This window comes from Lampris incognitus, chromosome 15 (assembly GCF_029633865.1).
Source record: "Lampris incognitus isolate fLamInc1 chromosome 15, fLamInc1.hap2, whole genome shotgun sequence".
NCBI lineage: Eukaryota > Metazoa > Chordata > Actinopteri > Lampriformes > Lampridae > Lampris > Lampris incognitus.
Window position 1 is genome coordinate 28912641 of NC_079225.1, and position 288358 is coordinate 29200998.

At 43.4% G+C, this 288358-nt stretch overlaps 1 protein-coding gene and 1 pseudogene across 1 annotated transcript; both read left to right on the forward strand.

The window, feature by feature from the left end:
• The first annotated feature begins 20038 nt into the window (after positions 1-20038).
• On the forward strand, positions 20039-219205 carry LOC130124836 (MAM domain-containing glycosylphosphatidylinositol anchor protein 2-like). Its single transcript, XM_056294184.1, has 18 exons — positions 20039-20327; positions 25098-25237; positions 33558-33732; positions 60218-60414; positions 65358-65496; positions 65754-66023; positions 81556-81647; positions 82067-82304; positions 95492-95812; positions 114680-114952; positions 145523-145671; positions 160262-160439; positions 172582-172602; positions 191485-191640; positions 207712-207873; positions 216276-216406; positions 217447-217543; positions 219117-219205. The coding sequence occupies exons 1-18, from the start codon at positions 20039-20041 to the stop codon at positions 219203-219205; spliced, it is 3117 nt and encodes a 1038-aa protein (XP_056150159.1).
• LOC130125466 (RNA cytidine acetyltransferase-like) lies at positions 179840-181899 on the forward strand (annotated as a pseudogene).
• Positions 219206-288358: the final 69153 nt, after the last annotated feature.

Below are 288358 nucleotides of genomic sequence, written 5' to 3' on the forward strand. Positions count from 1 at the left end.
TACAAGAGAAATAATGTACTTGAGTCCAGAGTCGTCCATTATGAACGCACATCTCTTTTTGTGTGTAAATGATGTACCTTATTCATAACTTGGTCTGATTTGCTGTAAACCTGAAAGCTTCATTCATGATATTTCATATCAATGTCAGGGGAAGAAACATATTTCTGATAGTCTTCATGCATGCTCCATAATCCAGATAAGGAAATCACAAAGTTGAATCAGTTCATGTGGACACAACATTAATTGGGAGAAATGTTTCATCCCTCATCTAAGTGACCTCTTCAGTCTGAACTGACTGCAGGTATCCCCACCCTTATAAACAATACAGTGACAATAACGACCAAAAAACAATTATCGGTTGAATATTAAATTGCCCTGATCATTAAGTAGAGTTACAGTGGTCATGTGTACTATTCACAGAGGATTGGGGAATGGTTACAATCACAGCGTTGTAAGATGGTGACACAGATGTACTCTCAGGCCCCCCAGATTCAAGGATGGTTGTTCTCTCTTCCCTCTGTTCTTTGTGTGGCACGGTGGCCCAGCAGTTAGCGCCGTCGCCTCACAGCAAGAAGGTCCTGGGTTCGAACCCTGGGGTTGTCCAACCTTGGGAGTCATCCCAGGTCGTCCTCTGTGTGGAGTTTGCATGTTCCCCCCATGTCTGCGGTGGGTTTTCTCCGGGTGCTCCGGTTTCCCCCACCATCAAAAAGACATGCATGTTAGGGTTTATACTCCTGTCTTGTACCCTTGACCAAGGCATGGCAAGACGAACTGGAGTTGGTCCCCGGGTGCTGCACGGCAGCTGCCCACTGCTCCTAGCAGCTAGGATGGGATGGGTTAAATGCAGAGTGTAATTTCCCCACAGGGATAAATAAAGTATCTCAAGACCCCCCCTCCCCCCAAAAAAATCTTCATACTTTAGCTGTGAATTTTTATGTAATTCCCATGACTTTTTTTTTTAATTTTCAGGAAGAACTACTCACCATCACTATGAACGTGCCAAACGATTGCACTTGTTCTTACCTGGACCCGCTTTCTACAGTTTAAGCTCATTATCAAGAGTAATTGTTGAATAACTTTTTGGTGAACCGTATTGTTAGCTTTTGAGTTGAATTCTTAGAAGCACAGTACAGTATATAGCTTATATAGCTCATCCTCCTCCTCCTCCTCCTCCTTCTTCCATTAAAATGAGCTGTTTATTGTTAAAGGGGTATGCGATACCTCACTGATGTGAAAATTCATTGCCCCAAATGTATACCACAGCGGTGTTTTATGTTTGCATATTGTCATCATTACCATTTTATTGAGCTGTATTCAAAATCACATGGAATCCACATCCCTCAGATGGCAACACTCGAGAGACAAATTCAAAATCATATTCAAAACGATCAACTCTCATTAACTTTAAAAAAACAACAACAAAAGCTATTTGCAAGACTGTTTACATAACGTGCATAATAGATTAATTTTGGTTTTCAGCGAAGTGGCGCTTTAGCAAACCTGGACAGAAAAAGACATTTCCCAAGTCTATGCCATTGATATTAGAGGACCTGTAACCCCTTTATCCAGGAGCATAGCCTGGTGAGAGACCTCTAAAACCCATTTCCTGCCCGGCTTAGAATAATGAGATGTTCGAGCCTGCTGGCATGGCTTAGCTGCTCAGCTTCCCAACTAAAAAGTTATGGATGCTACACACACACACACAGATGGACATATGCCCCCTGGAAGTGTTACAGCTCGCCACATATAGTTAAGCCAGCCAACAGGCAGCAGCACTGTCAGCCAACCTGCACCATGGGCATTGATAGGACAATCAGTCCACTATAGGGTTGCTCCAGCCAATCATCAGACAGCTTCTTGGCGACTGGCACCCAATCTTCTGAGGGTTGCCAGATACTCTATCCTCAGTGAGCTGTTCCTGGCTCAATACTGGCCAACCATAAAGAAAGGTGCTGGCTTGCTCCAACCAATCGTATGAGTGTTGGCCACAGTTAGGCCTATCGACGGAGACCTGCTGTCTGGTTACAGCCAATCTGGGCTTTATCCTTCCCTACAGATGTCCGATTAGTGTTGTTTAGGGAAATCAAGCTGCCACAACAGACCCACTATGCCAATGTGCCACCATAAATGGAGAGACCAGTAGAACGGGAGAGGAAAAACCCACAGAGACTTACTCAACTGTATCAAGGTGATGCGATGGTTGCTGCACCGGGTTTGTTTATCTGTGTGTGTGTGTGTGTGTGTGTGTGTGTGTGCACGCACGTGCGCATGCGCACATGTTTATGTGATTGCAGTTTGTACTTTACAGTGTTGTTGGGGCACAGTACAGCTCCATTCCTCAGCTCAGTGAGCTGTTCTGTAATTGGCACCTTGAGATAGTAGGTCCTGCTAAGGTCTTTGTTTAGCGACATTATAGATTTACTACTACAGACTCATAAAGGCCTACAAGTTTATTTCTAGTATTACAAGCCCATAAACCTGTGCAGACTTTCATCACCGCTGTGGTCCCAAGGACGTGTTCAGCGAACTTGGTGTACAGATTCAACGGCCTGTAAAACAAAGACTTTGCATGAATAGATTTGGAAGGTCAGAAAGTTTTTATTGTCCCCTGGTTTTTCTATTTCCAATGAACAATGTATTTTTTTTTTTCATTTCATTTCTCTTTGTTGCCTATTTGTTGTGTGTGTGTGTGTGTGTGTGTGTGTGCACGCGCCTGTGATGCATTTGATTCCACCTACCTGTCTCTTTACCCCTTTTACCCAGCCAAGTCAATACCTTTTTACCAGCACAAGGGCTGTCAAAATTGGCCAAAAACGACGTTCGATTATTCCTTCTAAAAAAAACCAAAAAAACCCCACACAGGTTCGAAGCCATTCGAAAATATTTTTTCGCATTATGTCCAGAAGAGGGCAAACCAATACAACGAGAGACATAACTACATATGTAGGTATATTTATTTCAATGCAAACATGTCTTTTAAAAGATATACAGATCTACAAATTACAAAATAAGCGATAATAATAATAATAATATCCTATACCGTAAAACTCAATTTAAAGACTACAGACCTCTCTCTTGCCCTATCTCTGCTTCGTGCCAGAGTGAGAAATGAGACGCGCCATCTCTCAGAGCGAGATGAATGAATGAATTGTAATTAATGTGTCATTTTCGAGATGTGCTCTCAGGTCACTAGTGGTGGAATGCTGCGCTAACTGTAGCTTACATAGCTTGCATACACATTTATCTCAAGGCTCGACGATTTTTCCGTTTTCTGACCCAAATCCGAGGTATTTCCAAACGGGGCTTTTTAGATTGTTCCGAGTGAAAATCACTCTCTCTGCAGCCGAGTTGGGTCGTGAAGTCACTGTCGTCTTTACCACACGGTTGTTGTTGAGTTATTCGCATGTTTCAGCTTGACCTAATTTTCATTTTCAACCAGTGACAGTGACGCTGTGTGACTCCCGTCTGTCATGCAACGTATTCAGTGCAGCGGCCAAGGCTCTCGCGAGAATTCACAAGGCAGACAGCCACGGTAGTGCTGCTTTTGTTTTTCTTCTCACAAACGAATATTAATTTTCACACCCGATTGTCTGTTTTTTTTGTTTGTTTTTTTTTACATTTCGGTTATATATTTGAACTTAGAATATTCGTTGACAGCCCTAACCAGCACACACTTAATCATTAGTCATAGTGCAAAATACCGATAACAGCCAAAATTCCTACCCATGCTGTTGAGATACATTTACCGTTACTTTCCACCTCTATTTCGGTTTTAACATTGTGTTAGAAATCAAACCATATCTGTATTACTTGTGTAAACTACTAATAAGACACGTTAGTCCCTAGCTGATGGGTCTGACCCTTTAGCCGAGCGGTTAGTGACGTCGCCTTGTGGTGCAGTACACATCGTATCGAATCACGCACCGGGCAAGAAGGTAACCGGTTACACTTGCACAAAAACCCTCTGCAGTTTGACGATTTTAGACTGTAGCTAACTAAAGTAGAAGAACCCTAAAATGGAAGGAATCTCTTTCTGTATGTCTGTCTGTCCTTCGATTTTCTTGACAACTGTTAACCCAATTGACTTCGCACTTGGCGGGCGTATTGCCGAGGACCCAATGAAGTGCAGTGTTGAATATGAAGTTGTTTGCATCAGCGGTTCTCGAGAAAAGCAGTAAAGTTTTCAGCGAAGTTAGTCTTATAAACTTTGTATCACTGCTTCTGTTTCTTCACCTCCCGTGGAGTCAAGGAGCGGAAACACGAACAGCGCCACACTGCCATTGCAACCCACATTGTGGTCACTAGGGGCAATTACACCCGCAGTCCTTCGAGTGTCGAGTGTGACGTTGTTTGGATGAGCGGTTCTCGAGAAAGCTGCAAGCAACGATATCGGAGGGCAAGTAATCGGCTTTTACTGAACAGATACGTTTTGAACAGGCACTGCACTAGTGCTAAGAAAAAAAAGGGGAAAAATATCCTAATGCTTTTCAAATGAGACCAAATACTTTGCAGCTTCAGAGAAGACTGGAGTGGGGCATAAATTATTTCAGAAGAAAACTCAGATCCTGAATATTTTACATTTTGTTTAACTTACTGACATCTGCTGTGGTTATACCAGTATTTCAGTTCAAAATGAGGCAGTTGTCAGTACTGTTGCATGGGCATCTGCTCCGCTGCTAAATAAGAAACAAAACACACACACGCGTGCACACACGCGTGCACACACGCGTGCACACACGCGTGCACACACACACACACACACACACACACACACACAATGGTTGAACCTGAATTTTAGCTATCGATGTATCTGTTAAAAGTCTTTTGCGAGCTTGGACTGCCACATCTGATTGTTTGCTGAAGCAACCTTGCATCTTCTTCAGATGCCTTACCTTATATTCCTTCCTTACGGTTTTATTTTTTTTGTGGATAAGCTATTGCATTAAGCACTACAGCAATAGAAAATATCAAAAAGGCTGTTTGTTTGCATGTAAATCTTCAGGATTGCAGCTTTAATGATTTCATCTTCAAAATGAGCCCATGAAAAATCAAAATGTATCTGAAATGTTCATAAGAATCACACAATTTCGAATCAAAATTTTGTTCCATCATGGGGGCCTCCAGGTGGCGTGGTGGTCTATTCCATCACCTGCCAGCACAGGGATCATCTGTTCGAATCCCTGTGTTGCCTCCAGCTTGGTCGTGCGTCCCTTCAGACACAATTAGCCATGTCTGCGGGTGGGAAGCCGGATGTGGGTATGTGTCCTTGTCGCTGCACTAGCGCCTCCTCTGGTTGGTCAGGGCACCTGTTCAGGGGGGAGGGGGAACTGGGGGGAATAGCGTGATCCTCCCACACATTACATCCCCCTGGTGAAACTCCTCACTGTCAGGTGAAAAGAATCGGCTAGCGACTCCACATGTATCGGAGGAGGCATGTGGTAGTCTGCAGCCCTTCCCGGATGGGCAGAGGGGGTGGAGCAGTGACTGGGACGGCTCAGAAGAGTGGGGCAATTGGCCAAGTACAGTCGGGGAGAAAAAAAGGGGGGGTTGTTCCATCACTTCGCGTATGCGAGCATAATCACTGAGGATCCCGTTGGCGTATGTCACTACATTTCACACCAGATTTTACACAAAAATTGTATTATTATGTTTTGCTGAGGTGTTCTTTATTCATTTAAAAAGCATAATTTGACTGTGTGACGTAAAGACAACAACTTAATGATATTAAGACTGTGACTTGTGTTGCTTGACAGGTGGCCTCATCAAAAAGCACAACTTTAAAAAGAACGAAGGTTCTGAGAGACAAGTTGACCATAGTATGAACAAAACAAATGTATAACCAGTCAAGCTCCACTAAGATTAAAACATCTATTTTTTTATGAAGACCTTTCTGAGAAAGCAGTACCAAGCAGCATTACGTTGACATTAATGTTACAGACCAACAACATATAACAGTACAATTAAAACGCTGTTGCAAAGCTGTTTCCCAGTGCAAGGCAACAAACCAACAATCAAAACGCATAGAAGAAAGAAAGTATAATTTTTTTTCACATAAATGCTTCAAAAAGGAAAAGTCCAGTGAAAAAACCAATAGCAACACTGAGCAGTCTCGTTTTAAGATGGACTACAGAAAGCATAGGCTGTTCCTTATTCATGATTTAAGCTAGTCAAGCCGCATATGGGTCATATTTATTTAAGACCATTAATTAACCATTTAAATCCATCAAACTGTTTCCTCCCGGAATCGTTTTGAAGTGAAAGCCATAAAAAAGGCAGCAGAGAACTTGTCAGCGCTCTTGCCAAATCCATTTCAATCATACATTTTAGCGGCGGCGTTTGGATGCATGTGTTATTTCATTACTGGGTATTAAAGAGACTCGTACAGCACTGCTGCTATAACACACTGCGAGCCAAACACTATCGGAAACACTTGGAACAATCGGGCACCAGCAGGCACTGAGTCACGCTGATCCATGTGCCACCCTGTAGAAAAACAGGGATCAAGAGTAAAAACCATTTCTGTTTGGTTTGGTTGTACATAAAGATGGTTATCATTAGAATTGTATCGATACTGCTACCCGTATCGATATTGCTGATCAGCTTGGTGCTTATTCGGTGCTCCTATTGGTTCTCTTGTTGGTTAAAGGACGGGGTCGAAATTGCTTTATTACTCGCTAGCTGCTAGTGCGTAGGAACTTTGGGCTTGGCTGTGACTGGCGGTAGATGGAGGATGCATGGGCTGGGTCATGATGGCTGCAGCCCAAGCCTGACTATGAAAAGTCAGCAGATTGTTGAAATATATCAATAGCTAAGCAATCAGATAAGCCATTAGCTTTCGTTGAGTAGCTTGTAAAGTTTGTCGCTCGCCAAAGAAAGTTGAATCAGTTCATCTGGACACAAGGTTTATTGACAGAAACGTTTCATCACTCACCTAAGTGACGCTGACCAAGAGGATGCCGCAACCCGGGAGCGCTAACATGTCAGGCCTGGACTCGGCGGTCTGCACCCATCTACAGGTCAGTGGCCGCTAGATGGGTGAGGATGTGCACATCCTTGATAGGGAGGAGCGCTGGTTTTAACGGGGCCATCTATGTGAAGAGGGGCGGACCATCCCTGAATCGAGTCGGGGGGCTAAGAGTACATCTGTCGCCATCTTACAGTGCTGTGATTGCAACCATTCCCAAATCCTCTGTGAATAGTATATGGGACCATTGAAACTCTAGTTAATGGTCACGCATATTTGCACATGAAATCGATCATTGTTTTCGGTCGTTATGCCACTGTATTATTTATAAGGGTGGGGACACCTGCAGTCAGTTGAGGCTGTAGAGCTCACTTAGATGACTGAGGAAACGTTTCTGTCAATAAACGTTGTGTCCAGATGAACTGATTCTACCTTCTTTGATTTATTTTACCTGGATTATTGATCATGCATAAAGACTGTTTGTCGTGCGTCTTAAAACTCTCCCTATCGATGGCTCTGGTACAGCATGCCTATGGTGAATGAAGATGATGGGACTGTGACAAATGGATTATAAACATAGTAGTCTAAAAACTGCTTATTTTTGTAGATTTCTGTTGCACTTGGTAAACAGATGTTTGGATAAGTTGCTGTTATTTCCTCCATTACTTGCAAAGGTTTTTTTGTACTTGTGGCAACACTTATTGTCACTCAGGCAAGGCATGATGACACTTTTGAGTGTTTGGTTATATCCGCCATGATGATGCAAACACCTCTCAAGTTGTGTGTAAGAGCGCAGCCCCGCCTGTCGTTGGGGCCGACGGGCCGAGAGAGAGAGAGAGACGGTGAGAGAAGGAGAGAGCAGCAACCTCATGATTGCGACATTTCCATAAATTACTTGAAAACCTTGTTTGCTGCGAGGGAAATCTCACTCCCTAATTTCTCCAGTGCCGATAGCACAACCAATAACGTCGGGCCAAATCGTTACTCCAGGTTTTACTAATTTACTACCAGTTCCCATTTTAGAAACGGGTTGTCTGGGGGCATCCCTAGCTGTACATGTCCAGTCTACATTTACATCATCATCCTGTATCCTGCAGTACGCATGGTCTCAATACTCAGCTCCCTTTGTTACAGTGGACTCTCCCTGGCTTTAACGCTGCAGCATGAAGGTTTCAGCACCAAGGGCAGTGACAGAGGTACAACGTCACTATCTTCCAATCCAGTTCACTCAAACCAACCGCTTCAACTTTACAGTGATTACACCATTTGTAGTGGGCTTGAATTTGGTGCCCCAAACAGAGGGGCCGGGTTGCATCATGTGTGGCCAGATAAGCCAAAGTATTGCAGAGCATTGCTGTACGAAACCACTACCTGCCCCAGGGGTGCAGTACTAGCTGGGGAACACTTTTTAGCTCAGTCAGAAGAGAGGACCCCCCCCCACACACACACCACACACACCTCTGCTCCTTTGAATAAAAAAAAAATCTCGATAAGATAAAGAAGAAATCATATGTAATCTAGGACATTAGAAATGATGAAAAGACATTTCCATCAGTGTGGTATGGTATTGGTATAGAGTCCACTGGTATCACTTCCTCAGTGTATTTTGTATGAATATACAAAGCTCGAGCAAATATTTCATTAGAAAAAATAAAAAACACAAAAAAAAGATATATAAGATGATTCGAATCAGCTTTGCTTCATTACTTCCGGAGAAGATTCATATTTCAAATGCAATTACATGCACTCTAATACAAACATCCCCTGCTGTGTTCTGCCATAATGCGGGAACAAGGAGAAATGCTCTCACCAACACACCCCCACCACCATTCTTTATAGTCATCTCCCTTTTCTCTACATTTCAGCTGGGCTCTGGCAGGTTCACGCTGGCCTAATTTCACAGGGAGATGAGTATGTGTGTGTGTGCACATGATCATCTGCATATTCGTCCATGTTGCTGTTTGTGATGTGTGTACATGCCTGTATCACCAACTATAAATAGCACCTTCAAGAGGCCCAGCTGAGCGCGGCTGTTTTGCGGTCTTGTGGTGATCTGTGTTCAATTGAATGGGCACAAACACAAGCCCCTCCACCGTGTTAATGAGATAATGGCAGCAGAAATGCTCCATTAAAAGTTGAACATTTTGTGTCAGCCCTTCCCCACTGTGAGACTGAAAGACCACCTGACACATCACTTCACTTAAATAACGACCGTCTATATATATATATATATTTTTGCAGGCCCAGACAGATCTTTTTTTTCCCTCTCTGTGCATCACTGCGGTGCCTGCACTGCATGAGCATCTGTTTTTTTTTGTTTGTTTTTTTCTTCAGCCCATAGCACACACTGTGTGATAGATGATCTGTGCTGATAGTGCGAAGCTGGATCCATACAGGGGTCTCATTTACAATAACAGCGTAGGCCAAGGAGTGCATGTGAGTGCATTACTGTGCGTAATCGATAGGCTCTGACAACCCGTGATGTAATAATATGCATGTGCTGCTGAACTGGCAAACCTATTCAGGGCCTTACACACATGGATGCCCACATGAATAAGCTGCTTCTCAATTATTAGGAGGGTTAGGGATAGTGTGAGCTTACATCCCCTAAGCTGCAAGATATGTGGTAAAGCATGGGAAATAAGGGCATTTGAATGTAAAGCATAACAATGTTTCATAAAGTTTGAATTTTTACCAATTACATTCTGCATATTGGCTTAAAAAAGTGTCACATTAAAAAATGTTAAATGGGTTTTTGCACTTTTTTTGTCTGAACAATAGTTTGTGGAATGAGTCGGAGACATCTTCAGAGCCCGACACCTATTGGATCACGTTAGCTTGTTGAGTCAGGGATTATGCTGACCTTACTGCTGACTTATCACGACTATCTTGTTTGATGTTTGATGGTATTGTGTAATATTATTGTACAGCTTAGGTAAATAGACCCTCCTTCTCCCCTATATTCCCCTCAAGAAGATTATTTCACAGCAACTGTGGTCTTGGCATGCAAACGATAATGACTTCCATGGATAAAACAAACAATTTATTTGATTTATTATTACTGCGTGCATTACACATATGGTTCCTCTCCAGTGTGTAAACTATACCATGGCTTTCAGGGAGCTCACTTTTTACCGGAGGGGTTGTGCGTGCCTCAAAGAGGGGACTGACTGTGACTCTTATTGCAAAGAAACATTCATAGCTGCAAGCACGTAGGCTGACTTGCCAGCATGTCTGATATATAATAATCAGCTAATGACCGCCACAATCATCCCAGTATGATACAATACAGCCAACTAAAGCAGGGCTCAGTATACTCTGCAGGGTGATGTACTGTTTTCTATAGTTTGTTGGCACAAATAAGACACGGATAGGTCAAATAGCAAAACAGCTCACAAACACACAAAATTATGAGCATTAAATCAAAAGCAGAGTGTGCCAGGCTGCCTACAAGGGATCGAGTCCTCATCAACGAACAGTTAAAGTTACCCATCACATACAGATGAGCACAGTAATTTCTTATTACAGTTAAGACATCAAATGCGAGGGTCACATATCAACAAACCAGCCTATAACAACACACACATGCATGAGTATTGTAAATACCAACAGATAGGCCAGGCTTCCTAAAAGGGATCCAGTCCTCATCAGCACCCATCACATACAATACCATGCTAATCGTGGATAATGCACGTCTCGATGCATGCTCAATAATCCAGGTGAACAAATCAAAGAAGGTAGAATCAGTTCATCTGGACACAGCGTTTACTGACAGATACGTTTCATCATTCATCTAAGTGACATCTTCAGTCTAAACTGACTGCAGGTATCCCCACCCCTTATAAACAATACAGTACAATATAGTTACATAACGACCAAAACCAATTACCAGTTTCATATGCAACTATGGGTCAGACCATTAGCTAGCATTTCAGTGGCCATGTGTACTATTCACAGAGGACGAGGGAATGTTGCAATCATCTGATTGCAACATTTCATAATGACATGAAACTGGTCGTTGGTTTCAGTCAGTATGCATCTGTCGCCATCTTACAATGCTGTGATTGCAACATTCCCCAATCCTATGTGAATAGTACACATGGCCTTTGAAACTCTAGTTAATGGTCAAACCCATAGTTGCATATGAAACTGCTCATTGGTTTCGGTTGTTATGCCATTGTATTGCACTGTATTGTTTATAAGGGGTGGGGATACCTGCAGTCAGTTTAGACTGAAGATGCCACTTAGATGAGCGATGAAACGTTCCTGTCAATAAACGTTGCATCCAGATGAACTGATTGTACCTTCTTTGAATGAATAATACAGTTAAGTGGGAATAGCCCTTACCTTAAAACAGAGGTGACTGCAGTGGCCTGGGATCACAGAAATGACTCATTACTCTGTTTTCTTTGTTTTGTTGCCATGATTCATTTGTCCAAATATGATATTCAGCATGCAGACTGAGTGGGACTTAGAAAGTTAGTTTTTTTCCTGAACTTTGAGTTAAAGTGAGTTATTGTGCCGCCACGCTTCAATGGAGATGGCAAGAATAGCATGCATGCTGGTGTCTTTATTAAAGTGAATTAGTGATGAATTACCCTCACGCATGAATCATACATCACTAATAGCCTAATTTTACGCAGGATGCATGATGATGAAGATACAGAAAAAATAGAAATGCATGGCAAAAATAGCATGTTGTCAATATTTTAGAGACCCCCTAAAATTTCTCAAATCATGTTTCCAGGGGACCTCGTGTCTTATTAAGAGGAGCCAAGCTCCCCCTGGCTCCCCTATAGTTCACACCTTGGTTCTCTTAGTTTTTCTCTCTTGTTTTTTTTTTCTCTTTTTTTTTTCTGACCGGTTCTTGCGGGAGTAGACGGGGGAGCTGGAAAAGTAGCAGGACATGCTTAGTGATCCTCAGGGGTCGGTCTGACGACATTAAGCCCACAGCGTCAACGAGCCCCAGCTGTTTGGGTTTACATTCATTTGTTTGTCAAATTTAGAGCCAGTCTCAATGCCAAGAACCCCCTCTGCCACTCAGACGCTCCAGAACCCTGGTGACAAGGCTGCATTTAGCCAAATCCAATTTAATCTCCATTGGCGGTAGTGGATAAGGCTGTCTCCATTCCCCCTCACTAGGGCCAGGGAGAGTTAGGCACTCTGGTGGGAGCTGTTTTTTTTTCCCTCCAAAACACATCAACATAATACGCCCTCAAACACAAGTCAAGACACACACACAAACACACACACACACACACACGTGTACTCGCAAGGCAATTAAACTGTGCTGACAATCTTTAACATGCATAACATGTGTGTGGAGGGGCATTTTTTTGTTTTTTCCCCTCTCCATCTCTATTCCCTATCATGCTTTTTCTGCATCAGGGGAAATGATGTCACTGTTTTGAAGGAAATAAGGGAGACACGTCTGAGATCCCCACTGCAAGCCTCCAACCCCCCCACCTCCTTTTTTATCTTGTTGCTGCCATGAGGCTGTGTGTGTGTGTGTGTGTGTGTGAGAGAGAGAGAGAGAGAGAGAGAGAGAGAGAGAGAGAGAGAGAGAGAGAGAGAGAGAGAGAGAGAGAGAGAGAGAGAGAGAGAGAGAGAGAGAGAGAGAGAGAGAGATGCCATATCTTAGCCATCATGCATAACGGGTTCATGATATGGTTCATCACCTATTTGTGCATGAACAATGAACATTATCTGGATGAAACGTTTTTTACAAGCTAGTGTGACACGATTAAACAAGTAATTTCAGAATGCCAATTCCCCAAACCAGTTCAAATTTCAATGCCAGGAAACACATCGGTGAGGGTTCACTCCACATGTTGACAATGACTGTTCCCTCCACAGTTTCACACTTGTGACATTATGGCATGAATGGCTGATGCAACTGTAATTCCAATTCCCCAAGCAAGGGGGGAAAAAAATCCAAAACAAATCATTGCAATGAACTAATTAACATCCAAATATGCTCCTACCAGCAGAATTGTTTTTCCTCCAGCTCATTGCACCCATATGAACTCTGCTCCGCTGCTCAACATACATGGCCACTCACTCATTAAACATCTTGTAATTTGGCTCAGGAGGGGTGTAACCTTACAATTAGAAGGGGTGATGTTCAAGAAAACTGTTTTAGCATTGCTGAATATAGATTAGTAGGCCTTAAGCATATTTTTAACGAAGTAAAAAATAGTTTAATTTAAAAAACAAAAAAAATCTTCCCATCTGAATTCACGGTTAAATTCTCATCCTCGTAGTTTTTACATTTAATATTGGTTGTATTGGTGTGAATGACTTCACAAACCATTTCACTGTATGTAGTAGGCAGCCACATGCACATTGCTCATGTCTAAAGATCAATTAATAAATGTGCTATATGGCACCATCGACCAGCAGTGGTTTCTGAGTTAGGCCCTTTATATAAATGACATGAGTGTACTTTAAATATAAACCTCAGGGGCTCTTGCACTGGACAAATCACTAGGACTTCATGATAACAAAGCCCCACACGTCCATGTAGACAATCTGCTGAATGTTGACAGGAAAGGTACACTAGTCAGTTGATTTTGAGTGATCAGATTATAAAGTGGCACACACACTGGACACTGAAGCACAAATGTAGTTGAGTGGATAGCTTTACCTTTGTTCATATAGTTTGATAATAATTCTAAGTTCCTCAATGTCATTGATGCTGGTAGCCACATGCTGGTAGTGGGTTAGTAAGCCGACAAGACCCAGCATACATGTCATCTACTCCCCCATCTCTTAATGAGGATGAGCATAATAGGCTACACTACAGGATGGTTGTCAAGATGCTGTAGACAATTAAAACAACTCATGTAACAGAGTGGAAAAGTGGGAAGAGTTGTATCGGGGGAAGCTTGGTTCCTGGAAATATACCATTAATTTTCCCCAAAGTAATTGCCCAACATTTCATTGGCTTTAAGACTTTCCTAGCTGAATCATCTGTGTATCAATTATAGCAACTCCTTTGTAAAAATGCTGGTTCCTTGAAAAAAAAAGTTAAAGGTACCAGACTGTCCCTCCGTGAAGTGCCCCCCCACCATGTAATCTGAACATGAATAAAAATATTATCATTCATTTGTGCAACGTTTGTGCTCATTTGTGCCGCAAAAAAACATTGTTTGTGTTGTAATTTTCTTTTGAGATATTAGGCATTGTATTTCATAGGCTGTGACGTCACCCTGCACCCCATTGTCGCTCAAATCGTTCAAAACTGGTCTCGTTTGTTTGTGTTTCGGGTTGTGCCGTTAAAAGAAACATTCGGGCTCTTTTAGTATTTCAGAAATTAAACATTACTGTGGCGCGCCGGCGTGGAAGAATGAGTCGAGAGGCAGAAATGTCTTTAATCGCAACTCCCGTGGCCCCTCACACGACCCCGTGGCGCTCTTTTTATTAGGACAGGGGTCGGGAACCTTTTTGACTGGGAGAGCCATAAAAGCCAAATATTTCTAAATATATTTCATTGAGAGCCATATAGTATTTTTAACGTATAATAAATTAAATATGTCTTACTTTTAATGCGACTTCTGGTGCTGCATGGTTTTGCTGATGGCCTTGTAGTCTGGTTCATACGTGGTGAGGTTGAGCTTCATGCAGGCGTTGAGGCTTCCATCAGTTAAACGTGAGCGTAGGTTGGTCTTAATGTTCCTCATATGCGAGAAAGACTGTTCACATGCATATGTAGAGCCAAACATGGTCAATACGGCAATACTCACACGCTGCATTGTGTGGTATGTCACAGGAAGCTCGTTCCAAGTTTTAAGAATCAGCTGGTCTTCAGGTTGAAGATTTTTAATTTCTGTCCACTTGTGTTCCCTCGCCAGCTCTGCTCGCTGTCGCGCAAGACTTTCCAACTCTCCATTAAGTGACTTGAACTTACTCATCCACATGTCTGATGCCTTCAGGTCAGCAACTTCCAGCTCAAAGTCTCCGATAGAGACCCCGGGGATGCATGTCAGGTCGATTTTGTCCACTGCACACTCATGTGGATGAGTGATGAACTTGAAAAGACCAGTGCGCGCACGAAATTCTCCAAAACGTGCTTTCAATGACTGCAGGAGATTGGACGTAAAGCCAGCTAGCTGCTGGAGATCCAGATGTTGAGTGGAGTCACTTGCTAAGCATGCATCTCTAAATTGTTGCAGTCTTTCAAAGTGCAGAAGACGACCTGTTTCAATGTCCCTGAGAAAGACTTCCAGCTTGCTTTCAAATGCAAACACTGCTTGTTGAAGGGATGAGATTGTATTTCCAATACCTTGCATTTTCACATTGAGCTGGTTCAGATGGCCAGTTATGTCCACGAGATAGTGAAACTGCAGGAGCCAGTCAGTGTTGTCTACCTCAGGATGCTTGACGCCTTTCATTTCAAGAAAAGTCCGGATTTCACTCAGGCAAGCTGCAAAACGGCTGAGCACCTTCCCCCTTGACAACCAACGCACGTTGCTGTGTAAAAGCAGACCGGGATAATGATTCCCAACTTCTTCTAACAGAGCTTTAAACTGGCGATCATTTAAAGCTCGGGCAACAATAAAGTTGACCACTCGAATGACCAGAGACATCACCTCGCCAAGCTCCTGGCCACACGTCTGAGCGCAAAGCGCCTCCTGGTGCAGGATGCAATGAAAACTTAGGATGGCTCTCTTTTCATGTTCACGGAGAAGCGCTACAAATCCTTTGTTCTTCCCCAACATACAGGGTGCATCATCAGTACAGACAGAAATAAGTTTATCCATCGGTAGTTTTTTTTCTTTAGCAAACTCCATGAAAGACATGAATAAATCCTCTCCTCTTGTTGTCCCTTTCATTGGCAAAACAGCCAAGCTTTCCTCACGCAGTGTGTCACCTGCAGCATACCTGGCAATGATACTGCACTGAGATAGATGGCTAACGTCTGCTGACTCATCTAACGCGAGAGAAAAGTATGTCCCGGCGTTTATGTCCTTAATTTGTGTTTCCTCGACTTGATTTGCCATCATGATGCTACGATCGTGCACAGTTCTTGCTGACAGGGGCATGTCTTTTATTCGTTTGATTATCTTGTCTTTATTTGGGAAGTCATCAAACAGTTAATTGGCCACATCAAGCATGAATGTTTTGGCATACTCGCCATCTGTGAATGACTTTCCATTCCTTACTATTGCCAAAGCCCCCGCAAAGCTAGCGGAATTCCCGTCATCTTGCTTGGTCCACACACGTAGTTGCTGCTGACGCGTCTGCACTCTCCGCTGTAGCTCCTCGCATGCCCTTTTCCTGCTGTCCCCCGCTGGATATTTCGATGCAAATGAAGCATGGTGCGTATCGAAGCGCCGCTTTATATTTGACCGTTTCATCGATGCAATTTTATCATTGCATATTAGACATACCGCAGATCCTGCTCTCTCCACAAATGCAAATTCCTCTGTCCACGCAGCCTGGAATGCACGGTAATCATCGTCTTTTTTTCTTTTCGCCATCTTTTCCGTTACAAGGGTTGAAGCGGATAAACTAGTTGGCTATCTGATAAAATTGATTTCTTCACCTTTACAATGACCCGGACATGCTCGCGAGCCATTGGTTCCCGACCCGACCCACGGGTGACCCGTGACCCGTGAAATTTATCTTCAAAACTAATTTCTGTTTACTTTAAAATGACACAGTATTATTAAGAAATATCACAAGTATTTTAAAATCAGTTTCAAACTGATTTTTTTGAAAAAAAAAACAATTTTCAACTCAAAATTGTCTGGGAGCCATATGCCGTCACCGGAAGAGCCATATATGGCTCGCGAGCCATAGGTTCCCGACCGCTGTATTAGGAGATAAGTCAACTACGAGTCCCATTGTGCATTGCGTTTAACAAACATCCAATCATGGGGCTTGAAATTCTGTCGCCCGCGCTTGAGAAGCTTTGTAGCTTGCCAAGCTCGTCGGACAAGATAATTTCGCAGTAACATTGATCAATTTAATAACAAGGACTATAGCGTATTGTTTTGTTCTTGACTGTCACCTTCTGTTTGGAAATGCGTCGATGTGCGTACTGCCATTTCGATTTATTTGGCGGAAGGAGCGGCGGATCTGACTGATCAGGTAACGTTACGTGTTGTTTTGTTCTCCGTAGCAACGGCCACCGAGGCTCACGGGAACTGTCTGTGGACGTTCTCATGGGAACCGTTTTAGTTTCTGACATACGTCTACTGCTACTAATGGCTGCTCCAGTTAGGGGTCGCCACAGCAGATCGTCCGTTTCCATTTCTTCCCGTCTTCTGCAGTTTCTGACATACGTAACAGACTAAAAATGTTCGATTTCTCAGAAATGAAGGTGAAACCTTTTTAACCGAAGGTCATGAAATAACCCTATACGATCAATTTATCGTCAGGGATAATCCTTCGTGGTGAGTATTATTGCGGTTATCGTTAAAAGTAAAGTTTCCAAAGGGTGAATTGAATGGGAAAAACTTACGGGAACCGGCGGCTCTGCCCACCTCTCCACTAACGACAGCTTTAGGCGGGACGTTTGCTGTTAATGATTAATATCTTGATATTGCAGCGAATTCGGGGGGCAGTTCGGGAACCGCCGCAGCCGGGACGTGAACCCGGATCTCCCGCACCACGGGCGACTACGTTAACCAGTCGACTAAAGGGTCCGATCCGTTAGCCAAGCGCTAACGTGTCTACTTATTAGTGTACGTTACACTGCCCCCCTTCAGGATAGGGAGTCCCCGGCCGGACCGTCACAGCCGTGACGCGAACTCGTGTCTCCCGCACCGCGGGTGACTACGTTAATCCGACCCTTTAGTCGGACCCTTTAGTCGACTGGTTAACGTAGTCGCCCGTGGTGTGGGAGACCCGGGTTCGCGTCCCGGCTGCGGCGGTTCCCGAGCTGCCCCCCCAAATTCGCAACAATATCTTAGTTTTGTGTGGCTGTGCTTGCTGGTTAACATGCAAGAAGAGACTGGCACCATTCAGCAGCCAAATATCATGACGCACTTGCGACAGTGCCTTGCACAGAAGTAATAATGGATGTTTTGGCTCTCGGTGGTGTTATTCCTAATCTGGTCAACCTCTTTCAGGTAGACCAACCACATCGTCAGTTTGAGTGGGTAAACGCAACAAGATCATGGTATTTTCTTTCGCCCGGATTGTATTTTTCTACCATTCTGTCTTGCTGAACCAACAGTTTACATTTGTTGCTCTCCACGCACAAGGCGGCCATCTACATAAAAGGATGCTGTGGCCTTTGCTTACCATCATTCTTGTTTGTCCTCTGCAACTCTGCAGTTGCAGCACTTAAGACAGGCAGTTTGTATGGAAACGAATTGGACATGGCCTTCACCTCCTTCACAGCACCTTTTTTCAATTTTTGCCATCCTCAGTTCATGTAAAACATGTTCATCATGTACTTTCAAGATTGTGGTAGTATGATGATGGTTATTTTAGTCATCTGGAGTGCTGTCTTTTGTTTCTTTGTATACTGCATGTATCCTTGTTTCTTTAACAGTCTCTTTTTTGTCGCCCCCTCTCCCATAAATGCTCAGTTGAATAAAGTTCTTGTAAGTAGGTCACATAGTTTATTAACATGGCGTTTAACTCTTCAAATATATAGGCTGGTTTTTTTGCTATAATTTTAGTATCTCTTTTTCTCTGACACTGTAGCTCAACTGAGCTGTGCATTTCAGTAAAAGTTGAAATTGTTTCAGTTTTCGAAACAAGTGCAACATTCAAGGTGCTAAGCTTTAAAAGGTCAAGTCCCAGCATTAAGTTGACAGTGCTCAAAGCGCAACCTGTCCTTAGAAAACAATACTAAAATACAGTAGGTGCTTTTTTACAGGCCTCTGGTGGACACATGACGTATGTCTACTGAATGCAAGTCCTCCATGCAAGTCACCAAGTCCTTACTTGCTTATGTCTCTGACCCTATGTGTTTTTGTTTATTAATGCTTTTTTGAAGGCATCTGATATACAAACCAATGTTCTAGCTCATTTAATGGACTTGTGTTAGATATGGTTAAGATGATAATGAATTTGATCTGCTGTGTCTAACCTGCTGTTTTAGTGATGCATTCAGAGCTGCTTGCTGCCTGTTACCACTATCCTCCCTACCAGGATACCTTTTATTGCAGGCTTTTCATTGCCATGACAACTCACTTCATGCAAGCCCAACCCAATTTTCCCCCAGCGTAGATGTGTCATTACCTCTAGTTAGGTACCTCTTCTTCATCCAGTGTGAATAGTTACTGAGAATAGATGCATGAGTGGCTTTTATGAAAGCTGAGCAAACAGGAAATTGTGGACCACTGTGATTTTGGTCTTGACAGTAGGCAGATTGATTTTAGAGAACAATATTTATATGGCTGGAAGAAAGAAATCTTTGCTGTGATCCTTTTTGTGTGCAACAAAGCTTGTGGCCTTATTTCTGTTGATGTGAGAAAGTTTATTTACTTTTTTGGGTGTTAGTCCAATGGTGTCTGTTTTACATGTATGTATTTGTGTGTGGGTGGACTGGTGCCTGTGGGTGTTTGTGGGTATCTTTGTAGTCATTATAGTAACGGCAATAGTGGTAGAAGATTATTAATTACTAGTGCTTCCGTACTTTCCTCCAGGACTGATAGTGTGCTACAGAGATACTGGCTTATTGGAATGAATTGCATTAGCACTATGTTTGCTTGGTGGCCTGGGGTCTGGTTTCTGAGCCTCCTTTGTTTTAAGTGGCAGCCTTGCGTGAAGAGCCTTTATACTGGGTCTATTTCTCCAGCCTTTATCCCCCCCCTATGGAATTCTCCACTAGTGGATTCAGCCCCTAATGGAGAGAGAGAGAGAGAGAGAGAGAGAGAGAGAGAGAGAGAGAGAGAGAGAGAGAGAGAGAGAGAGAGAGACTACTTGACAATGCTGTAAACCAGTTAGCATTTGCCAGTTAGTGTCAATCTCAGCCCTCATTAATCGGGGCAGAATTTAGGCAGGCTGCATACTGTAGTCACTAAGGCGAATTAAGCTAACAAGCTGAGGGAAAGCATGATTCAGACAAACATCATTGGCTGCAGGGAGGGGACAAGTGGTTAATGTGCAGCGATGGAAACCGTGCAATGCCAGTGTGGAGTGTGGCTATGCTCATTAGCCTTTGCAGACTGGAAGGAGGTAGGACTCGAGTATGGCTGTGGGAAACTCTGTTGCCTCTGCTCTGCAGCTAGGGTGAGGTCGACCAGGAGAGGCCCACACCAGAAGCTAATCAGCCAGAGGCCAAGGTACATTACAGTCCATACATCCTCCTTTGTGATACCTGACCTCTCAATGAGATCCAGCATTCTCTCCAGAAATCTGCTCATCTCAAACCTCTCAGCCTATCATAAAACTTGGGAAGGTGAGCACTCAACAAAGGCTATCACTGTCAAAAATCGGCTACAGGCAACCAGCCCTGTGGTGAAACAGTCAAGAGAATTATGCCCTGTGCCCTTTCCTAACCACTTTTCCTTGACCACGATGGAAAACGTCCCGAGGTCAAGGAAGGATGTGAAGGAGAATTCATATGGACTTAGGAAAAGACACCCACGGTGCTAAGAGAATCTGACTGCACTTGGTCCACGTAATCATACGATGATGTTGTTGACGTGGGTCTGTCGTAGTGAAACTACAATCTTCCGAAGATAAACTGCTACAAGCGTATCTTTCAATACTTCGCCCCGTGCATTCTTAATGTGTTGTTTAATGTAGACTATATAAACGTGGACCACCCTGTGAAAAATATTACTTCATTACCAAGGTCGGAATTGAAATACAAACAAAAAAGAAAAGAAAAAAAGGCTACCAGTCACAGAAGTGAAACGAAACAGTCGTCACATTGAGAATGGTTGCTCACGTTCACCCTCGTGTCCACTCATATTTATCGACATGGATCCCAGTGAGTATGATTGCGTGAAAATAATCTATCAGATAATCAAGGGCCCAACACTACTGCACTCAGTGAGTGGCCAATAACCCATCTACCCAGCTGAGTAGTATGTATCCCAATGAGCCTAACTTCAATTAGTGGCTTATTAAAGGGCAGATGGAAAGTATTAGATGTATAGAGCAAAATGGGGGATATGGAGCTGCAACTGTTGCCTCACCACTGTCTGTGCCTGTGGTGGTGGTGGAAGGGGGGGGTTCTTTAATTCCTAATAACAGAATGTAACTGGAAGGGTGGTTGAGGGGAATACACAGTGACCAATAATGGAATTGTCTATCTGTTACTAGCCATTCAACTTTGTGGCTACTCATAATTGCCTCCACCTCAAATGTTGAAAAGCTGATTATGTAAATGTAGAGATAAGTAATTAATAGGCACATAACATTTCAATATAGAAGGCTGGGTTAGCCAATGTAAGCCTGTTTTAACTGTACAACACAATATCCACAAACAGCACAGGTGCCGATTTATGATTTTGCCCCTGGGTACCCAAATTAAGTGAATACCACCAAGGTGATGACTGTCACAAAATCATGTTTATTGTGCTTGCTTTAGTCTGCTGTCATCTGTTGGACATAGATACAAACCGCAATGGAAGGTGACACTGCTCTACTACACATTATAACAGCCTACACCAGCACACAGTCTGGAGGGGGTCATATTTACATACACATTGGCCACAACATAACACTACGTTGCTTGCATGTATAATAGTACAACTGATAGCAATACCTAAGCAAAATAAAACCCTACACATATGAATACCATAACCTGGTTTACATCACGTAGTATTTATTTATTTTTTGATCGGCTTTCCCTATGCACCAGAGTGCCCAGCCATATGATTTGCTTTACCTTGTATTTGGTTTTAAATTGTCCCACTTGTTGGAGGCCTGCATGGCAGCCACCTGCCTCTCCAGCCCGATTTCCTTCACCGCCTACCTGGAGGTCTGAATCAGCTTAATTTGCCCTACCCATTTATAATAACAATATTTAAACCCACAAATGTCCTTATATTATATTCTCCAGCCTGATTTGGCTGCGTTTCTCTACCCGCTGATGAGATGATCACGTTTAACCCTTGCTTTTATTAAGGCGAGGGTTTCAGCATCTGTGACTGAAAATTAATTAATGATATTCCTAAAGGATGACAATACAACAATGCTCAAAATGAAGGAATAACTGATGCAAACTGAGCATAGGTTACGTTAACTTCACTTTCATTATTTTACAACAGCAGCGTAATATTCATAGTTCGCTTACAGGTTTTACACATTGTTGAAAATTGAAAAAATTTTGGCAAGTTATGGCGTAATGTGGAAAATGCTTAATAAGCAACGATACATGATGATCTCTGTCCCTTCTTATCCATGTTTATTGTTTGTTTTCGTGAACGGCCAAATAGTGTCACTTTAAATGCTGCTGCCGCAAGGAATTGTGGGACAGCACTATCCCTTTTCCTTTTGTAAAGGATGGCCCAGTGTACCCTATGTTAAAGGAGATAAGAAAGGATGCACTCAAGCACCTTTCCACTTAGCATTTAGAGAATTAGACCAGCTCTTATCATGGCTGCCACTTAGAGACTTCCAGGTCATTTCACTCAGTTAGGAACCTTCCTAAGCAAACAAAACTATTTGACTGAATCCAAGTGCCCGGACTTCATCGCACTTGTGGACTTTGCGGGCGGCCCAGGTGCGTTCCCTGGAAGTCTGTGAGTGCTGAGGGCTGTCTAAATCCACAATTCATCCAGTCCACAAGGGGCCTCAAGCAGACTTTGTGCATACTTCTAGAGAGTCTGCTTGGGGTGCAGACTTCACCAGATTTCACTGATTTAATTACCCACGATTCATTGCAATATGGATGCGATGTTGTGATGATTGCTGACTAAAAAAAACCCCCCCAAAAAACCCAGAACAAACGTATGAATGTTTAAAACAATTACTGTATTAAAACGTTGCTTGAATCACATAGGCCAGAAATAACATCCAACCACACCATGATACAGAAATATGTAGAAATATAGATTACTATATATGTAATATGAGTTTAAATACTTGGGGTCAACTGTCCAAAATAACGGGGAGTGCAGTAGAGAGGTGAAGAAGAGAGTGCAGGCAGGATGGAGTGGGTGGAGAAGAGTGTCAGGAGTGATTTGCAACAGAAGGGTACCAGCAAGAGTGAAAGGGCAGGTTTACAAGATCGTTGTGAGACCAGCTATGTTATATGGTTTGGAGACAGTAGCACTGACGAAAAGACAGGAGGCGGAGCTGGAGGTGGCAGAGTTGAAGATGCTAAGATTTTCACTGGGAGTGACGAAGAAGGACATGATTAGGGATGATTATATTAGAGAGAGAGCTCAGGTTGTACGGTTTGGAGACAAAGCGAGAGAGGCAAGATTGAGATGGCTTGGACATGTGTGGAGGAGAGATGCTGGGTATATTGGGAGAAGGATGCTGAATATGGAGCTGCCAGGAAAGAGGAAAGGAGGAAGACCAAAGAGGAGGTTTATGGACGTGGTGAGGGAAGACATGAAGGTGGCTGGTGTGACAGAGGAAGACGCAGAAGACAGGAAGAAATGGAAACGGATGGTCCACTGTGGCGACCGTTAACGGGAGCAGCCAAACGTAGTAGTAGACAGACTATATATGTAATGATTTTATCGTTTATCATTGCAGCCTACCCTATAAAAGCTGTGAACGACTTAGTGGCACATGTTTCATTATGCATATCACAAGAAAATTAAAGAACCATTTCTGTACAATTACATCTTGTTTTATTGTGGATTCTTCCCAGAAAAATTCTCAGTGAAATGATGCTAAATGGTCTTGTGTTGAGTGAGCAAGCCAAAAAGAAATGGGAGAACCTTAAAAGGAGATACAGGGTACAACTTCCCTCGGCCTCTGGTATTGTGTAAGGAGTATAACGATAACATAGGCAAGTGATGCAGTGATCATCGTGTACATGATTGTAGTTGTTGCTCGAACGTGTCCACAGCAATGAGTGAAACAGACTTGAGGCTTGTCAGCAGCTTATAGCTGTGCAGTCTTGCCGTGACGGTGAACATGTCACAGTACATACGACTGAGGTCCACGAGGGCTCAGTCCGCAAGTCCGGAGGGTGCACATTTGGATTCAGTGTTCGAACTCAGCCCAGGTTTTTTGCAGATCACCAGAACTGACACCACCTACAAGCACTGCTGCAAGCTCTGGGTTATTTACCTGCTGTGATGTCTCCTACACCCACCTTTTCCCCCTAGCGTTGTGTATATCTAGGAGTGGGTGGAGTAAACTGGGTTGGATAGAGGGTGAACCCTGAGCTCCATCAGTCCTCAAAGCCATAAGCAGGTTCGATCGAGCGGAAGAGTAAAAACACCACACACCTGTGCTGTAATTACGACAGCAGACAGACAGCTGCATCCTGTTTTGAATGAAGAGTACAAGGAGGCCAGCACAGAATGTTTAGAGACAGAATGGCAATGTGTGTGTGTGTGTGTGTGTGGGGGGGGGGGGCAGTTGCTTATTTTTTAGCCCAGCATCCATTGTTTACGATGGGTCGTGGTTGACACTGCAATTGAATTGCTTGTTGTGCACACTCTGTCTAATTGAGTTAAGACTCATTTTGGGTGTCATTGCAATTCCCTAGGCAGAGAAGGACAATATTGATTGTTTACTGCCTCCAACATAATGTCAGTTATTCACAAGCCACAGTAATTCTCAGAAAAACAAATCTAGTTTCTGGAAAAATCTGTTTGAGCCAAGTTGTGGTGCAAAATATATAATAGTAGGTGGGTAACTAGGTCAAATATTGGACTGAATTGCCAGAAATTGATTAAGAAATTAACATATGACCCCTCGGTACGGCCCCTCGACCATTGTTGCTCCTGCTATGCTGCAAATCAGTGTGGATTTACCTGGGTCTAGGTAAATCAAAGCTAAACGCTATTAGAAAACAAATAATGTTCAAAAGGCTTAGCTACGATAAATATATTCCCTCTCTACTAATACCTCTGATTATTTCTGTGCTTTGCACAAGCTCTTATAAAAACTTTGCTACAAAGCTTTCATAGAGACCCCATCTTTTAGTCAGTAACCCTCAGTCAGTAGTCATCTGTTGTGGGGATGTAATTACACCTTCAGAAAGTATTGGAGGTGTATGGTAACGTGTTATATGCTTTTTCTTCTGCAGCACCCCCAGCCGTGCGCATTGTACACTCAGGGCATGCCTGTAATGTGGAGGAGGAGAGGCACACGGAGAGGGTCTACACCATCCGAGAGGGAGAGACCCTAGAGCTTACCTGCCTTGTCACAGGGCACCCGCGACCACAGGTAAGCTCACGGACTGCTGCAGAATGAAATGATTTTAGATTGAAATCTCCTTTTTTTTGTTCTGTAGCTCTCTTTAGATTTTGTGTTACTGAGTAGCACGCCATGTACCTTTGACTAAATTATCTTTCTGTATCTCTTTGACAGTTCTTGTTTTTCGCTTGCTCTCTCTCTCTCTCTCTTTGCCTCTATCTCTCTGTCATTCTCGCTCTCTGTTCTAATAGTTCTATTGAATATGTATTGGTGTCTAGTGTCATTTAGTGGAATGCTAAGTACTTTTGCGAAAATCTGCCTTTCGGTCCAACCGTTTCTCTCTGTCTTCCTCCCCCTCTCTCTCTCCCTCTGTCTAGATTTTGTATCACCATTATTGAGGTGTATGCCACGTACCTCTGCACTAAATCAGCTTAAAAGTTTAATCCTTCAATTATTGACGGTTTAGGGTGCATTTTGTACCCGCATTTCATAATGAAAGCTGCCATGTCTAATGAGAACGCGAAAACAAAACAGCCAAAATTTCTGCCAAGTTAACATGTTGTGAATTGGAACGAAAAAGGCCCTTGTAGAAAGGATCCCTGGTGATGTGAAAGCACCAGAGAGCCGAGCTTCTCCTCAGCATTTCAACAAGGAGGATTTTTCATACTCACTTCTTATATAGTGTGTTCTCAACAAATTAAAGGCTTCGAACTCTCTGGAGGTAAGAAGCCCTTGATTAGCTCTTTATAACACTTACATTTTAGGCCTCTCTCACCCACTGCAAGAGAAGAGAACAAGCCAGCATCTACACACCTTTTTTTATACTACCAGCAAAAGACAGAAATCAAGGGGGAATACAGACAGTTGTAAGGATGCTCCGCCATTCGCCGCAGTGTTAAAATTCAGTTTTCCTCTTCTTCCATTAAAAATGTACCAACTTTCCTGTTAGTCTTACAATAAATGCTACATTTGACTTCAGTTTCACATACGGTGGGGATTTTTCAAGACACAGTCAATAGCCATGAATAGCCAATTGCCTTAAACTACAAAAAAAATGCTAAATAAGTAATCAAAGAAGTATTGTATTGGCCTGGCCTGTGTCGGAGTGGATCTCACTATTCTGAATGATAATACAGATTTACTCATGCAACATCACATCATCAGTAAAGAGAATATAACCTGTCTCACAACGGTTTAAACTACTGCTGGGTGATACGGAAAATATTATGATTACGATAATCATAGGGTAGGTTCGTCACAACTGTTTGGTAAGTATAACATCAAACCAAAACTAATTTTCAAATAATTCTCCCTTCATTTCAGGCCTCGTTTTGTGCAAAATTGTAGGCAGTAGAGTCTCGTTATTATTTCAATTTCATCTTGATGCAATACCACTGACAGAGGATAAGCGACCCTAAATCCAGTCACAACATTTTTTGGCTGTAAAGTTGTCTGACAATGGAAATAGAAAGATGGGTCGAGGAGAATACCAGTAATGTGAAATACACTTTAATGAAACTTTAAATAAATGGTTTGTGGATGGAGTCAGAGGTTAGAGAGTGTGGGGCTCCAACATCACCGGCAGTAAAGGAAAACCTAGGTACCTAGGAAGCAACTCTAAATAACTTGATACATGCTGATATGAATACCATCTCCAACACAAATGAGCTGACTGACAATCACAATTTATTCTCATAATATCTAGCAGGAACCCTGTACTCCAATCTTTTGAACATGCCGTTTCCAGTTTGGTGGATAACACAAATAAATTTGGAAGTATCCGATCAGCAGCATCTCAGGACAGAACTGAGTTAATTCATACAGATGAATATTATTCTCCTTTTGATCAATAAACAGACCCATTAGTTTGCACGCTTCCCATTTAGAAGCTAAAGCGAGGAGCCACATCGATTTATATATTTCAAATGAAAAGGTGAGGCCTTTTAAATTAGTAAGAGGTTTAGACACCATTCATCTTCTTATCGTCAGGGGCGACAACTCCACACTCATCGTCTCTGTCTTTCCTCCTAATTAGAATATTGGGGGGGGGGATCAAAGACATGCATGACTGTGGCGGGAGAAGCAGGATTTCCTTTGAAACCGAGTCATTATCAGAGCCAGTCAGATCCCCCGGCAGAGACGGTCTCAGCTGTGTCTCTCTGGACTTTGGGTGTGTCAGCTTGCTCCCCTCTGGTAGTGGCATGGGACTGGGGGCAGTGCATACTCATTCTGAGTGTTTAGGGAGCCGAGGAGTTTATCTCGGGTGACGGCAGACCTAAGGCTGCTTTTGTGATGTGAAGACACAAGGGTGTGTGACCTCATCAGGGAAAAACTTGCAAGTTAATAATTACTGTTCTTTTCTTTCCTATTACAATAAAATATTAATCTTCAGTGTCGCCAGCCCACAATATTGGTCTTGTTCCTGAAAGTTTTGCATTCTAGTTTAACTTAAAGTTAGAACAAGTAGGGTTTTCCTAAAAAATCAATGGATAGACTCATACAAAAATAATCCCTCTCATTCATCACTTATGACCCACTCGGCATGTGTGACGCTGTCTCTCTCCTCTGCCTGTATTTTCTTATTTTGCTGTGCATGGGATGTTTCTGGGTGTTAACCTTTTGGCCGAGGGACTCGACAAAAATGTAGCGACCAGGTGCTAGACCGAGATCGTAAGCACACATCCAAGAGGAAGCTACGTCAATGGCACACACAGCGATGAAACTACGCAAATATAGTGAGATGAAATGCCAAGCGGACAAAGCTCGTTCCAAAACGAGAGTGAATCTGGGGTTGGCTTTCACCCGCTGGTAAGCACTGAAGGAGAGGATGGGAACGAAGAGCAACGTGAAGTTGGCCTGTACACTGGCTGGGATGTGTTCTAGAAACTGTAGTCGGGGGGGGGGGGGGGCGTGTCCTTCTGGTGTCGCTGAGCCGGGGAGGAGGGGCCAACTTGGAATGTTGTTTACAAACCGTAACCGACAAATCCTACTCATTCTACCTTTAACTTCTTCATTTTGGAATAGCATATCTGTTCCAAAGTTCATTTTGTTCATTTTGCTTTAGTTCAACATTCCTGTTTTTGATTAAGGAAGAAGTTAAACCTCTTGGTTAGGTCAATTTTTTAAACAGTGTTGTAGTTCCTTTCTTTATCTGTTTTTTTTTCTTTTTTTTCTTCCTTACAAGTTGACCTTCCTTAACTCTGCAGTTTTGGACTGAAACCACTTTCACCATCTAGGCCACGTTATCACAGGGGGAAAATCATTCTTCTCAGTCCTTGTAAATGGTTTCATTTCATTTTAGCAAAATCACAAAAGGGTTATTTTTCACCAGTATGGGGTTCGGACCTCCAGTCTCATTCCCTCAGTCACCGCAGCCCCCATGATAATACAACGACTAAGACGTGTTATGCCAAGTATAACATCAGCACCACAAAGGGCTATCCACAGTCTAAATGGGGCCGTGGTTGGCAGTTTCACCAGCATTTAATTCTTTGCATGTCTATCAATACGCACACTCTTTAAATTACCCAGACTCCCCTCAGGCCTTCCCACTGATGGAGTCTCTGGATTCTCTCCAACCAGGCAGCATTTCCTTCACAGTGGGTCTCTCTGTCAGCCCTGTGCACATCCGACCGCCCGCCTGGGAGAAAAAAGCAGAGGCTTTCTAATAATAAAATCCTAAACCGCACACACATGCACATAAACTCACGTCAACACCAGCGGTGCTCCAATTTCTTTGTCAAATAAATATATGTACCTGTCAGTCAAGTGTACAACATATATTGTGTGCTTTTTCCGCTCCCAGGCTGTGGGGCTGGCATGTGTTACTATGGACTGTCAAGGGAGATTGGATGTGTTTGTACCTAGCAGGTCATGGGGTTTTGTGTAGCCACATTCCCATCCACGTAAATTTCCAAGGGCACAGGAAGGATTTGAGAGATCTGACTATTCAAAACATGATGATGGACATATAGTGTGTTGAGTCTCAGTGGTGTCAGACTCTCTCTCTCTCTCTCTCTCTCTCTCTCTCTCTCTCTCTCTCTCTCTCTCTCTCTCTCTCTCTCTCTCTCTCTCTCTCTCTCTCGCTCTGTCACACTCACATTCTCTGTCTCTCTTCCCTGCATTAATCATCGACTCACACTCTCTTTATTTTGTTCTATCGATGTGTCTCTCTTCTTTTTTAACCTTCCACATTTGGAGTACTTGTTGTAGAGTTCGACTATACAGAAATGTATCTCTTCATGTAGTTTGGCTCACTATTCTGTAGCCTTTGATAGAGTGGATATAGAGTCCCTGATGATGAAGCTTTCTGCCCCTGTGTCTCCTCAGTGATAAATCCCTTGGCCTCCAACCATCCTGTCCACACTGACTTGTTTAAGTACCAATGTCCAACAGCCAGTAACACCACATAGCGAACATCCTTTTTTTTGTTTCAATTGTCACCTGGGCCACATTCCATCCACAGAGTTATAGGTCAGTTAGTACAAATAAGATCACTCAAGGCCTAGGTATATTTTCATTTACACAGACAGATTGACGTACAGTATGCAGTCCATCTTGGGTGTGCGGACTTAGTGCTAGTACATTTGGGAGAGTCATGTGATGGCTTGCCTTCATGATATGATATAATAACCACATTCTTAGGTAGTCATTAAAAACATTATTGCACTCAGTATTCATGATTAAATATTTTTTTCAATGTTGAACAACCACAACAGATTTATACCATGCTGTCACTGGCACTGATACTGGTAGTCTGAACAGGAGCAGATGTTGCCTGAGATGCTGAGATTTATGTGATGTGCAGAGAAAAAGAAATGCAAATAACAAATATAATTTAGTCAATAACACTGACTATGTCACTGACTTTGCTATGTTGGCTAGCTAGCATAGCACCAGTTTACCTGAAGATGATCTGGCTGCAGGTTGGGAAGCACTTAACCTTGTGTTGGAGATCCAGCACTTTTGAGTCTTATGTGACACTGCACCAACAAATGTTTGAGCAGGGGACTAGTGGTTCATACTTTGCTTGTGAGGACCTTGGACCAATTCTTCCATTTCCCTGTCATTTTGGTTATCTTTGTGAAATGGACCTACACCTTGTAGTGGGTGCATTTGAGTAGTATAAAAAGTAGCCCAAACTAGGCCTGTGGTGTGGGTGTACCTAGATGACAACATCGCTTGTTGAACTGCATCCACAAAACCAGAGATGAAACAGCCTTCCACATTTTGCCACAGCAACTGAGGGCAGATACAGAGCAGGGCTCCAGATAGTATGTGGGGGAAAGGATTGGCTCAGAGATTCGTTTTTACTCAGTGCTTATTGAATCTGGACATTTCACCGACTGAAGCAGTTCCAAAACAGAACTGGCTAACCCTAACAGTGACATCAGCTGCATATGCTAGTATGTAGTTCTCTTTGATTCATGCCTAGTTATGATTGGAAAAATTGCCTTTTGTATTTCATCTATGTCACCTTTTTTTCTGAGATAGGATAGTATTTTCTAATATACTAGACCTATGGAGGGTGTGCACTCACAGTGTGTAATTTGGACCCCTTTTGCTTCCTTTGATCGCTTGATTGTCATGCTTGGCCACACTTGGCTGCGCCACTGAGCAGCACAGACCCCCACCAGTGCCTAAAAGAAAAGACGGCGAGCAATTATAAACCAGTCTGTAGTTAGGAGATGGGAACGTCACAGCAGGCATTATGGGAGATTCACAGAAGATGCGTGCTCTGGCATATGATCCCTGCATAACAACAGACACTGCACATTTTAATTAAGCTCTTGCTGTGGCATCGCCGCACGTGTGTTGTCAAACGCTGCTGGGATTTTCAGTTGGATACAAATCTTGGCAAGGTTCTACCATCCATGTAAGCAAATATTTATCTTTGTATCGGGATGCCCCTCACTTTTTCCAGGGAAAGGCATTATCATTATAATGACTTTGCCTTTTTCCAGGGAACTGAATGGTTTCAGTATTTTTAATGCTTTCCTTGATGCAAGGTATGATAAATGTGAACTTCTGACCTGTCTATTAGACACTGCATAGAGAGGTAAGAAATAATTTGAGATGAAATAAAACAAGGCTGCATTTGTAACATTTGAACTTGCATACTAAAACTGTGAAAACAGCTGGTAATTTTAAGACAATGATATGTGCAAGCAGTCACCAAGTTATGGAGAGGAAATTATAATGATAAGGACAAAATGGCTGTAATCTCTAAAAAATTGATAACTTCCTAACCTATCCTTTCATGTCTCATTTGGATGTGTTCAACAGAATGAGATGATAAGACTAAAAATAGCCAAAATACTTACCTAGACTGTCAGTTGACTAGGAGGAGCAATTATCTTGCTGTTCAAATCCACCAGCTCCTCTCAGATCAAGAGTGTTTGCATTGCACTAAGGAGACTGAAGAGGGTCAAACTGTTCTCACCAGGCACACTTCAAGACTCCCCCTGTGGACGGAGGTGTTCAGAAGTAAAAAGTCGAAGCAAGGGAGAAATGAAAATAGCTTCAGGGTACAGTGAGAGTTGAAAGCTCACTGATAATGTGGTCTACCACCATGTGAATCGAATAGGAGCACTTTCTCTTTGAAAATGTGAAGGGTATTTGAATACCCACTTCTTAGTGTCACTCTAACAATGCACTTATTGATACAGCGCTTTCCTAAAACTCAAAGCTCTTTACACAAAAGGCAGAGGAAATGAATGGGGGTATAAGCTGAATATTGAATTCTGCTGAGGTCGCCATAAGCCAGCTCACTTTGTATTTGCATGAGGGATCTGAAACACTGTTGGAGAGTAACAGAGATTTCTAAAACTTTGCTCAATCTAATTTAGCTCATAACTTATTCAACTTCGGGACTTGTTTTGCTGAACTCATGCTGTCCCTAGCTGTTATAATAAGGCCTTAGATAGGGCTTTGCCAACTATTCCTTGTTGAGTTTGCCCCCCCCCATAAATGTTTTCAGATATCACTTGATGAATTTGAAAAACGTCACCTAAAGACAATTCTTTGCACTCTTATTAATTTGGATATATTTATTTTAAGTGTTAATATATACAATTAAATGCCGTTATAATAAACTTATAATTATATAGTTATAAAGGATGGCACGGGAGAACCATGTAGTCACAGACACGGACATTTTTTTTTATTTCGATTTGGAGGTGGATGAAAAGGAGAAGTACAAAACACAGTCTCCAAGTTTCAGGTAATTTACGTAGATTCTTTCTACCATTCTGTACAGCAACCCCCCAAGGCTAGACAGAGACAGAAAGGCTATGATAAACTCCAACTTCATTGTGACTTCTCTGCTGCCTCTAGCCTAAAGCTCCAAGAATCCTCTATAATATGATACAGTCATCAGCTTTTAACCAATCGTCCCTTCGACTTTCGCTCTCCTGTCTCATCTCACTTTCGAAAATGACCAAACTCCAAACAAATGTAACCTAAGGTAAAAGCTGAACATGGGTAAAACCCCACAGCCAATGTGACAACAATCTACTGAGATAGCACCCAGACCCTATCCCCCCGCGCAATGATAGTCCTGCTCAATTTGATGGTATCTCTACAAAATAGGATGCTATCAGTATCCAAGACGATGCTATCATCATCCAATGTGGCGATATTGAATTCCAATTCATAGCCTCCCTCGCTGAGACAGAGATATGCAAGGCTCTGCAGACAAAGCCAGTCAGTCCATCTGCAGCTTACTTAGGATGAAGGATTGAATAGAGCTCCATGCTCCGTGGTTTCGTTGCTGTGGCCCCCAGGCCAGAGTTGTCACAGTACCTGTTCATGTCGTATGCTTTAATGAGAGCAGGAGAGAGACATGATGGAGAGTCAATTACAACCTCATGTTGGAGAGTAACACTATTTCACCTTTCATTACACCCTGATGCCATAGGCTAACCAGGTCTCATCATTTCGTGAAAGGTACTCAAGCTGAGAGAGCAACAAGGAGTTCAATCTTATGTTGAACAGAAGAGAGGAGGAATTTAAATGAGGATTGCCTTAGCAATCCTTTACCTATGACGTTGTGATGTTTTCAAACATGACAACAGTTTTGGCACAGTTTTAGTTCGAAATTGAACTGAAGTTGTTGGGTGCAGCAGTGACAAAACACTGTAAAGAGCACAGCGCAAAGGAATGCTATAACTCTATTTTTTATTCTGTGTTCTCTAAAGCTTGATGCTAAAAAAGCTGTATTTGATCCTGCTAATTAGTACCATGCATACTCACTGAGACATGGATGTGAACAATCAGAAGTATCATTGGATCCACATGGTATTTGTTGGTTTATTTACCAACTGTCTTTTCTTTTTTTTTACCCTAACAGATCCGATGGACCAAGACAGCCGGCAGCGTGTCGGATCGGTTCCAGGATTCCAGTGTGTTCAATGAGACTTTGCACATTGCCAAGATCCAGAGAACCCAAGGAGGTCGCTACTATTGCAAGGCTGAGAATGGTCTGGGCTCTCCTGCTATTAAGTCTATCAGAGTGGATGTCTACTGTAAGTATCACACTTATCTATCTATCTATCTATCTATCTATCTATCTATCTATCTATCTATCTATCTATCTATCTATCTATCTATCTATCTATCTATCTATCTATCTATCTGTCTGTCTGTCTGTCTGTCTGTCTGTCTGTCTGTCTGTCTGTCTGTCTGTCTGTCTGTCTGTCTGTCTGTCTGTCTGTCTGTCTGTCTGTCTGTCTGTCTGTCTGTCTGTCTGTCTGTCTGTCTGTCTGTCTGTCTGTCTGTCTGTCTGTCTGTCTGTCTGTCTGTCTGTCTGTCTGACGGACGGACGGACGGACGGTCTATCTATCTGTCTATCTCTGCATAACTTTATACCAACATACATGCCAACCTATTTATGTATATAATTTAGGCTTTTTACAGATATAAATTGCTATTGCTATTTTGATGTTCTTTAACAAATCAATCCAAAGGCCTATACAGCGATAGATTTGTCCCAGATCACATGAGTAGTGAAATGTTCCTTTAATGTTTTTCTTGAAAGAGACTGATGTTTTCAGAGTATAACTAGCAATTAGGGCTCTTGCTGTAACAACATGAAAAGGCAACCTTATAACCTTATACAACACTATTCTATACTCAAGCTGTAAATGGAAATGTGGGGGCAGCACATCCAAAGACACCCCAGAACTCTCATGAGAATGTTAATTATGCTGAAAACCTTTTTTTTTCCTGACAATGCCCATGACAGTAAGAGCACCCTCGCTCTTTTTAAAAGTACCTGCGTTCCATAAAATGGAAGCATTCGTTAGCATTCATCAAAGATAATGGCTCTTTAGTGTTATTGTTTTTATTGATTCTGCGCCGACTGTCCCATTTTACCTCAAGAACTGACAAGCATTTGAGATGCACACAATAGTCCCCATTAAACACAGCTACTCCACCCCACCTCAGTATAGGCTGTTTTACTCTGCAGACACAACATCAGTTAAATAAGGTAAGAAAACACAAAGGCCTAGGTTACACTTGTCAGCTATTAGGAGTTTAAAGTTCAGTTAAGTTGAACTTGGTGTGCTAAACGGAATTTCAAGGCACTGTGCCTCACTTAGCATCATAGCAATGTGACGCTAAGTGAGAGCACAATTATGATGTACATCGTCCACTGAAAATTTTGATCTTGTGCTGCATAATTATGCATTTACAATTATGGTGTCAAAACACCGATAGACATCCAATAATGTCAGGGATGTAATCGGATCAACCAAGCCACTCCATGAGGTGGTCGAGCTCTCATTGCATTCAAAACTCTGAATAGTCTAGACTCAATCAGGCGCCTGTTGTTATTCGTCTGTCGCAGTGATGAGGACCATCTAGTCATCCTGTGATGGATGACTGATGGCTTGCGCAATGATTAAAGTGAGGAAGAGTTGCACATCATCAACCCCACTCTGTCATCTGAGACCACCTACTACCATTGGCAAGACTAGCGAGACGACTGGCAATGGAGACGGATGCTGATTTTTCCTCAGGGTTTCTTCTCGAAGCCTTTCCCGTAGACGAGTATACCTGCAAGGCAGCGGAGGTTTTAAATCAGAGTTTGCCTTCTCCTAGATGAACTGCCTGACAGGCTAACGAGCTTCACCTACCCCAGTTTGAAATCAGAGTTGTCCTCCTAGATTGGCTGCTAACCAAGGCTAACGAATCCAATCGACCCACCCGGTTATACCGCTGGGAACCCGGTCGCCCCGGCAGCAGACTTTGTGAAAACAGGAGGTACCATGAGAAGGGGCTGCTGCGGACACATTTGCATAGGAGCGGCTATATGCTAAGGTCCTGTTGGACCCGTGGCGATCACTACACCAGGAAGCGAGAGGCCACCGCACCGCTTCGCATTCCTTTTGGCAAGTAGGACATCTGGCCCAATACTCGCCACTTCCCAAATGAATTATGTGTTTCCGCTGTGCACGTACAGGCACCTGGCCTGTACATGCACAGCAGAAACACATAACTGAACTATACCTGAAGTATACCCATATTCATTCCTAGGCCCCAGTGCAGTTGGTTTTCAAATCGTAAGAGTGCAACTGCCACTCTAAGACACAACCATAGCAGCACAGAGGCGGGTATGGTGGCGATGCAGAAGGGGCTGAAGCTGTATCAGAAATGTGATCAGAGCAGAGTGCCTCTGTAGCCGAATGGTTACAGCACATGCCACATGGTCGCAACTGTTGCCGGTTTGATTCCAGCTGGCGATTTTCATACCCATCTCTCCCACATTTCCACTACACTTTCACTATCTGATAAAGATATAAAATCCCCCCCCCCCAAAATGAAATGTAATCAGAGGTCTGCTTTTACAAACAGAATGAAATTCCCAGTGTGCATCGCTGAATGTTTGCAGGAATACATACACACACCAGGGCTGACTATGTTGTCAGGCCCACAGATATAAAAACATAGATGCCCTGCCCGCGATTTCAGATGCATCTATGCAGCCGACATATTGGAAAGGTCAACTTTGTGGTTGGGCTTGTAGAAAAATGCCATAAGCTTGTGCAGCATTCTCCTCTAATACAAGACACAATGAAAGCAAAGACCATGGGTTGTAGTTGTAGATAAAAAGCTCTGTAAAACCATTTTATTTCAGGGGTATTCATCTTAACGGATCACTTCAGCCCCTTAATTGTTTTCTGTGTCCTGTCGCTACCATTACCACCAATACTACTTTTAGTCATATTACCATAGCTACTCTCAATCTTTAAAATAGTCAATAGTTTAAGCTGAAATTGATGATCGTAATTTAGAAATGTAAATTTATGTAAACAAAGAATGTAAAATAAGTCATATTTTGAAAAACAAACAACCAATTATTTAACTCCAAATAAAAAATGTTAATACAATTATTTATTTATTTTTATTTTTAGCACTGTCTTGCAGTAGCCAGCACTCCCTGTACCAGAAAAGAACTTCTGTTCATTAGAACAGAAGATGTCATGGAAAAAGTGTGATATGGAGAAGAATTTAGTTTTTCCAAAGCTACTTTGACTCTAAATGGAGCTGCTTTACAGCCCAAATATTCTTCTGTGTTCTCCTACATGTGACCATATCCTCGCTATTGACTCCTGGATCTCAAACAAATATTGACACTCTTGTAAAAACATTTATAACAGATTGAGTGAATGTACCAATAAAGCTTTTTTTTGTAGAATTCATATGACGTCGCTTTACATAGTCATAGACTAAAGCCTCCATAATGTCCCTAATGAATTGTTTGCCTATTCAGGTCTTGAAAGAGACTTGACAAAGTGATCCAAACTCTTTTATTTGTAAGAATAAATGAGATTTAGTCTTACAGATATGTGAGTGACATATTTTTAATGCATGTATTTATATCCTCCTACAGTTGTGATAATAAGACCTCCTTACAAAACAGTAACTACTACTACTTTCAGCTGCTCCCGTTAATAACTGGAAATGGAGTTATTGCTGCATTTGAAATGAATATATTGCATAATCTAGGTGAGCAAATTTTTTTTCTGAAATGAATTTATAGCTTTTCGGAAGGAAACTATCAATTTTGATTTAACGCTGTATCCTATATTATGCAAACAAAATATCTTACATGTATAACAATCCAAACTGCATGAAAACTGGTTGAACATTCAGTGAGTTAACAGCAGATTTCTTTGGGACGTCTACTTCTCTCAACATGCATCCATTTGTTTGAACGCGCACTTTGACCTCCCCAATATGGTGGCCAAATCGACATACCGCTGCCATAATACCACAGTGGCCAATGTGACATATGTTTTTATATCTGTGGTTGGACCCACATCCTTCCACCCACAGTCACTGCAGTTGTATCGTGGCGCACAATATGCAGGGACATATGTGCCGTCTCAGCTGACCTAACATGTTATAAACCTTTGGCAGGGCCTAATGTCACTACAAATTATTTTAAATGCAAAGAAAGTGAGCATAATCTCATGCATACCAAGGATAGAAAGGGTTGCTTATTGTAGAATTCTGTGGCAATAGGAAATCCCAATATCGAGTGTTGGAGCACCAAATTGTGTTACGGTCAGTGCATTCCAATGACAGAGGCTATATTGAAGAACAAGTGTGACCAAGGCCTGACTGGCACAATGTAATCCATTGTCTGCCATGACAAATCTAAAATGAAAAATGCCGTTTTGGTTAGCTCTCACTTTTTTTAAACTTCAGGAAGTTCCATTGACCAAATGAATCAAATCATGGCTTTAATGCCCTCCAGTGAAACACCAGCTTGCCTCCTTTACATTTTCACAATTGGTTCATCCATTTATTTCATCACTAAGAAAGAGAAGATATGATTCTTCTGGCTCGACCAGAGAGTAGCAGCCCTCGCCTCTTAGAAGTAACAGAAAGGAGAGAGAAAAAAATGGGGAAGCGTATTAACTTAAGCGTATAGATGAAAAATTAAATGATAATGCCATCATGCCAGTGAACATTTGCGAAATTGAGCTTTCAGTATAAAATGGAGTAGAGTCTAATTTATTATAGACTTAGAATAAATTGCATTGCAATTCAATGCTGAAGTGTTTTCTCGCCCTTGTTTAACATGATTGAAACTGCATGATCCATTAATAATGACAAATAATTGGACTCCACATGGCATAGATCAAGCTGCCATGGACTGAGTTTGTAGATAATGCATGCCTGTATAACACTTCCTCATAACAACTTCACTTTTTTTGTTTTAAGCTGCCTCATGTCTTTTAGATTGTTGGAATTCCTAGGGAGCAAGGTAAATTCTGTGGCATAACGTAAAATTTGATGTCAAAAACTATTTTATGGTCGTAGAGGAGTAAAGTTCATAGGGATGAATAGATTTAATATGCTACACGACAGCCAACGCAAATCCTCCAAGCGCTTGCAGTAAAACAAACACTGTCCTATTTGTTATGTCATTAAGAGGTGGTAAAACGTTGGCCCGTGTCCTCTATAGAGTCAGACAATTCGGTGTCTTTGGTGAAATAAAAAACATTTATGATTTGTTTTTGTTTTTTGTATTTGTATGGCTCTGTTCTCCTTGCTCCCTCTCCACTCCTGTCTTCCTCCCCTTGTTGTCCTGTGTAGCAGACGAGTGTAGCAGGGGTTACCAAAGTAAGAGAGGGTGGGCATTTTCATCAGACGTCCAATGTGCCAATCACCCCCACATGCTGTTGTTGTACCTGTTTATCTGGGCTGACGTGTGCAGGGGTTGTGGATTGAAGCTTGTTTAGAAAGCCGGGGGGGGGGGCTCGGTAGAGCAGTGGTTGGGTGGGGGAACACAGGGTGGAAAACATCTCAGCAGTTGACAGTCAGGGCCCTCATTCCCTTGGTGCACTATTTCTCATTGGCTGCACTAAGAGCTGGAAGATCAGAAGGGGGGGGGGCAGATTTCACTTCGGCGACAGACCTGAGACTAAAATTCATCAATGTCCTGGGTTCACATACTATTACTATTATAAACTAGCATAGGCACGTCAAGTCTGCCTGGATAAAGAATAAATGTGTTCCAGTTAATAAGATACTTTCTCTTAAATTGCAGTAGTAGTAACTAGTTACTTAATTAAATTAAGTAATTACAATTGTGTCAGCGGTTGCTTTGTTAATTTTTCTAGTGCTTATGCAGCAAATAAGTCCAGATTCTGTTCAAGATGATGATATATTTGTGGCAATAGCTTAAAGACTTTATTAACTAGCACTTTGTTTTAATGTGCTTTTACTTATCTGGCTCCCTAGTCAATCAGCTACATTGTCTTTTCCATGAGGAATACGGTAAAATTGCATTACTTAACCTGCTAATACAGGTTAGCAATTGAACCTTCCAACATACAGCTGCAAACACAAAATAAATGCTACTGCAGAAAAGTGCCTTATCATAAAAAGCTAATGTTTTAGTTACAAATATATATCCCCATATATGTAGCATATACCAACTCTGATGCACAGACTAAAGCCAACAGGTTGACATGTTTGTCGGGTGACCAGAGCCCAACAAACCAAATGTGGGACAAAGAGTATGTTTGTGTTGGACAATGTGGGACACATTACTAATGCTGAGAGGTAGTCTAAAATGTTGATATAACGTCTATCTAAATTAAAAACTAAACATTTCTGTTGTGCCCCTTAACTTGTAAAGTATGCTTTGCCCTCTGGTTGATTCAGTAGCACACGCTAGACTATGCAGGTTACAGGTTAGGCTTTCAGTATGTGAACAACTTAAGTATATTTTTCATATCCAGTCGCAGGTAATTTTCTCTTAACTTGTTCATAATCTGGCGGTGTATGTTAGCAAATGACTCATCGCTATACTCATAATAGTCAAGGATCTTGCTTTTCAAGCCCAATTCTGGTGTCCAATATCTAACAGACAGTGGGAAAAGTCTTGTCGTGCCATGATTAGAAGCACCTGAAGCCACTGAATAATTGTCACTTTAGAGTTGAACCATTGGTATTTTTAATTCTCTCAAACAAGTCTCCACAGAGGCAGGTGCAAACACATCTGTAACTATGGACGCTGCTTTTGTACGACCATATGACATTTTTTTTTTTTTTTGCAATGTCCCAGTGGGAAAATGATCGGTGCGCTAGCTTACTACCACAGTCTGTTGACCTGTATGAGTGGGAGTGCTGTACAATGTGGTAAACGCCAGTTATTTCTGCTGCTGTTACTTTATCTGTCTGGCAATCATCTTTGGGTTTCAGTAGGAATGAGTCCATAGATCAGCACATCACCTTTTGAGCCACATGTTTCTTGTGAGACTCGCATGTCTCGTGTCGCTTCACATCGTATTCCTCTCCATCCATGTTAAACTGAAAAATAACTCTGGTAAATTTCACAAAAAACTCTCTGGGACTCACCTTGCACTGGCTTTAACCAGTCATAAGTTGTTTCCAAGTCTTTGTTGTAGCTGCATTTCCTTTCCTTGGCATTACTGTCCATCATATTCCACCTAAATCTGCAGTGATTTTGTGGTGACTCGCAATTTTCCCTGCTGGGTGTAGCCTGTGGCAGCAAAGACGGTGACAGGTTAACCTGCATTTGACCCATGTGTGCCTAGTTTGATTGACATCAAACACAGCCCTGTGATTACAGCTTTCCCTGCTTTCTTCACAGCCATTGGATAAAAGCCAGATTTTAGAAACCTGTCTGTCCTGCGGTGGTTTGACTTTTGAAAACTAGAGCCAATCAAAATGCTGGACATTGTGTCAATATGCGGGACACGAGACAAGGGATAAAAATGCTGTGCAGTCCCGCATAAAGCAGGGCACCTGGTCACCCTACATGTTTGCATGTTTCTTTGGTGACCTGGCCAAAATACAAAAGGACAAATTGAAAATTGTGAATACTGCCATATGTATTAAGCATTGGATTTTGAATATATCAAAATATAACGCTGTATTAACAACAGCCTTTGCAGTGTATTTCAATGTATTGTGACAACCCAGAAGTTAGATTTTTTGTCGTGTGATGGGAGTTTAGTTTGAATACAAGAGGATTTTAGGAGTCTAGTGATTTCTTGCTGCCGAGGGGCAAAGATTTACAGTTCACATTCATTTTTGTGACGCTGTAACATCCCTTTTATTATTTAGGGGCTGCTCAATGAAGACCTGAAATATATGGTTTATAGATAAATAGCAATCTTCTGAAGCACTGCAGACTACAGAAAAGAAATTTCACATTGCAGTGATAGACTTCCTGACAATGGGGGACATACTATATGCTACTCATCCCCTAAAGTCTGTATTTGTAATCTCTAGTAGAGTCCTTTGTTCACATGTCATCACCCTATACAGTATATATCACTGACACAGTATAAAACCGATGTGTGCTGAGGTTGCAGTATGGCTTTAAACAGTGGCAGCTGCACTATGCAGTTGCTTCAAATACTGTTTTTATTTTAGTGTCTGACAAGGAGACATATAAAATGTATCGCTGAGCCACATAAGTGAGATTTATTATGCAGTCCTAATTTATGGAGAATAGCATTTTAAAGTGCTACTCTGATGACGCTGTTACATCTGGCCTTGTATTATGTGTACCTCATTAGTTTTGTGTTATGTTGCATATCCGACAAAGCCCCCACCATTTCTCCAGAGAAATGTTATAGCCGTCCCCCGGGGGTGAATTTAATTGATGGGTCTCCTCCGGTACATGCTATTTTTAGTGCTTTTCAACCTTGACTTTTAATTGCCGTTAAAAGTTGTGTTTTGAAGCCAGGCCCCACAACATCAACACCTTGAATTATGTTTGCTGCCTCTTACCCATGTTGATTGTGTGTATCTGTTCCCATCTTAAAAATGAAACCAATGGTTGGAGCGGACAGCTCCATTACACCAGAAATAAGGTGCTGTGCAAAGTCAGCCACCAGGCCTCAGCATGTTGATTACAGTATATATTTTAAAACTCAAATTATCTTTTTTTCTTTTTTTTTTGTTTGCCCTTTTTGGTTTGCTTCCCAGTCCAACAAATTCTTCCCTAAGGTGCTTGTTTTCAGGTTTGAACATAAACGCCAGAGGTCTTATTTCATGGCTGCATCCTTATTAGATCAAAATGTGCTTACTAAGGCCACTTTTATAATGGCTGCAGGAGGCTCTTTGACTCCTTAACTCACTTTCAGTAAAATGAAATAAGAGAACGAAAGAAGGCCAAATGCAGATCAAGGACGGCACGGTGGCCCAGTGGTCAGTGCTGTCACCTCACAGCAACAAGGTCCTGTGTTTGAACCCCAGGGTTGTCCAACCTTGGGGGATCGTCCCAGGTCGTCCTCTGTGTGGAGTTTGCATGTTCTCCCCGTGTCTGCGGTGGGTTTTCTCCGGGTGCTCCAGTTTCCCCAACCATCAAAACACATGTATTATTAGGGTTAATACTCCTGTCTTGTGCCCCTGACTGAGGCAATGGAAAAAGAACTGGAGTTGGTCCCCAGGTGCTGCACTAGCGGCTGCCGACTGCTCCTAGCTACACAGCTAGGATAGGTTAAATGCAGAAAAAATAATTGCCCAATGGGGATTAATAATAGTAGTTAAAAAAAAAGGTGGGGGGGAGGAAATTGAAAAAAAAAAGACAAAATGAGAGAGGGTGAGAAAGAAAAAGGGGTAAAAAAGTTGTTCTAAACTCATTGCCCAAGTAAAATCTTTCTCAGAGCTGGCTACTGTGAGAGACAATTAATGGTAATAACTGGCCTCTCTAGTCCAGATGAGATCCTATTAGCTATAGCTGGCTCAACGCTAACTTAGTTACAAAGCTCAGAAGTCCATATAAGCACATTTTATACCTGCTGACACCTCAGTTCAGTTGTGTTTGTCTGCAGGTAGGTCCGTGGGGAAGGTCCTCTCCAAAGTTAATAACAAACCATGCCTGTCTCCTACACTTATCGATTTCAAGCTTAAGGATGCCCAGTCCTTTTTCCTAGAGGGGAGTCTTCAATGTTTTCATTTAATTTCAGCTGCATTAATTTTGCTCCAGCATCTAATGTTTCTTTATGTGACTGAATGAAAAGGGTTTAGACTTCTGCGGAGGCAGCTTATTCTAGGCTCAGGCGGTTCGTTGACCATCCTCAGCACGATATGTTTAAAAGCTAATACCGGCAGAAGACAGTGTTCACTGAAGTACAAAAACCTTGAACAAAGGTTTTCTTTGAGGACATGCTATTCTCAGTCAGTACGTAGACTGATGAATATACTGTCATGGCTAAAACAACCATAGGAGATGTGTTCAATGGCAGTTTTGTAAATCTTAAAATTTTAAAAACTCAATCTGTTGTTCATTGTAATCTTTTCAAGAAATGTCAAAGCTTGGTGTAAAGACAGACTCTGAAGTAAGAGTAAGGTGGAGACTGCTTTTAAGTTCCCAATCTACAGTGTTTCAAATAGATTCAGTGAACGATAGTTGTCCAGGGAAAACCAAGAACAGAACAAGGTACCACTTCAGGCTGCTCTGCCCAGCTCATCAGTTACTGGAGTTGAAAAATAATGTTCTTAAAAATAAAACACTATTGGTAGATCACTGAGATGTTTGCAGCAAAAAGCTAAAAACAAAAAAACATGCACATCTTCCACACAGTTTTCAAGGACAACCCCCCCCCTTTTCTCCAACAATTACCCCACTCTTCTGAGCCATCCTGATCTCTGCTCCACCCCCTGTGTCGATCCGGGGAGGGCTGCAGACTACCACATGCCTCCTCCGATACATGTGGAGTCACCAGCTGCTTCTTTTCCCCTGACAGTGAGGCGTTTCGCCAGGGGGGCATAGCACGTGGGAGGATCACGCTATTCCCCCCAGTTCCGCCTCCCCCCCGAACAGGCTTCCCGACTGACCAGAGGAGGCGCTAGAGCAGCGACCAGGACACATACCCACATCCGGCTTCCCACCCGCAGACCTGGTCAATTGTGTTTGTAGGGATGCCTGACAAAGCCAGAGGTAACATGGGGATTCAAACCGCCGATCCCTGTGTTGGTAGGCAATGGAATAGACCACCACGCCACCCGGATGGTAACCATTTTAACAATGGAGAAAAAACACTACATTTTTTGTCAGTATGCTAATTAACACAGCTGATGGTAACGTCAGCCAAGCAGAATACACTGTAAGGCCAAAAGGATGTGGACATTTCTTCGAATGAGTCAATTTAGCTATTTCAGCTACATCTATTGCTGGTAGATGCATAAAATCAAGCACACAGCCATGCAATCTCTATAGACAAACACTGGCAGTAGAATGGGTCGTACTGAAGAGCTCAGTGACATTCACAATGCACTGTCATAGGATGCCACCTTTCCAACAGGTCAGTTGATCAAATTCCTGGCCGGCTAGATCTGACCCGGTCAACTGTAAGTCTGTTATTGTGAAGTGGAAACGTCTTGGGGCAACCACAGCTCAGCCATGAATCTGTAGAACACACAAGCTCACAGAACGGGACTGCTGAGTGCTGAAGCGTAGCATGTAAATCATCTGTCCTTGGTTGCAACACTCACTACCGAGTTCCACACTGCCTCTGGAAGCAACGTCAGCACAAGAACTGTTCGTCAGGAGCTTCATGAAATGGGTTTCTATGGCCGAGCAGCCACGCACAAGCCTAAGATCACCATGCACAATAACAAGTGTCAGCTGGAGTGGTGTAAAGCACACCGCCGTTGGATGGCGGTGGGCTGAAAGGGAGCGAGTACCCGCAGGCATGTTCCAAAATGTAGTGGAAAGGCTTCCCAGAAGAGTGGAAGCTGTTATAGCAGCAAAGGGGGACCAGCGCTATATTAATGCCCATAGGTTTGGAATGAAATGATCAACAAGCACTTATGGATGTGCTGTTTAGGTATGCACATACTTCTGTCCATGTAGTGTAGTGTTAGCCATCACTGAAAAGTATTAACTACTGCGAAACCAGTAGAGAATAAAAGGAATTGCATCCAGCGCTTTACCTCTGTCCCCGTCCATAGGGTTAGTGGTTGTGTCAGGGAGGGTATCCGATGTAAAATTTTGCCAAGTCAGTATGCGGATTGACAAGACCATACCAAATCGGTCAAGGCTCCATACCAGATCGATCAAGGTCTGGGTTAACAATGGCCGCCAGTGATGCTGTGCCCTCACAGGGTACCGATGGAAACTGTAAAATCCGCTGTGGCGACCCCTGAGAAACAGGGGATAAACTGAAAGAATAAGAATGAGGGACTGTTGAAATAGTGAGAAATAATTCATCTGACTGTAGATCCTGCCCTGAAACTTTCACACACATTCCTCCTGATGGTTCTCTCTGGTGTCCTTCAAAAGGGTGGATTAGGACAATGAACTGATTTTTCCCTGTTATCTGTGGAAGTCCTTGCACACCCTCTATTCCATATTGTTAATGCTGTCACCAGAGAATTTCAGCGAGCAGGTTATGTGTGTCTGGGTCTTCATCTGTTTGTAGACACACATATGAGAGGTTGGGCAAGGATTTCTTTTTTTCTTTGGGCAACTGGATTGTCTTGCTAGATTCATTGGATTTAAAACCCCATGGATGTGTGTGTGTGTGTGTGTGTGTGTGTGTGTGTGTGTGTGTGTGTGTGTGTGTGTGTGTGTGTGTGTGTGTGTGTGTGTGTGTGTGTGTGTGTGTGTGTGTTCTTTTTCAGCTGTATTTGTGAGGGTCAATTTGCACACATTTTTGCAAATTAAGGACATTTTGGTTGATCCTCACTTCTTTAAGGTGCTGTTTTAGGGTTAGGACTTGGGTTTAGGGTTAGGATAAGGGTTAAGGTTATGCATGTAAATGGTAAATGGACTGCATTTAAGTAGCGCTTTTCTAGTCTAACGACCATATGCCTCACATTCACCCATTCACATAGTGATGGGCGAGGCTGTCATGCAAGGCGCCAACCTGCTCATCAGGAGTTAGGGGTTTAGTGTCTTGCTCAAGGACACTTCGACACATTCTCTGGAGGAGCCGGGGATCGAACCAGCGACTTTCCGATTACTTGACGACCTGCTCCACCTGCTGAGCCATGCCGCCCCAAAATGTAGTGCTGATGTTTATGGTTAGGGGCTAGGGAATGAATGTAGTTAATGAGGGTCCTCACAAATATAGGAAAGCAAAGATGTGTGTGTGTGTGTGTGTGTGTGTGTGTGTGTGTGTGTGTGTGTGTGTGTGTGTGTGTGTGTGTGTGTGTGTGTGTGTGTGTGTGTGTGTAAGCTAAGCTGGAAATAGAGGCGGCCCACTGGGCCCATGCTTATGCATGAACACTCTCACTGCCAGTGAGGTCCTAACTCAGACACACATGTCAGAGGCTTAACATGTCATGACACACGCCTCCTCAGCCACGCAATGCCGCGCAGCCCATGGATTTGTGAGCCGGGGGCCCGCGGAAGTGTGTCTGTTTTATGTTTGCCGACTGTCGAGGGAGTTCATGAAGAAGCTCACAGGCCAAACATCGGCTGATGGTGTTTGTTTAGGTGTCCGTGCCGGCTTTGCTTTATCCAGGCAGTTGCTATGAGTGCCGCTTCCTATCTCATCAGGTGTCCAATTCCCGCTGCCCTGCTGCAAGGTACCTGGGTAAATGTGTGTGCCGAGCCAGAGAGGGCAGTGGGTTTAGGAGAGAACACTGGCTTACATAGATATAAGGTAATAAAAATGGGCCTCGTCGCAGACATTATGCAGTCACCATTAACTGCTCAAGCCTTCATTATTGGTATTTACATTCCGTGCTTGTATTTATATACCCCCTGAGAGTCTGCCGTAAAATGAGTAGATAATACATTTGTGCATATGCAGAAGGAAGAGTGTGGGAGGGCGATCTCAGGGGAGCGCATCGATTAGCAGGTTAGGTTGGAGACAGCAGCTGCTGGTGCCAAGTTCAGAAAGGTGAGTTATGAGTCAGACTGAAGGAAGATATTGTGGTTGAATGGCATGCCTTCTCCTATATCTGGATTTATCATACTGCTCTCCTACAAATTATTAAGAGAAAAATTAGCATTTAGAAGTGCAACATATTATTTCCCTCTCTCCCTTAATGTAAATGCAACATGATCTGATCGCTTATATTACATTATATTATATTATATTACATTACATTATATTACATTATATTATATTACATTATATTGTATTATATTATAATATGTTGTTATATAACCTTTGCAATATGCCATAAAACCATCAGGAAAGATCAGCTAATGCACGTAGACAATGATACAGAAGTACTTAAGTGCTTTTGGATGTAAATGACCTGGCGTGATGAATGGTGCAATGCAGCCATGGTGAGTTATCCGAGCCTTGTTTGAATCAAGGCAGAGTGAATCAGCACATTATGTGTACATTATGTAAATATTTGCTGGCGTGCTTAATGGAGGTAAAGCTGGTTCACGACTGGCCATTACTCTTTCAAGGACTTCTTGCGGGAAAGGCCCCTTAATCAGAGTGCTGGAGTCAACCTCATCTCCTGTCTCTGGCCTCTTCGCCATGAGGCCTGAATCGTATTCATGTCATGTGCGCCACAGTGGCTGTCCTTCGCTGAATTTCCTTAGTACTCCAGGTTTTGGTCTCTTAACATCGTCCGTGAGCCAGCAAAGACTACAGATGCTTTAAAAGCTGGTTAATTCTTCACTTTTAATCACCACCAGTGTATGTCGGACATGAAAGAACAATACCCCAATGGCCAGCTCTGGATAATGATTGATCTTGACTTCTACCAACTTATAAAACACCAATTACTTGAGTAAAAATCATTATTCACTGGGAATGATTTATTGTTGTTTGAAGAAGTCTTTTGGGGATTGCAAAGCCCTAAATGGTCTCAGGGGACTGCTTAAATTAAAAGGGGCATTGCAGCCCCAAAGCCAGGTGAGTAAGAGGTAATTGACCCTCGGGCGGGCGTATTTGTTTGATGGTGGGAAGAGTAGATAGGTCTTTTATTACCTCAGGAGAAACAGGAAATAGTGAGAGAGAACATAGTCTTCTTCTTAAGACTGTGAAAACAGTTTAGTGATTATCGATTTATTTTTTTGTCCCCCAAATCGTTGAGATTTTAAGGCGTCCAATTGTGTTAGATGGTACACTCGGCAGTACGCTAGGAAATATGGAAGGGGGTGAATTTGCAAAATGTTGTTGGCTGGATTCAGAGTTGTGATGCCACAAGAAGCCACGACGTGCATTCGCCTGGATGCCCACTAAGCCTACGTGATGCCCCGTTTTTTTTAACAAAAATTTTAAAAGCTTGTTAAGGGGCAGCAGGGTGGCAGGAAGACCGCAAGCCATCGACAGTCCCTCGATTCAAGGTTCTGTATCAGCAAACACCCCTGCTGAAGTTATTTTGAGCAATACATTGAGTCCCCACTAGCTGCAGGGGTGCTCCTCTGTGGCCTGTCCTTTCCCATGACCCCCTTGTGAAAGAGGTGATTGAGAGGAGACTTGGCATATAGGGAAAATTTCCATCCTACTCATCAATATGTAATAGCACTGTATAAGCACTTCTTTTTTTGGCAAGGGCTTTTTTCAAGAGTCCAACAACTCGCACTCTGTAACAACTGTTAAAAAAAGAAAGAAACAGTTCATATGTTGTGATCATGTCTAAAAATCATTATTCAGCACAGATGTCCACCGCCACGCGGGCCCGCCTTAACCAAACGGGAGAGATGGTCGTTACCTGAGGCCGGGGAGGAGCGCTGCTGTGTCACTTCACTCCAAACTCTTGACTAATGGAGGGTCTCTAGGTGTTGTTGTTTAAAGTGGTGGTTTTCGGGCCAGTTTATTTTCCAAGGAGATGAATGGGAGAGGAGATGGGCTCAGGCAGATGCCACTGTCTCTGAGAAACGACGAAGAAGAGATTCATTACCCCACCCCTCACAGCACTATTTGGCCTCATTATTCCCTCCTCTCGATCACTCGGAGGAAGTGAAGGGCTGGAGGCGCTGCTGGGGGCTGCTGATCCCTCCTGCTCCCCTCCACTTATCACTAACACTGCACATGAGCACACCATGCCTCCACACGCACACACACACACACACACACACACACACACACACACACACACACACACACACACACACACACACACACAAACACAAACACACACAGAAAAGAGTGTACAGTGGAAAATGTGCATACAGTACATGCATACATGCATAAACAGGTACCAGTAAACTCACAAACACATATACCCATGTACAGCGCAAACACACTCACTCAAACCCATATCCACACAGAAGCCCATCCTAAGCCCCCCATGACAAGTGTAATTGAAAAAGCACAACTCCGGGCAGTGAGGAAGACGGCGATGCAGCAGTCTGAAGGGAAATGCAGAACGCTGACCACAGTGTTAACTCCTAAAGCAGCAGCTTGAGCAGAGGCCACGTTGGTGACATGTTTAACTTCAGGATGGCTTCACTTAGCTAGGAGAAAAGCCTTTTCTGCCCTTAGAGGTCTAACGTCTTCTGCCAGGATAGTATTCCACTTCCGGAAGAAGGATCAAGGAGAGGAATGTATTCTAGCCTAATGGGATGTGTGGTCACAGCACAAAGTAAAGATTGATTTTAGAGTCATGCCACACATAATCTGAGTAGTTTCTGGGCTGACAAGACAGTAGTGGATAAACCTCTTTTTACTTTATCGTATATTATAGTAGCTTATAGCAATACTAACAAGAGCTGTGGTCTCCAAATCCAGTTAAGCTACTCTGGAACAAATGCCAAAGTGTAGCTTTAGCTCTTGCTTCACTGACTCTATGCTGTATTACTACTTTAATTGATAGTAATTATACTTAACCAGGCCTGATGACTGTGGCCTCAGAGAGTGAGTTAGTCACCATTAACATAACGGTCAGCTCATATTCTGTGGTCGCTGCAGAGAGATGGAGAGAAAGAGAGTGGCCATGTGGAAGTCAATTAAAGGATTTAGAAACAGAGAACACTATAAAAATACCCATCTTGAAATCGTATGTTATATAAACTATTATAAGCAAACCTGTAATGAGCAGTTTCTCCAGCTCTAAGCTGAGCTGATTAAAAAAAAACTCATATCAAGTGTTGTGTTTTTCTATGGGTAGAGTATATCCTGCCTTGTGCATTGTGCCAAGGTATTGTCGTTTGTTTCTTGGAAATTTCTGGAACAGGGGCGACTGCATTGTAAAGAATTTAAATTAACTCAGCCCACTACTAGAAATTATCTTTATATATATATATACACTCACCAGCCACTTTATTAGGCACACCTGTCCAACTGCTCGTTAACGCAAATTTCTAATCAGCCAATCACATGGCAGCAACTCAATGCATTTAGGCATGTAGACATGGTCAAGACGATCTGCTGCAGTTCAAACCGAGCATCAGAATGGGGAAGAAAGGTGATTTAAGTGACTTTGAACGTGGCATGGTTGTTGGTGCCAGACAGGCTGGTCTGAGTATTTCAGAAACTGCTGATCTACTGGGATTTTCACGCACAACCATCTCTAGGGTTTACAGAGAATGGTCCGAAAAAGAGAAAATATCCAGTGAGCGGCAGTTCTTCGGGCGAAAATGCCTTGTTGATGCCAGAGGTCAGAGGAGAATGGCCAGACTGGTTCGAGCTGATAGAAAGGCAACAGTAACTCAAATCACCACTCATTACAACCGAGGTATGCAGAAGAGCATCTCTGAACGCACAACACGTCGAACCTTGAGGCAGATGGGCTACAGCAGCAGCAGACCACACTGGGTGCCACTCCTGTCAGCTAAGAACAGGAAACTGAGGCTACAATTCGCACAGGCTCACCAAAATTGGACAATAGAAGATTGGAAAAACGTTGCCTGGTCTGATGAGTCTCGATTTCTGCAGATGGTAGGGTCAGAATTTGGCGTCAACAACATGAAAGCATGGATCCATCCTGCCTTGTATCAACGGTTCAGGCTGGTGGTGGTGGTGTAATGGTGTGGGGGATATTTTCTTGGCACACTTTGGGCCCCTTAGTACCAATTGAGCATCGTGTCAACGCCACAGCCTACCTGAGTATTGTTGCTGACCATGTCCATCCCTTTATGACCACAGTGTTCCCATCTTCTGATGGCTACTTCCAGCAGGATAACGCGCCATGTCATAAAGCTCAAATCATCTCAGACTGGTTTCTTGAACATGACAATGAGTTCACTGTACTCAAATGGTCTCCACAGTCACCAGATCTCAATCCAATAGACTACCTTTGGGATGTGGTGGACTGGGAGATTCGCATCATGGATGTACAGCCGACAAATCTGCAGCAACTGCGTGATGCTATCATGTCAATATGGACCAAACTCTCTGAGGAATGTTTCCAGTACCTTGTTGAATCTATGCCACGAAGGATTAAGGCAGTTCTGAAGGCAAAAGGGGGTCCAACCCAGTACTAGCAAGGTGTACCTAATAAAGTGGCCAGTGAGTGTATATATATATATATATATATATATATATATATATATATATATATATAGTGGCGCAGTGGTTAGCATGGTCACCTCACAGCAAGAAGGTCCTAGGTTCGAGCCCTGGGTTAGTCCAACCTTGGGGGTCGTCCTCTGTGTGGATTTTGCATGTTCTCCCCGTGTCTGCATGGGTTTCCTCTGGGTGCTCCGGTTTCCTCCCACAGTCCAAAGACATGTCAGTCAAGTGAATCGGTGTGTGTGTGTATGTGTGTGCGTGTTTGTGTGTGTGTGGGCCCTGTGATGGACTGGCAGCCTGTCCAGGGTGTCTCCCCACCTGCCACCCAATGACTGCTGGGATAGGCTCCAGCATCCTGTGACCCTGGTTGGGATAAGCGGCTCTGTTAATGGATGGATGGATGGATATATATATATATACTACATATATATGAAAGCTAAAAAAAAATGAGACTAAACTTCTTGCTAAAATGGAAATTTCTGCAGTGAGAGAGGAAGTCAGTTTTCTCCTCTTTTCCCTGGCAGTTTAAGCTCAAGTTAAAGTGGGGATGTGAAAATGCTTAATGAATAATTCAGGACTGGTTACACAGTACTAGAAAAGCATGCCAAACAGCAGGGGTAGCAGAGGTGGCATGTTGCCCTTTACAGACCTAAGCCTAACTTGCCTGAAACCTCCCCACTGTGCAATTGGCAGAGATTGCACAGTGCCCTTTCTAAAGCTCCACCTTTTATGTCCACCCCTTTAGACTTAGACTGCTTTTATTTGTCATTGCTTTATATGCATGTGTCATACATACAAGGGAACGACATTACGTTTCACAAGGACCTCAGTGCCACATAAAAACAAATAACACACAATAAATATTAAAAACAAAAAGTGCATTAAAAACAAGAATTACTTCACAGACTTAAACATCACAAGCACACCTGACACGGGCAGTGAGTAAGACGGTCAAAAAGTCATTTTATGGAGGTCTAAGTGTGCAGGCTGTTGAGGAACCTCACAGCCTGAGCAGTGAAACTGTTGCATAGTCTGGTGGAGGCAGCACTGATGCTCCGGTACCCCTGTACCCCTTGCCAGAGGGTAGGAGGGTGAGGTGGATGTGGGAAGGATGGGTGGGGTCCTTCATGATGCTAAGAGCCTTCCGGGTGCACCGTGTGTCAAAGATGGCCTTGGATGGATGGGAGATCAGTTCCTATGATCTTTCTAGCTGTCTTCACTTCCCGCCGTGGGGATTTACACCAGAATGGTTGTTTCTGCCCCCGGAGGCTGACGTAACGAACGAACGAACGAACGAATTTCAATTCCAAAATCGAAAACAACTAAGCAGGAGTGGAGAGGAATGAATTTCACCTCAACATACAAATGTTGACAAAGCTGCACGTGCAGACATACGCTCTCACATGTACCCACCCACACAAACATGCACCCAAGGCCCCCCCCGCTGAAATCACACAAAAAACATCCTTGCTCATTTGCCTTTTTTTGAAAAGGCATTGAAAATGCCAGTGATATTGGAAACAGCTAGCTAATTATATGTGTTGCTTTAAATATGGAAGAGACCCCCCTCCCAAATGAGACATATCTGCCATCTGAAAAAGCGACACCTTCTCTTCCAAAAGTGAATTTGAATACTACTGAAGATAAAGCATATTAATCTTAACACCCTGCTTTCACCTAAAGCCTGGACTGAATGGAGTATGGAAAAGGAAGAATTAAGTATTTACTTGGGATTCATTCAACTTTCAAAATGCATTGAAAGCATTTTGTAATCATGTCCAAAATGCTGTTTGAGATCTTCTGTGAAATATATTTTCTATAGCCCTCCATTGATTTATGAACAAGATTGCACAGGTTATAAAAGATAGGATTTAGACAGTAACTTTCACTTTTTTTGTGGGGGGCGGGGGGACAATAATTCTTATTACACCCGGAAGTGAGAAATTTTTTTTCCAGTGGGGTATCTAGCACTTAAATAATCTGCGAGGGACACATTGTGTTCTGGGGCTTGCATGATAATCGTAAAATATACAGTATCAGTAATGGAAGGGCTTGCCTTGTGCACATTACCATAATTATTATGCCGTGAGATGTGCTCGTATCTCTTACTGTCGGCTGTGTCTAGTGACTGCCTCTGTGCGGGTAGCTGCACTGTGTGGTGGAGACAGGTTGTCACACTGCCACACTTGGATATCACACTCTCTGTGAATGACTTCACCCCTGCATTCTCTGCTCTCACTCCTTTTCTCCCTGCTGACTCCGCTGAGAGGTGCAAGACATGACGTTGCTCAGACCCCGTATCTCCTGTCCTGTAGAATGATATTCAGTTTACCGAGATATCTGTTTTACACAGGCGCCATCATGGCGGCACGGCTTTGTGCAGAACTGATGTATGGTGAGTGCCCCCACCCGCCAAAACCCCACCGGTACTCCCCCCCCTCCCCTCCATCCCATCCCCCAAAATACACACACCTCCCCTTCACAACACACACACACACACACACACACACACACACACACACACACACACACACACACACACACACACACACACACACACACACACACAGAGTCAGATTCTAGTGTGGCGCAATACCTGCCACCAAATAGATATAGCCTGGAGCAGATAGTTATTATAGCGTCTAACTATGAGATAGAGGTCACCGTCACCAAGGGGTTGAGAGATGGAGGGAAAGGGAATGTCCTGATGGTAAATTACATGCCGGATCCACATATTCCATCAGAGCCTTCAATATAAGAGGGGATGCTATATATCACCAATATGGCTTATTAACCTTGCGACCTACATAAATGAAACACGAGGAAAAACCACTCCATTCAGCAAACCGAAATGACACCCCGTCTATATCAGGATTTATTGTGATTTCCTTTTTGCTGTGGTGTGTTTACAGATGGTGTATCGATGTTGCATACTGTATCATTATTATATATGACTCCTTGAGCTACAGTAGCTCTGAACAATGGATATCCACTTAGGAATAATTTAGTCCAGGTTGTTGAATTTGATATGCCGTCTTCACCTCCCCTCGTTTTACAATTTTCTTTCTATTTTTTTTCCCCGTTTCATCCGAGGCTGTTGCTTCCATTCGCAAACAGCTATCAGCGAGCCTTCAAATATTAAACACACTCCCCTTTATTCGCTCAAACGTACCCTGAACAGAGTGGTTGTGGCATGGGACACGGCTCCACCAGCCAGTCTTGATGTCTGGAATCATCAATCTGAGCTCCGGCAAAGAGAGGCTTGTTGTTCAGTGGTGCAGAGTCAGAGCAGGAGTTCACATCTCTTTTTGCTTCCAATTTATTCTGAGGTGCTTCTACCTATTTTGGATTTGCCTTTACATTCTAGATACTAAAAGAAGAGGTTGCAGGGTGAGGTCCTTCACAAGGCACACGCTGCTAGAAAACAGGGTCTCTAATTCCCTATGCCTCCCGCTCGAGTTTCTACCGAAATAGCCCATCACGAAGAGAGGAAGCCACCCCTTATTGCCCTTATTGTGAATGATTCCTCATGTCAGCCTCTACGTATATCATCACCTTATTAACCCTACATCTGGATGGCAGCTCACACCCCAGCCTCCATTCTCCTTTAGTTTCTGTCTCTGGAAGCCCCCTGATCGCTCGCTCGCTCGCTCTCTCTCTCTCTCTCTCTCTCTCTCTCTCTCTCTCTCTCTCTCTCTCTCTCTCTCTCTCTCTCTCTCTCTCTCTCTCTCTCTCGCTCTCCTCTCGCTTTCTCGCCCCCCCGACTTGTTCCCCCTTTCACTTCACTTTCATTGTTCCTTATGCATGGAATGAGGGCAGGTTGCTTATCGCTGACATAATGGGAATGTTTTTGGCCGTGAACCATACAACACTAATGTCAGTCGGGTCGGTGGCACGTCCCAGTAATCACGCTAGGACAATGATTAGCGCCCGCAGAGCCGAGGTGAAATTAATCGCAGGCCCCCCCCGACACTGAAGGCTGACAGACTGAAAGCCTGATGTGTTTTGTCCCAAATGACTCCTGCAGGTTAGACAAAGAGTGAACGACATCAAAGAAGAGGCAGAATAGAAGAATAGAGAGCCACGGGTTAGTACCCAAGAGGAGGCCCAATAAAGGTGTTTGTCTTCGTGTGAGGGTCTGTGTGTGTATGTGCGTGCGTGCGTGCATGTGTGCGTGTGTGTTTGTGTTATGCATGCGTGCGTGTGTGTGTGTGTTTATTTGCATGTCCAGGTGATGGTGGGTGGGCTGAGGTAAATGAGTGTGAGTTTTTGTGCAGACGTCTACTTTTGGGGGGGGTGGTGAACATGAAAGGCAGAAGCTGGAAGGTTTGATGTGGTAATGAAGCACCGTCTTTACTCTTCATCTCTCCTCTCTTTCATCACAACTACCCACTTGTGCCTGTTTGTCCAGCACATGTTAGGGTAGGCCTGTGCAGTTAAAATCAGCTTTTTGCAATACAAACGGGAGCACCTCAACTTGACAATCTAGCAATCCCATTTTTTTTTCCTCAAAGGTGCGTTGCAAAAATTTAACGTCTTGTAGCCGAGTAGCGTCTAAAATATCGTACCTTTTGGGCGTCCGGGGTAGCGTAGTGGTCTTTTCCGTTGCTTACCAACATGGGGATTGCCAGCTCAAATCACCGTGTTACCTCCGGCTTAGTCGGGCATCCCCACAGACACAATTGGCCATGTCTGCGGGTGGTGCCATAAGTGGGTATAATGTTATGAAGATTCTAAGGGCGCCAGAGTAGAGGGGGGCGCCACAACGGTGCTCCAAAAATATTGAAAAGAAAAATCAATAAATCAGTTTTAAAAAAGCAGTCATTCTTCAGAACTGTTATTAAAATAAAGTAATGATTTAAAACGTACATTGAAAGGGTTTGTTTGTAAAAAAAAAATTCTTTTTACATTTTTTTTAATACATTTATTTCTAGTTTTCCCCCTTATCCCACCCAACTACCCAATGGCATATGGCCAGATCTTGTCGAAGACCTCCCCACAGGAAAGATTCCACAGGTTCAGTGTGGGCTATGGTGGTATCACATTCCTCTTTGTTAAGAGGATTTTATATGTAAATTTGTCAAACTAAGAAGATGGGTCCCTTATTGGAGAAGCTGTTGATGAGGGGATTGTTGGACAAGCTGGTAGCATATGGGATGAAGGTAGAGGAAGGGGTTTAATGTTTAGAGAAGTCAGGAAAATAATAAAATAATTATTTGATTATTAATTAAATAAATAAAGAGTGCTTAGTCATATTCTTTATAGGGGCGCAAAATCCCTGGCGGCACCCATGTCTGTGGGTGGGAAGCTGGATGTGGGTATGTGTCCTAGTCGCTGCACTAGCGCCTCCTCTGTTCAGTCGGGGCACCTGTTCGGGAGGAAGGGGGAACTGGGGAGAATAGCTTGATCCTCCCATGCGTTACGTCTCCCCTGGCGAAACTCCTCACTGTCAGGTGAAAAGAAGCAGCTGGCGACTCCACATGTATCGGAGGAGGCATGTGGTAGTCTGCAGCCCTCCCCGGATCGGCAAAGAGGGGTGGAGCAGTGACTGGGACAGCTCGGAAGAGTGGGGTAATTGGCCAGATACAATTGGAGAGAAGAAAAAAAAAGGGGGAGGGGAATCCAAAATAATAATAAAAAAATTCTACCTTTTTTTTCAACAAGTGAGAAAAAATGCCATCATGGTGAGATGTTTCCACCAGAAATAACTTTTATTTCCATATATCAAATTTTGTTTTACACATTTTGCTAAAATAAATACAGTGGGCTGACTCATTTCAAGATTTGTCAGCTGTTTCACAAAAACTCTCAAAAGGGAATGCACTAGAGACAAGTGAAATTAGTTCATCCCACCAATGGATCTGATTTCTTTTCTCTTGACTAAAGGAAAACGGGATTTTAAGACCCATTACTTGACAAAGTAAATTTTTAATATTAAAACCATTTTGCGTTGCAACTGCAGGCTGACTGGAGAGAAAAACTGTTTTCCTCCCCTTGTCTCTGTAAGACATCCTCTGACTCATGTGATGCGCTTGGTGCACATTAATGTGTCATGCTTACCTCCACCCCCGCGATGTCTTAATATCAGAGGAACCCAGAGACATGAGGCTTGTTTTGGGTGGTAGGAGTGAGCGGGAGCCATGCCCAGGTTAGCCCACCGAAGCGTTTAGCTGTACACGGACAGATTTAGTGGCCTGTGAACCCATAAACCTGCAATTACAAATCCTAACAACTCTGGCGCAGGAGGCCTGTACAACCGCATTTTTCCTCTGGGCGCAGGGAGTTAAGCTCCACAATCAGCCGAGCGTGACTTCAGAAGGTAATTGCACAAGAACGACATGCGCGACATCCTTATGGGGCTAAGACTGATGGCGGAGGTGGAATTTTGTTTGAAATTCATCAAATTTTAATCCAGTGCGTACATTTCCATATTTCCATATTTATCTCTTTGCGCTCCTAGCATCCACTTCCCCTCTGCATATCATTTTGGACCTATTAATAGCTCCAACCCCTCCTTACCCTGTACATATGTTTACACATACACACACACACACACACACACACACACACACACACATACACACACACACAGTCACCACTCTCAAAAGAGAGCCACGTTGACAAACTCCAATCTGGTCTGGTGTTCAAAGACGCGTGCACAATGTAGATAGGGCTGTCAGTGAATCACTGTTTCCACCACAGTTGGAGAAATAGACTGTTGGAGGCGGGAAACAGATGAGCGCAAGGACCTGGGTAGAGTCAGAGATAATATGCAGGATTCATATACTCCTCCTCCTCTCTAATGAATCAGTGTATTTACTTTGAGCAATCTGCTCCTCCAAAATAGCCCCACTCAATCGCGCTGTCCCCTCCGTAGTGTTGTCTTACCGCACCCCCATCTTCACCCATCCCCCAAAGGTAATTGCTCTTACCTGAGCCCCTGTAATAGATCCTGGATGAAGTATTGACCGCCGCTAGATTTTGATTAAGGGGCTGTAGGGCAGAACATGTCTTTAATGAAACTGAGGAATCAGCATTCTCTGGCTGATGTGTAGAGGCCCTCTGCACTGCAGTGTGGCCCACATGCACCTTGATTATGCCCTGATCCCCAGCAAATCCAGGGGTGGGCTTGAGCTACTAAATTAAGAGGATGACATTGTCCATCAATTATATCTAAAGCATATGTATTTTTTTCCTTTAAAATCTAATAGTTGAAAAAAAAATGGCCTCAGCATTTCCTGGCTGGTGTGCTGAGGCAGAGAGCAGTGTAATGTGACTTGCATGCACCTATGCAAGGACCTGATCCCCAGCAAATCCAGGGTGGGCTTTAGCTACTCACTTAGAGGGACGACTTTGCCTGTTAATAATACCTAGACCATATGCAGTATTTTTTTCTTAAAAGGCTAACCAGTTAAAGAACTGGACATGTTTATGTAAAAGCTTGCTTGTTTGCATGGCCACTGTCCCTCATGAATTCACTTTCTCACCGTCTCGGTCACTTTCTTACCCTCTTCGGTGACTGGATCTGCTCACTAACTCAGTCCGTCGCACACTTGCTCATTTACTTTTTCTTTCACTTATTTAATCCCGCAATCAATCTTTCATTTACTGCCAGCTCACAAGTACACTTAGTCACCCACTAATACACCAAATTACTTTTTACTTTGTATGCAAAAGGTCGAGCTTTATCAGTTTGAATTTTAGAACTAGGGATAACTTGTATTAGCTCTTCTCATCCACTCCCTTAAATTGCCTTTTTTGCTTGTGTTAAAAGCTGATTGCATCTCGGACGGAGATGAAAGGGAAATGGCTAGCTCCACTAGTTCTTTGAGCGTGCAAATGGACATAATCTAAAAGGCGAGTATTAGCATGCTAAAAGACACCACAATCATGATGAACACCATTTGCCAAGGCTTAATGCGATAGCCGGGTAAGATGATTAACTTTGAATCCATTTAATCAACCGCAAGCGCTTTCTCAAATAACCAACTGTCAGTTGCCGGGTAAAACTTCCCTCAGATCTGTTGGGAATGGATAGAGTAACAGATGTATCAAGTCCGCTAAGTGCCTAATCGGGGCAAGAGAACAGGCAAATATCATTTGTTTGAGTGATGGACATCAGATAAGTGTTTGCGGTGGATATTTGTGATCCTTTGCCAACCTTATGTTTGAGTTTAACTTTGTTGAGTCTGACTTTGAAGGCTTCACAATGTGGGCTAGCTTATTGACTGGAAAAGTCAATGTGCCCTTGGGCTGTGTGCTAACGATTTGTGTGGCTCAGAAGAAGTGGGACTCATACCTCCTCTCAGCCATCAGCCTCATTGTCTGAATACCAATACCATTCTCTGTGGATATTGTGCAACCTTTGACCTTTACAACACACCCTCTAACCACAATCAAACAGCTGGGCACACAAGATATTGTATTTGTGTTGAACATGGCGATCATCGATAATTTTCTTGCTGATTTGTTATCAGTCCCACAGCAAGGCCCACAATGTGTTTGTATTTTTCAGCGGGACCTTGCCCATATGATTGATTGATCCAAGCGTTCTCTGGCTCATTCATCTCTGTAACAACTGATGGAAAAGCTTTTATGGATGGACCCCTCCTCCCCTCTGTGTGTGTTTCTCATTCAGACCTGGATGACCCAGTGGTGACGGTGCACCAGAGCATAGGAGAAGCCAAGGAGCAGTTCTACTATGAGCGGACTGTGTTCCTACGCTGCGTGGCCAACTCCAACCCGCCTGTCCGATACAGCTGGCATCGTGGGAGAGAAGTCCTGTCACAAGGCTCTGACAAAGGTGTGGAGATCTATGAGCCATTTTTTACACAGGTAAGGCAGAAGCACAATTTTCCGTAAGAACAAAATGTGAAAGCCACAAATGGTGTATGCAAAGGGACATGTGTTATTTTACACGGCAAATACAATTACAGTGTGGAGTTCTGCTGATGTGAAAAGTAGTATGATGACCACAACTAGCATCAGTTACACAGTTTTGCACAGTTATAGGCTGAGGTGTTGCACACCTATACAGAATAGATTGTGTGTATTCACATTCAGTTCACACAATTCAGTGAGTACATTTCTTCAAATTGAAATGATTTGAGAACAAAGCTGATATTCTAGGTGGTTTGCAGATAAGTTCTCTGTCAATATTTAGTCATTTTTTTGTTCCATCTTTAAAGGAATTGAATTTTATAGATGGCAAGGTGAGTTGCAAGGGCACTTGAAAAGGGATGGGGCAGAAAAATGGGAGGGAGAAAAAGACATGAGAGAGCAGAAAAGAGGCCTGGAAACAAAGAGAGGAGTGAGAGAGGGGAAGAGAGAAAGAGGGATGATAAATTAATGTTTGGTCAGATGGAGAAAGATAGCCGAGAACTACTGGAGTGTGTGAAGGAGGATCACAAAGCAACCCACCCGAGCCCCGGGTGGAACCTTTTCTCTCCCAATTCGACTCTCCATCCCTCCCGCCGCCCCTCATCCTCCCCTCAGTTAGATTTTACTTAGCCTTCAAAATCTTAGCATAAGCCAATCCTATAAACTGTTTGTGAACCACACAAATAAAGAGTGAAATTCACCTCCTGGTCTACCTCTGAGGTATCAAGTCTGGTTGGATCCATTCAGGTTCGTTCAGGTCTAGTTAAGTGCACTTCAGTGCAGTTGGGCCCCTGTTGAGTTTGGGGATGCATGTGGAGCTCCTCTCTCCCTCCCTCCGTACTTCTCATTGCGTACTTTTAACCCACCTACAGACAGAAATGCAAGGGTGGCATTTCAAACTTTGCACAGGGAAACAGGTTCATAATTAACTAAGGCCCAGAGTTATCCTTCCATTGCGGGCATTGTCTTTGCTGTCTTACTTTTTTCCCTCCCCCTCGCTCTCAAAGCTTCTCATGCACAGTGCAGGGGAAATGCAGAGTAATCATCAGTATTATGAAGCCGCTTGGTAGTTTGCTTCTGAACAGTAGTTAATATGCCTCTCTTTTTATGTAGTGGACAGGATGTGAATGTTTCAGTGCAGTGTGAGCTCCTTTCGGAAAGTATTGTCTCCATCTTGAAAAAGTTGCCTAAAGGTGAAATCAGTGATTTTTCTCCATTAATAAATAATTGTTTTATCGTAATCAGGTAAGGTAATACTAACTGGCAAAGAAAGTTGAATCAGTTCATTTGGGTACAATGTTTATTGACCATCGAAGAAAGTTGAATCAGTTCATCTGGATGCAACGTTTGACAAATACGTTTCATCCATCTAAGTGACCTCTTCAGTCTAAACTGACTGCAGGTATCCCCACCCTCATAAACAATACAGTGGCATAACGACTGAAATCAACAATCAGTTTCATATGCAAATTTGGGCGTGACCAATAACTGGAGTTTCAATGGCCGCCCATGTGTACTATTCACAGAGGATTTGGGAATGTTTGCAATCACAGCATTGTAAGATGGTGACAGATGTACTCTTAGGTCCCCCTTCAGTTCAGGGATGCTCGTTCCTTCTTCAGATAAATGGCCTCTTTGACTCTCCACATGTACTATTCACAGAGGATTGGGGGATTGTTGCAACCACAGAATTGTAAGATGGCGAAAGATGTACTCTTAGCCCTCCTCCTCGGTTCAGGGATGGTCATTCCCTCTTCACATAGATGGCCTCTTTGACTCCCTGTTCAAACCAGCGTTCCTCTCTATCAAGAATGTGCACATCCTCATCCTTGAAAGAGTGGCCACTGGCCTGTAGATGGGTGTAGACTGCAGAGTCCTGGCCTGACACGTTAGCTCTTCTGTGTTGTGCCATCCTCTTGGCCAGCGTCTGTTTAGTTTACCCAATGTACAAGTCATGGCAATCCTCCTGGCACTTCACAGCATAGACTATATTGCTCTGTTTGTGCCAGGGGACCCGATCCTTGGGGTGGACAGACCAATTTCTGGCGCAGCATGTTTTGGGGTGTGAAAGCAACTAAGACATGGTGTTTGGAAAATACGCATCTCAACTGTTCCGACACTCCCGCCACATACGGAATCACCACTGGTTTACACTTAGGCAGCTGTTGTCCTTTTCCTCTCTTTGATCGGCTGGTGCACTGTTTGGGCGTCTTCCTGGCTTTGACAAACGCCCAGTTAGGATAACTACACTTAATCAGGGCCTGTTTAATGTGGGATTTCTGCCCTTCTCCGACCGCTGTGTGGGTGGGGACGTTGTCAGCTCAGTGGTACAGCACCCTGATGACTCCTAGTTTGTGCTCCAGTGGATGATGAGAGTCAAACCTTAAGTACTGATCAGTATGTGTTGGTTTATGGTAAACATCAACAATCAAATGTCCCCATCACCAATTGCAATTTCACAGTCTAAGAAGGCTAACCTATCATTTTTCAAATCCTCCCTGCTGAACTTGACGTGGTTGTCCACAGAGTTAATGTGGTTAGTAAAATTTAGTACGTCCTGAGATTTAATTTTAACCCAGGTGTCATCCACAAAGCTAAACCCATGGGTAGGTGGTGTCCCTGGATAGGACATAAGAGCCCTCTTTTCCACTTCCTCCTTATACAAGTTGGCCACTTCAGGTGAGACTGGGGAACCCATAGCACACCCCTGCCTCTGCCTATAGTACTGCCCCCTGTATGTGAAGCACATGTGAAGACACAGCTTCAGGAGCAGACACACTTAGTCATTGTTAAGGGTGGTCCTATTACTAAGGGTGGGGTCGTTTTGCAATTTCATACAGACTAACTCCACTGCTTGATCAACAGGAACGCACGTGAAGATAGACTCAACATCACAAGAGATATTGTAACGGTGAGGATACCTACAGTCAGTTTAGACTGAAGAGGTCACTAAGATGAGTGATGAAACATATCTGTCAATACATGTTGTATCCAGATGAACTGATTCAACTTTCCTTGATTTTCTTACCTGGATTATTGAGCATGCATAAAGACAACACTAACTGGCATTTATATCATGGTAGGAGACACTCTCCCCATATCACTGCTGAAATTTTTGACCGAGTAGAATGAATACTGGTGCAGCATTTAACAAGTTTCTACTCAAACAGGAAATGCAATTGAAATGTGATGATGTTGTGGCAATGCTTCTGTTGGTCAGGTAGGGTAGAACAATGTTCCCATATAATTTGATGTAGTTTGTTATACATCAGTTTGCCTGTTTTAGCTCAAGTAGGACGATGCCATTTTTACAAGGGTGGGAACTATTTAATATTGAGCACACAAATGACAATGGCTGCTACACAGTGTTTGTAGTTATTGCCAGAGGCAAGGACAGATGGGGGGAAATCACCATTTTCAGCTTTAACGTAGCACCCTTCAGGGGCAACATCTCTCAGGCTCCCTACTTTTTCTTTTAGCCCTCTCTCAGTCCTGAAGAAATCTCTCACCGTCGACTCTCTGCCCTTTACCTGCAATCACAGTCCCATTCCCCCAACTCCTGTGCGGCTCTGCTCAATCCCCCCATCAACCCGCCCATCAATCCCAGCAGTACATTTTCCACATAATGTGCTCGTCCCTTTTATTCCTTTCTGTGCCCCCCTACATCTCTTAAATAGATTTCCATTCCAGTCACCCCCTCCCCTGCTGTGAGGACAGCCTGCACTCTGAATACCATGTAACTCATCTTCTGAAACCCGCCAGAGGCAGATGAGGCAAAAGAGGAAGTGGTGTGTGTGTGGGGGGGGGGGGTAGTAATATGTGTGTGTGTGGGGGGATAAATTAATATCATTAGGTTATCCATGAGCTTCATTGGAAACGAAAGACATGAGTGATTGCTATGTTTTGAAGACTGCCACAGTGCGTGGCTGACTCATGTCTTAATCTGCTGCCCCCTCCGCCCATGGTGGAGTCAGCCAGATCAAAGGCTTGCATCCCACATCACAGAGCCGGGGTCGGGACTCCTGTCTGTCAGGCCAAGATGGAGTCAAATACTTTGTTACTCCCCCGCCACACACACACACACACACACACACAGGGTTATCTACCATTTGGTATATCACTGTGCTACCTCCGGCTTGGTCGGGCGTCCCTACAGACACAATTGGCCGTGTCTGCGGGTGGGAAGCCGGATGTGGGTAAGTGTCCTGGTCGCTGCACTAGCACCTCCTCTGATTAGTTGTGGTGTTTGTTCAGGGGGGAGGGGAAAATGGGGGGAATAGCATGATCTTCCCACGCGCTACGTCCCCCTTGCGAAACTCCTCACTGTCAGGTGAAAAGAAGCGGCTGGCGAAGCAGCTGGCGACTCCACATGTATCGGAGGAGGCATGTGGTAGTCTGTAGCCCTCCCCAGATCGGCAGAGGGGGTGGAGCAGAGATCGAGACGGCTTGGAAGAGTGGGGTAATTGGCTGGATACAATTGGTGAGAAAAAGGGGGGAAAATAGAAAAATAATAATTTTATGCTATATTGTATTATTATTATTACTATTCCAACAACTGTGAACTTGTTTATCTTTCTGAAGAGAATCATATTTCATGTTCCACTTGGTTAATACTGAGTAAATATGACTGTGTTAATCTGTATGACCGTTATTTAAGAGTGTGTGTGTGTGTGTGTGTGTGTGTGTGTGTGTGTGTGTGTGTGTGTGTGTGTGTGAGTGTGTGAGAGAGAGAGAGAGAGGGGGGGGGGGATGTGCTTGGATGGGATTTGGTTCTTTCCCAGTATGTAAGGGAAAGTTATCCCAGTAAACAAATACATTAGTGTCTTCCTAAATGGTGTTTTCCACATGTTTATGTTTGTATTGCACACATTTGCATACCAGTGTTGGTTTGATCTGAGCTGCAGGGGGAGACGAAGATTTTGAAGTTAAAGAACCTGCGTCCTCAGGACTACGCCAACTACAGCTGCATTGCCTCTGTCAGAAACGTCTGTGGTATCCCTGACCGCAGTGTCATCTTCAGACTCACCAATAAGACAGGTAATGTAGGGCAGTGGTGATTGATATGTAATTAAATGGTGTATTTATCTACTAAGTGACTCTATTTACATTTCTAAGAGCAACTCATAGACCCTGAAGTTGAGTTCGTAAACAGACATATTGGCTAGGCATGTAGAACAATTACAGATAAAACTACTGAAAACAGCTCTTCCATTGACTGTTCATGGTAATGACCAGCATGATCCAGGCTGCTATCATCAGAGTCTTAATGCACTCCCCAACCTCTGCCTCCACAGCCTCCCCGTCCATCAAGCTGCTAGTAGAGGACCCCATTGTGGTGAACCCTGGCCAGACCGTGTCTTTGGTGTGCATCACTACAGGCGGGGAGCCCAACCCCACTCTCAACTGGGTCAGCAGCAATGACAGCCTGCCACAGAGGAGTGTGGTGAAGGGGGGCACTCTCACACTCCCGGCTATCACCTCTGATGAGGCGGGGATCTACAGCTGCGTGGCCAGCAACAACGTAGGCAACCCAGCCAAGAAGTCCACCACCATTGTGGTACGAGGTGAGACGACTTCACGGGTTCATGGAGAGTAGGTGGTGGGAATAGATAGCAGCTGAAAGCTCATGATAGTTAATAGTGAGATAAAAAAAGAGGAAACAACCATGAACACTGTGGAGACTGGCAAGTATTCCCAAGATACTAGAGGATGAGAGGAAGGAGGCCACTTATCATGCAAATAAAATATGATATACTCAAGGTAAAATATGTTCTTAGGCTGCAGAACAGTGAAGATGGTCACACAATGCATTCACACTTAAGGCAGTGCATTTCAAGTTGATTCGCTCTTCTAAGATGAGTGTATCTATTCATAATGGATCGCCCACAGCGTTCAACTATTGCATGGCCATATTTACTGTTCCACTTACAACTAGAAGTATATTTAATGTACTCACAATATCTGTGGGTGCCTTCCAGTTATGAAATTGATTGTTCACACGCACTGTTTGATCTCACACACACACACACAGCCTATCAAATCCCACACAGTCATGACTATCTTGGCTACTTACAGTCAAGGGCAATACTTGAGGCACAGGACTGTGAAACCACTCATTAAAAGACTCTGATTAAAACAGCAGTTAAAGCAATTAAGCAAGAGCAGCTGGGCTAGGGCCATTCGAAGCAGTTTAGACATCAGTAGGCCAAGAATTTTTGTCCAAGGCTCATTCCTTTGGACAAAGTGTTGCTGGAGCCAGAGGGGCAGCTGATCTTGCTCATTACAAACATAGCCTCTATGAAGTTCATATTATTTACATGCATGTTGCTCTATCACTCCTCCACCAAAAGAAATTGTTTGGAGATATATGCAGTACTAATGCAGAATATAAGAAAGTTTGCAGAGGCCAAAGCTGTATGAGCCAGGGGGCAGTTGCAAGTTCAAACTAAGTTGATTTTTAAATCACACTACATAGAAATAAGTTGCACCAAGCTTAAATTTTACTTTGAGCTTAGCTGTGACTAAATACTTTACATCTACCAATTAGCAGGTGTAACCATAGCTTTAATGGTCACAAGCTAGCTCACAGCAAGACAAAATATTCGCTAGCAACAACACAATAACATCGACACAAAGACATGACCGCTATACATGCCATGATGTCCCATGACGATGTGAACATTTATAGCCAGTGTGCTGGTGAGGCGGCTGTGCATATAGTACATTAGTGGACAGTTTTGATAAGGTGGTTGTTTTGGTTTCCCAGTAACTTCTCAACATATTCTGAAGGCTTAGCTACAACATTTCTTGCATTTTAGCAGTGCACCCCAAACTAGTAAAGCACTACATCTTACCAGCTAATGCTAAAAACTTAGTAAGGACTTTACACACAATCTTAACATCAGATTTACAAATGACTGGTGAAACTGCCTCCAGGGCTGGATGGTTGTAGTCGTAAATGCTAGTGCTAGGGGGATTTAAATATGAATTTGAACCAAATGTATTTGTGCAAGGTCAAATTGTGTGAGATGAACATACACACACACACACACACACACACACACACACACACACACACACACACACACACACACACACACACACACACACACACACACGCACACTCATGCCTAACACCACACTCACCCCCTTCCTTCATCACACTTTCAATATAGCCTAAATAACTTTTGCTTTCTGGACACTAAGCTACCGTGGTTGTTCAAAATGGCTGAAAAAGGAAGGTTGTCACTGAAGGCTAACAGTTTTAGAAGAGACAGAAAACCGAGGGCCATTTTATCATGTGCAGAGAGGAACTTTGTGTCTCATTTAACATGCAACCTTTGTGACTTTTAAAAGATATCATTCTTCACAGGGAACATTTCACTAGAAAACAAGAGCAGAGCTGCACAGCCGTCAAGGGAAAACCCATTACCAAGTTTGAGGGTGAAAGGTGGTTATGGTGTTTGGCTTTTTATATGCCACATAAAAAAAGCATTGCAGCACTGAGTTGGAAACTGCAGGGATCTCAGATATTTGATGACAAAGATGGCCTATGACATGAAATCCTTCTAAACAAACCCTATTTATACCAGCACTAAATACATCAGGAAAACTTAACTCATTGTTCATCTTTCCCTTACTGCAATGCATGAGCTATTGGAAAAAACTTGAATAAGAATTCAGTGACATTTAGATTTTCATCCAGGCCCTTTGTGTGTATATGTTTGCCAAAACATGTTCGTTTCAACAGATTTTCTCATTGATATACATAAAATCATCAATTAAGCATCCCATAGGTCTGACCTTGTGAAATTGTCCACAATTAAGGACTTAGCTTATAGACTGAAAAACTTGCATCAAATAAAATGCACTAGAGGAGAGTGAAAAGGTCATATAAAACATGTTTAAGGGATAGCAAGCATAGCATGCAGCCAATAACGTGTCATATTAGGCCAGTGGGGCAGGTTATGTGTCAGTTATATGGGTCCTGGAGAAGCACAGTCAAGAATCGATTATTTTTCATCAAGATGCACTCGTTTACTTGACTGTATACCAACATTTAGGTGTATGAAATAGAAAGACAGACAAGAGTTTATTATTTTCCTTTACTGATGCCATGTGAGTTTCATAGCCATGATTGATATCATATCGGGTTTTATGTTGCTCAGCCATTACATCAGGAGGCTGGGACATTAAAAAGATATTGCCTTTTTTCCTGTTCAGTCCAATGATATTTTATAAATGTCTAGCCCTCAACTTGTTTTTTTTTTTTACGTAGTCCTCATTGGTACTGATACATATACCACCATAAAAATATGTGTTTTAGGCATCCAGGTAGTGTAGCAGTCTATTCTGTTGCCTGCCAACACGGGGATTCCGGTTCGAATCCCCGCGTTACCTCCGGCTTGGTCGGGCATCCCTACAGACACAGTTGGCCATGTCTGCAGGTGGGAAGCTGGATGTGGGTATGTGTTCTGGTCACTGCACTAGCGCCTCCTCTGGTAGGTCAGGGCGCCTGTTCAGGGGGGAGGGGGAACTGGGGGGAATAGCGTGATCCTCCCATGCGCTACGTCCCCCTTGCGAAACTCCTCACTGTCAGGTGAAAAGAAGCGGCTGGCGACTCCACATGTATCGGAGGAGGCATGTGGTAGTCTGCAGCCCTCCCCGGATCGGCAGAGGGGGTGGAGCAGCGACCAGGACGGCTCGGAAAAAACAAGTGTTTTACCTGTATGTATGGCCTTCAGCTACATCACCTTTATTTGTGATGGGCCTTGTATGTTTTAAAGACGCGCACATCGCTGATCATTCACAGAGCGGTGAAAAGCCTTTTAGACAGCCCCAGCTGATGGAGTTCAATTAATTAATGTGTCCCAATAGGACAAAGCCACACTCTGCTCTTCACTGATATTACATTATTGCTTATGATAGGGAAGTTTCTTTACAGTGTTATTCATCCACATAATCGTAGTCTGGCTCATGCATACTTTTGGGGTATTTCTACTGTAGTGTTTCTTTTCACTGTGTTTTATTTGTTTAGTTATTTGTTTTGATGTGGAGATGTTTTTTGACTGTGCCATTTGCCTATGTCGTGTTACTTGCTTTATCAAGCTTTGACATTGTGATGACAGATGGGTCCAAATGAAGGCAGTACGATAAAAAACACATTTTGGGGGAATCTCTTGTCAAGGCGGGTAATAATTCTTCCTAATGCAACCTGCCTTACTTATAAAGCTGTACGGACAAAACTTTCTTACCACACGTATATATATATATATATATATATATATATATATATATATATATATACACTACCGTTCAAAAGTTTGGGATCACCCAAACAATTTTGTGTTTTCCATGAAAAGTCACACTTATTCACCACCATATGTTGTGAAATGAATAGAAAATAGAGTCAAGACATTGACAAGGTTAGAAATAATGATTTGTATTTGAAATAAGATTTTTTTTACATCAAACTTTGCTTTCGTCAAAGAATCCTCCATTTGCAGCAATTACAGCATTGCAGACCTTTGGCATTCTAGCTGTTAATTTGTTGAGGTAATCTGGAGAAATTGCACCCCACACTTCCACAAGCAGCTCCCACAAGTTGGATTGGTTGGATGGGCACTTCTTGCGTACCATACGGTCAAGCTGCTCCCACAACAGCTCAATGGGGTTCAGATCTGGTGACTGCGCTGGCCACTCCATTACCGATAGAATACCAGCTGCCTGCTTCTGCTCTAAATAGTTCTTGCACAATTTGGAGGTGTGTTTAGGGTCATTGTCCTGTTGTAGGATGAAATTGGCTCCAATCAAGCGCTGTCCACTGGGTATGGCATGGCGTTGCAAAATGGAGTGATAGCCTTCCTTATTCAGAATCCCTTTTACCCTGTACAAATCTCCCACCTTACCAGCACCAAAGCAACCCCAGACCATCACATTACCTCCACCATGCTTAACAGATGGCGTCAGGCATTCTTCCAGCATCTTTTCATTTGTTCTGCGTCTCACAAACGTTCTTCTTTGTGCTCCAAACACCTCAAACTTGGATTCATCCGTCCACAACACTTTTTTCCAGTCTTCCTCTGTCCAATGTCTGTGTTCTTTTGCCCATCTTAATCTTTTTCTTTTATTGGTCAGTCTCAGATATGGCTTTTTCTTTGCCACTCTGCCCTGAAGCCCAGAATCCCGCAGCCGCCTCTTCACTGTAGATGTTGACACTGGTGTTTTGCGGGTACTATTTAATGAAGATGCCAGTTGGGGACCTGTGAGGCGTCTGTTTCTCAAACTAGAGACTCTAATGTACTTATCTTCTTGCTCAGTTGTGCAACGCGGCCTCCCACTTCTTTTTCTACTCTGGTTAGAGCCTGTTTGTGCTGTCCTCTGAAGGGAGTGGTGCACACCGGTGTAGGAAATCTTCAATTTCTTAGCAATTTCTCGCATGGAATAGCCTTCATTTCTAAGAACAAGAATAGACTGTCGAGTTTCAGATGAAAGTTCTCTTTTTCTGGCCATTTTGAGAGTTTAATTGACCCCACAAATGTGATGCTCCAGAAACTCAATCTGCTCAAAGGAAGGTCAGTTTTGTAGCTTCTGTAACGAGCTAAACTGTTTTCAGATGTGTGAACATGATTGCACAAGGGTTTTCTAATCATCAATTAGCCTTCTGAGCCAATGAGCAAACACATTGTACCATTAGAACACTGGAGTGATAGTTGCTTGAAATGGGCCTCTATACACCTATGTAGATATTGCACCAAAAACCAGACATTTGCAGCTAGAATAGTCATTTACCACATTAGCAATGTATAGAGTGTATTTCTTTGAAGTTAAGACTAGTTTAAAGTTATCTTCATTGAAAAGTACAGTGCTTTTCCTTCAAAAATATGGACATTTCAATGTGATCCCAAACTTTTGAACGGTAGTGTATATATATGTGTGTGTGTGTGTGTGTGTGTGTGTGTGTGTGTGTGTGTGTGTGTGTGTGTGTGTGTGTTTCTTTGTATTTTTGTGTACCTGTACATCTTTGCCTTGATTTCCTCTTTTGATCAGGTTTACCTTTTGACACAAATATCCCCCTGTAATAAACATTCCTGTATGTGTGTGCATGTGTATATGTGAGTTCTTCTACGTGTTTGCGTGTCCATGGCTGTCCTGTCTGCATGCAACTATTGCATCATTGAAAATAAAGGGTGAAATAACTGTATGTTAAGAACTCATAGTTTGTGTGCATCTACATATTTCTTCATGTTTGTTTCTATGCATGTGCATTACATGTATGTGATGCATATAAGTAATAGATTATTATTATTATTTTTCCCCCTTATCTCCCCAGTTGCACTTGGCCAACTACCCCACCCCTCCGAGCCTTCTCGGTCGCTGCTCCACCCCCTCTGCCAGTCCGGGGAGGGCTGCAGACTACCACATGCCATGCCTCCTCCGATGCATGTGGAGTCGCCAGCCGCTTCTTTTCACCTGACAGTGAGGAGTTTTGCCAGGGAGACTAGCATGTGGGAGGATCACGCTGGTCCCCCCCCCCCCCGAACAGGCACCCCGACCGACCAGGGGAGGCGCTAGACCACTAGACCACTACGCTACCCGGACACCCAATAGATTATTAATTTGTGCAGCATAGAGTTCATTTTGCTCCAATTTCAGATTAGGGCTGATTCAGTCAGTATGTCTGCAGTTTTCGTCTGTTTTGTTGCACTTATCCGTTCCCCATAGTGAAGTCCTTGAGAGGCCTCAGACCGCTGTTGCCAAAGGGGGCTGTATGTGTGGATCCACACATCTTGCCCCAGCAGATGGTGGCTTTTCTAGCCATACTGTCCCACCAGCCAGACTGCCTTCCAGGTCTTGGCCATCTCCGCAGCAGGCCACTGGCATCCCACCACCCTGCCGACAGGATCCTTTTTATGGATTAGGGGTCCCCGACATGTCTCCAAACGCAGGTCAATATCCCACGCGTCCAGGCCGCTCAAGTCCAGTCTCAGAGGTGTATTTTCTGTGCGACAAGGAAACATTACTTTGTGTTTTCAAACCAGATATCTCACAAAGATATGGAGCCGTGCTGCTCTGAATGCTGGGCCCTGAGAGCGTTTCATCTTTGTATTGTTCCCTTTTCTTCACCGGGCACTCCAAGTGTTGAAAAAGAGCAGCCGGTCCTCAACTGGCGAGTTGGGGAAATAAGACAGAACAGTCTACAGGTAGCGTTGGTGAAGCGAGCTGCTGACCCTGGGATTTATTTTCATATCTCCCTGAATGCAGAACTGACACCATGCGTATGCACCCCCCCCATGTTTCCGCAAAGCAGTGTGTTTTCTCCATGTGTGATGCGGAGAAATGAGCGCCGCGGTAGCTATCAAAGACTCGGAATCAAACGGCAGCGTGGTGTCTTTTGGATTCTCTCGACAATTCCTCCAGGAGTTCTTCACGATTGCTGGCAGGGGGTTTTTACAAATTAGACACCCGCCACTCCAGTCTGCTGACATGAACATCACCGCATCCAAGCAGCCACGCGCACCCCCCCCCACACACACACACACAATGACAGACTTGTATACGTGCGTAGTCAGACACACTCTAGGCACTATGTACACTTTGGGAGTGATTGAAAGCTCACTGCTATTTATAGAGGAGCATTGGACTGGCGTGTGAGCGCCCCACTGTTTATATTTAGAATGTTTGGCTGTGAAAAACCAAACTCTTCGTAAAAACCTGGATGTCAACATGTGGATCAACATGTGAATGACCCTTATCAAATTTGCTCTGGAATAAATTGTGGTCTAAAGCGGAATACATTTCCATTCATGAATGCCAATTCTAATGGATGGATCGCCAGAGCTGGCACAGTCAGGCCAGAGACTTGGGCAACCGCCCACACAAATGTGTGTACGTGTGTGTGTGTGTACGTGTGTGTGTGTGTGTGTGTGTGTGTGTGTTTTATCTCTGTCTATGTGAGAATGAGAGAAACAGAACGCATAGCTGTAGACATAAACAAAGTTATCTGCTGTGTGCATACCTGCATGTAAGTGCAAGTGCAAGTGCATGAGCACCTGTGTGTGTGTGTGTGTGTGTGTGTGTGTGTGTGTGTGTGTGTGTGTGTGTGTGTGTGTGTGTGTGTGTGTGTGTGTGTGTGGCAACAGCGGCTAAACATCATATTCAAGCCCGAGGTCAGGCTCAAGGTGGATAACAGCGTTTAGGACCTGTCCTCTCGTCCCTCTTCAACATGGATAGCTGTGAGTGGATGTGTGGTTGCAGAAGTGTCGATGCGTCCGGGGGGGGAGGGGTTTGTGCGTGTGTGTGCGAGTGTTAATATGCTGAAGCATGGCGTGATAACACAAACTGGATGGGTGTTTGGTTTGTTGTGTGTGTCTGTGTTTCTACAAACATGGTTGCAGTTGTGTGAGCATGTGTGTGTCTGTGGTTTGCATATGCTTGTCTACATGTGCATGGAAGTTTGTAAGCTATTAGTTTGTGTGTGTGTGTGTGTGTGTGTGTGTGTGCATGTGTGTGTGTGCACGTGTGTGTGTGTGTGTGTGTGTTCTTGTTGAGCAATATTTGTGAGGACAAATTTGAATTTTTAACCATAAGACTGAGGTCATTTTTGCAGAGGACATTTTGGCCAGTGCTCATGTCTTTAAGGGGCTATCTTAGGGTTTGATCTCTGGTTTAGGGTTCAGGTTAGGATCAGAACTAGGATTAGATGGGGGTTGAGGTGAGACATGTAGTTCTGATGGATAAGGGTAAGGTAAAGGCTTGGTAATGAATGTAGTCTTTCAAGGTCCTTGCAAGTATAGAAAAACAAACGGTGTGTGTGTGTGTGTGTGTGTGTGTGTGTGTGTGTGTGTGTGTGTGTGTGTGTGTGTGTGTGTGTGTGTGTGTGTGTGTGTGTGTGTGTGTGCACGCAAGCGCACACGCTTTGTGTTTTGGACCGTGCTAATAATGCCTGTTGTCCTCTTCTGTGTTTAACCTTGAGTGGAGCAGCTAAGGCCAAGGAGGGAGGCAGTTAGAGAGACATCCATCTGGCTCAGAGAGATGAGCTCAGCTTCACATACTGATATTGTCCCTTACAATGAATGGAGAGAACACTATGGTGCCTACTGAGAGATGGACAGGAAAGACAGGGTGAAAAATGAGGGCTGATGGACAGTCAGGGGGACAAAGACAAATGGGGTGGGGGGATCTACTTTTTTCCTGCCACAGAAGGTAAAAGAGAGAATGAGAGACATAAATAGAAAATGTGTGTGTGTGTGTGTGTGTGTGTGTTTGCCTTTATTTGCAAGCATGTGTGCGTTATTGTGTCGGGAGTATCCATACGTGTGTTGTGTGGGCCAGCGTGTAGCTGTGTATGTCACAGCCGGCACGTTGAGGCCTTGTGTACATTCTCCCCATTAAGAAGCGCCCCCCGAGGTGGTTTTGTAATCCTGCCGTGTGACACGAGCTCTCCGTAGAAGAGAGCCCCAACTGGGGCTCCTCTCTTTGTGTGATTATCTGCGCTTTTCATGTACAGGCCACCCATTACTGTAGCAGGGTATTAAAGCTGTGAAAAATCATAGCCGCTCACTGCAGGCAGAGGTTTACTGGAAAAAAATAAGAAAAAAAAAAGACACAGGGAAACTGTTATTCCCACTGTAATGATGGGCAATGGACTGAACATCTACTACAGTGCCGTTGAGTCTCACATGACCCCCAAAAATATAATAAAATAAAGCAGCCATATACAGTGTTGTCTGTAAGTGCTTTGAAGGAAATGTAATGCATTTGTGTGCGTGGGTGACTGGCGGGCAATGGCAAGGAGCTTAAAAGTGTCAACATTTGGTGAAGAGGGCTGGTAGAGCGCGTACCACATAAGGCTGAGTCCTTACCGCATCGGCCTGGGTTCGAATCCGGCCGGCCCCTTTGCTGCATGCCATCCCCTCTCTCTCTCTCTCTCCCCTGCCTGTCCTGTCTCTCTCTACTGTCCCTGTTAAATAAAAGCAGACAATGCCGCACACAAATGCACACAGATTAGAAAAGATATGGATGCCATATAACAGTCTATACATTAATATGGTGTACGGCACGTGTCGGCACGGTGGCGCAGTGGTTAGTGTGGTTGCTTTACAGTAAGAAGGTCCAGGGTTTGAGCCCCGGGGTAGTCCAACCTTGGAGGTCATTCCGGGTTGTCCTCTGTATGGAGTTTGCATGTTCTCCCTGTGTCTGCGTGGGTTTCCTCCGGGGGCTCCGGTTTCCTCCCACAGTCGAAAGACATGTAGGTCAGGTCAGCCGTACTAAATTTGTCCCTAGGTGTGAACGTGTGTATATGTCGGCCCTGTGATGGCCTGGCGGCCTGTCCAGGGTGTCTTCCCACCTGCCGCCCAATGACTGCTGGGATAGGCTCCAGCATACCCGCGACCCTGATTGGGATAAGCGGCTTGGATAATGGATGGATGGAAATATAATGCATATAACTGTCTTTAGGTGTTGACTGATATCTGGATGATGTTTGAGGGCGCAGACAATAATAATTGGCATCAACTCCACAAATAAGTGCATCTGTTGAATTTTTTGCATCAGTTCCTTCAAGTGCTAAATCATTTCTCTCTTCTTCTTTTTTTTGCAATTCAAAATCAAAAGTAGGTGAACATCACAACGTACTTAAGTGTGACAATATGCCACAGATCCCTGTCTGTCGGAGTGAGAAAGCGTCCACGCCCACAGGAAGACAGACCAGGAAGAGAGTAGAACCATGGAGGTGTGAAGCGCTCGCTCATATTAAGGCTTTGCAGATGTCTTAAGGCCTTCTTTCTCTTTGCCGGGGAACACCGAGTAGTGGCAAGCTTTGTCACGTTTTCGTTTCCCAAGTTTTCATTGGCGGCCCCCCTCCTCCTCCTCCACTGCTACTCTCGACGGCCATTTTTTATCTTTTACAATAGTAAGGTGGGTGGAGAGAGACTGGGTGTTTCATCACCCTTTAAGAAGAGCATGAAAAATAAACAGTATTCCTGTTGGCTTTGGGGTGTTGCTTATTCCGGCCTGGCATGCAGCCACAGACAAGGTTCAGTGACAGGGAGCACTGACGGTGATAAAAGGAAACCGGCTTCCAAAAGCCATCAATAATTCATGCAGAATGTGTTTTTGTGTATGTTAACTCCTGTTTTGTGCCCCAGTGCATCTGATACTGGCAGTGCTTTTAGAAATAGTGCTGGATTTCCTGCGATGGTGCTTGAGATGTGTTGAAATTTCCCAGTTGTCCTTCCTTTCTGATCTTCCCCTGCCTCACTTGGTGCCGGAAAACAACTCTGCACACAAACCAAGCCTTTGCTAAAGCAGCTGTTGTCCGCCTGTGATGCCTACATCTAGGCGTCGGCACCATATCTTACCTACAAACACATACTACGCACAAACACACACACATGTACATACTTACATATACATTTATACAAATATACATTTGGATGCATATTGCACTCAAATAACTGCATAAAAATGTACACAGACTCAATCCTACACACAAACGTTCCCTGTACCCAGGGCTCTTGCGAGATCAAACTAATGCTGCGCTTGTTATGCAATAGTCATTACATGTGGCCCAGCTTATGCTTTGAGCAAATGGGAAAGTTCTGTTTCCGGACAGAAACCTCATTAAAGATTCATCTGACTTTTGCCATGACTGTGTGCTGGGGCTGTAGGAAACGGGGACAGGGGATCACATTGTCACTCTGCAAACAGTCTCGTATCTTTGCAGAAACACTTGTTCTCAGCTGACTCACAAACCAGAGTGGCTTTTGAAATACCTGCTGTTGTTCGACTCTCTGCCAGTCCTAACAGGAAAAAAAAAAAAGCCATCGCTTTAGCCACAGCTGCTGTCCAGAAAAATATCCTACAACCAAAGGATGCCATGCTCAAATGTAGTCAGTTTACTGGAAATGCCTGCTCACCATTCAGTATTTATGGTGAGGGAGGAACAGCGGGCATGTAGGGTTCAACATGGTGGGGGCAACGAGAGAGCCAGTTTTAAAAGCTGTGCACATATGCAGCAAAGGCTATTCTGACGTATGGTGCAGAAATGAAGGCAAGTCTGCGTGAGTGTGAGGCTGCTGTCCGGGGAGCAGGACACCGGGAGACAGTGAGAGGAACCAGCTCGGATGCAGCCAGATAGTTCTGCTTACAGCACAAATAATACTAAAGGCTTTTGGTACTTTATTCTGAATCAAGATTTATGGGCGAGGTGGACTCCTGCTCCTCAGATCTGTTGCATACACCCGCTTATTGGAGGGAGACACTGAGGCTGGGGCTGGTCTTGCTGTGGCAGACCCGTTAACTGCCCCAGTGTGACTCATTAAAAGCTTTGTTTCTGCACTTGTTTTTCTGTTGACTTGTGTTTGTTTCTTTTCTTTTACAAAACTAAGTCACGGCATTCACACTCCACTCGGAGCCATCTTCCTTTATTGTCTGTGTCTCATGCAGAAAGGCAAAGATGGACACCACTGCACATATTCAGACGTTAAAGTGAAACAATCTTGATTTTTTTGACATTATGTCTTATTGTATGTTGCAGGGATTATACTCCGTTAGCCGTAATAATATTGAGCCGTCTTTTGTGTCTTGAAACGATGCCGCAGTTGTGCAGTGAAGTGTCCATGATCCATGAATCACTGTCTTTAGCTCACATATGGAGGAAGGCAACACAATATTAGAAATAAGTATTAAAAAAAAAAGCACAAAGGAAGGCATTTGGGTAGCATGGCGGTCTATTCCGTTGCCTACCAACACGGGAATCACCAGTTCGAATCCCCGTGTTGCCTCCGGCTTGGTCAGGCGTTCCTACAGACACAATTGGCCGTGTCTGCAGGTGGGAAGCCGGATGTGGGTATGTGTCCTGGTCACTGCACTAGTGCCTCCTCTGGACGGTTGGGGCACCTGTTCATGGGGGCAGGGGAACTGTGGGGGATACCATGCTCTTCCCACTCGCTAAGTCTCCCTGTCGAAACTCCTCACTGTCAGGTTAAAGGAGCGGCTGGCCACTCCACGTGTATCGGAGGAGGCATGTGGTAGTCTACAGCCCTCCCCGGATGGGCAGAGGGGGTGGAGCAGCGACCGGGGTGGCTCGGAAGAGTGGAGTAATTGGCCGGATACAATTGGGGAGAAAAAGGGAGGGGGGAAGAGGAGAATAATATAAAATCTTCTACAAAGTAGTCCATTAAGAAATTAATTCAATTACAAATCAAATTTTCTCGCTGGTTAATCTTTTTTTTATTGTTTATTTTGAGTTTGCACGGCATATTGCGCAAAACCTGTTCAACATGTTTTTCAATTTGTTCAACTCACTTCAACAAACAAACCAGCTGCTTTTTTTTAATATATATATATATATGCCGCCTATCACTTGCTAATCATGTCCGTATGGCTGAGTGGCCATGAGTACTGTTTTGAACTCTACTGTTTTGAATGTCTGTGGCTATGCACAAAATTCCTCCTGCAACCAAAAACAACTATGAACAGCTGTTGAAGACAACCTTTCTTCTGACAGCTTTTCAAGTAAATATAGATGCAGGCTCTGAGAAAAGAACAGCTGGTTTTTATACAGTTCTACAATGCAGCATTTGTTTAAATAGAGCCAGTATCAGAGTAAAACCAAGTGGGTGTAGAGAAAAAGCAAGTTGTTAGTGTTTATACCCCGACACCTATGACAGCATGATGTTGTTGACTCTGATATGCAGAAAAAGATGCATGCGGGGCGTCCGGGTGGCGTGGCGGTCTATTCTGTTGCCTATCAACAAGGGGCTCGGCGGTTCGAATCCCCGTGTTACCTCCGGCTTGGTCGGGTGTCCCTACAGACACAAATTGGCTGTGTCTGCGGATGGGAAGCTGGATGCGGATGTGTGTCCTGGTCGCTGCGCTAGCGCCTCCTCTGGTCGGCTGGGGCACTTGTTCAGGGGGGAGGGGGAACAGGGGGGAATAGCGTGATCCTCCCATGCGCTACGTCCCCCTGGCGAAACTCCTCACTGTCAGGTGAAAAGAAGTGGCTGGTGACTCCACATGTATTGGAGGAGGCATGTGGTAGTCTGCAGCCCTCCCCGGATCAGCAGAGGGGGTGGAGCAGCGACCAGGACGGCTCGGAAGAGTGGGGTAACTGGCCGGATACAATTGGGGATAAAAAGGGGATAAAAAGAAGATGCATGCGTGTGCAACACGCTAGAGAGAAGTGAGGATCAACCAAAATGTCCTCAATTTGCAAAAATGTGTGCAAATTGGCGAATTGACCCTTACAAATACAGCTGAAAAAAACACACACACACACACACACACACACAATACAGAATGAGATAATGTCTCTTGAGAGGCAGCTACCAGCTCTACTGAGGAAGTCACTGAGACACTAAGACTGCCAAGCTATGTGTACAACTCTGTCTCATACACTCAGTATCATTTCTCTCTGCAGAGCGTTTATGACTGGCACGAATCCGTGTTGTCTTGCAGATGGGCTTATTTAATGGTTATCGCAGTGGACTACACTCTGTATCATTAACATCATATCCTCATGCCGCCTCTCAAGTTTCGACGCGTATGTTCCCATTGTGTTGTAGAACCGAACTCTAAAGGAAAGCAAAATCCCGAGTTGTTATTAACACAAAGGGTTATGTCCATGAAGGTCACAGAGATGTGCCCGCATACCATATTACAGTTTTATCACTGCAGTTTCTATGCCAACGGTGCCGAGTTGTATACATAACATGATGGTCAGGACAGGAAGAACATACATAAAATGAACACGGGTTCACACGGGAGAATTCAAACAGAATGTGTGTTGACACGATTCTAATAGTTATCTGACACGTGTCAGAAATAGGATTCAGTGCCTGCCGATTTTAAACACCAGGTAGAGGCTCATTCTGAGGAGGCATGCGTTGCTCCCCTCTCCCTTCCGCACGCAGCTCGCCAAGGCATCGCAGTGTTTTGCACATTCAATTTCCTGTGTTTAAATCTGACATGCAGGTTTTGTTTTTCGTTTTCCCTTTACCAAACTGAATATGATGTCGCTCGGGAATTGCTAGATGAAAAGATTTCAGTGATGCCGTCAGGTTTTTTTTTTGTTCCCCCCCTTTATATATATATATATATATATATATATATATATATATATATATATGGGTTTTTTTTAACTGAGAAGATGAATCGAACAGTAGGCGCAGGGTTTGGAACCAATACAGCATGCATTATAATGAAATCATCCTCATTTTTTCATTCGGGGGAAGCTTTACCTTGAAAATGGAGTTTGCAAAACAAATTGGATTAGCAATGGCGGGTATTTTGTTAGGTATTTCTCCAGTTTTGCTGTGTGTGTGTGTGTGTGTGTGTGTGTGTGTGTGTGTGTGTGTGCACAAAGAGCACAAGCTACTGTTTCCAGGGTGTTTATACTCGGCTAATGTTTTAGCATGACGGACAGCGGCCCATGTTGACTCGGTGATGCACATCACTGGTGAAGGCTCACCACATTTCCATCCAAGTGTTTTCATGCAAATTTGGTCATTCTGAATCAACAAAAGTCTGCTGGGAACAACAATCAAATGAAAGCTTCAAAATTTGCATTGTGTGTTACTGTAGTTTTTTTTTCGAAACCTGCAACCCACAGCCATGACCCTGTTCTTACGATGCTTGCTGCCCTGTTCTGCGGCTCTGCCTGCCGCTTCAGTGCCAACCCAATCCAGGGCATATGAGGTGATAGGTCCGAATGCAGCACAATTGGATTTCTCTGTCAGTAATGCCGTCAGATGCTCAACACTGCATGTGTTGAAGACAGTGTGCAAGTGTCTGGGATTCTGCGTAGTCCGGATGCAGTCCAGCCACCAAACGCATATGATTACTGTTAAGACATGAAGGGGATGTGCTGAAGAAAAGTAATGCAGACAAATAGATACAGCCGCAAGACACACACAACAGCCTTTTTCCGGGCCCAGAATTGAAATACAGCAGTGTGATCTCATAAAATTCAATCTTTGGAACAAGACCTCAGAAAACAGGAAATCAAAAAGTTGTCAAAAATGTGTTTTGAAATTCTAGACATCACCGCTCAGTGTGTTCGCAGTGTCTGATAAATTGAACGTCTCTTTGCAGCATTGAAGAAAGGCCGTTTCTGGATCACTCCTGACCCCTACCACAACGATGACAACATCCAGATCGGCCGTGAAGTCAAAATATCTTGTCAGGTACAGTGGAAGCAACAATCAGCGGGACATCGTATACGTTAAAATACAATGCAATGTGTCTGACATAACAGTTAGAAAATGCATTGACTACATTGAAGCACACAGAGTAAGAAAGATGCAGAGAACATACACAAGAAAAATAATAAAAGGGTGACTACAGATCATGATAAGGGCATGGGCGCTCTGGATTGGAGTTTATCCCTGTTGGCTATGAACTCTGTTTCAGATAAGGGAGGAGGGATTGTCTTGGTGTGTGTATTTGTGTTTATTGATTCATAGTAGGATTGGTGTAAGGGGCCACAACATGTGCAAGATCAAAAATAAAAAATAAAATGAAGTAAAACAAAAAAAAAATCATATGAATTGAAATTACCATTACATAGATAAAAACATGAATAATGGCATTGTACCTATTGAAGGTGGAGGCAACACCACCAGAGGAGCTAACTTTTAGTTGGCTGAAGAATGGGCGTGCCCTGCGGAGCTCAGAGCGCATGGTGATCACCCAGACGGACCCGGACATCTCCCCCGGCACCACCAACCTGGATATCATAGATCTCAAGTTCACTGACTTCGGCACCTACACCTGTGTGGCTGCGCTGAAGGGTGGGGGCATCCCTGAGATCAGCATCGACGTCAACATCTCCTCCACAACTGGTGAGCCTCACACCCCTTTGTGTCAGTCACACGTCTTTACACCTTTCCCGCTACACACAGTACACACAGAGAGCAAACCTACACATACACATGCACCAACCCACACTCGCATACAACTTATAGGCATACATGTATGTGCATGCATTATGTTAGCAGTCCAGAAGTGCCTCAAACAGTGTTTCTTAAACTACAGATTGGGAGCCTGTTTCCAGTTGTCCTCGCAAGACCAATGGATCGTTGTCTAAAAGTGAGCCATGGCTTGACTTAATGTCAAACATTTAGGTCGCAGGCTGAAAAGGTTTAAGAACCCCTGCATTGTGGTTAATAGCTATAATACATACTTTAGTATTACACTCCAATGCACAGTAGCAGTGGCACTGTTTTGCAATAATTGTTCAATTGGATCGCCGTGAATCAAACCTAACTCCATCAGTCACACTAATTAGATACTTAACATCCATTTTTTCCCTCCATCTAATTGGTTGCTACCACCAGTGTTCCAACTAACATTTGCATAGCTGACATCCAGCATGCTGACAACACAGCATACCAGTCCACCTCGTCTCCTGAGTTTCATCGCTGTAGTATGAACCATGGCTTGCTGGGAAGGAGATAATCATGAAGAAAGTCACGAGTGGAAGGCGCTGCTTGTGAGTTTTAGACATGTTTATTACTGTGTTGTGTATAAACTATTCGGGGGAAAAACAAGAAAAAGGATGGATGGTAAAATCGATTTAGGTTTAGTTTGATTGTTAGAGAGGTCTAAATTATCGTCTTTAAAGGGGACAAGCAGTCCTCGAATATATTTTACACATGCTACCCTTATGATACTAGGCGGCTTTTTCTCAAAATTAAACAAGAGATATTGGTGTTTGTCTAGATTTTGAAATTTGAAAACAAAATAATTCTGGTCTCTGAATGGAGGCGTGGGTTGAGCAGCGTGGTGGTGCAGTGGTTAGCGCGGTCGCCTCACATCAAGAAGGTCCTGGGTTCGAGCCCCGAGGTAGTCCAACCTTGGGGGTCGTCCTCTGTGTGGAGTTTGCATGTTTTCTCTGTGTCTGTGTGGGTTTCCTCCAAGTGCTCCGGTTTCCTCACACAGTCCAAAGACATGTAGGTCAGGTGAATTGGCTGTACTAAATTGTCCCTCAGTGGCCTGTCCAGGGTGTCTCCCCACCTTCCCCCCAGTGACTGCTGGGATAGGCTCCAGCATCCTGCGACCCCGGTTGGGGTAAGCGGCTTGGATAATGAATGAATGAATGAAAAAACATAATCCATTTCCTTTATTGGTACAAACTGTAAAGACTGTTAACCACAAACCTGCCCAAATGTTAAGAGCCAAAATCCGGAAAGTACTCTGTGGAACATGAACGCATGTCTTGCGGAAAATTGTAACAGTGCCTTAAGGGAATTTCGGTTGGGTCATGGACAACATTTTCAGGTTCATGGCTAATAAAAATAAACCTCAAAGCGGCGTGAAAGCACACACTTTCAGTGTGTTCCAGATTCAGCCACAACATAGCGTACTTGCCACAGGCCGGCTCTACTGTAATGGTGATGATTATTGAGTCGAATGGTTGAGTCGAGTCCAAGTGGCGACTCGTGTAATGGGCTAGTATGCTGGGCTTTATCTGTAATCACCAGCATGAGTGTTCATCGATGAGCAGCTAGTGGGTGATGGCGCTCACTTCAGTGCATACTTTCCCACCTGCTGGATTTGGCCTGATCGATTCCATGCCTCCCAGTCAGACCCCAGAGTTCCTGCTCAGAGTTCTACCACTACTAACTCGTTGCCTGTTTTCCATGTGGGGAATTCCCCTGAGAAGGTGCCGCCACTGGCGTTGGAAATATGTCTCCGCTTTGGATACTGCAGTGTGTTTTATACTGATAAGACTAGCTTGGCTTCCATATGTTTGTGGCTGGTGTGTTGTAGCGTGGAACAGAGTGCGGGCGCAAGCCCCCCCCCCTTTACAGTCTCACTTACAGCAAATGGAGCCGACGATGCGCGAATACACACACAAACACACATATACATACACACACATGCACATAAATTAATATGTACCCATAGTGTTTTTCCTTCACTCTCTGTATCTGTATCGGTTTCCATCATACGCACACCTTGCTGCCATTCACAGCAGCAACATGAAAGCTCCTTGTCGACCTTGCGTGCATAATTATTGTTTGATAATCCTTTGATAATCCTGAGCTATAAAACAGTGGGATTAATCCTACCTGCCGTGATTGCTTCCTCATTATCTTTTAAGTAGTGCAGGCTTTTCCTTTGGAGTGCTATGGTAATTCCAGCGCATAAACGCAGACCCCCTTTAATGTGTAAAAATATTGACGTCTGACTGAGGAAACAACCCAGAGGAAATAAGTGGCGCCATTGTGATCTTATGACATGAAAGTATTCTTTAATGCTGAGATATGATAGCTTCTAAAGCTTTTATTGTTACTGCCAGATGTTAGGATGTGAAATATTATTGAAGTACTGCACTGGGCTAAAGCTGTTTCAGTCATAGAAACTGGTGCACTTAAGGGTGTTGGTTGGTGACAGGTGGTTCTGACCGGCCATTTTCTACCAAAATGCATTTTTTATGCATGTGTTTCTCTCATGCCGTGATTCAGTCAAGTGTCGGCGCTGAGTAGTTTCTACTGTGCACTAATGCGCCTTGTGCCTATGCCTTGCCGCATGCCTGCGGCCTCTTTTGGGGTGAATAAGCCATACTTTTGTTTCGCTGCCTGTACTCCTGAAGGGAGAAAGCCTGAGCAGCAATTAGAAGTCTTAATAAAAGCATTTAGAGGAGATTACGCTCCAGGTCTGCCAGGGTTTCATGCTGGGGAAGTAGTTGGAAAGAGATTGAGCCTAATGTGTCTCCAGTCTGAACACTTCGGAGCTTTTTAGCTGTCCCAGCATTGGCTCCAGTTCCAGAAATCCAAACCTAGACTTAGCCCGAGCTCACAGCTCAGTTTCATAAAAGGAAGTATTCATTATCCTCTATTCTTCCAACTTTTGAAGGAAGCTTTCATGAGTTTGCCCTTCTGCAAAACAGGATTGATATTTACTGTTGCGACACATTTACTTAATAAGCAAATTCTTTACTGGTTTGGACTCCCAGAGATTGCAGGGCTAACGCTTATTCATGAGCACAGGCTGTAAATGAAGACACAGATCTACTCTTCAGAATGTGTCAACATTAGGGACCACAAGGCTCAGCAACGTCGAGCAAAGGAATGACCTGAAAAGGCCTTTTTTTGAAGAAGAAGAAGAAGAAGTGGTGGTGCAAAACATAACCTGTAAAGCTCTCGAAGGCACTGTGATAATTTGCTCTTTAGCTTGTATTTAGGTGAGTGTATGTCCATGAATTGTGGTTAGATGCTGCAATCATTGCTATCTTGTGGCTCTGCTGCAATAATACTTTTGACCTCTGCTTCAAAGTGCCACCGGGGGTCATCTTGGCGATAAAGTTTTATATCGTGCAGAGTTATCACAGATGAATTTGCGGCATAGCCGGCATCACAAATACCACTGGCATAGCTGCTGCAAGCTTATGGCGCACATAACTATAAACAGCTGTCATCATTTATTTTAATATCCTGTCATGCCGAGGTACAAGTGCACTGCAGCACATTTGATTTGTTTTGGTTTTTTGACTCCTGAGTCCATTGCACATCAGTTTTAAGTGTTGTGACTGGTGTAGTGATGAGTATGATCTCAGTGTCTCAACAGATAGCACTAAGTAGTCCTCAGGTTTAATGGATTCCCAGTCATAAGTGTTCAGATTGAAAGTCATCTCTCCTTTCCAGGAAGGAGGATGAATCTTTTCCCAGTGGCTCCATCCATTAGCAACCCACTCACACCTGAAACTCAGGCACCAAGCAGCGCCTCTCATCTAAAGAATCGGTTAATGAATAAGTCAGAGTCAATTAAGTGCTAGTTTATTATAAAAAAAGAAGAAAAGAAACAGCACCAAGTTAGTTTGATAAACCTTTCTTATACTAGAGTCTGTTTCTATTCTCATCTTAAATGGAATTATCTAAAGCTCTGGAGAGGCCACCTACATCGCTGCCTATCCTCGTTTTAACTTGTCCCGCTGTCTGCTTGGCTGTGATTTGTCATGAGCGCCTTCATCTGAGTGGCCATGTGACTAAGTGACTCTGTAATAGGCATGGCGTGACCACTGGCGGTTGACTTTGCTGATGTGCTTTGCTCGGTAAACTCACTTACCCGAATAATGAGAAACCTGGCTGCCATCTTTGCTCACCTGAGGGGGTCCACTGTGTTTAAACTGTTGGTCACCAATGCTGGAGAACAGCACTCACTCTGATTTTTCAGGTGTTTTAAGTCTGAGTTTACATAAAACATATTCACATGTTGATGTTTGCACCAAATAGGGGCATGGGTAGGGGGTGTCCGATAGGGGAGCGGTATGGTGGTGCAGCGGTTATCGTGGTCGCCTCACAGCAAGAAGGTCCTGGGTTCAAACCCCGGGGTTGTCCAACCTGGGGGGTCATCCCGGGTCGTCCTCTCTATGGAGTTTGCATGTTCTCCCCGTGTCTGCGTAGGTTTCCTCCGGGGGCTCCGGTTTCCTCCCACAGTCCAAAGACATATAGGTCAGGTGAATCGGCCATACTAAATTGTCCCTAGGTGTGAATGTGTCGGCCCTGTGATGGACTGGCGGCCTGTCCAGGGTGTCTCCCCGCTTGCCACCCAATGACCGCTGGGATAGACTCCAGCATCCCGTGACCCTAATTAGGATAAGTGATGCAAATACTGGAGAGATGGATGTTGATGTTCGTGATAAGTCCACCATTGTTATTTTGGTGTGTTTTTCTTCATTTTTTTTCTTTGACCCCCCCCACCCCCGTTTTCTCCCCAATTGTATTTGGCCAATTACCCCACTCTTCCGAGCTGTCCTGGTCGCTGCTCCACCCCCTCTGCCGATCCGGGGAGGGCTGCAGACTACCACATGCCTCCTCCGATACATGTGGAGTCGCCAGCCGCTTCTTTTCACCTGACAGTGAGGAATTTTGCCAGGGGGACGTAGCGCATGGGAGGATCACGCTATTCACCCAGTCCCCCTTTCCTCCCCGAAGAGGTGCCCTGACCGACCAGAGGAGGCGCTAGTGCAGCAACCAGGACACATGCCAACATCCGGCTTCCCACCCACAGACACAGCCAATTGTGTCTGTAGGGACGCCCGACCAAGCCGGAGGTAACACAGGATTTGAACCAGCAATCCCCGTCTTGGTAGGCAACGGAACAGACCACCATGCTACCCAGACGCCCCTTCTTCATCTTTGTTAAGCAGTGGGAAAACAAGCCCTAACAAGTGGTAGAATCCATTTCAAGTACTTAAAAAAACATGAGAAATTTTTTGGAAACGGAAATGAAATTTTAATGCGCCACAATTTCCATGGAGAAGGGGTACTTCAGGGCCTCAACATAATTCATTGTAATAAGGCTTAAAATTATGTTGTGTGTTATGACTAATGTACTATATCGAAATTGAGCATTGACTGCAATTGAATTGGTTCAAATCCTGGACTGCATTATCTGTGAAAAGCAAAGGAGGAATGCTTTGCCCCATTTCCAGTAAAAACTGTTAAATGTTTAACTGTTAAGTAAGGCGCACAGCTTAACCAGCGTACCGTGCCACAGTAGCTCCATTTGAACTGCTCAACAGCCGAGTGGAGGAATGTGTTTGTGTCTATGCAGGGGAAGGCACTGCTGAGTTGAGGTCTTCCTAGTTAAATAAAGGATAAAAGTGGAAAAAAGAGGTGACATTAAGCAAAGTGCTGTGACCCAGGATCACATTGCTGCCAACATGAGGAATTGATTCATGGAATTGAAAGCTTGCTGCTCCACATCCTCAGACATGTGATTTCACCAGGGGCTTGCGTGATTGATCGCAAGATAAGTTCTGTCTTCTCAGGGGATAGGCACTCTATACACACACACACACACACACACACACACACACACAGACCGTATGACAAAGACACACACCTAACAGGCATCCCAACTCCCCCTGTGTCCCCTGTGGTACAATGTGCCACTGTGTCCCATGTCCCTGTGGTCAGTAGTGTGCCACTAATGCCCATCAAGGCAGTAAGCCTATTTCAGCACATCTCTAGGTATTTGTCATTTCAGTACCTTGAGGTACAAACGCAGCTCACACACACACACACACACACGCGCGCACGAGCACACAGAGCCATTGTGGGCCCTCAGGGACACCATGGTCCATCCCCAGAGGTGTGGGATTCAGAGGAGCAGAGAAACCCTGTCACACTGTGACCAACTCATTGGCCTCAAGCTGTTGAAGAGCACAAATTTGCACACACGCACGCACGCACGCGCGCGCACGCACACACACACACACACACACACACACACACACACACACACACATACATATAGTGCAGTGAGCCCTCGGTTGCTATGGTGACAGCAAGTGATGTCACAACACTCACCCGGTAAAGAGGGGAGCAGGAATGTTGTTGATGCTCTCAAAGACTGCAGTGCTTACCGTTCTGGCTGCCACCTTGGTGCAAAAAAATATTAAGTGGCAGATATTTCTACATTTTGCACTTGACCCACATTTCCATCTGTCTGTCCCAGCATCAGCGGCTCCTGCTGAAAGGCTTCAGCCTTCAGACTAGGAGAATTATCCCAGCTGAGACCCCAGGGGCGGGCAGCCTAGCTAAGGCCAAACAAGGAGGTCCAGTCCTGTATAAACAGGCGTTCAGGGGTTGAAGTAGCGAGGGGGGTCTTCGGGGAAATCAAGCACAACGAAGAAGGCAAACACTCAAACCTATATATCCAAACACACACACCAAACACATTGCTTTTGCTTTTGGGGTACACATGAACAAACCAGGGGCATCATGATGAAGCGCTAAGGCAAGATCACAGCATGTTGTCACTCTCAGGCAAGACCTAACACACTCAAAGGCACCCACAACTACACATATAGGCACACACACAAACACACACCCATACACACAAATAAAGATGGGTGAGCACACTCACACAAACACAGAGGGAATGTCCTGCAGGCATCACTGGCATTTAGATGGCTCTGGCACAATGAGAGCACAGTCAAGACCAGAACCAGGCTCTCCGCCACACAGAAGCATCTCTCAGTGGTCCGAATCACACACTGGGAGGGAGTGCTTGTTTACAAAGATAGAATAAAGGGAGAGAGCAAAAGAGAGACGTGGAAGGGGAATGAAGGAGTGAGAATGAGATGTGTATGCATTTGTGTGTATGCCAGGGCGTGCACTTGTCTTTATGTTTGTATGCCAGACGCTTGCTTGTTTGTGTGCTTCCATGATGGTGCAGGGGAAGACAATGGCAGCTGATAGCCAGCGCCTCTGCTGCCAAACCCTATAGGCAGACGGTTGTAATTGCTTGCCCGATCTGAACTGTGGCGAGGCTGGTCGTAATCATGGCCTCACCCCTGCTTACTAATGGTTATTCCCCACCAACGACCCCCCCCCGACTCCCCCAAGCATCTTGGTGCTGTCTGATGACTAATTCAACCAGTATGAGTCCAAATAGGATTATGAGTGTCAATTCCCATTGTCTTTGCATAGAGGATTTTTGATGCTTTGTCATCACCTTAACTTAAAAGCATTTCCAGGCATAACCAGTACATCCAATAAATGGTTTGGTTTGATTTGATATATTATTTTGAACATGTAAAAAAAACAACAGCAAAAAACATTAAAAACAATACAAGAATAATAATGAATTGAGATGAAAAATAACCCTATACAACAAACTCAATAAATACATTCTCATACACAACACAAATTAAATATTACATGTTGGAAAAGGAGTAGGAGGAAGTATACTTGTGTATTTATTCCTACCACTTCTCCACTACTCATCTTTATCTTATATACAATTTATAAACAAGTTTCCCAGTTCCATTTGCAACCCAAATATCACCCTGTGTCAATAATATAAAACTTATTACAGCCCTTTCTCATTCCTATACCTCTTAATTTTTTTTTTTGTGTCTGGATGGCGTGGTGGTCTATTCCATTGCCTACCAACATGGCCATTGCTGGTTCGAATCCCCGTGTTACCTCTGGCTTGGTCAGGTGTCTCTACAGACATAATTTGGGTGTTTGGCTGTGCAGATGGGAAGCCGGATGTGGGTGTGTGTCCTGGTCACTGCACTAGCGCCTCCTCTGATCAGTCGGGGCACATGTTCAGTGGGAGGGGGAACTGTGGGGAATAGTGTGATCCTCCCACGTGCTACGTCTCCCGGGCAAAACTCCTCACTGTCAGGTGAAAAGAAACAGCTGGTGACTCCACATGTATCGGAGGGGGCATGTGGTAGTCTGCAGCCCTCCCCAGATTGGCAGAGAGGGTGGAGCAGTGACCAGGACAGCTCGGAAGTGTGGGGTAATTGGCCAAGTACAATTGGGGAGAAAAGGGGGCGGGACAAAGATGAAGAAAAACACACCAGGGTGAAGAGTGGGGTAATTGGCCAAGTACAATTGGGAGAAAAAAGGGAGGGAGGTTTGCACATCTTCTTGAACTTGAATAATGTTTGTTCTGTGCTTGAGTTCCGCATCCAAACCATTCCACAACTTCACCCTACAGATCGAAATACACGTACTCTTCATAACTACACCCAATACACAATAACATTGAAATAGGAAATAAGGTCCTACAGTCAAACATTTTAAATTAGCTTATTTTTGATGATTACAGCAGGAAACGATGGGACTTGGTGTTGAACACTGAAATCCCTTCATTATAGTCCAACGAGTCAGTCAGTTCTCTTTCAAAGGAGAGCACGGACAAAGAGTTCAGTCTGTATGTCATCACTGATGCCCTGAAACCAGGTTTTATCCGACTGACAGTTGAAAAGTCTTTCAGCGGTACAGCTGCTGACGGGGAAAGGCTGACTTAACAGCCACGTATGTGTTGTTAATACTGGAGCAGGAGAAACTGGAGCAGGTGTCTGGGTTGAGAACGATGGTTGACATGAACTTGAGGTAAATTCTCTTCTTCCTGCTCCTCACGACATCTCTTTGTGACAAATTTAAGCAAACTACTTTGTTTTGCTATGATTTAACCTACATTAAAAGCAGCTAGCTAGCGGAAATTAGGCTTCTGTTCCTCTATGCAATGTGCACACTGTACACTGAGTGTACTGCCACTCAAAAAATCTGACCTAGGTGTCCGGGTAGTGTGGTGGTCTATTCTGTTGCCTACCAACATGGGGATCACCGGTTCAAATCCCTGTGTTTCCTCTGACTTGGTCAGGTGTCACCGCAGACACAATTGGCTGTGTCTGCGGAGGGGGGCTGGATGTGGGTATGTGTCCTGGTGGCTGAGCTAGTGCCTCCTCTGGTCAGTCAGGGTGCCTGTTCGGGAGGAGGGGGAACTGGGGGGAATAGTATGCTCCTCCCACGCGCTATGTCCCCCTGGCGAAACCCCTCATTGTCAGGTGAAGGGAAGTGGCTGATGACTCCACATGTATCGGAAAAGGCATGTGGTAGTCTGCAGCCCTCCCCAGTTCAGCAGAGGGGGTGGAGCAGTGACCAGGACGGCTTGGAGAGCGAGGTGATTGGCCAGGTACAGTTGGGGAGAAAGGGGGGGGGGACAAAAATCTGACCCGACATTATCAAACGGTGAACAAAAAACAAAAATTGTTTTGTTTTTCTTTTTTTATGTCACTGTTTTTTTTCAGTTAAGTTCAGTGGTGTAAGAAATAATAAATAATGTAAAGATGTGTTCTTAATTTGCATCTCATACATGTTTTATGATTATGCTGGGTTTGCTAGCTCGGGCTTTAGATGGCACGGGCACATCCGGGCACACCCGAGGCGATACAGTTGGGTTGTGGCTTTGTATCTTGAGCACATGCAAATCCTATTTAATTAGACATATGCAAACGGTGGATTAGTTGATGAGCAACCGCCTTCACATGTGGTCTTTAAAAGTCATCTAAGTCATCTTTAATTACTCAGTGGACATTTACAAGACTAGCACCTTTTTCTACTGCTTGTGGTACAACGAGTCACCAGTGTCTGAACATGCTGTGGTTCATCTGCTTTATTTTTTATTTTTTTTAACACCGCAGATTATGTCGCTGAATTTTGTTTTCTGGTTTCTTTGTTGTCATTTGTCATCATTTGGGATTTTCTTTTGTTAGATGAAATCTGAACACTATGTGCTCCATACGAGGAGGTACTGTCCGGGCTGTTCTGTGCTGTAATGTGGTCCATTCTCATGGTTTGTTGTGTTACGAGGCTTGCCGTTTGCCCCTGATGAATTACAAATCTCAGTGACAGTGATCTGTTGTTCGGAAACAAATGTCATCGTTGTCATTTGAGACGTGTCTATTTGCTGTCATTTTAGAGCATGTGAGTCAGGATGGTGGCACATTGAGGAGTGATGCATGTCACACTTCTGTTTGACATGCATCAAAAACTGTTTGATGTTTTTGTATCATTTTGGATACAAAAACTGTCATTTTGTATCCACAATGACAGTTGGGCTCATTTATGATTCCCGTATAGTTTTCACGTGTTTAAATCTTTTCGAGTGGGCTCGGTCGCTCTTGAATCACTTTGAGGATGAAGAAAATGACCAGCAATCATAGCGGTAGAATGGCGATGGGGTAGTTACCCCTAAACCAAACATCAAATGGACATAAATGATGTCAGAAGAAATATGACTGGTCTCGGTCTTTCTTTTTCTTTCTCACAATTGCTGGCGATTTCATCATTGTGAAAACTTCGATGTGCTCCAAGTCCATTCTAGTTTCAGCATCATTTGGACTGAATGACAGGGATTCAAATACTGCGAGCAAAGCAGGGCAAGGTTTCATCATTGTTGGAGATGGTTTGTCCTTTTCAACCAGCTGGTTGTTAAATGTTTTGAAGTGACTGAAAAAAAAATGCCTTGGGATGTGTTTTTAGTTTGGACAAAAATACATTTGCATACATACATACATGTATGTACATACACATGCACCTATGTATATAAACACACACACACATGCACACACACATACACACACAGAGCACTATAGGAGCCTGTGTCTTATTGCCAGGTTTTCTAATTAAACAAATTTACTTGGCTAGTACCCTGGACGAAAAACAAGTCCGACTGCTCCAACCCATTAGTTTTCTTTCCAACCTTAGGACACACACACACACACACACACACACACACACACACACACACACACACACACACACACACTCTCTCTCACTCTCACTCTCTCTCTCTCTCTCTCTCTCTCTCTCTCTCTCTCTCTCTCTCTCTCTATCACATGCACACGCACACGCATGCCAGGAAACCTGCATATTGAGACATATCCAATAATTCAGCACTTTGCACTTCTTTTATTATTCATTGTTTACCTTAAGCTAGCCTCTAAAACTTCCATCAAACCATGACAAAATATTTATGGAGGGATATTTTCTTCTGTGACCTGCAGTAATGGTATAGTGCCTTTGGGAGGTCTCTGTTGAACAGTGTGCATTACATGAAGCTATAGATTGGACTGAGTTGCAGCATGAGGGAAGACTGGACTGGACTGGAGGTAAAAGCTTTAGAGGATACACTGAGTATGATGGATCTGATACTAGATATTAGCGGTGTCAGATACTGGTGGTGTCATTGGTGATGACTGTGATTACAATGACATTAATTGTGCTGCGGAGAACCCTGACAATAAGAATGTGATGAGAATGAGATGACTGCCATGCTGATAAAAATGTTCATTAGGATGGTAAGAATTATATGTACTGACTGTGGTGGTGATAACCATGTATAGTGATTTTTTTTTTGTATAATGTTACATGATATTTGGGATTCTAAAAATCAAGGTCCACATAATGAGATCATGATGATGATGTCATAGAAATGCTGATGATGTTTGTTACATCAGGATGTGGTCATATTGCTGACAAATAATGAAGCCATAATGAGGACTAATGATTTTATGCGATGATGTCATGATGGATGAATGATGGTGATTTCACAACGATGCTGAGGATGCTGACGATGCTGACGATGCTGATGATGACGATTAAGCCAAATTGATGACACTATAAGATGATGAATATTTATGAATAGTGGTGATGATGAAGATATAATAAACATAATGAATGATGATGATGATTGCATCATAATGAGGGGCGTCTGGGTAGCGTAGCAGTCTATTCCATTGCCTACCAGCATGGGGATCTCTGGTTCGAATCCCCGTGTTACCTCCGGCTTGGTCGGGCGTCCCTACAGACACAATTAGCCGTGTCTGCGGGAGGGAAACCGGATGTGGGTATGTGTCCTGGTCGCTGCACTAGCGCCTCCTCTGGTCGGTCGGGGTGCCTGTTCAGTGGGGAGGGGGAACTGGGGTGAATAGCGTGATCCTCCCACGTGCTACGTCCCCCTGGCAAAACTTCTCACTGTCAGGTGAAAAGAAGCGGCTGGCAACTCCACATGTATCAGAGGAGGCATGTGGTCATCTGCAGCCCTTCCAGATCGGCAGAGGAGGTGGAGCAGCGACCAGGGACTCGGAAGAGTGGGGTGAGTCGCTGGATACAATTGGGGAGAAAAAGGGGAAAAGAAAAAAAAAAGATTGCATCATAATGATGAGTGAATGCTGGCAATGATGTGATAATGATATTGAATGCAGATCATAATGGTGTGATGATAGTGGATAATGATAGAAATAGAGGGAATGGTCTCCTCATTTGAGTCTTCTGCAATTGAGTTTTTCTTAGCTGTTTAGGCTGATGCAAGACTTGCAAGAAAGAAACTAGTTTTTGCTTGAAGGAAAATTAGCAGGTGGCTTTCCTCCCTTTCTAGATGTTGTTATGAGCATCAAGGTCCTTTGCTTGTCCGCCTGTCATCACATTCTTCATTGTTTGCCTCTGTTTACATTTCTCTCTGCTACTGCTGACCACCATGATTGTGTTCCTGTGCGTACATGCTCAGAGGGTCCAGGTCCTCGCTGTTCGCTGCAAGTATCTGCATGCTCTTCTCATACAAGCTGTGTTTGTTTGGCTGAGGCTCAACACCATTACCATCACAAATTGGACGCTCATTCGCTCCCACCCCATGCCTTCCATGATACCTACTCTCCTCTCCCCCGTTGACCATTTCCTCTTACCCCGCCTGCTGACTTTCTAGAGCCCCATATCAGTCCCTCCTCTGTTTTTCTCTTTCTTAGTTCCCCCCAACCTGACAGTCCCCCGGGGCAAGTCCCCCCTTGTGGCACGGGAGGGTGAGACGGTGGAGCTGGAGTGCCTTGTTTCAGGAAAGCCTAAGCCCATCATCCTGTGGTCACGGGCGGACAAGGAGGCACCCATGCCGGACGGCAGCATGCAGATGGAGAGTTACGATGGTGCTCTACGCATCGTCAACGTATCCCGGGAAATGACAGGCTCCTACCGTTGTCAGACCAGTCAGTATAATGGCTTCAATGTCAAGCCCCGCGAGGCTGTGGTGGAGCTGATCGTGCAGTGTGAGTAGACCCGGTGTGGGCATGTCCGTGTATGCATGAGTATGTATGCTTTTTTGTTTGTGTGTGTGTGTGTGTGTGTGTGTGTGTGTGTGTGTGTGCGTGTGTGTGCGTGTGCGCTTGCGTTGTATGTACATGCATGTTGTATTGTGTAAAAACCTCTAATCTACATATACTTAAAGCCGCATAATGTGTCGATCTCGATTTGGTCTTTCCCTCCATGTGATTAATATTTACTTAAAGTTTGAAGTATATACTTCATGATAGATCTGCAGCTTGTACCGATGTGCTATCAAGAGGAGGAGGCGTAAGTTGGTAAATTAATACAAATGATTGTTCAGATGTAACAGAATACTAATCTTGTTTGAAGTCACAGGGAATTGAAAATATTGTGCTTGAGCCATCTTTCCAGTCTCCGTCATTATTACTGTGTGGTATTTACAGTATGTGCAGAAAGCTCAATGGTGGAGTAATGAAATATCTGGAAACCAGCTCAGGGCCTGTAATTGTACGTTCTTTTGTAAGAATTGCAGGAATGCTGATCTGAGACTAATCAGGTTATTATCAAGTGCTTATTGTCGTGACATGAGCACTGACACAAAAATCATTTTTTATTGCTTTAGACGGAGAGGTAGCAATCCAACCTTTGTCCTAGTTGTCTGTGTGTGTGTGTGTGTGTGTTTGTGTGTGTGTGTGTGTGTGTGTGTGTGTGTGTGTGTGTGTGTGTGTGTGTGTGTGTGTGCTAAAACTCCATTTACGAATATCTTGGATTTGATACACGCGTTCAAATATCTTCAAACATTTTCAAAATAATTGCCAACTTTTTCACATTTTAATGGCATCAAAATCAAAATTTAAAAGCTTCATTAAAATAGGTCCATAGTTTCATCACCACAGCCCTAGCGAATTTGGCAAATTAGATTAAACGTTCAAACACCAGACAATGAAATATCAGTAATTTCCATGGAAATGTAGCATAAATTGGCCCGACTGAACTAATTAGTTGATCACTGACATTTTCTAAGTGTTATTTGGTAAGAAAATAAGCTATTCAACATGATCCGTTTCTAGGGCTGAACGTTTCTTGTTAATGTTATATATGATGTTTCCCACTGTGGGGAACTCATCACCGAAATGGGGAGACAGATAATTCTTGATCATCTGGGTGAGGTGAGGGTACTTATGCTACTGTGAATTTTCCACTACAATAAAGGACTGTGATTGGTGGGATTTCATTTCAAGTGTCAACCTCTTGCTGTAGCTCATTCTCCCATTTTCTATCTTCGTTGTTCTCTCTGTCTGCCTCACCAAATAGTTTCCCCACTGCCCTCAGCTCCACAGAAGAATGACAATATTTTTATTTTTTACTTTTTACGTTTTGAATGTTCTGTTCACATTCAAATATTATACTAAATGTTCGTGTTTGAACTAAGTTTGAAATTCAATATAAATGTGACAGCCCAGAAAGTAGAATCGGTTCAACTGGACTCAAAGTTTATTGGGAGAAACGTTTCATCATTCATCTAATTGACTTCGTCAGTCTCAGCTGACTGCAGGTATTCCTTACCTTACAAATAGCAGTTGTATAACAACTGAAACTGACGATCAGTTTTATTATGTAAATGCCTTGACCCTTAAATAGAGGTACTATGGCCACATATACTATTCACAGAGGACTGGGGGAATGTTGCAACCACAGAATTGTAAGGTGGCGAAAGATGTACTCTTAGCCCCCCTTGGTTCAGGAATGGTCGTTCCCTCTTCGCATAGATGGCCTCTTTGACTCCCTGTTCAAACCAGCGTCCCTCCCTATCAAGGATGTGCACATCCTCATCCTTGAAAGAGTGGCCACTGGCCTTTAGATGGGTGTAGACTGCGGAGTCCTGGCCTGACGTGTTGGCTCTTCTGTGTTGTGCCATCCTCTTCGCCATCTGTTTAGTTTCCCCGATGTAAAAGTCATGGCAATCCTCCCAGCATTTAACAGCATACACTATATTGTTCTGTTTGTGCTGGGGGACCCGATCGTTTTGGGGTTTGAAGGCAATTGAGACATGGTATTTAGAAAATACGCATCTCAACTGTTCTGACACTCCTGCCACATACAGAATCACCACTGGTTTTTGCTCAGTCAGCAGTTGTCCTTCTCCACTCCTTGATCAGCTGGTGCGCTTTTTAAGTGTCTTCCCGGCTTTGACAAATGTCCAGTTAGGATAACCAGACTTAACCAGGGCCTGTTTAATGTGGGATTTCTCCCCTTCCCCGGCCACTGTGTTGGTGGGGACGTTGTCAGCTCGGTGGTACAGCGTCCTGATGACTCCTAGTTTGTGCTACAATTGATGATGAGAGTCAAACCCTAAGTACTGATCAGTATGTAACCTGCCATTTTTCACATCGTCCCTGGTGAGCTTGATGTGGTTGTGTGGTTGTCCACAGGGAAATGTGGTACATCCTGATGTCTAATTTTAACCCCCCCAGGTGCCGGCAACTTACCTGAACCAACAGCTAGGTGTTGTCCCTGGAAAGGACATCAGAGCCCTCTTTGCCACTTCTTCCATATACAAGTTGGCAGCTATAGGTGAAACTGGGGAACCCATAGCGCACCTACACTACCGTTCAAAAGTTTGGGATCACCCAAACAATTTCGTGCTTTCCATGAAAAGTCACACTTATTCACCACCATATGTTGTGAAATGAATAGAAAATAGAGTCAAGACATTGACAAGGTTAGAAATAATGATTTGTATTTGAAATAAGATTTTTTTTACATCAAACTTTGCTTTCGTCAAAGAATCCTCCATTTGCAGCAATTACAGCATTGCAGACCTTTGGCATTCTAGCTGTTAATTTGTTGAGGTAATCTGGAGAAATTGCACCCCACGCTTCCAGAAGCAGCTCCCACAAGTTGGATTGGTTGGATGGGCACTTCTTTGAGCAGATTGAGTTTCTGGAGCATCACATTTGTGGGGTCAATTAAACGCTCAAAATGGCCAGAAAAAGAGAACTTTCATCTGAAACTCGACAGTCTATTCTTGTTCTTAGAAATGAAGGCTATTCCATGCGAGAAATTGCTAAGAAATTGAAGATTTCCTACACCGGTGTGTACTACTCCCTTCAGAGGACAGCACAAACAGGCTCTAACAGGTACTATTTAATGAAGATGCCAGTTGGGGACCTGTGAGGCGTCTGTTTCTCAAACTAGAGACTCTAATGTACTTATCTTCTTGCTCAGTTGTGCAACGCGGCCTCCCACTTCTTTTTCTACTCTGGTTAGAGCCTGTTTGTGCTGTCCTCTGAAGGGAGTAGTACACACCGGTGTAGGAAATCTTCAATTTCTTAGCAATTTCTCGCATGGAATAGCCTTCATTTCTAAGAACAAGAATAGACTGTCGAGTTTCAGATGAAAGTTCTCTTTTTCTGGCCATTTTGAGCGTTTAATTGACCCCACAAATGTGATGCTCCAGAAACTCAATCTGCTCAAAGAAGTGCCCATCCAACCAATCCAACTTGTGGGAGCTGCTTCTGGAAGCGTGGGGTGCAATTTCTCCAGATTACCTCAACAAATTAACAGCTAGAATGCCAAAGGTCTGCAATGCTGTAATTGCTGCAAATGGAGGATTCTTTGACGAAAGCAAAGTTTGATGTAAAAAAAATCTTATTTCAAATACAAATCATTATTTCTAACCTTGTCAATGTCTTGACTCTATTTTCTATTCATTTCACAACATATGGTGGTGAATAAGTGTGACTTTTCATGGAAAACACAAAATTGTTTGGGTGATCCCAAACTTTTGAACGGTAGTGTATGTGTTCATAACTACATAAAAGGGGCAGCCTATATTACTGCCCCTTTTATGCGAAGTACATGGACTGAAGACACAGCTTAAGGAGCAGACACACTTGGTCAGTGTTAAGGGTGGGTCCTATTGCTAAGGGTGGGGTCCTCCTTTAATTTCATATGGACTACCTCCACTGCTTCATCAACAGGACCGCACGTGAAGTGGCAAGTAACGTCATAAGAGACTATCGTTTCTTCCGCCTCTATGATGACATCCCTCACCTTATCCAGAAATTCCATAGTGTTCTGAATGCATTCAGTACCGCCTACGGCAGTACCGCCTATGGATTAAGAATGGATACCAGAAATTTAAAGATGTTATACGTAGGTCACTGAGTTAATCATACTAACAATAGGCCGTAATGGCACATCCTGTTTATGTATCTTAGGTAAACCATACAGACTAGGTGTATCTTCCCCTGGGTATAATCTCTTGGTACAAAAGTCTATCAGTAGCATTGTCCTGTTCTAACAGATTCGGGCAATCTATCACAAATCTATCACTAAAATCTATTTCTTTTAACCACTACCTGGATCTCATTTCAGGGGCTCATATGTATTTTTGTCACTAAGTAACATCATAACCTTCTCATGACAGTCTGTCTGGTTTAATAAAACAGTGCATCTACCTTTATCCAGCGGAAAGATGATGATATTGTCTTTACTGAGAGTTTTGAGTGCATTCCTCTCATTTCTGGTGATGTTGGACAGTGGCGGCTTCACATTGCTGAGGTAGGCTGAAACTTTGGTCCGCAGTTGAACTGCTTCCAGGTCTGTGATGTTGTTCTTACGGATTGCTGATTCCGTGGCTGTAATCAGTTCCACTGGCAGGACTTGCCTTGGCGTGACAGCAAAATTCAGCCCCTTTGCAAGGATGTCTTTCTCCACCTGGGTAAGATGTCTGTGAGACAGATTCTTCACCCACTTGTCCATATCACCGGCGTGTGCCTGGTGTCCGTCTCTCTGCCTGCCATTGAGAGCACCAGGCATTGTCTGCCAATTCTTCAGCGTGCAGCAAATAGGTTGAAATTTTTTTCTGCCTGGTTTTCGACTTTCTATGTTGTGCTAGACGAGCCTTCTCCATGCACTCAATCACCTGTTGGAAAGTGGTCTCATCTAGACATGACATAAGTCTCTGTCCGATCTGCTCCTCTTTGTCTTTCAAAATGTCCATAGCAAAATTTGTTTTGTCTCACCCGTTCATTCAACAGCTGACTCTGTGCCTTATGGAGGATAATAATAATAATAATAATGAACTTTTTAGCTGTTTAGCACTTGGGCGGCATGGTGGCACAGTGGTTAGCGTGGTCACCTCACAGCAAAAGGTCCAGGGTTCGAGCCTCAGGGTAGTCCATCCTTGGGGGTCATCATGGGCCGTCCTCTGTGTGGAGTTTGCATGTTCTCCCCGTGTCTGTGTGGGTTTCCTCCGGGTGCTCCAGTTTCCTCCCACAGTCCAAAAACATGTAGGTCAGGTGAATCGCCCGCACTAAAATTGTCCCAAGGAGTGAATGTGTGTGTGTGTGTGTGTGTGTGTGTGTGTGTGTGTGTGTGTGTGGGCCCTGTGATGATCTGGCGGCCTGTCCAGGGTCTCCCCCCGCCTGCAACCCAATGACTGCTGGGATAGGCTCCAGCATCCCCGTGACCCTGAGAGCAGGATAAGTGGTTTGGATAATGGATGGATGGATGTTTGGCACTTTTTGAAACAGGGTTACAAAGTGCCTCACAGGACAGTGTAAACGTTTAAAAATGACATCCGAAAAATAATTGTAAGAGCATAAAATAAAAGCACTAATAAATAACACCATAAAATAAGAGTGAAAGGAAGAGAGCAATTTGTTAATTGAAACAATTATAAAAATATGTACGAGTAAAAATAAAAACAGTATAAATAAATAAAAACAAATATCAAACATTTGTAAAAGCTTTCATAAAAAGAAACGTTTTGAGACAAGATTTAAAAGCAGCTAGAGACTTGGTTTGTCTTAGTTCAATAGGAAGAGCGTTCCAGTGTGGGGGCTCTAACAGCAAAAGCCCGATCACTCTTTGTAACAAACCAAGACCTGGGAATAACCAGCAGGACTCCAACTGCAGATCTTAATGGTCGAGAGGGCGTATGCCACGTCAATAAATTAGAAATGTATGTAGGAGCAAGACTGTTTAAGGCCTGAAAAGTGAGCAATAAAATTTTAAAATCAATGGAAATATAAAAGGGAGCGGGTGTAGGGAGGCAAGGACAGGAGTGATATGGTCATGCCTCTTTGCCCCGGTAATGAGCCGAGCAGCGGTGTTTTGTACCAACTGGAGACGATGGACGGAGTCCTTACCGATACTCGAGTAAAGTGCGTTGCAATAATCAAGCCGAGAATAGGACTTTCTGTAGATCAGCAATTGATAAAAAATTACCTAATTTTTTGGGCTGGACCCAAATGTTGAGCTCTTCACATAGTTGTTCATTGGGTAGGTATTGTGTTTTCAATTTTGGGATTCAGATATTCTTTTTTTTCACGCTAAATGTAAGCTATCATTAAAGGTGAACTGCAAAAATATATTTTGTGTGCACATTCTTATACAATATTTATACTTTTTAATTGCGCTATTAAAATGTAGAAATATATACAGTCTCAGCTTGGGCGCGTGACATCCTTCTCACTCACAGCAGTGACATCACGCTACAGTTCACGTTGGTCATTAAAGGGAAGCCAAAATGCCAGAAGAGCTCAGCTGTGCTGCTGTTATTATAAATGCGCTACCTTGTTCTATGTATTACAGTTCATTAATTTATTTTTCGTTCCTTAATGTGTCAGTATTTGGTATAAATAATAATTGTATTTCTGAGCATTATTATAACAGAAATATGGGTGTTTTGTATCTCTGATTGACTCTTGTTATGTGCAGGTTGTAAAACGTTATAGACTTAGGCTATAGCTCACTGAAATCTGGATCTGGAGTTGGTCCCCTCGTGCTGCACTGCGGCTGCCCACTGTTCCTAGTGTATAGGAAGGGTTAAATGCAGAGGACAAAACTTGCAAGTACTGAGAAATGACAATAAAGGAGTTACAAATAAATATAAATCTTCTAAATGTAAATCTCAAATCTTAAATTTCTTGGAGCTAGTATGCGGCTTCTGCACTTCCATTTCACAGTGCTTTGTCGGGCATTGTCTGGGATTCTGAGCCTATTATTATGAGCATTTATGTAGGTCTGTAATTTCTCCATGTTAAGAAAAAATCTCACAAGCTTTCCTTATATCACAGGAACTGCATAGATAGGACCTCGTTCAACCAAATCTCTCGGGATTACAAACATGCATCAAATACAGAAAACCTTTTGGAAAAGGTTTTTTATTAACAAATGATAGCACAAACAACAACAGAATCCTTAACAATTAATCCTTTTGGTTAAATCCAAAGACACGTGTTGCACTGCTATGCCGTCCATCTCAGCCGAGAATATCTGGTTGAGTCCCTCCTGAGTCATGCCACCCCACCCCCACCCCCCACCCAGCTGAAGTGCTGAATATTTGCTGAAAAAAAAACAATTTGGGGATTGGTCTGTAGTTACTTAAGGACAGGGGATCCAAATTAGATTTCTTTAGCAATGGGTGGACAACGGCATGCTTAAAACTATCTGGAAAAGAACCAGAGGCCAGAGAATTATTAAGAATTTGCAGAATAACAGATAACAGTGGAAAATACCTCCTTTAGCAGCTTAGTGGGTATGATTGATTGATTGATTGATTGATTGATTGATTGATTGATTGATTGATGTTTAAGATGCAGGAGCAGGAGTTCATATTGAAGTCTGTCTAACACTGAAGTTGTAATCGGTTGAAACTGGGTAAAAGAAATAGCGTTAACATGGAGAATGGAAATAATGTAAGGGTCAGGCTGGATTTGGGACCTGATATTCTCCACCTTCTTTACAAAAATGAGTGAGAAATTTTTCGGCCAGCTCAGCATCAGGTTCGAAAAGAAGCGGAGGGACCACTGATAACAGAATCAATTATCCTAAACAGAACTTCAGGGTTGTGGTTATTTCTAGATATCAATTCAATCAATCAAGTTGCTTTTTTTTAGTGCTTTTCTAGCTGCAGCAGCCACTCAAAGCACTATATTTTAATTCAGAGAAGTAAACTGATCTCACATCCTTAACTGCCTTCTGGTAAATTAACATTTGGCTTTTAAGGCTGTTATGTGCTAATTCAGACTTCTTGACATTCCATTGTCGTTCAGATTTTCTACAGTCTTCTGAGGGATTGAGTGTGATTGTTCAGCGGGGGAAGGTTATTTGATTTTTGTTTCCTAGTTTTAAATGGTGCAATTTGGTCAAGGATGGATAGGCACTGATCACTGAATGAATTTAACAGTGCACCTGGATCTTGCTAACTCAGTGCCCCTTGACAAATGATTTCATTTGCAGGCTGTTGGGTTTAATCCCGCTCTGTCTGCACCTGAGGCTGAATCTCAGGTGGTTCCTGTAGTCCGCCATCTTACGTGCTGTTTGCTCTTACTCACATAACAAGTTTAAGGCAATCCTTGCCAAAATAAGTCAAAATGAGAGATACCTCATTTGGAGTTACCTACAGTCAGATGAGACTGATGAAGTCACTTAGATGAGTGATGAAACATTTTTCCCACTAAACTGTGTGTCCGGATGAACTGATTCAACTTCCTGGGATTTCCTTACCTGGATTATTGAGCATGCATCAAGATAAATGTGACAGCACTAGCGTACATGTGTATGTATGTGTATGTACATAAGTGTCTCTCTGTCTGTCTTTTTGTTTATCTTATAGGGGCTGAGGACTGTGTCATATCCCCAGGCCCTAGGACCCCCCCCCCCACCAGTGTCACATTTAAAAACCCTACTTCCTCCTTAAGATATGACATTCAAAGATAGCTTAACGGCTAATTAGCAGGCAGCTAATTTATTCCCGCTAGTATTCATTTTTTATTCATTTATGTAGATTTGAATGGAATATTTAAAATGAACGACAAAAACTCAAAGCATTGTCACTCATTCAAGAGCTGGGGATGTTACTCAGTGGGGAAAAAAGAAATGCAAGATGGAAAGGAGGGAAATTAAAGCAATCCATGTATGGTGCTGGATGAATGCCTACTATTCTCTGGCAAGCGATTATAGGAAATGGGAAACTTACTCTTTTTGCCATAAATTTAGATTGAGCAATTGTTAGCGGTGCTTCAAAGTTTTCCCGGCTAAAATCCCATTGTTTTTTTTTTGTTTTTTTTTTCCACATGGCCTACTTAGTAAGTTAAGCCATATATTCTTCGATCTAAAATGGTATTCATTGCCTCATTCAGGGTAACCCCTGCAGTAAGTCACCACTTTCTAGAGTAATAATATACTGTGTAATGTGCTGCGATTAACTGTCCAACATTCTTTACAATGCCTGCCATTTTTAAGTGTCTCCCTCATTGTGAATTCATTTCAAGAGGGCTTATCTTATGCCAAACATGCATACCGGTAAGACTACTGAAAAATATCCAACAGATTTTAATGGAACAGTAGCGTACACAATAAAAAATAACTTATTTCAGCAACCCAACTACAATCTTGAAAATGAATTTGACAGTCTTCTTTCCAAAGTTTTGATTTACGAGAAACTAGATTGACCCTTGGTCCTGCCAAAAAACAAAAACAAAAAAAAGACAATTTCCCTCTCAGGAGTGTACTCCCTGTTTTTGCCAAAACACAGTAAGACAATTTTCCTCTTAGTTCCTCAGTGGCATGTTGTACTCTTTGCTATTGACATCACGTCGTAGCAGAGCAGTTAATGACTGCACTGTGTTAGCAGAATTAATGAATTTTGATATGCTTTGAAGATGTTGTTGAATTTTGGCTGAGCTGATTGTGATAATGCAGTGGTGACAGCCGGTTTCAAAGGTTAGCGACTTTGCCACGCACTGATGCTGACACCCAAGAATAAACAAAAGATTTCGCCTCAAAGATGCCCTACATTAATAAGTGATAATCTGTGTTCCCTGGACCTAATACGAGGAGGGTGCGGTGGGATAGAAACAGATGGTTGGATGCAGATTTAAAAGTGCAATGTGGTGTTAATGGCCACTTTTCCATGATAGAGGCAAAGACAATGATCATCTCAAACACAAAAACAAACTGGCCAATTGCCTTTTTAAAAAAAAAGATCAACTAACAAATTACTTTGGCTGAAAAGAAAGCCAAAAAAACCCACTTTGGTTGTAAAGGTGATTCAAGTAGCATGCATTAAATGGAAGTCCTGTTTGGTATAGAAACCAGGCTAATGGGGTCTCCTCAGCACAGATATTACTAAGCACAATGCAGAAATTATTGTGTTTATCGCTCATGCTTTATTCACATGCTGACAACCCCTGATTTCAGCATTATATGAACAGCAGTGATTATGTGGAAATGTCTATCATGCACACTACAGTTTAGCCAATAAGAGCTTGGCTTTTAACAGCCACATACTCCTTCAGCACCCCTCTCGCTGGTTTAGATGAGGAGGAGAATAGATGGTGTTCCTTTTCCCTCTGTTCCTGCCCAACAGAGGGCAATTTACTCCCACAAGCAGCAATAGGTCACCCTGATCCAGCACAGATCCAGCCTGCGGAAAGCAGCAGGGCCACTCTCACTCTGTGTGTCATTTGTCTCGGGGCAGCACAATTAGAGCTAGAAAAAAAAAGGCAAACAAGATAACAAGCGAGTACTAACTCAAAGCCTGTCCAGAGGCATTTTAGTGAAACTCCACAATCAATGGAGTTAATAAAAACATCATTTTGCCTTGCCTGCATTTGCATACGACATACAGTACCGCTGAATTCATCAGAGGTCAAATAGAGATAAAAGAAAGAAAAGCTGTAACAGGGGTTCCTTAAAGAACTGAGGATTCTGTGTTTTGCTCTTCTGTGAAGATGAATAAAAATGTCCCCCAGCACTATTGTTAAATAGCAATCATCCATACACAATGAAATTTAATAATTCCACAGTACTGTATATAGGCCATAAAAAGGTTTGGTAAATTCAAGGAAAATGCTTTGAACTACTTCCAAAGCAATTTGTAAGGATAATAATGTTAGTTGTAAAACACAAGTATTCACCGACTGATAAATTGTTTTTATTCAGCATTGAATTAATGTTTGTCTTTTGTATGAAATGACAAAAAGCAAAAATGGCTGTATCAAGTCTCTGAGTCCGTGCTGAATGCAAAAAAAAAAAAATCGAAACTGGTTTTTAACATGGAAAAATACATTTTTATTGCTTACAGTTAAATGCAAGACTAAATAGCAAACCACAGAAACTATTCTTTAGTCCAGTGGTGCCCAACCCTGCTCCTGGAGAGCTACCATCCCGCCGTTTTTCACTCCAACCCCAATTTAACACACCTGATTCTACTACTTACCTACTGACCAAGACCTTGATTAACTGAATCAGATGTGTTAAATCAGGGTTGGAGTGAAAACCGGCAGGAGGGTAGCTCTCTAGGAGCAGGGTTTGGCACCACTGCTTAGTCTAACATCCTCATGGACAGCCAAAGAATTGAAACCAGAGAGAAATTCAAGTTTTTATTCTTAACTTTGTGCTTCTTCTTGAGGTCACACAGAGCCAAGACCAGAATTCTCTCCCCTGACCTGCAGACGAGAAAGTTTATTTCCCATCATGTTCGCTGCTATTGCAGCACTCGCTTGTAGCCATGACAACAGATATGGGTCACTTGCAAGGACTGTCTGTTGTTAGTGACAGTCAGCTGGACATGACGTGCCTGAAAAGTCAAGGAGAGGGAGAACTTGAATACAGGCCATCAACCAAGGGACACATACCACCATACCTATTCTTTACATCAATATAGTTTTTCCTTGACATGTTGCATCATAGGGCAACAGAACGTATATCAAATACACACACACACATACACAGAGATCACGAAGTGAAGCACATTGATTCAAGCCTGATCTTTGTCTTTCCCTTTCATCATGATTATCTCCATCAGGCGGTGGTAGCCTGGAGGGGATTATGTTTTTGGTCACGTGTGCGTGCGTGTGTTTGTGTATGGGTTTGAGTGTGTATGTGGGTGTGTCTGTCTGCGGTTAATCTCACAAACTACTGGACGTATCAGCCTAAAATTGCTTGTGGACAATTATTAATGTATGATGAAGAACTTCTCATTGTTGCTGTGATTAAAAACCTTTGAAAAATGTATGTTTTTGCTATCGCCGCTCCCTCTCGTTATTCACTCTAGCTGGCTCGACCGACGCTGCTTTCCATCGCTGCCCGCTCTGAGTCAACCATGCACATGTGCGACTCACATCTAGAGTTGAGTCAGATCAAGCAGCAACAGTGTCAAAATTAAAACATTATGGGCATCCGGGTAGCGTAGCGGTCAATTCCGTTGCCTACCAACATGGGGATCGCCGGTTCGAATCCCCGTGTTACCTCCGGTTTGGTCGGGCGTCTCTGCAAACACAATTGACCGCGTCTGCTGGTGGGAAGCTGGATGTGGGTATGTGTCCTGGTCGCCTCACTAGTGCCTCCTCCGGTTGGTTGGGTTGCCTGTAGAAGTGGGGGGAATACGTGATCCTCCTACGCACTACACCCCCCTGGCGAAACTCCTCACCGTCAGGTGAAAAGAAGTGGCTGGCGACTCCGCATGTATCGGAGTCTGCAGCCCTCTCCGGATCGGCAGAGGGGGTGGAGCAGCGACCGGGATGGCTCGGAAGAGTGGGGTAATTGGCCACGTACAATTGGAGAGAAAAGGGGAAAAAATAAAACAAAATCAAAACATTATGTATTCGGTTATGAGTCTTGAAAGTAAACGAGAAGTCAATCGTATTTTGCAAGCAAATCATTCACTGCTGATCTCGGCACAAAAGATCTGCAGGAACACCAGAGGAACCAAAAATAACCTGACTTATACGCCTCGCCACCATGCGGAAGTGCCATAGTCTCCAATGTGAAAACTCCGCTATAAAAATACCAATTTCAAGAGTAGGGTTAATCACAGTCACAGCTGGAAATCATCTCAGTAGTGACAATAAGACATTTCCTGTGGCTGAGCTACGTTTTCTTACCATTGTTTAATTGATGAAAGTCAGTCAACAGAGCAGCCATTCGCCGTGATTCGTTTTTTATCATGAAAACCGCGATGCTTAAACACATTTGAAGCCTTTTGATAAGGGCTTTGAAATTATGATAGCCTGATCTCTGTCATTTCATATCAGACATGGTCACATTCATGCGAGGCTGCGCATCCACAGACTGACAGGCAAAACGTTTTTATTAGGTAGATTTTTTTAGCTTGAGTGCTGCATAATAAAAACTTTTTTCCCCATATTTCCTGTTCCTGTGCAAAAGTCCTTTATAATAGCAGGAAAAATATTGTTTTTTTCTGTCCGTGTGTGCATGTATTTCCCTCTTCCCGGTAGACGAAAAACAGGTTTGTCACCAAGTCTGAGCAACAGAGAACGGAAGATTCGTACGCCTGGCTGAGATCTGCCCTCTATTGAGTGCACTCCTCTAGTGTATTTTGGGATCGCAATTAATTTTTATAACAGGTTGTTTTAACAAAGAACTTCTCTTGCAGTGCCACTCTTGATCCATGCAGCACTTTCATCTGTTCCCCGTCTTCAACGCAGAATACGTAATGAAGAGTTATTAAAGCTTTGTTATTGATAAATCAATCACTCTGTCACTTTCTCTTTTCGTGGCCATTTCTGCTAGTCAGATTCTATTAACATATTAGTAGCTGGCATTAAAGTCCATGTTCATATACAATGAAAGCAAAAAAAAAGATAATATAAAATACAAGTTCTTCAGTTGTTAAACTACCTTGACCATTTTGAATGGAACCATTGAAAAATGGCCCTGAAGTTTGGTGTAGTGATCTCAGTCATCTGTACACGTGCATGTGTAAAACTGATTCTGCAGCTGCCCTTGTCAAAGCTGCTGTATTTCAGGTTGACACTAACATCGCTTTGATTCGCTAAAGGAACCCTTTATGGTGAAGGAATTGTTAAAGGAATGTACTGACTGGATTCTTGTTTCCTCCATTCTCTCCTATCTGCATCTCTCTCTCTCTCTCTCTCTCTCTCTCTCTCTCTCTCTCTCTCTCTCTCTCTCTCTCTCTGGGCTTGTCTCTCAGTGTGTAAACACAAGCCAATCCCTCTGAGATGCTTTTCTCGCCTGCATTTCCAGGTCCCAGCGTGAGCTGCCCGCCTTTGGTGGTGCGCCATGTGCAAAGCCACGTTTAGTAACTTGATCAAGGGGCTGAGGTACAGTCCTCTGAAGCAAAGAGCATTAGAGGCGTGAAAAAATGACTTTGGCGAGTCAACAGCTTTGATATGTAAAAACCTGCATCTGTTGGCTGGCAGAGGCAACACCAGAAGGAGAGGTAGAGTGAGCGGAAGGCGTCTGCCTTTAGAATAGTCACTAATAGAATTGCAAAGGCCAAATCCCCAGCTGTGAAACTCTAATGTTCTTAGTCAAACTAAACTGCCTTGGCATCATCCAGGGGCTTGAGGAGAAATGAGGGGGCGTGAAGGAGTAGAAAGGGATGCAAGGAAGAAAAGATAGAAGATCCCATAGATGTCACTCTCCGTCAAAATAGAAGCCATCACGCTCTACCTCAGACCAGGTGCACAGTATGCTTTCATCCAGGACCTCCGTCTGTTCCCCCTCACATTGTCCATGACACCTGCCTGATGCAACCAGGAGATTGTCCCCCTGTGGAAGAGCCTAGCTAACTGACGCACATCAAAGAGACATACTGGGGCAAAGAGCTGTTATCTGAGCTAAATTGATGAGGAGAATTACATGATTATAGTTTTTAATTAATTTTCCTCTCTGCATCAAGAAAGCCTGCAACGCCAGCCCCCAGGGCCCACTCTAATGTGAGTCATATTAGAGCGATTCACTTTAGCCTAACGCCAGGCTAAAACCAGCAAATTAATCTTCTATGTTACAGCAGGGTTTACGCAACACATTTGGGTCTGAATTTCTAATAACCTGTTTTCAGAAAACAATATTGAATTGATCAACCACATCAAATCTGCAGCAACAAAGGTCAACGGATGTGTAGCGTGTAAACATTAGCCATCACAAGGCATGGGCAGAATAATTTAAAGTCTGGTCAATACCCTGGGCTAAATTTATTAGTGGATCACAGGTCTTCAATTGAAGAGCACACATTGATTACACATTAATTATATATTTTAATTCATAAATTATCCCCAAAAGTTTAATAACAGTATGGTGATATGAGTGTGGCTAAAGTTTATTGCTTGACAGCAGCAGTGTTGGCACTGGGGAAGGAGGGCATGTTGACAAGGAACAGCATTATTCTACATTATTCAACACAGAGACTGATTATACATCAGATGAATCAGGGTTATAATTTCAAATTTTATAGATATATGTTTGTGTGACTATCTAATGAATGTCATTCTCCTTATCAAGACTCAACATTGAGGTGTTTTGCTATAAAGGTTATCTCCCCAATCCCAGGAGTGCCTTCGCCTCCATCCAAAGACAAGGCATACTGCATTCTCACTTGACATATGGCTGCTGAGAGTTGTTATGGAGTCAGTTTGGCGAAAATCATATGACATGCTGTCAGTGAATGGAGCATTGGGTTGGAACGGTGGAGAACAGACAATATTAAATCTAGGTCTCACCAAGGAGGTGTCTTGCAAAGTGCCCATTGAGCCATGATGGAAAAATGCCACCTGGCTGGCTGATAGAAGGCTTGAGAGGGAAGAAGAATTGGAAAGAGAAAGAAAGATGAAAGATGAGACCAAGCAAGCCAAGAACTGACCCAGAAGAGCAGTCCTCACCTTGACATCAGCTACACAAAAGGCATCGAGAGGCAGAGGCATTTGAGCATGCATACAGTCGGTGTGAAAAGGACCACCCTGTTTGTCGCTCTCTCTGTGGATGTCTGCATCTAAGTGCATGCAAGAAAAATGAAACCCATTTTGTTTGACCCTGAGGTTTATTGTAAACCAGTTTAACAGCATGCCAGACATACAAGGGAATGCATGCAATGTATACACACACACCACACGCACACACACACACACACACACACACACACACACACACACACACACACACACACACACACACACACACACACACACACACACACACACACACTTACCTACACATTCACATCTGTGCACACTTGCACAGACACACACAACCACATCAGCATAATGATATACATGCGCGCAACTCTCCATTGATTAAGTTGCATCTTTACTCTGTCCTCCTCCCTCTAGATGGCAGTATGTTTTGACCATGAGGGAAAAGGCCTCTATACCCTCCAAAGTTGTTTTCCTCGACATTACTGTCAAGGTACTCACCAGTGACTGGTGATGGATTACGTCTCAGTTAGCACCCAGGGTTTTGCCTCAACCTGTGACTTACAGCAACCCAACGCCCTCATTGCTACTCACGGCTACACTAACCACACACAGCAGGGTCTGGGGAATATCATACAGGACCTTTTTTTTTTTTCATCCCTGTCATATACGCCCAGCAGCTGTTCTACAGGAGTTGCACACGGGGCAGGAGGGAATGAGGCATGTATCCTTGATGAAAGGATGTTTCAGTTACATAAGAGACTTTTCCATTTGCAGCAGACCCCGCCTCTGTCTTCATTTGACTTTCTGTGTGCAGGGAATTGCACTTACTGCAATTTGGTCTAGTGCCACTCAAGGAGGCCACGGAGCAGGGTTGTGATTCATGGCCATAGACAAACCTACAATTTTAATGTGATAAGTAGAGATTCAGACCCTTCTTTTTCAGTCAAAGACAAGCCATTGGGCATTGCTAAAAGCCCAAGCTGGGCTCATTTGACGGAGGAACCAATTGGTGTTTCATTTAACAGAGTTGAAAGGCACTTTTCCTCCCCACCCTGTGAACAACGTCAGACTGCAGATGCTCCCTAAGGTTAAGACAGCCAGGTTTGGGTGCTAAGTTCTTCTGGCAATTTGTGCTCCCTGTTTCCTCCAGCATCCCGTGTTAGGTTATTTCTTCCCTGCTTTCTTGCTTCTTACTACTATTCAAGATGAGCATCATCTGATATAATGGTTTTATATTAATTGTAGAGGTTCAAGTTCTTTTTTTTTTCAACTGGATCATCGCAGTAGTCTCTGCACTTTGCAACAGAACATGGAACTATTTAGTACACACACAATTAACTGCAAAAACGTCAAACCCCAAGCTTTGCTTTTTGCAGTGGGAGAATTGGCCAGAAGGGAAAGCAACTAAGATGCCAATTTGCATCACTCTCCATATCCCTCGTGTGAGGAGTGCAGCCGATGTTTTTCTGCTCACCTCTCTGACCTAGAGCACCTGCTTTACTCAACACCCACCACTAGTGCTAACTCAAGGCATGAGGAGTAATAGATTAGATATAATGTAACCTGGTATGCACTGCAACATAAAACAGCATTCAAATTAACAAATCCTTTTCACCAAAGTGATTCCTTGTTGCATCACTCTAAAACAAGTCTAGATACAAAATGGCTTTAAGACTATGATATTACAGGCACATCAGTCTACATGTAATGAAAAATAGGTAATCATAGATGTATGTGGATCTAACACCAGTGTGATTGAATTACATGCCTGATATTGTGTTGAATTATTCATTTAGTTCAATGTTCTATCAGTTGAGGCAGAGCAATTAAATTATGTTCCCGAATGTAAGTAGTCATGTTACAGATTGTAATTTAATCTTTTGCAGATTACATTTTGAAAGTTACTTTAGTACACCCCGGCTACATACATATGCTAGTTTCAGGCAATTAAGAAGGTTTTGTGTCAGTAATTTTCTGCTGTTTTTCAAAATGTTTCATGACTGACTGGTGTCAAGCATCAGCACAAATATGTCAAGAGCAAACGTGATAAAGATGGCAAATTATTCATAACTGTGTGATTTCTTACACGGCATCTCACGCAAAACGCATACAAACATACTTTGCTGTACAGAAACCAAATATGCAAATAATAATAGTGCATTGAGCTCACAGACACTATATCGAATACACTAAAACTGATTGACACACAGCAGGTGCTGCACGGTTGATGGAGTGGTGGTGGGCTTGGCCTGCACTGAGGTTGGAATCAACCCTGACTACTCTAAGAGGACTGACTGAATAATTCACTAAGAGCTGGTCTGTAAGGGAAGAGACAACCCCTGTCAGATGTTTCAAATACAGTATTAATTTTCCTTTTATGAAACCTTGAGGTGCAGCTCATCATTCCTTTAACAGTTTTTCCGTGATACATGACCAGTTCTTTTCCAGAACATTTTTTCTAACTTTCAGTAAAATTGTTCTTCTTGGGCCTGTCATAATTCTCCACAGTTGTCTTTAATTTGTTTTTCTCCATTCATTGCTGATGTTCATTGGCTTCCCGGGGCTGATTATTCACATTTTACTTCAGTCTCATCCGTCCCATTCACCACCGCTCCCCCGTCTCATCCTTGTTCCTAGCATGTTTTCTGACCTCATTATTGCCCCTCCATACCTTAATAATTTGTAGGTTGTCTGTGTATGAGCCTCTGTTATCCACCCAGCTGTGTGTTCCCTTGGTTTCCAGCATGCTTTGAATCATCCTATGTGGCCCAGAGCCTTTTTCTTCGTTTTCATTGTTTCATGAACTTTGATTAAATTAATGATTTATTCCCCTCGTACCTATAACTCTCAATCCGCCATCTCTCAGATGACTCTCCCAGACTTAATTTTCCAAGGCACGGTTCTTTTACCCAGATACCCTTGTCTAAGTATCCCTCTAGGTCACAGACAACCTAGTCTGATCAAGAGGGTCTTTGTACTTGAACAGCTAAGAAACTCTTCAGTGCACAAGTATGCACTGCCTTGCTCTCGCTCCTTCTCATCCCTCTTTCTTATACTTTCTTACTACTTTCTTATTTTCTCTAATTTCCCCTCTCCCGACACCCTTGACAAAGTCCCCCCTCTCCCTTCTGGGTATCCATCGAGCTTGTTTAAGTCTCTCTGTCTCCATCTTAGACCCTCCGACGGTTGAGCCGGTGTACATGGAGATGCGTCAGGGCCTCGGGAGGCCTGTGGTTATGACCTGCAGGGTCCTACGAGCCCACCCGTCCCGCGTGCTACGCTTCGAGTGGCTCCTGTCGAACCGGCTGCTCCACGCGGGAGCCTTCGACGATCAGAGGGACGAAACGGAGTACACCATTCGCAGCCTGAACCGAGATGGCTGGGGGGAGTACACCTGCAACGTCATCAATGAGGCCGGGGCAGGCAAATGCACCTTCCATGTAACAGGTACAGAAAAAGCATACTACTCTACAAAAATGCCATGCTGCACATTAAAGTAAAAGTAAAATCCCTAAAACAAGCAAAATAATCTGCCATTGCAGGAAGATATTTCAACTTGGTAAGATTTCTTGGAACAAGATGAAATCACTTGTTTACCTAGAAGACCCGCAATCTTGAAATAAGTTAATTGCATTGATTTGAGGATGTTCTAGTATCTAGTCTAAAGCATAACTTATGTTTAATCATGCACTCACTAAACAAAACCACTGAAAGCAGTTCTCTTAAAAAAGTGTTCTCATTTCAATTAAAAATGCTCTTTTCAAGATAAAACAGCTAAGTTATATTCTTATATTCTTAAATGAGGACAAATAATTTCTCATATTTCTTTATGAGTAAATGATCCTTAAGTTATTTCTGATTTTAAGACTGTCAGATGTCAAAACCGTCTCATTTGTTACTTGATGTCGCAAACTAGCCATATATCATTTTTTTGTCTGCTGTAGATGCGTATGTTATCGGGATTAGATGTTTCTCAATGTTGTGTTTCATCCCCATGAAGTAGCCCTTTGATCACAGCAGAGTACAAATTATACAAAGAAAATCAGAGGGGGGGCAATTATTTTTCTCCAGGGCATAAAGGGAACCCATGCTTCAGTGAACTGAAGTCTTACTATCCTTAAAGTATCTCGCTTGTTTAACGTAATGTCTGCAGTCTGTAGATGATGATAAATCAAATCCATTACACCACCTCATGGGGCACGTACCACACAACAACTTTTGTAGTCGGGTCACCAACAAAGTATTCTAGAAAAACACACACACACACACACACACACACACACACACACACACACACACACACACACACACACACACACACACACACACACACACACACACACACACACACACACACACACACAATAGCAGCAGGCCATCATTTCTGCTCAAACACAGACCCACACAATGATGTACCAGAACCTTCTTTACTATCAGTAGCCAACACTTCATTAAAAGCACTAACATAGAAGTTGAGAAGGGTATGATTATTGTGCATCCCATCAGTTTCTGAAAGTACAATTTGCCTAAATATATGGTATGATGGCATATATCTGTAAGTACAGTCTTGCTACTAAGTCCTGCCTGTTCACTGTCCTCTTGAGCTCCTCCTGCCTGCTGACTGTCATTCTGACCTCCCTCTGCTTCCTTAGTACAACAAAACATAAATGTAAAACTCACCATCACCCATACTATCCTGCTCAGTATTAAGCCTGCATGACAACCACAGAAATGCAGGTTGCATTATCATCTCTAAGTCCTAATTCTTACAAATTTTAACTTGCTCTTTTTTTAGCACAGAAAAAGTGCCAGCTATCTCCTCTCTTTTTGCTCATGTTAATTCTGTGAATGAAATCTAATCTGAGGTCAATAAAGTAGTCATACATTTGCACTAATACAATTAATCAGCCTTCAGCATACATGGATTTTAATATTGTTCAGTTACCCAACCAGGTAAAACTCCTGCATTCCTGAATGAAAACAAATGGTTGCCTATTGTAAAGCTAATATCAAAAAGGTAAAGGACTAACTAAATCACCACAGGCACACAAACTACTATTAAAATGACATAATAAACTCTATATTAATGTCAAAACGTATCTCTACAACAACTAATCCTCCATTGTCTCACTGCTCATGATTGAACCTATTGTTAGCTAACATTAGATAATATATGACATTTTATATTGGTAATGAAATGTCAAGCCATAGGCACAGCTAGCTAGCTATTTAGCCAACATGGATATGAAAGGGTGTGCCATCAGCTAGCTAACTTTAGTTAGCTGTTAGCTTTGGCTAGCCTTAAATCACAGTTAACTAAACTGATTTAAGGCAAAAGATAGAAACTAGCTAATGTTAGCGTTCATCCGTAGACACTTGACACAATCTAATAAACTCTGAAGGGAAGAAAATGTAATAATCTACAGCATCTCCATTAGCTCACGTGACGCACACGAGCATAGACTAATGAGGAATGAGGATGCGAGCTACTGCAATAATGGGAGTTAGACAGGCAGACAAGACATTCAACTAACGTCAAGATTAAGAAATGGTATGGTCAATTTTAGGAGTGTCTGAAATCATATTACGAGATTCTTCCAGGCATGAATATTGGGAAAAATATTTTAATATTTACGATTAGGATGTATAAATTTTTTATCCTCCGCCCGACCTGTTGTTTTTACCTCTTTTTGGGAGGTCGAAGTCTTAAGTATTGGGTCAGACCCATCCCCTAGTAATTCAAACCATGGATCACAGTAAACTTGTGCTTTTTTTTCTCAGCACATATCTTCTCGTCTTTTAGTTCCTCTACTCCCAACCTTTCATTACATTAATTTGACTAGCAAGTGTTTTTTCTTTTTTTGCTTTTCCTGAATTTTTTCTTTTGAAAGTGTAATTGTGACTGTCACATAGCCTGTTTGGATGCATCCATGTCTGTGTGGAGGGACATTGATTGAAAAGAATCAACAAAGACAAAATCCCCAAATTTTCAATTTTAACGGGAGACATCTCTGAGATCTTTATCTATCTTCATATAAGATAATGCGGGCAAAATTTAAACCGACAGCCAATGAAGGAAACCAGTTCTCCTGGATACACATTCAGTCTCCACTTGATATTTATTTTCAGGTTGCCAGTGTTACTCACTAAATACTTTCTGAGAGTGAAGGGAAAGCAGCAAGTGGCCATCTCTCAGGTGTGGTTTTTTTTTTTTGATGGCCAGATTAGTTTTGTCACGCTGAGTGACCACAGGAAACCTGGCCAAGGTTTCAATCTCCCAGACCTCCCATTAGAGATGGGAGTTGCAGGGTCTGGGAAGGAGTATTTGTCACTTTGATCCTCTGCCACTTAAGTCACTCTCTTCCGTGATACAGTCTATTTCTCTCTGTCTCTCGCTGTAGTCTAAATCTTCACTTTTCTCCTGTCTCTCTGTCTCTGCTGATTTTTTTCTCCTTTTCAACGTTTCTTTTGTCCTTTTTTTCTCTCTCTCTTTTCTTCCGTCTCCATTGTGCCTGAAGTGACAGACTCCCTCTCGTACTTGTGTCAAATATCAGTCCTCCTTGGTGAAACGGGTTGAGCAGAGAATAAAAGAGACGGTCGCCTCTAGCCATTTGTTTTCCTCAACTGGGCCGAGCTTTGCCCTCTTATCGCTCACATTCCTTCCTACCACTCCTCCCTCCATCTCTCCCCACCTCCATCCCTCTCATCCCCCAGCCCTCCCTTCATTGCTCCTTTCCTCCCGCCCAGCGCTCCAGATTCCCGCCATCTGGACTCAGTGGCTGCCAAAGGTATGGAGGCTCCTTTAGTCACCCCCTGAGCACAGGAGCATGGTGCAGACAATCCACTTTGGTTCCTCCCATCATCCATGCAAAATCTGGAGCGGCTGTTCCACCCTTGACTCAAACTTTTATGCCAAAAGATTTTCAACTTGTGTCCATGGAAGCTCCATAGCCACAATGCAAGATCCACATAATACTGTGCAGGATATGATGATGGGCTGGGGAGTTGAACAATTTAAACTCCACCACATAATCTACTGGGCAGACAGTAAACAAATATGTCTCATCCTAGCTGCTCTGGATCACATATGAGCCCACTTTATGGTGATGTTCATAAAATTATAGTGTTGGCTTATTTAGTTAGGAGTAAACTAGCTAACAATAGGGGGTGGGGTGGCACCCACCTCTTTCTTCTTCTAAAAAGTTGATATGGCATTCAATAAGGGCAAGATTTTTAACCTAAAGCTACAGTGGGTGGATTGAATCTATGGACCCCAGGCATCTTACCGTGGGGCATAAAACAAAAGCATACACATGCTAACAAACACACACAAATACCTTAAAGTCAGACAACAGACCATGCTTATGGCTAAATAATCACTGTCACCTCAAAGAGTATATAATGCCAAGGGGGACTCTTAAGTGTGTGTGTGTTTATGAATGTTCATGTGCCAGGCCATGGGAACATCTGTGAAAAGAGCAAGTTGGCTGTGATGGCCATTGAATCATGCCAGTGATAGGGTTCTCACAGGGATGTAATCTGTACTGCTGAGATTTGGCACTGTCACCTCATTCAGGCCCCCTTTAGCCTCAGCCCAGCCCTGAGGCTGGATTTACACCTGATCCCAAAGTTGCTCATTGGAATCAAAAGAACCTGGTTCGCTCTTTTCAAGTCCTAACACTTCTCTTCAGGAGTGCCCGGAGACTTATGCATGGGTTGCACAGGTTTCAGGAGTGCTATGTTTCTGTCCCCCATTTGGCAGCTTATGAGTAGTGATAAACTACAGGAGTGCTGATGGCATGATGCAGACATCACAGTCTACAGGCAAACAACCTTAAAGGCAGTTTTTTTTTTAAATCCAAGTAGTTTCACAAGATGTGTTAATTAGGCAATCACAGGTTTTTCCCACCATAATAGTTTCCTTGTGTTCAGGGAAGAAGATTAGGCCCTCCTCCACAGCAGCTGAAGAGATGTGAATGTGTAGGGACGGAAACTGCAAAGAGCTTGGCACCACCTCACTCATCCCTTTTCTTTGTGTAGTGCAAACACCAGAAATAATGCACATGGTTAGGGCTGAAACATTTCCTCAAGTTATTTGAATACCTTGATTAAAAATTCTCTGAATAGAACTTTTATCCTGGAGTGCTGTACAATATTGCAATTTGGCTGAGCAGGTGGAAAATGTCTCAAAATGCCTACCATTTGTCAACAACTGAAAATACGAATTAAAGAGAAAATTAAAATTGAACGACCTTATTTTAAGAGTACATCTTCCATGCTCCAAAATTTTAAATGGATGCATGCGGGATTTATTAAAAATGAACCAGACCCAAAGTTATGACTACAGTTAACTAGGTTGCTTTATTTAACAAGTTAAAGCAATAGCCTACATATGCATCTGTTCACAGTTTGGATCCCTGTGATGCATCATTTAAATGCAGTTTAGTCTTGCATCTTTTATTGGATATAGCAATTCTGAAGGTAGGCTTCAGGATATTTACATTTTACACCTCCAGTTTAATTCATTATTAGCTTCATTATCAAGTCTGGGCGTGAGTTAAGTTATTTATTACCAAGACATCATGAACTCCATTGACAGGTGCCTTAAAAGTCCATTGGTGGGATTGCGATATTGTTTAAAGCTCAGTCAGCCCAGCCTCTTTGACACATTGTCCGTTTCAATTCTCTAAGGGGATGTAATGAGTGGAGAGAGGGACGTTTATTGGGGGGAAGAAAGTCTGCATTTTGTATCAAATAAGATGTGATTTATTAGCAACACATAGAAGATGACAAGGTTTAAAACATGATGTAATTTAAGAATATGATGTAAATTAGTTTAGTAACAAAAACTGTTGTCCTCCAGACTAGCTATGTCTTATCTTGCTCATACACAAAGTAATTTTCCAGCTCTGCAGTTAGAGAACTGTGCAGTTGCATTTGGAAGATGAAATATTCTTGTAAGGTTGCAGTAATTACAGATTCTGTATAGCCAGTTTTAAAAAATCCACAATTCTATACCTGTTTTTTCTCCAGTAAAGCAATTTTCAATCCAAGACCAAAACAGAATATAATACTCTATTAACAAAGTAATCAATAATAATAATAAACTTTATATAGCACTTTTCTTAAGGACATGAAGAAAGAGGAGGTAAAGAAGATAAGAAATAAGAAAATAGTAAGAAATAAGAAAGTAAATGAATAAGAACAGATAAATAGAAATTAAAAACAGTAGAAATAAATAAAAGCAAATATATAACATTTCCAAAACCTTTCACAAAGAGAAAAGTTTTAAGAAGATATTTAAAAGAAGCTAGAGACTTAATATGTCTGAGTTCAGTAAACAGAGAGTGATCACCCTTTGTGACAAACCGTGACCTGGGAATAGCCAGCAGGCCTCCATCTGTGGAACTTAATGGTTGAGAGGGTGCATACGAGGTCAATAACTCAGAGATGTATTTAAGAGCAAGACCATTTAAGGCCTTAAAAGTGATCAATACAATTTTTAACTCAATTTGAAATATAACGGAGCCAGTGTAGGGAGGCAAGCACAGGGTTATGCCTCTTTGTCCTAGTAATGAGTTGAGCAGGGGCATTTTATACCAGCTGGAGACGGTGGAGGGAGCCCTGGCTGATACCCGAGTAAAAAGCATATACAACTTGATTATCAAACAGAGGTTAGCATAATTTTTTACCCCCATATTCCTAGCAGCCAGCTTGACACTATTTGATGGACCACCAAGAGTAGCACCAAAAGGGCTGATGGAATTTGGAGGACTGAACAGAATTACCTCAGACTCATCAACATTAAATTTAAGAAATGTTTTGGGACAGCCAGGATTTAATATCAGAGAGGCAAGTTGTGAGATTTGCTAGGCTGTGAAGAACTGTGGGGTTTAGTGACATGTATAACAAGGAGTCATCAGCATAAAAATGGTAAAACACATCGTGATTTTTTTTTATTTTCCCCCTTTTTCTCCCAATTGTACCTGGCCAATTACCCCACTCTTCCAAGCTGTCCCAGTTGTTGCTCCGCCCCCTCTGCCAATCTGAGGAGGGCTGCAGACTACCACATGCCTCCTCTGATACATGTGGAGTCACCAGACGTTTCTTTTCACCTGACAGTGAGAAGTTTTGCCAGGGGGACATAGCACATGGGAGGATCACGGTATGCTCCCCAGTCTCCCCCCCCCCCAAACAGGCACCCCGACTGACCAGAGGAGGCGCTAGTGCAGCGACTAGGACACACACCCACATCCAGCTTTCCACCCGCAGACACGGCCAGTTGTGTCTGTAGGGATGCCTGACCAAGCCGGAGGTAACACGGGGATTCCAACTGGCAATCCCCATGTTGGTAGGCAATGGAATAGACTGCTACACTACCTGGATGCCACCATGATTTTGAATAACCTGACCAAGAGGCAGCATGTATATAGAAAACAGAAGGGGGCAAAGAACTGAGCCTTGGGGGAAACCACAACTCAACTGAGCCATTGCAGAAGTAGAGTTACCCAGAACAACAGAAAAGGTTCTGTTGGAGAGGTATGAGTGTAATAAACTAAGAGCCGAGCTCTTGATACCTACCCAAGTCTCTAAGCGATGTAAGAGGATGGTGGGATCGACTCAGTCAAAGGCAGCACTTAAGTCCAAAAGAACTAAAATCGAGCAGTTAAGCCTGCAGTCAGCGGTAGGTCATTAGTAACCTTAACAAGAGTTGTCTCAGTAGTGCTCTAAAACCAGACTAGAAACTGTTAAAAACACTATTCGCATTAATAAAAGATATCTGTTGAGATGAAATTACTCTCTCAAGAACCTTCGATAAAAAATAAAAATGTTAGAGATTGGTCTGTGGTTACTTAAGGACAGGGCATCCAAATTAGGTTTCTTTGGCAATGGGTGAACAATGGCATGCTTAAAACTGTCTAGAAAAGAACAAAGGGCCAGAGTATTATTAAACAATTTACAGAATAACATGGCTAATAGTGGAAAATATCTCCTTTAGCAGTTTAGTGAGGATGATGTCTAAGATGCAGGAGGAGTAGTTCATATGGGAGACTGTAATCTCAAACACTGAAATTGTAATGGGTTGAAACTGGGTAAAAGAGGGAGAATTAATATGGGGAATGGAAAGAATGCAAGGGTCAGGCTGCATTTGGGACCTGATATTCTCCACCTTCTTTACAAAATGAGCGAGAAAAAAAAGAAGCGGTGGGCCCAGCAGCCATACCAACATGTACCCTGGTTCTGTTGAATGACAGAAGCTAAGCAGGTGTGGGCTTGGCGTGGATGGAAGATCTCCCGGGAAATCTTAGTTGCTGCTGCAAGTGGTGTTGGTGGGCCAGTAGGGGTCAGCCTTCCCTCTGGTCCTAATTTAAAAAAAAAAAAATTTAAATCCCAGTGCAGTGACAGAGATGCTGTGCTCTAGGAGATGCTGTCCTTTGAATATGATGTTAAAAGCGAGGTCCTGACTCAATGTGTTAATTAAATATTCCATGGCACTTATCACAAAGAGTAGGGGGTCCCAACCTGGCTCTCTCCATTTGCCCATCTAATCATCTCCCCATATAATTTGATCAGTGATTCCTCGCTCTCCACCTCAAGCTGATGTGTCGTGAGTGTTCTGGTGTGAAATGGCTGCCGTGCATCACCCAGGTGGTTGCTACACATTGATGGTGGTTGAGATGAGTTTTTTCCACCTTCACTGTGAAGTGCTTTGGGTGTCTGGATAAAGTGCTATATAAATGTTATCTATTATTAATATTAATAACAGAATCAACCCTGTGGACTCACCACCCATGAGGATGAGCATTGGGGTAGAGTGCAATGCAGGCTGAGCAGCAGGCAAAGGCAGGGACCAGGGCGTGCCGACTTCTGGTATCACAGACTAGCCCTCGGGACGTGGAATTTCAACTCTCTGGCAGGGAATGAGCCTGAGCTGGTGCGGGAGGTGGCGCGGTATCAACTAGATATAATTGGGCTCACCTCCACACATAGCATGGGTTCTGGTACCAAATTCTTGGAGAGGGGCTAGACTCATTACTTTTCCAGAGTTGGCCAAGGTGACAGGTGCCGGGGTGGGTATGGAATACTCACAATTCCCCAGTTGAGCACCATCGTGTTGGAGTTCTCCCCAGGGAATGAGAGGGTCACCTCTATACAACTGCGAGTCACTGGAGGGAAGGCTCTGACTGTTGTGTGTGTTTATGCCCCGAAGAGCAGTGTGGAATATCCAGCCTTCTTTTGGAGTGTCTGGGTGTTGTCCTGGATAGGGTTCCGCCTGGGGACTCTATAGTTCTGCTGGGGGACTTCAACACTTACGTGGGCAATGATGGAGAAACCTGGAAGGGCGTGATTGGGAGGAACAGCCTCCGTGATCGGAACCCGAGCGGTGCCTTGTTATTGGACTTCTGTGTGAGTCATGGATTGGCAGTAACAAACACCATGTTCGAACATAAGGTAGTTCATAAGTGTACTTGGTACCAGAACACCTTAGGCTGAAGAGCGATGATAGACTTTGTGGTCGTATCATCAGATTTGTGGCTGTATGTTTTGGAAACTCAGGTGAAGAGAGGAGCAGAGCTGTCAACTGATCACCACCTGGTGGTGAGTTGGATCAGATGGTGGGGAAACCTGCTGGACAGACCTGGCAAACCCAAACATGTAGTGAGGGTGAACTGGGAACGTCTGGCGGAGGCCCCTGTCCATGAGGTTTTCAACTTCCACCTCCGGAAGAAGTTCTCATGTATCCTGAGGGAGGCTGGGGACATGGAGTCTTGAGTGGGCCATGTTAAAAGCCTCTATTGCAGATGTGGCAGGTAGGAGTTGTGGTCATAAGGTCATTGGTGTCTTTCAAGGTGGCAACCTAAGAACCTGCTGGTGGACAACGGCAGTGAGGGAATCCGTCAGGCAGAAGAAGGAGGCCTTTCGGGCTTGGTTGGCCCAGGGGTCTCCTGAAGCAACAGACAAGTTACTGGGAGGCCAGAAGGGCTGCGGCCGGCTTTGGCGGTAGCAGAAGCAAAAACTCGAGTGTGGGAGGAGTTCAGCGAGGCTATGGAGGAGGACTTTTGGTTGGCCTCAAGGAAGTTCTGGCAAACCATCCAGCGACTCAAGAAGGGGAAACAGGGCTTTGATCCAGGCTGTGTTCAGCCAGGGAGGGGAACTGCTGACCCGGACTGGGGATGTTGTTGGGCAGTGGAAAGAACACTTTGAGGAACTCCTGAACCCAGCTAACATGTACTCAGTGGAGGAGGCAGAGACTGAAGAGTCGGGGGAAGTCCCACCCATATCCCTGGCAGAGGTCTCTTAGGAAGTTAAGAAGCTCCTTGGTGGCATGGCGCCGGGTGTGGATGATGTTTGCCCTGAGATGCTGAAGGCTCTGGACATTGTTGGGCTGTCTTCGCTGACATGCCTCTTCAGTGTCACATGGAGGTTGGGGGCAGTACCTGTGGAGTTGCAGCCTGGGGTGGTGGTTTCCATATTTAAAAAAGGGGACCGGAGGGTGTGCTCCATTTATCAGAGCATCACACTGCTTAGCCTCTCTGGGAAAGCCTACTCTAGGGTGCTAGAAAGGATGCTCCTGTAGTGGTTATAGGGATACATAATTCAAAGTGCTCCGGCACGTCAAAGCGCCCCTGATACCTTTCACGGTACCCGAGAGGAGGTTCGACCACGTGAATGTGGACCTGGTAGGCCCCCTACCCCCCTCCCGTGGTTTCAAATACCTGCTCACCATGGTCGACAGGACCACGCGATGGCCAGGGGCCGTCCCGCTTTCGTCCACTACAACACCTGAGGTTGCCCGAGCGTTCATCGGAACCTGGGTCGCCCGCTTTGGCACCCTATCTGACCTCTCCTCGGACAGAGGGCCGCAATTCACGTCAGCGCTCTGGGAGGAGATCGCCGTGGGTTTAGGGGTGAGGCTCCATCGCACCACAGTGTATCACCTTCAAGCTGATGGATTGGTCGAGAGGTTCCATCGCCTGATGATGGCCGCATTGCGGGCTACCCTCAACAACGACCACTGGGTCGACAAACTGCCTTGGGTCATGCTTGGGCTCAGGACGGCCCCCAAGGAGGACCTCCAGTCCTCATCCGCCGAACTGGTCTATGGACAGCCACTTCGGGTCCCGGGGGATTTCCTTCCCACCGCCACAGCTCACTGTTCCGCCAGCTGCCAAAAGCCCTGGCAAAAGCCAGGGCTTTTGCACCGGTCCCCACTTCTCAGCATGGCGGCTCTCAGTCCTATGTCCCCACGGAGCCGCGGTTGGCAGAGTATGTTTTCATCCGGCACGACGCGCACCGCGGTCCCCTGCAGCCACCCTACGACGGCCCATTTCGGGTACGGGACACTGGAGATAATTACTTTGTGGTGGAGGTTGGCAGCAGGCTGGAGCGGGTTTCTGTGGACTGCCTCAAGCCTGCTCACCTGGACTTAGACCGCCCTGTTGGTCTGGCCCTGCCCCCACGGTCGGGCGCCCCCCAGCCCTGCCCCCCTCCCCCTGCGAGCCGCCCCCTGCTTCCCCAGCCCCTCCCTTTCCCCGGTCCAGCTGTGAGGACTCTGCTGCTTTGCCTGCGGTTAACCAGCCCCCAGCTCCTGTTCAGCAGAGCCGTTGGGGCAGAGAGATCCGCCCCCCTCGCCACACTGACTTTTCGTATTAAGGCGAATTCTGGGGGGACGTGTGTAGTGGTTATAGGGATACATAATTCCCCTTATTGAGCTAGTAGGAACGTTTGTTTACAGCTGCTGTTTTCTCGGTTCGTGTTTACAGTGATACACTTCCGCTTCGCGGGTTTTTGGTTGTTGTTGTTATGGTGAAGGAATAAATGGTGCACGTTGTGTAGCCGAAAGAGAATGTTGTCACGACTCCTGATTGAGCTCCTCTACACTCCGACCGATTGTCAAACCTTGGATCCAGGAGGAACAATGCGGATTCCATCCTGGCCATGGAACAACGGACTAACTCTTTACCCTTGCGGAAGTGCTGATGGAGGCATGGGAGTTTGAGATTGACAGGTGGATTGGTGCAGCATCAGCAGTAATGTGGATGTTTTACTGTACCATTGTGGAGAAGAGGGAGCTTAGCCAGTATGCAAAGCTCTCAATTTATCAGTCAATCTTCGCTCCAACCCTCACCTATGGTCATGAGCTTTGGGTAGTGACCGAAAGGGTGAGATTGTGGGTACAATTGGCTGAAATGAGTTTCCTATGTATGCTGTCTGGGCTCAGCCTTAGATATAGGGCGAGGAGCTCAGACATCTGAAGGGAGCTCAGAGTAGAGCCACTGCTCCTTTGTGTCGAAAGGAGCCAGTTGAGGTGGTTTGGGCACCTGATTAGGATGCCTCCTGGGCTTCTTCCTTTGGAGGTTTTCCAGGCACGTCCAACTGGGAGGAGACCCCAGGATAGATCCAGAACTCGCTGGAGGGACTACATCTCCAATCTGACCTGGGAATGCCTTGAGGTCCTCCAGGAGGAACTGGGGGCGTTGCTAGGGAGAGGGATGTCTGGAGTACCTTAATTAGCCACCATGACCCAACCCCAGAGAAGCGGCTGATGATGAGATGAGAGATGAAATGAGATAACAGAATCAGTTACCTTAAAGAGAATGTTAAAATTGTGGTTATTTCTAGATATCACTTGATATAAGTTAGCCAATCTTGCATCCTTAGCTGCTTTCTGGTAAATTAACATTTGGTTTTTAAGGACATTATGTGCTATTTCGAACTTATTGACCTTCTGTTGTCATTCAGATTTACTACAGAATCTTCTACGGGCTCGAGTGTGATTCTTTAGCCAGGGGAGGCTATTTGATTTTTGTTTCCTAATTTTCAATGGTGCAATTTAGTTGAGGATGAATAGGCACTGATCATTGAATGAATTGAACAGTGCATCTGGATTGAGAGGGGATATATTGGAATTAAAGGATGATAATTTAAAAGCATCACAGAATTTAACTGCAGAATCAGCATTGAGAATTCAAGAGCATGTTGTAGGTTAGAGACTAGCTCTAGAGAGCTGTAGTGGAATGTTAAAAACAACAGCTCTGTCGTCACTTACAAGCATATCCACCAGATTAAGACACTCGGGAGAGAAACCAGATGAGAGCACAAGGTCTAAGATGTGACCTTTGGAATGTGTGGCCCCTTTAACAGATTGAATTAAGTTAAAAGAATCTATAAGATCTAAAAAAGAAAAAAAATGAGATGAGGGAATCGGAAGACATACATGAAGATTAAAATCACCAAGAGTAAGCACACTGTCATATTTAGGCATGACAATGGATAGAAGCTCAGAAAACTCACAAATAGAAATAACTTATTTAGGGGGCCTATAAAGATGCAGAGTAAAAGGAGAGAGCCAGTGATTAAGAAACTTAAAACCTCAAAGGAGGTAGAATTACCAAAAGTAACAGGGTGGCACTTTAGACCAAACTTATTAAAAACAGCTAGGCCACCCCCTCTACCCGAGGGCCTGGGAATATGAAAATATGCAAAATCAGGGGGCTTAGCCTCAATCAGGGGGACAACCATGTCTCAGTAATCATAAGAAAGTCGAGATGATTAGAAACATAAATCATTACTGATAAATGACTTATTACCAAGAGATCTCAAATTCAAGAGGCCAATTTTTTTGCTGTCAAAGCAGAGTGAAAAGAAATGGGAGTACAGCAAATAGGGCATAAATTACAGGTATCTGCTCCAAATCTACTACTTCTATTACTACTACTTTTGGCTGCTCCCATTAGGGGTCACCACAGCGGCTCATCCGTTTCCATCTCTTCCTGTCCTCTGCATCCTCCTCTGTCACACCAGCCACCTGCATGTCCTCTCTCACCACATCCATAAACCTCCTCTTTGGCCTTCCTCTTTTCCTCTTCCCTAGCAGCTCCATATTCAGCATCCTTCTCCCAATATACCCAGCATCTCTCGTCCACACATGTCCAAACCATCGCAATCCTGCCTCTCTTGCTTTGTGTCCAAACTGTCCAACCTGAGCTGTCCCTGTAATATACTCGTTCCTAATCCTGTCCTTCTTTGTCATGCCCAATGAAAATCTTATCATCTTCAACTCTGCTCCAAATATTAGGTTGTTATTGTTTCTACCATTATATATGTTGTGTGGACAAGAGGCCTGTGCCTAATTATGTCTGTAAGGGGAAAACTCCCAGTGAGAGATTTACTGACAGATGAGGTCAGTGGGGGGAGCTAGCAGGGGTAACAGTACTGTGGGGTGCCACCATACGCAGAGCTAAAGGTTCGGGGAAGGGAATGGGGGATGTAAACAGTCTGTCACATGGAGAGGACTGTACAGCTTGCTGCAAGTTGGCCACTAGCATTCGGCTACCCAGCCTGTTGGGGTGGACTTCATCAGCCCTGAAGAGGGAGAAATGATTCCAAAACATGTTAAAATTGTCAATAAAAATATATATTGTAATCTCTGCCGGAGGACTGGAGCCAAGTATGGAGGCTTAGGATTCTTCTGAAACGCCCTGTTCCACGGGCTAGTGTGGGAATAGGACTGGAAATAAAAACAGACTTTCCACAAGTACTTAAAAAGCTAAAAATAATTGCAGCCCTATTCACATTTTTTTTCCTGTAAGTTATAAAAACTTGGACTTGTACATTGAAAGAATGACACATCAAATTGTGCTACGAAAGTGGCAAAATCTTCTTCCACATTTCTTTCTTGAGCATGAATTCATTTTTTGGCAGTCAGTCTTGGATTAGAAAAATATGGAAATACTCAGGGACAGATGTTCATTGTTTGAATTTTAGGAGTGATTGCTCATGAAATGAGTTCACATGCTTTTCCATAAAGCTATGAGCTTGTATTGGAATTCTGGTTTGCCTTTGTTATTGTCACAAGTGTGCCTAACAAATATGATATCAGAAGCTTATTGCAGATTAAGGCTTCAGAAGTTGGTTGCAAGTCGATATCTGCAATAGACAATTATACAGCTGTCTGTGGTTTTAATGGATTTTTTTTACTGTAAAACCACATGAGCACAGATAAAAGCACATAGGCAAACACAGGCAAACACACACTCAGCCACACTTTTGCTTTGCCCTTGATTTCATTTCCTGCTTTAGGTTTATTTTTAACATGATTACTTTTCCTCTATCGTGACAATTGTTATTATTATTTGAATGCTATTTTGGTTATGAGAGTTTCTTGTCATTTAGATTACATTATCCAATTTGAGGTATTTTTTTCCTTTTCCATTTTATTTTTCTTTGTTTCACTGCAACTTGCATATGTTGTAGTTTTTTTTTCATCTCACCAGAATAAACTGTTTGTTCTCTATCCTTTGTAATTCAAGATTTCTATTTTTCAGATAAATGAATTAATCCCGACAAAAAACTAATCTTCCTTGAGTTTTTATCAAACCCAAAAAGCTCCTCTAGCTCAGAAGTTTTTGAGCCTTATTACCCTGGGCACCAAAATAATAAATTTTCACTTTTGCCTTTTCCTAAAATACAAGCTATGGTTCAAGGGTCCGTGCTCCACCCACATTAAATTCTGAGCCCAGTTCACCCCTGGGTCTAATTTCACTCTAACACAATGGAAGCTGATGATGAAGAATATCCCTACCTCAAAGAGACTGTCTGACATTGATGGATAGTTAGTAATGACTGACATTAGATGGCAAGAGCAAACCGATAGCATATGAATAATGTTATCAACAGTCTGTCAAGCTTGAAAGAAAAGGCACATTGTGTCCTGGTCTGTCCTGTCCTGTCCCATACCATCCCCATTTATGTTTTTTGCTTCTTTTCTGCTCTTTCCCTTTCCTTTTGGCTGTGATCAGTTCTTTTCAGGGACTATCATTCCAATGGATCACACACTGACACGCAGAAGTCCTGAGCTATTATGGCCTAAATGGGTGAGGGAGGAATGAAGGGAAGTGGAAAAGCGTCAGTCAATAACACAGGGAGGAATTGGCTGATTATTATGATTTTAATGTTGTTTTCTCCTGATGAAAAAAGCAAGAAATTGTTTTTATTCACTATCCCTCAAAATAGCAGCTGCTATGATCACTTCTAATATTGCAATCTGAAATACTTTGTGTACTAATGTGGGTGCTCATGTGTTGTCAGCGTTGTCTTGGCCAATTGCATGTTCATATTTAAACACTAATTCTACCACAGTAGTCTACATAACACATACACTTGTAAGCCAAAACATTATGACCACCTGCCTAATATGCTGTTGGTCCTCCGTGTGCCACCAAAACGGCACTGACCCACTAAGGCATGGACTCTACATGACCCCTGAAGGTGTCCTGTGATATCTGGCACCAAAACATTAGCAGCAGATCAGATCCTTCAAGTCCTGTAAGTTGTGAGGTGGAGCCACCATGGATCGGACTTGTGGGTCCAGCACATCCGACTGATGCTCAATCAGATTGAGAGCTGGAGAATTTGGAGGCCAGGGCAACACCTTGAACATTTCATCATGTTCCTCAAACCATTCCCAAGCAATGTGTGCAGTGTGGCAGGGCACATTATCCTGAAAGAGGCCACTGCCATCAAGTCAAGTCAAGCCAATTTTATTTGTATAGTCCAATATCGCAAACTACAAATTTGCCTCAGTGGGCTTTACAGCAACACAACATCCTGTCCTTAGACTCTCTCATCAGATAAAGAACAACTCCCTAAAAAAAAACCTTTAACAGGGAGAAAAAGTAGGAAGAAACCTCAGGGAGAGCAACAGAGGAGGGTTGTCTCTCCCAAGACAGACAGCGTGCAATGGATGTTGTATTTACACAATTTACAGAATACAACATTGAAAGAGAGTAACAGAATTATAATAGAATTATAAAATTTATGAAGACTATGATGTGCAGGATGCCAAGTAGAGTCCAGATGCCATTGGAACAGCCCAGGACCCAAGCCACATGACATCAGGGAATACCGTTGCCGTGAAGGGGTGTACCTGGTCTGCAATGATGTTTATATAGGTGGCACATACCAAATTGACATCCACATGAATGGCCGGATCAAGAGTTTCCCAGCAGAACATTACCCAGAGCATCGCACTCCCTCCACTAGCTTGTTGTCTTTCCACAGTGCAGCTGGTGCCATCTCTTCCCCAGCTATACAGTGCACAAGTATACAGCCATCCATGTGGTGTAAAAGAAAATGGGACTCATCAGACCAGGTGATCTTCTTCCACTGCTCCAAGGTCCAGTTCTGATGCTCACATGCCCATTGTAGGCTTTTTCAACGGGGGACAATGGTCATCATGGGCACTCTGACCAGTCTTCTGCTACGCAGCCCCATGCACAGCAGGGTGCGATGCACTGTGTGTTGTGACACATTTCTCCTGTAACCATCATTACAATGTCCTGTGACATGTGCCATAGTAGAGCTTCTGTTGGTTTGTACCAGACAGGATAGCCTTTGTTGCCCTTGCACATTGATGAGCTTTGGGTGCCTAACACTCTTGCTGTTTCAGAGATGCTCTGACCCAGTCGTCTGGCCATAACAATTCGGGCCTTGTCAAAGTCACTCAGGTCTTTACTCCTGCCCATTTCTCCTGCATCCAACACGTCGACTACGAGAACTGATTGTTTGCTTACCATCTAATCAACCCAGACCTTGACATGTGCCCTTGTTTGGAGATGATCAGTGTTGTTCAGTTCACCTGTGAGTGATCATAATGTTTTGGCTCATCAATGTAAGCCCAGCACCACATAGCTATCCCTGGCATATGGTGGGGAAAGATGTGCTTTTGAAGAAGAAAACACATTATGCTCATAGACCTTTAAAATCAAACAGGAAGTCTGCAAACAAGGTTAGCTTTGTGCCTGAAGCACCTCACTGAGCTCATATGAACCACTGAAATTATTTTACTGTTATAACAGGATTTAAAGAAATCGGTTTCTGTACTGAATGTTTGATCGGATTTTTGCACTCTATGTTTGATGTCACCCACCCAAGGTTATCTGTTTCAAGCAGTGTAAGTAGGTAATGTGCTTCAAAACACATGACGTATTGTCAGAAGTGAGTATTATTTCACACATTCTGTCCCGTATATGAAGAGAATATAATACAGCAACAGTACATGTGTAACTGTAGGTCTGTCTTTGCTGTGAATCTACTGACCTTTTCAAAAGAAATATAACTGATGTTAAATGATTTCGATAATTGAGTACTGTAGTGGTGATTGAATACTTGTCATGGTGTTGTTTACATCATGACAAGTATTCAGCGTCTTTTTTTTTATTTCTCCCCCTTTTTCTCCCAATAGTACTTTGTCAAATTACCCTATTTGCCGAGCTGTCCCGGTCACTGCTCCACCCCCTCTGCCGATCCGGGGAGGGCTGCAGACTACCACATGCCTCCTCAGATACATGTGGAGTCCCCAGCTGTTTCTTTTCACCTGACAGTGAGGAATTTCGTCAGGGGGTCGTAGCGCATGGGAGGATCATGGTATTCTCCCCAGTTCCCTCTCCCCCCGAACAGGCACCCCAACCGACCAGAGGAGGCACTAGTGCAGTGACCAGGACACATACCCACATCCGGCTTCTCACCCGCAATCCTGACGTACTGATCACGGTCGGGCCGAGTGTGATCATGGTAGAAACCCAGCGTGTGCAGCAGCTCGTGCTGGATGATGCCATGTCTGACACAGCCGAACCTTTGGAGTGACACCACCTGCCTGTCTCCAAGACGACCCATAGCGGAGAAGCACCTGAGGACAAAGTGGTTGAAAAGAGAAACAGACATACAGAAAGAAGAAGAGAGACAGAGACACAAAAAGAGAGAGACAGATAACATATATTCTGAAAGAGAGACTGACAGAGGAATCGAATACCTTGAATGCCTGGGCAAAAAAAAAAAAAACATCCACCCACCTGGACTCACCCCCCCCCTTTTTTTTCTCCTCAGTTATATCTGGCCGATTACCCCACTCGTCCGAGCCGTCCCGGTCGCTGCTCCACCCCCTCTGCCAATCCGGGGAGGGCTGCAGACTACCACACGTCTCCTCCGATACATGTGGAGTCACCAGCCGCTTCTTTTCACCTGACAGTGAGGAGTTTCGCCAGGGGGACGCAGCACGTGGGAGGATCATGCTATTCCTCCTAGTCCCCCCCCCCAAACAGGCACCCCAACCGACCAGAGGAGGCACTAGTGCGGCGACCAGGACACATACCCACATCCGGCTTCCCACCCACAAACACGGCCAATTGTGCCTGTAGGGACGCCCGACCAAGCCGGAGGTAACATGGGGATTCTAAATGGCGGTACCCATGTTGGTAGGCAATGGAATAGACTGCTACATCACCCGGACGCCCTCCCATCAGCAAAATTTTAGCTTAAATTATCATGTTATTTTTCTACCTTCATATAAAGTGCCTTTATATAAATTTGGCAGGAAATCATACTGGATATCTGATGCTCAGTCTCAGAAATAATGCTTCATATTGTCTCAGTCCCCAGGACGAGGTTTATATAAAACTTCAGTCACATGATAAGTTCATGCAAAGGAAGATAGAGTGGGAATAAAATTGATTTTAACCCATTGTCTTCACTGATGCATTGTGAAATGCAGCTAGTTCATTTGTAGATAAACCTTCAATATATAACCCATGGAAAACAGCTGAATAATGAGGCAGTCCTAACAAAAACTGCGGGGCTTGTAAATTCAACCGTATGCATGCAAGACACTAGTTGCAATACCACCGATACAGATGGTAACTATGCTCATATCTTATTTGGGGAGCATTTGTACAATTGTTTAAGAAGTAGGTTGAGGCTTTATTTGGAGGACGAGCAGTTTGAACTACGGACTCTTTGGAAATCAGTGAATGGCCAAACTTAAAGGATCACCAGGTGACCTTTAAGATGCCTTTTTCCACCTAAACTGAATCTTAGGATGCTCCCAAACAGCATGACGGATAGCACATGTAAGATCCCCTAGAAGAGCACATTGGGGCACCTTTCAACAAGATTATACAAACATTATTTCATTATTGGCTCATTATATGTCTTTCATGTTGAATGGAGTTCTCTGTTTGTTGAATGTGTATTGTTTTCTCCTGGATTAGAACATTTTATTTTAAACAGCTCTATCCATGTTAAGACCCTGTGATTTGCAGTCTGTTGTCCAAACAATTGCAAAGCATCATTAACCTGACTTATTGTCTAAAATGCAGAACAAAATGTTCTCAATGCTGATTTTGATATGTTATCATGGGTAATCATAACAATTGATTGAATTAGTAAGAAATTGAATGAAACAGCCAGTCTCAATTTCCCTCCAAAGGCACCTCGCTGCTGTTTTATTTTTCATTTGGATTTGAACAAGGCTATCTGCTGTGCAGAAGACACATTTGTATTCCAGGGTGTGTTTGTGTTTGCAACATCCATTATTTCAATTGTACAAAGGAGAAATCAGAAATCGGCCCACATTATTCATCCATTGGGCAAGTAGTTTCAGCGTGGTCATGAAGACATACCGCTCTTCAAGCCATCACTGCCACTTTTTCACTTTTAATTTCAGAAGGACGGTAACTTTTTACAGGACATCTGTAGATACTAAGGGACTATAACACCGAGCTAAATTGCATATACTGCTTTTGACACAGTGGTCAGAGCAGACAATTAACCCTTGGGACCTTCAACTTAGACTCCTCCGCAAGGTCAGGTTTTTTTTTTTAATCTTTTTCCTCTGAGATGTATTACCCCCAGTCATATCAAGGGAGGCCTCATGGTGCAAGCATATATACTCACTGGTGAGCCTATGGGAAGATGCTCGGGGATCATTAAAACTGTCTGTGGGAGCACAATGCCATTATGACTCATTAATGACATAAACTATCCTGACAGGTTTATGCAATCACCTGGCAGAAATCACCAAGTTGCTGCATCCCCACTTGGGGTTGTCAAATCCCTATGCTGCTTTATTTGAGTTAACAATAGCTGATGTCTGTCTTTTCCCTGGCTTGTAAAAATAATCTGCCTCAGGTTTTTTTTTTTCCATGCCTCATTAAACCAAACAAGCACAAATAGGACAGGACAAACAGAATTACAACGTCTCAATAAGGCGCATTATGACACTCCGCTTAGAAGGTCATCCCTTGTTTCCACTTATAGAGGCTGTATTCCGTTTCTGTCCGTCCAAACGTCAGAAACCAGCTGATGTACTATAGAATGCAAATTTAACATCTTGGGCGCATGTTCAAATGCACAGGACAAGATGTAACAGCCTCTTGTCCCACACTCCAAGTAGGCATTAACACAGAAGCCCAGTTTACACAACAAGCATGTACCACATCCTAACATAATATGGTCACCTGTCAGTGGTTACCTAGCCTAGAGGATATACACTGATGAATCTCCTAGCCCATCTACTTCGCAGCATCACTTCTAAGCTCTTCAAACTAGTTGCTACAGTACAGTATATATACAGTGTGTACATGCAAGCTTGTCATTCAGAGGTGGGCACCTTCCTTCACAATGCTTCACTGATGTTTATTTGAGATAGGCCAACAACATCTCAAAGAGTCCTAACAGTGGGTTGCAGCATTATGGAGCCATCCCTCTCCAAAGCCACACTTAGCAAGCAACATGGTAATGCTATTGTTAACTAAAACCTGCACTTTCATACCAAGCGTCCATCTTACATCAATCTAACACACCATATAGCATGTTAATATTTTTTACTTTGACCATACATCAGCTGTTGGACTGATCTTAGCCTATCACTGACTGTTTTCTCATGGACTAATCCACTCTTTAGTTGTCCTATCATAACCACCAAAGGCTACCTTGCCTCTATCGACACTGTCAACAGCGTGGTGGCATGGTGATGCAGGGTTTAGCACTGTCGCCTCACAGCGAGAAGGTGCTGGGTTCGAACCCCAGGGTTGTCCAACCTTGGGGTTCATCCCAGGTCGTCCTCTGTGTGGAGTTTGCATGTTCTCCCCGTGTCTGCAGTGAGTTTTCTGCGGGTGCTCCGGTTTCCCCCACCATCAAAAGAAACATGCATGTTAGGGTTAGTACTCCTGTCTGTGCCCTTGACCGAGGCATGGCGAGACGAACTGGGGTTGGTCCCCGGGTGCTGCACGGCGGCTGGCCACTGCTCCTAGCTGCTCAGCTGGGCTGGGTTAAATGCAAAGAATTTCCCTTTGGGGATCAATAGAGTATATCAAAATCAAAAATAAATAAATCAAATAAATCAAATGCGTCAACGTAAGACATGGTGGGATGAGAACGGGCACTTATACCCCAATCACAATAGCCCCTGCTTAAGGGCAGCTATTTAACTGGAGGAAGCCAGTTGGGCTTCTGATGTATGTCTATACTGATGCTGCCGTAATACTTGATTGCTGCTCAACCACCTCCACCCCATCTGCCACCTGCACGGCGCTGCCTGTATACTGTTTGCGGGGTCATGCTCCATGTTATTGATACTTTTAGTGTACTCTAGTTGCAGTATGAGTACGGTATATCCATTCATTGCAAAAACTTCAATTCATATTGCCATTTTTATACAATCAAATATATACTTAAAATGTGAGTTGTCCTGATTGAGCTGTTATACCTTTGGAGTTGCCAACAGCAGTTCCAATGCATATTTGTATTCCATGGTAAGCCATGTTACAGGTCATTAGAGAATCCCTTTCTCATATAAAGCCAAACTATTGACACAGCTTGTACCACTACCCTGCTTTTATTATGTGATGAGGTGCATTTGAATGTCTTAAAAACATTTCTATAACCGAATTTCATTGTCCACAATTCAATAATCTCCAGAATTCAAATCAATAGCTGAAAGGTCAGCCAAAACTTCCATAGACAGGACTGCATGCCATTTGTGAAACCTAACAAAACGGCATGAAGATCCCTTCCTCCCTTACTCTCGGGTGACATATATGGTGTTATGGCCACAACAAGAAAAACAATTGGCTCAACATTGTGATCATCAACATATAAAGAGGGCGCTGTACCCAAGGATTAGTTCTAAAACAAACTTTTTTTTTTTTTAAATGCCATGAATTAACCCATACTATGGGTGTCGAGAAGCCCGGCAAAACAGCAAAAGGACAGGGAAGCCTGGGCAAACCACACAATGGGCTGTCGGACCCAGAGCGCCCCACCCACCAAACTACCAAAACACCGTATAAATTAAACTTTAAAAAAAAAGCTACGGAAATTGGACTACCAGACCTCCATCCTCAAAAGAAATAAACAAAACATAAGGAGTGAAAGAAACAAAACACTAAGATGGTCAGAAGGCTGCTTCGTCTGGGAGAGAGCTCCTTCTCCTCCAGCCCCCCTTAAATATGAGGCAGGGCCACCTGTTAATCACCCGATGATGAGCATCTGAGACAGAGAGAGAGGAAGAACACAAGAAGGAGGGAGCACGTAACACCCCCCACCCTAAGTTAGTGATTTATGTTCCACACAAAAATGAAATCACAAACGATGCAAAATAATTACAAGCGCGACAACGCATCTGCCACAACATTATCTCTGCCGTGGATATGTTTTACATTAACATTGAAGGCTTGCATAAAAATACTCCGACACATCAACCTTTGATTTGTATTATATATCCTCTGCAAAAGCACAAGAGGGTTGCAATCAGAATAAATCTGGATGGGAACATTAGATGACCCGATGTTCACCTCAAAGCGAGGGCCTCTTTTTCAGTTTTAGAGTATATGTGCTGATGATGGTTGAACTTTTTGGAGAAATAGAACAGGGAGTGTTCTACTCCCTCAGCATCGTCCTGAAGCAGAACAGCTCCCACCCCGAACTCACTCACATCAATTGCCAGTTTAAATGGTTGATCAAACTTAGGTGCCACAAGTACAAGAGCATTAGTGAACAGGGCTTTAATCTGCTGACAAGCATGACCCCCCTGCTGACAAGCAAAACCCCCTGTAATAGCCAGCCATCCCAAGGAAGCAGCACAGGTCTCGTCTGGAACCAGGAACCGGGAATGCCAGGATCGCCTCCACCTTGGACTGGAGCGGCCACACTTCACCTCACCTTGGCCCCACTACTTGTCCCAGATAGACCATGGTTGATTGACCAAAATCCCATTTTGCTAAGTTAAGCATCAGGATCAGATTTGTCAATTGAGACACAGCGAGAACTCCACGAGCTTGAACTGCGCTCAGCAACTCCGTGCTCAAGCATGTACTCAGCCTCTCTCTCAAAACGATGATGCTTGTCAGGATTAACATTAGATGCATGCAGTTTAATCGATGTGGAATCATCTGCATCAATATCATGTTGCAAGATGGTCAAGCATGAAGATACATCAGAAAACAGCGGCTTGTGTGAAAAAATCAGCTCCGCAATGTCTGCACACTGAGCATCAGGCAAGTGAGCTAAGGCAGAATCAAGCAAGAATTAGTCAATATTTCCAAGTTCTGTAACCTCCCCAGTACCACTGCCTTAGACGGAACAACAATGTCCTCCTCCATCCCCACAGTGCTCACAGAGGTTCTTACATTTTCAGCACTGGACAGCGCCACCATGCAGGCAGAGACGGACTTACCACAATAAGCACTAGACAGCTCCACAGAGGGCATGACGGAATGTATGCCATAGTCTGGGCCAGGCCCAGCCTCTCACCCCTGCTAAGGTTTTAACATGTTGACATAACACAACCTACTCCTACGATTTCAGTCTGGAGCAGCAATGAGTTAATCATAGTTACTTTATTTTGGGCAAAATATGGGCCACTGAAGCGAGCTTGCAGACAGGACCCAGGGATTGTTAATACAACCAGCACTTTATAACCTGGGTTGAAAACTCTACTCTCATCTTTCCTATAATACCAGCCCTTCGTCTTCTTTTGAGAAGCACTCAGATTATCGTTTGTTAACTCACAGGCACGGTGCAGCTTGAAACAAAAGCCACACATATAGTCCAACAAATTCATGGGTTCAGCTTCCCCCAGCCATTTTTCTTTTAACAGCTTCAATGAGCCACACAGAATGATCCTTTGGAGTCCTGTACAACCTCTCTCACTGCAAATAACATCAGATGAACTCCATCATCCCAGTCTTTCAAATTCCGAGCAGTGTGCATATGACATTGACTTGAGTGTCTGACAAAATCGCTTAAGTGCACCCTGTGACTCAGCGTGGTATGCACTCGAATGAATGTGACTCATGGCAAACTGCTTGAGAACCTGAGCAAAGATCCGTGACATGAAGTTTGACCCTTGGTCAGTTTGAATAAACATTGGCAACTCAAACAAAGAGAAAAAAACTTGATCAAATCTTTCACGCAGGGGCAGTTATTTTATACAGTGGTATAACTTCAGGCAAACATGTTGTTACAGACATGATAGTTAGCATAAACTTATTACCGGATTTGCTATGTGGGAGTGGACCAACACAATCAACATTCACCCATTCAAAGGCTCACGTACAGCCGTGGTTCAGATCCAATGGTGCCGGCAGGACCATCTGATTTGGCTTACCAGCAACCTGACACACATGACATGACTTGCAATACTGCTCCACATCCTTCAGGCCAGGCCAGAAGAAATGGTGCAACACCCGATCATAGGTCTTATACCAAGATGGCCAGCGAGCTAATGATCATGAGCAAAGCCAGGATGTCACAGTGGTATTTTAACAGGACCACCACCTGTGTTATCACACTCCAATTGTCATCCGGCGATGCGTAAAGTGGTGTCCATTTATGCATGAGCACCCTGTGTTTAACAAAGTACCCCCAAGACACAGACACACTTTCCTCAGCTGACATAGCACTTCCAAAAAAAAAAAAAGACAGCTCAAGATCCATTATCTGTTCATACGCTAGCTGTTCCCTTGCCAAAGACACTTTACCAAGGCCTGATTTACTGACTTTGCCACCCTCTACCCCAACAGATTATCAGGTTATCAGGCGTAGAGGGACCAACAGATAAGCCCAACTCCCCAGTAGCAACAAAGCTGTCAACCAAATCAATATCATCCTCACTCAGGGCTTGATGCTTTGACATGGTATGGGTCACAGCACAGGCAGAAAACACTTTAGGATATTTCTGAGCCAGTCTATGCAGACCCTCAGTTACCACAGGGATGGCCATCACCTTAGGCTTTACCAGCACCTTACCCCCAGCCAAATGATTTCCCAAAATGAAGGACACTCCCTCATTTGGAAAACATGGGCAAACACCCATAATCACCGGACCCATGACCAGGTCTGATTTGAGGTAAACAGTATGCAAAGGCACACCAAAACCCCACACAAGAACACCAGAATCCACAGCAGACTCCTTAGAGAAAGGCAACACATCACCCAAAATGGAGGCCTGTGTCATTGCTGTCTCTCTCAAAATAGTTACTGGAACTCTTGTCACCCTCCACAGCTAAGCACACAAAACCCTCCATAAGAAATTAAGCATATACTTCAAGCTCAGACTCACTAGACACAGAAGCCTAGGCAAGTTCTAGGTATTTGGACCAAAGCAATGGACTTTGCAGACTTCTTCTCCTTACGCAAAGCATGACAATTTGCAACAATATGCCCCCGTTTCTTGCAATAAAAACACACTGGGCTCTCCCTAGTAGCTTTCCCTTCTGCACTACTGGAAACAGTGGTTTTAATCGTCACCACATAGGCACTTGAACCTTCCTTGAAACTGTTGTCACTGAACTGAGCTTGCACAACAGACTTCTCATATCAGATTTTCACTACACAATTACCATGGCCATAAGAATTCATGATAACGATATTATCATGAAAAATACTAAAATAATATCACTCAAATTCATCGTTAACGTTGTTTATTCTGTGCTTTGTCTCTTTTTTGGCAAATGAATTACATGCAAAATACAAGTGTAGGGAGGTGGAGAGAGAGTCTGTAACCATAACTGTACAAAAGTGTACAAAAAAACCCCAAAACAATTACACTTAATGAATAGTGAAAAGACAGCCAGATGAACTGATAAACAAAAGATCCACAAGGCCGAACATCTGCCATCACTACAATATCTACTGAAACAAAATCACTTGCAGGGAGAAAGGGACAGAACATTTGTGTAGGAGACCACAGGCTGACAACTAACCACTCTGATATACCGTGATTTAATGTCCAATGACCATGTCCTTACATAATTTTTTCCACTTTCCATTTTTCATGACATGATTTTACATGGCAGTAGTAGCCACACACTGCAGTAGTAGCTAGCTAGCTAGTTACTGCATCATGGTGTCATGTCAGGTGCGTGTGTGTGTGTGGGGGGGGGGGCAAAGCAAGAACAGAAAGAAACAGAAATGATATAAGAGGTGCTCGATTATTTACACTATCATATGTATATTATTAACATGATATCAATAATTTCATCTTTTAAATATCACCGTTATCATCAATACCGGTATATCATGACACCCCTACTTCTCACCAAAAACAGACTTATGGGTGAGTACATATTCATCAACAAGAATCACAGCAACAAACATCCTTACAGCTTTCTGCTCATTCAGATAAGTGGCAACTCTCTCAGGCAAAAAGTTTTTAAACTCCATAAGCACCAAGGTTTTAAGATCTCCCAAAGTTTTAACCCCTTGTGCTGAGTGCCATCAATCAAATAATGCCTCGTCCTCATGAGCAAACTCATGTTTGAGACTCCTGCTTTTTATACCTGTGAAACTTCTGGCGATAAGTCTCCAGTACCAGCTCATATGCCCTTAAAGTACCAGCTTTTACATGCTCATAATCAAGGCTATTTTCAGAAGACAACGCTGCATAAAACCCCTGAGCTTTACCAGTGAGTACGCGCTGCAGTAGGAGTGTCCACATGCCTTTAGGCCATTTTAAAGTTGTCACAACATGCTCAAAGAGAATGAAATATTTATCCACATAGTTCTCACAAAAGACTGGAACAAGACGAATATCCCTTACTCACATCAAAATCAGGTGATGGCTCAAGGCTGCGGAGCCTGTGGAGACACGGTTGCATTAAGTTCTAATTCCTTTAAACACAATACACGCTTAGTCTCTTCCTCAAGCCTCCTTACCTTAAGATTACAATAAATTTCCTTCTCCTGTAGCTCCAACGCAACTCCAATTCAAGCTCTTTCAATCTCAACTGGTCGGCAAAACCTGTCCCCTCAGATTTAGGGAAAGTAACCACACCCTGCGTGCCCTCACCAGCTGACAACAATCCTTGCTTCACCATGGCAGACAACAGCTGATCCCTTATCACCTGTTTCTTTCCTTGCCTGCCAATAGGAATGTCAAATCTTTCCACAGCAAGTTTAAGATTTTCTTTGGTACACCCCTCCAATTCATCACAAGTTGGGCCACTAAAAAAACTCTTCTGGATTAAACTCCATCGTAGCACAAACCAGCCAATTTGGAATGACAGTACAGGACCATTTGCTAACAAAACAACTCCTGACAATCAAAAGCAGCAAAACCACAAACCCACAACTCGGGATGGCACCCCCCCCACACACAACGCTGCAAGCTAAATGTTGTAATATTCCAAAAATAACATGCTAAATAACATGCTTTCGTTGTACAGTGGACCGGTCCACTGTACAACCAATGTGTTGGACGAGCCCCCAAATATGTGACGGACATAACAATAAAAAAAACATTTAGCTCAACCTTGTGACCAGCAATAAAAAAGAGGATATCATACCCAAGGATTAGTTCTGAAACAAAATGGTTTTATTTACAAAAATTGCCATAAATTAACCAAAACTATGGAAGTCAGGAGGCTTGAACAGAGTAGAAGGACAAGGAAGCCTGGGTCAACCACACAATGGGCTGTCGGACCCAGAGCGCCCCACCCACCAAACTACCAAAACAGTGTATAAATTGAACTAACAAACAAAGCCATGAAAACTGGACTACCAGACCTCCATCCTCAAAAGAAATAAACACAACATAAGGAAAAAAAGAGACAAAACGCTAAGATGGTCAGAAGGCTGCTTCATCTGGGAGAAAGAGCTCCTTCTCCCCCAACCTCCCTTAAATATGAGGCAGGGCCGCCCACTAATCCCTCGATCAGGAGCACCTGAGAGAGCGAGAGAAGAACACAAGAAGGGAAGAGTGCCTAAGAATGGTTCTACATCATAACTGTGTGCTTTTAGCATCCACAAATATGTGGCATTCCTGCCTTTTGCTGTAATGTCAATTAAAATATTCCTTAAGTACACTGATGCCTTCTCTCAAGCCAACCAAAATAAAGAAAGTCTTTTCTTCTGTTCTTGCCTAATATTTAGTTGGCAAATACAGTAGGTTGAAATTTTGAAATTGGCCTATGTCAATAGAACGTCCCGATGAATGAAAATCCATTCTGTCTGTTTCCATGCTAACTCCCTTAGCTTCCACATATTTCTCAGTACCATCTGTTTGCTTTCATATGACCATCAAGGACTACCAGTACCACAGATACTGCCTCATTAAGAGCTACCGATATTCTGTGAATCATGGTTTGTTACCTGCCACCTGACTTCACTACACTAATATGATAGACCACTTTGGCAATACTGGATAATTCAGTGTTCCTAGCAACCCTCTCCCAAGCACTTCTTCATCTGTCAGTCTGTCAATGTATTCTGAGGCTTCTAACAGTTATCCCAGATACAGAAGCACATCTGTATTATTTGTACTCTTTTGACACCTTTCTACCTTGTAATGCTGCCATGCTTTAGCAATCTGGCGGCTTTAAATGTATGTCTGTCACTGACTAGTGGTTTTCCTCCTTTGTGCCTGTTCATAACCAACTGAGAGTATACCCATAAAGCAACATAGTTTCTGGATACTGCTACCACAGAATGCTAACCCATTACAGTGAGGTATATTTCCCACTTTCTGCTTTCTTTTCAAGCCGTCACATTTCCTCAGGTTTCAGCTACCCTACTCAAGGAGTCACAAGTCAAAGCTTAGGTAAAATGATTATCTCAGGTGTTCAGAGGAGTTAACTCTGTAAGGGGAAAAAATACAGATTCCATAAAAAAGAAACTGTTACTGAAAAAATGTGTTGAAAGGCTTATTATGAAAGGGCTATTATGCAGACACAACTACATGAAATGGAAATGGTTGCATCAGTCTAAACATGCCAGCATCAAACATTCTGAAGGAACTTGTCAATATATGAGTAACAGCCAGACACTATTATTCTGTTTCCATTTACTCACAATTTAAGTAACTCTTTGCTACCATCACTGGTGAGGAACAGTTTGGGGAATAAAGGAAAGCATTTCCAAAAGCTGCCATAACAGCCTTAGGAATTGCAAAATTCAAATGGTTATTTTGTGTGTGGGTTAATATAACTAAAAGTGAAAATGAGTGATTCATGAAGCTGGATCCTGGCTAGCATACAGCAAGAAAAAAAAGAAAAGAAAAAGAAAACCTGCTGCATCTGTTACAAAGCATATCTTCTTCACTTTAACAGAAAAAATGTCTATTACAAATCTTACGATCCCTTCAAGCATTTTTCCTGTTCCATAAATATGTCGCCATACTTGAGTATATTTTTGCATTATATACGCTTTAAAAAATATCAGTCAGTCGTGAAAGTAGGGAAGAACGACAATGCAGCACTTCCCAGTACAGACGGGGATTTTAACTCATGTAAAAGAAAGAAAGAGAGGGCAAGATAAGAAAAGAGAGGGAAAAAAAGAGAACAAAAAGTAGATAAGCCTAGATCAGATCAGATGACATGAAACTTTAATTATCCCTCCATGGAAAAAGGGTCATGCAGCAACAATGAACATAATACTGATGAAAATTAAAAAAAACTTATTTGAGCATTTGTGATAAAGGGTCTTTGTCATGCAAAAACAGAGCTATGAAATGCCCTGTCAAGGTGTTTATTAACTAATTGTTAAGAGTCAAAAGAGCCATATAGTGCACAAATTCATTTTGAAGTCAATGGCGAGAGCCTGTATGCAAGTTGTGCAAAATAAACCAACCTACTTTTGCATTTCTCATCTTATGAGAACACCAGCTATGGTGGAGCAGAGGCAGTGAAGTGCTACTCATTCATTTAATGAAGTATTTTCATTACTGTGCTCTCTTCCCAGGCAAGGCCTACCCTCCTGAATTCTATTATGACACCTACAACCCGCTGTGGCAAAACAGGCCCAGGGTCTATGGCTTTAAGCTCCAATGGACCCAGATGAACCCCAATGCTGTGGACCGCATTGTAGCCTACAGGCTAGGCATTAGACAGGTATGGAGCTCTTTTAACATTTAGCCTGCTTCTCTCTCTCTCTCTCTCTCTCTCTCTCTCTCTCTCTCTCTCTCTCTCTCTCTCTCTCTCTCTCTCTCTCTCTCTCAGTGTTTACCCCTCAACCTGTTGATTTACCCATTTCTAAGCATGTAATGAAAGTGTCTTTTACAGCCTTTGTATCTGTGTAGTTATTCTGACATGCGCTGTATTTTGGCAATGAGAGCTCTACCTCGATACCTTGACTCATGTTCCGTCTCTTTTTGCCAATTTTGAGAATGTGAATGAGCCTCTAAAGTGCAGGATCACACAAGGAACCTGTCTGGGGCAGGCAGCTGAGTGGCTTCTGTGGTTTCCATGAATTGTTTTAGTTTTCGCTGACCATCGGTGACACAGTCAGAGGAGCGGCTAGAAACTCCACAGAGAGGAATAGCAAGCATAGCTCCTGTTTACCTGCTCCTCAAGCAAACTCCACAGATAACAGTCAGCCAATGATGGATGGCACAGCGACGTCTTCTTTCTTTGTCCATCTTTCTGTATCTGTCTGTGCCGCTCCCTATGCCTCCCTCACTATATTTTCTCTTTTTATCTTTTCATGGGGATGTGGAGCATGTTAAATGAGTGGTCTTCATAATGACTTTTTATGTTTTCATTTTGTACCTCCATTATCATATCTCAGGTATAAGGATTTTTTTCCAATAGACATCAAATTACAGTTGAATACTATTCAATTTTCAGATTAATTGCACGATTTGATCGTAGTCATGGAGTGCCGTTTGTTGGAAAAAGAAGCATGTATCAAAGAATTTAGCACATCTTTCCATGCGGAATCTGCCCTAGTTCTGCCTAGAATTATCCAGTTTTACCCTGACAGTTCAGTGTTTCCAATGAATAATATAATTTCATATTTGTTTCACGCTACATCCTCAAGGAATTGAAGCTTGGAAAACACACTCCCAACCGGTCTTGTTTGTGTCGTGCAATGATTTTTCTGTCAACTATCTCAGTTGGTGTGTCCGGAAATAAATGGTGTTGTGCTCATGCAATTCATCCACTATGAAAGCTGCAGCCCCTACTTGTGCTTGCCAGGTTTTTTGCTTTAAAACATGCCAGGGAATATACATTTACTTTCTAATTTTCAACTGCCCCCCCCCGCCCAGTTTCACAGATTAAGTCTGTGTCTGTGCTAAAACAGAACCACAGTAAATCAGCAATTAAATTAAGATTTTTTTCTCTTATTTGGTTTTGATAGGATGCATCCCTAATCATTTGATTTTTCTGAATTTCCAGCCCTCCTAGCAGTAAATCGGTGTTTGAAGGAGTGAATTTCTTTCCACCTTCTTTCCTTGATATTGCAGGAGAGTGCACGGTGTGCCCATTATTTCCTGCCTTCTTGACACCACCACCAATCTTCCGTGCTGTAGGAGAAAATTCACAAACCTTTCCGTCGAATCTACTCTATGTTTTAGATTGGTATCTTTTTTTTTTATCCTCTGTGATTGATTGAATCTCAGTTTCTAGTATTCGTGTTGATTAATTCTTAGGTTCCTTATCTCTCTTGGCAAGGTGGAGGTGGACCATGAATGAGAGAGAGCCGAGAGGAAGGGAGGAAGAGAGGGGAAAATGAGTGGGAGGAGAGGCTCCTTTCGTAAATAAATAAATGCTGGAATACCCCCGGACTGACTGTGAAACGGTGGTGCAGTAATGAAAGCTCGGACACGTGGACCACGCCACTCCATGCTATTTATAGATCCAGCCGCCGCAGCTCCTGTACCATTCCCTGAGAATCATTATCATTTTCCCTTGCTGCCTCTGAATTAATACTGAGAGCCGGTAGACCTTATGCCTCCATAATGGATTGCTTTGTGTTATCGTCCACCGCCCCTGTGAAAGACAGTCTGGCTGAAGGGGGGAATGAAGCGCTCGCTGAAAGGCATGTGAAGGCGAACATCACAAAGCACAAATCACTTCACCTGTCACTGGTGCAATGGAAAGGCCTGTCGCTTGCCCTTGTCTTCATACTGTAGCTAGCTAACTTACAGACAAGCTTTCACTCTGCAGCCTGCATTAAACCTGAGAGGATAAATTCACCATGTCTTCCATCCACTTGCCTTTGCCTCCAACAACTTGCTTTCCCCCACAACTTCCCTCTCTCTTTTCCTCCTCTTCATCCTCTTCCTCGCCCTCCTCTTGCCTCGTTCTCAATTGATCTGTCAAGTCAGAGAGTGTGGTTAGATACAGGCAGATCAATAGAAGCCAGACTAATTACATTCGGGCAATCTGGATCAGGGCTGTCCTAACTTATATTGCCACTTTGATTAGTCCTACGTTCACCTGACTCTCGCACTTTGATCAAAGCTCTGCCCTTCTTCTTCTTTTTTTAAGTTGTCATGGGAAGCCTATGAACTGTTGCGTCGATCAGATGAAATTAAATGTGATGTATCTTCATGTGGGGAAGTGGAGAATGAATGTGAAAAGTGGGTAATGGTATGTAAATGGAGAACTTATTCGAGTTACAGAAGAGGGGGTTCAGTCAACGTCAATGGGTTTGAAAACAAAGGTGCAAAAAAATCCAAAGTGTATGTTTCAAAACCTGTTTGAAAAGTTTATTGTCTGTCTAATGAATGATACAAATTTGACTTAATTTGCTATTTTCAAGACAATTCTTTCTTCATGTGGAAAATATGGAATCGTTGACTACCCCTATGCTCCTTTGAAAATTGAGGCAATATTTGCTGAGCCAAGAATGATACTTCTACCCCTGTCTCTGCATATACACACAGATGGATGGTCACACACACACACACACACACACACACACACACACTCACAAGCACATGCACACTCACGCACATACACGCACACCCATACACACGCCTCAAATAAAAATACTATGTAATTCATTCCAATTAAGTAGCATGCCTTTTGTTCTCGGGAGCAAAGTTGAAATTTAAAAGGCTAGTTGGAGACAAGTGCATCACATGCCGTTATCACTGGCAGACGAAACACTCTGTTTACCTGTGAACTAATTGTGATGGCAGCTCACATTCTGTAATTGCCGACCATCCAGACCCTAGGTAATTACTTAATTGGTACTGTCCTCACGTATATTGACTGTGCTTTTTTGCTGTCACACTGTTTTTACTCTAATCCTCCCTCTCTCTCTCTCTCTCTCTCTCTCTCTCTCTCTCTCTCTCTCTCTCTCTCTCTCTCTCTCTCTCTCTCTCTCTCTCTCTCTCTCTCTCTCTCTCTCTCTCAGTCCATGGGCCAGACGATATTTCGGTACACTCAAGGTGGCAAAACTTACTTATAATTTTTGAAAGGATCCATGTCTGTAGATGATATTTTGGTATGATAACCATTCCTGAGTGGCAGCTGTATCACAGTTATCAGCTCATGAAGTTAACCACCCGCTAAACTAAATTGCATTTTAGACGCTGGTGCATATCCTGGTTTAGCCTCATGGTCAGGACATTTTTCAATGTTCTATAATATTGTCTTTGGTATCATTTTAAAGGGGACCTTCTTAGCTTTCATTCAAGCCCTGTTGTGGATATTTCTCACAAATATAGAGGTCACTTGAGCTCTTCAACCCGTCAATAACACACATCTTTCTGCAATTTTCGCCTAAACTATATACTTTCTTTTAGCCCTGTGGCATCTAGGAATATCAGGGACACAAAACACAAAAACTGGAATACTCACAGGACTGTAAAGATTCAGAAAATGTATAATATACCCATACTATTTCATTGTGTGAGGTTATTGTGAGCCTTAAATGAGAACTAGACCAAAGCCAGTTAGGTCACAAAATGGTCTCTATACATTTGTTTAAATACACAATCAAAATACATGATAAAAAGGAATACCATAGTGAGGTAATGAACTATTTTAATATTTTAAACAACATTGACATTTATATATACTTAGTCAATGATACATGTAATCCCATATCATTAGTGGGTATATGTAATGGTAATGGGTAGGGTAATGGGTATATGTGAATATGGTTACATTATTGTTATCAAGCTCTGGGTAACCAAGTCCAGAATCAACATCCTGTGCATCAATAGACTACTACCACAGTAATACCATCAGAATCATCACACTGTCATTCATCAAACTGCTCGTTTCTCTCATGATCTGACTCCCCAAGTTCAAAGTCCAGTTCTGGACCATCCTGCTGTTTTTGGTTACTGCAGGTCTGTAACCTGCACATGTCTGTGCATGGAAGTCCATTTGACAGGCACATGCAGCTTGGCATTTTGCATGAATGCACACACTTGCATGTTAGCATTTCCAAGACCACATCTGGTGCAGGTGGGGAGCGCATCCAGTAAATGGCCAGCTTGCCTTCATCGTCTGTCCATCCATACTCAGTAGGGCTTGGCACCACAGGGTTAGCCTGCAGACAGCACTTCCATATTGCTGCCTGATAGTTGGCTCGTTGAACATGCATAAAGAGACAGTCTCTACATGGTGGCAGCTGGCTGGACTCAACCTCTCCCCTTTTGGTGCAGAAGAGCTGGTAACGCAGTTTGTTCACCTCAGCAGTGCTGCTATTAGCAACATACATCCGACAGGTGAACTGCTCAATTTTCTGGAACAGCTCATCACTCACATTCCATGTCTGTCCCAGTTGACTAAAAGTCTCTTGGCAGGAAGTGTGCTTTCTCACTATCTTCCGGGCATTCAGCTTCCCTCGACCAGCGAATGCACTGACAGTGTCGCAGCCTGTGAAGGCATGTAAGCCAATTAGGCTGTCACAGATGCTGTCTCCAAGTGAACTTGCCAGTTTGTTGATGTCGACAAACCGTGTGCGGTTCTGAGTCCCACACTTCTGGTAGATGGGACAGGTGATGTCCTTCTGGAAGCCAAGACAAAGCACCATGACATCAGTGTCCTCAGCTGTGATGATAACTGACTTTGAGCCCGCATTTGCTGCATCCAATGCATGCAGGAGCAGACGGGTGTCAGCTTCTTCATGTGTGGAGTGCAGTTCTGCTGCTTCCTCACACCCATCTTCTGTCAACTTGTAGCAGATTTCCTCACAGGTCATGTACAACACCTTGCCATGCAGCATAGCTCTGTATCGTGGGAGTTTCCACTCTTCCACCAGAAACTTGATGAGACTGGTCTTGTTGGAGGAACTGCACAGAAGTTTTCTCCACTGCTGGACGTGGTGTCCCCCTGCAAGATTCTTGTACTGGAGAGTGATGTCTCCACCCCGGTTCAGTCGTTCAGCATCTTTTATTGAAGTCTGGTGATAGACATCAAAAACAACATCAATCCTCCCACTCTGTGCTCCCTCATGGAGGACCTGGGTCAAGGCTGACTCTGCCACCTGTGCAAAGGTTTTGTTGTTGCCATTCATTTTTTGGACCAGGCTCATCCCATCAATGATGGAAGTAGATGGGATTGGGATGTCTTCTGCAGGAGATACATTCTTTTCAAGCTCTCTGGCAAGTGCAGCCTTGTTTGTTTTTCGTAAGGACCCATCAGCATTTGCCAGTGCCCATGGTAGTGGGCCCAATGGGTAGGCAAGGACATCCTTCAGATTCACCTTCCTGCTTTCAGCCACCAGGATCATGTGACTGAAAAGGTTTCTATCTGCCTTCAGAACCACATCCTGTGCTTTCTTTCCATGAGCTTGTTTTGTGCTGACATTGGAGAATGTTTTCAGACTTTGCTTGGTCATCTTGTCGTGGAATTTCACAGGTGGTGGGTCTGCATCTAACCTTGTTTGCTGGAATGCTTGGTAGGCCTCTTCTCCTTTCTCAAGAGCTCTCAAGAGATCTATGGTCACATCAGGTGGAGCCATGTTGCCAGTGGAGAGGCTAATCAAATCAATCTCATCAGGGGACATAGGATTGAGCCAGTTATTCTCCATAAGGTCCATGAGAGACTGGACATCTGCTTCATCTCTCTTGATCCTTGGACTCTGTAGATCTGGATGAGACCATTTGCACCTGCCTTGACCTGTCAGGTCTCTCAGCTGTCTGAGGTACATGCTTCTATACTCAGCTGTGAGATAATATTTGGTCACAGCTCCTGGCTTCAAGCTGAATCCCTTTGTCCCTCCAGCTGTTTGGGTGTCTTTGTTCACCGTTTCTTCTATAGCTTGGTCAACAGGGATTCGGCCAAAGGGATTGGTGGAGCCCAGTTGGACTGAGAAGCCTCCTTCCATGAATTCTGTGTACACATCTGGGTGTGCGATGGGCAGCTCAGACATCTGGGCGTAGTAGTAGGGGAGGTAGCATGCATAATTCATCCTGTCATAAGCAAAGCACCATGGGATCATTGCTCGAATGCTAGCCAAGTGTAGCATCCAGTCTCCCTCTCTGGATGCTCGGATGAGCCCCAACAAGATTTCAACCATGTCCAAATAGGACATCCAGAAGTTCGAGAGGCTGCCGTTTCCACCTCTAAGGAACTCACGGTAGACTTCAAATAGATCCATGATGCGTGTACAAGAGCTGTTCTCGAGGACCTCCTTCAAAGCATGTTGTGAGACTTCTTTCCCAAGGCTGTCAATGGTCTTCAGTGTCTCATTCAGGTGAACCATGTCATTCCTGTGAGTTTCTTCCAACCAGGACAGGAAACCATTCAAGGTCAGTCGCATGAGAGCCTCATACAGGAGCTTGTGTAGTCGCACTGCCCTGTTGTACTTGCGGCCATCCATAACACCAGCAATTGAGCCTTCTGCAATCATGCCAGACTCAATGCAGAGGTCTTTGAGTCCAGCATCTTAGAAACACTTTCCTATTATTGCCAGCAGTGTGCAGATGGTGTGGAATACCCCAAGCCTAACGATGATATCATGGAACTTGTCATGGTGTTTCCATGTGATCTCGACAGCCTTTGCATACAGGGCTTGGTCAAAGACACAGACAATCTTCCTCAGGCCTAAGCACTGCATGATGCTCAGTGACTGGTTAAGCACCTCGTTGACAGTAGACATTTGTGTCGCTGGAGCATTGATGGTAGGCAGATAGCCTATATTGTCGGGGATGACCGTCATCTCTCCTCGAGTCAGGATGTTGAAGCCTGTCCAGCTGCTGACTGACTGTTCTTCTTGTTGTGACATGCGTGCTAGGACCCAAAGAAGGTTTTTCTCTCTGGCAAGCTTAGTATTGGCTGCAGTATCGGCATCTGACTTTTTGCTTTGTGGTGGCCCTACCCGTTGTCCAGCATTGTAAGTTGGTAACATTGGTGGGGGTCCATCAATGCTTCTCTTCTTTGTTTTGGGAACAGTGGGCATGGGTTGGACAGGAAGTGGGTTGACTGGCTTTGCTTGCACAGCAATCCCATTGACTCTGGAGATGTTCCCTCACCACTGACATTTTCTTCAAGACGGTCGATATTGTCCCAGGCTAAAGTTGTGAATATGCCAGGATGGATGTTAGCTGGAAGGGCAATGCCACTCCCTGATGATGAGAGTTTCTGGAGACACAGGGCAGTGTTGATCTCTTCCATCTGTGAATAGGACACACTGTGACCAAGTCGGTTGAGGATGTTTATCAACTCTACATTTCCTGTCAACGATTTGACACTGAATGGCAGAACAATGTGCTTGGAAGGCTTGGTATTTCCACATGTCACTGCATATACTATGTCATGGCCAAATGACTGCAGAAGGCACTGCACTCTCTGGGATGCATGATCAGGATCATTTGAGCCTGTGAGTAGAGAGTACAGGAAGATAATGAGCGACTCTGGAATGGTAGGACATTCTGCTTCTGGTTTGACTTCAGGCGGCCAGGTTTGAGGAACATCTTGACTTTTAATGTCTGCTCTCAATTTGATGGCTGCTTTGGCTATAACATCTTGTGCACTGACACTTTTCAGGGTCTGCAGCTCCCTTTTGAGAGACTGATTTTCTTTGGCAAGTTCCCTCATGGACAAGTTATCAGGATAGAGGAGGAATTTTCCTTTCTCATCAGGGAATATCTGCAAGGCTCCAGCAAACTCACTCTCCAGGTTTCGCCTTATGTGCTTCTTGGTTGATTCCTTGACTTGGGCAATGCCTTGGGAGTTCATTGAAGCTACCAGTCTAGAAGAGAGATCAGTCATTGTCATCACTTGAGGATTGCCAAAAAGCTCCATCCTGATGAAGAGGAACAGCTCATTGTATGCCTTATTCACAGCAGCTTCATACTGGGCTGCAGCATCATCATCTTCATTGCTGGCAACCTCTCCTTTGGAAACCTCTTCTTTGGTGTAAAGTCTATAGCATGACCTGTGGTAGTGCCCTTCAGCTGCTACAAGGTCTCTACTCACAATGGCAAGGATTCTGCTGTCCCTTTTCTTTGTGGCTGCACTCCTGATCTTTGCATCAGCTCGCAGTTCTTGACACTGCACCAGTACTTCTCTCGTATTCTGTCTCTTGGAATATTTGCTGTTTTTCTGACAAAATATGCACTCTGCATCATAAGTCCTAGATGTACTTGGAGCATGTCGAGCTACTCTCTTAGATTGTTTCTCTTCAGCAGAGACACAACTTCTCTTTTCTTTTGCAAGGAGGCCATCAAGAATTTGCTTCATAGTGAAGATACTGCGACACTTTCTGTGGTAGTAGATTGCTGGAATCTGTCCCTCAGGAATGTCTTTTGCCAGTTTCAAAACTGGTGCATGATTTCGTATCTGAGCTGCCCTGAGCAGAGTTCTCCATGAGTCGACACTTTGTAGTGAAACCAGCTTATCTGTATCATCAGAACAGTGGATAATGCACTCCACCCGTGGGCGCTTTGGTATTGGGTAAAAACTTGCTTGTTCACCAGTGGCCATATTCAGTCAGTTTTCACCTGCCACATACAAACAAATACATGTAACTTAGGTGTATGAACACTACTAAAACAAAGTTTACTTTGCTTCACCAGCGTCATATTACCATTATTTATCTTACATAGCCACAAATAGATACATTACCTAGTTGCTATGCAACAGCTGTATTTTGTCCACATGAGGCCGCTAAAATCAACACAAGATGAAAGTTCCTCGTAGCCACTTTAACTAATCATATTAACGTATACATTAAAAGAACATGCTAACATTATGGGAAATTAGCTTACAATCTTCTCCAGAGTGAGACAAGAAGATAGATACCAGTTTCCTCTATATGTGTTTAGTAGAAAGCTATCTGGCTGCACGTTAGCCTAGCTTAGCACAATGAATGGAAGTACACAGTACTGGTTATCCTTGGTTGTTGGCCAACTAAGAACTGTCCCAGAGTTTAAGCTAGGCTAATCAGTACCAGGGGTGTTGAAATGCTATATTTGTAAAAATCTGGGCAAATACACAATCGTGAGAGGCACAGAAACAGGTTTCCTGAAAGAAAAATGAAATGGCTGCTCATTTGGAAAGGTTATCATGTATTATTTTACTTCTGTTAGTGTACCAAATAAAATGGCACCAGTGAAGTTGTGTCACCTTGGGTGATATCGATATCTAGTCTGACCCATGGACTAACTGGCTTTGGTCTAGTTAGTTTCTTAGTAATAATGCCCTTCTCATTTAAGGTTCACAATCACCTCACACAATGAAATAGTATGGGTATATTATACATTTCCTGAATCTTTACAGTCCTGTGAGTATTCCAGTTTTTGTGTTTTGTGTCCCTGATATTCCTAGATGCCACAGGGCTAAAAGAAAGTATATAGTTTAGGCGAACATTGCAGAAAGATGTGTGTTATTGACGGGTTGAAGAGCTCAAGTGACCTCTATATTTGTGAGAAATATCCACAACAGGGCTTGAATGAAAGCTAAGAAGGTCCCCTTTAAAATGATACCAAAGACAATATTATAGAACATTGAAAAATGTCCTGACCATGAGGCTAAACCAGGATATGCACCAGCGTCTAAAATGCAATTTACTTTAGGGGGTGGTTAACTTCATGAGCTGATAACTGTGATACAGCTGCCACTCAGGAATGGTTATCATACCAAAATATCATCTACAGACATGGATCCTTTCAAAAATTATAAGTAAGTTTTGCCACCTTGAGTGTACCGAAATAGGAAATTTTGGGCTCTGGCCCATGGACTATCTGTCTCTCTCTCTCTCTCTCTCTCTCTTTCTCTGCCTATCTCACTCTAGCTGGTGGCATAACTCATCTTTTTTTCGTTTTATGTTCACACAGACAGACATATTCACTTATTGTGATACAGAAGCTGTTTGTAGCCTTTTAGTGTCTCTTTTCCTCGACTGATCCTCGAGGATAAAATGCTGCCTACTTTCCTCCTTATTGCTCTCAGTGAATGGAGGAACCCATCCTTTTGTTTCAGTGGATTTCATATCAGTTGCATGAAGAGCATTGTTGGATCACGCCACTTGAAAGCCACAAACTCGCTTTTCCAAGTGATACCCGAGATGTCACCCTAAAAGTCAGTTTATTCAAATGTTGCACGTTCTGTAAAGACCAGACTGGAAATTCACTTTGGGATTCAATGTCTCTGCATTAAGGGATGGTTATACGTACATCGTGGAATATGATTACTCAGGTGAAAACTGCAGAAAGAAAGAGGTGGTCCTGTATAGGGCAGAAGAAGGTGTCGTTCCTACTGTTAGCCACATAACTGGATAATGCATGCTTCGGTTGGAAAAAAGGAATTAGGATGTCAAAGTTGTTGTTGTTTTTTTTTTAAATTTTTTTTAATCACACATCGGTTTTTTTTTTTTTGTTTTTTTTTTCAATTAAAACCACATATGTTAAATGTTATTGTTAAATGTTGGTGCATTTTTAGGGCCTGAGCACCAAGTGGTGCGAAGGCCCAGTTATATTTTTAGGGATTATTCTTCTTCTTCCATATTCAAACCCCTTTTTTATGTGCTAAGGGTGCTTGAAAACCCACAAAACTTTGCACGTGTGTCAGAAGTTGATATCTGATTTTGATTTGATATGGGTCTTGGGATTGGAGGGGGCAAATTGGCTCGATAGCGGCCCCTAACAATTTTCAAAGTCAAAGCCCCCATGTTTAAAATTGATGTAGATATACAAAATTTGGTAGGCAGATGTAACATCTCCAGACCTACAAAAAAGCCTCTTGGAGCCATATCCTAAGTCCAACAGGAAGTCAGCCATTTTGAATTTACTGTGCAATTTTTGCACAATTTTTGCCATTTCCAGGTGTTGTACTTTAACAAACTCCTAGAGCATTAACCAGTGACTTAAAATCTGATCTGTGACATCTTAAAACCATTGTGATTCCGTTGCCTACCAACACGGGGGTCAGCGTTTGAATCCCCGTGTTACCTCCGGCTTGGTTGGGCATCTCTACAGACACAGTTGGCCGTGTCTGTGGGTGGGAAGCTGAATGTGAAGAGCAGGGTAATTGGCCAAGTACAATTGGGGGAGAAAAAAAGGGGGGGGCGTTGTGATGCTAAATAGCAAAGCTTTTGAGTTTTCATGGAACGCCTTTGACGTGGCGTGCTGGTCAATTTGTATGTTTTGCCATGAAACAGTAAATTGTTGTTACTCGACATTGTCCAGTCTGCCCCAGATTTTTCATGCTTGATAAGAGTCCAGTCCTGAACACATCTACACTCACCGGCCACTTTATTAGGCACACCTGTCCAACTGCTCGTTAACGCAAATTTCTAATCAGCCAATCACATGGCAGCAACTCAATGCATTTAGGCATGTAGACATGGTCAAGACGATCTGCTGCAGTTCAAACCAGGCATCAGAATGGGGAAGAAAGGTGATTTAAGTGACTTTGAACATGGCATGGTTGTTGGTGCCAGACGGGCTGGTCTGAGTATTTCAGAAACTGCTGATCTACTGGGATTTTCAAGCACAACCATCTCTAGGGTTTACAGAGAATGGTCCGAAAAAGAGAAAATATCCAGTGAGCGGCAGTTCTGTGAGCGAAAATGCCTTGTTGATGCCAGAGGTCAGACGAGAATGGCCAGACTGATTCGAGCTGATAGAAAGGCAACAGTAACTCAAATAACCACTCATTACAACCGAGGTATGCAGAAGAGCATCTCTGAATGCACAACACATCGAACCTTGAGGCAGATGGGCTACAGCAGCAGAAGACCACACCGGGTGCCACTCCTGTCAGCTAAGAACAGGAAACTGAGGCTACAATTCGCACAGGCTCACCAAAATTGGACAATAGAAGATTGGAAAAACGTTGCCTGGTCTGATCAGTCTCGATTTCTGCTGCAACATTCGGATGGTAGGGTCAGAATTTGGCGTCAACAGCATGAAAGCATGGATCCATCCTGCCTTGTATCAACGGTTCAGGCTGGTGGTGGTGGTGTAATGGTGTGGGGGATATTTTCTTGGCACACTTTGGGCCCCTTAGTACCAATGGAGCATTGTGTCAACGCCACAGCCTACCTGAGTATTGTTGCTGACCATGTCCATCCCTTTATGACCACAGTGTTCCCATCTTCTGATGGCTACTTCCAGCAGGATAACGCGCCATGTCATAAAGCTCGAATCATCTCAGACTGGTTTCTTGAACATGACAATGAGTTCACTGTACTCAAATGGCCTCCACAGTCACCAGATCTCAATCCAATAGAGCACCTTTGGGATGTGGTGGACCGGGAGATTCGCATCATGGATGTGCAGCCGACAAATCTGCAGCAACTCCGTGATGCTATCATGTCAATATGGACCAAACTCTTTGAGGAATGTTTCCAGTACCTTGTTGAATCTATGCCACGAAGGATTAAGGCAGTTCTGAAGGCAAAAGGGGGTCCAACCCGGTACTAGCAAGGTGTACCTAATAAAGTGGCCAGTGAGTGTATATGTCAATATTGAGTCATTTGTAACGCCACCTACTGGCAACATGAAGTTACAGGTCCTGTACTTTTACGATCTCTGCCTAGCAGGTTAACCAGATCCATTTCAAATTTGAAAAACTTCACAGTTGTGAAGCTCTTGAGTTTTCATGGAATGATGTCGCCATGACCATGCAGAACATTTGCATGTGTCACCATGAAAGAGGAAACTGTTACATCACTTAACCTGTCCATTCTGGCCCCATGTTTCACTTGCTGGATAAGAGTCCAGGCCTGAAGGCATCTACTTGCCAATACGGAGTCATAAGCATAGTGCCACCTACTGACAACAGGAAGTCAGCCTTATGTGACAAACAGCCGATTTACATGAAATTGACATGGTGTAGTCTACACATGATAAACAGCAACTGACATATAATTATTGGGTGTTCTGTAGTGCCTCATAGTGGACACAGGAAGTGATATTTAACTCCTTTGTGCGACATTCAATATTCATGAAAATGTACAGGCATGTCAGGCAACCGCCACTAAATTTTGCTACATTGACACATTAATATTAGTATTAGTATAGTATTACATTACATTAATGACACACTTGTGTAGCGTCACCTACTGGCAACATATAGTTAATCTTATGTGACAAACGTTGTTTGATTTACATGAAATTTACATAGTGTGGTCTGTGAATGATGTACAGCAACATGACGTATTATTAGTGGGTGTTCTCTAGTGTCAAATAGTGGGCACAGGAAGTGATATGTAACTCCTTCATCCAACGTCTGATATTCATGAAAACACATATGCATGTCAGGCGACCTCTGCATTAATGACACAATTGTGAGCACTGCCTACTGACAACAGGAAGTCAAATCTTATGTTACAAACTTCCTTTGATTCACATGAAAGTTAAAGTCTATGCTCTATATTTGATATGCAGCAACAAAATGTAAATTTAGTGCATGTTTTCTAGCACTAAGTCACTAACCAAACATTGCCCCTAACTGTACCCATATTCAACACTACATGATTGAATAAAATATTATTTCCTGTGTGAAATACATAACCCTGCAGTATGCATTGAATGAGCTATGTGTTACCTAGGCTTTGCTTCATAACACTATTTACAGGCAACAGGAACTGAAACCTAAGTGACATATAATTCATCAAATGAATACACAAATTCCAACATGTCCTCTCCAGCACCACGTACTACACACAGTTAATAATATTTTACCTGTACACAACGAATGTCTGATAATCCAGAACATTCAAATCAGTGTCAACCAACCTCCACTAGCGTTACCACAGCTGCCACTCCCTCCGACGTTCATGAGGTGCAAGGGCCCGTTCATCATTGCTTGCAGCTTTAATTTGCTTTTGTTTCAGTTAATGAGATATTCTCATGTTCTCATGTTCATGTGAGAGCAGGGCTCTGTCACTTGCTTGTAACAGCCTTTGAATGCTAAAGCTGGGATCTGCCTTGAAAATAAACATGCCTAATGAGGAACTAGCTGTCAGCAGCTTACATACTATATGGAAAATTATTTCTGCTGTGTTATATTTTACATGGAAAAGCCTATGGAAAAGTTCAATTGAAATGAAACATTCAACAACAATTTGTAAAACCCTATTTGCTTTGGTCATATTAGCAATTTGTTTTCTTTCAATAGCATCCCAGCCAAAGTAAAACTATCATCTGTAAATGCCCCGGGTCCGAGTTGATTTAAGTGGAGAAAAACACTGTAGGCTGCCAGATTGTATGTCTGTGTGTTTGCATATTGGCTGCAAAAGCAATATGATAACCTGAACCTGTTCTCTATCTTCCTGTCTGTCTAGACGGGGTTGCAGCGCTGGTGGGAGCAGGAGATCCCAGTGGAGGGAACCATCAATAAAGGGGAGCTCATCACTCACAACCTGACTGAACTTATAAAGCCTGAGTCCTATGAGGTGCGGCTCACCCCAATAACACGGTTTGGAGAGGGCGACTCCACCATTCGCATTGTCACTTACAGCGGTGAGTGTCGTACATTAATTCATAGTTTGCTCATCCTTGATACCAATCCCTAAACTCTCTCCATGTGCCAGCATTGCTTGTACTACCCTGACTTGGCCCTGAAAAAAAAGTCTGAGTGTCCTTGCATCATTGGTGAACTATGGTCTGTATCAAAGACTGACTCTGATGTATGCAATCGTACAGGTGATACTCAGTAGATGTATTTTGTGTTAGGGAGTGAAATCATTAGAAAAAGTCTGAACTTTCAAGAGCTGATAGATTACGTCAGCGGTGTTGCGAAACCCCCGTTTTTAAAGTGGTTGTAGTTTGATCAACTGATGAATCATCTGTTCATTTCTGGCTTTGACTGCCTGTGTCAGGTAAGACTATCCTAGACTGAAGTAATGGTTGACTACTTAAAACTACAACTCATGATTCTTCCTCACTACAGATAAACATGACATATAAACTAGATATATGCGGAACCAGTTCCTTGTTTACTTGGTACTGTATCAGAACCCAACCAGATCAGCTATGTCCCCAATACTTCTATAATTTTTAGCGTCTTGTCACCAAACAAGATATTTTGTCCACTGGAATATACTTTTAAATAGCAAATACAGCTTTGGATATGTTGAACAAATGCTAAAAATCACTTTGGCCTCACCCAGTCCCACGTCACCCTACTGCAGAAATAAAATCTCACTGTGTCGCAAACAAATGTAAGGTGACATTGCAATGGACCATTGCTATGTAGGATAATAACGATGTTCGCTGTCAACATATTGTTTCATTTGCTTGATTGCAATAGCCACTGAGCGTCACAGAAATTCAATAGTTATTGGCCATTTAGTAGCTGCTGGTCTGACAGCAAGACACCACTGCAGTTGATGGTGTGCATACCTGGCCAGGCTAGTGAAGCTACATCAAAACACAGGTTATTTCTTGACAGAATGAAACAGCAGCTTGGAACCTGAAGTAAGCTCAACAGCCCGTAGGGACCACACACCCACTGAAACACAATAGATAGTATCCATAATAGACAGACTACAGCTCCCAGTGCCAGTGAACAGATGCATAAGGTGTTGGAGAAACAAACCAATTGACTGTGGTTCTGTCGATCAGTGACCGCTGTTCCCTTCCTGAGTTGTGCTGCTGCACTTGTGAATAATTCAGTTTTACTGCAGCTCATCAGGATTGGGAAAGAAAGAGAATAAGAAAGACAGAGTGAGATACTTTCTACTGTTGGTTTTGTGATAGTAGCTTGTGGTATTCTAGTGGTTCATTAAAGCCTCAAATGAATTGAACTGATTTAAATATAATTCATTTGAATTGAGCTGATTTGAATTGAGGTGAAGTGAAATGAAGCAGAATGAAAAGAAGCAAAGTGAAATAAAAAAGAAAGAGTGGCAAATAGGGACACAGAAGAAGAGATGGAGGTAGCTTAGTTGGGACTGGGAAGAAGGGGAAGCAGGAGAGGAACAAAGTGATAGAATAAATGAAAAGAGGACTGCTGCTGATGTATGAATATCCTGCCCAAACAGAGACTGGACTAATTACCACTCTAGGGCTGCTATGTTCTCCCACACAAAGTCCCAACATCACACTTTCAGGCTAATGTCGGCCCAGGCTGAATCTTCCCTGCTCCAAGCACATGTCCCGAAAGAGCCTCTGACTGACATGTGAAATTCATTTACAGGATCATCACCATGATTGCCTTCCTTTCACTTTCACCAGAGGGTTGCACATAGGGGAAGAACTGCATAGACTGTATAGAGTTGTCATTAAGCTACAAAGCTTTGAGAGTGAACAGAGTGAATTGAAAATACAATTTCACAGATGAATATGTTTAATTGTAATTCATCGTGAGCAATCCGTTGTGGAGCGAGCAAAATATGGTTACTGGTCTGTGTCTTCTTCTATGTTGGCTCCCTCCTTGGGGGGAAAAAGGGTCTCCGTCATTGTGATGATATAGCACATGGACCCTCAAGAATCCTGAGTTTGAGTGAGTTTACTCATCATTGCCCGACAGGCAAAGCAATCATTCTGATACACACAAGAAAGGACCAAAAAGCCGATGGTAGCAGCTTAGCTGCGAATTGGCGAGAAAACACAAAAGCGCTTATATTGTCCCTAGCTGTGGGATGAAAGATGGCTGTGTCACTGAGCTCCCAAAGACACTTTCTTAAATTTTGCTGCAGTGACAAACTCAGCATCTGTTTGGTGCTCCACACAACACGTCCCTCTCCCCGATTCTCTCCAAGATGCAGGATTTACTGCGGAGGTGGAAGACTCTCTAAGCTACCTGTCAACCGACATTGTGACATGCATTTTTATTTAATTTCCTATCTTGCTTTTGTTTTTATATTGTTCTTTGTGCAACTCAAATAGTGAAATATAAGTGGTTTGCCCTGATGTCAAAGCCCATTTTAATGCGTGAAATGCAGCCTCTAGCTCCTGGTGACCTGTCTTTCCCCTGCTATAGCCAGTGTTTTAGGAGCTCATTGTGAAGTCCATTCAGTTTTGTCAGTGGGCGTTCAGTTTTCCTCCGTGCCTACGCCTTCGTCCTGTTAAAGTTCTCTATTACACCAACATCAGCAAAGCCTTTCCGTGCAGAGTCCACTGAAAGCTCACTATCTTTCAGCAATTTGTTTTCCCTATCATTTCACAAACAAACAGGGAGACAGGAGACAGGCTGACAGCACATAAGATGTGTGTGTATGTGGGTGTCTGTGCATGGTCTTGCACATATGTGTGAAAGGTGCACATCCTAACAGGAGGAGGCAGCGATCTGAGTTAAGGACTCATGCTTGTGAGCTCACCTGTGTTACCTCTGTCAGTGAGAGATGTGTGGGTAAAATTGCAGAAATACATTTACGCACACTGTTATCATTCTGACCGACGGCACAAGCTACCTCTGTGGCTAGCACTGTTGCCTCACAGCAAGAAGGTCCTGGGTTCGAACCCCTTGGCCATCGCAGGTTCTTTCTGTGCGAAGTTTGCATGTTCTCCCCGTGTTGGCATAGGTTTCCTCCGGGTGCTCCAGTCCCCACCCCCCACCACCATCAAAAAGACATGCATGTTACGGTTAATACTCCTGTCTGCGCCCCTGACCAAGGCGATGACTAAAAACCGGAGTTGGTACCCTGGTGCTGCACTGCGGCCGCCCACTGCTCCTAGTGTACACGGCTGCCCACTGTTTCGAGTGTGTGTAGAGAGGATGGGTTAAATGCCGAGAATGAATTTCATTTTATGTATGCACAGTGACATTAAAGTAGCTTCTTCTAATCTTCTAAGCTGGGAAACCATCAAAGGGCTTTCTCAGAACTTTGTGGCAGCTCTCCAGATCCCCAACCCCCCCCCGCACACCTCCACCCTCCCACCCCATGTCTACATCCCCTATACACCCCCCCACTCCGCATAAACATTATGGAGGGAATCCTGGTGAGCCTGGAATTTGTGAGTGCGGCTACAAATGGGAGGGCGGCTACGAGGACACTTGGCTGCCGCCATCAAATTGTATCCTGTTTTGTAATACAGCAGCAGACCCTGCCAAGATTAAGTCAGTGTCTGTGTCTGCAATGGCCTCTGCGGACTGCTGTCCTTTGGCGGCCGGTGAGCTGACTTTGTGTTTCACTCAAGTGGGGCAATCTGAAAGGGAAGCCGTCGTGCATCTCGCCGCAGTTTGTTTTGCCTTCTCATTTCGAAAAGACTAAGGTGAGACGAGAACACAACTCAATGTGAAAGAACTTTTCAGAGGGCTCCGTTCATGGGCACTCTTTTTCTTTAGAACGATCAAAATTACATTTCATCATTAAATTTTAAGTGTTACATTTTTCCACCGGTAGGGAAAGCAGAGTGCCCTAGCATTCAGGACAAAATAAAGGAAGGTTTTTAAAGCTTTTGCGGTTTGCTTGAGGGCCCTTTACACTCATGTTTTAACAGTGTGGGGCACTTTAAAAATATATATGGTCCTTTCACACTTGTTGTTTAACCATTTGTTTTCATCAGTTACAAAATTATCCGAAGGCCGAGTCTTTAAATTTATGAGATGCACTCTTTCATTTGGAGTGAGTGACCGGGCTGAGGACACTTTGATAGGTTATTAAGCAGCGCTATTGTCTACCGGTTCAATTTAGCCTATATTCTTTTTTATTATCAAATAAGTTTTCCAAGTTGGAAGCAATTATCTGTGTGCGAGTGTCCTGTATATGTGTGTGTGTGTGTGTGTGAGAGAGAGAGAGAGTGTGTATGCATGCGAGTACACACACGGCAGTAATGTAGCCTCTGGGCCTGCTCTGTACTCAGCCTGATTTCATCAGAGCGGGTAGAGATATTACTCGAACAGACACATTCATCTGGACCGAGGCGCTTTGAGTCAGCCTAGGGAAGCTGCAGGTAAAATAATAGACAATGAAACATTTTCATAACCAGGTTCTTGAAAGAAGTAGAGAAAGGAGGGAACAGGGGAACGTAGCAAGTGCGCTGGGTGCAGTTGTGTGTGTGTGTGGGGGGGGGGGGGCGTGGGAGGAAGAAATGGAAAAGGAGTGAGAGAAGCTGGCTAAAAGAATAGAGTTTTGTCTGAAAACTCAGCATCCGTTTTTCAGGCCTGAGGCTATAAGTTGTCGTTTAGAACATTTCTCTGCAACGACTCAGTTGATTTTCCCTGTTTCTGTGGGCTATTTTGCTGCAGCAGTGCTGCTCCGTACTGGAGTCCACTGTTTGGATTCTGTATTCAGACACAACAGAGATTTCCACAGTTGGTGACATAAAAGCTTATGGTAAGTTTTGTATGAAAGGATGTGCAGCCTGTTCTCTCCACACTCATGACCCCCTCCTGGCAATTTGGCTGTTGTGGGGAAATCCATTGAATGTTTTATGTGACCAAACTGGAAAAGCAGTTAGAAATGCAATGATTCGTGTAATTGTCTCTGGATGGGGGTGTGACTGAGTGAGCAGAGCATGTGAGCATTTGTTGCGGTCTCTACAGAGTGAGTGACTTTCAAACTTTTTCTATCTTTTCTATGATTTTGAATATATTTTGGTGAGGGGTATTATTTATTAACAGTTGTGGTGTGTAGACACAGGGGTGGGGGTGGTGTGGTGTTTGGCATTAGTCCGTAGCGATGATGGACTTCACCAAGTTGACACGGAAGCACTGCATTAAGATCTCTGCTGCTTTCCCGTGTTCTGTGGAGAAATGTGTGCAAGCCATGGCGCAGATCATGGGTCCTGGCAGCGTGAAGTCAACAGCCAGGATGAACAGCGCTGTCTTGTTGTTTTTAGACTCCTTAGAAAAGGTGAACATGATGGCATGAACCATGCGTTCATCTCCATGTCCCCTCTCACTACGGCAACGAAAAGGGGGACTCTGTCTTGTGTCCCCCCGTTTATCAGTGACGAATATCTGCTTAAAGAATTATCAAATCACAGAAAAATAGTATCTAGTATTAAAAAGGTTTCATCTGGCTGCAAAGCATCTGATTTGAAACATGTTGTATCCCACAGGGGACAGGTTCAGATGATCCTAAATAACAGGGATGCGGATCTGAACGTTTGATTTAAAATCAGAGTAGATGATTTTGATAGCTATTTGTAAATCACTTTGTACACCATGAAGTGCTTTGACTGTGGGGAGGAGGGCCACCTAATCAGAGCCTCCCAGGAAAAGGCTCTGGGAGTAGAGCAGAGCAGCCCAGGCAGGGACAGAGGGGTCACAGGCTGAGGCAGACAGTCAGCAGAGCAGCAATGAGAAGCAGGGAGTGGGGAGGCAGAAGGACAGAAAGAAGTGGTGACAGGTGAAACTGGTGATGCCTCACCAGTTTCATCTGAAGTTGCTGGAGCATCACCAGTTTCATCTGAAACTGCTGATATAGTCCCTAAGGCTGGACTGAATGGCAGTGCTGAAGGAGTTCAAGGGGAGCCTGGGGGACAGGTAGATGGTGCAGGTGAGAAGGGCCAAAGCAGTACTGACTGGCAGCTGTGAGGGTGAGGATTTGATGGAGGGGGAGTCTTTTCTTACCGCACCTTGATTAAAGAGGAAGAATAAAAGCATCAGTAGTTCAGAGATTAGAAAAAATAACAGGATGAGCAAGAACCAAAAAAAAAACAATAAAAAGATGAATTCTGACTCTAGCATGAAGGACGATCCTGCAGATATTGATAGCCAAATCCCTGGGGACAAGGCCCCAGGAATAAGAGTAACACTACAGATGCTTCTGGTTTTTTGTTTTCTGTAAAAAAAATATTTCATTAGTACCATAAGGGTGTAAAAATTGAAGCTTACTTTGAGGACAAAGAGCTATTTGTAGCATTAGCCAAATAAAAAGCAAGGAGAGAGGAGGTTTTATTGATCAGGGAATCTACAGACTAAAGAAAATTCTCCTTAAAGTAAAACAATTAAGCAATGGTGATGACAATGACACGACATAATACAACATAACACGACATGACCCCGTGCTGCTTCTGGTTTCTGACAGCTCTCGGCTTCTCTGCTTCTTTTACAATCCCTGGTTTCAGAGTAGGAATTATTAACCTTAATGGAGCAAGATATATTAGAAAGAGGGCATGCCTGTTTGAAATTTTAAAACTAAAGAAGTTAGCTGTTATTTTGATTCAAGAAACACACAGTGATGACCTTGATGAGACAGACTGGAGTGGGGGTGGAAAAGTCATTCTCAGCCACATGACCTCGACTAGTGGGGGGTGGGAGTTTTATATTCTAGGAATTTTAACCCCTTGTCTTTTACCATTGAACATATGTGTGAGGGTAGAATCCTCATAGTCAGGGAAAAGTCTGAGTGTTTTAGTGTTGTTTATATCAATGCGTATGCTCTCACCAAGGGCCCAGAGTGAGTACTGCTTTTAGATAATTTAAGGACTTCTTAAATTATTGTTATCCAGAAGAGTTTTGTTTTTAGGAGGGGATTCTACCTGTACAAAGAATGACTGTCTAGACTGAAACCACACTGAGCCTCACTCTGCTCCCAAGAGAGCCACGGCTGGACTGAGGGAGGTGCATGAGCTGGTGGATGTCTGGAGGAGAATGCACAATGACAAGAGACAATACACATGGGCACATATGTATGTGCCCATCTTATTTCATTGGCAAGATAGAGAAATTTTGTTGTTTTAAACATAATTTTAGCACTCTTAAGATGTGTACAATGATGCCTGTCACTTTTACCTATCATTCTTTGGTTATGTGTGAGCTTTTGTTAATTTAAAACCCAAAAGTGCATATTGGCATTTTAACCGTATTGTGTGATAATAATTTTTTTGATTTTTTTTAAAATGTTTAGAATGATTTTAGAACCAGGACGCATGATTTTACCTCTCTTAAACAGTAGTGGGATTGTGTTAAAAAATAAATCAACCAACTCGATCATCAGTACACTCCCAATGTCACACGAGACATCTCCAGGTCTATGAAGGAGCTAGAGATGGAGAGAGTGGAAATGTGGGATTTATTAGTGTCCACCGGAGATCAAGGTCATATTAAGACTCTCAAATCTAAAAAAAAAAAAAATTCTCTGGCAGCTCTACTTGGCACTAGGGTACAGGGGGCGCTAGTCCGGTCACATTTTCAGACTAAAACTTTAATCGACAAGTTCTTTTTGAGTCTGGAGAAAATAAAGGGGCAGATCAGGAAGATCCACACTCTGCACTTGGCAAGCGTACAGGAGCTGAGGGACACAGTGAGGAAGTGCAGTCTAGTTCTATAAAGAGCTCTACAGCAGTGACTGTGGAAAATGAAGGTTTTTTCAAATCATTCTGCAGCAACCTGCCCCAGGTCTCCAAAGAGACCAACATGGAGGTGGAGGGGCCATTGGCTCCAGAGGAGCTCTGCAATGCAGAGCATTAAGTCGGGCAGGGCCCCAGGCATCAATGGTCTTCCTGCTGAGTTTTACAAGGCTTTCAGGGAGGAACTCAGGGGAGACCTTTTAAATGTTTTTAATGAAAGCTTTTATGACATGTTTTTACCTCTGAGCTGCAGGAGGGTGGTTTTAACCCTTTTACATAAAAAAGGGGACCTCCATGAAATAAAAAAAAAATAAAAAAAACTGGTGCCCTGTATCTCTGCTCTGCATGGACTACAAGCTCCTGTCCAAAATGCTGGCCAACAGGCTGAGGAAGGTAATGTCAGAAGTCATCCACCAAGACCAGATGTACTGTGTGCCAGATAGGTCCATCCTAGACAATATTTAATTGATTCTGGATCTTTTGGACATCTTTAGCTCATTGGCCTTAGCTACTGGTCTCGTTTTGCTAGATCAGCAAAAAGCATTTGATAGCGTTGAGCATCAATAATTATGGAAAGTTTTGGAAAAGTTTGGTCTCGCTACAAAGATCCAGGTTTTGTATCAGGGCAGTGAGAGTGTACTGAATATCAATGGGGATCTACGTAAGTCATCCTTATAATATTTTCAGGGGGATCCGACAGGGCTGCTCAATGTCTGGGATGCTGTATTCTCTCTATCAAACCATTGTTACAAAGATATATTTAGCCTCTTTGGAGTCGTTATTGGAGCTATTGATGTCAATGGCTCTTTTGTGTTCCGATGTTTAGCAACAACAGTCGTTATCAGAGCTATTGATGTCAATGGCTCTTTTGTGTTCCGATGTTTAGCAACGACAGTCTAGTCAGAAAGGCACAAACTGATGAAGCCTCTTGGATGAGAGGCGAAACGTCTTCACGGATATATAACCAAGTCCAGTTGCACTTGATTCAATTCCTTTGGATAACACAAGATATGGTTTATTGGCTTATGCTGATGACATTATTGTTCTTACGGATAAACATGATGACATAAAAATGGAGGGGATTGTAAAAGATTTTGGTCTAATTTCAGCTGCTAAAGGGAGAAGAGTAATGCACTAGCTGTTGGGACCTAGCCCACTGGACTGCGAAAATTACCAGGTGGTCTCAGCTGAAAAAGAAATGGACTAAGTATTTACGAGTCTATCTAGGAGACAAACACTCAGAGCAGAAAAATTGGGATGGCGTAGTGAAGAAAGTGAAGAGGAGGTTGGCAAAGTGGAGGTGGCTACTACCTAAAATGTCCTATAGGAGCAGAGTCCTAATTATTAACAACCTAGTGTCCTCTGCACTTTGGCACGGGTGAGTATGTTTGAAGCCGCCTGCAAGGCTGGTAAAAGCATACACTGTTAAATGGTGATTTTTTTTTTCTGGGATAAGCTCCACTGGATATCTCAGAGCATTTTATCTTTACCAAAACAAGAATGGAGGCAGGGCATAATACATTTGAGCAGCAGGATTGCAACTGTTAGGTTGCATTTCATCCAACATTACCTTACTGGGACCGATGATGTCATGTGGAGACAATTAACCAGCATCAGTTAGAGAAGGATAGTGGAGCTTGGGCTGGACTTTAATTTGTTTTTAACAGATGTTAGTTCTTTTAAATTTGACATCTTATCCCCTTTTCAAAGCCTGGTGTATTTTTAAGTGTGAAAGGTTGGAGCCTGCAGCTTCCTTGTACACTGGCTACTGGGGCGGGGGGGGGGGGCTGTATGCCAGGCTGTATGTCCAAGATCAGCGCGCTCCAGGACTTTCCCATAAACTGGTTTCCACCAGGAACATCATCCCATAGCGCATAGTGGCTGCAGAAGAATCAGGACTCAACAACACCAAGGCTGCTCAACATGAGATCTACACGCCACACAAGAGACATTTTAAATCTATGGATTAAAAACTGTCTGAAGAGGAGCTGAAGATGCTGAGGGACTATGACAAGAGAGCAGAACATCCAAAAAGACATGACCCTTTTTCCGGAACTTGGTTTTAATCCTGTTTTAATTGAGTTTATAGAGACATTGGCTGCTTTTAGAACAATGCAATAGACCTTTATATGGTAAAAAGTAAAGCACTTTACATTCAATATGTAAAAGCTTTAAACAAAAAGAACTGAAAGGGAAAGCAGGACGGTGTGGAGAGAATACCTGGGGACAGAGGATGATGTATTGCCAGTTTGGAGGGTTTTATGTGGAACTCCTTTAAATATGAGTGTGTGCGATCTCCAGTGAAGACTACTTATTATAGTCTTGAGGTAAATGCATTTGTAAATATTTTAACTCTCACAATCCCAAAAGAGTTTCCTTTTTGTAACATGTTTGAAACTGTTTTTCACACTTATCTTGAATTACTCAAACCTTTATTTGCCATTCTAGAATATTTGAGTCTTTTGGAGAGGTATAGACTTACGTTGGTTTTGCTTATGGTGCCAGGTGCAAAGGTAATATGGCAAAACAAAGGGGTAATTGCCTAACTCTATACAGGGGACAGCTAAACTGGTCTTAAATATAAAGGAGCAGGAAAACCACGTTGGAGAGTGGCCAGGACCTGGGAGCAGATGTCCTGTTTGCTGCTCTGGTCAAGGCGTGGATCTGGGTGGACTATAGATTCCAAACACACTGATAAACAATGTGGAAGAGTTCATCCAATAGCAGTGCTATGTGATCTCTTCTGTAATGGGAGAAAACCTCACCTTAGCGCCAGCTTTAATTGGACAGGAGCACAATTGTTTTTATTTTTTCATTTGTATTGGTATATTTTGTTATTTGTACTTAAAGTGGGTACAAACATGTCCTGAAAATAATTAAATAAAAGTATTTAAAAAAATAAAAATCTCTATCTCTCCTTCTTTATACAGCCTTTCTGCCTCCTTCCCTTTTCTTTTCTGCAAAGAAAAACAAATCTCAGGCTAGATTTCTGTATTTACAAAATGATGAGACCAATGCCCAGCATCTCAGCGATCTCAGTCTTCAGCACATGTTTTCTTTTGTCTGAATCATCTGTTATTACTTAATTTAATTAAGGAGATTAAAATCAATTCCTTCCATGACAAGCAAAGTTTCATAAATCACACTGCAGTAACATAGTTTTGTTGCACAGCTGATGTATCACATCTATTCAACCGGGCAGGAATCGATCATTAAAAAGCCCATGCATCTTCTTGACAGGTTAAATTGTATTTACTCTGCAAAAAGTTAAGTGCCACCTAACTGGCTGCCATTGAAACAAACAGCGTTTGATACCCTTGACCTTTCTATGTTTGCCACAGCAGTAGCTGTTTAAATTATCAATGAGGAGAGCATTGACCCAGAGCATGGTATGTAGAATGCAAAACAAGCCTCTTCTGTATTTCAATGGACTTGATTCATTGGTACTTTGCCTGAAAGTTTAGTGTCTTTCACTTGGAATTTCTATAAGAGTGACAGGGATTTAGCACATAGAAAAGCAGCAAGGATGTTACAAGAAAGTGATTAACGGACTGACCTATGGTCATAACTCATTTTCATGAGTTATGGGCCTTCTAAATGGAAGTGTAAAATAGGCTTGGTGCTCTAAATGGTAGTCACCTTGGACAAGAACATCAGCAAGGACAGGAAAATGGCAATAATGATAAGCAGTTGTGCTGAAAGCATATTAACTTGATCAAGCTGATTTTACTAATCTCTCTTTCTTCTGTATTTAATAACAAAGTCAAAGAGTAAGGGAGACATGCCACCTTGTTTCACATTAAAATCATCTCCATCTTTTTCCATCTTCCTAATGATATTGATGTTGTTTTTGTGCCAGCAGGTCATGATCTCCGCAGACTGTAGATAGAAATTGTTGTGTACATTGCTAAACCAATAGAACATTAAGAAAATGGAGCTCTCACGCTTTTATTATGTTCCCATAGTGCTTAATACCACCAGACATTATTTTAGGTCCTACCAAGGGCCTCATTCAGTCCATTTTATGACATTAAAACAAAATGAGAGCACATTAGAGTTTTTATCCGTGAGCTTTTCTCAGCTGTGCACTTTCGGCAATGCATGATAGAAGGCCACATATGGCAAACATGACAAAATGAATCCAAAGAAGGTACACCAACAGAGTTGTTGTTATTTTGGGGTATGTGATGCTGCCATAATGATGGTTTTGCAAAAGTTATGAACTTGTAATTCATTCTTTCATCAAGGCATTTAAGCCGCTTTTTTTTTTTTTGGAGTGAGCAAAATGATATTGTGTTAAGTAATTGTACTGTACTGGCATACTTGTGCACATTTGTTTCCATTAAGGACTTTGTTCAGGTATGGTAAAGGGTTTTTGTATCTTTAACTAATAACTGTCTCTGGCCTTTCTGTTTTACAGCTCCCATCAACCCCCATCTGCGTAAGTACTGTGCTATTTTATTCAGTGCCTGGCACCTCACTTGTGTGTCATCAGACTATCAGCTCTTTTTGTTACCTCGGCGACTGTGGGAACAAGTAGGGGGACACAAAGTAACTGTATTCTCAAAGATATCTGAATCTTCCAGTGTCTCAAACTGCACTGGAAGATCCCACTAAGCTTTATTAAGTGACACTGAGGTAGCTCTTCCCCCTACAGGACATAAAGCTAGTTCGTTCTGTCGGGTACCTTGCATGTCCATCAAGTGTGGTTCTGTGTGTGTGTGTGCGTGTGTGTGTGTGTGTGTGTGTGTGTGTATACAAGTGCGTATGTACATGCGTGTTTTTGTGTAGAGTACAGTACATGCATATAAATAGATGGGTTTAAACACTCCGTGCTTTGTGAGTTTGCACTTTATGTCCTTGTGTAGTTCAATTGTTTGGTCCCATGTGAGGCATTATGGGAAAACCAAGCTCTTTGTTGCATATGCGTGCCTCATTGCAGACAGTTTAAGAATCCATATTGTTCCTGGCTCGGTTGTTTGCTGCACTGCACTGTGCTGTTGTGCCTTATGGTTTGTGTTTTTGTTGTGCACTCATATTAACATCGCCAGCATAATAACAAACATCCTAATCACCAGCATCATTATCCAAATCCCAAAAGGTAACACACTATCTCACCTGAATGTTCTTTCCTCTTCCTTCCTTTCTCAGCCCATCTTACAAACCCCCCCCCCCTCTCTCTCCAGGGCACAGGAAGGAGAAAACATTTAGCTTAGCTCACAGTGAATGGGGGCTTGTGTCTAGAGCCAGGGGCTAGACCCCCATTTAAATTTACATGGCTATGAGGAGAGGAGTCAAGAGCACCCCAGCCTCAGCCTCTCTCTCTCTCTCTCTCTCTCTCTCTCTCTCTCTCTCTCTCTCTCTCTCTCTCTCTCTCTCTCTCTCTCTCTCTCTCTCTCTCTCTCTCTCATCCTCTTGTGCTCTCCTCTCCCTCTCTCTTTGCTATCTGTCTCTGTTGTCCTCTCTCATCTTCTCTCATTCTCTATTTCTTTTTCACTCCCCTTCTCTTACACACTCTCTCTTCGATTCACATTCTCACTTGTTCTTTCTCATCGCTCTCTCACTTGCTCTTTGTTTCTCTTACTCTTGCTGTCTTACCTTTTCTGTCTATCCATACATCTCTCCCCTCATCACTCTTTTCTCCTCCCTCTCTCTAATCCCAGATTTTTCCTCTCCGTCTTGTTCAGCATGACTGCATTCCTCCTTGCTACACTCTGTCTGTCCACCCATCCCACCACACTACCTTTTCCTGTTTTTCTCCTTTACCTGAGTTGAGGCTGCACATTCCACCTCTCTCAAGGTCACCACTCCAAACTGCTCCCAGCTACGTTTTAATAAATCAATGAATATTTATCACAAGGCACGCCTGCATACTGAATCTAAATGCTGCATTTTACCATCCCTTCACAGAGGCTACTTTCCTACAACAGCATGTCCTCTGGTTAGGTGCCTTTTTTTTGCTGTTTGTTGCATGGCTTAAATAGAGGAGTTGATGCTGGAGATTTCACCTCATATAGACTCATTGAAGCATACCTCTCCATTTAGTCTGTGTGGGCTAGTTACCCTCAAGGCTCCCTTTTGACCAGTCAATATATTCATTGTTAGACATTCATTCCCTTACAAATGACCCATCATAACCTTATGCAAGCATAATGGATTTTTTCCCACCATAATAGAAAACATTTTGTTTTGTACATTATGTGCTGAGGCCACTCCCCTCAATTTTCTAGTTGTGTGCATATATTTCTGTGTGTGTATCTGTGTTCAGAGGATCCACTCTTTTGTTGCATTAGAACATTAGCTCTGGCTGTTATTGTATACTATCCATCATTGTTCAATAGCACACTGTCATTTTATAGGCTCCAATAGCTAGTTCTGACAATCTCAGACACACACACACACACACACACACACACACACACACACACACACACACACACAAACTACCATGAGGTGTTTGCAGGGTACAGCATGTTCTCTGCAGAGTTCTTTTCTGAACTGAGCCAAACTGAATCTCATTATTAGAGAAAACCAAACACTCTCACTCACTGATGTTTCCTCCACTACAGCCACTGAGAGGTCATGTCTTTATTTAGAAAAAAACAATTGTTCACAAGGCTGTTTGGTGTAAGATGAATTTGCTAGTCTTTATAATGGATGTAGACACCGTGACTTCACCCAACGGTTTGTGGACTACCATTTTAAAGCCTCGAGTTCACCATTTTCCCATCACCATCTTGGTTTTTTGAAACCAGCTGTAACCATGTTTGGAAGAAAGGGTGGAGCTGGGGAAGAGCGAGGGCATTCCAAATTTATTGCATGCTAAGTCAACAGGCAGCATGGTGATGCAGTGGTTAGCATGGTCGTCTCACAGCAAGAAGGTCCTGGGTTCGAACCCCAGGGTTGTCCAACCTTGGGGGTCATCCCAGGGCATCCTCTGTGTGCAGTTTGCATGTTCTACGCATGTCTGCGTGGGTTTCCTCCAGGTACTCTGGTTTCCTCCCACAGTCCAAAGACATGTAGGTCAAGTGAATCAGCTGTACTAAATTGTCCCTAGGTGTGAATGTGTCAGCCCTGTGATGGGCTGGTGGCCTTTTCAGGGTGTCTCCCCACCTGCCACCCAGTGGCTGCTGAGGTAGGCTCCAGCATCCCGTGACCCCAACTGGGATAAGCAGCTTGGATAATGGATGGATGGATAAGTCAACAAGACCAACTTGAAATGGCTGCTTCACATGAACAATAATAGTGTTAACTAAGAGATTCACTGAAAAAAAATTTGTTTTTATATGGATAGGTTATCAGCTACGATACAAGTTTCACAAGTCTTGCGTTGGCATTTCCTGGTTGACTGCAGCTCATTTCAAATTTATCGCATGCTAAGACAACAAGACCAACTCAAAATGGCTGCTTCACATGTACAATATTAGTGGGACTGAGAGATTCGCTGAACTTTTTTTTTTTACATGGATAGATTATCAACCGAGCATCACCCAAAAGCAAGTTCACGACAATGCCATGGTTATGCATTGCGGCAACCAGGTCCTGACCCACCTGTCACTCAGTGCCAGTGGAAACTATGCTACTGTTGAGCAAAGGAGAAGGAGAGGGGGAAGGCCTGCCCAGAGGCAGTGGGAGAGGAGGAAGGGTAGGAGTGTGGAGGTGAGAGCTGGAACTTTGAATGTTGACGCTATGACTGGTAAAGGGAGAGAGCTGGCTGACATGATGGAAAGAAGAAAGGTAGGTATACTGTGTGTGCAAGAGACCAGGTGGAAGGGGAGTAAGGCCAGGAGCATTGGAGGTGGGTTCAAACTCTTCTACCATGGTGCAAATGGGGTAGGGGTCATTCTGAAGGAAGAGTATGTCAAGAGCATGCTGGAGGTGAAGAGAGTGTCAGACAGAGTGATGTGTATGAAGCTGGAAATTGAAGGTGTATTGCTGAATGTTATCAGCGCATATGCCCCGCAAGTTGGGTGTGAGATGGATGAGAAAGAAGAATTCTGGAGTGAGTTGGACGACGTGGTGGAGAGGGTACCCAAGGAGGAGAGAGTGGTGATTGGAGCGTACGTCAATGGACATGTTGGTGAAGGGAACGGGCGATGAGGAGGTGATGGGAAGGTATGGTGTCAAGGAGATAAATGATGAAGGACAGATGGTGTTGGATTTTGGGAAAAGGATGGAAATGGCTGAGGTGAATACATATTTCAAGAAGAGGGAGGAGCACAGGGTGACATACAAGAGTGGAGGAGAGTGCACACAGGTGGACTATATCTTGCGTAGGAGATGTGATCTGAAAGGGATTGGGGACTGTAAGATGGTGACAGGGTAGAATGTAGCTAGGCATCGTCAGATGGTGGTCTGTAGGATGACTTTGGAGATCAAGAAGAGGAAGCGAGTGAAGGCAGAGCCAAAGATCAAATGGTGGAAGTTGAAGAAGGAAGACTGTTGTGTGGCGTTCAGGGAGGAGTTAAGACAGGTACTGGGTGGCAGTGAAGAGTTGACGGATGGCTGGGCAGCTACTACAGAAATAGCGAGGGAGACAGCTAGGAAGGTACTTGGTGTCAAGACAGAGGAAGGAAGACAAGGAGACTTGGTGGTGGAATGACGAAGTACAGCAAAGTATACAGAGGAAGAGGTTGGCAAAGAAGAAGTGGGATAGAGAGATGAAGAAAGTAGACAGGAGTACAAGGAGATGCAGCGTAAAGCAAAGAGAGGTGGCAAAGGAAAAGGCATATGGTGAGTTGTATGAGAGGTTAGACACTAAGGAAGGAGAAAAAGACTTGTACCAATTGGCTAGACAGAGGGACCAAGCTGGGAAGGATGTGCAGCAGGTTAGGGTGATCAAGTATAGAGATGGAAATGTGCTGACAAGCGAGGAGAATGTGTTGAGAAGGTGGAAGGAGTACTTTGAGGGGCTAATGAATGAAAAAAATGAGAGCGAGAGAAGATTGGATGATGTGGGGATAGTGAATCAGGAAGTGCAGTAGATTAGCAAGCGGGAAGTGAGGGCAGCTATGAAGAGGATGAAGAGTGGAAAGGAAGTTTGTCCTGATGACATACCTGTGGAGGCATGGAGATGTTTAGGAGAGATTTTAACTAGATTGTTTAACACAATCTTAGAAAGTGAGAGTATGCCTGAGGAGTGGAGAAGAAGCACACTGGTACCGATTTTCAAGAATAAGGGCAACGTGCAGAACTGTAACAACTACAGAGGTATAAAGTTGATCAGCCACAGCATGAAGATATGGGAAAGAGTAACAGAAGCTAGGTTAAGAGGAGAGGTGACAATTAGTGAGCAGCAGTATGGTTTCATGCCATGAAAGAGCACCACAGATGTGATGTTTGCTTTGAGAATGTTGATTGAGAAGTATAGAGAAGGCCAGAAAGAGTTACATTGTGCCATTGTGGATTTAGAGAAAGCATATGACAGGGTGCTGAGAGAGGAGGTTTGGTATTGTATGAGGAAGTCGGGAGTTACACAGAAGTATGTAGGAGTGGTGCAGGATATGTATGAGGGAAGTATGATAATGGTGAGGTGTGTGGTTGGATTAGATGGGTTCAAGGTGGAGGTGGGATTACATCAAGGATCGGCTCTGAGCCCTTTCTTGTTTGCAATGGTGATGGACAGGTTGATGGACGAGATCAGGCAGGAGTCTCTGTGGACTATGATGTTTGCGGATGACATTTTGATCTGTAGTGAGAGTAGGGTGCAGGTTGAGGAGAGCCTGGAGAGGTGGAGGTATGTGCTGGAGAGAAGAGGAACAATAGTCAGTAGGAGCAAGACGGAATACCTGTGCGTGAATGAGAGGGAAGACAGTGAAATCGTGAGGATGTAAAGAATAGAGGTGACGAAAGCATATGAGTTTAAATACTTGGGGTCAAATGTCCAAAGTAACGGGGAGTGTAGAAGAGAGGTGAAGAAGAGAGTGCAGACAGGGTGGAGTGGGTGGAAAAAAGTGTCAGGAGTGATTTGCGACAAAATGGAAGAGAGCAATATGTTAATTGAAACAGTTGCAAAAATAAGTGAGTAAAATAAAAACAGTATAAATAAATAAAAAACAAATATCAAACATTTGTAAAAGCTTCATAAAAAGAAAAGTTTTAAGATGAGATTTAAAAGAAGCTAGAGACTTGATTTGTCTTAGTTCAATAGGAAGCGAGTTCACGTAATGTGAGGGCTCTAGCAGCAAAAGCCCAATCACTCTTTGTGACAAACCGTAACCTTGGAATAACCAGCAGGGCTCCATCTGCGGAACTTAATGGTCAACGGGTGCATATGAGGTCAATAACTCAGAGATGTTTTTTAGGAGCAAGACCGTTTAAGGCCTTACAAGTGATAAATAAAATTTAAAATCAATTCGAAATATAACACGCAAACACAGGGATGATGTGATCATGCCTCTTTGTCCCAGTAATGAATTGAGCAAGGGCACTTTGTACAAACTGGAGATGGTGGAGGGAGCCCTGGCTGATACCCAAGTAAAGTTTGTTGTAATAATCAAGTTGAGAATAAATAAAAGCATGTACAACTTTTTGTAGATAAGCAATTGATAAAAATGACCGAATTTTACAGATTTTCTTGAGCCGAAAGAAACATGACTGAATAACATTTTTTACTTGATTGTCAAAACAGAGGTTGGCACTGAATATTACTCCCTAGATTCCTAGCAGCCAGCTTGATACTATTTGATAGACCACCAAGATTAGCACCAAAAGGTCTGATGGAATTTGGAGGACTGAACAGAATTACCTCAGACTCATCAACATTAAATTTAAGAAAATGTTCAGGCATCCATGCTTTAATCAGATAGGCACGTTGTGAGATTTGCTAGGCTGCTAGGAACTGTGGGTTTTAGTGGTATGTATAACTGAGTGTCGTCAGCACAAAAACTGTTAAACACTTCATGATTTTGAATAACCTGACCAAGAGTTAACATGTATATAGAAAACAGAAGGGGGCCAAGAACTGAACCTTGGAGAAAAACCACAATTCAACTGAGCCATTGAGGAAGTAGAGTTACCCAGAACAACAGAAAAAGTTCTGTTGGAGAGACATGAGCATAATAAGAGTTGCCTACCCAAGTCTCCAAGTGATGTAAAGAGGATAGTGGGATCAACTAAGTTAAAGGCAGCACTTAAGTCTAAAAGAACTAAAATCGAGCAGTTACCTCTGTCTGCAGTCAGCAGTAGGTCATTAGTAACCTTAACTAGTGCTGTTTTGGTACCACAAAGTGCTCTAAAACCAGACTGGAAATTGTTAAAAACACTATCTGTGTTCATAAAAGATATCATTCATTCATTATCCAAACCGCTTATCCATACTCAGGGTCACAGGGATGCTGGAGCCTATCCCAGCAAGCATTGGGCGACAGGCGGGGAGACACCCTGAACAGGCCGCCAGTCCAGTACAGCCCCCCCCACACACACACACACACACGCACACACACACCTAGGGACAATTTAATACGGCTGAGTCACCTGACCTACATGTCTTTGAACTGTGAGAGAAAACCGGAGCACCCGCAGGAAACCCATGCAGACAGGAATAACATAAAAACTCCACACAGAGGACGACCTGGGACAATCCCCCCAAGTTTGGACTACCCCAGGGCTCAAACCCAGAACCTTCTTGCTGTGAGGTGACAGCACCAACCACTGCGCCACCGTGCCACCCTACGTTCATTGAGACCAACTCAGAGAAGACCTTGAGGAGCACAGTGACTCTGACCACCACCCATGGATGAGGCAAATCGGCAGCATTGGGTCTACCTGTTGCTGGAGCCATAGCCTTTGGCTACTCCAATATCTTCGTAATGCCAAGCCCAGATAACCAAACCCAACGCCAAGCCCAGATAACCCAAACCATCTTTGAATTTATCTTCAAAGGCTTTGATGCCCTACAATATCAGGAGCATCTAGACTATGAAATAGTCCAGTCACTGAATCCGGAGTTCAGTAAATCAGTGGTGTTAGTGAACATCTTCAAAGAGCATCGACAGACCATTCAGTAATCTACCCAGCGGATGCAGTAAAACTAAGCCAGGCTGAACTGTTGCTCATTGATGAGGCTGCAGCCATCCCTCTTCTTCTGGTCAAGAGCGTATTGGGACCTTATCTTGTCTTCATGGCCTCCACTATCAATGGTTATGAGGGCACTGGATGTTCTCTGTCACTTAGATTGATTCAACAGTTGAGACAGCAGAGTGCAGACAGTCAACAAAGCATGTCAACAGAGAACATTAACACCAGCACAGCTTGACTAGCAGCAGCTCATTCTCTCCATGAGATTTCACTGCAAGAGTCCATTCGCTATGCTTCAGGAGACCCTGTAGAGAAGTGGCTGAATGAGTTGCTGTGTCTTGACTGTCTGAACATTCCCAGGCTGGTTTATGGCTGTCCCTCCCTCAGACTTGTGACTTATATTATGTAAACAGAGACACGCTCTTCTGTTACCACAAGGCATCTGAGGCCTTCCTCCAGAGACTGATCGCCCTTTATGTGGCATCACACTACAAAAATTCCCCCAATGACCTCCAGATGCTGTCCGATGCCCAAGCCCATCACCTTTTCTGCCTTCTGCCTCCTGTCCCACCCACACACAACTCTCTACCAGAGGTCCTGGTTGTGTTGCAGGTGTACTTAGAGAGGGAAATATCTTGCCATTCCATTCTTAACAGTCTTTCCAGAGGAAAAAATACCTCTGGTGACCTTATCCCCTGGACTGTGTCAGAGCAGTTCCAAGATCCAGAGTTTGGCAGCCTCTCTGGAGGCAGAGTGGTGAGTATTGCTGTCACCCGGACTATCAGGGGATGGGCTATGGCTCCAGGGCTCTTAAACTGCTGCAGATGTAATATGAAGGCAAATTCCCCACCATGCATGAGAACAGGCAATCAACCAACAGTGAGATCATGACTGTTGGTAGTGAAGCTGTCAATCTTCTGGAGGAGGTTGTCACTCCAAGAAGAGAACTACCTCCTTTATTGCTTAACTGAGTGAGAAGACAGCAGAGGGGCTGGACTATTTGGGGTTTTCCTTTTGTCTTAGTTCTCAGCTGTTTAAGTTTTGGAAGAAAGCAGGTTATACCCTAGTCTACTTTGGACAAACTCCTAATGATCTGAAAGGGAAGCACTCATGTGTGATGCTCAAGGCCCTAAATACTGATGAAGGCTCAGAGCAGGGCCAGTGGCTGGCTGCCTTCTGGAATGATTTCTGCCGGTGCTTCCTTTTTCTGTTCTCCTACCAGTTCAGTAGCTTCAACCCCAGCCTTGCACTCAACTTCTTGCAGGGCAGGGACACAAAGGAGGAGACAAGCACCCTCAGCACCTCTGCGCTATCAGTCCATTTCAGCCCCTATGACTTGAAACATCTGCAGTTGTATTCAAGGAGCATGATGGACTATCACCTTGTCATGGACCTGATCCCAGTCCTGGCTTATCTGTTCTTCCTCAATCAGCTGGGTGAGGTTTCCTTGTCGGCAGCACAATGTGTGTCACTGTTCGGGATTGGGCTGCAGCACAAGTCAGTGGAACAGCGGGAGAAGGAAATTGATCTTCCTAGTTCACAACTCTTAGGCCTCTTCAACCTCATCATATGTAAATTTGTACATCTCTTTACTGGTACCCAAGAAAAAGCCATTGAAGCAGAGACAGTGGCCTCTAAAGGGATTGCCATGGAGCCGACAGTCCATAGCCTAAATGATGATCTGAATGAGGCTGCTAAGAAGGTAAAAGATATCAACTGAGATGAAATTGCTCTCTCCAGAACCTTAGATAAAAAGACAATTTGGAAATTGGTCTATAGTTATTTAAGGACTGGGGATCTAAATTGGGTTTATTTAGCAATGGGTGAACAATGACATGCTTAAAACTGTGGAAAAGAACCAGAGGCCAGAGAAGTATTAAGAACGTGCAGAATAACGGGGCTAACAGTGGAAAATACCTCCTTGAGCAGCTTAGTGGGGATGATGTCTAAGATGCAGGTGCAGGAGTTCATATTGGAGACTAGTCTCTAACACTGAAATTGTAATGGGTTGAAACTGGGTAAAAGTGGCAGAGTTTAACATGAGGAATGGAAAGAATGCAAGGGTCAGGCTGGAATTGGGACCTGATATTCTCCACCTTATTTACAAAATGAGTGAGATATTTTTCGGACAGCTCAACATCAGGGTCAAAAAAAAAAGAAGTGGAGGGACCATTAATCCATCCATCCATTATCCAAACTGCTTATCCTGCTCTCAGGGTTGCGGGGATGCTGGAGCCTATCCCAGCAGTCATTGGGCGGCAGGCGGGGAGATACCCTGGACAGGCCGCCAGACCATTAATAACAGAATCAATTACCCTAAAGAGAACTTTAGGATTGTTATTATTTCTGGATATTAATTCAGAGAAATAAGCTGATCTCATACCCTTAACTGCCTTCTGGTAAATTAACATTTGGTTTTTAAGGGTGTTATGTGCTAATTTGGATTTATTGACCTTTCATTGTCATTCAGATTTTCTACAGAGTCTTCTAAGGGCATGAGTGTGATCATTCAGCCAGGGGAGGTTATTAGATTTTTGTTTCCTAGTTTTAAGCAGTGCAATTTGGTCAAATGTGGATAGACACTGATCATTGAATGAATGTAACAGTGCATCTGGATTGATATGGGATATAGAGGGATGAAAGAGTGATGAATTAAAAGCATCACAGAATTTTACTCCAGAACCAGCATTGAGAATGTCAGAACATGTTTTAGGATAGCTGCTAAGAATAGAGAGCTGTAGTTGAACTTTGAAAATAACAACCTTATGGTCACTTACAAGCATATCCACCAGATTAAGACACTCGAGAGAAAAGCCAGATGAGAGCACAAGGTCTAAAATGTGACCTTTGGAATCTGTGGCCCCTTTAACAGATTGAATGAGGTTAAAAGAGTCTATAAGATCTAAAAAATGTGAAGTGAGGGAATGGGAAGGACAACGTGACTTGAATATTAAAATCACCAAGAATAAGCACCCTGTCATATTTAGACATGACAATAGATAAAAGCTCAGAAAACTCAGAAATAAAACTGAGTTAGGGAGCCTATAAATTAAGATGCAGAGTAAAGAGGAAGGACCAGTGATTAAGAAACTTAAAACCCCAAAGGAGATAAAATTACCAAAAGTGACAGGATGGCACTTAAGACCTAACTTATAAAAAACAGCTAGGCCACCCCCTCTACCAGAGGACCTAGGAATATGAAAATATGCAAAATCAGGGGGCCTAGCCTCAATCAGAAGAACAGTGTCCTGTGGGGACAGTCACGTCTCAATAATCATAAAAAAGTCCAGTTTGGTGGCTAGTAAAAAGACTCTTACCAGGAAACGATTATCACGGAAGAGCCCAACTTTAAACACGTGGATTTATAAAACAGAGAAGAGAACAGCATCTCTCAAACATAAATTGGAACAATTAGCTTTACACTGGAAAAATTTGTTTGACTACGTAGCACCCCATAGGCCTGATTTTATTTTCACAAATCAATGATTATGTTGTAAAGGAAGAAAAAAAATCACTCCCTACCTCTACATATTTTTTCCCTATGTTTGTTCTTTCTTTTCCATGAGTGGATAAAAAGCACCAGCATATAATGCAAAGACATCCCTAAAAACGCTTTCCTAAATGAACCTGGTAAAGAATGTTCACATTTATCTAATCTGTCAGACCAGCCTGATTAAGGTATACATCGTGGAATCTGTGTGGATGCATTGTTGTCCCAAAGCAAAACATCAAAATATGAAAGTCATTCTGGATGTTTAGTTGTTTGTACCAAGATTATTCATTTAGGGACATTGCTTTGGTTTCCAGATTTGAGCTGTAGAATGGGTAACTTGCTGACTCCTTCAAGGACTGATGATGTGCTGACGGACGTTACAATCATTAATGTCGCAAATGCTGCAGATGATGCTGTGCTTTTGTTAAGTCATTGCTGTTTTAGTTCTTGTTTATGTTTTTCTGGGGGGTTTTTTGGTTTTTTTCTTCTGTCTTTTTTCTTTTTTTTTTGTTGGTCTTTTGTACTTTCTCATTTGTATTTATGTTCCTCAAAGAAACTCAATAAAAACTTAATAAAAAAAAGTCCAGTTATTAGAAACAATAAAATCATTAATGATAAAGGACTTATTAACAAGAGATCTCACATTCAAAGGGCCAAAATTGTTTAGTGTCAAAGCAGAGTGAAAAGCAACAAGAGTACAGCAAACGACATAAATTGCAGATATTTGCTCCAGATATTTAGTTGTTATTGTTTCTACTATTAGATATGTCATGTAGATGAGAGGCTCGGTGCCTAATAATAGTCTGTATGGGTAAAACTACCGGTGAGAGGGTTGATGACAGATGAGGCCAGTGGGGGGAACTAGCAGGTGGAACAGTACAGTGGGGTGCCACCATAAGCGGAAGTGGAGGTTCTGGGAGGGAAGTGTTTAGATGTAAAGAGTCAGTCATGTGAAGAAGACTGTACTGCATGCTGCAGGTTGGCCGCTAGCATCCGGCTACCCAGCCTGTTGGGGTGGACTCCATTAGTTCTGAAGAGGGAGAAATGATCCCAAAACAGATTAAAATAGTCAACAAAACCTATATATTTAAGCTGCACTATGCCAGTTTAAAACTAAAGGCCATTGCCTGGAACGGCTTTACACAAACACTGGCCTTGTTGTTCATAAAGACATGTATAATGACCACATACTTCATTATAAGGAGGCTCTGTTCACAGTTAAATTGTCTTATTATGCAAATTTAATTAGATCAGGCGAAGGTAACACTAGAGCCCTGTTTTCCATGGTAAACAATATTTTATGGCCACCGGTCACTCTTGCATCTTACCTGTATTCAGTTGCTCAATGTAACACCTTCATGACCTTTTTTAATGCTAAAATTGAAAATATTTGTCAGCAATTGACCTCGTCAAACAATACTGCATACAGTTCATCTTATTCACCCTTCTATGTTCCCCTCTCTTCTTCACTATCTAGTTTTAAACTCCCAACTGTTGCTGAAGTATCTGGTCTTATTCACAAATCCAAATCATCTACCTGTCAGTTAGACACCCCTTCCTACTCATTTAGTAAAAGCCTGTCTACCTTCTCTATCCTCTTTAATAGCTGATATCATACAATCCTCCCTTACATCTGGTCTTGTTCTCTCATCTCTCAAAACAGCTGCAATAACTCCAATACTCAAGAAACCTGGTGCAGACCCCAACAATTTGAATAAATTTAAGCCAATCTCAAATTTACCATTTCTTTCTAAAATACTTGAAAGAACAGTCACATCTCAGGTACATGCGCACTTAACTAGCAACAATGTGTTTGAACAATTTCAGTCTGGATTTCGCTCCATGCACAGTACAGAGACAGCCTTGGTGAAAATCACTAATGATCTGTTGATGGCAGCTGACTCTGGGCTCTTAACCATACTTGTCCTCCTTGATCTGAGTGCAGCCTTTGATACCATCTCACATAACATACTCCTAGAAAGATTAGCTTCCATTGGAATAACTGACACCCCCTTGACTGGTTTAGATCATATCTGTCTGGCTGCACTCAGTTTGTCCAACTTAAAAAATTGAGCTCACAGTCCTTTCCTGTTACTACCGGTGTTTCCCAGGGCTCTGTATTGGGACCCCTCCTATCTATTATTTACCTACTACCTCTTGGCCACATTTTCAGGAAATTTGGCATTCAATTTAACTGCTACGCAGATGACACCCACCTTTATCTACCTGCAAGCCTACCTCCACTTTTCCACCCACTTCCCTTTCTGACTGTTTATTAGAAATGTAATCCTGGTTTTCATACCACTTCCTCAAACTTAATAGTGATAAAACTGAGATCCTCGTAGTAGGCACTAAATCTACTTTGGCCAAATCTGATAGTTTTTATCTGACTATTGACAATTTTATAGTTCCTCCATCGCCTCAGGTTAAGAGTCTGGGTGTCATCCTGGACAGCACATTATCTTTTGAAGCTCACATCAACAGCGTTACTCGGTCTGCATACTTCCACCTACACAATATTAATCGTCCTCACCTGTCACTCACCTAAAAGCACAGCCATACTCACTCACACCCTGGTTACATCCCGTATTGACTACTGTAATTCTGTCCTCTTTGGTCTTCCCCTCATGTGTCTTCATAAACTTCAATTGGTCCAGAATTCAGCTGCCCGTATCATTACCAGAACTCCTTCCATAGATCATATCACTCCTGTTCTTCAGCAACTCCATTGGCTCCTTGTTAAATACCGTATTGACTTCAAGATACTGCTCCTCACCTTTAAGGCCCTTAATAACCTTGCTCCTTCATATCTTTCCAAACTCCTTCATATCCACATGCCCTCCCGCACTCTCAGATCCTCTTCTGCTCTCCCACTCACTACACCATCAGCCTGCTTGACTACCATGGGGACTAGAGTCTTCAGTCATTCTGCTCCCCGCCTATGGAACTCTCTCCCACAAGACATTCACAACACTGACTCTCTTTCAACCTTCAAATCCCATCTCAAAACGTACCTTTTCAAACTGGCAAATTCAGTCTGAGTCACACTTCACTGAGTTTTGTGCAGATGATTTCATACTTATCTGTTGTATTCACTTTTTATTGTCTACCCTGCTTTGTTTTGATTTTATGCTGTCTGATACAGTGCTGCTTGTTTTTTTTACTGTGTTCTGTAAGGTGTCCTTGAGTGCTCTGAAAGGCGCCCACAAATAAAATGTATTATTATTATTATTATTATTATTATTATATTGTGAGCTGTGCATGTGGTGATGGACCATGTGTGGAGGCTGAGGATTCTGCTGAAACACCCTGCTCCAAGGGCCAGTGTCAGAGTTGATCCAGAAATAAAAACAGACTCTCCACAAGTATTTAAAAAAGATGAAAAGGTCATTAAAATCCTTTTTGGTCAATTCAGACTGCTGAAGAGTTGTATTGTTTGTCCCCACATAAACGATCACTCGATTGGTGGAGGACGGGAGTGGAGTGAGCGTAGCAGGCCCGGGAGCTTATCCAGGATATCAGGGACCATGGCTCCAAGGAAACAGTGTGTGGCTGTGTTGAGAAAATGGATGTTCCTGATTATGGAATCCCCAACTATTAATGTGGCTGGGGAGAAAAGGAGACAAGGAGCTGTCGGCTGTGGGTTCTTGTGGCAGGAGAGTGCACGATCCACACTGTGTTGTAATCGCTGACTGAGAAAGGGGTGTCCATGCAGGCATGTGTTGTGGCGAGGCAGCAACATAAGCGCTATGGTACGAAATTCTTTCAATAGTATTGTCCTGTTCCAACAGCTTCAGAAAATCTATCACCTTTTTCTTGTAACCACTGCCTGAATCTCATTTCAGGGGCTCATAAGTATTCATGTCGCTAAGTAACGTCATAACTTTCTCGTGGTAGTCTGTTTGGTTTAATACAACAGTGCATCTGCCTTTGTTCACCAGAACGATGATGTTAATTGTCCTTACTGAGAGTCATGAGTGCATTCCATTCATCTCTGCTGATGTTGGATGGTGGCGCCTTTGCATTGCTGAGGCTGGCCGAAACTTTTGTCTGCAGTTGCTCCGCTTCCTGGTCCATGATGTTGTTTTTACGGATTGCTGATTCCATGCCTGTTATCTGTTCCACTAGCGGGATTTGCCTTGGTGTGATAGCAAAATTCAGCCTCTTAGTAAGGATGTCTTTCTCTGCCTGGGTGAGTTGTCTGTCAGACAGATTCTTCACCAACTTGTCCACATCACTGGCATGTGTCTGGCATCTGTCTCTGTCTGCTGTTGAGGGCACCGTCCGTTGTCTGCCAGTGTCTCTGGCGTGAAGCAAGTGGGTCAAACTTCTTTTGCTGCCTGGTTTAAAACTTTTCATATTGTGCAAGACAAGCCTTCTCTGTGAACTCAATCACATGTTGGAAAGTGGTCTCATCTAGACACAATGTAGGTCTCTGTTGGATCTGCTCCTCCTTGGCTTTCAAAGCGTCGATAGTAAAATTAGTTTTGTCTCATCCATTCATTCAACAGCTGGCTCTGTGCCTTCTGGAGGATGTGGTTAGCTCGGTGGCCCTTGACAGAAGATTTCATTTGCAGGCTCTTGGGTGTAATCCTGCTCTGTCTGCATCTCGGGCTGAATCTCAGGTGGTTCCTATAGTCTACCATTTTATGCGCCACTCACTCGTACTCATATACAAGTTTAAAGCTATCCTTGCCAGAATGAGTCAAAATATCTTGATGTATGATCAGTAATCCAGGTAAGGCAATCCCAGAAAGTTGAATCAGTTCATCTGGACACAACATTTAGTGGGGAAAAACGTTTCATCACTCGTGTAAGTGACTTGGTCAGTCTCAACTGACTGCAGAGTCAGTTGAGAATGACATAAGAGTACATCTGTTGCCATTTTACAATGCTGTGATTGCAACTATTCCCCAATCCTCTGTGAATAGTACACCTAGCCATTGTAACTCTAGTTAATGGTCACAGCAGTTTGTATATGAAACCAATCGTTGGTTTCAGTCATTATGCAACTGTGCCGTTTATAAGGTTGGGGGATACCTGCAGTGCATTTGGACTGACAAAGTCACTTAGATGAGTGATGAAACGCATCTCCCACTAAAAGTTTTGTCCAGATGAACTGATTCAACTTCCTTGGATTTCCTATTGAGCATCCATCAAGATACTACTGCAATTGTTAACATATTGGTAAGCATTCAGGAGGCAGTTGAATACATGCATGTTCTGGCTGAACAAACATGCTCTTTAAACACAGTGTGAAGCGTTGCATAACTCCTGCCAACATTGATCACCAATCCAAAACCCCATTTCTAGAATGCTAGCTAAAATATCTGAACTAAACCAAAATCTTAACTTTTTTTTTAGCATAGATCATTTAGAGACAGTGTAATTGCTAGTTTGGCTGTACTAAATATTTGATATATTCTGTAGATATCATTTTACGAACCTATTTACTACCCTACTTTGCAAACTGGAAGGACTTCAACTGTGGTGCTGATTTGTATCAAGATGCATAGCCTGGCTCTAGGGAATTGTAGTTTTTAAAAACATATTAGTGTATTCCTAGAATTGGAAGTTGTAAACCTACCTTTTTACTAAGGCCTATGGTCTGTAGTCTTTGAATCTTTGTTTTAATCTTTTTTTTTTTAATTTTGTGTAAAGCATCGTCGGGTTCCTTGAAAGGCGCTATACAAAACTGAGTTGTTGTTGTTGTTGTTGTTGTTGTAGTAAATACTGAATTGAGAGTACACTGATGGGTTTAAGAGGATGGTAATAATTTTCATATTTGACCCATATTTGACAGTGCCCCTGGTGGTGACTATCCTCATGTGACAGTTGAGGTCAAGAACTCTTAAAAGTTGATCCCATGTCTGTAGCCCCTTTTGTTAGTGAGCAATCAGTATTTCAAAGCAGGAGCCATGTAGACTCTTCATACTCACATATGTTACTCTCCAAGTCGAGACCTTTCCAACGACATATTAGGTTTAGTTCAACAGGAAAAAAAAGAATTTTCTCATTTCAGAAAGTGCTTTTTAGAGAGCACTTTGAAGGCCCAATATATAAAATGAAACTTTTTGTTTGTTTGTTGTTGTTTTTTTTAGCGGAAATAGTGACCAAAATGAGTCACCTTCAGAGATTACAATACTGCTGACAATCTAAGGCATTACTACAGGCCTGGAGGAAGCCCTGAAGTGCTTGTGTTAGGGTTAGGGCTGAAAAGACAACTTTTGCATTTCATGATGTTCAAACTAGGTCAGAATTACAAGTTTGGTTATTAAAAGTCAATCATTAATTACCTTGAAGAATTTTGATCACTATTTCCAATGAAACAATAAATATTAGGACCAAAGCAAAGACTTGTTGGAAAGGTGAGCAACATCATGCCAGTCTGAGGATTATACATGGCTCCTGCTTTCAAATGTTGACCTTTGAACCTTGATTGTGCTGCATGTTTTTAGGCTTATAATTAATCAACAGACATGGAACCAACTGTTAATCCAATGCTTCAAAGCATGTTCAAAGAGTTTTATGTCAATTATTATGGTTTCCATAATAGCCAAATTATTGTTACCATGATGAGGGACACCACCAAGACACTCATCAGAAACTCTGTTCAGTTGTGTGTGTATACTGTGGGTGCATATGGACACTACAGGTAGAGGTTAGGAGGCTACACTGCAGGATGCAAACCATTATAATGGCCAGGTTAATTTGATATGCAGAAAAAAGGGATACAAAGCATAGATTATCATCGGACAAGCATAGACTGGGTATGTTATGACTTGGGCATGTAAGGCTGCCAGAGGTAGGTACTGGTTCACTTGACTCCATTGTTGATGGTACCCTAATATCTTATCATGGCCTCATCAAACTTTTATTTAACATTCCTACATTAATTGTAGTGTACACTAGCCCACCTGTTTCAAATTCCTGCGATAGTTAGATTTAAAAAATATACATCCTTTGAACATTAAACATTAATTTTATTTAATGTTCACATCACATACACATCTATTGCATTTTCTTTGTGAAACACTATCTCTATTTGAAATATAATTTTATGCACAACTAAAAACATTTTCAGCCACTAGGTGGTGCTTGCTAAATATGCAAAACATACTTTTTCACACTCGTAAATTCAATCTGCATAAAACTTTGTATGTAGCATCTAAGGACCCTCATGACTGAAAGTTATTGAAAGACTTTTGATAGTCCAGAAAATGCTGTAAAGGGCCTATACTAACGCTTATTGTAGACACATAATCAATCAGTTAATCAAGTTACATTTTATATGTTAACAAACATTTGATAAGGACTTATTACTCATTAAAGGCCTTATTACCGTTTAACGAACACTTTCACGTGCACATAATGTAAAGTGTTGCTGCATTTTTTTAAAGTCTGTTATTCATGTAAACCACTCTCAACGACTTTCATTGTTAAGAATCAGATTAGCATTGCTTGCTACCGACAGTATGGCAAATACAGTATTTGTTACAAAATATTTACTGTTTTTCACTTTCTTTTTGTGCTACATCATCATTGTCATCATTATCATCATCGTATGTAGCACTCGTATGTAGCTGAAAAGTAACTTAGACAAGCAAAAAACATGTTCAATAAAACGAAAGAAAAACATAATAAAACCATTCAGACCATTCAGTCTTGTCCCTGTCCGTCCTATAGAGGTGCGATAACAGCAAATCTGAAAACATATATGTCGTTTTGGGAGTCATTGGCAAATGATCTATTCTGTCATTTAGGTATGAGGATGTGTTGACTTAACAGCCTGTATCCACTCGTGTTCACCAGGAGAGTTCCACTGCAGCTTTGAGGAGGAGCCGATCTGCATGTTCACCCAGGACAAGAACGACGATTTTGACTGGACGCGCCACAGCGCTGCTACTCGTGACACAAAATACACGCCCAATACTGGACCCAGTGGGGACCGCAGTGGCTCTAAGCAGGGTGAGTAATCTCAACAGTCTGATTGCTTATATGCCTTCGTCTGATTTCCTGATTGATTAATTGATTAACTGATTAAATATAAGTACCTGAGAGGGTGATCTCATCACTGATTATGAATACGAATGTGATTATCACTAAACTGCCTCCAACTGCAGATCAGAGTATAATGACATAATGGGACTTGTTTACTGGCATTAAAGAAAGAGGGGAAAAAGCAAGAACTTCGTCCCTTTTTTGCAAAACAATTTACCATAGTTATCATTTCTAACTCTGATAACACAGCAATTCAGGAAGTTAAAGTTCAGCCAGGGATCATATCAGCATTGCTGGAATGCATTGAGTCTAAAATTACCCCATGCGTTGACAAGAATGCGCGCATTGAAGAAAGTGATGGAAGTGTTTTTTTCTTGCCAGTGATCAAAGCTGCTCTTAAAACACTCAACTCAAGTTCATCTTTGTGGTTAACACAATTCACTAAATATACTCCTTTTCGCTGTAAAACTGCCTTTGTACAATTATGCAGTGCACAGAGTGGCTTCAGAAAGACATGCAATGTTACGTCAATATGAAATAAAGAATTAAGTTGTCTTCAGAATTACATTCAAAATAAAAACCTGAAAATGATTTAATTTTTGAATATACAACCCCTTTGTATAAAGAATTTATATTCACTTGTAAAACTTGTATTCTGTTATGTTGAAGTCAGTTGTGTTCAATTGCTTGATTGCAAAATAAATATCACCAACTTTGCAAGGTTATGCAACTGAAACAGCACAACAGATCAGTCCTGCTGCCATGCTGATCAAGGAGCTGTGGAGCTTTGTGATGACATTTTTAGGAGAAGCTGAAGAAGGTCGTAAAAATATCCACAAAGCTTTGATCCTTCGTAGGCGTGCGATAAAGTCCGTTGTAAGAAAATGGAGAAAAGTAAGGCATAACCCAGACACTGCCAAGATCAGGCCATTGTAGCAAACTGAGCAACCAGAAAAAAAGGGGCGGTTGTCAGAGGAGTGACCAAAAGACCGCCAACAACACTCACAGAGTTGCAGAGCTCATTGGCAGTAATGAGAGAAGCTGTCCAGAAATCAAAAATCTCTTCAGCACTTCACAGTTTAGGCATCTTTGAACGTGTCACTAAAAGCCACTTTTAAGAAATTCCAACATGAGGTCACATTTGGAGTTTGTTAGAAGCCTTGTGACAAACTCTGGGACCCTCCGGAAGACGATTTTGCAGTTTGATGAGACTAAGGTGGAGCTCTTTGGCCTAAAATCAAAGTGCTATGTTTGTCACAAACCAAACAGCCCAAAACCCAGGTAACAGCCTCCCTATGATCAAGCATGGTGGTAGCAGCATCATGCTGTCAGGTCTGTTCAGCAGGAGGGATCGGAAACCTTGTTGCCACCAAGGGCAAGTTGGATGGAGCCAAATACAGGCAAATCCTTGGGGAGGTTTTGATTTAGTCTGCAAGAGATCTGCATTCAGGGCGGAGATTCATGTTCCAACAACCGGACAATAATCCAAAGCACACGGAAAAAGTGCAAAGAAACAGCTTAAAAAAAGAAGATATAGTATAAATTAGAATTATACATTGATTATTGTTTTTTTTTTTGGTTTTTATTTTAGTTTTTTCTATGGAAATCCTCATTGGAGACATTAGATTGATTTATAATTTGTTTGAAAAACAGTTCTACTACAATAAAATTCAATGTGAGCTTAGTACTCATGAGCATCCTTTTTGGATACTATACTGTGTATGCAGGACAACCGAATCTCTACTCTTCACATTAAACCTGCAGATGAAAACAGTATTCCACATGCTAATAGCTTTCATCCTTCTTTCTTTAAGAATGATCTCCCTTTCTCTCAGTTATTGAGGCTGAAAGGAATTTGTACCACCAATGAGGATTTCAAAATAGAGGCTCAGAAAATGTACTTGAAGGAGAGAGTCCAGCCTGTTGATTTGCCTTGACACAACTCTTGAAAAGGTCAATTCACTAATCATAGATCCGTAAAAGAACTTGTTTTTGTCTCATCACATATTCTCCCTACAGTGGCAATATTATATGAAGGTCGTCAAGAAACACTGGGGATGTGTCATCATTATGTGTAGAAAATGGTCAATTCTTTTATTTTTCCAGAATACCCATAGCATACAACAATGAAATGCCATAACTAGAAATTACAGAAAATCATCCAATGCCAGACATTTCAATGAAGCTGGTCTTCCTGTCTCAACCCACTCATTTTTAGTCATACAGCAAATCTCTTGGACATGTAAATGGCAATATGAAAGAGAGCTGAATGCAAATGTATCTTTACCATGAAAACGCTTCACCCAGATGGTCTAAATGAGGAACTACATTTTGCTTATTTTATGTAATCCTATTGTCTCCTTTTAGAGTTGTGTTTGGTCGGGCTATATTGAACCCTTTTGGTACCATCATGTGTTCATTTTTTGGGTATGTCTGTCATTTTTGCGTGTGGAACTGCACCCTGTTAATTGTTGTAACGTGAATTATTTTCAAGATATGTGTCAATAAATAGGCTGCTGATAAATGACCACAGATCTAAACATTAAACTCATTGTTAGCATACTGCCCGCAGTCCTCTAGCTACTGGTTCTTCTCGATTGAGTAGGCGTCTATATACGTTTTTGTTAGCACAAATTGTGCTAAGGATGGTCTGAGGACTCAAATGTTCACTTTCTTTGTCACTACACTGTTGTTACTTCGTTTTTGCACTATGGAAAATATTTAACCCTTTTCTGCGTCTGTCATCATGTCAATGGCCCAGTAAAAGCCCAGGCTTAAATCTCATGGAAAATCTGTAATATCACATAAAATTGTCTACTGACACTCTCCATATAACCTAGTAAAGTTGGAACAATTTGCATGTAGGAATGTGGGGAAAAAAATCCAAAATCTAACTGCAAAGCTCATACAGACGTACCCTTTGGCAGTTGTAATTGCTGCCAAAGGTCTGTCCACAACAAAGTATTGACTGAGAGGGAGGTGAATACTTGCATACATGAGAAATGTAAGTCTTTAATTAAAAAGAAAAAGAAAAATTCTTTGGGTGTCCGGGTGGTGTAGCAGTCTATTCCGTTGCCTACCAACACGGGGATCGCCGGTTCGAATCCTTGTGTTACCTCCGGCTTGGTCGGGCATCCCTACAGACACAATTGGCCGTGTCTGCGGGTGGGAAGCTGGATGTGGGTATGTGTCCTGGTCGCTGCACTAGTGCCTCCTCTGGTCAGTCGAGGCGCCTGTTCAGGGGGAGGGGGAACTGGGGAGAATAGCGTGATCCTCCCATGTGCTACGTCCCCCTGGTGAAACTCCTCACTGTCGGGTGAAAAGAAGAGGATCTCCACGTGTATCGGAGGAGGCATGTGGTAGTCTGCAACCCTCCCCGGACTGGCAGAGGGGGTGGGGCAGCGACCAGGACGGCTTGGAAGAGTGGGGTAATTGGCCAAGTACAATTGGGGAGAGAAAAAAAAAGGGGGGGGGCAACAAAAAAAAAACTTCTTGAATAAGAAAAAAAAATAATGTATTGAAATTATTTTGTTAACTTATTAGCTTAATTTACTGTGTTTCTCTTGCATTGAGCATGTTGATGGCAGAAAAATGTCCTTCGGGATTAATAAAGTTCTTTCTTAGCTGAAAGAGGGGATTACATTTTGAAGTATAATAGGAACTAAATGTGAAAAGGTTGAAGGGGGATGAATACTTTCTGAAGGCGGGTCAGTTTTGACTGGACCCATAGTGTAACCAAAGGTTCTATTATCGCTACTCCGTAGTGCTATATTTACATATTGCCCTCTGACCTCGCCTCTGGCGACGCTAGGCTCTGAAATTCACCGCTCATGCGACAGCATCCCCTAAGCCCCGCCCACAACTGCACTTGACATGCGTCACCACATCACTCGTCAGTTCGACTAGAGCCTCCTTCAAGGGAAGACGTGTTGCGCTGAGCTCTGTTGGGGGTTTTTTCTTCATTGCTAGCTAGCTTAGCTATTTTCTCTATTTTGACAATAGTGCGGTTTTCTCCGTCACTATGGCTGGTGTTAACGTCGACGTCGATGTTCTTTTCGCCGAGTTTTACAGTTGTTGCCACAGGAAGAAGGACGCTGGCGATTTCCATCCTTTTTGCAGCGACCATCCTAGCATGGCTCATGTTCGGGAGACTGCAGCTAGCCTAGAGGCGCCACCATGCATGGTGTGCGCTTCATGGCCGCTCAGTCGACGGACGAGCTGGGTCTCACACGCCTTTCCACTCAGGTTGGTGTCGGTGTGTTCGAGATCCCTCCCCGGCCGGGCTCGTTGGTTTCTGCTGTGCTCCCTGGGAGCCAGGACCACATGTGCCCGCCGGCGGTTCCGCAGGCTGCTACTCAAGATGGCGGATCTTGCTCCTACCAAGTCCCTGAGGAAGGGTCCGAGGAGGAGGCAAAGTTCGACGACTTTTTCCCTTTTTTTCCTCGAGAGGGCCTTGGCTTCGACGGGGACCACAAGGGTCGCCCCAGTCCATGCCTCGGTGACGCCCGGAATGGATCAGGCGTTCTCTGCCTCGGTGGAGGTGCGCAAGACCATAAGCACATTCCGCCCTTCCCCCCATCACGGAGTCCATCAAAGCCACATGGCCGGAACCAGGGAAGGTGCGCTCCACTGTTAAAGTGAACGCCAAGATCCACCTGACGGTTGCCGGCTGGTCTCCTGCTTCTATGCCGCCCCCCACTGTGGAGAAATTTCTTTTTCCCCGGCTCTACCCTGGTAAGCTACGCGAACCGGAGAGCAAGGAGGCGGCGATGAAGATCAAACAGTGAGAGCCAGGGGGATGACGACACCGATGCCTCACGCCTGGACGAGGCTTGGAGGGCTTCTCAGATCATCGGCACGTTCTTCCGTGATGCCGCGGTGAACCTGGGTGCGGCTCTGTCCTCCTCAGTCCTGCTGAGGCGCGAGTTCTGGACGAAAGACTGTCGCTTGGAGGACGGGGTCGTTGAGATGATCCGCAAGCTCCCCATCAACACGGACGGCCTTTTCGGTGTGGATGAGCCAGCACTGGAAAAGATCCCTCACGACCTGGCCAACGCGGAGCTGCTGGCTAAGACCTTCAAAGAGAAGGGTCCCGCGCAGCCTCCGACACGCGCTCAAGGCTCTCCGAAGCCCCTGCCGCAGGGGGGGCGAGGTCGAGCCTCGTAGCGCCGCAAGAACTACGACAAGCGCCAGTCGGCTGGCCCTGCGCCAGCCCCTGGGGCTCATAGTCAGTCCCACCCCGCTGGCGGAGGCGGCGCGGGTGGTCCTCAGCCTGACGTGAAGCGGAAGTACGAGCACCAGACCAGGGGTGCCAGCTCGGGAGATCCGCCCCGCCGCTGACGGTGCGCGACAGACCCCCACACCCCCTGTTCGAACATTGCAGGTATTGATGTTATGGCCACTGGTGGCAAGGTTTTACCATGCAATGAAGGGAACATGTTGATGAATAAAGATTTCAGTTCTGCATTTTATCCTTCGTGTTCCTCGTCTGTAGATTATTCTACGGTGGGTGGTCTGTCATATAATGTTGGTGATGTCGATGCTACTTTTATTCCACACGCACATGGTGTAGTGAGTAATGTTGTGTCACATGCCACCGGACTCTGCAAGCAAGTCAGAAGAAACGAAGATGTTCCAGATATGGCAACGGGTTCACTAGCTTCACAGGGTGTAGGCTATGTGAATTATACCGCTGAGATCAGTTCTGTTTCAAACCGTACACAAGGTTATGGGTTGTTGAACTCTGTATCTATGCCTGTCTCGGATAATCATGAGCTGTCAGATGGGAATGAAATTAGTTTATCCCATCGGACAGGCGTCCAGAGTAACGCGCTGGGTTTTCCCGTGCGTAAGGCAGGGTTACCGGAGCGCATGACTCGCTGTCTGTGGCCAGTCGGAGAGGGTGCTGGGCGCGCGCATGCTGATGCTGATTTTTCCGCGCTCCCACCTTCTGTTTGGCAAAATCCTGCACATATTCGCTCCCCATATGGGACGCGGTCCGCCGTGGGAGCCTCTCAACACTTCCGTGGAGAGCTCGGAGGTTGGACCGGAATGGCAGCGATACAGCCTATTTCTCGACAGCCAGACACAACGCGTCACGCGCCCTCTGTCTCTCCATTACGCACGCTGGCAGGCGCTGTCGGGTGTACCAGAGTGGATCCTCCGGACGGTCAGGCATGGGCACGAGATTCGGTTCGAGCAGGGTCCTCCCCCTTACACGGGCATAAATCAGACGCTGATCCATTCACCTGCCGAAGCAGAGGTGTTGCGGCAGGAAATATTGGAGATGCTGTCCAAAGACGCGATACATGTGGTGGAGAGAGGCACAGAGGAAATAGGGGTTTGTTCGAGATATTTCCTCGTGCCCAAGAAATCGGGGGGCATGCAGCCGATTCTAGATCTGAAATGGTTCAATACTTGGGTGCGAAAAGAATCATTCCACATGCTGACGGTCCCCCAGCTCCTAGCCATGATATCGAGCGGAGCCTGGTTCACATCTGTGGACCTCAAGGACGCATATTTCCATGTCCCGATAATGGGTCACCACTGGAAATATCTCAGGTTCGCGTTTCAGGGAACCTGTTACGAGTACAAAGTCCTCCCGTTCGGCTACAGTTTGGCCCCACGGGTCTTTTCGATGTGCGTCAAGGCGGCTCTCACTCCGCTATTCGCCCAGGGTTACGTTATAGCCTACTACTTGGACGATCTGCTTCTGATAGCCCCAGATCACCAGCTGGCTATGGAACGCACGAGTCACCTGGTCTCGCACCTGTCAGACCTGGGTCTCACGGTAAACTGGAAGAGCGCTCCCTGGCCGTCACGCGAAACCACCTATCTGGGATTAGCGTTGGACTCAGGGAGGATGCTGGCTTCCGTCTCGGAGGAGCGGTGGCAGGGGTTAGAGGACCTTCTTGCCAGTTTTTCCCCGGGCCGGTCGGTGACAGTAGGTCAACTGCGTCGGCTCCTGGGCATCATGTCCTCTGCTCACCAGGTGGTGCCTCTGGGTCTGCTTTTTATGAGGAGACTCCAGTGTTGGCTTATTCGAGAGGGCCGGTTCCGCCGGCTGCGCCAACGGCACAGGTTAGTGGTCCCGGAGGGGGTGAGCTTGGACCTGGATCACTGGGCAGAGGCCAGCAGATCCAGGGTTGGGGTTCCCCTCGGACCCAGATCGGAGGAGGTGATTCTATTCACGGACGCATCCCTGGGAGGTTGGGGTGCGATCTGTGGCCACGGCACAATCAGAGGAGTATGGCCCGTGAGTCACAATGCGCACATCAACACGCTGGAGCTGGAGGCAGTGCTGTTGGCGGTGCGTCATTTCGCTCCTCTCCTACGACATCGACACATTCTGGTCAGGTCGGACAGTACCACAACGGTGGCGTATATCAACAGGCAGGGCGGGACGCGGTCGGCTGCGTGCCGTGCGTTAGCCTACGACCTGTGGAGTTGGGTGCATCAGAACGCGCAGTCCATTCGGGCAGTTCATGTGCCTGGCAGCCAGAACGAGGCAGCGGACATCATGTCACGCGGCGGGCCCAGCTGGGACAACTGGTCCCTCAATCCTCTTATCGTGGAGATGATCTGGGAGAGGTTCGGAGTGGCGCAGGTGGACTTGTTTGCGTCCAAGAGGAACGCCAAATGCGCACGATGGTATTCGCTCTGCCCGAGCGACAACCCGCCTATGGGATTGAATGCGCTGGGCATCGAGCCGTGGCCACGCGAGCTGCTCTATGCTTTTCACCCTCTGGGTCTGATACCGGCGGTGGTGGAACGGATCAGATGCACGGGCGCGTCGGTGATCCTGGTGGCTCCCAACAACCCAGGCGCGCCGTGGTTTCCGAACATGGTTTCCATGGTGCGCGCGCCACAGTTCCTCCTCCCGATGTGGCTGGACGCTCTGACGCAGGCAGACGGGATTATCCAACAGGAGCCCCCTCTAGCGGGGTTCCAACTGGCGGCCTGGCTTCTGAGAGGGCCAGGCTGAGAGAGGAGGGCTTTGATGAGGCCACGGGGGCCACTATACAAGCCGCGCGCGCTCCGAGCACATCGGCGCAGTATGACTCCAAGTGGAGAGTTTTTGCTAGGTGGTGCGTGGGAGAGGGCGTGGAACCTCTGTCTGCATACTTGGCCCACGTTGCGGGGTTCTTGGAATACAAGAGATCGACTGACAATTTAGCCTACGAATCGATCAAGGGGTACTTGGCAGCGATCTCAGCCTTTATGCCTAGGCTGGGTGGCGACACTGTCTTCTCTCACCCCCGTATGGTGGCGTTCCTCAAGGGGGTGAGGAACAGGCAGGGTGTTCGGAACGACCGCACGGCCACTTGGGATTTATCCCTGGTTCTGTCGGCGTTGTGTTCTGCGCCATTCGAGCCTTTGGAATCGGCTGACGTTAAGTGGCTGTCGGCCAAGGTGGCGCTCCTGCTGGCCCTGGTGTCTTTGGGTAGGGTCAGCGAACTGTGCGCGCTCTCCAATGAGGGCATCGAATTTGCCGCGGACAGTTCAAAGGTGATAGTCTACCCGAATCCGTCGTTTCGTCCGAAACGTGTCACCGCGCGTTACCAGCGGGTTCCATTGGTGTTGTCGGCCTTTTATCCCTCTCCCTCTTCGGAGGAGGAGAGGAGGCTCCATCTCTTCTGCCGGGTTCGTGCGCTACGGGTTTACCTGGAGTGCACTGGTCCTTTCAGAAAGACTAAACAGGTCCTTGTCTGCTACGGGGCGACGGGCAAGAAAGGAGAGACGCTGTCTAGCCAGAGGCTTTCTCATTGGATTTGCTCCGGGATCTCCCAAGCCTATGTGGGGGCTGGTAGAGAAGTACCCAGGTTTAAAGCGCACTCCACGAGGGGCACAGCCGCTTCGGTGGCTCTCTATGCTGGTGTGGCGATGGAGTCTATTATGTCAACGGCAATGTGGTCTTCGCCACATTCGTTCATTAATCATTACTTAACTGACCAGTCTGCTATGACAGTGACCGGTGCTGTGCTTGGCACAGCGAGGCGCACTGATGCGTAATGCGCTCCGGCCATACGCAAGTGTCTCCCGTCGGGAGCGCGGACGTTTGTACATAGTTCATTTAAAATAAAATGAAAAAAAAGAATATTATATATAGGCTATAGCCTATGTGTATATGTATATGGAAAGTTGGAACGGTTACCTTCCCTTTTCTCTTTTTTCCCGCCCCCTTATGCGAGCCTCCCCTCTACGATATACTAGCCGGCCAAAGGGGGGATTTGAGTACTGGGTGTGAGGTGTTGTTCCCCTGATTGTCCTCAGCGCGGGTGGCAGGCGAGGGGCATTAGTCCGCCGCTACTCCGTAGTTGGGGCAATATGTAAATACAGCACTACGGAGTAGCGATAATAGAACTCCTGGTTCTGTAGAGAACCTAGGTTCTATGAGCTACGGAGTAGTGCTATATTTTCCTGCTCGCCTGCTGAGGTCCCTTGAAGGAGGCTTTGGTGGGTCGAACTGACGAGTGATGTGGTGACGCATGTCAAGTGCAGTTGTGGGTGGGGCTTAGGGGATGCTGTCGCATGAGCGGTGAATTTCAGAGCCTAGCGTCGCCAGAGGCGAGGTCAGAGGGCAATATAAATATAGCACTACTCCGTAGCTCATAGAACCTAGGTTCTCTACAGAACCAGGAGTTACACACGGTATAATATAAAAATTAGCAACCATCAGCGTTTATTTTGTGAAGTCATCTTGTAGCTGTCTGTCCATTGCTGTTTCCATGTGCACCTATGGCTACCTGATCCAGAGATTTACAAAGTATTCAAAATTCAGAATGTGTTTTTAGCTGCAACCAGCAGCTCTATAGAGCATATGCAGTCATGTGACAGTTTGTCCTAGCAACCATTTATATCGCATAGCAACAGAACCGTCAGCCATATTGGTGTTTCATTGAAGCGGAGTTCAAAATTGAGAGAACACACAAAGCGTGACTCTCTGTACTCGTAGTAAATTATCTTACTGTAGAAGTGCTCTTAGCGAAATAAATTTGTTTAATAACAGAAATGGTTCTTTGCTTGATGGTTAATTGCAGTAACAAGAGTGGAAAAGCATCTTTAGACAATGAAAAAGTAAGTTTTTTCCGTATACCTCAAGTGATAAAAGACCAAGGAGAGTTCTTGGAAGAACTAACTTCCACCCAAAGACAAAGATGGCTTTCAACTATAAGCCGAGATGACATTACAGAGAAAAAGCTCGCTAACGACCGCACCAATCCTGCCAGCCCTATGCTTGTAACATAAAGATCCGCTTGCTCGCTCCCTTGCTTCCCCTTTATTAACTTGATATCCGATGCTGTCAAGTTGATACTAACAGTTGTGCATGCTTGCAGTAGACTATGATAATCCATGTCAAGATACTGTTTGTCAAATAAGTCAGGAATTGTTTGTATATGCCTAGTTTTTGGAACAAAGGACTCAGAGAAGGGGTGTACAACACTCAATATAATTGGTTTATTCTTGCACATACTAATTTTCTCAATTAGTATGTGCATTTGGAACAGTGAGAGTCTGTTTACTCTTTTCTGGTTCAGCAACATCTTGATGTTCCTTTAAGCCTGGTGTAAATTTAACTGTTTGAGTATCTTTCAATTTGCTAGCTGGTCGAACATTTATTTCTCTAACTTCTGCGTATGACACATCCTTAATGTTGGGAGACAAAATCCAAGAACATTTAGTTTGTGTACAGACCAACTTTCCCTTTATCCTGTTATGTTTCAACATAAAATAGGATTATCACCACATGTGAGCAACATTCGCCAAGACTGGCCATATATCAACAATGTGCACTCAGCACTGTTCCATCAGTTGTTGCAATCACCCAAACAGCAAATATGAGGATCATTTACTTTTTGCGAATGATGGACCTTTCCCAAAACAACAAAGTGACCCCCGACTATCTCCCCCATCACACTGCTGACAAAGCCAGACACCATTTGGTTATAAGCTTGAAGGCTACAGAAGGCCTTGAACTGATTCCGGGTATAAAAACTGGTTTCTAGAACCAAAAAAGTGACAAGATCCATCGATTCTATTGGTGATGGTCTATCTGGATCAATGTCCCTCTCACTTATTAAGAAAGGATTGATTCCAGCAATGGTGATTTTGTTCTTGTATCGCTGGAAAACAAGGTCTTGTAGCGACTTTGCATATTCGGGAAAAAGGAAGATCCTTCTTCTTTTCCTCTTCATCCATCCTCTGGCAAGCTGTTTGAAGAATACATTCTTTAAATCCGTTTATTGCGATTCAATGTATGCAGCGTCTAGCAGAATAATCAATATTACAGTGTAAACTATGATATGTGGAACACCAACATGGCGGCGGCCTCGATTTGAGATTAAGTTTGACGTCAGTGACGTCAGATGCATATGGTCTATAGCTCACTCTGTTGGTCGGTCGCTCAGTTGGTTGGTCGGTCCACAAAAATTTCCTCACCGAGGTTGTTACATGTGAATGCATACATACGTGGATGGATGTGCGTGCGTGGTCACAACTATTGACTAATGTAATGTAATGCAACTATTGCAAACTCGCGCTTGTTTATTTGTGATGGTATTCGATATTCAAGAGCTAGTTGAATAAAGCATAAGGGGAACTTGCATTCCAGGATTAATTTTACCTTGACAAAGCTTCACAAATGCTCTAATGAAAGTTATGTGGGGGTAGTTTTTAAGTTGTGATTTTGACTTTCATGTGTGTGTCAACAGCAGTGGCTGAGACAGTAAATAGTGCACTGGCTGTAATCACCCTAATGATTCCAAAATGTCCAGCATTTGTTTATCAGCCCTCCATTGTTCTTGGCTTATAAATTATCTGATGTCAAATTCAACTTAGGAAGAGATTTTGTTTGATTTTGGCCAAAGGGATGTGGTGCCACTCGCTACCTGCCTTCCCTTTGCCTGTGGTCGGGCAGAGATTGGTTTGAGATTAGGTTGCTCGGCACAGTCGGGAGACTGTTAGTCTCGCTATTGTCGCTGCTGCTGCCCATGTGTGAAACCCAGGGAGCATAAAATGTTACCCATGGTTATCATTTAAATTCACCTCTGGTCATTGTTATTAGAAAATGGAAAAATTGCCCTTCATAGATAGAAAGCCCCCCTGCTTATCTCTGAAACTGAAGATGTCACTTCAATCAAGGCTTTTACAGATTGGGTAAAAGCAACTGGGCATGACCAAAGGTTGCTTTGCTTCTTCCTCCTTTCTTTCCCAGTAATGAATTATTTGTTGGTGAGTCATGTCCAATGTTAGCAGGCCACTGTTTGGATTCTAAAGATTTCCTTTTCAAGGAGTGCATCCACTCTTTATTCAACATCCTTGCCGCTCTGATGGCCGAGCGGAATAAACCGCCGTTCTGGCAACCCGCTCGTCATGTGGCTGGGAGGTTCGTATCCCAGACTCGCCGTAACCAGTCACGGCCAGAGCGTCCACGGGGTAAGGCATTCATTAGGCCACCCTTACCTGATGGATAGTGGGTGTAGATCGGTGTAGTGTTCGGGGACTCGTCGTTCTCCAGCGACCCCTCTGGCCCACCCGGGCACCTGCAGCCAAGCAACTGAAAGCATTCTCCCTACGCCTCCTTCGCGGCCTGAAGGTGATGCGATCCATGCGAGGCTTCAGCGTGTAAAATAGCAAGAGCAGCCGACACGAGTTTGAAGGAAGCTGGTGTTACGACTATCTCCTTCCTGTGGAAACGTGAGCCAGGGGCGTTATTTGACAAGAGTTCCGGCCATATTCCATTGGGTTAATCGGGTGGGATAAGGGGAAAAACTAGAAATAATTTTTTTTTAAAAACAACATCCTTTAGAGCCCAAATGATTTTGCCTCTGTCCCCAAATACAAAATCAAGGGAACCCCAAAGAGCATGTTTGAACGTTACTGTCTCCTGTGTGTTATTGTGTCTGTGTCTTTTTGAATAGATTTTGGGATTATTTTATTAGTTTTTAAATCAATCCATCAGTCAATCCATCTTTTTAAACTCATCTAACAGAGATGCTTTTTAGTTATGTGTCTGGTAGATTGCTTATGGCCCAAATGCAGTGGAAACGATAATTGACACACATCATTTGACATACTTTATTTGATGCTTCTATGATGCACTACAGACCTCTGTATAAGTCATTCCCCGCAGCAGAAACCCACAAAAAAAACCCAAAAACAAACAGCTGTGTTTTGCTCACTGGGTCCGATGTTGACCATCCAAAATTGAGAAATGTTTGGTGTAGGAGCGTCATGGCAGCTAGAGGCACCAATTAACGTTTTTGGTGTGCATTCATCCATTTAAAACTATTGGTGTATGTCACATGTTTCTGTCTTTAGATCAGTGGTTTTCAATGTGGTCCTTGGGGACCCACAGTACTGCTGGTTTTCCATTCAGCCAGGTTATTCATTACATTCACCTGCTGTGCAAAGTCTGGAAAAAAAAACCTAATAAGATGTCTGGAACACCTGACACAATAGGTGAATGAATGTAATAAACTACCCGGCAGAATTGAAAACCAGCAGTTCTGGTGGCACTCGAGAATCTGATTGAACCCCCCCCCCCCTTTGGTCCTCTGGTAGTGACCTCTTAACTGTTGCAAGGGTCAAGGCTAAGAGGATTGGTGAGGCGTTCAGTCATTGTTGTCCCATCCTTTGAAACAGCGTCTATAGAACCTGATGTCAGTGGATATTGTTAAAGGGGTAAAAAAGACTTGTTTATTATTTCATTTTATTTTCCTTTTTTCCGTTGATATTGATTGTTGGTATGGGGCTAGGATGCTAGAACTGCTAGCCCATGCAGACTGACAGCTCCAATAACACCGAGGGCGGTCTGGTGGTGGCCTCACCTAGCATTTACTGTGTTTTTGGTGTCTTCATGTGGAGTGTGGGGAGGTGTGTCAAAGGTGTCTGGCTGGGAGAGCTGGCATTGGATTGGCTGGGGGAGCCTGGTCTGCTGTGTCTGGTGGGCCCAGGGACTACGGCCGTGGCTGGAGCTGTCTGACAGGACGTGAAAGCGCGGCAGGCTAAGCTAACTCTTAGCCCATGCAGACCGGCAGTTCCGACAGTCATCCTGACGTTCACTCTTTTGGACAGTGATTTTTTTTTCTCCATCCATCCATTTATTATCCAAACCACTTATCATGCTCTCAGGGTTGCGGGGATGCTGGAGCCTATCCCAGCAGTCATTGGGTGGCAGACGGGAGACACCCTGGACAGGCCGCCATATTATTTTTTTTTTGTAGTTTGCTATATGTGTTCTTGTAGTTTTTAATTGTGTTTTTGTCATAGGTTGCACTGCTGTGGGCTGGGGGAAACAACGTTTTGTTTCATTTCATTTACGCAACTACATGAAATGAAATGACAAATAAAGTGTTCCTGATTCCCGATTCCTGATTGCCATCATGATATATTCAACAAGAAAGTACATCTCCTTTATATTTTGGATTGACCTATTCCCAGCCTCTTGATGTGCTAACACAGTGGTTCCTGAACTTTTCCTGCAGGGCCGCCCTTTTGTAGATAAAAATATTTTCAAGCCCCCCTCCCCCTCCCCACAAGCACCACATAAACAAACTTGCTTGCAAACTCTTATAGAATTTATTTGAAACATAGTAATTAATACAGAAGTGTGACTCCGGTGAGTGACATCAAAAACTAAATAAGGAGCAAGTCACTTTTAGAGTGGACGCATTAAAAGTGACACTGCGGCTTGTATGTTTTAAATTTTTACTGTGTAACCACATTCATTTTGCTTTCAACAGATTTTCTCAAAATTGCTTCTCTGCACAAAAATAGCAAGTTTACCAACTCCCAGGGATTTTCACTGCAATAACTACTCTTCTAGTCCTGCACTCTTTCAGCGACTTGTGTGCGCTTGCTTTGTGCTACAGATCTTCTCAAATCAGAGATACACCTGTGAGACTGTCACGTGTCGCAAATTGTGGTCACTCACTCATTGTTGACCTGAGAGGGACATTTAGTAGGACGCACTCGCATCAGGCACCCCGTGGGTCTGGACGGTTTGGAGCTCATTAATTAGCCTTCTTCTGTGTTGTTTTACGGTGGTTGACATCCATAAATGTTGCATTACCTCAAACTGCTGGACTGTAACAACTTCGCAGTGCAAACTACTTTTTGTGTCCACCAAAGGTGATGTATATTTACCCCCTCCCCCCCTTTATAACTCTACGCCTTCCAGTTTGGGAACCACTGTTCTAACACTCAACTACGCTAAAAGTCCTTGACTTGACAGCAACTTTTTGGCTATGACATGCTTGCTACATAGGCTACTGCTCTATGACACCAGTTGGTAACATTTGAAACTATCTACTAATTGCTGACTCTCTTGTAAGTCACTTCGTGTCTGCTAAATGTGTAAATGTAAAATATAAACCAAGTAGTAAGGCAACATGCCGATGTTAGCCAACTAGACTCTCTGGGTAGACGAGTGAGAAGCCAGGGCGAGATGTTCTACTACAACACTGCCACCTCCAGTCTAACCCACACCACCATTGCTATGCTCTACATCTACACCCCTTTTTTCCACCCATTTCTAAATGTGAGTACGTGGAGACGGGCTCAAAATGAGCGTTTACTTACTGTTAAAAAAAAATCACAGGACATTTTATCACTGCTTTCACGGAAACTCTCTTGCTCTTGAGTGTATTCAGCCTCTTAAGGTCGGTCATGTTATTTGTTTTAATCTCTTTTACCCATCATTTTATCTATAACCGTGTTATTGTTCAATCTTTTCTTCTTGTGTTAAGCACATTATATATGAGATGTGTAAACAATGTTTGTTGTTGTTGTCATGTTGCCTTGAAAAAAGGAGCTTGCAGCAAAAAAAAAAAAAGGATTTTAAGGGAAGGTCCTATTCACACAATGTCTCGCATGCTGCTAAGTACTCCGTTTTTTATTATGGTGTATATTTAGAGGATTTTTGTCTTCACTGAGGCTCCACACATGTACATGATAGTAGTAGTAGATACCCAAAAACTTTTGTGTGCTCATATGACCATGCATGTGTATTTTTCTGTATGTTACATGTGTGTCCAGGTTTCTATATGTACATTGAGACGTCCAGGCCAAGAAAGGAGGGGGATCAGGCACGACTCATGAGTCCATTTTTCAACGTGGCCCCTAAGAACCCCTATGGTATCACCAATCCACCTGCCTACTGCTTTGGCTTCTTCTACCATATGTACGGGAAACACATTGGTAAGACATGCTCCTCATATAAATAACAACAATCCTCCAGTTGACTAGTAAGTTTTTGAGATACCATTTGATTGCATTTGTTTTACTCTGTTGTTTGCAGACAAAGGGTTTTTTTATGCATCCATTTTGAGATAATTACAGTTCATGTTTATTACTCAGTATTCAATAATTTTACCACTTAAGAAGAGGGTATGTGTCCTGGTTGCTGCACTAGTGCCTCCTCTGGTCGGTCGGGGTGCCTGTTCAGGGAGGAGGGGGAACTGGGGGGACTAGCGTGATCCTCCCACGCGCTACGTCCCCCTGGCGAAACGCCTCACTGTCAGGTGAAAAGAAGCAGCTGGTGACTCCACATGTATCAGAGGAGGTATGTGGTAGTCTACAGCCCTCCCCAGATCAGCAAAGGGGGTGGGGCAGCAACTAGGAAAGCTTGGAAAATAGGGTAATTGGCCAAGTACAATTGGGCATAAAAAGGGGGGAAAAACCCACAAAAAAAAACTCGCTCTGATTAAATTAATGATTCAGTTACAGCAATAGGCCTCTGGTACTCAGGTGGAAAAGTTAGCTTCAACTGAAACTCACATTGCTTTGACAAAGCATGGCTAAGTGTAGGAAGTGTATTTTCACCAGCATGCAACTTGACCCAGTTGATACAGAAACGCCACAGCAGGACTTCTTATAATTCTTTCGACATAAGAAAATATCACCTTCTAAAACATGTTGAAGTAACTTAAAAACAGTAAGCTGAAGAAAAATAAGGTATTATACTGTTAAAATGTGCTTTGTCAATTCCATGTTTGCAGTGCAGTCTGGCATTAAGAATTTATTTCATTTATTTTATTTTTTTGAGCAAGCTGTTGTTTGTGAGGCAGGAAATGCAATGATCACATGGGAGCTGGGAACGATCCAGCCTTTTTCCTGTAAGCGCCTGAGGTACAGGGCACATAGTGAGAATTCATAGGTGTAGGACTCATATGTATCCCATTTTTGAGGAACAAAAACCTCCCTGAAGATGTATTTAAAATGGAAGGAATCTCCCTCTCTCTATATGTATGTATGTATGTCGGTCTGTCCTTCAATTTTCTCTACAATCCTTCATCCGATTGACTTCACACATGGCAGATGTGTTGTTGAGAACCCAAGGCAGTGCTGTATCGAGTGTGAAGTTGTTCGGATGAGCGGTCGTGCCAAACGTATGGAAATGATGACATCACGCGTGTGATACAGACGTGATGATGTCACACGTGACGACATCATGGTTATAAATACCGCAGCTCAACTGTCCCCACACTCATAACTGCTTACAGTGTTTTCGAGCAATTCCCGAGAAAGCTGCAAGCAGCAATAGCAAAGGCCAAGCAATTGGCCCATTCCGAACAGGCACGTTTTGAACAGGCCCTGCACTAGTTAACAAAATTTCGGCATTAGCTCTTGATTTCTGGAACTAGATGATGTCACTGTGGGACAAATTAGTCAGAAACACTGGAAGTTGTTCGGCTTAGTGGTCATGCCAAACGTACTGACGTGGTGATGTCACGTGTGTAATACAGATGTGATGATGTCATGGGTATACACTACCGTTCAAAAGTTTGGGATCACCCAAACAATTCTGTGTTTTCCATGAAAAGTCACACTTATTCACCACCATATGTTGTGAAATGAATAGAAAATAGAGTCAAGACATTGACAAGGTTAGAAATAATGATTTGTATTTGAAATAAGATTTTTTTTACATCAAACTTTGCTTTCGTCAAAGAATCCTCCATTTGCAGCAATTACAGCATTGCAGACCTTTGGCATTCTAGCTGTTAATTTGTTGAGGTAATCTGGAGAAATTGCACCCCACGCTTCCAGAAGCAGCTCCCACAAGTTGGATTGGTTGGATGGGCACTTCTTTGAGCAGATTGAGTTTCTGGAGCATCACATTTGTGGGGTCAATTAAACGCTCAAAATGGCCAGAAAAAAAGAACTTTCATCTGAAACTCGACAGTCTATTCTTGTTCTTAGAAATGAAGGCTATTCCATGCGAGAAATTGCTAAGAAATTGAAGATTTCCTACACCGGTGTGTACTACTCCCTTCAGAGGACAGCACAAACAGGCTCTAACAGGTACTATTTAATGAAGATGCCAGTTGGGGACCTGTGAGGCGTCTGTTTCTCAAACTAGAGACTCTAATGTACTTATCTTCTTGCTCAGTTGTGCAACGCGGCCTCCCACTTCTTTTTCTACTCTGGTTAGAGCCTGTTTGTGCTGTCCTCTGAAGGGAGTAGTACACACCGGTGTAGGAAATCTTCAATTTCTTAGCAATTTCTCGCATGGAATAGCCTTCATTTCTAAGAACAAGAATAGACTGTCGAGTTTCAGATGAAAGTTCTCTTTTTCTGGCCATTTTGAGCGTTTAATTGACCCCACAAATGTGATGCTCCAGAAACTCAATCTGCTCAAAGAAGTGCCCATCCAACCAATCCAACTTGTGGGAGCTGCTTCTGGAAGCGTGGGGTGCAATTTCTCCAGATTACCTCAACAAATTAACAGCTAGAATGCCAAAGGTCTGCAATGCTGTAATTGCTGCAAATGGAGGATTCTTTGACGAAAGCAAAGTTTGATGTAAAAAAAATCTTATTTCAAATACAAATCATTATTTCTAACCTTGTCAATGTCTTGACTCTATTTTCTATTCATTTCACAACATATGGTGGTGAATAAGTGTGACTTTTCATGGAAAACACAAAATTGTTTGGGTGATCCCAAACTTTTGAACGGTAGTGTAGATACCGCAGCTCAACTGTCCCCATACCCAGATTACTGCTTGCAGCTTTCTCGAGCAGTTCCCAAGAAAGCTGCAAGCAGCAATACCAGAGGCCAAGCAATCGGACCTTTCCAAACAGGCACATTTTGAATGGGCACTGCATTATTCGACAACATTTCAGCATTAGCTCTCGATTTTCTGGAACTAGATGATGTCTCTGTGGAACAACTTTGTCTGGAGCACTTGAAAAGTGTGGCGCCATTTCCCCTCTGCCTGTGAAGAGGCACTCTGTGGTTAATGTTCTGCTCTAAGGCTTTCTTCACAGGGGACCCAATCAGTCAAACACAGGCACTCTCCGCCTTTGATAAAACGTGGTGTGTTCGGGTTTTGTGTGTGTGTGTGTGTGTGTGTGTGTGTGTGTGTGTGTGTGTGTGTGTGTGTGTGTGTGTGCATATTTGCTTGTGTGTGTAGGTCAGTGGTAAGCAAGATTAGATTTTTCCACAAAAAAGCAGGCCTCTTCTAGTGATCTCTTTTCTGCCTCAGATTCTTCCCTTGTCATTAATTACCACACAGTGTGTGTGTATGTGTGTGTGTGTGTGTGTGTGTGTGTGTGTTGGGGGGTGGTTCTTGGAGGCTTATTGCATCACCATTGCTTGTTAGACATGCAACTTGTTGCAAATATGTTTTAATTTGGTAGGTGCAAAAGCCGTGTATTAGGAAAAAAAATGACTTCAGTAGTGATTAGATGTCTTCCCCCCTCTTAGACGTCCTCATAAACTGACTGTTTTACTTTGCAAATTGTTAGATACTGTTAAACAGTGGATTTAATCAAGTTTTGTGGTCACTGGTAACAGGATAATGTGAAGGTGAAAACACATTCTACAAACTGATCTAAATTGACTTATAAATGTTGATCAGAAAAGATAGAACTGTGTAAGTATTATATTTTCAGCACTTTATATTAATTTCCTATTTCAAATGTATGTGATGGGTTTTTATGCAAATTTATGTGTCTGCATGTTTACACAATACTGCACTTTGAAGCCGTTTCACTGGCCTCTCCCCTGTTTGGGTCGTATCGCATTTTTGAGCAGCTTAGTAAATATAAATAAAAGAGAAACTGCAGCACTCCACTGGTTCATCTCACCCGTTAACAATGTGGGGTTTGACTTTGCTTTTAAATTAAGTTCTCATTATTTGAGAGCAGCACTGAGGCAGACTAGCAGGAGAACAGCTTTAGGCTGGGAAAGCTAAAAGGGTGTCTGTTGTACCATCAAACGACTGAAGGTACCAAATAGGGGAACTTTGCTGGCTTTCACTTTTTAGACAAAAGATATCAGCTTAACCCAGGGTTAGTCACAGGATTCGTGATCTGAGATCTAGACAGGCCGCAGCTTAGCTCGCTATTGCTGAGCGGACATGTGGAAGTGTCCAGGTTGAGGTGGTGGACCAAACATCTGGAGAGGGGGATGAGAAGGAGGAGGGCAAGGATTTGTGGATAGAGGAGTCGGAGGGGCACTCAGCGGGGAGATGAGAGCTCCTCCGGCTCCCTGCCGAGGTTGAGTAGGCCGTGACATTTCCAATTTGCTCAGATTGATCGCCAGCCAGACTCCCCCCTTCCCCTGCCCTTCCCGTCTGTGGTGAGGCCCGTGCCCAGACCGTGGCATGTAATGATGAATGGGCTAAATGTCAAGGGCTTGAGACCCGGCTCAGATACACCAGAGCCATGCTCCATTTAGTGTCCCACCTCTCCCGGCATGAGAGGAATTGTCGCTATAGTATAGGAAGTTTGTTTTTGATATTCCAGTTCAGTTTGTGATGACATTTTCAAACCGGAGATTAGCAAAAGCCATGCTAATGTTTCCAATTAAAGGAAAATTTCGCCAGTGGTTTTGTGTATGTATAATCAGTCCTGATGAGTAATGTACTCGAAGCAAGAAAATCTACATACTATATTGATTACTACATAACTATATTGATGGAGAAATCAATGTTCTCCTGCTCACAGTCTTTCCCACAGCATGTACACGTACCAGAATGTATTGCACTTAAGCTTCTTTGTCCATCCATCCATCCATCCATTATCCAAACCGCTTATCCCAATTGGGGTCGCAGGATGCTAAAGCCTATCCCAGCAGTCATTGGGCGGCAGGCGGGGAGACACCCTGAACAGGCCGCCAGTCCATCACAGGGCCGACACATTCACAACTAGGGACAATTTAGTATGGCTGATTCACCTGACCTACATGACTTTGGACTGTGGGAGGAAACCGAAGAACCCGGAGGAAACCCATGCAGACACGGAGAGAACATAAAAACGCCACACAGAGGACGACCTGGGATGACCCCCACAAGGTTGGACAACCCCGGGGTTCAAACCCAGGACCTTCTTGCTGTGAGGCGTCTGCTTCTGTGTCTTCGTCCATAAAATCCTTTGCACTAGTGTTGTGGGATGACATGTCCACCCTTGCAGACGTAGTTTAGTCGAGAGAATGAGTTTGTTTTTTGAATGGCATGTTTAGAGTAGATTAGAGTATTAGAAACCCTGCTAGGCTGTAGTTTCACTGCCACCCCAGAGATGCAGAAATGATTGGGAACAACTGCAGGTGTTTTTCTTATGCTATCCCTGTCACAGGCACACAGAGATAAGGTTGAAAATTGACAAATTTTCACTTTAATATGTTTGTGTAGATTCGTATCGTCCAGGAATATACCATTTCAAAACAAAGTTAGACGAGACATAGGGCTGTCACTAGATTTGAAAAAAGAAATTCCACCTTTTTCTCACCGATTGAACTTGCCCAATTACTCCACTCTTCCAAGCTGTTCCACCCCCTCTGCTAATCTGGGGAGGAGGGCTGCAGACTACCACATGCCTCTTACGATACATGTGGAGTCACCAGCCACTTCTTTTCACCTGACAGTGAGGAGTTTCGCCAGGGGGACGTAGGGCATAGGAGGATCACGCTATTCCCCCCAGTTCCCCCCCACCCCCAAACAGTTGCCCCAACTGACCAGAGGAGGTGCTAGTGCAGCGACCAGGACACATACCCTCATCCGGCTTCCCACCCGCAGACACAGCCAATTGTGTCTGTAGGGATGCCCAACCAACCCGGAGGTAACATGGGGATTCGAACTAGCGATCCCTGTGTTGGTAAGCAACGGAATAAACCGCCATGCTACCCGGACCCCCCAAAATTGTTTGAAAATGGATTGAAAATCTTTCACCGTTCATCCAATCTACCTTGACTGACCAGCGTACAGTCTTACTTCCGAGTTAATGTTAATTAATGTTGCTCAATAAATGAATGCGTGCATACACATATTACTACTGACCTCTCCTACCGTATTTGTTTTTTGTTTTTTTTCCCCAAATATGCTAATAGTAATCTTAGTCATCTGACATAGTTGAGGCTTGCATTGGAATTAAATCTGTGGGTCATAGAACCTATGGAATTGGAAGAATCCCCTCCTAAAAGGTGCTCGTTGAGACTTTGATGTTCTGTGAGATGGTGCTCTCGAGGTGAGTCACAGTCAAGTTGTGGCATGGTAGCGCTGGGGGCCCAAATCAGTCAATAAGCAGTCTCGCCCACACACTAATGAAAACAGTGGCACAGTCTCAAAGAGACTCCTCCATAGCTTGCTAGTGGGGGATACCTGGGACAAGGTCACACTTAATTACTGAAGCACACTTCAAAGTTTGCCTTTGGAGCCTGTGTCGCATTTGTTTACAGGATTAAGTCCTCTAACATGGTACACAAAGTAAGTCTGTTTTAAGTCGGACCTGCTGAGAAGCAATGAAGTCAATACCTTCATTAGCTAGAAGGGTGGCACAGAGCTTCAGTACCTCTCTCCTTCCATTTAAATGAAAGTGTCCAGTCCCACTTTTCTGTACTTCAATCCTTTTCATTTCAACTGTGTCTGCCACTGGTGGTTTTTAAAATAGTGCCCCCCAAGGAATTTACATGAGCCAGCTTTGCTTAGGATGTAGTAACACTGACATAACCACCTACAGCGCAGTGAGTTGAAAGAAAATGCCAGCCACCCAGCTCAGCAAGATTCCTTCCTCATACATGGTAAAGCATTTCAACAGGAGATGAAACCGCAGGTCATGCTCTGTACGAGGGCTCATTCCTCACTCCAGATTGTGCTGTCGTTGGGGAAAGCATATACTGTGCTGATGAGGGGATGGAAACAGGGGCGTATTGCTCTCCCTCTCTCCTGTATGGAGATACATTCAAAGTGCCCTGTACAGTAATGAGGCTCCTCGCTGAGCCAAAAATGCATCAAAAGCAAGGTAGCAATCTTAGACACAGCTCCATCTTTGCCTGCCAGGCATTCCTGTGAAAGTGCCTCTTCCCCTTCTTGAGAATTACCCCTCCCTTTGACATCAGAGCAGTGGTCCTGCTGAGCTGAGGAAGTACCTTGCTATGGTGCCAGCATTAAATGAATGTAGGTTGCTGGCCTGCTGCTATGAGGCTACTGGTCTGTCTCTCTCTCTCTCTCTCTCTCTCTCTCTCTCTCTCTCTCTCTCTCTCTCTCTCTCTCTCTCTCTCTCTCTCTCTCTCTCTCTCTCTCTCTCTCTCTTGTGTGGCAACTGTAATACCAACACAAACACAATTGGTTCCACAGGAATTTCCCATTATGTGCTGTGTAGTGGAGGTTAAAGGGTGGTTACAGTCAGTGTCATCATCTGACAGTCTGATATCAAAGCCCAGGGCCGGCCAAACAAGCCGACTCACCAAGGGGAGAGTCTTCACTTCTGACCTGCTACAGTCTACCCTGCCTCACGACTTCAGTTTTGCTGCCTAGGGCTCAAATTGATGCAACACCGGGGTTGCCCTAAAAATGAAATTTAAATGTGTCCGAAAAACACTGAAAGAGTGGTTGCTGCATTTTATTGTAGGCAGGGTTTCAACCAGTAACATGCCATGCCACATTAAGGAAACTTCAGGTGAGAGGAAAGAGAGATGGATGATACAGGAATAGTCTGAAAAGCTCTGAAGTACTGTAAAGGCAATGCACGGGGGATGTATTTACATTAAGCAAGCATTCTTGTCACTTACCACCTGTTGGGGAAATTTTAACTTCATCACATTGAGCATGGGAATAATTTATCGTCACTTCCAGACCCCCAAATTAATAAATGCATCAATTCTTATGACCTGCTTTTAACCTTTGCTACTGCTTCAGCTCTGCCTTGAATGCAGAGGAATACATGAATTAGGAATGCAGGCGATAGAGATGAATATTAAGTTTAAGATGTTTAAACATATCTGATAGGTCTCCTCGATATCCGTGTAACTTCCCCTTTTAAACTGGTCTGGGCTCTGAAGGTTTGTTGAGGAAAGTCACATGATTGTTTTAGTGTTGTTTTTTAACAGTTTCTAGATGGATACGCTGGATGGAGTATTTCTGGTCAGGAAATGTCCTAATGTACCACATTGTTCAATGTTTTTGAGTGCCAGATGTATAAATATGTAATCATATTTATGGCAAGTGTGTTTGTGTGTTGTGTTCACTTATGTACGTTTGAATTTGAGAATATAGTGTGCGTAAAAGAGTGTGTGTGTGCGTATCTCACCACATTTATGTAAAGTGATGCGTTCCTGTACCAGCTTCTCTTATCTAACGGTCTCCCCTTGTCCACTGCAGGGACTTTGAATGCCTTTCTGAAACAGAAGGGTCAGACAGCCTCAGAGAGTCCTGTGTGGTCACTGAGCGGTAACCAAGGTGACCGCTGGAAGCAGGCCAAAGTCAGCATTCATCCAACAGCATCCTTCCAGGTTAGATGGAAAACCATAGCTAGCATCCCCCTTCAGCAATCCAACACATGACAGCTTTCCCTCGTTTGCCTCTTTCTTTCCCCAAGTTCGTAGTTTTTATGCAGTCTTGAATCCCAGGAGATACATGTAGCTGTAGCACATCATAAACCATGGAATTAAGCAGTGTGGAGTGTGTAGATAATATTTATTGGACGAGCAATAGCGCTGAAACTGTGCCATCACAAAACCTTGAACTTTGTACTTTGTTTTAAGTACTGCAACAATATCATGCAACAGGTTTGTGGGTTTGGTGGTGGAAAATCATCTTTTTGGCCTAAAACCGGTCTCCTCTTTGGTCACAGTTTTTGTGGGTTGCAGAACAAAAAAACATTTGATTGGATTTTTTTTTTTGGATTTTTTTTTTTATCCACATTCATTCAAAACACTTGCCACATGCTGGTTTGTGTGAGCAATTAAAAGGAAACAATGATGACGTTTTAGCATTATCTCTATAAACATATTGCAGGAATAACACTCCATTAGCAGCCATAATACTGAGTAGTCTTCTGTGCATCTCTGAAACACAATCAAAAGTGTTTCCGCCTCTGACATCACTGGAGGTCAAACCCTAAATGCAAAAAAAAAAAAAATAGTTCCTATTGTGCAGATAGGCTGTATTGTGTAAGAAAATGTGCATATAAATGTTACATTATACAGCTGTGTATAGCATTGTTACTTGCATTTTCTTATATATTTTCATGTGGCACTGCTATTTGCACTCTTATACAATGCAGCCTATTGGCAAACCAAGAAGTAAGTGCTCACATTCATTCACACTTTTCTGCACAATCGCGGCTGTATTTCAGAGAGACACAGAAGACTGGCCAGTATTATGAATGCTAATGCAGTGTTATCCATACAACATCTATAGAAAGTTAATGTTGAAATTGTGATCATTTTCTTTATACTAAGTGCTGATATGTTTTCATTTTTACATTTTATCCCTTGTGATATTGGGGATGAATAAGTGGAGGAAAAACACTCTTTCTTGCCCCTTAAAGGTTGTTATAGAAGGCATCCGGGGCCCTGGCATTGAGGGGGACATTGCCATTGATGACGTCACACTGGAGGAAGGGGAGTGTCGAGACCCGCCACCCAGTAAGTACCACATCCGTCCCAGCCACCACATTTCTATTGATCCCTGTTCTCTCCATTCCCTCTTATGTAAACTCTAGGTGGGTGTACTGTGCCACCTCGGTGGGCAAAAGTTGAAATTCATGGCGTTTATAGCTGACTTTAGACAGTTTCCAATGTTGAACTACCACCTCAGGTGGCAGAGCTGGGGGGGATGGGGGGCACAGTTGCCATAGCAACAGGGCTGTAATCACATGAGCGATAGTCAAACCGGCCGAGTGGAGCACTGTAATTGCGCTGCGGGAACAAACAGAAGGCGAAAATAGAAAACAGGACACAGAAAATGGTCTGCAATTGACAAGGTGATCTTGGCAGGTAGCGAAAGGCTGTTCTCTTACCGTGATTTGATTTAAATCCGCCGCCTATTTATAGTCTAAAGTGCAACATTTTACAGACACATTTTTAACTTAGCCATTCCTTTAACATCCCCTAGATAAGACAATCCTGTTTTCCATCTTTGGTCTTCTTCATGGAAGATCAAACAGCGAAGGAAAGTTATTATACTTGATCCATCAGAAACAAGTCCATGTTGTTCAGCCTATTATTTTGCTTATTTGAAGGACTATATTTGATTTTTATCATTGAGGTGACAAAAGCACACTGATGGTAACTAATGCTGAAATTACTGATGATGAATTAGATGTTCAGTTTTCAATTACCTTCCACATTTGGATCCATTATGATTCTACAACATTACTTCATTTGGAGTGAAGGAGTGGTCGCCAAGGTTGAGCATAGAGTCATCTCATGAATTATGCAATTCAATCTCACACAATGAATCTTACATGACTCCATGTGATGTAAGAGATAAATGTGGAAAATTGTCCCTTTTCCCCTGGTCATGCTTAAGAAGAATGTGCTAAATCCAGCTGCTTAAAATGTGCGTACATGTGGTCACACAGTCATTTAAAAATGCAGCATGTGCGACCATTTGGTATTGGGAGTAAAACATACTGCCTTTTGATAGTCTCCTACACCTTGTGGATAATTGTCACCCGTTTACAATCATAAATCTTGCCTCATCACCCACTAAGAAATGTTTGCTGACTCTTAACCACAATACAAGGACACATTTGGTCAGACTACCTCCTTTGTTAAAACCTGACACATGAAATACCCTGCCTACCAATATTAGATAATGAAATAAAAGTAACTTAGAGGAAATCACTCATGCAATGAATTGGTTGGGAATTGTGATAGTTCCACAGTACCTTTTTATTGTGCAAAAATTCAACATGTTGGTACAATTTTAATGCTTTTTCCTTATTCTGTCTTCCTCTTTTTCTTTCTTCCCACTGCGGTCTGTGGCCCGAGCACAATAGATGAAAAATAGCTGAAAGCTAACTAGGGCACTGTTGTCGTCCGCAATCCCTTCCCATTAAATGAATGAATAAATACATCCGATCTCCATTTGTTCCTCTGTTTATTCTTGTTTGTGCTGGGGGAAAAAATTTTTAATTTATTTTTGATTTGGAGAAAATAGCAATTTTCACACAAGTGATGCTATTTTTTTTGTCCTTTACTCCACTCTATTCAGATCTCAGATCAGTGGCTCCACCCGCCTCCTCCCATATATGGCTGCTGTGCGTCACCTTGGTGATGACCCTCCTGGAGGGTCAAAGGTGACCCCCCTGTCCGTCGTCTTGGGAGGCGAACAGTCAGACCCAGCGTCTGTGAAACCAGTACCCTCGGCATCCTATCACCAAAGATTCATACATTCTGAAAGCGGCGAGGGGGCCCACAGTGGACCACAGAGGGACAAAAAAAAGAAAAAAAATCCACAAAAGCGAGAAAAAATAGTGACAAAAAAGTTACACAAAAAGTAATAAGGACGACGCGCTAATTTTTTTAAAGAGACCTCTTTTCCAGAAGAGACTCCCCGGCACAGGACTTTGAACATATTTAGGAGCACAAAGGCAGGTGGGAGACCGACTGGCCTGGACTTTGGTGAGCGAGTTCACAAGCGTCGAGGGAGGACCATTTGTAAAGCACAAGAACAATTTTGCCAGTCTTGAAAAATTTCTTTGGAAGGTGGGGGAAAAGCAGACACTGGTTAAAAAAAGAAAAAAAAACTTTTTGATGAGGAAATACTTTCCCCCTGCTTACACAAACACGTGGAACCAGACCCGTTTCTCCATTTGTCTTTAGCTTCATTTAACCCGCATCAGATCCCAATCACCAACACTTGTTTTTCGCTCGAGTCCAGCGTCACACCCCACCTTGGCATTTTCTTTATCTGCTTTGGTGCTGTACTGTAGGGAAAAGGAGAGTAAGAACACGCCCGGCTCTGTAATGCTTATTCCCCTTGCCCCTTTAGCTGCCTACGTATCGTTTAACACTGTGCTCACGAGTCTAAGTGGCCAACTGAAGGTGTGATGACAGAGGAGAACTGCAGGGAGGAATTAGTGTAGGCGTAGATAGTGCAACAGGCAGACGGAGAGATGTTTCCGGGAGGGGGGAGGAGAATTGGGGGGGGGTATATATCTGCTGACGGAAGAAAGCAATTGAGCACGGACGAAGGGGGAAGAACAGGCAAGAGAGTAGACAGGAGGATGGATGTGAGAGATCTTTGCAGAGATGTGATGTGATGCGATGCGAGTGCGCCCTGACTGGAGTGTGCAGTCAACGGGCCCGCCTGTGGAAGAGAAGCCACTTCACTTTCTGCCATGAAACAAAGTGCCTTCAGATTACAAACTGAATCGTGAGCCTGGGTGTTAATAAACATCACACGTGTCCTCGTTGATGTTTCCTCTGTCACTGATGGGCTATTTTCTACGTGTTTCTTTTGCCCCACAAGTGCTGACGGGAAGGCATGCTTGTTCAGAGGGGATTGCAGTATACCTGGATCTAGCTCCCGATTACGAGAGCTGCTTGGGTGTGGGTGTGGGTGTGTGTGTGTGTGTGTGTGTGTGTGTGTGTGTGTGTGTGTGTGTGTGTGTGTGTGTGTGTGTGTGTGTGTGTGTGTGTGTGTGTTTAGTTTGATGTGCCAACCAGACAGTGCTGGCAGAGCCCTGAGCAAGGGGATGGAAAACAATGGTATGAAAACGATGGCAACGAAGTGAGGCTCTGGATTTTTTTTTTCTTCAGAAAGACAGTTTGTTTAAGATCATACAGGTGGATAAAGACACTCACCGACTGATCACCTCGCTCTCTTTCCCCATAATTTTCCTTCCCTGCGGTCTGACATTTTCTAACAAAAGAACAGTAGCTTAATAAAACATTGCGTTGTACAGGGAGGAGGGAAGGACTTCGGGACTGCAGGCTCGACGTTAAATTGATATGCGTCACCCCCCCTCACCTCCGCCATTTATATGGAACAGTATGAAAATAAAAGATCATAATGATAATAATAGTCATGATATTTTATTACTCTAGCGAGAATGTTTCTCTGCTTTTACACAAACTGTGAAGATTGACTGTGGACGATCTACCTGAGACCACAACCTTAACCAGCTGGGTTTTTAAAAAAAATGTATTGTAAAAAATAGAAAACGAGAAAATGAACAATTCCCTACATTGTTGGTTATGGAGAAAAAAAAAAAGAAAAAAAAAACGTTTTGAGGACTTGTGTCTTGTTTCTTATTTTTCTGTTGAAGATGACTTTTAACTTGCTTTCTCTTCTTGTTGTCTCCCTTGCATTGCTGAAGTATCAAAACTGAAGAAAGCATTAAGAAGTAAACGTGTAATTTGGGTAACTGTATAACTTGTAAATGTAAAAGAAGCTCTATTCAAAGGTTTATGATAAATGTTTTATGTTGGAGTACAGGAAGCACAACATTCAGTATAAGGTCTCGGCGTATCAAATGCAGTATATATGCATATGTATGTGACCTGCTCACACAGTCCGGCTTGTTGACCGTCTGGAACAATTATCCCCTCATGGCAGCCAAATTGACAATTTTCCCACCCATCACATTGATTATTTTACACTGTGCCACCAGAACACATGCAATGAAAAGTCCAGCTGACGACACGAGTTGAACTCTTATCTCCCGTCAAACCTGAGATGAGACCAGACGAGATCTGGATTTGGGGGTCGCAGTTTCCTTAAACGAATGTAGCCTCTTCTGTGCAAGCCCGTGGTTGGCTTGAGTGGGTCGTATACATGTCGTATACACGTGGGTCGTATACATGCATAAAACTGTGTACCATAGGTGTGACGAGAAACGGATACGTGTAAAGAAGAAAAACACCGAGCAAAACAGAGCAGAATGATAGGCGTCGACGGCACTGTTATCTTTTTATGTACATGATGTTACTACCGAAACATAATCATTGATATTATACGCCGCCCATATCGGTTTTAGGACAATTTTGTCTCCTGCCTGTTATTGTTTTACATAATGCCTGAATCATAATGAATGTAAATCAAGGGGTTGCATAACATAACATCGGTTTGTCCTGGGGGGCTATTTTCTCTCTTGTAGCGGTACTGTAGTAGATATGTTTTTACTTGAACAGGTAGGCATTGCGTGCTTTGAAGGCGAGAGCATTCAGACTTCTAAAGGCTGTTCGGGACACCTCTGGTATATATCAATTTAGTCTGACACGGACACAGACCCAACACTGTGGCCAATGATGTATGGAGAGGAAAAGCTATTAGCGAGTCACTATATCCCTCCGCGATATAGCAGGTGATGGAAAAAAGTGCCAAAGTGCCCCGTCTAGTTCGCGCTCTCTGTAATTATGGATTTGAGTTACTCGAGACGTTTCTCAGAATGGAAATGTCCTCATATTCTTGTTCATCCTAAGAAGGGCTTTGTCACGTTGTGCTATTCCTCACGCTACTTTAGCTCCCCGGATAGCCATTTACTTTCACTAGTGTCATATCATTGCAGCTGGTGGCCCTTAATTATCGCTCTACGTGCCCTGCTTCTCTGGTTTGGATTTAGCGGAGAGAATGGCTACCAGGAGGGGAAAGGCATTATCATTAGGCCGGACCAGCACTTGTCAGAAAAGGGACAGAATGAATCATCTCGAGTCAGTCGAGGCGCTCAGAAAACCAAACTAGATTTTTCCCAAAAACAACGGGAGTTCAGTCCAAATGTTATACCCTTGGCGATACGTTGAATTTCTTTTTTGGTGAAGAAGAACAGTGTAGCAGTCTATTCCGTTGCCTACCAACACGGGGGTCGCCGGTTCGAATCCCCACATTACCTCCGGCTTGGTCGGGCGTCCCTACAGACACCACTGGCCGTGTCTGCAGGTGGGAAGCCGGATGTGGGTGTGTGTCCTGATCGCTATACTAGCGCCTCCTCTGGTCTGCCGGGGTACCTGTTCAGGGGGAGGGGGAACTGGGGGGAACAGCGTGATCCTCCCATGCGCTACGCCCCCTGGTGAAACTCCTCACTGTCAGGTGAAAAGAAGAGGCTGGCGACTCCACATGTATCGGAGGAGGCATGTGGTAGTCTGCAGCCCGCCTCGGATCGGCAGAGGGGGTGGAGCAGCGACCAGGATGGGTCGGTAGAGTGGGGTAATTGACAGATACAACTGCGGAGAAAAGGGGGGGGGGACAACTGGCGGCCTCACTCGTCACCGGAAGCGGTAGACGTTTTTTTTATGTGACGTAATGGCGTGACTGCCGGGTTTGACAGCTTTCCTACTGGTAAAACTGACACCTCTCGGAACCCGTTCTCTCTTTCACCCAAGCGGTGGCTCTCTCCTCTCCCCGTCCTCTCTCTTTTACTCGCTCTGTTCAGAAATCACGGTTGCCCACAGAGTTTGCAGTCAACTCTCCACCTATTCACCGCCAGTGCAGTCAACTATACGTGGACAATAAAAGGATTTGACGTCAAGGGTTGTTCAGAAAGCTGTACTACAACGATGTTATTTATCTTGTACTGTGCCAACACCCTGTAATGATGACCTGTCACTCTTCTCTGTTTTGTGCTCTCTATATTTATATATGACCAGGCTTCTTTTTCACTGTATTTCTTTGGATTTATCACCCATTTTTGTGCCATACCTGCAACTAATGATAAAATAAAGAGAAGAAATATTTTATGCACTGCGTCAGATTAAGTTGTGCAACAAGTGTACCGCTGTACGTGCACAGAATAGAATCAAATAAAATAGAACGGGATAGAATAGATTACATGTCTGCTGCATTGCAAGTTTCATGCTTAAACGCAGTCTTTTGTTTCTACGGCTTGTTTGTATTGGACACCTCCGCCGCCGTAGCTTTTCAAAGGAAAGCCCAATTTGTTCCCACAGCGACCACCTGTCCTCCTCTCAAAGCAAAGGAAACAAAAGCGTTTTTGTGTTGAGCAGACTGTTCTTTTCACAGCATTCTCCACTTCGTGGTCCTTCTGAAGTCTTAGAAAGCTCTCGGGCCTCTCTGGACCTCGGCGTTGGGACGGTGTGAGTGATTGTGACAAAAAAGGTGTTGGAGGGAAAGTTGGAAGAAAAACAACAGTGTGCTAAGAGACTTGGAAGTCATCCAGAGGTTAGCCAGCAGGGGCCTCTCATGTGAGCAGCGCTTATAACATCACACCTCAACCACAGCATAGGAGCTAGACAGCTCTCGGATCCATCCATCCAGCCGTTACCCAAACCGCTTTATCCTTACTCAGAGTCGCAGGGATGCTGGAGCCTATCCCAGCAGTCGCTGGGCGGCAGGTGGGGTGACACAGGCCATCACAGGGCCCACACACACACACACACACACACACCTAGGGACAACTTAGTACCGCCGATTCACCTGACCTATATGTCTTTGGACTGTGGGAGGAAACCGGAGCACCTGGAGGAAACCCACATGGACACGGGGAGAACATGCAAACTCCACAGAGGACGACCCAGGACAACCCCCAAGGCTGGACAACCCCAGAGCTCAAATCCAGGACCTTCTCGCTGTGAGGCGACCGCACTAACCACTGCGCCACCGTGCTGCAGGCTCTCGTGTGTTTTCCCTGAATAGTCCACCTCAAACACACTGGTAGCTATGCAAAAAAAAAAAAAAACAAACAAAAACAATGATACAATGGCACGTAAACCTTTCCAGGGTGATCTGTCAGGCATTTTACACTGACGCGTTTGGGCTGCTTCTGCAACACAGCATTGTTTTCGGGGGAATAACGGCTCGTCTTCCCCTGTAAAATCAATTGTCCTCAAGGCAAATTTGTGGCCATGTCCCTAAGAGACAGGTTTTCCTGAAAGTGGAGGCATCTGCCTGTTGTGTTGTTGTTGTTGCTTAGCCTCCCACCCTGAGGGAACAGTGAGAGAGGCTTTTATTGTTTTATAAGATGCAGACTTTTGTCATCATTCTCCCTTCTGCCTTGGGGCTATCCTAAGGCTGCCCACAGATTCTGAGAGTATTATGGCTGTGTGTGTGTGTGTGTGTGTGTGTGTGTTCGTGTGTGTACTGCAAAGCTGTTAAGCATGGGCACATTTCTCTACATGTACTTGTCTGTGAGACAGAAAAGCAAGAAGGCGATTCAGGCTCATGTAAAATATGTAGGTAGACCCGTGATCGGCGAACCCATTTGTGCTTGCCTAAATGTTTCCCTTCAAAAATGCACTGTAGCAGATTTACATCTATTCAATAGTCCTTCACTTGTATGACTAGAGCCTATTTTGGCCTCAAAGTACTTCATTCAATGTTCACAGTTAAGCATTTATTGGCACCACCAAGTGATTGGTTAGAAAATCAATCTTCAATCCAATCACTTTAGAACCATGGGTGTGTGCAAAAAACCACATCAAGCGTGAACGTCATTTACCTATACTGCACACATGATAAAATGTCTGTTTAAACCGGGGAATATGGGCAGGCTTGTCAGCATGTGTTCCTTTTACTCAGCACTAGCGTGGTAATTCGCAGTTATAGACAATCATCAGAGATGCTCTGTGCTGTATTGTACTGCGCTCATCTTGATTTTCTGTCACATTTTGCCTCAGCATCATGATGTAAAGTGAGCGGTCCTTTATGGCTGCTTGAGTGATAATCCCTTATGTGTACACATTTATTGAAAAGAAATATACATTATATATTACATACCCTCACAATGCAGAATTCATCCTGCAGCGTCTAGTCAATTACAACCAAGGCAATCGCTAGAAGTAGCGGGGGGACCGTTATTACAGAGGATATTAAGGAAACAAGACTTGAGCTGCCCCAGCAAACAACATCCTGAAAAGTAATTTTACACTGTTTTAGAGGCATTTTAAAGTTTGGCTGTGGCCTTTATGATCTTGTTTTATCATGCATCCTTCCATAAAGAGCGGCTAACCTCCTTTTTTGTCCAGATAATAAGTTACTCCCATAAAAAAAATTCAGATTGTTTCTGCTGCTGATAACCCCCGGTAGTATTTGGCCTTTAAAACCCCAAGCGCATTCAATTACCCTGCTGCATGTTCCATTCGTCCGGTCCCTTATCGTCTCCCTCCTACCTTTTAGCCCGCCAGAGGTTGCCCTGTAGATCCACATTAGAATTCGCACCTGGTATCTCAGCCACTGAACACTGCCCTTTTACTTTACATTATATTCCCCGCTCTCCTCGCTGTGTGCCGAAACAGTTCTTTGTTTACAGGGCTGCCGTTGCTTTCTGAGCGGATGAGAAAATGTCATGGAATGCTAATGGCCTGCTAATACTCCTCTGATGGGGCCTACCCATGTCAGTCAAGCAAAATCTATTCAGCCATGCAGGGTTTCTGTCAAACTCATCCAAGCAAACATTACATGACCATGTCTGAGCCCCCCGTCCCCCATGTTGACACATGATGAAAAATAAATTTTTCAATGTATTTAACACCGACACGGACACATATTTATCAGCGCTAAGTAGGGCTGCATGATATCAGGAAAACATGCGATATGCGATAACGTTGTTGAATATTGCAATGACGATATGACTCACGGTAAATAAATACTGAAGTATACCGTTTTAATGTCTTTCTGCTTTAGGTTGGCTGCTAACATTGACCCCAGACTATGAACAGCCTATGCACACGGAATAACAAAATGAAATGCATTATTTCCATTCCAGCAACATGGTTTTATTGAAAAAAACGCACCTGGCTACAGCCGCTGTATTGACAAAGAACAAATACCACCAACTTGGTTGCATGGCAGTACAGTTTCTTCATCACTTTAACACAACATGTGGGCCTATTTAAAGCAGCTACTAAGAATTTGTATTATAAATGATTATGTAAAAGTCTCAATTTAAAACTGATGTCTTACCAGTTTTGCAGAGTAAGTAACTAATGTTAGAATCTTATTTTTTACATTATATTTTGCTGTTACTGAGGCGGAATCGGCCAAGTGACACTACCGCCTTTTTCCAGAAGGGGGCACCAAAGTCAACACAAACTGCATCCGTTTATCGCAGTTCAAGCGGTCTTTTGCGATACGTACTATATCACGCATGTTGATATCGCGATGAAGGTACATTTTCGATATATTGTGCAGCCCTGGCGCTAAGCTAAAGTGTGTTCCCAAGGAAGGATTGATAGCAAGAATAAACACATCAACATCCTTTTAAACAAAACACCAGAACAGATTCCTTGTTTAGCCCTGAGATTTTTATCTTAGATGACTGTTAAGGGCACACTGTTATCTTGCTGCATCATTCCTTCCCCTAAATAAGTCCCTGTGATAACGCCAAAATAGAATTCAAAAGCAGAAGCTATTGATCAAAAAACAAAACAAAACAACCCTAAAAAAACAAACAAACAAACAATATGCAATTGGCACTATGGACAGAAATGGAGCAAACACTCCAGATGCTGTGGCTTCATTGTTTTCCTCATCGATCGCATGACAATTTCAAGCAAGTCATGCCCCAAAAGTAACTTATCAATTATTTATTCTTCCATTATGAATTGTGACTTGCCACTCTACATACATATGAGCTCCTCTCACTCAACTCATGGCTCTGAGACATCCCCTTGTCCGCTTATGGATGTGACATAAATTAATCCCTCTCATGTGCTGCCATCTGAGCCATGTTGATGCAAAACTCCAGGCTGAATAATTTATCTGTCTGCCCCTCGGAAGCCAGTGCTCCTGCCATGTGCCACCACGCATAGTGAGAACTTCTCATCAGAGACCTGAGCCCGCTGGCATTAGTTCAGACATCTGTGTTGTGTGATAAGAGCATACACGGTGGGAGGAAGTCATCAGATCCGGAGATAGGCAGTGGGTAGATCTAAGTAGGAGATTCTCACTGACTATTGCAGCCATAAGGCCACTGCAGAGGTCACTCTCTCTACGTTTGTACGGCACTGTGGCTTCGTCTCACAGTCATAGTTGTCATAGTTTCCAAGTGTAAAACTTGCTGACATTTACAATGTAGAATAAATTCACTATCAGAATACTTTCATCTAGGCATCAATTGTATTGTGAGTTTTAATTTCTGGTAATTAAAGTTAAAATCTGTAATGGTATGTGCCGCTGTGGCTATGTGGAGTACTGCAACAGCACCAGCACTCTACTAACAACAAGAAACATAACATATCTCCCCATCTAATCCACGTTGTGAATTTGTTTGAGAAATGAAGACAATACAAAGCCTCAAAAGGAATGGAGGGTGATGGGACATTTGCTGGCTTTCTCATTCACAAGAAATAAAGCCGAACAATGTTTACCAAATCTGATCACAACGATGGGAAAGTGGGGCAGACAGCCACTACATGCGACAATTGCAGATTGTACCTTAAAGCAATGGACTAAACATTATTTTGAGTCCCTTTGTGAAGGTTCTTTGGCTGATTAAAGCTGTTATAAGGAATTTTTCACTGATTATTTATTGGCCTCAATTTAACTTTGATGCCTCTATATAACCAACATGAGCAAATGAGAGCATCAGCAAGAAGATTACATATTTCTATATACTGTTTCCAAATATCGGATTCACTGAGAAATTGGACTGAATGATTTTACAGCATTAAGACAAAATACATAATAAGAGAAACATTACCTCGTCTCTGTATATCATGAAAATATCACTTTTTCTAAAACACCACATTGTTCCCTTTTCTCTTCAAAAAAAATTTTTTTTTTAAAAAATCACAGGCTACCAGAGGTTGAATGTAGATCTTTGCAACAACTGGCGATGCTTATGCAAAATTAAGTATTTCTTCCACAAAACACTACCGCTTTCGTCCACAGGAACACTAAAATACAAAATACAAAACTACTCATAGCAGCTTTAAAGAATAATTAATTAAGCAAGCATAACTCTGGATAATTACTCGTCATTGCATATTGGATAAAACTATGAATGACTGTCTCCATCTTGAAGGACGGAGTTTCATGTACCACTTTCTTGTATGTTATACCCGTCTTTTGTAAGAGATGCTTGCACAACCTGGTTCTGATACAGAGTTTGCAATCTTCCTCTGAAAGCCCATACATAACCCCACGGATAAAACAAGAGATTCTCACCAAAATTCATCGGTGTAGCCAAGTGGAGGTCAGGGGAGGGGGGCAGGGTGTCATTCATCTAACCCTCTACTACTACTACTACTACTACTACTACTATTCCTTTCGGCTGCTCCCGTTAGGGGTCGCCACAGCAGATCATCTGTTTCCATTTCTTCCTGTCCTCTGCATCTTCCTCTGTCACACCAGCCACTTGCATGTCCTCCCTCACCACATACATAAACCTCCTCTTTGGCCTTCCTCTTTTCCTCTTCCCTGGCAATTTCATATTCAGCATCCTTCTCCCAATATACCCAGCATCTCTCCTCCACATTTGTCCAAACCATCTCAATTATGCCTTTCTTGCTTTGTCTCCAAACCGTCCAACCTGAGCAGCCCCTCTAATGTACTTATTCCTAATCCTGTCCTTCTTCGTCACTCCCAATGCAAATCTTAACATCTTCAACTCTGCCACCTCCAGCTCCGCCTCCCGTCTTTTTGTCAGTGCCACTGTCTCCAAACCATATAACATAGCTGGTCTCGGTCTCATTACCATCTTACCTTTCTCGCTTGCTGGTACCCTTCTGTCACAAATCACTCCTGACACTTTTCTCCACCCACTCCACTCTGCCTGCACTCTCTTCCCCACTCCCCGTTACTTTGAACAGTTGACCCCAAGTATTTAAACTCATATGCCTTTGTCACCTCTACTCCTTGCATCCTCACCATTCTGCTGTCCTCGCTCTAGTTCACGCATATTTAGTCCATCTCGCTCCTACTGACATTAATTCTTCTTCTGTCCAGTGCATACCTCCATCTCTCCAGGCTCTCATCAACCTGAATCCTACTCTCACTACAGAACACAATGTCATCCGCGAACATCATAGTCCATGGAGACTCCTGCCTGATCTCATCCGTCAACCTGTCTGTCACCATTGCAAACAAGAAAGAGCTCAGAGCTGATCCTTGATGTAATCCCACCTCCACCTTGAACCCATCTGTCATTCCAACTGCACACCTCACCACTGTCACACTTCCCTCATACATATCCTGCACCACTCCTACATATGTCTCTGCCACTCTCAACTTCCTTATACAATACCACACCTCCTCTCTCGGTACCCTCTCATATGCTCTCTCTAAATCTACAAAGACACAATGTAACTCCTTCTGGCCTTCTCTATACTTCCCCATCAACATTCTCAAAGCAAACATCACATCTGTGGTGCTCTTTTGTGGCATGAAACCACACTGCTCACTAATCATCACCTCTCCTCTTAACCTAGCTTCCACTTCTCTTTCGCATATCTTCATGCTGTGGCTGATAAACTTTATACCTCTGTAGTTGCTACAGCTCTGCACATCACCCTTATTCTTGAAAATTGGTACCAATATGGCTTTTCTCCACTCCTCAGGCATCCTCTCACTTTCCAAGATTGTGTTAAACAATCCAGTTTAAAAAAAACAAAAACAAAAACACTGCCATCTCTCTTAAACATCTCCATGCCTCCACAGGTATGTCATCTGGACTAACCACCTTTCCACTCTTCATAGCTGTCCTCACTTCCTCTTTGCTAATCCACCGCACTTCCTGATTCACTATCCCCACATCATCCAACCTTCTTTCTCTCTCATTTTCTTCATTCGTTAGCCCCTCAAAGTACTCCTGCCACCTTCTCAACACACTCTACTCGCTTGTCATTACATTTGAATCTCTATCTATCGCCCTAACCTGCTGCACATCCTTCCAAGCTTTGTCCCTCTGTCTAGCCAATTGATACAAGTCCTTTTCTAGTGTCTAACTTCTCATACAACTCACCATACATCTTTTCATTTGCCTTTGCCACCTCTCTCTTCACTTTACGCCATGTCTCCTTGTACTCCTGTCTACTTTCTTCATCTCTCTGTCTATCCCACTTCTTCTTTGCCAACCTCTTCCTCTGTATACTTTGCTGTACTTCCTCATTCCACCAACAACGCTCATTGACTTCCTTCTTCTTTCCTGATGACACACCAAGTACCTTCCGAGCTGTCTCCCTCACTATGTCTGCAGTGGTTGCCCAGCCATCCAACAACTCTTCACTACCACCCAGTGCCTGTCTTAACTCCTCCCCGAACTCCACACAAAAGTCTTCCTTCTTCAGCTTCCACCATTTCATCCTTGGCTCTGCCTTCACTCTCTTCCTCTTCTTGGTCTCCAAAGTCATCCTACAGACCACCATCCGATGCTGCCTGGCTACGTTCTCCCCTGTCAACGCCTTGTAGTCTCCAATCCCTTTCAGATCATGCCTCCTACATAAGCTATAGTCCACCTGTGTGTACTTTCTTCCACTCTTGTACGTCACCCTGTGTTCCTCCCTCTTCTTGAAATATGTATTCACCACTGCCATTTCCATCTTTTTCCACAAAGTCCACCACCATCTGTCCTTCCACATTCCTCTCCTTGGCAGCATACCTGCCCATCACCTCCTCATCACCTCTGTTCCCTTTACCAACATGCCTGCTGAAGTCTACTCCAATCACCACTCTCTCCTCCTTGGGTACCCTCTCTACCACTTCATCCAACTCACTCCAGAATTCTTCCTTCTCTTCCATCTCACACCCAGCCTGTGGGGCATATTTGCTGATAACACTCATCATTACAGCTTCGATTTCCAGCTTCATACTCATCACTCTGTCCGACACTCTCTTCACCTCCAACATACTCTTGACATACTCTTCCTTCAGAATTACCCCTTCCCCATTTGTCCTCCGATCCACACCATGGTAGAAGAGTCTGAATCCTCCTCCGATGCTCCTGGTCTTACTCCCCTTCCACGTGGTCTCTTGCACACACAATATATCTACCTTCCTTCTCTCCATCATATCAGCCAGCTCTCATTCATCCAACCCTAAAAATCGAATTAAAGTGTATTCAGTGAAACCAAGCAGCAATTATCTCAGGAACAAATTAAGCAAACACCCATATGATGTTTTAAGCCTGAAACATCCATTATTTGGTTGTCCTTCCACTAAATTGCAAGTTTTTGTATACTATAAAGTATAGTGTATTCATAGTCAAAATAGGTTGAAAGCTGACTTGCATAAGGTACTGGGCTCAAACTAAGAAGGTAGGAAAACAGATCAACTTCTTTTACTCGGGTTACTACAGCCCTGAAATGATTTGTATTCAGAACTGGACTGCATAAACCGCAACTTAGAATCAAAGTCATCCAGATATTTAAAAAAACAAATGCAATTTTTTTTTATTCCATCCAAAACTTTTTGTTTACCTTCAATTTTACGAAGTCTGTCAGTCTAAAGTCTTTATATATTTACATGCCCTTCAGTCTCTAACTTGTGGATTAAAATGTTTTGAGGCTTTTAAATGCTTTTAAAACATGATTATAAGCATGATCAAATCTCAAGATACTATGTCAAACCCAAATTAAAACTGTTAAGCTGTCACCTAGTGTCATGGTTAACATTAACATATCTTGTTTTAGCATTGTCTAGTGGACGTTTCATAATGTTGCCTTGCATTTATTTCTGAATTTAGTCACTTTATCTTTACAAATACAGTGACAAAATTCCCCACCCTTTAACGCACTGCAGATGATTCAGAAACAAGCCCCTTGAAGAGTGCAAGGCCTTCCTCAGAGACAACAGTATCTGCTTCAAATATTGCTCCACAACTGATCACCTAGCTAAGAACTGCAGCACAGCCATCAAGAACAAGAAGTGTGAGAGTAACAGCCACCCCTCGGCTGTTCACACAGGACCTGCCCCTTCAGCCCAATCTGAGCATGGCAGGAAGGGAGAAGGAGAATCAGCCCAATCTGCAGTCGCCTCAAAATGCTGACATTTGTGGAGAGGGTCAAAGCGGCAGATCCTGGTCAAAGATTTGCCTGGTGAGTATATTCCTGCAAGCACACCCAGAGAGCAACAAGAGCATAAGTTGTTGTTGATGACTGAAGCAATGGGTCATTTGCACGGTCTGAGTTATTTGATATGTTCCACATGAAAGGGTCAGATTTGCCATTCACACTTCATACATGTGCAGATACGACTCAGATGACAAGAAGTAGAACCACAGGCTTCATGGTGGACTCTATGGATAGAGCTGCAACAGCGACACTACCTCCGCTAATTGTGTAACAACATTCCACCTGACAGAGCTTAACTACCTACGCCAGAGGTGGTGTTGCATCATTCACAACTCAAGCCCTTAGCAAATGGTATATCACCTTTTGATTCTAGAGCAAAGATCCTTCTCTTGCTAGGCCATGACATCCTTGGAGTTCATAAGGTGGGGGAGCAACAGAACTGTCCACCTGATGCCCTCTATGCACAACTTCTTGACCTGAGATGGGTCATCATAGGAGAAGTCTGCCTAGAAGCAGCCCACAAGTCTTCAGGCATTCAAGGCTACCACATCCAATGCCCTTCATTCTTTAGCCCATGTCTGAGCAGGATCCAAGTGAAAGAGCATAGGCCCTGAAACCAGCACATCAAGTTGCCCTAGCGGCAGCAGACACCTGCAGTATCCAAGAATGCAACATAGGGAGTGCCATCTTCAACATGTCGAAGGATGACAACAAGATTGGACTTTCTACTGAAGACAGACTTTTCTTAGAGGTCAGGGACAAATAAATGTATATGGATGACTTCAACAGCTGGGTGGCACCACTGCCATTCAGAACACCGCATCAGTGACTCCCATACAACTGAGACCAGGCCCTCACACAATTTACATCTCTTCAACGCATGCTGGAGTAAAGACCTGACATTAAGAGTCACTTCATCACGTTCAAGCAGAACATCTTCCAATCATGCTGAGCTGGCTCTTACATTGAAGTATTGACAAGAATGTTGGTAGTTAACTATCCTCGAGGTTTATCACCCTCAGAAGCCAGGCCAGATTCGAGTCATCTTTGAGCCCAGCGCGAAGTGGAAAGGCATGTTACTGAACAATGTTCTCCTTTCTGGTCCAGACTCTTCTGAAAAAAGCAGAAAATTACGTGTGTGTGCATGTGTGTGTGTATTAATTAATTGTAAAGCGCTTTGAATGGCTGTTGCAGCTAGAAAAGTGCTATATAAAATGCAACTTGATTGACTGATTGATCTTAGGAGTACTGATGTGATTCAGACAGGCACTGATTGCTGTCACTGTGGACATCAAGTAAATGTTCCAGTTTCATTGTGAGAGAAGACCACATGGACGCTCTCTGTATGTTTGTTACAAGGACAATGACCCCAGCAAAGACATATGCAAGTACTGCATGAAGGTTAATGTATTCGGCAATGGTTCCTCCCCAGTCGGCTCACATTATCCCAAGATTGAAGCTGGGAGCTGCCGTGCTAGCTGTAGAAGTTGCTGAGCCCGTCATATGTGAGCTAGCTATGGCTCTGTATGCTGTTGAGTTCTTCACAGATAGCCAAGTTGTCCAAGGTGAGCGAGTGCGGTGTGTACACAGGTCCACCAAACCAACCCAGTGGCACTACATCTCCACAAGCCATAACCCAGCTGACCTTGCCACATGCTCTGCCTGTAGCCATGTTGAGCAAGACAACCTGGCTCAAAGGACCTACGTTTCTGTTACTAGCAAAGGAAACGCCAGCATCCAAAGCCTTTGACCTTGTTGAACCCGATTCAGACAGACATCACCAACTTGTGCAAAGATCAGTGTCACAGATTCTTGGATCTCGCAAATTCGAGTGTTTCTCCTCATGGAAGAGGCTTGCGAGAGCCATAAGTTTATTCATTTACTTTGTTGAATCCTGTAAGGATACAAGCAAAGACCGTGGGGTGGGCTGGTGTCTGTAATGATGTTTTGGGCTTTCCTTTTGCAATGAGTGGTATAAATATATAAAGTTGTCATAGTTCCATTCCAATGATTTTTACTGCTGTCTTTACAGTCCCTTGAAGCAGTCTGCTGTCCAGAGCAGTCAGGTTGCCAAACCACACTGTGATACAGCCTGTCAAGACACTCTCAATGGTACTGCAATAAAAGTTCACAAGAGCTTTGGTACTCATACCAATAGTCTCGAGATGCTTCAGAAAACACAGATGCAATTGATGTTGAGATGTGAGGGTGTCTGTGATGGGTAAACCGAGAAATCTAAAACTGTCCACAATTTCAACAGATGGCCCATTAATGGAAATAGGAATGCGATTTCCTCTGATCTTTCCAAAGTCAACAATGATTTCCTTTGTCTTACTGACATTTAGAGAGAGATTGTTATCATGCCACTATAAGGTTAAATCTTCCACTTCCCTCCTATAGGCCCTCCCATCACTGCCACTTATTAGTCCAATGGTGTCATCTGTGAATTTAATGATGCTGTTGTTTTAAATAATAATAATAATCATTACATTTATATAGTGCTTTCTTAGACACCCAAAGCACTTCACATTGAAGGGGGTAACTCACTTCAACCACCAACAATGTGTAGTACCCACCTAGGTGATGCATGGCAGCCATTTTGCGCCAGAACGCTCACTACACATCAGCTTGAGGTGGAGAGGGAGAAATCATTGAGCCAATTACATGGGGGGATGATTAAGATTGAGCCAATTACATGGGGCTAGATAAAGAGACAGCCAGATTGGGAATTTTGCCAGGACACCGGGGAAACCCCTACTCTTTGCGATAAGTGCTATGAGATCTTTAGTTACCACAATGAGTCAGGACCTCGGTTTAACGTCTCATCCGAAGGACAGCATCTACTACAGCACAGTGCCCCTGTCACTGCACTGGGACAATGGGATTTGGTATTTGTTGTTTTTATTAAGACCAGTCATATTTGGCAACACAGTTGTGTGTAAACAGCAGCCCTTTAGTTCGCCAGTCCTAAGAACTAATGTAGATGAATATGTTTTATCTATTCTCACAGTCTGGGACCTGCCTCTCAGGAAATCAAATAGCCAGTTACAGATAGAGTTGCCCAGATCAAGACCTCTGAGTCTCAACACCACTTTGGATGATACAATTATATTAAAAGCAGAGCTGTAATCAATAAACAACATTCTGAAATAGGCATTTTTCTTTTCAAGGTGTACTAAAGCAGAGCAAGTGAGATAGCGTCATCTTAAGATCTACTGGAACAGTAAGTAAACTGTAATGGTTCAAGGGTAACAGGAATATTATATTTTATATAACCAATCTTTCCAGGCACTTTATAATAACAGCGGTCAAAGCAACATTAAGGCAAGAGACAGGTGTTTTCTTAAAACACAGTGGAAACACACACAATGACAGGGACAGGTTAAAAATGTCAGTAAAAACCAGAGATAGCTTAGTGTAACATGCCTTGAGGACACGGGAAGGGATGCCATCTGAGCCAGCAGCTTTACAAGCCTTAACCCTTTTAAAAGTTTTACTCACATCAGCCTCTGTCATCTGTAGATCGACTTTATCGGGTGCTACTGTGCTGCTGTCACTGGGTAAAAGTTGTGAGTTTCGAAGTGGGCATGGAAGTTGTTAAAACTCATCCAGGAGAGAGGCAGAGGTGTTGATAGCCACACCGGCTTTAGATTTATGGTCTGTAATTGCTTACAGCCCCCTCCACATGTGCCATGAGTCACAGCCACTGCAGTAATTTTCCAGTTTGTCCCTAAATTGTCTTTCAGCATATTTGATGATTTTCCTTAAGTCATACCTTGATTTTTTTTTTAGCACTCCTTGTCTCTGAATTTAAAAGCAGTAGTACGCTCCCTCAACCTCACGCGAATGTCGTTGTTAATCCAGGGCTTCTGGTTGGGGTAGGCATGAATAGACCATACTGGGAAACACTTATCTAACATAGTCAGTGACTGAATCAGCATACTCATCCAAACTTGAGGCTGAATCCTTGAAGATTGACCAGTCTGTTGATTCAAAACATCACTGAAGTTTGGATTTGTGTTTTGTAGACCAGCACTGTACTGTCCCCAGTGGGCTGCGCGCACTTCACTTTCTGCTTGTAGGCAGAACGCAAGAGCACTGACAAGTGACATATAACATAAAAACATACAACAAAATGAGAGCAGCTCATAGCAAGTAGCCATAGTATGGCGCCATCTTTGATCCCCTCACGTCTCATCAATTCAATGACAGTAAACAGTTAAACATTACTTCAGTATCTGAGGGGACTATGTATGAAAATTGTTGCAATTCCTAAATCTTTCCTCCAATTTTGATGTAAATACCCTCAAATTAAAGCAGAAAATCTGCACTTCAATTGCAGCTCGATTATTTCATTTCAAATCCGTTGTGGTAGCGTACAGGGCCAAAATTATGAAAATTGTATCACTGTCCAAATATTTCTGGACCTAACTGTATTGATAGTGGTCACAGAAAGTAGAATCAGTTCATCTTTAGACTGAAGATGTCACTTAGATGAGTGATGAAATGTTTTCTCTCAATAACTGTTGTGTCCAGATGAACTGATTCAACTTTCTGCGATTTCCTTACCTGGATTATTGAGCATGCATAAAGAAACAAAGCCACTTTATTTCATCATTATATTGTTACAACAAATTTGTTCTCTGCATTTAACCCATCCTATTGTATAGAAGCAGTGAGCAGCTGCAGCTGCAGCGCCAACTCCAGCTCTTCTTTCCATAGCCTTGGTCAGGGGCAAAGACAGGAGTATTAACACTAACATAAAGACATAGTGATACTGGCACTGAAATTTCCCTTAATGACATTTGCAGAAGGTCCACCACCAGTCAGTGTAAGCCGCCGCTGTAACCCCGACAGCTGGTTGTCCTGTCGCTCCATTTCCCACAACTCCTCTTAGGTGCACTCCAACTCGTACAAGTACAATTATATATACACTCACTGGCCACTTTATTAGGTACACCTTGCTAGTACCAGGTTGGACCCCCTTTTGCCTTCAGAACTGCCTTAATCCTTCGTGGCATAGATTCAACAAGGTACTGGAGAGTTTGGTCCATATTGACATGATAGCATCACGCAGTTGCTGCAGATTTGTCGGCTGCACATCCATGATGCGAATCTCCCAGTCCACCACATCCCAAAGGTGCTCTATTGGATTGAGATCTGGTGACTGTGGAGGCCATTTGAACACAGTGAACTCATTGTCATGTTCAAGAAACCAGTCTGAGATGATTCGAGCTTTATGACATGGCGCGTTATCCTGCTGGAAGTAGCCATCAGAAGATGGGAACACTGTGGTCATAAAGGGATGGACATGGTCAGCAACAATACTCAGGTAGGCTGTGGCGTTGACACGATGCTCAATTGGTACTAAGGGGCCCAAAGTGTGCCAAGAAAATATCCCCCACACCATTACACCACCACCACCAGCCTGAACCGTTGGTACAAGGCAGGATGGATCCATGCTTTCATGTTGTTGACGCCAAATTCTGACCCCACCATCCGAATGTCGCAGCAGAAATCGAGACTCATCAGACCAGGCAACGTTTTTCCAATCTTCTATTGCCCAATTTTGGTGAGCCTGTGCGAATTGTAGCCTCAGTTTCCTGTTCTTAGCTGACAGGAGTGGCACCCGGTGTGGTCTTCTGCTGCTGTAGCCCATCTGCCTCAAGGTTCGACGTGTTGTGCGTTCAGAGATGCTCTTCTGCATACCTCGGTTGTAATGAGTGGTTATTTGAGTTACTGTTGCCTTTCTATCAGCTCGAACCAGTCTGGCCATTCTCCTCTGACCTCTGGCATCAACAAGGCATTTTCGCCCACAGAACTGCCGCTCACTGGATATTTTCTCTTTTTCGGACCATTCTCTGTAAACCCTAGAGATGGTTGTGCGTGAAAATCCCAGTAGATCAGCAGTTTCTGAAATACTCAGACCAGCCCGTCTGGCACCAACAACCATGCCACGTTCAAAGTCACTTAAATCACCTTTCTTCCCCATTCTGATGTTCGGTTTGAACTGCAGCAGATCGTCTTGACCATGTCTACATGCCTAAATGCATTAAGTTGCTGCCATGTGATTGGCTGATTAGAAATTTGCGTTAATGAGCAGTTGGACGGGTGTGCCTAATAAAGTGGCCGGTGAGTGTATATATATATATATACTAGAAGAACCCCGTTACAATGTAGCGGTTTGGTTATCCACCCGTCTAAATCTCCCTCCTCTTCATCTGCCAGCTAACCGCCTTCCCCCTGCCCCTAAACCCCCCCCACTCCGACTCCCTCCCCCCAAATGCTCAGAATCATCTGAAATGCCGAGAAAAGTGGTTTACCCCCCCACCCTCCAACTCCCTCCCCCCAAATGCTCAAAATCATCTGAAATGCCGAGAAAAGTGGTTTTTAGCCATTTATAGAAAATGCATATTTTGCATGATTATGCATAATTATTATAATTATATTTTAATTTTCTGCTATTTTTCTGGTCCTCTCTGGAACAATACCTACCACCTCCCAAAAAAATTAGGATCATAAGTGTATTTTTGCAAAAATGCATATATTTTGCACAATGCCAAAACATTTCTAAGTCCCAGAAAAAAAAATTTATATAGGTGAAAAAATTAAAGATGCTCAGAATCATCTGAAATGCCGAGAAAAGTGGTTTTTATACATTTTTAGAAAAATGCATATTTTGCATATTTATGCATAATTTTAATTTTCTGGAATTTTTCCCTTACTCTCTGAGACAATACCTACCACCTCCAAAAAGAATTAGGATCATAGGTGCTTTAGTTTTCGGTCCCGCTATCTACACTAACACCACACACACACATTACGAAAATATATGAGTAGATATATATATATATATATATATATATATATATATATATATATATATATATATATATAGTCCTCTTCTGTTAAGTTCAGCCAGCCATTTCTGCTTTTTTATTTCACTTTTTAAAATTAACAAGATCTAAATGAAGAGTTTTCAACTCTTCCTGGTTGAAGCTGATCTCCTGCCCTTTGTATCTTGTCCCTTCGCCCTGGAAAGGTGACAAGAATCAGTATGAGAAATGGCTTGTATTTGTTTTGGGCTTTTTCTTTTTACAGCTTGTATCCCTCATTAGTCTGTAATCCCTGCCAACGGCATCATCAGCAGGGATTTGGTGGAAAATTATGGAAGTAAATTTTCCACCTTTCCACAGTCAAACAGATTGACTTGACAGAAACCCTGCTGTCCTATAGTGAGCATTACTAAGGAACAATAGATGGAGATTAAATTAAATAAAATGGCTAAGATTCCCTTTTAACTTTGCCACACCTTCTCTCTTCTTGCTCTGAATCATTTCTGAAAGAACTGCCAAAAATTGATTTTTTTAGCTTCGTTAGCTTGTTAAAGAATGATTGCAATGTCTGTGAGCTAGACAATGATTATTGTTTCCATATCCAACAGAATATTAATTTTATCACTTAAAATTGTTTCTTGCATTGCTTACTCTTTCTTGTATTACGTGGAATTAGCAGTCTTTTTAACGTTGTTAAACTTAGTGAAAATGATGAGAGGACCACAGAGTAATCTTTGTGTTATTATTTGTTATTCAGTGAGGCCATGTTAGAGAACCAAATGGAGCTCCAATTTCTCTGCTTGACTGGTCAGTCAGGTAAACTTGTGTCCTGTAGCTCAGTCAGTGTGTGCTAACACCACGCTTAAGGTCACAGGAAAATGTATTTATCATGCAAGTAAGCGAGCCCCACCCATAGTCTTGTCCTCTGATGGAGAGTGGAGTGTGGAGGGTAGTGATCAGAACTGTTTTGCATCACGCCACAGGACAGAATGGGCGTGACGGCCATGCTGACCTTTGGACCATCAATCCACAATGATGTCTCTCTCATTGTGTAAAAAATGTTGCATGAGCACAAATGACCTTTTCTCATCACCCATGTCCTGATTACATATTGCCACAAGGATCCACCCCCACCACTGCCTCATCACACTGTTTTCACGAGCAGTCAGGCCAATAAATATGAACCCAAGAAATATTACATGGAGCGACTTAAAATTACTTTTCAATATTTTTTTGTGCAAAGAAATGGCATAGGGAATGGGCTGCACTATGGGTCACATAACTCAGAGAAACTCAAATCAGAGTTTAAAATAATTTTCAGTTCACACAGAAAAAGGTAAGTTACATATAAACAGCCTATGTTGGAGACATGCCAAGCAAACTTTGAGAACAGGCTGGGTTTCTGGATGACCTTTCTTTACACGTTTGTTTTCCATTGTCAAAAACAAATCACTAGATTACTCGACAGACACAAAGAATGCAGCTTTTTCATTCAGTCTAAATACTGTGATTATTCATTAACTATTAAGTAGATGAAATGAATGATCTTTTTCATACATCATGTAACTGCAGTTCATGGTCGTATTTTGTATTTGACAAAGGGAGGAAAAAATCTGGAGAGAACATAAAAAGCAAAAAGGGCAATTTCTTTAGCTCACAATATCTTTTAAACTAAAAGTATAATTCCAGAGAACTAAATGTTTTGTAAGTTGGGGGGGCAGCAAATGCTATCTGGATCAGTAAACATTAAGAATAAGGATAATGCTATCCTTTAAAGCTATTACTATCTTTAATGCACTGTTCTCATGATGTCCCCCAAATGACAGAAGGAGGATGGCACCATAATAAGGTGACTTGCTATGAGCTACTTTCTCGTTTTCATGTTATAGGCCGCTTTTGTTGCACAAAACAGGTCTTGCACAATTACCTATGATCACCAGAATTTACTGGACATAAGATTAGACATTCCCAGCAGCTGAAAACCATGGACCTTGCTGAGAGATTACCTACAAATAACAGGTACCACCATGGAGTAATGGCCGCAGACAGCGCTACCAGAAGGGAGGTAAAAGAGGTGGTGCCCTGGTGAGGCTACAATGGCATCCTACCCGGCCTCTGATTCCCAGCATACTGAATAGAATACACTTTGTCATTGTACATACATACAACAAAAGTAATTCTCTGCATTTAACCCATCCTAGCTGTGTAGCTAGGAGCAGTGGTCAGCCGCTGTGCAGCACCCAGGGACCAACTCCAGTTATTTCTTCCTATTGCCATGGTCAGGGGCACAGACAGGAGTATTAACCCCAACTTACAAGTCTTTGATGGTGGGAGGAAACCGGAGCACCTGGAGGAAGCCCACACAGACAAGGGGAGAACATGCAAACTCCACACAGAAAGGACCTGGGACGGCCTGGGGTTCAAACCCAGGACCTTCTTGCTGTGAGGCAACAGTGCTAACCACTGGGCCACTGTGCTGCCCCTACCGTCTAACGTCCAGTCCTTCAACAACAAGCTGGATGAATTTCATTGCCAAATAAGCTCTCAAAGGGATATGAAGGACTTTGTGTGTTCTGCTTTACAGAGACTTTGCTGGGCCCTAATATACATCTGTTAGGGCTATACAACCGGAGTGTTTTTCTGTGGACTTCATGGACCACATGATGACTACTGGCAAGATAAGGGGACATGGTGTATGCTTCTTTGTTAACAATTCATGGTGCACTGATGTGGAAATAGTCTTTCAGTCCTGTTCCGCAGTGTTGGAAGAACTAACAATAAGGTGCAGATCACTCTATCTCCCAAGGGGATTTCCCTGCATATTGCTAACTGCTATCTATACATACTGCCGCAAGCTACTGTCACAGCAGTCCTGGATGAATTGTATGGAGTCATTAGCAGGCAGGAGAACTTGCACCCTGAGGCCATTTCAATTATGGTGGCGGACTTTAACCACTGTAATCTAAAATCTGTGCTACCAAAATTTAACCAGCATGTCACCTGCCCATCCAGTAAGACTCTCGACCACTCTTACTCCACGGCCAAGGCAGCTTACGGGTCTGTCCCACAACCTCACTTTGAGAAATCCATCCACCTGTCAGTGCTCTTGCTTTCTGCCTACAAGCAGAAAGTGAAATGCATGCAGCCCACTGTGACAATACAGTGCTGGACTACAGAACACAAATCCAAACTTCAGGGATGCTTTGAATCAACAGACTGGTCAATCTTCAAGGATTCAGCCTCGAGTTTGGATGAGTATGCTGAATCGGTCACCGGCTGTTAGATTTTGTGTGGATAACTGTATCTTTAACTGTATCTTAAGTATGATCTATTCGCTCCTACCCCAAACAGAAGCCCTGGATTAACACCGACATTCACCTGAGGTTGAGGGAGTGTACCACTGCTTTTAAATTGGGGGAAAAAGGAATGCGACAAAAAATCAAGGTATCACTTAAGGAGAGCCATCAAAGATGCTGAAACAAGAATTTAGGGACAGACTGGAAAATTATTGCAGTGGCTGTGACTCATGGTGCATGTGGAGGGGGCTGCAGGTGATTACAGACCATAAATCTAAAGCCGGTGTGGCTATCAACACCTCTGCCTCTCTCCGGAATGAATTTAACAACTTCCACATGCCCGCTTTGAAACTCACAACTTTTACCCAGTGACAGCAGCACAGTAGCATCCGATAAAGTCGATCTACAGATGACAGAGGCTGATGTGAGTAAAACTTTTAAAAGGGTTAAGGCTTGTAAAGCTGCTGGCCCAGATGGCATCCCTTCCCGTGTCCTCAAGACATGTTACACTCAGCTATCTCAGGTTTTTACCAATATTCTTAACCTGTCCCTGTCGTTGTGTGTGGTTCCGCTATGTTTTAAGAAAACCACCATTTTTCCCGTACCTAAGGAAACACCTGTCTATTGCCTTAATGATTACCAACCTGTTGCTTTGACCTCTCTTATTATTAAGTACCTAGAAAGATTGGTTATATCATATACAAAATGTAATATTCCTGCTACCCTTGACCCATTACAATTTACTTACTGTTCCAACAAATCTGTAGATGACGCCATCTCACTTGCTCTGCTTTAGTACACCTTGAAAAGAAAAATAAATACCTATTTCAGAATGTTGTTTATTGATTACAGTTCTGCTTTTCCAAACTGGTGTTGAAACTCAGAGGTCTTGATCTGGGCTACTCTCTGTAATTGGCTATTTGATTTCCTGACAGGCAGGCCCCAGACTGAGAATAGGTCATCATATTCATCTACATTAGTTCTTAGGACCAGCGCACCAGTGAAATTGTGGACAGTTTTAGATTTCTCAGTGTGCACATCACAGGCACCCTCACATGGTCTCTCAACACCAACTGCATCCTGAAGAAGGCACAGCAAAGACTATTTTCTGAGGCGCATCAAGAGTTTCAGTACTCATACCAAAACTATGAAATTGCACTGCAGTACCGTGGAGGGTGTCTTGACAGGCTGTATCACAGTGTGGTTTGGCAACATGACTGCAGACTGCTCCAAAGGACTGTAAAGACAGCAGCAGAAATCATTAACATGAAACTACCACAACTTCATAATATTTACACCACTCACTGCAAATGGAAAGCCCAAAACATCATTAAGGACACCAGCCACCCTGCTCATGTTCTGCTCTCACTCCTTCCATCTGAAAAACGTTACCAAAGGATCAAATCACACACCACTCATCTCAGTAATAGTTTATTTCCACAGGCAGTCAGGTTGCACAGCTGACGCACCCATATGCACCTTACATTGTTGTATTGTATTGTATTATAATGTATGAATTGATGTGTACATAGTCTATGCAGGTCTGTGATTGGTCTGATGGTGTGTCCTTTGTCCTTGTGTCATGTCCTTGTGTTAAGGCATAAAGAGCCAGAGCACAAGAATTTCATTTAATTCTAAATACAGCCATCCATCCATCCATTATCCGAACCTCTTATCCTGCTCTCAGGGTCACGGGGATGCTGGAGTCTATCCCAGCAGTCATTGGGCGGCAGGCGGGGACACACCCTGGACAGGCTGCCAGACCATCACACAGGGCTGACATACGCACACACACCTTCATACCTACGGACAATTTAGTACAGCCAATTCACCTGACCTACATGTATTTTGGAAGAAACCGGAGCCCCCGGAGGAAACCCACGTAGACACGGGGAAAACATGCAAACTCCACACAGAGGACGACCCAGGACAACCCCCAAGGTTGGACTACCCCGGGGCTCGAACCCAGGACCTTCTTGCTGTGAGGTGACCACACTAACTACCGTGCCACTATATTCTAAATACATTTGACAAAAATTCAGGTTGAACTTGCACTTGAATAATTGAAATGGTAACCTAGTCTTTTACTTTTATTCCAACAATCATTGAGTTGTTGGGTTCTTAGTTGAGTGTTGGTTGGTTTCTCATTGTGATTTGAAACTCTTCCCCTACAAAATCTTACGATGTGCGTTTTGTCCATTTAAAAGGTCAAAGTGATGAAAATGACCTTGGGTCACTTAGATGAGTGATGAAACATTTCTCTCAATAAACATTGTGTTCCGATGAACTGATTCACCTTTCTGTGACTTCCTTTCCTGGATTATTGAGCATGGATAAAGACAAAGTCTGTTTGCAAGTTCTGCCAAATTACCCAGAAAACAAAGCAAATGTCAACTGGCAATGATATTTTTCCCAGGCATTAGTGAAAATGTACCACAAAGTCGACACCAACACTGAACTACATAACAAACCTTTCAAATGTAATTGCCACTGTTGCCTTAGGTGTCTAGAAGAAAACCACCATCCATAAATTCCCTCTACTGTTCCCATCCATAGTCTTTCCACTCTGTACCTGTCACTCCTGGAAAGTGACATTATTATTTGTTATTCATTTAAAGGAAAGGGACACAATAAAAAGGCACTTTTCCGTTTGGCATGGGTAGTAGGTAATTTAAAATTGTACATTTAAGTATCGATATAAAAGTATATAAAATAAAGACAGTCAAACACAGATAGATAGGTTGGTAGGTAGGGGAGGCACATACATACATGTACTGTAGTTTTGAGCAATAAGAGCACAGATGGAAGAGAGCTATTAAGTTACTTTAGGGAGGCTTTAGAGAGAAAAACACAACAGACATGACAGACAGAAAGACAGATAGATAACGCATCAATCTATACATTGATAGATGTACTGCAGTTTGGATCAATATGAACAGAGAAGAAAGAAAACTATTAAAGTGCTTTAGCATAGGAATGGGTTTTAAAGGAGAAAAAGACAATGTAGTCCCTGCTCTGTATCCTGACAAACCCCACACTATCCATTTCAGCTCAACTTCTCCCATGTTCAGACATAAATACATGGGGTGGCTGAGTCCCCTGCTCTGAGAAAGCCGGCTGGAAATCATTTGAAAAATGTACCGATGTCAAGACTTTGACAAGTTCTGCTGGTCCCTTGTTCCGCAGGTTGCGGTTCCTTGATCCCTTGACAAAATCAGTGTAATGGCGATGTAAAATAGTTTTCACTCAGACAACAGCCCAGCAACTCAGGAAATTAAAATGGGCTTTACTTTGTTTGCTTCGGTCATGATGGCTTTGAAACTGTGTTGGAATTGTAACTCTCTCTGTTAACGCAGTGAAGCCGCTGACGTTGATAGTTGTCAAGATGGTCTAAAATAGTTAACACCCTCTATCAAGCTATAATTTGACATGGCATGCTGTCTGACATGACATTCATTTTCATTTCTGTCAGGGACGGGCAATTTAGGGCATCTGGGTAGCGTAGCGGTCTATTCCGTTGCCTACCAACACAGGAATCGCTGGGTCGAATCCCTGTGTTACCTCCGGCTTGGTCGGGAGCCCCTGCAGACACAATTGGTCATGTCTGTAGGTGGGAAGCCGGCTGTGGGTTTGTGTCCTGGTCGCTGCACTAGCGCCTCCTCTGGTCAGTCGGGACACCTGTTCGGGGGGAGGGGGAACTGGAGGGAATAGCGTGATCCTCACATGCGCTACATCCCCCTGGCAAAACTCAACACTTTCGGGTGAAAAGAAGTGGCTGGCGACTCAACATGTATCAGAGGGGGTATGTGTTAGTCTGCAGCCCTCTCCGGATCGGCAGAGGGGATGGAGCAGCGACTGGGATGGCTCAGAAGAGTGGGGTAATTGAACGGGTTCAATTGGGGAGGGAAAAAAAGGTGCAATTTAGGTCACCGCATCTCCAGCAGCTCTGGTGCAGTGCAAAGCATCCATCCCATAACACTTTTTCTTTGGATTGCTTTCAGGGGACTGGCCATTAAGTTGGCTGAAGAGAAAACTCTATATGTCAAGGACTGGGACTAGACCGTATCCCACTCCACACAGTATGTCTCAGTGGAAAAAGTTTCCGTCACACCCTGAAATGTTAGAAATTATCTGGTGTGACAAAGACACTGTGGCGGACAAGATGTGCAGGGCATGGAAAAGGGATTTGTTAATCCCAAAGACATAATACAATGTAAACATTCTTTGCGCTTTGTCCTTTTCCCATGACGCCCACGTCTCATGTGCATCAATTGCTATTACTCATTATTAGTCCCTTTTAACTTTTGTGTTTACCTCAAACTTTTCAGTGATTAATTTTCCTAATATTGACCGTCTGCGGAATGCAGTCAACTGTGAAATTTTAATTGTGTGCCAAGATACGTCTCCAGGTCTCCGAGGTGAGAGGAGGAGATATAGATCTGGTTTGGTGAGGCTTTCACTGCCTAGAGTGCCTATTGATTGGGGGGAGAACCGTAAATAACGGGTCATATGGACAGACACGGCTCTGTTCCCGTGCTCCGTTGCTTTCGGTACACGCTGCCTCAGTTCTTGAGAGATGAAGTTTTACTTTCTTCTTTCATTGACAGCCGTTAGATAAACTGGGATTATTGGAAAGCATGGTACAACAAGAAGGTTGAGGGGGATGGGGGGCGGGGGGACTCAGATAAACCTAGTATGAGGGAAAGAAAGGAAGGAAGGAGGACAGGGAAAGAAGGGGTGAAGAAATAGCGGGTGGAAAGTGTGCCATCAATGGCTCTCTCACACTATTCCCCTTCTAAGGGAATTAATCCTTTGCATTGTACTGAAAATTCATTCTAAATGAGCTGTGCTAAACCAAATTCAGGTCAATTAGAATGCTGTGAGAGATTTTGTACCTACATGAGCATACGCAACACAATTTGCCGAGACACTGAAAAGCACTCAAATTTCCTTTTCACTCTTGGGAACCTAAGCTGGGTTTTATATTTCATTGTTCTTGCTGGCTGTGCAATCAGAGGACAGCCGTGCAACAGCCCGTATTGAAACTAATGGCGATGATGATGCACAGCAAGCTCCATTTCCCATTTCTTAACGACCAGTGGTGTAAACATCATGATCTATTTTTGGTGCTCCTCAGGTGCAGGTGTCCAATTATATTTCACACATTTGTGAAGGTGCGTTGACTGAAAGGTCGCTGCATGTTTCAAGTGGAGCTAGTACACTCTCTACCACCCCTTGGTGGTGTTTTTAGGGCCCAGAGGAAGACGAGCGTGCAAATGCGTGGCGCCGGGGACAGGAAGGGAAAAGGCTTGTCCTGACAAATTCTCTTCTCCATTTCCATTTCACCTGCTCTGCAGGCGACAAAGAAGGCTAATCCACTTTTAGTCCTCATCTTGTACAAATGCCATGGTACCTACAGCTGGGGTCAACCCAAGGTTCCTGACACAGAGCAGCAAGCGCTCTCCATCTGTCACGACCTCCAACCCTTAAGGCCAACTTTAAGACACTTTTGTTGGATGGGAAACACCTGAGTGTTTTTCCTGTGGATCAAGAGGTCACTGTTTAGACATCTCTTTCTGTGACAAAAGAGGAAGCTCTTTTCAAGGGTACAGAGCAGGGGTGGGGTTGGGGGTGGAGGTATGGAGTGAGTACTGGGTCAGTGCTGCGGTGTGAGGTGAATTTGAACAGCGCTTTGATGGGAGCCCTGGTAAAACTTAAGTTTTATTCCTAGGCTGCCTATTTACAGATTGCACAAATGTTTATGGTCCAGATGGTCTGAGATCCTTTGGGCATTATGTTGGCTGTGTTTGTTTAGCTGCTTTTTTTTCCCCTCCTTCTGGGAAGGAGGGTATTGGTGAAGATTTTACATGTTTTGTTTCTTTAGGTGGTTAGAGGTGTGCTCTGCATCCAACAGAATGAGTTTGCTTAAAATCAATAACCACATCTGTCAAGAGCGTGGCTCCTCTTGTTATGTCGGTTTGGTTGCTGCACCGAATAGTATTGAAAGCCATTAGCAGAGAGAGAAAAATGTAATAGGAGTTTTTGCTGCATTTGTTTCCACTGTTGAATTCTGGGATGTCCTGGGGAGCGCAATGCAATCTGAAGGGGTCAGTCCTTGAGATAAATTGGCACACACAGAGCAAAGCTGGGAGTATATCACCAAAATAAATGCTTCTCCAATACCAGTGCAGTGACAGGCCCAATCCCCACACTGCTCTAAGGCCACAGCAGAGGTGACAGCACTGGCAATCATATACACCCATCACCCTCACGGAATTCAAATGAGAGTTTGTCCTTTTTTGGAGGCCTATAGAGTAAATACTTTTATCCAATGCAAAATAAAGAAAAGACCTGGATTTTTATATATAGTTTCATGAAAAACAGTCGGTGTAGCTCTTATCCGAATAACACTGTGGCGATACCAATTGAAATGAACTAAGGTGCAGTTTTTATCCATGCGCAAGTGTAGGCATTACTCAGAGAGACATTACTACAAAATACTTCGTGAAAAATTCAAATGAAATCGACCTATTTTTACCAATCGACACTTTTAGAATATAATATACAATAGCAGTGATGTGGCCAGGAGACATTTGCACAGTTGGTAGAGGCACATACCTGTTATAGAACTAAGCAATGAACGCCGTGCTTTGGAGTAATTTATAGGATTACAGGATTTTGTTGCTTGTTGTGTATCTTTCAAACCAGCTGGATCTTGTGAGCTTACACAGCACACTTTCAACAACAAAGAAAAATCCATCTGGCCAGCGAAACAGGATGGACCCGACATGAAATGAACATGGTGGAGACAGTTTGAGGGAATGAACACTGCAGGTAGTGGTTCAAATTGTGAGGAGATTTCATAAACAACTTATGGGAAGTTCAGAAGAGTACAAGCCGTACATGCTTAGGATACTGTTGATAAAACTCACCCAAAAAATATACCAACCAGTCAAAATACAATGACCAATGCTGCTACAAACCTTTACTTATGATATATCATGCTCTGACATCACATTTGCTCAGTTTTATGATGCATTTAAACAATCTGTTGAGTGTACATCACTTAGTTTACCCATCACAAAAATCCCTTACAGAACAGCTTCAATTACATTGTTTTCCTCTCAGAATCTTTATCTGGGCCTGAACTCATTCCTTATTTTTTTTTACTTTTCCCCCTTTTTCTCCCCAATTGTATCCGGCCAATTACCCCACTCTTCCAAGCCATCCCGGTCGCTGCTCCACCCCCTCTGCCGATCCGGGGAGGGCTGCAAACTACCACATGCCTCCTCCAATACATGTGGAGTCGCCAGCCGCTTCTTTTCACCTGACAGTGAGGAGTTTCACCAGAGGGATATAGCGCGTGTGAGGATCACGCTATTCCCCCCAGTTCTCCCTACCCCCTGAACAGGTGCCCCGACAGACCAGAGGAGGTACTAGTGCAGCGATCAGGACACATACCCACATCCGGCTTCCCACCCGCAGACATGGCCAATTGTGTCTGCAGGGATGCCTGACCAAGTCGGAGGTAACACGGGGATTCGAACCGGCAATTCCTGTGTTGTAGGCAACAGAACAGACCACTACACTACCCGGACACCTTATTCCTTATTCTAAATTAATAAACTGGTAAATACATAATGAGCTCAACACACAGTGCACGTTTTGAACAAAGTTATACAGAAATGATTTTTTTTAATAAAAAAAAAATTAGCTTCATGTACCAGCCTCTTTTTATCAAGCTCCATCTATTTGTCATATCCCGTACTGTTATTTGTCAGTGTTCATCGTTTAAAGAAGCACCTCTTTGTGTTAAACAGCCAAAATCCCAAATCACTGCTCTTCTGCTTCGCTGTCTCTGCCTTAATAATTTAAACATATTTTGGACACAGAAGTCTATTACTATGTGCAGCACAACACAGAGATGGCCAATGCTACAATGTGACCCCGGGGCTGGAGTGGAGGTCTGTCACAAGGCCAAATTCAAACATTCACATTGAGGTGCAAATCTTAATAAACATCACTGTCACTTATCAGTACAAAAATTGAATTGTGAGGTGGTACCGGTAATCCTGCTCTTTTATTCATTTGAAGTCCATCATCGGACCGACTTTCTTTTTTTTCTCATTTATGCTAAAACAAAAACCCTGCAGTTTTACACGCCAACAAACTGTGTTTTTCATATTTTGTATGGCTGTGATCCTTCAGATAATCCTTGAATATCCAAGTCATGAACTTAGTTCCTTTTTTGTGGTCTCTGTCTAGTAGAACTTCATGTAGCACTTCATACAAAATCCTACAGCACATATAATTTTACATCTTCACCATAGGAAACGAATGCAAAAGAATGAGACAGAAAGTAGTGTTGCTGTGTTGTTGTTGTGGCTAACAAGTAGATATGGCTGACGAAACCCTTGCTAACAAATACTAGTTTTACAACATCAATTCTCTTTGTGGGCAGCACGGTGGCACAGTGGTTAGCGCGGTCGCCTCACAGCAAGAAGGTCCTGGGTTCAAGCTCCAGGGTCATCCCGGGTCGTCCTCTGTGTGGCGTTTGCATGTTCTCTCCATGTCTTGTTCCTAGGTGTGAATGTATGTGTGTGAGTGTGTGTGTGTGTGTGTGTGTGTGTGTGTTGGCCCTGTAATGGACTGGTGGCCTGTCCAGGGTGTCTCCTTGCCTGCTGCCCAATGACTGCTGGGATAAGCTCCAGTATCCCGGTGACCTGAGTAGGCTAAGTGGTTTGGGTAATGGAATTATCTTTGTTTATCAGCGAGGAAGGTGCCGACCCAAGTACTGGTGGCTGGTGTTTTCTTTTGAAGGAATCACTGTTGTGTTCAAACACCAATACAATTGCCAATATCAGTGTAGGTTTCAATACACTAAACAAAAATTATCTTCAGTATTGTACCTTCAATCAAGGTGGTGTTGGCAGAAATCACAATGTTAACCATGGCAATGTTAGTGTCACACTATGTCCACCGACCTATCATAGCAACGGGACGTATGACTAAGCTACACAGCAAATTTCTGAGCATTAATTTAACTCCTAGTATAACAATAGACTTGATTTGCTGTGTAAAAGTCCAGCCACTTCAGCCTTCTGTTAAACCAGTTAGTTAAAATAGTGGTCCCCAAACTACAGCCCACCCCCACATTCTGGATGGCCCCCAATGCAATGTATGCAATATATCGTATCTGGCCCTCTGGTTTATTTAGTTTGACTTTCCGCCCTAAAGTGCATCTCGCTTGGAATTCCACTTTTTTTTTTCCTCTGCTGGCTGCCAACTTTAGACGGTCATTTAGTCATCATAGCAATCATTTGTGCTGCACAGGCCCTCGCCACAGTCTTGCGCCTCAAGATTATTGTCACAGGTACATTTTTCTAACTTAGCTCGATAATTTTCAGAGGAAATATCAAAGATGAATCATAAACGAACAATTGATCATGAGTACTGGGTGTTTGATGAACAATGGACTGATAATTATTTTTTTGTTCAATGCAAGGACAAGGCAATTTGTCTCATATGACAGGAATCGATAGCGGCTTTCAAGGATTATAACTGGCGCAGACATTTTGAAAAAAAAAAGATAAAAATGGTGATCTGCAAGGACAAGTCTGGACAGAAAAGATAAGGAAACTAAGGGGTGTACTAGCTACACAGCAGAATTTTTTTTTTTACATTTATTTCTAGTTTTTCCCCTTATCCCACCCGATTAACCCAATGGCATATGGCCGGAACTCTTGTCGAATAACTCCCCTGGCTCACGTTTCCACAGGAACGAGACAGTTGTAACACCAGTTTCCTTCAAACTCGTGTCGGCTAATCTCGCTGTTTTACACGCTGAAGCCTCGCATGGATCGCATTACCTTCAGGCTGCGAAGGAGACGTAGGGAGAATGCTTTCGGTTGGTTGGCTGCAGACGCCCGGTGGGCCTGAGGGGTCGCTGGAGAACGACGAGTTCCAGAACACTACACCGATCTACACCCACTATCCCTCGGGTAAGGGTGGCCTAATGGATCCTTATCCCGCGGACGCTCTGGCCGTGACCGGTTACAGCGAGTCTGGGATACAAACCTCCCAGCCACATGACGAGCGGAAAGCAAGAACGGCGGTTTATTCCGCTCGGCCATCAGAGCGGCCAAGCAGAATAAATTTTTAAGGCAAGCTCAGCAGAACCTGTCATGCCCCCGGGCTACGTTTCGTGTGGTGAGACTGATCGCCAAGAACGGAAAGGCCTTCACCGAAAGTGAGTTTGTAAAACAGTTTTTAACCGCATGCCCTGTGTTCTGTGAGTTTATTGGCAAGTACAATTACACTGAGAATTAAAGAGATGGGAGCCATCATGCACAATCAATTGCAAGAGAAATCAAAAAACTGTTTTTTTTTCTCGCTTACACTTGGTGAAATCAACAATATTAAGGACACCGCAAAGCTGTTAATTTATCTTTGTGGAGTAGATGGGGCCAACTTCAAGGTATCCGAGGAGTTTGCAGCAGTATAAAGCCTCGACTGGCAGAGACATTTTTTGACAAGGTTTGTCAAACCATTGGAGACTTGGGACTTAACTGAGCACAGGTAGTAAGCGTAACAACAGACGGAACACAGAGTATGGTTGGCCTCTACAAGGGGGCTATTCAACCTCATATTAGGGAAATGGATGAGTGAGGACATGCACCGGGATTGCAAATCCATTGCCTTATCCACCAGCAAGCACTGTGGTGCAAAGTGGTTAAGTGGGAATCTGTTATGAAAGTCATGTTGTCATGTGTGCACTTCATTCGGGAGAATGTCAGACCTAGAGTGCAATTACGGAGAATAACTACCACACAGAAATCTGATGGCTAAGTTGCAGGAGAGTTCTGAAGCGCTTCTATCGCGTATCTGGGTGGTGTGGCGGTCTGTTCCGTTGCCTACCAATACAGGGATCAGCAGTTCGAATCCCCGTGTTACCTCCGGCTTGGTCGGGTATCCCTACAGACACAATTGGCCATGTCTGCGGGTGGGAAGCCAGATGTGGGTATTTGTCCTAGTCGCTGCACTAGCGCCCCCTCTTGTCGGTCAGAGCACCTGTTCGGGGGGAGGGGGTACTGGGGGGAATAGCATGATCATCCCACACGCTACGTCCCCCTGGCAAAAACTCCTCACTGTCAGCTGAAAAGAAGTGGCTAGCGACTCCACATGTATCGGAGGAGGCGTGTGGTAGTCTGCAGCCCTCCCTAGATCAGCAGAGGGGGTGGAGCAGCGACCGGGACGGCTTGGAAGAGTGGGGTAGTTGGGCGTGTACAATGGGGGGGGAAGGGGGAAAAATCTCCCCAAAATAATAAAATAAATAAAGTGCTTCTATCAAATGCCTCCCAAGGTCAATGCATTTCTTCAGTCAAAAGGCATAACTGTCATGGAGCTGAGAAACCCAGAGTGGAAATGGTACCTTGCCTTTCTAAATGACATCTCAGTGGCCTCAATCTGCAACCACAAGGTAAGGAGAAACTAATCTGTGAAATGTACTCCCATATTAAGGCATTGCAGGTGAAACTGCAGTTGCTTTTGCGGCAGGTGAGAGAGGGAAAATTTACTTGTTTTGCTGCAGAGCAAAATGTTGCCACTGAGGACCCACATGTACTGTTCCTTGTCACAAAGTGTGTGGAGGCACTGGAAATGTTGAATGCAAGAGTTTGAGGTGAGATTCCCTGAGCTACATCCCAACGCCAAAGACCTTTGTCTATTTCAGAACCCATTTGCTGTGGCCAGTTATGAGGCCCTGCCACCTCTTCAGTTCAAGCTGGCTGACTTACAAAACTGTAATGCACTGAGAGATGCATTCGAGTCAGGCAGTTTCATTACATTTTATGCAGCCTTACCCAACAACACTTATCAGAACATTAAAATGCACACTATCACGATGTGTACAATGTTCAGCAGCACTTCTATATGCAAGCAAACATTCTCAAGGATGACGATCTGAAAACTCCGACAAGATCAAGACTCACTGATGAACATTTGCAACATTTATTGAGATTGGCTGTTACCAGAATGGAGCCTGACACCAACCTACTCGTCAGAAAGATGCAGGCCCACAGTTCACACTAAGAAACATGGAGAGGTAAACTGTTTATGCTCACTGATGCTGTGTCCATCGCAGTCAGAGAAGGGAAAGAAGGCAAAGCTTTCCCCGCAAATCGCTAATTAGTCACTAATTTATCAGTAAGATTTCTAAAGGATTCATATTTTGGGATTTGTAACTCTTTTCCTTCACTTGTTGAATTGTTGTTCACTTGTTGAATTGTTCATGCAAAGCCTGCAGAGCGCACACTGCACTCTTATGTATTACACTACTTGTACTGAAATGGTTGAATAAAATGATGATAATTGATGAAATGCTTAGGAATTAGCTTGATTTGTTTCGGGTTTTTTATTCTAGTTACCTCCCTATTGTTTTGAAATTGTGCCATGGCAATGTAAAATAAACCCAGCTAACAATGGCATAGTGAAATATATCATTAGATGTAATGGGTTAATAGTCAACTAATGTAGACCTGTTGTCCACTGGACTATTTACTGTTTGTTACTGATATACTCTGGACCTCCCAAGGAAGCAGGCAGTGCTCTGGCCCTCCTAAGGAAAAGCTTGGAAACCTTGAGTTAAGATATATAAAAGCAAGCTTTCTCTTCTTAAAATAAAATTAAAACCCAACTATGATGAATTTTTCAGTTACGCAAGGGAACACTCATTTCATAGATTGCAATATCTATGAATCCATTGGCTTTCTCTTTTATGATAATCACGTTTAAATGGACAGTCCAACAGTCGGTTTGAGTGTCAGTACTCAGTACATTATCCATACTTACTTCAGTTAAGCAATGAAATATGGCTGTGTTGATATACTTAGAGCAATGGTGTCTTGTCCTGCATGCACATAACCTTGGGCAATCTGACCAGGAGCTAAACACCTTCTCCCATCAATCCATTGGAGACTGGGATCATCTTGCGTAAGTTTGAAAGAAAAAGGGTGGAACTGAGAACTAAAACACAATTACCAACGTCACTTAAATATAAAGATGAGTCACAAACACCATACAACAATACCTGTCAAAAGAAAATACATAAAATATAACTACATATAGCTACAGTACTATAGTATTGCTAACATAAAGGCTTGTGAGCAATAATGCAATGTTATACAATGTAAATAACGTAACCTATATCGCTTAGCTTAAATAACTGAAGTCAACTTACATTAGAGCACACCACAAAGTAAGTTTAGCCAACTAGCTTACTGAAACGTACTAGAATGCTGCCGTCGTGATATGAGCTATCAAACAATCATCCATCCATCCATCCACTGTCCGAACTGCTTATCCTGCTCTCAGGGTCGCGGGGATACATCCTCATCAAAATACTCACACTGCACATCAAACTTAGTATCAACAAAGAAGTAAAAACAGTATGTCAGTATACATTTGACGTACCGAGAATGATACCAAAGGTATGGTACATAGAAGATGGAAGCGGATTGAAAAGGCCAAACGAAGACAAAAACCATGAGGCTCTTCTGCTCACAATCAACTTCCTAACTGAGTCACGTGGTAAAGGTCACGCGCTTAAATGCGCAAACTGGTGTTATACAAGGTACTGCCAGCAGGGGGAGATTAACCAATAATAATAATGTGCCCAGCAGCACTCAGGCCCCACGGAAAGAACACAAACACCTGAGGGAAGCTCTAAAAACCTGCGGCTACCCCAGTTGGACCTTTGTGAAAACTGCAACACGTTCCAGAAAGACCAACCGGGTGAGCGATAAGGAGAAGAGGAACAGAAGGAATAACATAGTCAACCCGTATGTTTCTGGGGTCTCTGAGAAACTCAGGAGAATTTTTAACAAACACCGCATCCCGGTATACTTCAAACCCAGCAACACACTTCGACAAAGACTGTTCATCCCAAAGACCGTGTACCACACACCCAGAAAAGCAATCTGGTGTATGCCGTACAATGCAATGAGGATTGCGCTGACCTATACATAGGAGAAACCAAACAACCACTACACAAACGGATGGCCCAACACAGAAGGCCCAACTCCTCAGGACAAGACTCAGCAGTCTATCTACACCTAAAGGAGAAGACACACTCCTTCGAGGACAGCAACGTACACATTTTGGACAGGGAAGATAGATGGTTTGAAAGAGGGGTGAAGGAAGCCATCTATGCGAAACTGGAAAAACCATCCCTCAACAGAGGAGGAGGTCTGCGACACCACCTATCTCCCACTTACAATGCCGTCCTTTCATCTCTACCCAGGAGACTCAAGAAGCCTAGCCTCCAAGAGCAACAGTCGGTCACTAACGGCTCCAACGACTCTCATGACCACTGAATGGAGCACTAACGAAGTCGAAACTAACACCTCCAACGACTGTCGTTGCTAAACATCAGAACACAAAAGAACCATGGACATCAATAGCTCTGATAACGACTCCAAAGAGGATAAATATCTGAGTTTCATCACCAGCCAGTCATACTAGCTTGGTCTAGTCAGAAAGGCACGAACTGATGAAGCCTCTTGGATGAGAGGCAAAACGTCTTCACGAATATATAACCAAGTCCAGTTGCACTTGATTCAATTCCTTTGGATAACCAAAGTAAAGAAAATAATGCCCTGATGGGGACAGAACAATGGATAGAATCTGTCTGCTTTATATAAAAAAAATGCTTTCCAGGAGATAATCTATGTATATGTTTTTATAGTGAATATGGTAACACTGACTGCTGTTAAAAAAAAGGTGGCTTCATTGAATTTCATTTCCCACAAGTCGGTGGAATTAGGACTGTCTGAAAGAAGACATTTAAAGCATGTAGATCTTTCACCAACTGACATGATGTCCCTGCATTCATTCCTTCACTGCCAATCATTGCTTCAATGCCATTCTCCGAGGCTGTGGGAGGCTTTGGTTCCCCTCTACTCCAGACTTATTTGCCTGAGGGCCACCTCTTCCTGTCCTTTCTCTCTCCATTATCCTCTTTCATTAACCTAATCGCTCACAGTCTGATATCCCTTTGCTTTCCCCCTTCGCCAGTCCTCTGGCCCATCCCAGAGGGGAGCGTTGTGAAGGTGAGTCAGTCGATTAGCATCCAGCAGATGTACGGTCCTCTTCTGCATACGTCCTCCAGCACATCCCATTAGATCAGCTGTACCATACCGCTGGCCAAGGGTCAAACCGAGGCCTAATATAGAGAGGCCTCAGAGTGAGACGCTGAAGAGCGCTAAAAAGACAGTGGAGGATAACACAGCACTGATGTCTGTTTGTACAAAGCTTCCAAGGACTGCTACATGGGACAACTCCGCACTGAAGAAGCCAACTTACTGTCTGCATCAGCTGGGCTGTCTGATTTGAAGGCATTTTAAGAACAGAGGTACAGAAACAGAGCTTTGCTTCAGGTCCTGTTCACTTTATTCTGTTCTGTTAATGAAAAAACACACAAAAAAACAGCATTAAATCTGTATTTGACATCAAAGACGTTGGTTGAATGTGAACAGAAAATAAATGTTCCTTTATATCGTGAGTGAATTTTGAAAGGATTAGCAAAATATAAACAATCACATGTGTGTTTTGTCACATGGAGAATTAGAATAAGAACAGAATGGAGGGTCCTTCCTTATATCTTAATGTAGTGGCTCAGACTGATGTTACTGATGGGCATAAGGTGACGAGTTATTGGAAAACAAAGGACAAGACCAAAGAATATGGAGAGCAAATTAGACAAAAACAAATACACACAGGCAACTACAACATGCTGCAAAAACCAAATTCCCCATATACATTTCTACCCTGCACAATCCAAATCCAGTCTAATTCCCACAACAAGTAATTCTGCTTCCATTCTATTGTATTGTCCCTGTTTTCTACTTTGCTCAAATCACCTCTTGTCCCTGGGGTATGAGAATTACTCTCATGATAAAATAAAGCTAGCTCCACCACGTTACTACCCACAATGCAGCGCAGAGCACTTAGCCAGCTAAGTGGCTTATCAGGCTCAAAGCTGCAATCCATCACAGCATAAATCAAAGCAGCTCAGACTCTTGACTCTAATTGAATTCAATTGGATGTAAATGCAGGACAACTCATCTTATTTGGACAGTACTTCTGCAACGTTGCATTATTGACAGGCATTATTTTTCTTTAAGGTCTTTTCGAACATATGACTGGAGCGATTTCAGAGGGTGGAGACAATTTTCATTTGTATCTTTATCAGTTTATTCATAATTCTGCATTGGGGGATTGTTTTCTTTCCATCGCTTTCTTAGTTTATGCAAAGCAGAAATAGCAGCCCGTTGTGAGATATATGTGCACACAAATGCATGCATACCACGGAGCTGCTAAGGCTTTTCTTTCTGCTCTTTCCTTTTGGGACTAGCCACCACTTGGTTGTTATCAATACTTTAATGAGTCAATTTGCACTAATGTGTGAGTCATTCAGAGCTACAGACAGGCTTTGGTCCACAATGTGGAAATAATATCCTGTGTGAGGGTGCAACATAAGGCAGAAGAATCGTCTCGTTGGACCGAGTGAGTCATATCCTATCTTCCCTTCAGATTGCAGATTTCATTTCTTCTCAGTGTAAGCACATAAATTATCGGCACAAAAAATGTTGACAAAGGTTGTGTCAGCAGAGATTTTTTTTATGAGGTTGTCCTACAGCATTTGGCTTATTGCCATCACATGAGGTTCATTTGCTGAACTTCATGTTCAACTCTCCCTGTCTCTTTCCCTCCCTAACGCTACTCCTCACCTGTGTCCTATTGTTTCTTAAGAGTATCAGTGACAACCCTGTGTTACCTCCGGCTTGGTCGGGCATCACATCCATTATCCATCCATTATTCAGCCATTATCTGAACCACTTATCCTGCTTTCAAGATCGCGGGGATGCTGGAACATATCCCAGCAGGCATTGGGCGGCAGGTAGGGAGACACCCTGGACAGGCTGCCAGGCCCTCAAACAAGGCCGACACACACACACACACACACACACACACACACACACACACACACACACACAGACACACCACACACACAGACATTCATACCTAGGGTTAATTTAGTACGGCCGATTCACCTGACCTACATGTTTTTGGACTGTGGGAGGAAACCGGAGCACCCGGAGAAAACCCACACTGTCACAGGAAGAACATGCAAACTCCACACAGATGAGCCCCCCCCCCCCCCCCACCCCCAAGGATGGACTACCCCAGGGCTCGAACCCAGGACCTTCTTGCTGGTGAGGCGACCGCGCTAACCACTTGGCCACCGTGCCACCTGGTCGGGCGTCCTTACAGACACAATTGACCTTTCGCAAAGTCCCGCCCCCCTTAGTTACTGCCCGTCAAGCGTTTCAGAACTATCCAGGAAGTAGCCAGAAAACACCAAAACATGAAAGAAGAAATCAACGCATTGTGTGGGTAAAAGTAACAGTAATAATATGTTAGCTATATTAGCTATCAATAACAGCTAGTAGCAAGCTTAGCTTGGCGCAGACAGGTATTTTTGTTGATTTTGGATGGATTAAGCTGGCCATGGGGTCTGCTATACTGCGAAATCTATTGCCGACATTGCGCTTCTTGCGTTCTGGGTTTCGGGAAGGGAAAGAAAATTACACCCCCTCCAAACTTTTCAGATATCTAGTATCTGATTTGCAGATGCCATAGGCACACCGTTTCAGCATTTTGTTGTGTGTTTGAAAGCTTGACGGACCGTTGCTAAGGCAGGATTGGACAAGCACCATTCTGGGGCGGTACTTTGCGAAAGGTCAATTGGCTGTGTCTGCGGGTGGGAAGCTTGATGTGAGTGTGTGTCCTGATCGTTGCACTAGCGCCTCCTCTGCCTGTTCGATCCCCCCACGCGCTATGTCCCCCTGGCGAAACTCCTCAATGTCAGGTGAAAAGAAGTGGCTGGCGACTCCACACTTATCGGAGGAAGCATGTGGTAGTCTGAGGCCCTCCGCGGATCGGTAGTTTCATTCAGGGTGAACCAGAGATCGGGGCGGCTCAGAAAAAGGGGTAATTGGCTAAGTACAATTGGGGAGTAAAAGAGGGGGAAAAGCCACAAGAAAAAAAAATGAAGGATCAGTGACAATCTCGCTGCTGTGGCTCCCTTTACTAAAAGCAGCCGGTATCCAGTTAGCACAAAAACAGCAGCTCATGCACCCACACACAAAAAGCTTTAATATAAGTGTGTAATTTACACACACGCACAGAGTAAAAAGTTCAGTGACCCATCAGAGAGCATTACCATTGCATACATACATACATACCATTGCAGACAAAACAAAAGCCTGCACGTCTGCAAGCTAACAAACAACCATGCAGAATTCACAGCCCTAATGACTGTCAGACATGAGACGGCTGTGCATGTTACACATACACACACACACACACACACACACACACACACACACACACACACACACACACACACAGCAATTTCAGCATAACTCAAACAAGGGTTTTTCTCTCTCCTGCTGACTTGCTGAAGAGAACTGACTGGTGTATAACAAATAGGGTGATCTGAGAGCAGTATCAAGGGGGATTCTGGGGGTGTTAGCCATCATTGCTATCCCCCTTAGGAGCGCATGCCTCCCCTTCATTCACTCGGTCTTATCGTTACGATGATCAGGGGAGTGGGAGAACGCAAGAGAGGACGCAAGAGAGAAAGGATGAGGGAGGCAGGGAGGATAGCAGGGGGCGGAGAGAAGATGAAGACTCAGAAATCAGATATGAGAACCCAGACAATCCCTCCGCTCATCCCACTTGTTTTAATATCAGGGGGAAATATATCACAGACTGTGTTGTCTTGGCTACACAAGAGAGGGCCTTTGAGTTAGCAGGATCCATTAGGAGGCATCGACATTTATTTGGGAGCTGGGAGGAGTTGAGGGGAACGCGGGAGTGTGAGGCAAGGAGGGGAGGAGGATGAGCGCTTGTTTAGCTTGACGCCGTTGTTTTTTTAATTGTTCACCCTGTGTTCTCCATGCACATGGAAGGACCACGTATGTGGGTACTCTCACATTGCATCAGCCAGCGGCTTCACAGACCGAGCGAGGTAGAAGAGCGAAATGTACGGATGTTATGAAACAAAACCAAGAGAATGTGCTTTGATATTCATGTCCTCGTGGGTCTGATGGTGATATAACACATGTTCTGAATTTTTCATATCAGATGAAAGGCAGTATGTAGGCTACATACCACAGTACTGAACTAGGACTACTTTCAAAGCAGTAATGCTAGCTCTACTTAAAAAAGAGGCAACACATCAACTTCTAAGCATGATAGAAATATCACATTGCCAAATTTGGGCTATTTTCTTCTTTGCAGTTTCAATTCATGTTAACCACACACCATGTTCCACAGTTTGACCCCGGTGTTATGGCTTCACTACAGGGTCGCTGAAATTTACAGGGTATTTGATGAGGGCATATGAATTGATTGTTTCTGCAAACATATGAAAATATATGGGAGGGTTAGCACACCACAGATTATGTGTTTACTATGCATAAATAAAGAAAATAGCTTTCGACTGTGTTTGTTCTGGGTGCTTTTATTCAAAAGGTGGTTAATGAAATGCTTGAGAACAAATCTATAAATATAAGACTAAGGTGAGCAAATTGCAGGGTCACAGATATGACTTTTGTTTCTATTTTCAAGTTTACAATTTTAACACTGAGTTATGGGGGGGGTTTCTTTTTAAACCTGTCAAATGTCAAAATAGTGCACATCAGGACTCGTAGTCTGATGCCTGGGGTGAGGTTGCGAAACATCTGGTCTGCGTCTGCTTGAGATTGCACAAGGACACTCACCTCACACCACATGTGCTGGAGATCTATCTCTGGGGTAAAACTACCATATAGGCAGGTAATGCAGCTGCACTGGGGCCCGCAACAGTTTAGGGCCCACACTCTTTATCTCACCACTATCGTATCAAAGATCTCGAGCACTAAGTCTGCGGTATACGGTATATTCAAAAATATGCAAAGTGTGCCTGCATGTAATTATGGACTTGCATACTACTGTGCAGCAAACTCCACACAGCAGTGTTAGCTAGCTGGCAAAGTGTCAAGACTTTGCACACTGAAAAGCCTGGAGAGTGTGTCTATGATGTAAGAATCAGACTCATATTTACTGCCAAGTAGTTCAAAGAGCATACAAAGAATTTGACTTGGTATGTCGGTGCACGAGGAAAAAAATTAAAAGCAACAGCAAGGTAAAAGTTAAATTAATAATAATAAAAAAATATATATATATATATATATATATATATATATATATATATATATATATATACAAGACAAAATAAAAATAGGTGAAATAAGGTGCAATAAGGTAGAGATACTGGGAATATTGCAAACACTGTAAGTAAAACTTATTTATTATTTATTTGACTCATAATCAACCCATAGACTTGTGTTTTGTGTTTATGAATATGACATGAATAATGTTGTCTATGTTACGGTGCTCCGACAGCAGATTCTGTTAAATTGGCCAGTCTATCAGGATCTTGGCCTTGCTATTATGACTCCTCTTCTATAGCATGGTGGTCTGTTGTCCTAGTAATCATTTCATTCAGGCGTCAACTGTGCAGTGCGTTTCGCTATTGCTTTTTTTTTAATGTCCCCCCCTTTTTCTCCCCAATTATACTTGGCCAATTAACCCTATTTTCCGAGCCGTCCCTGTAATGTCCATGCTTTCTAACATGTTTAGTAAAGTGTCTGGTGTTAGTTTTAGTGTTTATTCTGGTCACAAGGGGGCGCTCAAAGTTGAGTGTTAAGCCAGGAAGTAGGACAGTAAGAGAGGAGTGTTAGTATGCCATGGCTAGCAGATACACCAGCAGATGTACCGTTGTCGTTATGCAAATGTTTCACTAAAGACTCCAAAACGCAGCTTCATGGTGTTTGAATTATTATTTCAAAACTTTACAGTCCCGATCTCTGGTTCACCCTGAATGAAACTGCCGATCGGGGGAGGACTGCAGACTACCACATGCCAGTCACCAGCCGCTTCTTTTCACCTGACTGTGAGGAGTTTCGCCAGGGGGACGGCCCAGCAAACAAAAAACGTCCCCAGCACGTCCCCTAGAGGTCCTCTCCGAACGTCCGGTAAATGTCATTGTGTAGGGTTTTCATTACGTCAAGGGGACGTCCCTGTAACATCCCAAGGACATTACAGGGACGTTAGGGGAAAGTCCTCTAGACGGCCCAGGGACGTTATTGTTTGACGTTCAAGAAACGTCCCGAGGACATTACAGGGACGTTAGGGGACGTTTTTACGGGGACATTAGGACATTATATGGACGTTAGGGGAAAGTCTTCTAGATGTCCCCGGGACGTCATGGTTTAACATTATTGTAGGACGTCCGGAGGACATTACAGGGACGTTAGGGGAAACCCTTATGGATGTCCCCTGTTATTGCATAACGTTACCGTGACGTAATGAAAACACTACACAATCCCATTTACCAGATGTTTGGAGAGGACCTTTAGGGGACGTGCTGGGGACGTTTTTTGTTTGCTGGGGTAGTACGTGGGAGAAGCACACTTTTCCCCCAGTCCCCGCCCCCCCGGGAACAGGCGCCCCGACCGATCAGAGGAGGCGCTAGTGCAGCGACCAGGACACATACCCACATCCGGCTTCCCACCCATAGACACAGCCAACGGAGTCTGTAGGGACGCCCGATCAAGCCGGAGGTGACACGGGGATCATTACGCCTGTGATCTGCGATGACACAAATTTCTCTTGGTTTTGAGAGTCACAACAAAGCCAGCATAATTGCAAGAAGATTCACTTTAACCGCATTCATTTTGCACGTCTGTTCCTATTTATTTATTTATTTTACCTATCTCTTATTACCTCAGATTCCAATCTCCCCCTCTCCTCTTCTGTTGTTTTCTGTGTGCATGCTTTCGTCATTTGCGGTCACGTGAAGTTTTCGCACATTTCAGTTTTGTTTAACCAAACTTCTTTCATTTTTTTACTTTTCTAAGGTTACACTTGCTCCTCAGTGACCCGCGTGTATGAATAAAAGAAAGCCTTCATCGTGTTTTTTTCTCCTTTTAATGTACATTCCAGTGATCACAAACCGGCAAAATAAAATTCACATATATACATGGACACAAGCACACACACACACGCACGCACGCACGCACGCACACACACACACACACACAAGCACACACACAACTGCATAGAGCCTCATACAAAATTAATTCAACGACATACCCGGTGTAAGAAAACACTAATCACTTATACATCAATGTATACAGTGCATATTAATGCAACGACCCACATAGGCAAACATGGAACGGACCTAGTTATTACATTTTGCTATTTAGATAATAATGAAATATGCAAACAGGAAATATTAAACAGATAAATATGAAATAAAGCCGCCAACCAACAGTTACATGCCTGAGCTTTGGGCATCTAATTTAATTGCTCCACCACAGGGTGGATCTGCCGCCTCTCATTGGAACGGGAGTACAAAAGGCTGCCAGAGTTTAATGAAGCCAGCTATTATTCCATCAAGCACTGCAGACAGCCTCTTCATGAGTAGGCTCTTGAATATTTCACTGTCATTGAATATTTCCCCATAACTGCCTACAATCCAAACCAATGTAATAAGAAGAGGCAAAGATGCCTACGCTTGTCCGAGCCTCCCATAATGACAAAGTGGAGGAATCTGGGCATTTTTCTCCATTTTTCATCCCACGTCATTATTTTTTCAGGTCAGACCAAAGGATTCAGACAGGACATGATTCCCAAATTGCAGGTAACCGAAATTATTTGATCTTTTTTTTTTAAGTATAGCGTGTATATGAGATATAGCATCTACTACTACTACTTTTGGCTGCTCCCGTTAGAGGTCGCCACAGCGGATCATCCGTTTCCATTTCTTCCTGTCTTCTGAGTCTTCCTCTGTCACACTAGCCACCTGCATGTCTTCACTCACCACATCCATAAATCTCCTCTTTGGCCTTCCTCTTTTCCACTTCCCTGGCAGCTCCATATTCAGTATCCTTCTCCCAATATACCCAGCATCTCTTCTTCACACATGTCTAAGCCATCTCAATCTTGCGCCTTGTCTCCAAACCGTCCAACCTGAGCGGTCCCTCTAATATAATCGTCCCTAATCCTGTCCTTCTTCGTTACTCCCAGTGAAAATCTTACCATCTTCAACTCTGCCACCTCCAGCTCTGCCTCCTGTCTTTTCATCAGTGCCACTGTCTCCAAACCATATAACATAGGTGGTCTCACAACTATCTTGTAAACCTTCCCTTTAGCTCTTGCTGGTACCCTTCTGTCGCAAATCACTCCTGACACTTCTCCACCCACTCCACCCTGCCTGCACTCTCTTCTTCACCACTCCTATGTACTTCTGTGTAACTCCCGACTTCCTCATACAATACCACACCTCCTCTCTCGGGCATCTGTCATAAGCTTTCTCTAAATCTACAAAGACACAATGCAAGTCTTTCTGGCCTTCTCTATACTTCTCAATCAACATTCTCAAAGCAAACATCGCATCTGTGGTGCTCTTTCGTGGCATGAAACCATACTGCTGCTCACTGATCGTCACCTCTCCTCTTAATCTAGCTTCTATTACTCTTTCCCAAATCTTCATGCTGTGGCTGATCAACTTTATACCTCTGTAGTTGTTACAGTTCTGCACATCGCCCTTTTCTTGAAAATCGGTACCAGTATGCTTCTTCTCCACTCCTCAGGTATCCTCTCACTTTCCAAGATTGTGTTAAACAATCTAGTTAAAAACCCCACTGTCATCTCTCCTAAACATCTCCATGCCTCCACAGGTATGTCATCAGGATCAACTGCCTTTCCACTCTTCATCCTCTTCATAGCTGCCCTCACTTCCTCCTTGCTAATCCACTGAACTTCCTGATTCAATATCCCTACATCATCCAACCTTCTCTCTCTCTAATTTTCTTCATTCATCAGCCCCTCAAAGTATTCCTTCCACCTTCTCAGCACACTCTCCTCGCTTGTCAGCACATTTCCATCTCTATCCTTGATCGCCCCAACTTGCTGCACATCCTTTGCAGCTTGGTCCCTCTGTCTAGCAAATCGGTACAAGTCCTTTTCTCCTTCCTTAGTGTCTAATCTGTCATACAACTCACCATATGCCTTTTCCTTTGCCACCTCTCTCTTCTCTTTACGCTGCATCTCCTTGTACTCCTGTCTACTTTCTTCATCTCTCTGACTATCCCACTTCTGGTTTTCCAACCTCTTCCTCTGTATAATTTGCTGTACTTCCTCATTCCAACACCAAGTCTTCTTGTCTTCCTTCCTCTGTCCTGATGACACACCAAGTACCTTCCTAGCTGTCTCCCTCACTATTTCTGCAGTGGTTGTCCAGCCATCTGGCAACTCTTCACTACCACCCAGTGCCTGTCTCAATTCCTGCCTGAACTCCACACAACAGTCTTCCTTCTTCAACTTCCACCATTTGATCTTCGGCTGTGTCTTCACTCGCTTCCTCTTCTTGGTCTCCAAAGTCATCCTACAGACCACCATCCGATGCTGCCTAGCTACATTCTCCCCTGTCACCACCTTGCAGTGTACAATCCCTTTTAAATGGCGCCTTCTACATAAGATATACTCCACCTGTGTGCACTTTCCTCCACTCTTGTATGTCACCCTGTGTTCCTCCCTCTTCTTGAAATATGTATTGACCACAGCCATTTCCATCCTTTTCGCAAAATCGACCACCATCTGTCTCTCCAAATTTCTCTCCTTGTCTCCATACCTTCCCATCACCTCCTCATCACCTCTGTTCCCTTCACTAACATGTCCATTGAAGTCCGCTCCAATCACCACTCTCTCCTCCTTGGGTATCATCTCCACCACGTCGTCCAATTCAGTCCAGAATTCTTCTTTCTCGTCCATCTCACACCCAACTTGCAGGGCATATGCGCTGATAACATTCAGCAATACACCTTCAATTTCCAGCTTCATACGTATCACTCTGTCTGACACTCTCTTCACCTCCAGCACGCTCTTGACATACTCTTCCTTCAGAATGACCCCTACCCCATTTCTCCTCCCATTCGCACCATGGTAGAAGAGTTTGAACCCACCTCCGATACTCCTGGCCTTACTCTCCTTCCACCTGGTCTCTTGCACACACAGTATGCCTACCTTTCTTCTTTCCAACATATCAGCCAGCTCTCTCCAGCTCTTTTCAGGTTGGCCAGAGCCAACCTGAAAAGAGGCGTCAGAGAGGCCAAGGCAGCTTACAAAAATAAAATTGAGGAACACTTCAACAGCAACAACAATAGGCAGGTTTGGCAGGGGTGTCAGCACATCACCAGCTACAAATCCTGCAACCTCACAGCTGCTGACAGTGACGCTTCCCTGGCAGAGGAGCTTAACATCTTCTTTGCCCGTTTTGAGGAGAAGCCACCAGAGGCAGCCACGTTCCATCCACTAGCCTACAGCAGCCTCATCCTCATGGTGGAGGATTATGAGGTGAGGTGCACACTGAGGGCCGTGAACCCGAGGAAGGCTGCGGGTCCTGATGGCATCCCTGGACGGGTGCTGAAGGAATGTGCGGACCAACTGGCGGGGGTCTTCATCAAGAGCTTCAATCATTCCCTATCCCAGTCCACCATCCCACCCTGTCTGAAGTCATCCACCATAGTCTCACTGCCAGAAAAGTCCACTGTCAGCAGCCTGAAGCCCTGAACGACTACCGACCTGTGGCACTCACACCCGTCATAATGAAGTGCTTTGAGAAACTGGTTCGGAGTCACATCATCTCAAGCCTCCCACCCACTTTCGACACACACCAGTTTGCCTACAGAACAAATAGGTCCACAGAGGAGAGGACACTAAAGCCACATCTCTGCACACCACCCTGACCCACCTAGAGCAGCAGGGGAGCTACACCAGGCTGCTCTTTGTGGACTTCAACTCTGCATTCAACACCATCCTCCCCCACAGACTGGTGACCAAACTGACAAAACTGGGCCTTGCTTATTCCATCTGCCTCTGGATTAAGGACTTTCTGTCTGAACACCCATAGGCAATCAGAGTAGCCCCCCCCCCCACATCTCCTCAGCCCTCAGCCTCAGCACTGGATCCCCACAGGGCTGTGTGCTGAGCCCCCTACTCTACACCCTGTACACACACGACTACACCCCCACTTACTCCAGCAACATCATCGTCAAGTTTGCAGACGACACTACGGTGGTGGGGTTCATCTCTGGGGGGGATGAGTCTGCATACCGGGACGAGGTGGAGTGGCTGTCTGTGTGGTGCAGGGAATATAACCTGATCCTCAACACCTCCAAGACAAAGGAGCTGATATATAGACTACAGGAGGAACAAAATGGACAGTCATCCCCTTTTCATCGGCAGGGACTGTGTGGAGAGTGTCTCTGACTTCCGGTTTCTGGGCATACACATAGAGGAGGGCCTGACCTGCAGCATTAACACCACAGCACTGGTTAAGAAGGCACAGCAGAGAGACTACTTCCTGAGGATCCTCAGGAAGAACCACCTTAACACCTCACTGCTTGTGTCCTTCTACTGCTGCTCCATAGAGAGCATACTGACCTACTGCATATGTGTTTGGTTTGCCAGACTCACAGTAGAAGACAGGAAAGTGCTCCAGAGGGTCATCACCACCATCCAGAAGATTATCGGATGCCCACTCCCCTCCCTGGAAGACATAAAGTTCCCGCTGCCTCAAAAAGGCCCATTGCATCCACAAGGACCCATCCCACCCAGGACACCATCTGTTTGAAATGCTGCCCTCGGGCAGACGTTACAGGACAAACAGACTAAAGAACAGCTTCTATCCCCAAGCCATAACCGCACTAAGTGCTGGTAAGTCTTGATTTCCTGACTTTTTGTGCAATATCTTCATGTCCAGTAGAATGTAGAAATGAATGTGTGTGTTTTATGTTTTTATTCTTTTTATATTGATCTTTGCACTGATAAGAACTGCACTTTCAAATTTCGTTGTACTTGTACAATGACAAATAAAGTTCTATTCTATTCTATTCAGTGTTCTATTTGTTTGTTTGTTTTCTGTCTTTTTTCAGATGACTGACTTTAAGTTCAACTCATTGAAAATTATTTCCCTTAATGCTAGGGGGATTCGAGATAGTACCAAAAGGAAAGCAATATCCCTCTTTATTAGGAAAACTGACACCAATATATATGTGTGTGTATGTATATATATATATATATATATATATATATATATATATATATATATATATATATATATATATATTTATTTACAAGCAACCCATTCCTGTGATATAGACAGTAAGCTTTGGAAAGGTCAATGGGGGGGACCAAGCATGTTTTTCTCATGCCTCTCATCACTCATCTGGTGTAGCGCTTCTTTTTAATAAATTTAAAGGAGATATATTAGAAAACGTCATATCTGAAGATGTCAGATGGATTATGGCTGTTGTAAAAGTACACTACCGTTCAAAAGTTTGGGATCACCCAAACAATTTCGTGTTTTCCATGAAAAGTCACACTTATTCACCACCATATGTTGTGAAATGAATAGAAAATAGAGTCAAGACATTGACAAGGTTAGAAATAATGATTTGTATTTGAAATAAGATTTTTTTTACATCAAACTTTGCTTTCGTCAAAGAATCCTCCATTTGCAGCAATTACAGCATTGCAGACCTTTGGCATTCTAGCTGTTAATTTGTTGAGGTAATCTGGAGAAATTGCACCCCACGCTTCCAGAAGCAGCTCCCACAAGTTGGATTGGTTGGATGGGCACTTCTTTGAGCAGATTGAGTTTCTGGAGCATCACATTTGTGGGGTCAATGAAACGCTCAAAATGGCCAGAAAAAGAGAACTTTCATCTGAAACTCGACAGTCTATTCTTGTTCTTAGAAATGAAGGCTATTCCATGCGAGAAATTGCTAAGAAATTGAAGATTTCCTACACCGGTGTGTACTACTCCCTTCAGAGGACAGCACAAACAGGCTCTAACAGGTACTATTTAATGAAGATGCCAGTTGGGGACCTGTGAGGCGTCTGTTTCTCAAACTAGAGACTCTAATGTACTTATCTTCTTGCTCAGTTGTGCAACGCGGCCTCCCACTTCTTTTTCTACTCTGGTTAGAGCCTGTTTGTGCTGTCCTCTGAAGGGAGTAGTACACACCGGTGTAGGAAATCTTCAATTTCTTAGCAATTTCTCGCATGGAATAGCCTTCATTTCTAAGAACAAGAATAGACTGTCGAGTTTCAGATGAAAGTTCTCTTTTTCTGGCCATTTTTAGCGTTTAATTTACCCCACAAATGTGATGCTCCAGATACTCAATCTGCTCAAAGAAGTGCCCATCCAACCAATCCAACTTGTGGGAGCTGCTTCTGGAAGCGTGGGGTGCAATTTCTCCAGATTACCTCAACAAATTAACAGCTAGAATGCCAAAGGTCTGCAATGCTGTAATTGCTGCAAATGGAGGATTCTTTGACGAAAGCAAAGTTTGATGTAAAAAAAATCTTATTTCAAATACAAATCATTATTTCTAACCTTGTCAATGTCTTGACTCTATTTTCTATTCATTTCACAACATATGGTGGTGAATAAGTGTGACTTTTCATGGAAAACACGAAATTGTTTGGGTGATCCCAAACTTTTGAACGGTAGTGTATATATTTCCATTTTTGTTTAATATGTAATGCATATGGTCACAATAGGGCAGCTCAGGCAAAACATATGTTCACTCGGGTTCATTCAAAGACAGAGGACTTGCATACAAAATACAAAGATGGATGTTTGATTATAGGAGGGGATTTTAACGATGCTCCTAATGATTTAATAGACAGAATTCCAGAAAGAATCTTGCCAAACTCACAATTCAAAGCAACAAGTTATCTGAGTCAGAAATTATCAGTGATGGATACATGGCATTGTTTTTTTTAACCCAAGTTCCAATGAGTTTACTTGGTATAATGTTAGACAAATGCTGCATTCTAGAAAAGATTTATGGTTAACCTCTTCAACTTGCTTACAATACATATTTAAAGTTTCACATTGTTATGCACCTTTATCAGATCACAAGATGATCTCTATACATCTAATTGGTTCTAAAGAAAATAATATGAAAATACGGGGATATTGGAAGCTAAATAACAACGTACTTAGAGACAAAATCTTTCAAGACTCAGTTAAACAAATGGCACAAAATACTTTTAGTGAAAACAGTATGAGTAATGCTCAAAAGTGGGAATATTTAAAATTTAAGATCAGAGAAACAGCTATTAAATGAAGCAAGGGCATTAAAAGTGCTAGTAATACAAAAGAAAAGGAAATTATGGAGAAATTGGAAACTTTAATGAATAAAGAATGTCTTTCAGAAGACGATACATTAAATCTGTTGCAGCTCCAGGGTGAAATAGATGGACTATATGTCGAGGCTGCTAAAGGTGCCTTTATACGATCCAGGGCAAGATGGTTAGAAAATAGTGGGGGGGGGGGGAACACCAGTTATTTTTTTTGCATTGGAAAAACGTAACTAAAAAAAAAAACATATCTGCACTGAGAATAAATAACAACATTAGCACTGACTCCAAAGAAATATCAGAACATTTAGGATACTTTTATAAAGAATTATATGAATCCAATTTTGAACCAGAACATTGTGAGGAGTTCGTTGATAATGTTAAAAATTGTATTCCTACCATTTTTGAACAGTTTAAACCAATTGTGAAAAACTTATCTCAACTGGGAATTTGTGGAGGCCTTTGAAACATATGAAAACTGGAAATTCCCCCGGGACTGATGGTTTATCTACTGAATTTTACCTGTGCTTTTTGGATATTATTGAAATCCCACTCTTGAAAATGTATAAAGAATGCATTGCCAAAAAAGAGATGACAACCACAATGAGACAAGAAATAATTAATTTGATACCTAAGCCTAACAAATATACACTGTTAATAGAAAACTGGAAACCAATCACACTTATGAATGTCAACTATAAATTACTTGCACTTGTATTTGCTAGACGTTTAAAAATAAATATTGGTGAGATTACAAATGAAACCCAAACAGGCTTTATGGCCAACCATCATATAAGTAACAACATAAGATTGGTTTTAGATTTACTTGACTACTCAGAATATGTGGAGTCACAGGCAGTCATTGTTTTTTTTGACTTTTATAAAGTGATACAGTGGAACACCCATTTTTATATAAGGCTTTAAATTTGTTTGGATTTGGTAAAAACTTCATTTCAGTAGTAAAAATTTTATACAAGGACATCAATGGTAACACAATGTTCTATCCCAATACCTCAAAAAGATTTCCTGTTAACAGATCTGTGCATCAGGGCTGCCCAATTTCCCCCTTTATATTTCTAATTGTTGTAGAATTACTCTCTTTAAAGATGTTGAATAGTCCCGGTATATATGGTCTATCTATATTTCAGAGAGAAATTCGATTTACCCAGCTAGCAGATGATACAGCACTTTTTCTGAAAGATAAACACCAAATTGAACCAACCATACAACTGATTAATGGATTCTCTAGAGCTTCAGGATTGTATCTTAACTTGGGAAAATGTGAAATATTGAGTCTTACTGATACAGTTGGCAAAAATATACGTAACATTCCAGTGAAAAAAGCTGTCAGATATTTAGGCATTGATGTGACAAAAGATGTGTTAACCAGACAACAACTCAACTTTCTTCCTAGACTTAAAAAGACAAAATCTATGATGAATATGTGGCTGCAATATGATTTATCTATTTTTGGTAGAATACTCTTAACCAAGGCTGAAGGGATTTCAAGACTTGTTTACCCTGCTTTATCATTATTTGTCCAAGACTCAACTTCTAAAGAAATCAACAACATACTTACTAATTTTGTTTGGAAAAATAGGCACCACCACCTAAAAAAATAAATGCTTTTACAGTCCAGGAAAGAAGGTGGATTTGAGTTATTGAACTTCATTGACTTAAATAATATATTTAAAAATTGATCAAGGAATGCATCAAAACCCCAAACTCAATTTGGTATTTTATTCCAAACAATATTTTTTAGAAAAGTGGGAGGTCTTTCTTTTCTTCTAATATGTAACTTCAACACCACTAAACTGCCTTTAAACCTTTAAAATTATCTAAATTTTACCAACAAGCGCTCCTGGCATGGAAATTACATAATTATTCCCCACATACAACCATAATATGGATTAATGATGACATCACTGTCGGGAACAAATCTATTTTCAAACAAGATTGGGCAGATAAAGTTATAATTTATGTAAGTGATTTGTTTGATGGCATAAGTTTGTTGCTTAGTTATGAACGATTCCTCCTTGTGAAATCCTTTCCTGTTACAAAAAAGAGTTTAAATATGTAATGAAAGCTGTTCCCCAAGGTCTTTCCCATCAAATGCAAAGTCATCTCCAATTTCAAGAAGCATTGAGGATAAAACCTACTTTGAAGATAAATAATATTGACATAATGAATGTTAAATGCACAAATAAACACATATGTAATAATTTATATGAAAAGAGGGAAATTACTCCTAGAGGGAAGGCTGTTTGGGACAGTATTTTTACAGGTATTAATTGGCAGAAGGCATGACTGTTACCATATAAATACTGTATCAACAATAAGGTCAAAGAAGTCCACATCAAAGCCTTGCACATTATATACCCAACAAACGTTTATTTCTCCAAATTCTTAGATGTAGAAAACAAATGCAATTTTTGCAATAGTGAACCAGAATCCCTAACACATTTGTTTAACCATTGTATAAATTCAATAACCTTTTGGAATCGAATTAAAATTATATACACTTGTTTTAAAATCTTTGTAAGTATTGCTTGTTGTTTAAAATCCAATGAAAGTATCTTTGAGGGAAAAAAATTATATATTGTGCAAAACTAACAAAACATTACGTTTGAATGTGAAGAAGTCATTACTTATTTTGAACATGATAAAATAACCTTGACTTCGTTGTAAATTTGTTAATCCTATATAGTAAATTTCACATACATAAATGCAGAATAACAAAAGTCACCCACAATTTTTCTGGATTTTTGGGTGAATTTAAAGAGTATGTTAAGACTCTAGAACTTATAAATAATCCCCAAAAAAAGCAATAACTAAAAATGTGTGATGAATTATTTAAAAAGGAACAATTTGATAGTTTATGATACGAGTTCTTTCTCATAGTTATATAATAATGTAGTTCATTACCCCAATGTTAATTTTTGTGTCTTATTTATTTTTTATTTCATAACCCAGCCACTGAGGATGCACAAGCCAGTGCATCCTTAGTGCCGGTCCCAAGCCCGGACAAATGGGGAGGGTTGCATCAGGAAGGGCATCCGGCGTAAAATCTTTGCCAAATCAAATATGCGGATCATAAATAAGACTTACATACCGGATCGGTCGAGGCCCGGGTTACCAACGACTGCCACCAGTACTGTTAACCAGCAGGGTGTCGGTGGAAACTATGCTACTGTTGGGCCAAGGAGAAGGAGAGGGGGGAAGCATGTCCAGAGGCAGCTAGAGAGGAGGAAGGGTAGGCATGTGGAGGTGAGAGTTGGAACTTTGAATGTTGGCACTATGACTGGTAAAGGGAGAGAGCTGGCTGACATGATGGAAAGAAGAAAGGTAGGCATACTGTGTGTGCAAGAGACCAGGTGGAAGGGAAGAAAGGCCAGGAGTATCGGAGGTGGGTTAAAAACTCTTCTACCATGGTGTGAATGGGAGGAGAAATGGGGTAGGGGTAATTCTGAAGGAAGAGTATGTCAAGAGCATGCTGGAGGTGAAGAGAGTGTCAGACAGAGTGATGAGTATGAAGCTGGAAATTGAAGGTTTATTGCTGAATGTTATCAGCACATATGCCCCGCAAGTTGGGTGTGAGATGGATGAAAAAGAAGAATTCTGGAGTGAGTTGGACGACGTGGTGGAGAGGGTAGGATGGAAATGGCTGTGGTCAATACATATTTCATGAAGAGGGAGGAACACAGGGTGACGTACAAGAGTGGAGGAAAGTGCACACAGGTGGACTATATCTTATGTAGAAGGCGCCATCTAAAAGGGATTGGAGACTGCAAGGTGGTGACAGGGGAGAATGTAGCTAGGCAGCATCGGATGGTGGTCTATAGGATGACTTTGGAGACCAAGAAGAGGAAGCGAGTGAAGACACAGCCGAAGATCAAATGGTGGAAGTTGAAGAAGGAAGACTGTTGTGTGGAGTTCAGGCAGGAGTTAAGACAGGCACTGGGTGGTAGTGAAGAGTTGCCAGATGGCTGGACAACCACTGCAGAAATAGTGAGGGAGACAGCTAGGAAGGTACTTGGTGTGTCATCAGGACAGAGGAAGGAAGACAAGGAGACTTGGTGGTGGAATGAGGAAGTACAGCAAATTATACAGAGGAAAAGGTTGGCAAAGAAGAAGTGGGATAGTAAGAGAGATGAAGAAAGTAGACAGGAGTACAAGGAGATGTACAAGAGTAAAGCAAAGAGAGAGGTGGCAAAGGCAAAGGAAATGGCGTATGGTGAGTTGTATAACAGGTTAGACACTAAGGAAGGAGAAAAGGACTTGTACCGATTGGCTAGACAGAGGGACCAAGCTGCGAAGGATGTGCAGCAAGTTAGGGCGATCAAGGATAGAGATGGAAATGTGCTGACAAGCGAGGAGAGTGTGCTAAGAAAGTGGAAGGAATACTTTGAGGGGCTGATGAATGAAGAAAATGAGAGAGAGAGAAGGTTGGATGATGTAGGGATAGTGAATCAGGAAGTTCAGTGGATTAACAAGGAGGAAGTGAGGGCAGCTATGAAGAGGATGAAGAGTGGAAAGGCAATTGGTCCTGATGACATACCTGTGGAGGCATGGAGATGTTTAGGAGAGATGGCAGTGGAGTTTTTAACTAGATTGTTTAACGCAATCTTGGAAAGTGAGAGGATGCCTGAGGAGTGGAGAAGAAGCATACTGGTACCGATTTTCAAGAACAAGGGCGATGTGCAGAACTGTAACAACTACAGAGGTATAAAGTTGATCAGCCACAGCATGAAGATTTGGGAAAGAGTAATAGAAGCTAGGTTAAGAGGAGAGGTGACGATCAGCGAGCAGCAGTATGGTTTCATGCCACGAAAGAGCACCACAGATGCGATGTTTGCTTTGAGAATGTTGATTGAGAAGTATAGAGAAGGCCTGAAAGAGTTGCATTGTGTCTTTGTAGATCTAGAGAAAGCTTATGACAGAGTGCCGAGAGAGGAGGTGTGGTATTGTATGAGGAAGTCAGGAGTTGCAGAGAAGTATGTAGGAGTGGTGCAGGATACGTATGAGGGAAGTGTGACAATGGTGAGGTGTGCGGTTGAAATGACAGATGGGTTCAAGGTGGAGGTCGGATTACATCAAGGATCGGCTCTGAGCCCTTTCTTGTTTGCAATGGTGATGCACAGGTTGACGGACAAGATCAGGCAGGAGTCTCCATGGACGATGATGTTCGCGGATGACATTGTGATCTGTAGCAAGAGTAGGGTGCAAGTTGAGGAGAGCCTGGAGAGGTGGAGGTATGCACTGGAGAGAAGAGGAATGAAAGTCAGTAGGAGCAAGACGGAATATCTATGCGTGAATGAGAGAGAGGACAGTGGAATGGTCAGGATGCAAGGAGTAGAGGTGACAAAGGCATTTGAGTTTAAATACTTGGGGTCAACTGTCCAAAGTGACGGGGAGTGCAGTAGAGAGGTGAAAAAGAGAGTGCAGGCAGGGTGGAGTGGGTGGAGAAGTGTGTCAGGAGTGATTTGCGACAGAAGGGTACCAGCAAGAGTTAAAGGGAAAGTTTACAAGTATGGTTGTGTGATCAGCTATGTTACATGGTTTGGAGACAGTGGCACTGACGAAAAGACAGGAAGCGGAGCTGGAGGTGGCAGAGTTGAAGATGCTAAGATTTTCACTGGGCGTAATGAAGAAGGACAGGATTAGGAACGATTATATTAGAGGGACCGCTCAGGTTGGACGGTTTGGAGACTAAGCAAGAGAGGCAAGATTGAGATGGCTTGGACATGTGTGGAGGAGAGATGCTGAGTATATTGGGAGAAGGATGCTGAATATGGAGCTGCCAGGGAAGAGGAGAAGAGGAAGGCCAAAGAGGAGGTTTATGGATGTGGTGAGGGAAGACATGCTGGTGGCTGGTGTGACAGAGGAAGACGCAGAAGACAGGAAGAAATGGAAACGGATGATCCGCTGTGGCGACCCCTAATGGGAGCAGCCGAAAGTAGTAGTAATAGTAGTAGATTTATTTTTTATTTCATCCTTTTGTGAAGTTCTTACTCGTCTTTATAATCTTGTTGAGCACATTTCTGTAATGTCTGTATATTTGAATGTTCGTCAATAAAAAAAAATTTTTTAAAGACTGTAACAGTAGTCGGAAACCACTGAAGTTGTGACAAGATGTTGGCTAAAACTTTACCCAGATAAACATAATATACAGAGTGAAATAGTAAGTAGTTACAGAGTGAAGATACCTAGCTCCATTTGTGGCAAATGATGGTCAATGAAGCTAGCTATCAAGTTGTTACTCATTTGTTACCTGCTTAATGTTAGCTAACTTTAGGTTTAAGTGAGTAAAAGACAAGAGGATAAGCTATATAAAACTAACGTTATACTAACTAGCTGACAGCCAAAGTGTGACGAGTGAAAGAGATAGAAATAATGTTATTGACAGCTCTTTACATTCTTTTCTTTTACATGCCTCTTAAGTATTTCAAAACAATCATATCAGTAGGCATAGATTGTCACATTGTGTTGATCATAGCACAATTTTATATCCCTCAATTCCTCAACCTGTAGACGATATACAAAATTTCTTCAAAAAAGGAGGCAGCTCTGCCGAAAGCCAGTGAGGTGAGATGATTTTGCCAGTTCAGACAAATACAAATTTAAACTGATTGATCACTCATTAAGCCTTGATTTCTACATCTGAGTTTAATAAAATAATGTGTTATTAAAAACAGGCCAGGAAAGGGAGAGAAGGAAGATGGAGGAGACTGACAGGTCTGAAGGACCAGGTCTGATGGAGATTAGTGATCAAGAAGAAAGCGAGTGGGAGTTGTTTAAGCTTTCAGTTAAAATTAATACTGAATTCTATGACATAGGCCTATTACTAATACTAGGTATAAACTATGATTTTACATGACATTTTTAGTTTTAGAGGTTCACACATCAAACATCAGTCTTTCATGATTATTTGTCTTTCCACCATTGAAATCCACTAACTGGGCAGTTTAGCAAAAATGGAGTAGGCTTCAGGGTTTCATTCGTTTAATGATTATTCTATCAAATATTTGGACTTATCTTAAAGGATCATGCAGAAAGAGAGGCTAAGAAAGAAAAGGGTCAAGAAGCAAGCTGTTTGATTGAAAGGGAGAAAACGGATCCAGAGACAGGAAGGGAACAAACCGATCCAGAGGCAGAAAGGGAGCAAACAGATCCCGAGAGAGAGGGGGGGGGCGGGAGCAACCCAACGTAGAGAGGGAAAGTGATCTAGCAGCTGCAGCAACTCCTTCCAGAAGTGACAGGGAGGATTTAGGTGACAAAGACACTGGGTCCAGAGCTGAATAGTCTGCACTCACAAGACAGTTTTAGTACACAGAACAGGGCATTTCAGTACTGCTGGTTTGATAAATACAAATTGCTAGAATACTCTGTCAACCAAAATGTAGCTTTCTGCTTTCCATGTCGAGTATTTGTCAAAAACATAAAACATGGTGCTTTGGTCAGTAATGGCTGTAAAAACTGGAAGAAAGCCTTGTTTATCTTTGAAAAGCATGAGATGGTACAAACCCATAAAGACAGTGTTGTAGCATGGCAAAGCTACCAGGCAACTGGCAGTCAGAGAAATATTGCTCAGATGATAGCAATCTGCACATGTAAGCAAGATAGCAGAGAGAGGGGAATATCTCAGGTGAATTGTTGCGATCATCTCCATGTTAGGAAGACAGGGACTCCCTTTTTGTGCCAGTAATGAAGCTAATGAAATCACAAACAGAGGCAACTTTGTTGCATGTATGGAACTTTTGAAGGACTTTTGATACTTAACACTTAACACTGTAGGAGCCAATAATGTGAGCCTATCTAAACTTTACTACACTGGGAAGTCAGCAAGTTGAAAGTGGAAAGATGTTGATTTCAATACAACCCAGCACGTAAATTGCCATGTATACTGCCATCTTATGCATATGCCAATTTGTTGGTGCTTTTTGACTAACAGCGCCATTGTCCTCAGGCTGGGGATGGACTGGATTTTGATTTCTTCCATACTTGTAGAAACGTCATTCCCTTAATATATCCTCATTTGTGAGAATACATGAAAAATTATTGAGAAAAGTTTATATTTGTGCAGTCAAATGTCACTATGACCTTGAAATTCTGTCACTTAGGTTATTAAACATGTAAGCACAACGACAGAGCAAAATCACACTCTTTCTGATTGCACAAAATGTGATCACACTATTCTACAGTCTGTGTATGAATAACATACATAGGACCTGCAACTTATCTAAAAGAGAGGAGATAGCATTCCTTGACTTCAATACCTTTGCTTTATCTGTGCCTGTTGTAAGTGGATGGATAGCATTTAAGTCACATTAGAGCTGTGCCTAATACAAACTATGAAGATACTGATCTTCATAGTTTGTTTAAAACTCAAACATAGTTGAGTTTGTGTGCCAACTTGACCAAATAACCATATTTTTGATTGATTTTAGATCTATTGCTACTCTAAAAATTCATGACAAACAGACATTTTGGGGCCTTTAAAAAAAAAATCCTCCCCCAGACCCCCCTAGTAAAGGCTTAGCCCCCCTATCCAGAAATCTCTAGTGATGCCCCTGCTATCAAGGCCAGGCTTCCGGATGAGACAAAAACACATTTATGAAAGCTACTAAATGTTAAGATACTTTTCTCCCCTTTCAAAAGTACTAGTTATGAAGTGTCCGTGTGGCGTGGCAGTCTATACCGTTGCCTTCCAACATGGGGCTCGGTGGTTCAAATCCCCGTGTTACCTCCGGCTTCATTGGGCGTCCCTACAGACACAATTGGCCGTGTCTGCTGGTGGGAAGCCGGATGTGGGTATGTGTCCTGGTCGCTACACTAGCACCTCCTCTGGGTTGGTTGGGGCATCTGTTCGGGGGGGTAGCGTGATCCTCCCACATGCTACGTCCCCCTGGTGAAACTCCTCACTGTCAGATGAAAAGAAGCAGCTGGCGACTCCACATGTATCGATGAAGGCATGTGGTAGTCTGCAGCCCTCCCCAGATTGGCAGAGGACGTGAAGCAGAGAACGGGATGGCGCGGAAGAGTGGGGTAATTGGCCAAGTACAATTGGAGAGAAAAAGTGGGGGGGAAATCCAAAAAAAGAATAATACAAATCATTCTTACATCCATGATAATTCATCATGTCATGACAGATTTGGATAACAGTTTACAGTTTTGTCTTACATCTGCAGGATGTTTAGTTAAATCTTATTTTAACAGCCAATACAGTGCATTTGTGGTCGATATTAATGGTATGTATAGCCATGTAACTAATGCATTATGGTTTTGACATGACTTGCACTATTATAAAGCAAAACGTTTGTTTTAACAAGACCATTTTGTTCAGAAAACCTCGAAGATGGAGGTTGTGGGAATTTCAGGTTTAAATAACAACAGTACATTATTTGCATACAAAGCAATTTTCCAAGTTAAATTTTCAATATTAATGTTTTTCTTTTTCTCTTTTGGTTCAGCAAACACAAAGAGAAACTGGAATTCGGGTGTCGTAACATTTCAGAAGAATGTATTATGTTCATTTATTTCTCAGTAGAAACGATATAACAGTTAAAAACAACAGATAGATCTAACAAACAAAACCCAAGGCCAAATCTGTGAAATGCATTGAATAAATATCCCCAATAAATCACAAGCAAATGGTTGTCGAGTGAAATAACAAGGGGTTTCCACAACATAGCTCTCGGATGATAAACGGTACAGTATATTTTTTTATGATCTTTACTTAATGAAGCCAATGTGGCCAAGCTAAACAAAGGAGGGTGAAACGACTCTTTGCCAGAAGCTTGTTAAGTAATTTAAAACCATATTTTACAAGAGTATCTGGTCAACATTTACTGTATAGTTCTCATTTGTTACCCTTTTCAATAATCACTGGAGTGTGGCTAAGGAACGGGGAAGACCTTTTTAAAAACAATCATTTGCTGCTAGTGCTTCCCCACCTTGCTAAGTTTCAACAGATTTTAATACCTCTGCCTTGTGTTTAGGCTGGTTTAAGAGGTCCCTGTATTGTTGAAAAGGAGACAGAGATCTCCGGTTCGAATCCCCATGTTACCTCCGGCTTGGTTGGGAGTCCCTACAGACACAGTTGGCCGTGCCTGCGGGTGGGAAGTCGGATGTAGGTATGTGTCCTGGTCGCTGCACTAGGGCCTCCTCTGGTCGGTCGGGGTACCTGTTCGGGGGAGGGGTAGCGTTATCCTCTCACACGCTACGTCCCCCTGGCGAAACTCCTCACTCTTAGGTGAAAAGACGCGGCTGGCGACTCCACATGTATCGGAGGAGGCATGTGGTAGTCTGCAGCCCTCCTTGGATCAGCAGAGGGGGTGGAGCAGAGACCGGGACGGCTCGGAAGAGTGGAATAATTGGCCGAGTACAGTTGGGGAGAAAAAGAGGAAGAAAGCCAGAAAAAAGAAGGAGATAGATTTTTTTTTTCTTGGGGGGAGGTTTTGAAATGTCCTTAGGATTTAAACCTGGCAAGGAAGAGAACCCGAACAACATCGCATTAAACTGCAGTGACCAAGAAGAGAAATTACCACTCACTAGTAATTTACAACAAAATAACTCCACTAAAAGCTCAAACAACAGTGAAGAGCATTCAATCCAATGGGCCCTTTGTGATATCAGTTAGAGCCCAAGAGATGTGTTCCATTAGATGAAGGCCATATGTTGCTATCTGATGGCGGTTTGTTTTTCTCTGAATCCGTAGACAAAGATATACTTCCCTAGAGAGCGTTAACTTGTTTGCATGCTTGTGTGTGTGTGTGTGTGTGTGTGTGTGTGTGTGTGTGTGTGTGTGTGTGTGTGTGTGTGTGTGTGTGTGTGTGTGTGTGTGTGTGTGTGTGTGTGAGAGAGCGAGAGAGAGTGAGAGAGAGAGTGTGTACTGGCATGTCTATGTGTGTGTTCATGCTTGTGTACATGAAAGAGAGAGAGCGAATTAGTGGCAGAGGTTCACCACAGCTGCAACATTTACCGACACAGACACAGGGGAGGGTCACCCAGAGCAGAACAGACCGTATGCCAACGTGTCACAGCTGTGGCCATCTGTACGGCAAGCTAGGCTTTCTCCCCAGGAATGAGCCACCGTGCTCCGGCTCCGGTCCTCCAGACCCATGTGGGACAGGACATATACATGTCATCCACGCATGACCACATCTTGTGACTTGGAATACCTACATAAGGATGTCTCTGGTGTGCATTTCGTATGTCTGAAGCGAACGGCCCTTCTCGTCTGCTTTCCGCCACTGAATAAAAGCAAAATCCTTGTGTAGAAAAATAAATAAATACAAAAAAAGGCAAAAAGGAAAGCCAAGCTGGAAGGTAAAATTACTTTTATCAAAAATAGTGATTTTTTTATATTTTATATGATCTATCCAGCCCCAGATGGTGAGCATTAACAGAGGAGCATGTCTGTCTGTTTATGCCAATCCCTGCTGAAGTTTCACTGAGCATTTTACTATTACAGTTTTTCTGAATCGCTTTGGCTCATTTCTTGAAACAGTGTTAGCATTCTGTAAGTGCTAGACGCATTTTTCAAAACAAGCTTATGTTATAGCACAACACCATCGCTCACCTACAAAAGGTCACAACTCACCCAAAACATTTTACTCCTGCTGCAAAACAAAGTTGTTGTCTCATACAAAAAGTCAGTGTCCATCAAAATTAAAAGTTCCTTTGGCATTGTGTAAACAATGATGGTCAAAATGTTTAGATGTTTTGTCAGTATGGCCGTGAACCCTGTTCATTATTTACCTGACAGCCCGCCAATCACAGGTCAGGACGCTTCCTGGCCTGTGATTGGCTGATATAAAATCTGAGACACTCCCCATTCGTTATAGTGAGTTCAAGTTTCACCTGACAGGCAATTTACCAGTTTGGCGAATGTTACAAAAAAAATCCATATTACTGTGATGATATCCAAGTATGCCTGACAGATTTTGACAGTTGAATTGACTATTGTGCATGTGATGACTTACACAATGGAAGAATTCATCACATGTTTTGGAGAGTACAACTATTCTACTGAGAAGCAATCAGTTTTGATCAGCAAGATATGTATATTCAATTGGCAATTGTGCAAATTGTAGAAAATTTCACTTACTCGTGTGCATAGATGTGCTGAAACATTTGCAATTTGTTTAAAAGAATGAGAAATTGAAATATGTTGGGAACAAGTAACCAGTGGATTAGAGGTTTGCACATGTTATTTTCAAAATATTCATTATCATTTGAGAATTGTGCCAAAGCAATTGAGAAAAACTGCAAGGCCTCTACAGGTATGGCATACCTTGATCTATGAACCCTTTCATAAAGATCAGATGAATTTATAACAAGAGTGCTAATTACACCATGTGTTTGATGGTAATTATGTTTACCAAACTAAACAAAAGAAGCGCTGGTGAAAAGGAGGCCACAATGTGTGTGTGATGCACATTCTCTCACCACATGCCTCTGCAAGTCAGCTACCTCTCTATGGGAGAGACTAATAATGAGGGTGAGGCCTGATGGACCCGACACATCCTAGCAATAATTTAGAGCAAGAGATGTTGACCGGAGGGAGTCAGGAGAAAGCAAAATTGTGGCATGTCTGGAGAATCAGCAGCTTTTTCTCTGGCTCCCGCTGAGATTTCCTGTGCAAGCATGAACGAAAAGGAGGTTGGGGTTGAGGGGAGAGAGAGAAAGAGAGAGAGAGAGAGAGAGAGAGAGAGATAGAGAGAGAGAGAGAGAGAGAGAGAGAGAGAGAGAGAGAGAGAGAGAGAGATGGAATTTACTGTGACATTTTAGTTAGTACAACAGTATGTCAGAATAATTCTGTGTAGATGTTACATTATAAGAGATGACTTTCATTAATATTCAGACGTATTCTACTGTACATATACACACCATTGCAGGACACCCACAGCTACAGCTGTACTATATATTTGAATAGTTTATGGTATTGTGTATTTCAACATTAAAATAAGGACTGACCTTGCCTGTGGCTGTGTTTGCAAATATTGAATGTGACACAGTAAGTGTTCAGCAAAAAAAATGAAAACATTCTCTCTGCTGTCTGTGTCCTCGTTAGCAGGCATCCATTATACAATATGTGGTTTTCACACACATGTTTTTGCACACCAGAGGCAAGAGCTTTAAGAGAGGAAGCTTCACAGGAAAATTTGATTTTAAAAATGAGCCAATCAAATGTTTACTGATGTGCCTTCATTACTCATTACTCATGGAGCTAACCCAGTATTTTAGCACATAAAAATAGGAAATATCTGCTCTATCTCACTGCGCTATCGCGCGGATGCAATTTGCCTACCATGGAAAGTGTCCATGGAAGCACAGGCCTTAGCACACTATTGAAGCTAAGCTTCAATGGGATCCTATGGCAGATTCACGTCCACTAGACTAGAGCACTAGACTTTTTTGTGTGTCCACTAGACTTTGTGTCCTGGGTAAGACACTAAACTGCAACCGCAGGCTGTAGAGGGGTAGCACCTTACCTCAGCAAGGGCCCTTTGGCTAAGAACGACATCCCCACTGATAGATCTGGTCCTCCTGCATGCCTGTATGGTACTTCCCACGGTGCTCAGTCCTGCCAACACATTGGGATAGGAGAAGGGAACTCTGATTTCAAATCCACCTTCTGCCTTGTGGGTTGATGCCTCTTTAGACAAAGGCTAGGTGAAGGTAACTCAGAATTCAAATCCCCGGGCACAGTCTACCTAGCTGTCAGTACCCGGAAAGGGTAAACCATGGCGGCTCCGCTCAGTCAACTCGGCAGCAGTTCTGGCAAAAAGCAACAGGATTCTTCTGCGGCTGTCTCAGCTATGCTGTGCCACCGAACAACAGGAAATCTTGCCAAGGGACACTATAGAGCACCAAATAGTGTCATCTAGGGTGCAGCCTCACATTAACCTGTGTTCTTACTAGTTTCGGGTAAAGGCGTGTGTATATAGACTAGAGCAAAGATCCTTTATTGGACAACAGGTGTTTAAAACATCCTTTTGGGTTCTGCCCAGATGCTTGGCTTTCATGTGAGTAAATGAGAGTATCATGACTACTGTTTTCTGTAGGATTTCCCCCCCCTTTTTCTCCCCAATTGGCAGAGGTGGAAAAACCCGGTCCAGAAAGTGAAAACCCTAACTGTGTCTTTTCTCCATCCATGTATTAAACCAGCTGATTTGGGAAACTAGTCAGTGCAATCTGATGGCTTAGTACATGGGTGGAGTAAAGACGCAGTTAGGGTTTTTACTTTCTGGACCGGGCTTTTCCACCTCTGCCAATTGGGAGTACTTGGCCAATTACCCCACTCTTCCGAGTCGTCCCAGTCGCTGCTCCACCCCCTCTGCCGATCCGGGGAGGGCTACAGACTACCACATGCCTCCTCCGATACATGTGGAATTGCCAGCCGCTTCTTTTCACCTAAGAGTGAGGAGTTTCGCCAGGGGGACGTAGCGCGTGAGAGGATCACGCTACCCCCCCCCCAAACAGGCGCCCCGACTGACCAGAGGAGGAGCTAGTGTAGCGACCAGGACACATACCCACATCCGGCTTCCCACCTGCAGACACGGGTCTGTAGGGACGCTTGACCAAGCCAGAGGTAACACGGCGTTTTGATCCAGCGATCCCCGTGTTGCTAGGCAACGGAATAGACCGCTACACTACGCGGACGCCCTATCATGAGTACTTTTGAAAGGGGAAAAAAGTATCTCAACATTTAGTAGCTTTCATAAATGTGTTTTTGTCCCACCGGAAGCCTGGCTTCTCTGTGTAATGGCTGGCAGACCACTCAAAGCTGCAGGGCTGGAAATTAGATAGTATCAGCAGTAGGTTCATTCATCATGGCAAATAACTTGACTAAGGCCTCTTCGCAAAAGAAGGTAGATGTAGTCAACTGTTGTGTTCATTTATGCAGCAGGAAAGAATTGAGACCAAAACTTTTGAAATCAAAATTAGTAACTTTGTGATTTGCACTAGCCTGGCAGGCAGATGAGTGAGCATGTCAAGAGACAGGCTACCGCAATAACCTACTCATGAAAATCTAACTGTAGTTTGTTAAACAGGTCAACATTTTCCAGAATTGTGGTCACATTATATGAGTGTTTCACCGTGGTTTTCAAAAGTTATTACTGTAGACATAAAATACTAAAGATTTTCTCAAAGTCCACTTTATTCACTATGATTAAATAAAAATTGTTTGTTGTTTGGTCTAAATAGGCCCAAAGCTACCTGACTTCATGCAAAAAAGAAGGGTGAACAGAATTTATTAACTAGATGAGACAGATTCCGAATAGAGCAAGAATAGATATGAGTATTCTAATTTTTTGCCATCAGATATTTGACAGGTATGCTTCCCACATGTCAGGAAGCATCAGCCAGCACTGTCACACACTCAAACACACTTTAATATACACCATTCAGCCAAAACATTAAAATCATTGACAGTTAAGTGAATAACATTGATTATCTCGTTACAATGGCACCTGTCATGGGATGGGATATATTAAGCAGCAGGTGAACAGCCAGTTCTTAAAGTTGATGTGTTGGAAGCAGGAAAAATGGGCAAGTGTAAAGATCTGAGCGACTTTGACAAGGGCAAAATTGTGATGGCTAGATGACTGGGTCAGAGCCTCTCCAAAACAGCAGGTCATGTGGGATGTTCCCAGTATGCAGTGGTCAGTACCTACCAAAAGTGGTCCAAGTAAGGACAACCAGTAAACCGGTGACAGGGTCATGGGCACCCAAGGCTCATTGATGCACATGGGGAGTGAAGGCTAGCCTGTCTGGTCCGATCCCACAGAAGAGATACTGTAGCTCAAATTGCTGACAAAGTTAATGCTGGCTATGATAGACAGGTGTCAGAACACACAGTGCATCACAGCTTGCTGTGTATGGGGCTGCGTAGCTGCAGACCAGTCAGAGTGCCCATAATGACCCCTGTCCACTGCCGAAAACATCTACAATGGGCACGTGAGCATCAGCACTGGACCATGGAGGAATGGAAGAAGGTGGTCTGCTCTGATGAATCACATTTTCTTTTACATCATGTGGAGAGCTGGGTGCATGTGTGTCATTTACCTGGGGAAGAGATGGCA

What these genes read in the sequence shown, in the direction of transcription:
- LOC130124836 (XM_056294184.1), top strand. Translation starts at nt 20,039, where the DNA reads ATGGAAACCGTGCAATGCCAGTGTGGAGTGTGGCTATGCTCATTAGCC. An exon ending in CTATCATAAAACTTGGGAAG is followed by an intron (nt 20,328 to 25,097) that starts GTGAGCACTCAA and finishes TTTCTTCTGCAG; the next exon opens with CACCCCCAGCCGTGCGCATT. An exon ending in CCGCAGTGGCTCTAAGCAGG is followed by an intron (nt 191,641 to 207,711) that starts GTGAGTAATCTC and finishes ATGTGTGTCCAG; the next exon opens with GTTTCTATATGTACATTGAG.